Source organism: Rhododendron vialii, chromosome 9a (genome assembly GCF_030253575.1).
Source record: "Rhododendron vialii isolate Sample 1 chromosome 9a, ASM3025357v1".
In the NCBI taxonomy this organism is placed as follows: Eukaryota; Viridiplantae; Streptophyta; class Magnoliopsida; order Ericales; family Ericaceae; genus Rhododendron; species Rhododendron vialii.
The window spans coordinates 1373906-1662263 of record NC_080565.1 but is presented as its reverse complement, the minus strand read 5'-3'; the positions used below and the strand labels follow the sequence as shown (position 1 = coordinate 1662263).

Below are 288358 nucleotides of genomic sequence, written 5' to 3'. Positions count from 1 at the left end.
ATTTTGGTCTCGACTAGAAACCCTACTTGACCAATTTAGTTAGTCTCTAACTAACTAGTTGGAGGAACCAAGCAACCAACTCACCTAGTTACTAGATGAACCTTTTGAACATTTTGAACATTTTGCCTTTACCCATTGGTCAATAGAAGTTAGGATAATCTTTGTCCATTGGACAATAAGCTTTTCATTATTATATTTAACTAAAAGTACATGTAGTCTTTCAAAATCTTATTTTAAAGATGAAAAGTACTTGTACTTCTTTTATCCATTGGTTATTAACCGCTAGGGAATTTATTACCCATTGGGTAATAGCTCAAATCTTCCAACAAGGTACAAGGTTCTATTTAAATATTCAAGTATGGATTTTCCATGTGATTTTATGCATTAAAATATTGAGGTATATCTAAACCCTAGATTTTCAAGGTGCTTATATTGAATAAAATAGTACTTGTACTTTATTATTACTTTATTGGGGAGAATTCTAGCCTTTTATTTAATTGGGGTACTTGGTACCACACCTATATTTAAATATAGGGCTTTTGTCACATGCTTTAAAGGACTTTGATTATTTTAATATAAAAGTTTCCTTTTAACTTTTGTCCATTGGACAATAAAAGTTAGGGAATTTATTATCCATTGGGTAATAGGGTTATTCTTTCTACTAAGTACAAGGGTTTTAATAAACTAGTCTTTTTCTAAAAATCTCATGGGAAGGTACTTATTAGACTTTAGGACCTAAGATTCTCTAGGTACCCTAATATTATTTTGTATTGGGACTTTGTACTTAATTAGATTAATCTAATGGGGAGTCTTGATGTCCCTAGATTACTTAGTACCTTAGTTAATATTATAATGGTACTTGGATGAATATTGAAATGGCTTAGTACTACATTTATTTGTTTAATTGGGGCATGTGCCTAATTAGATTTCTTTAATGGGGTATTTGGATTTGAAAATCTAGTACTTGTACTTCTATCATTATATATGTATATATATGTAGTGTACTAAGAGAGAGAGAGAGAGAGAGAGAGAGAGAGAGAGAGGAGGGAGAGAGAGAGAGAGAAAAAGAAGAGAAGGAAGGTGGTACCTTGGATTGATTTTCCCTTGTACTTAAAATCCTTGGTGTATCTTCCTTCCTAGCCAAAAATCTATCCTCTCATAGTCCTTTTATGGTTGTTTAAGACTAAATCTTGTACAACCTAGCCTTCCCTCCATCAAATCTTCCAAGATCAAATCCAAGGTACAAATCATAGCCATGCAAGCCTAGGGTTGGCCTTTGATCTTTCAAAGATTTCATAACAAGTGTCAAAATTGAGAGAATGAGAGAGAGGGGGGACCGGCCTTGAAGAAAGGAGAGAGAGCCAAGATTTTGCCTATAAATAGCAAGCCATTCCAAGCATTTCAACTCACACCTTCACTTTTTGCTCTCACTTCTCTCTAGAAACCATTTCTGTTTTTCCAGGCAGCCTACTGCCCTTCGTAAATCCTCAGTTTTCTCCTGCTTAGGCTAGTTTCTAGAACCAACTCCATTCGGGAATGTTGTAGAGCACTTCGAGACCTTCAAGTTAGACCCAAGAACCACCCCAATCGGTGAAGAAATGACAAAGATATTGTCATCCAAAGTTCAGTAAAAATCTCGGATTTTCATATCCAGACAGCTTACTGTCCTTTCTTTTATCCCCATTTTTCTCCTACCTAAATTAGTTTCTAGGATCAACTTCCTTCACGAAAGTTATAGAGCGCTTCTAGAGCTTTGATTTCGACCCGAGAACGATCATATTCGGCCAAAGATTGACCGAGTTACGGCCATCCAAAGTTCGGTCCAGATTTGCGAGTTTTACCACCCGTAGAATCTTCCAACTAGCTTATTCGGCCCCGACTAGTTTCGGATCAAGGTAGATTATTCTTACCCCTAACTCTAAGTTTATGTTTACTCACTTACTTACTTATTCCAAGTAAAACGTATGTTGTTTGATCTTTAAGAAAGAACGGTTTTTCGAAAGTTAAAACGTTACCATGTGAATCGAAGTATTCGTATTCTGATATTTCAAGGAGTATGAGCTCGCATACATAAATCGATTGTGTTAATTGTGATATATTGTAGAGTTGGATGATCTTGTTAGATTACAATGAATGATTCATGCTTACTTTGTCCTACCGCGGAGTCTTTGCATGTAAACGAGACACGAGAACCAAGAAAATAGAAACATGACACCTAGGGTGTGGTTAATAAAGGAAAATGTTTTTCGAGGAAGGAAATATTTTGAAACTACATTATGACCGGTTTTGGTTGCATAATGTGAGTTGTGTGTGTGCGTGTGTAAAAGAAACATTTGAAAAGGGTGAAAAGTTTTGGAATCCGCAATGTGGCCGGACTTGCCCATTGTGTGAGGTGTGTGTGTGTTCCAATGGGAATCCGGGAAAAGCGGAACCATTGTGAGGTTGTGTGTGTTCCAATGGAGATCCGGAAAAGCGGAACCATTGTGAGGTTGTGTTCCAATGGAGATCTGGAAAAGCGGAACCATTGTGAGGTTGTGTGCGTTTCCATGGGAACCCGGACCGGCGGAACCATGGTGAGGTAAGGCTTGGTTATCCGCGGAGAGGAGCCAATGCAAGATTTTGTGTGCCAATGGGAACCCGGTGCGGCGGAACCATTGTGAGGATACTCGGGAACCCGGAACGGCGGAACCGAGGTTGGGTGTGTTAAACAAATGGTTTTTGAAAGGTTGATTTGTAAATGAAAATGTTGACACGGTCTACGAGGAGTCGCGTAGGAGAAACTCGGAGAATCTTGGACACCAACGATAGTGTAGACACCCCATTCTGGACTGTCCAGATAACGTTATTTGTCGATCTTTTATTTCCCCAATGATGATTAATGGTCGAAGACAGTCTAAGGACAAAGGTGTGGTTGAGCTTTGAGCGTCCCCAACCTCTCTCAAACCCCTTTCAAACCCGTCAAACCAGAGCCAAACAGCCCCAGCAAAACCCAACTGGCATACGCCAGTGTCCTGGAAGCGTACGCCAGTTATCTGCCACGTGTCAGTCATCGACCAGTGGCCCAGCTTTTACCGGCGCACGCCAGTTAATAGTGGCGCACGCCAGTCAAACCCAGTCAAATCAACTTTATTCAGCCACTTGGGCGGGACTTTTGTGCCACCCTGACGTCGGCTACAACGTCCCTGATGATTACTCTCGGCAGAGACGTTCCCTCTCTCTCCTACACCCCCCATCAAGCCAAGTCCCATGCATTTAATGCATGGAAGGCTCCCTTTCTCTCCCAACCAGCCAAACAGCCCTTTAGCACCAACTGATCTCAGTCACTCCCCCTCTATAAATACCCCCCTTGCATTCATTTGCAAGGGGTTGGCATCATCAAGAAGCAAAAGCACCCCTCTCCTCTCTTCTTGCTCTTTTTCTCTTTTTCTTCCATTGAAAGATAAAGGAAAGAAGCCCACTTCCATATACCTCCACTGACATCCAGTCACCATAGTTTCTACATGCCGTACGCCAGTCATGGCAGTACGAGCACGACTGGCGTAGGGATCATGGATCGTCATTCCTTTTGTTTTATCTTTCTGTCAATCACCCTTGCATGCTAAATAACCAGTTTACTATTTTCTGTATGTCTAGAACTGTTTAGATAAAGGTTATTGCTTATTCTTTGTCTGTTTAGAGGGCCTCTGGGATCCTCCTGGTCATGTCCCAGAGCCCGGATGATGCAAAAGCCAAGCACTGGATTAGGGTCAAACGTGCGTACGACAGTCCATGACTGGCATACGGCAGTTAAAACTTGGATCCAGTGGCTGGCCCTTGCATCTTAGCTTAATCTTGGCCTCCTTCCTGTCCCCACTCTGTTTAGGGGGTTTTCTGTCTTTTTCCCTTTTGTTGGCTTCAAGCCATTTCATCTGTCTGTAAATATATACATCCTGCTTGTTTAAACTGTATGGTTTGTCCTGGGTGTGCGCTGGTCCTTTTCCAGAGCCCAGAGGGTTGCAAACAAGGACTGTGAAACTAGATGAGTGGAGTACGCCAGTCTCTCTGTGGCGTGCGCAAGTCAAACCAACATGCAGTGGCTCGACCAGTGCATTGCTAGTAGAACTTGCTCATGCCCTTGAGGGGCAGCGTATTGCAATTTGTCCAGTTTGCTCAGTGCTTGTTCTCAATCTATGTTTAGCATAGCGATCAAATCATCCATAAACATTTTGTCACATAGCTGCAACGTGTCACAGTTTTAATCCCCATTAACTGCTTCCCCGCCCTAACTGGCTAAAAGATGATCAAATGAGAGAAAAATGCAAATGTTTTACAAAATGCCTGAGTAGAGACCGATCTCCGGATTGGGCGAGAGGGGTGCCATAAAACCCTTCCCCTCTCGTAACATGGCTCCCGAACCTCAGATATCGAAGGTGACGACGGACCAGTCTACAAGCCTTTTCAAAAAAAATCAAACAAACGTGGCAAACGTTTTCGAGTTCGGTTCCTTGGGTGCTCTCACCGCTAAAACCCGAGTGGCGACTCTGAATCGAAGCGTTTCGCTGCGCTTTTCCAAACAAAGAGGGCCGCACCCCAATTTTCATCAAGCAAAATTTCCGGGGCGCGTGCCCACAGATAGTTATATAGCGATTGCGGATGTGTTATTGATATTGTCTTTTGTAGCTGTGTATACACGTATCATGTGGAAATCGATGTATTTTTATAACCTTTTGATTGTAAGTTTAAGGTTGGTGGGTAGATTTTCTTATTGAGTGTTATAGCTCACGGTGTTACCTTTTGGTGACCCTGACATATTATATTAGTGGTGACGCCGGTATAATGTGTCAGACCTCATAGATGAATAGGGTGAGATGTACACTTTGGAGGCCTTCGGAGCCGAGGAGCTAGCCAGGATGGAGGAAGAAGCGGAGCAGTAGATAGGAACCCTAGTTCCCTCCGTTATTTGAATAAAAGTACTTTTGTAAGGTTTACGATGTAATAATGAGCCAGACTCACTTCGTTTTTATAATAAAATGTCTTATTTAACGTACCCAAAATTCGGGACGTTACAGAAGCAGATAGATAAAAGAAGTCGCGGAAAACCCTGTTCTGAAGAACAAGAGAGTAGGGTGCAAAATCCTCTATAATGGGAGAATGCAAATTGATACAAGAAAAACCAATCAACCTAGCACAGGTAAACCCCCCAGGAATGACCCTCATCGGGTCAGTAATCTCTATACTAGAAGGAGGATCTAGCGTAAAAACGAAGAAAGAACAGCAAAGAGAGAGGAAACGTACCTACGGGGGATAAGCTCTAACGTGATGACGAAGAAGAACGACGAAGGAAAATCTCACACTGAAATCGCTTGAGAAGATTCGAACGTCGCTCTAAAAGATGGGTGATCATAGCAGGAGGAAACCTAAAAGATCATCACTAGTCCCGAGAACGGTTCCTGAATCTTCGTCGCCCACCTCATGAAACCGAAGTAGCAAGAAATCTCGACACCTGTCCATGAAGGGACCCGCGTGTTTAAAACTTTCTGAAGAATAAAAAAAAGCGGTAACCGCCATTTGAGCTTTTCCAATGTTCCCAACCTCTAGAGCGAACCTAGAGCTTAGGAACATGGGAGTACCTGATAAGTAGAATATACCTAAGGAGCTCAGCACTACCAGGCCTACGAACCTGGGGAGTACGAGCTACCTTCCCTCCAAGCCTCCTGTAGGGACCTACAAAGAACGGAGTAATGACCTTCCAGCTCTGTCCTTCGGCTGCAGAAAGTCCAAGGACCAGCTCCGGCCCCTAGCTCGTAAAGCTTAACTTCTACGGTATTACACGAAAGATATGCTTGTTTAGATAAAGATACCACAACAGGAAGAATGAATCCTAAGGGATAAGGGAAGGATGGGATAAGCCTAAAGGGCCAGAGATATGAACAACCGTGATTGAAGATGGGATTCCTAGCCCTGGCAGGAATCCCGTGGATTCCTAGCTAAGGCAGGACTCCACACTCCTCAAAGAGGGGATCTGGAACCTACAAGATAAAGTCCTACAAGGACTCAAACTCCGATTGTAATGCCTATAAATACGACGGTAGAACACCAATATACGGTACACACAACTCTAACACAAAGAACTTCCATTCATTTACAGCAAGGCTTCTACTGACTTAGGCATCGGAGGGTGGTTGGCACGCCACCATACCGGTGACACGAGTTATCATCTTTGTTTTGCAGGTCCAAGTCGGAGCTATCATCAAAGTTGCTTCATCACCTATCTTTTTTTGTGTTTAGAAAAATAAAAAATTGCCCCAAAAACATTAATATACTTACCATCGGGGATAAGTGATAATCTCAAGTCATGATGCAATACTAAGTTTCAAAAAAGCAATAATATGCTTTATCATCTGCCTTTCACTTTATTGTAATTGATACAATAATTCACATGCACATTTTACATACTGTTTCAACAGGTGTCATATGATATGATAAATACAAATGATAAAAACAATCATAAATGCAATTCTTATTTTGAAATACAATAACTTGACAATACTTCCTCCATCTTAATTTGCTTGCCTCTTTTGGGGAATGATGATTTTAAGAGGACAAGTAATGATGACATTCACATTTAATTTGAGAGGTATTAATACCTACTGTTTACACGATATATTACCGCATGTCGATATCGATAGAAATGTGGCAATTATGAGAATGCTTTCTATTTTATTTTATTTTTATTATTACTTTGAATTAATGACTAATATTAGTACTTCTTTTATTTGTTTCTACTTTTAATAAAGTGCAGGACACGTGGCATGCTCCTACACATTTGAAAGTTGAAGGGAAGTTATTTGAACAAGTGGAAGCAAAGAAGAGTGAGGAGCAGTGAAGAAGTTAGGAAGTAATTTCTTACACATTGTTGTTTTCTATAAATAGTCTCTTTAGACTTCATTGTAAAATCTCTCTCACAAATCAAAGTCTATCTTTATTTGTTCTTAATTTTTTGTCTTACCAACCCAATTCTGGGTTATAATTAGGATCTTCGATGTATCGCAGAAGAATCTCTTCCACTTTTTTTCAATTTGTAAATTAGATTATCTCTCACCTCTTGTATCGATTTCGTTCTTGAAGATTAGTATGCCTTGTATCAACGATTTTCTTTTATGTGTCGAAATGCTTCTTTCTTATTACTAATTTCACATTTGACTACCCTCGCTCGTAGAAAAAAGCTGGCTCTCTCTCTCCCTAGGCTATTCAACCCCTTGGGCTTCTGCCGCGGCCGCCTGCTACTGGGGGGGGGGGGGGGGGGTTGTGCCCTCCTTCCCTCTTCCCCTCAGGTCAGATTTCTTCTCTTATCCCCCTCTATCTCTCTCTCCTACTCTCTCCTCCTTCAGATCGTGTCCCTTACCCTCTCCTCCTTCGATTTTGATGAGTTACCACCTTCCCCAGTGTGGGAGGGTAAGGCGTTTCGTCTCCAACCGGTGGTTCCTTGGCTTCGTCGGTATGCCTAGTGGCATGGGTGTCTTGTCGGTCGTGGGTGATTCGGTCTGGTGGCGTTTTGGTCTGGATCTGGTGGGCGTAAGTGGTGAGCAGTGGTGGGGTGGTGTTCCAGTAGTTTTTTTCTAATTTCTGTTTTGCAGGTTTTTTTTTATATATTCAGGAAATGATCGGTGAAGATGGCGGTTTTGATCGATGGTGGTTCAATCTGGTGGTGGTGAGGTGCTTGACCGATTCCGAGTCCTAAATTAATGGGTTGCCCCAAGCGTAGGGCGGAGACCGACGTAGCACAATATCCGGTAAGACCGGAGTCGAATCCACAGAGACGGTGATGTGTGCTGACTAAAAATTCGGGTTATTATAATTTAAATGGGCTCTTAGGTAGCCACCCCTTGTCGTTTGATTGAGATTAACTAAAACTAAGATATAACTATTCTTTTAAAAATAATTAAAAAGCAAGGTACGGTCGTAGGGTTCATAGCATTCGCAACCAGTCCGGATTAACCTGCTTCATTCAGTGTCCTTAAAAACGTTTGATTTTAGAGAGAAAAAGATACCCCGAGAGATGCGAACCTTTATGGTCGCCGTTTACCCATGCGCAGCGGAGAATAAGTTTTGGTCCCCCATTCTCCCGTTTACATGGGCTCCGACAATGCCTGGGTTCGTTTAACGAATGTTCTTTACTAACCTAAAATTGCCTTTTCTTTACTGTTTGAAAATAGGAGCAGTGCCCGAACTGGTCACAGCGTGCTAATCATCCCGCAACCCTACCTATACAACTACTCAATAATCATTGCACATAAAATTAAAGAAACCCTAGTTCGGAACATGCTTCTATTATGCGAGATAAAAAATAAACAAAAGATCTAAGTTAAACAACAACTTTTATAAAAAAACATAAATTAAAACGAAATACCGAAGTGCGAATAATTAAGCAAAACTTAAAATAACTTAAAGAAGAGAAAATACTCTGAATGAACGAACTTAATCTGAAACTGTAAAGTAATTATTCCCACAAACTGTCGTCGCCCGTTCCACTTGATCTCGGCAACAGCAGCCTTCGGTCCTGTATTCTTCTGTCCGTAACTTTTTTTCCAAAAGCTGCCGAAGACTCTTCTAAAGGTAGTAGGCTGACTTTATATATTGGAGGAGTAGGGTTTTAAACCCTAATAACATAAAAGCCCCTTGAGCTTTACATTATAAGACATTAGTCATTCAACTTTGAAGGACTTTGCATTTTGATCCAGAACTTCTTTAAATTCTTCTTTTTCCTCAAATTATTGGAAACCGAGCTCGAACAACCTATAAACATAAAAACACATAATAAAAATCAGTTAACAAAAATAAAGGACTAATAAATGTAGATTGGAGGACCAAAATATGTATATTTTGGCACTTATCACGCCCCCCAACTTACACTTTGCTAGTCCTCGAGCAAAGAAAATAAAAATAAAAAAATAAAATAACTGACTAAGGGATAGATCTTTTAAACCCCTGGGTGGCCCCGGTAGGACGAGTGAAGTCTCGTGAGGGTTTTCAGCAATGATTACCCACAAAACACCGTGAATCTTGTCCTCATAGAACCCAAAAACTGCAATGCAACTCATTGATACACCAATGCCAAGAATATAGCATACGCAACAGTAGTTCTAGATGCTATCAAAACATAGAAATTAATCATGGCATCCAAACTTAGCGTGAGTGAGTAAAGACCTGGACCACAAGTGAACCACAACCAAGTACTCTCTCCGGACCGAGTCTCGACTTCAATTCTTACCATGTCATGCACTCAACAAAAGAAAACGCTCGAAACGAGGTGCATTTAATAAACTCTCAATGTGTGCAGGCGGAAGTTATGCAATAAAGAATCAAAATACCCTGCACACTTTAGACACGAAGGGAAAGCTTTTTAAGGTAGACACATGATCTCATGAAAGGAATGTCAAGCATTAAAGACTATGTATTCATCGAACCACAACCCATTACCCCTAGGATCAAATAGGACTTTTATTCGGTTATATCGTTAGGTAAGGAGAAATGCTTCAAAGGTTAGGATAAATCATAAGCAAGTGTCCGAAACTAGGCCAAAACGACATAGGGCAAGTATAACGATGTGCACCCTCTTTCAACTCTTTTCAACTCCGCCATATCCCTCGCACAATTCCACGATGAAACAACTGGTTTCTTTCTTGCAACAAGTATATTGGTGTCTTCCTCTTTTCTTTCTTTTTTTTTTTTCATTCAAGTTTCAACCTCTTTTTTAAGCATCGGGAAGAACACCGCAACTCGAGTACAACATTCTCGAATACACTTACCCTATTCTCTTCAAAAATTAACCTTCACATGACTAGCTTGTCATTCTCAGGACACAATATGTGGTTAGTGAAGTTTAACAAGAAAAAGGCTCATGCAAGAAGCTCAATGTGGCTCGCAAGGATACGTATTGAAGAAAAAGAAACGAACCGGCTCAATTAGCAAAGATGGCCTATTATCCTCTCCTAGGGGCAATACAACCAAGTAACGGTCCAATCCCAAAGAATACAATAACAGGCACGTATTAAGTCTCAACACTTGACGACAAAAGATAATGAGATCAACAACAATTAAGCCTTTTTTTATTTTACGACAAACAAAGAATTTATGTGACACCACTCCAAAGAAAGGTAAGGCACTAAAGCTCACATGGGCATAAGTCTCCACTAATCTAGCCATTGAAAGCACTAGAGTCACAACTCACAAATAGTCAAGGTCCAAGAAACGTGCAGTGCAAGATGCTAAGAGTGTATGCCAGGATAAATTCCTATCGTCAAATTAGCAAAAAGAACTACCATGCAATATCAATATTCAATTAATGCCCAACAATTCTCAACACTAGCAACCAACAAGTAGATATCGCAATCTCCGAGATTCAAGCAAACAGGATCCAACAAGTATTTTTTTAATTTTCAATTTTTTTTTTGTTAACAAGATAAAGAACAAAGTGATCCCTCCCCCCAACTTGAACTATTCAATGTCCACATTGAAAGCAAAAGAATAAAAATATAGGACATAAACGTATAAGAGATGAGAGATATCACCTCGAAAATGAGGGGCTAAGCAGAATAAATGATAGAGAGAGGAAGACCCCCCAACTTGAATTGAACAATCTGCAAAATATTAGCCTCCAAGATAACAAGAAAAATAACTAAAAGAAATAAACAAGGTAGGAAATAAAATGAAAAACAAAAAATTAAACCATCCACTTTCTTCACGCGAAAGACACGGGTACTACTTTTCTCCCCATTTCTCAAGCGAGAAACGGGTGGCTATACCAGACCAAAAAAAAAAAATGTACGAACAGCCAAACACAAGTACCGAACATTTATTATGCCAACGAGAGCTAAGATAATGAACATAATACTCCATTCTACACCTTCTATCAAGAATTGAACTCGACCACGCCACAAGATAAGATACTTCGAGTAGCGTATTTGCCGAATTCGTTTTAGATATTTAAGTTCCAGCAAGTGTGCAGCCCAAACTAGATTAATTTTTAAATTGTTGACAAAATCCACAAGATATGGATAAACTGAATTAAATTCATCAACACTAAGAAAATCAATCAGTTCCACCTTTAAAAACTCTTGCAAAAGAGGAGATTCAGAAGCAGGGGTGGCACAATCTAGAGTTGAGAGTACTGGATTATTCAGTGCAACTATTGACAATGTCTCCTCAAAAGGCATATAATCTAGTGCAACTATAGGCAATGACTTCTCAAAAGGCATATAGCTTTTACTAATGACAAGTAGCTCTATTTCCTCTTTTTCCCTCGCATCAGAATTCTTAGGAAGTGGTTCTATTTCCTCTTTTCCCCTATCATCAAAATTGGTATCATCAAAACTTTCAGTCAACTCACAAAATTGGAGTTTTTGGGTTAATTCATCTAAGAAATTCCAAGCATCTTCAGGTTTTTTATCCAGAAATTCATCAGTGGACCTAAAATCCACCTCGCATATCTTAGGGTTTAAACCACGGCAAAAGATAGCCAGAAGACTGCCAAGCTCACAATTATAACTCGACCAAGAGAATACGACAAATTTAAATCGCTCCCAACACTGTGACAAAGACTCATCATCTTGTTGAGAGAAATCTGATAGTTCTTGTAAAAGCATATGAGTCTCATACGAGGGATTGAAAGTTTTAAAAAACTGTATGACAATTTCACTCCATGTTAATCCTGGACTCAAAAAAATAAACCAACTTTGAGCACGACCACGCAAAGATTTTGGGAATACATGTAAAAGAGCCACTTCATCGATAGCAAAAGCTTTCTCAAGGTTAGCAATATGCGAAAAAGGATTTTCTGAGGCCAAACCATAAAATATAGGAAGTGATACTGAACAATCAAATTGTTTTGTATAACCTCCATAGCACTTTGCAAAATCGGCCATTTTTTTTTCAACAATTTTAAAAAATAAATAAATAAAATAAAGAACTAAAAAGAAAACAGATAAAAAAAAAAAAATAACTACCCGAATTCTTAACACACGTTACCGTCCCCGGCAACGGCGCCAAAAATGCTTGACCGATTCCGAGTCCTAAATTAATGGGTTGCCCCAAGCGTAGGGCGGAGACCGACGTAGCACAATATCCGGTAAGACCGGAGTCGAATCCACAGAGACGGTGATGTGTGCTGACTAAAAATTCGGGTTATTATAATTTAAATGGGCTCTTAGGTAGCCACCCCTTGTCGTTTGATTGAGATTAACTAAAACTAAGATATAACTATTCTTTTAAAAATAATTAAAAAGCAAGGTACGGTCGTAGGGTTCATAGCATTCGCAACCAGTCCGGATTAACCTGCTTCATTCAGTGTCCTTAAAAACGTTTGATTTTAGAGAGAAAAAGATACCCCGAGAGATGCGAACCTTTATGGTCGCCGTTTACCCATGCGCAGCGGAGAATAAGTTTTGGTCCCCCATTCTCCCGTTTACATGGGCTCCGACAATGCCTGGGTTCGTTTAACGAATGTTCTTTACTAACCTAAAATTGCCTTTTCTTTACTGTTTGAAAATAGGAGCAGTGCCCGAACTGGTCACAGCGTGCTAATCATCCCGCAACCCTACCTATACGACTACCCAATAATCATTGCACATAAAATTAAAGAAACCCTAGTTCGGAACATGCTTCTATTATGCGAGATAAAAAATAAACAAAAGATCTAAGTTAAACAACAACTTTTATAAAAAAACATAAATTAAAACGAAATACCGAAGTGCGAATAATTAAGCAAAACATAAAATAACTTAAAGAAGAGAAAATACTCTGAATAAACGAACTTAATCTGAAACTGTAAAGTAATTATTCCCACAAACTGTCGTCGCCCGTTCCACTTGATCTCGGCAACAGCAGCCTTCGGTCCTGTATTCTTCTGTCCGTAACTTTTTTTCCAAAAGCTGCCGAAGACTCTTCTAAAGGTCGTAGGCTGACTTTATATATTGGAGGAGTAGGGTTTTAAACCCTAATAACATAAAAGCCCCTTGAGCTTTACATTATAAGACATTAGTCATTCAACTTTGAAGGACTTTGCATTTTGATCCAGAACTTCTTTAAATTCTTCTTTTTCCTCAAATTATTGGAAACCGAGCTCGAACAACCTATAAACATAAAAACACATAATAAAAATCAGTTAACAAAAATAAAGGACTAATAAATGTAGATTGGAGGACCAAAATATGTATATTTTGGCACTTATCATAAGGTGGTGTGGCCCCCGTGGCTGGGTTGCTCTAGTCGTTTTGTGTGCTGAAGTCCGATTGGCGGCCACTCCGAGCTCTCATTCGGGTGCAGGGCCAACAGTTCGTCCTTCTAGGTTATTGCTGTTGCTGGTAATCATTGGTGGAGATCGTGTTCGTGTTGGGGTTCATTTGGGGCTTGCTAAAATTGGTAGTGATTTGCCTCCCTGTGCCTTGATTGCTTTGATTTTTATTGTCGTAGGCCGGTTTTTACTGCCGGTCTCTACATTCTGGGAGAGGCCGGCTTGGCTTAACGGCGAGACTGATTTTTTGGTGGTTTGTGCGGTGGTGGAAATTGAAGTGGATAGGGTTTGGGTGGCCGGTCCTTGGGTGGACCGAGTATGGTGTTTGGGCTTTCATCTGTTTTTTTTTGGGTGTAGGGTTGAGCTTTATCGTTTTATTTGTTTTGGACCCTTGTAGACCTTTGGGAAGTTTGGGCTTTGCCCTCATGATGGATCATCCAACTTTTTGTTTGATTCCCTTCCCCTTTCCTTGTTTTTAATAAAATTTCATCTTTTGCCGATCAAATTTTTTTTACATTTGACATGACTGCCATTTCACATCCGATGAAGTCCTGAGATATGACAAGGAACCACATGTTCGCCTTTGGAGACAAGCCGCATCACCCTTTTTATTTCGTTGTTGCCTTTGTTTTTTTTCTCTATCAGGTGCTCCGGAAAAGAAAAATATTGGTAAATAATTTTTGGCGCTAGAAGGAGGGCAAGCATTTCTAAATTGGAAGTGCTGGCAAATGCTAAAATGAAAGCCTTGCATGTAAGGCTTGAACAATTTACGGAAATGGATGGTTCCTTTATATCAGGTGTCGATTTTCCTCTCTGTGAAGGATTTGCTATGTTTTCACTCTTTTCAACTTCTTAGCTTTGGGAGGGCTAAGAGATGTTTTGGGGTTGCCAATCCAGAAGGAAAGTTGCTGAAAAGGCCCTAATATATTTGCCTACTAAAGTGAAAGTAAGGGCCTCAAGGTGGATCTAGTTTGCTTTCGTTCGTGACTGTGCTCCTTTTTGCCTTACTATTCTGGTAACAAAAGTGCTAGAGGCACATCAGGTGTGGCACACCTCAGCCACACCCCTCTCACATATAAGTGGGGCCTACTGAAACTGGCCCCACCTGTATGTGAGAAGGGTGTGGCTGAGATGTGCTATACCTGATGTGTCCCTAGCACCTCTCTTCTGAACTCTGCTTTTGCTAACTCTGCTTTTGCTGCTCGGATGTTGCCAGCTATGACAGACTAAAAAAATGTGTGCTGTCGAAAAGAGAAAAACAAAAAAGAGTTCAAAAGGATTTATAGTGTTGAAGAAGCCATTATTGGGGCAGTTCTCGGATCACTAATCGGTGGTACGTTGTGAAGGTTAATTGACCATTCATTGGAGCAATCTGTGAATAATGGCCGCAAAAGAGAAACAAGCAAAGATGAACATTACCTCCATTAATTGTGGTAGTTGAGCATTGTAAGGCCACTCCATCTGTAATAAGACCCGTCGATACTATCTTCTACAAGCATGCTGTACTCAGTACGACTTCTGCTTCCGACCCACTGCCTTGGCTTGGGTACTTTTGCTTCCGATCCACAAGGGTCTGAGTACTTTTGCTTCGGATCCACTACAAGGATGTTGTACTTGGTACTTTTGCTTCCAATCCACTGCCACCATGCATCCACTATTGAATTTGGGTGGTTGTTTGGTGGTTTTAATTACGATGATGGCCTAATATCCATTGCCCTCTTTTGGATATTGAATTTGCGGGGGGGGGGGGGGGGGGGGGGGAGTTGGGGTTTGCAAAAATTCATTTTTTTGAAGAGCCGGCAACTATAAAATTTAAATGGTTCGAAAGTTCGAAACTCAAAGCAAGTCGAGTCTCATGAAAATATTCATTCGACTAGAGTTTTGTCAATTTAGACCACGGATGGTCAAAGTAGAAAATGATCTCTCCCCGCTCCAGTACTTGTATTGGTTGAGAATGGTGAAAAACTTAACTATGGAGTATGAGTTCAAGCCAATTATGGCTGTGAATTATGAACTACCGGCCGTCTATTTAATATGGAATTTTTTTGATCAAAGCCAGTCGAGTGAAGCGTTTGTGTATATGCCAAGTAATGCTGGTGAAAATATTCATATGCTCGACGGTTAAAGGTTTGTATTTGTCAAGTGTCCTACTGGATTTCCAGAGCCATTTGTATGGCTTTGGTTGGAATATGCCCAGTGTGGGTACGGTTGTCATCCACAATTGATCTTCCGCTAAAACTAGTTTGATCTTCTCTCAGAAGGAAGGCTAGCTATATGCTCAACAATTGTAAGTTCGAAACTCAAAGCAAGTCGAGTCTCATGAAAATAATCATTCGACTAGAGTTTTGTCAATTTAGACCACGGATGGTCGAAGTAGAAAATGATCTCTCCCCGCTCCAGTACTTGTATTGGTTGAGAATGGTGAAAAACTTAACTATGGAGTATGAGTTCAAGCCAATTATGGCTATGAATTATGAACTACCGGCCGTCTATTCAATATGGAATTTTTTTGATCAAAGCCAGTCGAGTGAAACGTTTGTGTATATGCCAAGTAATGCTGGTGAAAATATTCATATGCTCGACGGTTAAAGGTTTGTATTTGTCAAGTGTCCTACTGGATTTCCAGAGCCATTTGTATGGCTTTGGTTGGAATATGCCCAGCGTGGGTACGGTTGTCATCCACAATTGATCTTCCGCTAAAACTAGTTTGATCTTCTCTTAAGGCTAGCTATATGCTCAACAATTGTAAGTCGAAACGTTGTTTTCGAGGAATCTGGGTAGAAGGAATGAAAACTTACGCCAACTCCACTGATGATAAGGCGACTTCTCTTTTCTATTAAGATAGGGATAGGAGGCTTCTGCGTAGCTTATCAATTAAGATTTGTAATGACCATCCGTTAATTCGAAAGTCTCGTGTTCAACTTCTGCTGATAGTACCTTAACATAGCAAACACATACAACATATGTATCTTTTCCTATTGTAAAGACTTCATTTTTAGCGTTATGATAATGAAAAAAAAAACCGATAAAAAAAAAAAAAAACTTGTGAGAGTTATCCAAGGTTATCTTCTATTTGAGAGGTTTTCTTAAAAGGGTAAAAACTAGTAATAAAATCGACATGTTATGCCTAAAATTAAAATTCTAGTCACAGATAAGCTGATCATGAAAGGATAAATTTAAATAATTGAAAAAATAAACTCTGAAAGGCTTTTGTATATCTTTCCAAATTATCTTTAAAATTTCACATATACCGTTTTAGAATTTTTGATTAATGATAATCTAACCTTGCTCAATTGCTCCAAAAACATTAATCATTAGGGATAAGTGATAATCTCAAAGTCATGATGCAATACTAAGTTTAAAAAAAGCAATAATATGCTTATCATCTGCCTTTCGATTAATTTATTGTCATCAGGACAATAATTCACACCATTATTCTACTACCACACCCATTTTATACACTGCGCGCACACTACACACTTGTGTGTGGGTGTGTATTTGGCATGGGTGTAGTTGTAGAATAATTTTAATTAACATGCACATTTTACATACTGTTTCGATGCACATTAGTATTGGTCTATTCTTTGCATTAAAAGAGATATGTGTGGTGGAAAATAGAATTGGGCACCACGTGACAATATCCTAGAAGTACAGAATGATTTTTTCTCCATATTCAACTCCCCATTCTATCTCTCTCCCTCCCTCTCTGCTTAGCACTCGAAGAACGGAATGCCCTGAGCGTAGGGACGTTAGAACGTCAATAGCATAATAATCTGGAAAACTGGAATCGTACCCATAGAGAAATTCCAATATAGCAGCTTGTTTAGATTGTAGATGTAAGCATTTCGGCGTTTAGACGGCCAACTTGATTTTTCTTGTAGAAGGTGGAAATTAAAAATGAGTTTTAAATATATTAACGAGCGGTAAGGTCTTGGCGATCAACCGACCTGCGACTTGGCCGGCTAATGGTTCTCTTTTATAACTCAAGTGAGAGTCACGACCGCGCGATCTCACTCGGAAGGTTGGACATTAAAATCAATAGCAATTCACAAAATGGAGTCCGGAAATGGATCAAAATTCATTTAGACATTTAATCAAACACCCGAAGTGCCAAGGTTCTAAGCATCGCACGTGGCAAGATAAACTTGCTGACGCATGATCAAAGAAGTTAACAACTACACGCTTTGAACGAAAATAAGAGATTCTCAATCCATCTACGAACCGGCTTTAAGCTCAAAAGGCAAGATAAACCACTTAACCAACCAAGTCTCGAGGGTAGGAATTGCCCATTGACCAAGCCTAATTAACTACTCACTCATGCTTAAAAGGTTAAGAACAAAGCTAAAAATGACAAACATATTTAACCAACAAAACTGAAAATAAACTTGATATTAAGTAAGATCTAGAGCATAGGTACAACTTTAATAAATGAGAAGTTAACAAACAACAATTAACTAAGGACAGATTGAGAAACTGGGGTATGGCTTTGGATGCTCTTTGCTGCCTCTGCCAGGATGAGGAGGAATCACATCATCACTTGTTCTTTGATTGTTCATATTCTACACGTGTTTGGCAGTACTTGGTGTCAAAGAATAGAGTGGCTGGCATTCCTAATAATATGGGAGATGTCCTTGATTGGTTGCAGGGCAATGTATCTTGGGATACTTTCAGATTTGTTAGTTTGAAGAGTACATTGGCAGCTACTGTTTATGGTCTTTGGCAGGAAAGAAACTCTCGTATTTTCTGTGCAAAAATGAAGGATCATACTCAGGTGGCAACAGATATAGCCAATGGGATTCGTGCTTTCCTTAGCTCCAGAAGGAATGTAAAACAATCCTTGCAAAATCGGAGTATTTGTGAGATATGGAGCTTGCCTCATAGGATCATGCAATCTGTATAGTTTTTTTTTTATAGGGTGTTCTTTGATTTTGTTTTCTTGTTTAGAGCTGTTACGTATGGCTGCCTATTTTGTTGTTTCTTGTAAGGGGATTCTATCCCTTATACTTTGTTTCTTGGTTTGAGCCTAATAAAATTTTGTGCACTTATCAAAAAAAAAAAAAAACAATTAACTAAGATGGTTCTACAAAAATTAACTAAGAAAGCATGAAGAACAACAATGGAGAAAACTTAAGCAAAAAGAAACAAATCTAAGGCAATCTAGATCTCATCTAAGGAGAGAGAAAATATTATTTATACTCATGGCTTTCTCTCTCAAAAACAGCTCAAAAACTAACACTTAAACACACCTTGGTATCGACACAACCAAAAGGGGGTATCGATGTTTTTGGTTGTATAGATACCGAGCAACTTAGCAAAAGGGCTCTTGGCCACCGTAACGTCTTGGTATCAATACAACCAAAAAAGTTGTATCGATACCATAAAGTTAAGATCACTATCTTCATGGTTGCTAAATGGTATCGATACAATCAGAAGGCTGTATCGATACCGTCTTACTTAAAGTCAGATCGTTAGCTCTACAGCTTCCAGCAGCTTTCATAGCATTTTATTTTCATTCCCTTAACCAAAAGGCTGTATCAATACCGCCTTGTTAAAGTCAGATCTTTAGCTGCATAGCTTCCAATAGCTTTCGCAGTATATTATTTTCATTCCCTAAACTTAAGTAAAGACTGCATTTTAAACATTTCTTTTAACTTTTCTTTACTTCAATTTATTTAATGAAAATAAGGAAATACTCCCCATTTGGATCCAACGGCATTGCCAAAAAAATTGAGATTTCAATTCAATCAAAATGTTGACCTCCAGCTTTTTGTGTAAAACAAAAAACTGCACATTTTTCTCTAAAAGTAATGGCTCAAAACATGACATTTCTATTCAAATAAAACCTAGCAAATTTGCAGTTACTCTTAGAAACATTCAAGGATCAATTACCGCCATTTTTTATCACGAAAATTGATACTTTTTCGAAAAGTCATTTTTTCATACTTAGACAAATTTTAAGGGACCGACAGGGTCTTCCTTAGTTTCTTGGGTACTTGGACGCACTCAGGCCATACATAGCGTCAAAATACGTCTTATTCACACGATTTACTTGAAAACACTAAAAACATACCATACATGCAATAACAAAAAAGGGGGAAATAATGGCCATGGACATGTTTTGATAATTAATATATGCCAATGACATTTTCAGCATTAACAAATGTTCTCAGCATATCTTTGGTGAGTATTAATTATCAAAACAAGTTCTAAGCCATCATTTTTTCCAAAGAAAATACTAACTTTATAAACATAAATACGACAAGCTAAGGACTAAAACACCAAGAATATGTATTATTGAATGCTTATCATTCTCCCATGCCCCCCGGACCCCCTCTAACAAAAAAAATATAAAGTATTGATTGATACTTTTGAAGATTTGGATACTTTTAAAAGAAAAAAATACACATTTGCATAGATTAAGTTTACCCAACTATAATAACTATGCAACCAGTAAACACCCCCTGTTATTTCACCGAAACAACCAACTCAATTATCTATGGCTTGGAGCCCAACTTCAATTCCAATACCCTCTTTAAAAGAGGGTGAACATTACATTAATTTCTTTTTATTTGTTGAAATCGTGTGAATCTCATCACAAAGTAAAGTCATGAAAAAATGTATTGCAGTGGTGAGAGACCTGCATCATTTTAACCAATAAAAGAGGCAGCAACATTCACCCTCTTTTGAAGAAGGTGAACAAAATTGCACTCCCTTTCCTATTCCAAAACTCTCACACATAATGACCCCACTTCATACACTATATAGTAACAACAAAGAACTCCTCCTCTTCTCTATTAATTTCTCCATTCTCCCAGTGAAGAAAACCTCTCGAGCAACAAGAAAGAAGAAAGAAAGGAAAATGGCTCTGAACCTCAATCCCATCGCCTTGAAATATTCCCACAAGTACCCTTCCTTTGCTCTTCCCCCAAAGCCAAATCTCCAATCTCCAAAGTTTCTGAGGGCCTCCACCCTCAGCTCCGGCTCCACGTTAGTTTTTTTCTCACCTCATTTGAATATATATATATATATATATATATATATATATATATATATATATATATATATATATATATATGATATACTTCTATACCAAGCCGCTGCAAAGCGGCTCTTTATAGAGCTCAGTGATATCAGCCGTCCGTTACGGTATTGGACGACCCAGATTGAAAATAAAAATACTTGTTTACAGCTGCTCTGTAAACAAGATTTCCTCAATATATATACTAGTATTGTGCCCATTCTAAGCACGGGATAAAAAAAATCACATTGGTGTTTCTTTCAACTTTGTATATCAAATGGGCACAACACTAGTTGATAAAAAAATAGTTTAATTTTTTTTTGTCTCGTGTTCGATGCGCACTAGCAGTGTTTCCGTTATATGTACTGAGAAACATACGTGTGATGGAAAATAAGTTTAAAAACCACATGACCGTGCTCCATGAGCGTAGAATAATGTTTTCTCCATGTCAGATCTCTCCACGTCTCTCTAGCTCCCTCTCCCTCTCTCTGTCTCTCTCTTTTTACAAACATAAAAAAGTAAAACTGTGCTTATGTGCTTCATGATCATGGATCCATTGTCTTGGCCTTGCCTTGTACCCAAACAGAGCATTTAATTCCGTTTCTCTCTTATTTAGAGAGGTTGAGAGTCTCAAGAAGCCTTTCAGCCCTCTTCGCGAGGTTCATGTTCAAGTAACTCACTCAATGCCACCCGAAAAGATAGAGATCTTTAAAAACCTGGAGGATTGGGCCGAGCAGAACATCTTGGTTCATTTAAAGCCGGTGGAGAAATGCTGGCAACCGCAGGATTTCCTACCCGATCCTGCTTCCGATGGATTTCATGATCAAGTCATGGAATTAAGGGAAAGGGCAAAGGAGGTTCCAGACGATTACTTCGTTGTTTTGGTTGGAGACATGATCACAGAAGAAGCACTTCCTACTTACCAAACAATGCTAAATAGCGGAGATGGTACGAGGGACGAGACAGCGGCGAGCCTCACTTCTTGGGCAGTGTGGACGAAGGGATGGACTGCTGAAGAAAACAGGCATGGCGATCTTCTCAATAAGTACCTCTACCTATGTGGACGAGTAGACATGAGGCAAATTGAGAAGACAATTCAGTATCTGATTGGGTCAGGAATGGTAAGATGCATGCTTCCAATAATTTTTCAGCTGTTTCTTGTCTTTTTTTTTTTTCTTTTGTCTATGTCAACTTAGCGATTAGGCTTTGGTCAATATTTGAATTTGACATAGCGAAATTCACAAGATTGAGATTAGTTAACGTACTAATCCAAACGAGATGGAAACTCCTAGCTTCGAGCAATTTCTTGAATCCACAAGAGGAAAGACAAAGTTTGTAATATTATTGATGAAAATGTGAGGCAAACATTAGATTACAACCCTTTAATAGGCCCGAAACCTTAGAAATCCTAAAAATAAAGTCGGAAAATAAAAAGTCCCAAAATTTGGGGCTTTTTCTAAAATTAAAAACGGGAAGAAAAACAGGACTTTCCCCCAAAAGAACCAACTAATAAGGAATTACGGTTTAAAAGTTATTAATGAATCAAAATTTTTCTAAAACAGCAAAAACGTAAATTGAATGCCTAAACGAAGGAATTAGGCTAAAAAACACCATTAGCCACGTCTTAGGGTGGTGTGAAATGACCGAATCGCGAAAATATGTCAGCCCACCAAGTTGCCTATTCCGAGCTTGTCCGAATTTTGCCAAATCGGATAATCGGAAACTAAACATCGTTTGGGCTTCAAAGGCTTGACACGGTCCAGCTGATCTTGAAATTAGGTCTTCGTGTGTTCTACATCAGAATTACATTGCGAAACATTACCTAGTTGTAGCGTCTTCTTACATCGACGGGAAGAAACAGACATTTAAAATGTCTTGTTCTCTTTGCTTTTCAAAAAGTATTTTTCAAAAAATACCCTTAAATTCTTCTTAGATTTCCTCTACTTTCAACATTTCTCACTCTATCTCTCTTCACCTATTACCCCTATTATTTTTTTAAAAAAATTTCAAATCCAAATCCAAACTCAGCTAAGTTCTTGAAAGCAGGGTTTTCCCTACTATTCTAATTGAGAGGAACAGTTCTTTTTGCTCAGTCAAGTTAAGCTATAACACTCTCCAACTATATTGTCAAACTTAATTCCTGATTTTAATTGTAGAAGAACAACAATATATTTGGACTCCGAGTTCTAATCCGGCATAAGCGTGTCCTAACCTCTGATTTTTACTGGTGGACGGCCTTCTCTTTCTTGTTTCAGGATCCTAGAACCGAAAACAGTCCCTACCTCGGTTTCATCTACACGTCGTTCCAAGAACGAGCAACTTTTATCTCTCACGGGAACACAGCACGGCATGCCAAAGAGTACGGAGACTCGAAGTTGGCTCAAATTTGCGGGACCATTGCCTCTGATGAGAAGCGCCACGAGACCGCTTACACCAAGATAGTCGAAAAGCTCTTTGAGATCGACCCGGATGCAACCATGCTGGCTCTAGCCGACATGATGAGGAAGAAAATAACTATGCCAGCCCACTTGATGTATGATGGTCGCGATGACAATCTGTTTGACCATTTCTCGTCCGTGGCTCAGAGGCTTGGAGTTTACACCGCCAAGGACTACGCTGATATATTGGAGTTTTTGGTTGGGAGGTGGAAGGTGGAGGGCATAACTGGGCTTTCTTTGGAGGGACGAAAAGCCCAGAATTATGTTTGTGGGTTGCCTCAGAGAATTAGGCGGCTGGAGGAAAGGTCTCAAGGCAGGGCAAAAGAAGCACGTTATGTTCCGTTTAGCTGGATCTTCGATAAACAAGTGAAGCTCTGAGGGTCTACTGCAGGTGAATTTTTAAAACAGGTGAATTTTTTTGTAAGATTTGTGTTATGGAGACTCTCGCAGGTACGTCAAAACTTATGCGAGAAAAGAATGGCTAGCCCCTATTTCGAAAGGCACTCCAACACGTGGGGGGAAATTTCTATTCTGGAGTTCCAGACAAGAAACTTCATTCAAATACTACTTCCTCCGTCCCTTTTTTAGAATTCAATATTCCATTTTAGGCTGTTCTTTAATAAGTATTCATTTTGTAAAGTTAGTAGATAAAAGTTGGTATATTTTCCATTTTACTTCTAAAAGTATATTCCATTTTGAAAAGTTAGTGAATAAAAGTATAATTGATTGGCTTTGTTTGGTTGAGAGTTTAGTTTAGTTTAGTTTTGGTAGTGGGTAGAGAGAGAAATAGGGTAATGATTGAAAATAGAGATAATGATTTGAGAGAGATAGAGATAGATGAAAAAGTAATAATTGAAGAAATAGGATAATGATTGAAAAAAGAAGTAGAGTAATAATTGAAAAACAAAACAAAATCAAAACAAAACTTAGAAACGAACATAGCCGAAGAGGATGAGGACTTGGTCAAATAGGACACATGGATGACAATATCTTTATAGAGGGTAAGTAGGAAAAGTGAAGATAAAAGTTAATATAAAATGTGTAATGATTATATTTTTTTAATAAATTAAAATTATGAAACAAGACACTTAAAAATAGATGGAGAAAATACATCTCGTACTTTTTCATAGTCAAAATTAGAGTTTGATCCTGACTCAGAAGGAAGGCGGCTAGCTATATAAGCTTAACAAATCTAAGTCTGTTTGGGCCATATTTGGGCCGTTCTAAATTAATTACGTGATTAGTTAAATAATGTTTGAATTAATTAATTTATTTCGGCAAGATAAAGCCGAAGAGGATGAGGACTTGGTCAAATAGGACACATGGCAGCCTTGTCCCTTCTGCCAAAGAGGATGAGGACTTGGTCAATATTGAATTAATTAACAGTTTAGAGCATCCGCAATGGAGTTTGGTCAATGTGGCTTGGTTATCTGCGGAGAGGAGTCAATACAAATTATGTGTCAATAGAAATCCGGGACGGCAGAATCATTGTAAGAATACGCGGGAGCCCGAAACGGCGAAACCGAGGTTGGGTGTACACAAATGATTTTTGAAATATTGATTTGAAAAGTGAAAATGATGACGCGGTCTACGAAAATGTTGCGTATGAGAAACTCTGATTACACAGACACTGATGCCAGTTGAATAGTGAATGTGCATGTGTTATTGTTGACTGCTTATCTGAAAGTTGTTGAATATGCATGTGTTATTTTAGAAATCGCTGAATTTACATGAGCTAATATACTACTTCTATGTCCTTTTGTTTATAATTATGGGTTAGCGGTATGAGATTATTCTTCTGAGGTTTTGTAGCTCACGGTGTTACTGTTGTAACTTTGACATATATATTATACTGAGGGTGACGCTGGTATAATGTGCCTGACTTTGTAGAGGAGCAGGATGAGTTCTACACTTTGGAGGCTTTCGAAGCCGAGAAGCTGGGTAGGATGGAAGAGCAAGTGGAATAGTAGATAGGAACCCTAGTTTCCGTCCCTTTGTTGAATAAATGTACTATTGTAAGAATTATGCTCTAATAATGAGCCAGACCCTATTTAGATTTTCAATAAAAAAATGTTTATTTAACGTTACCAAAATTGAGAGCGTTACATCTATCTCCATTAATTTAGTCAACTATGAGTTGGATCAAAGAAGCCTTCTTCTTACCTCTTTAAAAGGAGGGAGGAAAGCTACGGGGAAAAAAAACCCTACTCAATTTTCTACTTTAATTTTGTTCTCTTGTAAATACTTTGGTACTTGTGATCAAAGAAATCAAGGAGGACAATTGTTTGTAAATTTATTTATGCATTTTAATAAAGTTGTTTTTCACCGAATCATTAAAATTGGATTTTAATTATGTTTTGTTAAATTTAATTTATGTTTTGTGAATTACAGATATAATATAATTCAATAAATTTATAATCAATTAAACTCTTTTCCAGGAAGCATCCAACTGACACTTGGCCTATGACAAACAATTTCCCCAAATGAACCCTCCACCAATTGTCTGGTTCTGGTGCCACATAGCCAACAAAATAATTCAATAAATTTATAAGATCATGGAATCGGAACATCTGAAACATGTGTCATAATAAGTCATGAGTCATTGGCCAACCATATGCCATGACATGATGAGTCATAAGTTATCCTTAGAGTCGGCCCAACAAACATTCCATGTTTCGTAAAACTATTCATTAATTTATTTTTGTCTGGATCAGTTTACGCATATTTTAGAAATTAATCTCATTGTCCATCAATAAGAGGCTGATGTAAAATCTGAGAAAAAAAATTCCATATGAATTGGCTCATAATAGTTGATGAAACCTGAAAGGTTGCGAATCTCAAATAGTCAAACCTTAATTAGAAGAAAGTATTCCAATAAGTATCATGCAATGACTATCAGACCAACCCTTGAGATTATTGTTTGAACAGTCCTTCTATCCGCAAAGACAATTTGCAGAGAACCACGCAGAGACAAACGCGTTTGGTTCCATTTCGGGTCCCGAAAAAATCTAGAAAAATATCCATAAATTTTTGACCCTACGAATCCAAAAGTAATACTTAACGATATCCGCTGGACCTGATTTTTTACAGGGCCCCATAAGATAATATTCAAAAATTTATGGATATTTTTCTAGATTTTTTCGGGACCCGAAATGGAGCCAAACGCGTTTGTCTCTGTGTGGTTTTCTGCAAATTGTCTCTGCTCTTAAAATTTAAAAAGAAAAAAAAATGGATAAGGCTCAACTTCAAAACCTAAAATGTGCCTAAAGTTAATTAAGAGCTTAAAATGATTGCTAAAATATAAATTCAAAAAAGAATCCAAATACAAAGTATCACTAAATTCCTATGGCGCAGTGCACATAAACGGCCAAATCAGCTGCTCTGCAGGGAGCTGCTCGACAGCATCCTCGGTTAATAGAAAAAATGTTCTCACAAAAAAAAAAAAAGGTGTTCGCGTCCTTTATTCTCTTTCCACATAGTATTTTCTTTTTCTTTTTTTTTTATCATCACATAATATTTTCTTTGATATGCAAGATTACAAACCTTTAATTTCATGTGTTTTTTTTTTTTTTTGGAAATTTGCAATTACACCCCCTGTACTATCACTAATTTAAAGATACACCTCATGTACTTTAAATTTAAGCATTTACGCCCCTTGTAGGTAAAAATACAGGGGGGCATAAGTGCAAATTCCCATTTTTTCACTTGAAAGCATAGGGGTGTAAGAGCATACGCAGTGGAATAAGCAAAAGTGAATAATCAAAATATGTCATATTAGATTTTGATTATCCATTTAAAGGTTGCTAAAGTTAGTAATGTCATGTCTCATATTGGTTATTTTTTGCTCATAATCAAAACCAATGGGACCATTGCTTCCTTCCCTGAGTTTTCTCCAAACTTTTCCCCTTCATTTCATGTAAATCTTTTGAAAAATTGTTTATGTTAAAAAAAATTTTTAAAAATTTTTGTTCTTGAAAAAAAAACAGTTTATTAAACAGTTTGTGGAAGAAAAAAAACAGTTTAAGTTAAAAATAGTTGGATAAAAAAATAGTTTATGAAAAAAAATGTGTAAAAAAATAATTTTGTGTAAATACAATTTTAAAAAAAAATAGTTTTAAAAAAAATTGAAGAAACAGTTTTTATAAAAAAATTAAATAAATATAGTTCATATAAAGATGGGTTTTTTTTTTTACAAAAAGTTTCTGAAAAGAATAGTAAGAATAGTTTTTTATAATTATTTTTTGAAAACATTGTTGAGAGAGAAGATTTTTGTGTAATGATGGGTATACTTGATTCAGAAAATGTGGAGATCGCTAAATTTGGTTATTGGCAAAAGGGTGCTAGTTTTGATTATTCAAAAGCCAAAATTTGATGAGTTGCTAAGAGGTTGTTAAGTTTAGTTATTCCAATGTAAGCATTTTTTTGAATAAACATTGCTAACTTTAGCAACTTTTTGTTTTGCTTATTCCACCGTGGATGCTCTAAGTTCTTAAATTTGAAGTACAAGGGATGTATCTTTAAATTGGTGATAGTACAAGGGGTGTAAGTTCAAATTATCCTCTCTCTTTTTTAGTAAATACCTTTATTTATTGTTGTGTGGATGCCAATCAGAAAGAAGAACGTTGATCGTTCGATAAGAAATGAAAATTTTCTTATTTATTTTTGTAAAATATGGGATATTTTCCCTTTAAATGTCCACATTTAACGGAGTTCCAAAAAATATCAAACGTAAAACGTTTTAAAACTCCTTGCTATATGTAAAGCGATTTCTGAAAACTGCTAGAAAAAAATAGCCTTTTCTTGTCTTTACTATTTTCTTTCCATTTAATTCAGTCTTTATTTTTTTTAGAAGAAAAGTAACAACTTCTTTTAACTTGAGTCGTTTTCTGGTTTCTTATTTCATGAGGGAGAGAGAGAGAGAACCGGGAAGCCCTAAAAGGTAGTCCGGTTGGATGATGGATTTGTATCCTATGCAATTGATTAGGATTCGATTCTTAGGATCAAACCGCAAGAAGTAATTTCTGTTGAATTTCATAGTTCCGGCGTGAATGCTCTGCCTTTGACCAGACTGGAGAGACGATTAGTTGGGCGTGGAAAGTTGATCCGAACACCCAAAGAGAGAGACAGACAGACAGACAGACAGAGAGAGACTGACTGCTGACTGGTGGATTCCATCCCATGCACAGATTTCTGAATACTGCTAGCAAAAAATAGCCTTTACTTGTCTTTATTTTTTGTTCATTTAATTCAGTCTTTTATTTTTGGGAAAAGTAACTACTTCATTTAATTCAGTCTCCTTGTCAAAAAAAATCAAGAGTGGGTATGGATAAAAAAATCAAGAGTGGGTTTGGATAAAAAAAATCAAGAGTATCTATTTTTTTTTGAACGGCCAAAAAAATCAAGAGTAACTAGTTCTTAGTTTTCTGGTGTTTTAGGATGGGTTTGGATTAAAAAATCAAGAGTGACTTTTTTTTTTTTTTTTGGTCTTTATATAGCTTTTTGACTTCTTTTTTTTTCTGTTGTCTTTTTTAAAAAAAATATGAGTTTCAATAAAAAAAATTTGTAATTTTCGATTTCTTTCGCCAAGACGAATAAATAAGTCACAAAAATTTGACGAAAAACTAACACATGGCTGTGCCCACATAGTGTCCGAGCAGCGTATCCGGGCCATCCAAAAGTGTGTTGGACGGCTCAAATAGAAACACTCTCTGCTAGAACCCCACTAGTACTCTCTTTCCTCTGTCTCTCTCCTTTTTCTATTCAAATTTGAGCTGTCCAAAACTAAATTGAACGGCTAGATGCACTCCTTGGGCCCCGAAAATTTCTCCTCAACTTCAATTCCAAGTACTCCTTTCTTGTTCCAAAACACTCACATGCACATAATGACCCCACTTCATAACAAGAAGAAAATCTCCTCTTCTCTCTTCTCTTCTCTATTAATTTCTCCATTCTCCCAGTGAGTGAAAAAAAAACCCTCTCGAGCAACAAGAAAGAAGAAAGAAAGGAAAAAATGGCTCTGAACCTCAATCCCATCACCTTGAAATGTTCCCACAAGTACCCTTCTTTTGCTATTCCCCCCAAGGCAAATCTCAGATCTCCCAAGTTTCTCAGGGCCTCGGCCACCCTCAGCTCCGGCTCCACGTTAGTTTTTCTCACCTCCTTTGAATTTTACTCCATCATTCTTCTTTAATCAATTGTCTATTTTTCTATCTGGGTTTGTGGTACTTTTCTCCTAATAGGTCAAAACGACTTATTTATTTGTCTTTATTCAAATAAAAAAAATTATATTTGTTAATTTTACTTCAAACTTTTGTGGTTTATTAATTTGTCTCGTTGAGATGTATTGGAAAAGTAAGAAAATTTGATCGAAACTCATAAAATAATTTTTTACTTTTTCGATTCTTCTTGACGAGAAGAATCAATAAGTCACAAAAATTTGACGCAAAATGAACGAACGCAAAAAAAAAAAAAAAGAATAAAGACAAAAAAAAAATACTTAACTTTTTAATCCGAACAAAAATTTGGCTCTGGAATGGTGGAATTTGCATGGGTATGCTCCGATCTTTATGTCAGTTTCTGCTAAATGTCAAATGAATCGTGACACGTAAGTCGTGAGCAAGTGTTTTGCTGAGAACGAAAAAAGCTGTGGGAACTGATCATATAAGCACCTACCGTACAAAGATTGGCATGCGGGGCCACTCTTGATCCCGCACGGATAATCCAAGTTCAAGGATCAAGCACCTACACTCACTTATCGTATTGAGCTGATCTATGTTTCGCGGGCCACTCGAAAAAATTATTACTTATCATATTTAGCTAATTTTTCGCGGGCCAACTTGGAAAATTATTTAACAATTATTGAACGGCTCGGACCATATAAGCCCCGACCTTGCACAGTTTGGCATACGGGGTACACTCCTTGCCCTGCATGGATAATCCGAGTCCAGGGATCAACACTTGCACTCATTTATCATATTGAGCTGATTTTTCGCGGACTCACTTGAAAAATTATTTTGCAATTATTGAATAGCTCGGATTATTCCATGTGGAACTGGAATGGGTTCCGCGCGCCGTACCGACGGTGCACAGATGGTAGGTTCCCATAGAAGGGCTCTACTGAGAATGTGTTTGTTTTGGGTACATAAGCATCTTCTTTCAAGATTTAGATGCATGGGCCATTATTTGACTATCAATTGTAACTAGAGGGGGGCATCGTATCGTGTCCAGTCGTGTTTGTATCGTGTTGTTTCGTATTTCGTGTCTTATTGGGTTCTTGTCAAAACAACTATTAAAATAAAGGGAAAATGACGGCTAAGGACGTGTTTTGATAATTAATACCCGCCAATGACATTTTCAGTATTAACAAATGTTCTTAGTTTATCTTTGACGAATATTAATTATCAAAATACGTCATGGGCCGTCATTTTCCCTAAAATAAATGTGTCAAATAGCTTGACACTAACCCAATCTGTTTAAAATCGTGTCGTGTTCTAGACCCGAAGTTTGGGTTAACACTAATAAGACCCTTTTATTTTTTTTAGTATTTACACATAATTATATACTTTCCAATGTTTAGAACGAACTACTTATTTAATTTAATAAAAAAAATTGAAGACATTTTCAATACCATCATAATCATAGAAATGATAAAACCGGCCTAATCATGATATTGAAAAATGTCTGAAGTCACAACTTGGCATAGGTCTCAAAATTGCATAATTTTGTAGGATTTTCAGCTAAAATAAAATAAAAAAAAGCACCTAACAACTGTAGAATAACTCTATACAAATTTTAAACTAAAAGATTAGGCCTACATAATGAAAAAAAATTCCAATAAGCACCAACCATGCACAGATTGGCACGCAGAGCCAACTCCCGGTCCTGCACTGATAATTCAGGTCCAGAAATCAAGCACCTACACTCACTTATTGTATTGAGCTGATTTTTCGTGGGCCCACTCGAAAAATTATTTTAGAATTATTGAATAGCTCAAATTATCCGTGCGGGACCTGGAGTGAGCTCCGCGCGCGTGCCGATCTTCGCACCGCACCGATGGTAGGTTCCCATGGAAGGGTTCTACTGAGAATGTGAAGTATGTATTTGTTTTGGGTACGTACGCATCTTCTTTAAAGATTCAAAAGCATGGGCCATTATATTTGACAGTCAATTCTAACGGTGAATTAATTCTCAGATTTAAGGGCAGGGAGCTTGTTGGGGTCCACCCATAGTGGTGGGTTATTTTGTGTAACACCCATTAGTGTTGGGTGTTGAGCGTATTTACCCTTGGAGTCCCTTATATATAGTTGTAAACCCTATTAGGATTAGTGTGTGACATAATGTGAGGGAGAAGGTGAGGCGAGCGTGAGGGGCCGGTCTGTGGCCTCCCGGAGAGGAACCGGTGTGTGGTTCCTGGAGAGTTTTTTTTATCTTTATTGTATATTGTGTGAATATATAATCAAATAGAGTTTTTCTCTGAAATCACTGCGTGTGTTTGTGTGTGTGGTGTCCCTCACGGTCCTAACAGAGCTCGAATCCCTCGTCTGAAATCCATCTCTATATGCTTGCTTCCCTATATATCAATGTACTAATTTTCAAACCACTCAATGCACTAATTTTCATACTCCTTTTTTTTTTTTTTTTGGTAGTAAAACTGTGCTTATATGCTTCTGAGTTCTGATCATTGATCCATTATTTCTATCGGCATTGCCTTGTACCCAAACTGAAATCGAAGCATCTAATTCCGTTCCTGTCTTATTTAGAGAGGTTGAGAGTCTCAGGAAGCCTTTCAGCCCTCCTCGCGAGGTTCATGTTCAAGTAACTCACTCAATGCCACCCGAAAAGATGGAGATCTTTAAAAACCTGGAGGATTGGGCCGAGCAGAACATCTTGGTTCATTTAAAGCCAGTGGAGAAATGCTGGCAACCGCAGGATTTCCTGCCCGATCCTGCTTCCGATGGATTTCATGATCAAGTCAGGGAATTAAGGGAAAGGGCAAAGGAGATTCCGGACGATTACTTCGTTGTTTTGGTTGGAGACATGATCACAGAAGAAGCACTTCCTACTTACCAAACAATGCTAAATACTACAGATGGTACTAGGGACGAAACGGGGGCGAGCCTCACTTCTTGGGCAGTGTGGACTAGGGGATGGACTGCTGAAGAAAACAGGCATGGCGATCTTCTCAATAAGTACCTCTACCTATGTGGACGAGTAAATATGAGGCAAATTGAGAAGACAATTCAGTATCTGATTGGGTCGGGAATGGTAAGATGCATGCTTCCAATAATTTTTCAGCTGTTTCTTGTCTTTTTTTTTCCCCCCTTTTATCTATGTCAACTTAGCGATTAGGCTTTGGTCAATATTTGAATTTGACACAGTAGAATTCACAAGAGATTATAGTTAGCGTATTAATCCAAACAATATAGGAACTTGTAGCTACGACCAATTTCTTAAATCCACAAGAAGAAAGACAAAGTCTGTAATATTATTGATGAAAATGTGAGGCAAACATTAGGTTACAACCCTTTTATAGGCCCGAAACCCTAAAACCCTAAAACCCTAAAAATAAAGTCGGAAAATAAAAAGTCCCAAATTTTTTTCCTAAAATTGAAAACGGGAAGAAAAATAGGACTTTCTCAAAAAGAACTAACTAATAAGGAATTATGGTTTAAAAGTTATTAATGAATCAAAATTTTTCTAAAAGTAAATTGAAGGTCTAAACAAAGGAATTAGGCTAAAAAACACCATCCCTCACGACTTAGGGTGGTTTGTAATGACCGAATCGTGAAAATAAGTCAGCCCACCAAGTTGCCTATTCTGAACTCGTTCGAATTTTGCCAAATCGGATAATCAGAAAGTAAACATCGATCACGGAATTGGGCCTTCATATATGTGTTCTACATCAGAATTACATTGCGAAACATTACCTAGTCCTACCCTCTTCTTACATCTACGGGAAGAAGCAGACATTTAAGTTCTTGAAAGCAGGGTTTTCCCTACTATGCTAATTAGAGAGGAACAGTTCTTTTTGCTCAGTCAAGTTAGGCTATAACACTCTCCAAGTACTATACTGTCAAACTTAATTCCTGATCTTAATTGTAGAAGAACAACAATATATTTGGACTCCGATCGAGTTCTAATCCGGCATAAGCGTACCCTCACCTCTGATATTTACTGGTGGACGGCCTTCTTTGCCTTGTTTCAGGATCCAGGATTCGAAAACAGTCCCTACCTCTGTTTCATATACACGTCGTTCCAAGAACGAGCAACTTTTATCTCTCACGGGAACACAGCACGGCATGCCAAAGAGTACGGGGACTCGAAGTTGGCTCAAATTTGCGGGAGCATTGCCTCTGATGAGAAGCGCCACGAGACCGCTTACACCAAGATAGTCGAAAAGCTCTTTGAGATCGACCCTGATGCAACCGTGCTGGCTCTGGCCGACATGATGAGGAAGAAAATAACTATGCCAGCCCACTTGATGTACGATGGTCGCGATGACAATCTGTTTGACCATTTCTCGTCCGTGGCTCAGAAGCTTGGAGTCTACACCGCCAAGGACTACGCGGATATATTGGAGTTTCTGGTTGGGAGGTGGAAGGTGGAGGACATAACTGGGATTTCTCCGGAGGGACGAAAAGCCCAGGATTATGTTTGCGGGTTGCCTCAGAGAATTAGGCGGCTGGCTCCAGGCAGGGCAAAAGAAGCACGGTATGTTCCGTTTAGCTGGATCTTCGATAAAGAAGTGAAGATCTGAGGGCCTACTGCAACTCTCTTGCCACAAAAAAAAAAAACAGAAATTGAAATAATAGAAGAGGTGAAATTTTGAAGTTTTGTGACGTACACGTTTTAGTGTATATATTATACAACTGTTAAACTAGTACTTTGTTAGACCTGTTTTATATTTTTATCATTCTTATTTTTTAGTTATTTTATATTTGCAGGTATCAAAAAAAAGGTTGCTTAATAAATTAGAATTTACGGAGGAAAGAGTAAGCAATAAACATGGAGCAATTAGGAACAAGTATGTTTCGTAGCTCAAGGGGCAAAAAAGTGTTGGATAGGAAGCTGAAGGTCTACAGATGAAGACCTTGGAAGTGCATCATAGAAGTTTTTTTATGCATTTTAATAAAGTTGTTTTTCACCGGACTATTAAAATTGGATTTTACGTGTGTTTTGTTGAATTCAATTTATGATTTGTGAATTACAGATATAAATTGTGTTTTGATGGATTTAATGAATATTTTGATTTTATACAATTGTTTGGCAAAAGAAAAAACTAAAAATAGTTAAAAGCTACTAAAAAAAAAGAAGTTGTCTTGAGATAGGTGCTAGAATGCACCAATTTAATCCACCTAATTTTTACACTTTGTCAGTCCATTTATATTGTTATTTGATATATTTGTGTTTGTAGGCCTTTGAAAATCGTGCAAATTAAAAGGTCTTACAAAGGATTGCACGAAGATTTACTAGCATTTATTTGGTGGAGAAAACAAGATAGCAATAGAATTAACTTCCAAAAAAAAAGATAGCAATAGAATTGGGCTTATGAATTTTGGTCCTGTTATCCACGTGGGCTTAGAAGTGAAATTGTTATTCGTAGAATTATTATGCTGCGAAGGGAGCTGCTAGAGCCACCGATCCATCCCATCCCCATTTTGCACCGACCAACACGTGGAACCCATTTTGAGTTCCGCACGGATGATGCAAACTGTTCAATAATTTAAAAGAAAAAACCAAGTGGGCCTCGTGAAAAATCAGCTCAATTTGATAGGGAAAATGACGGCCCAGGTGGTGTTTTGATAATTAATACCCGGCCAAGGACAAGCAAAAAACATTTGTTAATACTGAAAATGTTCTTGATGGGTATTAATTATCAAAACACGTATTTGGCCATCATTTTCCGAATTTGATATTTATAGATACACGATATGTGTAGAGGACTCTGTGTGCCGGTCGTTTTAAAATTGGGATGGGATAGGTCGGTGGCTCCAGGATAACATTGCTATGAAACAATAAAATTTACAATAAGTCTATTGACACAGATTTGTTGTACGAAGATCCAGCACAGATTTTTGTGTCGGGCCCACTACGTGTCTCACACAAACAATCCAAGTCATTCATTAAATGTAAAATATTTTTTTTATTGCCCTCACAAAAAATTAGCTCAATCCGATACTTAGAGCATCCCCAATGGGGATGTATTTCAGAAGAGGATGTATAGTTATTTTAGATGTAAAAAGTGGTTAAAAGTTGGTTAGATGTAAAATAGAACCCATCCCTATCCAATTGTGAGATGTAAAAAAAAGATGGATAATTAACCAACTTTCCATTCTCCTTAATTTTTCTCAACTTTCTTAATCCTAATTCAAGTACTACTTCCGTTGAAAAATAATTTTGGTATTCGGTAATTGAGAACTTAAAAAAAAAAAATTCCGGAAAAAAAAAATACTTCCGTCCCGTATTTTTGTTTTTACTTCTCATCCACTTCAGTAACACAATTTACTTCATCCATTTAGATTGTGGTTGGTTGGTACCGATAATCGAATCTTGACTAACACACAAGTAAGCATTACAAATTGCTTCATCTTGATCAGAGTTGAACGATTTTAAGGTTGGACATTAAAATCAATAGCAATTCACAAAATGGAGTCCGGAAATGGATCAAAATTCATTTAGACATTTAATCAAACACCCGAAGTGCCAAGGTTCTAAGCATCGCACGTGGCAAGATAAACTTGCTGACGCATGATCAAAGAAGTTAACAACTACACGCTTTGAACGAAAATAAGAGATTCTCAATCCATCTACGAACCGGCTTTAAGCTCAAAAGGCAAGATAAACCACTTAACCAACCAAGTCTCGAGGGTAGGAATTGCCCATTGACCAAGCCTAATTAACTACTCACTCATGCTTAAAAGGTTAAGAACAAAGCTAAAAATGACAAACATATTTAACCAACAAAACTGAAAATAAACTTGATATTAAGTAAGATCTAGAGCATAGGTACAACTTTAATAAATGAGAAGTTAACAAACAACAATTAACTAAGGACAGATTGAGAAACTGGGGTATGGCTTTGGATGCTCTTTGCTGCCTCTGCCAGGATGAGGAGGAATCACATCATCACTTGTTCTTTGATTGTTCATATTCTACACGTGTTTGGCAGTACTTGGTGTCAAAGAATAGAGTGGCTGGCATTCCTAATAATATGGGAGATGTCCTTGATTGGTTGCAGGGCAATGTATCTTGGGATACTTTCAGATTTGTTAGTTTGAAGAGTACATTGGCAGCTACTGTTTATGGTCTTTGGCAGGAAAGAAACTCTCGTATTTTCTGTGCAAAAATGAAGGATCATACTCAGGTGGCAACAGATATAGCCAATGGGATTCGTGCTTTCCTTAGCTCCAGAAGGAATGTAAAACAATCCTTGCAAAATCGGAGTATTTGTGAGATATGGAGCTTGCCTCATAGGATCATGCAATCTGTATAGTTTTTTTTTTATAGGGTGTTCTTTGATTTTGTTTTCTTGTTTAGAGCTGTTACGTATGGCTGCCTGTTTTGTTGTTTCTTGTAAGGGGATTCTATCCCTTATACTTTGTTTCTTGGTTTGAGCCTAATAAAATTTTGTGCACTTATCAAAAAAAAAAAAAAACAATTAACTAAGATGGTTCTACAAAAATTAACTAAGAAAGCATGAAGAACAACAATGGAGAAAACTTAAGCAAAAAGAAACAAATCTAAGGCAATCTAGATCTCATCTAAGGAGAGAGAAAATATTATTTATACTCATGGCTTTCTCTCTCAAAAACAGCTCAAAAACTAACACTTAAACACACCTTGGTATCGACACAACCAAAAGGGGGTATCGATGTTTTTGGTTGTATAGATACCGAGCAACTTAGCAAAAGGGCTCTTGGCCACCGTAACGTCTTGGTATCAATACAACCAAAAAAGTTGTATCGATACCATAAAGTTAAGATCACTATCTTCATGGTTGCTAAATGGTATCGATACAATCAGAAGGCTGTATCGATACCGTCTTACTTAAAGTCAGATCGTTAGCTCTACAGCTTCCAGCAGCTTTCATAGCATTTTATTTTCATTCCCTTAACCAAAAGGCTGTATCAATACCGCCTTGTTAAAGTCAGATCTTTAGCTGCATAGCTTCCAATAGCTTTCGCAGTATATTATTTTCATTCCCTAAACTTAAGTAAAGACTGCATTTTAAACATTTCTTTTAACTTTTCTTTACTTCAATTTATTTAATGAAAATAAGGAAATACTCCCCATTTGGATCCAACGGCATTGCCAAAAAAATTGAGATTTCAATTCAATCAAAATGTTGACCTCCAGCTTTTTGTGTAAAACAAAAAACTGCACATTTTTCTCTAAAAGTAATGGCTCAAAACATGACATTTCTATTCAAATAAAACCTAGCAAATTTGCAGTTACTCTTAGAAACATTCAAGGATCAATTACCGCCATTTTTTATCACGAAAATTGATACTTTTTCGAAAAGTCATTTTTTCATACTTAGACAAATTTTAAGGGACCGACAGGGTCTTCCTTAGTTTCTTGGGTACTTGGACGCACTCAGGCCATACATAGCGTCAAAATACGTCTTATTCACACGATTTACTTGAAAACACTAAAAACATACCATACATGCAATAACAAAAAAGGGGGAAATAATGGCCATGGACATGTTTTGATAATTAATATATGCCAATGACATTTTCAGCATTAACAAATGTTCTCAGCATATCTTTGGTGAGTATTAATTATCAAAACAAGTTCTAAGCCATCATTTTTTCCAAAGAAAATACTAACTTTATAAACATAAATACGACAAGCTAAGGACTAAAACACCAAGAATATGTATTATTGAATGCTTATCATTCTCCCATGCCCCCCGGACCCCCTCTAACAAAAAAAATATAAAGTATTGATTGATACTTTTGAAGATTTGGATACTTTTAAAAGAAAAAAATACACATTTGCATAGATTAAGTTTACCCAACTATAATAACTATGCAACCAGTAAACACCCCCTGTTATTTCACCGAAACAACCAACTCAATTATCTATGGCTTGGAGCCCAACTTCAATTCCAATACCCTCTTTAAAAGAGGGTGAACATTACATTAATTTCTTTTTATTTGTTGAAATCGTGTGAATCTCATCACAAAGTAAAGTCATGAAAAAATGTATTGCAGTGGTGAGAGACCTGCATCATTTTAACCAATAAAAGAGGCAGCAACATTCACCCTCTTTTGAAGAAGGTGAACAAAATTGCACTCCCTTTCCTATTCCAAAACTCTCACACATAATGACCCCACTTCATACACTATATAGTAACAACAAAGAACTCCTCCTCTTCTCTATTAATTTCTCCATTCTCCCAGTGAAGAAAACCTCTCGAGCAACAAGAAAGAAGAAAGAAAGGAAAATGGCTCTGAACCTCAATCCCATCGCCTTGAAATATTCCCACAAGTACCCTTCCTTTGCTCTTCCCCCAAAGCCAAATCTCCAATCTCCAAAGTTTCTGAGGGCCTCCACCCTCAGCTCCGGCTCCACGTTAGTTTTTTTCTCACCTCATTTGAATATATATATATATGAGATATACTTCTATACCAAGCCGCTGCAAAGCGGCTCTTTATAGAGCTCAGTGATATCAGCCGTCCGTTACGGTATTGGACGACCCAGATTGAAAATAAAAATACTTGTTTACAGCTGCTCTGTAAACAAGATTTCCTCAATATATATACTAGTATTGTGCCCATTCTAAGCACGGGATAAAAAAAATCACATTGGTGTTTCTTTCAACTTTGTATATCAAATGGGCACAACACTAGTTGATAAAAAAATAGTTTAATTTTTTTTTGTCTCGTGTTCGATGCGCACTAGCAGTGTTTCCGTTATATGTACTGAGAAACATACGTGTGATGGAAAATAAGTTTAAAAACCACATGACCGTGCTCCATGAGCGTAGAATAATGTTTTCTCCATGTCAGATCTCTCCACGTCTCTCTAGCTCCCTCTCCCTCTCTCTGTCTCTCTCTTTTTACAAACATAAAAAAGTAAAACTGTGCTTATGTGCTTCATGATCATGGATCCATTGTCTTGGCCTTGCCTTGTACCCAAACAGAGCATTTAATTCCGTTTCTCTCTTATTTAGAGAGGTTGAGAGTCTCAAGAAGCCTTTCAGCCCTCTTCGCGAGGTTCATGTTCAAGTAACTCACTCAATGCCACCCGAAAAGATAGAGATCTTTAAAAACCTGGAGGATTGGGCCGAGCAGAACATCTTGGTTCATTTAAAGCCGGTGGAGAAATGCTGGCAACCGCAGGATTTCCTACCCGATCCTGCTTCCGATGGATTTCATGATCAAGTCATGGAATTAAGGGAAAGGGCAAAGGAGGTTCCAGACGATTACTTCGTTGTTTTGGTTGGAGACATGATCACAGAAGAAGCACTTCCTACTTACCAAACAATGCTAAATAGCGGAGATGGTACGAGGGACGAGACAGCGGCGAGCCTCACTTCTTGGGCAGTGTGGACGAAGGGATGGACTGCTGAAGAAAACAGGCATGGCGATCTTCTCAATAAGTACCTCTACCTATGTGGACGAGTAGACATGAGGCAAATTGAGAAGACAATTCAGTATCTGATTGGGTCAGGAATGGTAAGATGCATGCTTCCAATAATTTTTCAGCTGTTTCTTGTCTTTTTTTTTTTTCTTTTGTCTATGTCAACTTAGCGATTAGGCTTTGGTCAATATTTGAATTTGACATAGCGAAATTCACAAGATTGAGATTAGTTAACGTACTAATCCAAACGAGATGGAAACTCCTAGCTTCGAGCAATTTCTTGAATCCACAAGAGGAAAGACAAAGTTTGTAATATTATTGATGAAAATGTGAGGCAAACATTAGATTACAACCCTTTAATAGGCCCGAAACCTTAGAAATCCTAAAAATAAAGTCGGAAAATAAAAAGTCCCAAAATTTGGGGCTTTTTCTAAAATTAAAAACGGGAAGAAAAACAGGACTTTCCCCCAAAAGAACCAACTAATAAGGAATTACGGTTTAAAAGTTATTAATGAATCAAAATTTTTCTAAAACAGCAAAAACGTAAATTGAATGCCTAAACGAAGGAATTAGGCTAAAAAACACCATTAGCCACGTCTTAGGGTGGTGTGAAATGACCGAATCGCGAAAATATGTCAGCCCACCAAGTTGCCTATTCCGAGCTTGTCCGAATTTTGCCAAATCGGATAATCGGAAACTAAACATCGTTTGGGCTTCAAAGGCTTGACACGGTCCAGCTGATCTTGAAATTAGGTCTTCGTGTGTTCTACATCAGAATTACATTGCGAAACATTACCTAGTTGTAGCGTCTTCTTACATCGACGGGAAGAAACAGACATTTAAAATGTCTTGTTCTCTTTGCTTTTCAAAAAGTATTTTTCAAAAAATACCCTTAAATTCTTCTTAGATTTCCTCTACTTTCAACATTTCTCACTCTATCTCTCTTCACCTATTACCCCTATTATTTTTTTAAAAAAATTTCAAATCCAAATCCAAACTCAGCTAAGTTCTTGAAAGCAGGGTTTTCCCTACTATTCTAATTGAGAGGAACAGTTCTTTTTGCTCAGTCAAGTTAAGCTATAACACTCTCCAACTATATTGTCAAACTTAATTCCTGATTTTAATTGTAGAAGAACAACAATATATTTGGACTCCGAGTTCTAATCCGGCATAAGCGTGTCCTAACCTCTGATTTTTACTGGTGGACGGCCTTCTCTTTCTTGTTTCAGGATCCTAGAACCGAAAACAGTCCCTACCTCGGTTTCATCTACACGTCGTTCCAAGAACGAGCAACTTTTATCTCTCACGGGAACACAGCACGGCATGCCAAAGAGTACGGAGACTCGAAGTTGGCTCAAATTTGCGGGACCATTGCCTCTGATGAGAAGCGCCACGAGACCGCTTACACCAAGATAGTCGAAAAGCTCTTTGAGATCGACCCGGATGCAACCATGCTGGCTCTAGCCGACATGATGAGGAAGAAAATAACTATGCCAGCCCACTTGATGTATGATGGTCGCGATGACAATCTGTTTGACCATTTCTCGTCCGTGGCTCAGAGGCTTGGAGTTTACACCGCCAAGGACTACGCTGATATATTGGAGTTTTTGGTTGGGAGGTGGAAGGTGGAGGGCATAACTGGGCTTTCTTTGGAGGGACGAAAAGCCCAGAATTATGTTTGTGGGTTGCCTCAGAGAATTAGGCGGCTGGAGGAAAGGTCTCAAGGCAGGGCAAAAGAAGCACGTTATGTTCCGTTTAGCTGGATCTTCGATAAACAAGTGAAGCTCTGAGGGTCTACTGCAGGTGAATTTTTAAAACAGGTGAATTTTTTTGTAAGATTTGTGTTATGGAGACTCTCGCAGGTACGTCAAAACTTATGCGAGAAAAGAATGGCTAGCCCCTATTTCGAAAGGCACTCCAACACGTGGGGGGAAATTTCTATTCTGGAGTTCCAGACAAGAAACTTCATTCAAATACTACTTCCTCCGTCCCTTTTTTAGAATTCAATATTCCATTTTAGGCTGTTCTTTAATAAGTATTCATTTTGTAAAGTTAGTAGATAAAAGTTGGTATATTTTCCATTTTACTTCTAAAAGTATATTCCATTTTGAAAAGTTAGTGAATAAAAGTATAATTGATTGGCTTTGTTTGGTTGAGAGTTTAGTTTAGTTTAGTTTTGGTAGTGGGTAGAGAGAGAAATAGGGTAATGATTGAAAATAGAGATAATGATTTGAGAGAGATAGAGATAGATGAAAAAGTAATAATTGAAGAAATAGGATAATGATTGAAAAAAGAAGTAGAGTAATAATTGAAAAACAAAACAAAATCAAAACAAAACTTAGAAACGAACATAGCCGAAGAGGATGAGGACTTGGTCAAATAGGACACATGGATGACAATATCTTTATAGAGGGTAAGTAGGAAAAGTGAAGATAAAAGTTAATATAAAATGTGTAATGATTATATTTTTTTAATAAATTAAAATTATGAAACAAGACACTTAAAAATAGATGGAGAAAATACATCTCGTACTTTTTCATAGTCAAAATTAGAGTTTGATCCTGACTCAGAAGGAAGGCGGCTAGCTATATAAGCTTAACAAATCTAAGTCTGTTTGGGCCATATTTGGGCCGTTCTAAATTAATTACGTGATTAGTTAAATAATGTTTGAATTAATTAATTTATTTCGGCAAGATAAAGCCGAAGAGGATGAGGACTTGGTCAAATAGGACACATGGCAGCCTTGTCCCTTCTGCCAAAGAGGATGAGGACTTGGTCAATATTGAATTAATTAACAGTTTAGAGCATCCGCAATGGAGTTTGGTCAATGTGGCTTGGTTATCTGCGGAGAGGAGTCAATACAAATTATGTGTCAATAGAAATCCGGGACGGCAGAATCATTGTAAGAATACGCGGGAGCCCGAAACGGCGAAACCGAGGTTGGGTGTACACAAATGATTTTTGAAATATTGATTTGAAAAGTGAAAATGATGACGCGGTCTACGAAAATGTTGCGTATGAGAAACTCTGATTACACAGACACTGATGCCAGTTGAATAGTGAATGTGCATGTGTTATTGTTGACTGCTTATCTGAAAGTTGTTGAATATGCATGTGTTATTTTAGAAATCGCTGAATTTACATGAGCTAATATACTACTTCTATGTCCTTTTGTTTATAATTATGGGTTAGCGGTATGAGATTATTCTTCTGAGGTTTTGTAGCTCACGGTGTTACTGTTGTAACTTTGACATATATATTATACTGAGGGTGACGCTGGTATAATGTGCCTGACTTTGTAGAGGAGCAGGATGAGTTCTACACTTTGGAGGCTTTCGAAGCCGAGAAGCTGGGTAGGATGGAAGAGCAAGTGGAATAGTAGATAGGAACCCTAGTTTCCGTCCCTTTGTTGAATAAATGTACTATTGTAAGAATTATGCTCTAATAATGAGCCAGACCCTATTTAGATTTTCAATAAAAAAATGTTTATTTAACGTTACCAAAATTGAGAGCGTTACATCTATCTCCATTAATTTAGTCAACTATGAGTTGGATCAAAGAAGCCTTCTTCTTACCTCTTTAAAAGGAGGGAGGAAAGCTACGGGGAAAAAAAACCCTACTCAATTTTCTACTTTAATTTTGTTCTCTTGTAAATACTTTGGTACTTGTGATCAAAGAAATCAAGGAGGACAATTGTTTGTAAATTTATTTATGCATTTTAATAAAGTTGTTTTTCACCGAATCATTAAAATTGGATTTTAATTATGTTTTGTTAAATTTAATTTATGTTTTGTGAATTACAGATATAATATAATTCAATAAATTTATAATCAATTAAACTCTTTTCCAGGAAGCATCCAACTGACACTTGGCCTATGACAAACAATTTCCCCAAATGAACCCTCCACCAATTGTCTGGTTCTGGTGCCACATAGCCAACAAAATAATTCAATAAATTTATAAGATCATGGAATCGGAACATCTGAAACATGTGTCATAATAAGTCATGAGTCATTGGCCAACCATATGCCATGACATGATGAGTCATAAGTTATCCTTAGAGTCGGCCCAACAAACATTCCATGTTTCGTAAAACTATTCATTAATTTATTTTTGTCTGGATCAGTTTACGCATATTTTAGAAATTAATCTCATTGTCCATCAATAAGAGGCTGATGTAAAATCTGAGAAAAAAAATTCCATATGAATTGGCTCATAATAGTTGATGAAACCTGAAAGGTTGCGAATCTCAAATAGTCAAACCTTAATTAGAAGAAAGTATTCCAATAAGTATCATGCAATGACTATCAGACCAACCCTTGAGATTATTGTTTGAACAGTCCTTCTATCCGCAAAGACAATTTGCAGAGAACCACGCAGAGACAAACGCGTTTGGTTCCATTTCGGGTCCCGAAAAAATCTAGAAAAATATCCATAAATTTTTGACCCTACGAATCCAAAAGTAATACTTAACGATATCCGCTGGACCTGATTTTTTACAGGGCCCCATAAGATAATATTCAAAAATTTATGGATATTTTTCTAGATTTTTTCGGGACCCGAAATGGAGCCAAACGCGTTTGTCTCTGTGTGGTTTTCTGCAAATTGTCTCTGCTCTTAAAATTTAAAAAGAAAAAAAAATGGATAAGGCTCAACTTCAAAACCTAAAATGTGCCTAAAGTTAATTAAGAGCTTAAAATGATTGCTAAAATATAAATTCAAAAAAGAATCCAAATACAAAGTATCACTAAATTCCTATGGCGCAGTGCACATAAACGGCCAAATCAGCTGCTCTGCAGGGAGCTGCTCGACAGCATCCTCGGTTAATAGAAAAAATGTTCTCACAAAAAAAAAAAAAGGTGTTCGCGTCCTTTATTCTCTTTCCACATAGTATTTTCTTTTTCTTTTTTTTTTATCATCACATAATATTTTCTTTGATATGCAAGATTACAAACCTTTAATTTCATGTGTTTTTTTTTTTTTTTGGAAATTTGCAATTACACCCCCTGTACTATCACTAATTTAAAGATACACCTCATGTACTTTAAATTTAAGCATTTACGCCCCTTGTAGGTAAAAATACAGGGGGGCATAAGTGCAAATTCCCATTTTTTCACTTGAAAGCATAGGGGTGTAAGAGCATACGCAGTGGAATAAGCAAAAGTGAATAATCAAAATATGTCATATTAGATTTTGATTATCCATTTAAAGGTTGCTAAAGTTAGTAATGTCATGTCTCATATTGGTTATTTTTTGCTCATAATCAAAACCAATGGGACCATTGCTTCCTTCCCTGAGTTTTCTCCAAACTTTTCCCCTTCATTTCATGTAAATCTTTTGAAAAATTGTTTATGTTAAAAAAAATTTTTAAAAATTTTTGTTCTTGAAAAAAAAACAGTTTATTAAACAGTTTGTGGAAGAAAAAAAACAGTTTAAGTTAAAAATAGTTGGATAAAAAAATAGTTTATGAAAAAAAATGTGTAAAAAAATAATTTTGTGTAAATACAATTTTAAAAAAAAATAGTTTTAAAAAAAATTGAAGAAACAGTTTTTATAAAAAAATTAAATAAATATAGTTCATATAAAGATGGGTTTTTTTTTTTACAAAAAGTTTCTGAAAAGAATAGTAAGAATAGTTTTTTATAATTATTTTTTGAAAACATTGTTGAGAGAGAAGATTTTTGTGTAATGATGGGTATACTTGATTCAGAAAATGTGGAGATCGCTAAATTTGGTTATTGGCAAAAGGGTGCTAGTTTTGATTATTCAAAAGCCAAAATTTGATGAGTTGCTAAGAGGTTGTTAAGTTTAGTTATTCCAATGTAAGCATTTTTTTGAATAAACATTGCTAACTTTAGCAACTTTTTGTTTTGCTTATTCCACCGTGGATGCTCTAAGTTCTTAAATTTGAAGTACAAGGGATGTATCTTTAAATTGGTGATAGTACAAGGGGTGTAAGTTCAAATTATCCTCTCTCTTTTTTAGTAAATACCTTTATTTATTGTTGTGTGGATGCCAATCAGAAAGAAGAACGTTGATCGTTCGATAAGAAATGAAAATTTTCTTATTTATTTTTGTAAAATATGGGATATTTTCCCTTTAAATGTCCACATTTAACGGAGTTCCAAAAAATATCAAACGTAAAACGTTTTAAAACTCCTTGCTATATGTAAAGCGATTTCTGAAAACTGCTAGAAAAAAATAGCCTTTTCTTGTCTTTACTATTTTCTTTCCATTTAATTCAGTCTTTATTTTTTTTAGAAGAAAAGTAACAACTTCTTTTAACTTGAGTCGTTTTCTGGTTTCTTATTTCATGAGGGAGAGAGAGAGAGAACCGGGAAGCCCTAAAAGGTAGTCCGGTTGGATGATGGATTTGTATCCTATGCAATTGATTAGGATTCGATTCTTAGGATCAAACCGCAAGAAGTAATTTCTGTTGAATTTCATAGTTCCGGCGTGAATGCTCTGCCTTTGACCAGACTGGAGAGACGATTAGTTGGGCGTGGAAAGTTGATCCGAACACCCAAAGAGAGAGACAGACAGACAGACAGACAGAGAGAGACTGACTGCTGACTGGTGGATTCCATCCCATGCACAGATTTCTGAATACTGCTAGCAAAAAATAGCCTTTACTTGTCTTTATTTTTTGTTCATTTAATTCAGTCTTTTATTTTTGGGAAAAGTAACTACTTCATTTAATTCAGTCTCCTTGTCAAAAAAAATCAAGAGTGGGTATGGATAAAAAAATCAAGAGTGGGTTTGGATAAAAAAAATCAAGAGTATCTATTTTTTTTTGAACGGCCAAAAAAATCAAGAGTAACTAGTTCTTAGTTTTCTGGTGTTTTAGGATGGGTTTGGATTAAAAAATCAAGAGTGACTTTTTTTTTTTTTTTTGGTCTTTATATAGCTTTTTGACTTCTTTTTTTTTCTGTTGTCTTTTTTAAAAAAAATATGAGTTTCAATAAAAAAAATTTGTAATTTTCGATTTCTTTCGCCAAGACGAATAAATAAGTCACAAAAATTTGACGAAAAACTAACACATGGCTGTGCCCACATAGTGTCCGAGCAGCGTATCCGGGCCATCCAAAAGTGTGTTGGACGGCTCAAATAGAAACACTCTCTGCTAGAACCCCACTAGTACTCTCTTTCCTCTGTCTCTCTCCTTTTTCTATTCAAATTTGAGCTGTCCAAAACTAAATTGAACGGCTAGATGCACTCCTTGGGCCCCGAAAATTTCTCCTCAACTTCAATTCCAAGTACTCCTTTCTTGTTCCAAAACACTCACATGCACATAATGACCCCACTTCATAACAAGAAGAAAATCTCCTCTTCTCTCTTCTCTTCTCTATTAATTTCTCCATTCTCCCAGTGAGTGAAAAAAAAACCCTCTCGAGCAACAAGAAAGAAGAAAGAAAGGAAAAAATGGCTCTGAACCTCAATCCCATCACCTTGAAATGTTCCCACAAGTACCCTTCTTTTGCTATTCCCCCCAAGGCAAATCTCAGATCTCCCAAGTTTCTCAGGGCCTCGGCCACCCTCAGCTCCGGCTCCACGTTAGTTTTTCTCACCTCCTTTGAATTTTACTCCATCATTCTTCTTTAATCAATTGTCTATTTTTCTATCTGGGTTTGTGGTACTTTTCTCCTAATAGGTCAAAACGACTTATTTATTTGTCTTTATTCAAATAAAAAAAATTATATTTGTTAATTTTACTTCAAACTTTTGTGGTTTATTAATTTGTCTCGTTGAGATGTATTGGAAAAGTAAGAAAATTTGATCGAAACTCATAAAATAATTTTTTACTTTTTCGATTCTTCTTGACGAGAAGAATCAATAAGTCACAAAAATTTGACGCAAAATGAACGAACGCAAAAAAAAAAAAAAAGAATAAAGACAAAAAAAAAATACTTAACTTTTTAATCCGAACAAAAATTTGGCTCTGGAATGGTGGAATTTGCATGGGTATGCTCCGATCTTTATGTCAGTTTCTGCTAAATGTCAAATGAATCGTGACACGTAAGTCGTGAGCAAGTGTTTTGCTGAGAACGAAAAAAGCTGTGGGAACTGATCATATAAGCACCTACCGTACAAAGATTGGCATGCGGGGCCACTCTTGATCCCGCACGGATAATCCAAGTTCAAGGATCAAGCACCTACACTCACTTATCGTATTGAGCTGATCTATGTTTCGCGGGCCACTCGAAAAAATTATTACTTATCATATTTAGCTAATTTTTCGCGGGCCAACTTGGAAAATTATTTAACAATTATTGAACGGCTCGGACCATATAAGCCCCGACCTTGCACAGTTTGGCATACGGGGTACACTCCTTGCCCTGCATGGATAATCCGAGTCCAGGGATCAACACTTGCACTCATTTATCATATTGAGCTGATTTTTCGCGGACTCACTTGAAAAATTATTTTGCAATTATTGAATAGCTCGGATTATTCCATGTGGAACTGGAATGGGTTCCGCGCGCCGTACCGACGGTGCACAGATGGTAGGTTCCCATAGAAGGGCTCTACTGAGAATGTGTTTGTTTTGGGTACATAAGCATCTTCTTTCAAGATTTAGATGCATGGGCCATTATTTGACTATCAATTGTAACTAGAGGGGGGCATCGTATCGTGTCCAGTCGTGTTTGTATCGTGTTGTTTCGTATTTCGTGTCTTATTGGGTTCTTGTCAAAACAACTATTAAAATAAAGGGAAAATGACGGCTAAGGACGTGTTTTGATAATTAATACCCGCCAATGACATTTTCAGTATTAACAAATGTTCTTAGTTTATCTTTGACGAATATTAATTATCAAAATACGTCATGGGCCGTCATTTTCCCTAAAATAAATGTGTCAAATAGCTTGACACTAACCCAATCTGTTTAAAATCGTGTCGTGTTCTAGACCCGAAGTTTGGGTTAACACTAATAAGACCCTTTTATTTTTTTTAGTATTTACACATAATTATATACTTTCCAATGTTTAGAACGAACTACTTATTTAATTTAATAAAAAAAATTGAAGACATTTTCAATACCATCATAATCATAGAAATGATAAAACCGGCCTAATCATGATATTGAAAAATGTCTGAAGTCACAACTTGGCATAGGTCTCAAAATTGCATAATTTTGTAGGATTTTCAGCTAAAATAAAATAAAAAAAAGCACCTAACAACTGTAGAATAACTCTATACAAATTTTAAACTAAAAGATTAGGCCTACATAATGAAAAAAAATTCCAATAAGCACCAACCATGCACAGATTGGCACGCAGAGCCAACTCCCGGTCCTGCACTGATAATTCAGGTCCAGAAATCAAGCACCTACACTCACTTATTGTATTGAGCTGATTTTTCGTGGGCCCACTCGAAAAATTATTTTAGAATTATTGAATAGCTCAAATTATCCGTGCGGGACCTGGAGTGAGCTCCGCGCGCGTGCCGATCTTCGCACCGCACCGATGGTAGGTTCCCATGGAAGGGTTCTACTGAGAATGTGAAGTATGTATTTGTTTTGGGTACGTACGCATCTTCTTTAAAGATTCAAAAGCATGGGCCATTATATTTGACAGTCAATTCTAACGGTGAATTAATTCTCAGATTTAAGGGCAGGGAGCTTGTTGGGGTCCACCCATAGTGGTGGGTTATTTTGTGTAACACCCATTAGTGTTGGGTGTTGAGCGTATTTACCCTTGGAGTCCCTTATATATAGTTGTAAACCCTATTAGGATTAGTGTGTGACATAATGTGAGGGAGAAGGTGAGGCGAGCGTGAGGGGCCGGTCTGTGGCCTCCCGGAGAGGAACCGGTGTGTGGTTCCTGGAGAGTTTTTTTTATCTTTATTGTATATTGTGTGAATATATAATCAAATAGAGTTTTTCTCTGAAATCACTGCGTGTGTTTGTGTGTGTGGTGTCCCTCACGGTCCTAACAGAGCTCGAATCCCTCGTCTGAAATCCATCTCTATATGCTTGCTTCCCTATATATCAATGTACTAATTTTCAAACCACTCAATGCACTAATTTTCATACTCCTTTTTTTTTTTTTTTTGGTAGTAAAACTGTGCTTATATGCTTCTGAGTTCTGATCATTGATCCATTATTTCTATCGGCATTGCCTTGTACCCAAACTGAAATCGAAGCATCTAATTCCGTTCCTGTCTTATTTAGAGAGGTTGAGAGTCTCAGGAAGCCTTTCAGCCCTCCTCGCGAGGTTCATGTTCAAGTAACTCACTCAATGCCACCCGAAAAGATGGAGATCTTTAAAAACCTGGAGGATTGGGCCGAGCAGAACATCTTGGTTCATTTAAAGCCAGTGGAGAAATGCTGGCAACCGCAGGATTTCCTGCCCGATCCTGCTTCCGATGGATTTCATGATCAAGTCAGGGAATTAAGGGAAAGGGCAAAGGAGATTCCGGACGATTACTTCGTTGTTTTGGTTGGAGACATGATCACAGAAGAAGCACTTCCTACTTACCAAACAATGCTAAATACTACAGATGGTACTAGGGACGAAACGGGGGCGAGCCTCACTTCTTGGGCAGTGTGGACTAGGGGATGGACTGCTGAAGAAAACAGGCATGGCGATCTTCTCAATAAGTACCTCTACCTATGTGGACGAGTAAATATGAGGCAAATTGAGAAGACAATTCAGTATCTGATTGGGTCGGGAATGGTAAGATGCATGCTTCCAATAATTTTTCAGCTGTTTCTTGTCTTTTTTTTTCCCCCCTTTTATCTATGTCAACTTAGCGATTAGGCTTTGGTCAATATTTGAATTTGACACAGTAGAATTCACAAGAGATTATAGTTAGCGTATTAATCCAAACAATATAGGAACTTGTAGCTACGACCAATTTCTTAAATCCACAAGAAGAAAGACAAAGTCTGTAATATTATTGATGAAAATGTGAGGCAAACATTAGGTTACAACCCTTTTATAGGCCCGAAACCCTAAAACCCTAAAACCCTAAAAATAAAGTCGGAAAATAAAAAGTCCCAAATTTTTTTCCTAAAATTGAAAACGGGAAGAAAAATAGGACTTTCTCAAAAAGAACTAACTAATAAGGAATTATGGTTTAAAAGTTATTAATGAATCAAAATTTTTCTAAAAGTAAATTGAAGGTCTAAACAAAGGAATTAGGCTAAAAAACACCATCCCTCACGACTTAGGGTGGTTTGTAATGACCGAATCGTGAAAATAAGTCAGCCCACCAAGTTGCCTATTCTGAACTCGTTCGAATTTTGCCAAATCGGATAATCGGAAAGTAAACATCGATCACGGAATTGGGCCTTCATATATGTGTTCTACATCAGAATTACATTGCGAAACATTACCTAGTCCTACCCTCTTCTTACATCTACGGGAAGAAGCAGACATTTAAGTTCTTGAAAGCAGGGTTTTCCCTACTATGCTAATTAGAGAGGAACAGTTCTTTTTGCTCAGTCAAGTTAGGCTATAACACTCTCCAAGTACTATACTGTCAAACTTAATTCCTGATCTTAATTGTAGAAGAACAACAATATATTTGGACTCCGATCGAGTTCTAATCCGGCATAAGCGTACCCTCACCTCTGATATTTACTGGTGGACGGCCTTCTTTGCCTTGTTTCAGGATCCAGGATTCGAAAACAGTCCCTACCTCTGTTTCATATACACGTCGTTCCAAGAACGAGCAACTTTTATCTCTCACGGGAACACAGCACGGCATGCCAAAGAGTACGGGGACTCGAAGTTGGCTCAAATTTGCGGGAGCATTGCCTCTGATGAGAAGCGCCACGAGACCGCTTACACCAAGATAGTCGAAAAGCTCTTTGAGATCGACCCTGATGCAACCGTGCTGGCTCTGGCCGACATGATGAGGAAGAAAATAACTATGCCAGCCCACTTGATGTACGATGGTCGCGATGACAATCTGTTTGACCATTTCTCGTCCGTGGCTCAGAAGCTTGGAGTCTACACCGCCAAGGACTACGCGGATATATTGGAGTTTCTGGTTGGGAGGTGGAAGGTGGAGGACATAACTGGGATTTCTCCGGAGGGACGAAAAGCCCAGGATTATGTTTGCGGGTTGCCTCAGAGAATTAGGCGGCTGGCTCCAGGCAGGGCAAAAGAAGCACGGTATGTTCCGTTTAGCTGGATCTTCGATAAAGAAGTGAAGATCTGAGGGCCTACTGCAACTCTCTTGCCACAAAAAAAAAAAACAGAAATTGAAATAATAGAAGAGGTGAAATTTTGAAGTTTTGTGACGTACACGTTTTAGTGTATATATTATACAACTGTTAAACTAGTACTTTGTTAGACCTGTTTTATATTTTTATCATTCTTATTTTTTAGTTATTTTATATTTGCAGGTATCAAAAAAAAGGTTGCTTAATAAATTAGAATTTACGGAGGAAAGAGTAAGCAATAAACATGGAGCAATTAGGAACAAGTATGTTTCGTAGCTCAAGGGGCAAAAAAGTGTTGGATAGGAAGCTGAAGGTCTACAGATGAAGACCTTGGAAGTGCATCATAGAAGTTTTTTTATGCATTTTAATAAAGTTGTTTTTCACCGGACTATTAAAATTGGATTTTACGTGTGTTTTGTTGAATTCAATTTATGATTTGTGAATTACAGATATAAATTGTGTTTTGATGGATTTAATGAATATTTTGATTTTATACAATTGTTTGGCAAAAGAAAAAACTAAAAATAGTTAAAAGCTACTAAAAAAAAAGAAGTTGTCTTGAGATAGGTGCTAGAATGCACCAATTTAATCCACCTAATTTTTACACTTTGTCAGTCCATTTATATTGTTATTTGATATATTTGTGTTTGTAGGCCTTTGAAAATCGTGCAAATTAAAAGGTCTTACAAAGGATTGCACGAAGATTTACTAGCATTTATTTGGTGGAGAAAACAAGATAGCAATAGAATTAACTTCCAAAAAAAAAGATAGCAATAGAATTGGGCTTATGAATTTTGGTCCTGTTATCCACGTGGGCTTAGAAGTGAAATTGTTATTCGTAGAATTATTATGCTGCGAAGGGAGCTGCTAGAGCCACCGATCCATCCCATCCCCATTTTGCACCGACCAACACGTGGAACCCATTTTGAGTTCCGCACGGATGATGCAAACTGTTCAATAATTTAAAAGAAAAAACCAAGTGGGCCTCGTGAAAAATCAGCTCAATTTGATAGGGAAAATGACGGCCCAGGTGGTGTTTTGATAATTAATACCCGGCCAAGGACAAGCAAAAAACATTTGTTAATACTGAAAATGTTCTTGATGGGTATTAATTATCAAAACACGTATTTGGCCATCATTTTCCGAATTTGATATTTATAGATACACGATATGTGTAGAGGACTCTGTGTGCCGGTCGTTTTAAAATTGGGATGGGATAGGTCGGTGGCTCCAGGATAACATTGCTATGAAACAATAAAATTTACAATAAGTCTATTGACACAGATTTGTTGTACGAAGATCCAGCACAGATTTTTGTGTCGGGCCCACTACGTGTCTCACACAAACAATCCAAGTCATTCATTAAATGTAAAATATTTTTTTTATTGCCCTCACAAAAAATTAGCTCAATCCGATACTTAGAGCATCCCCAATGGGGATGTATTTCAGAAGAGGATGTATAGTTATTTTAGATGTAAAAAGTGGTTAAAAGTTGGTTAGATGTAAAATAGAACCCATCCCTATCCAATTGTGAGATGTAAAAAAAAGATGGATAATTAACCAACTTTCCATTCTCCTTAATTTTTCTCAACTTTCTTAATCCTAATTCAAGTACTACTTCCGTTGAAAAATAATTTTGGTATTCGGTAATTGAGAACTTAAAAAAAAAAAATTCCGGAAAAAAAAAATACTTCCGTCCCGTATTTTTGTTTTTACTTCTCATCCACTTCAGTAACACAATTTACTTCATCCATTTAGATTGTGGTTGGTTGGTACCGATAATCGAATCTTGACTAACACACAAGTAAGCATTACAAATTGCTTCATCTTGATCAGAGTTGAACGATTTTCCTCTCGCACTACAACTTCCGTCTACCATAATTGATACACTATTTTTTTTGGAGGGTGTTTGTGGAGAATGGAGAAAATTTTTGTTGTGTAAAATCCTCTTAGAAACACACATTTATAGGTAGGAAAAAAATAATTACCGTTGCTATTTTTTTTTTTTCCGTTGGCAGCCAACGGTCGGATTCCCATAAATAAATGAAAAAAAAAAAAACCAACGGTCGGATCAAATGATCCGTTGGCTCACTTTACTCTTTCTTTACTGTCCTCTCTCTCTCTACGAACAAAACAGAACCAGACCCTCTCTCTCTCTCTCTCTCTCTCTCTGTGAACCAGGAGAACCCCCCGCCCCTCTCTCTCTCTTTCTCTCTCTCTCTGAACGGAAGAGAAATCTTGGCTGGAACTCGACGAGGAAAACGAAAGGGGCTAGACGAGGGTTTCTGAAGGGGCTGGACGAGGCTTCCATCTGCTCCGTCCATGAATCATCAAGAATCGGGGTTGGAGATGGTGATCTCCAGACCTGGAATCAGTTTTCGGCGAGATTCAGGAGTGTTGCAGATGCCGGCGTGTTCATCAAAATTCCGACGACTTTCCGACGAAATTAGGTAAATTCTGGCTGTCCAAAATTTTGGTATTTTCAGTTGCGTGATGATCTGTCAATTATAGCTGTAGTTAAATGGGGATGGAAATATCCATCTCCTTTTCCATCTCTGCCATTTTACCACCTTATTTGTTCCATTTTACATCCCCATTGGAAGGGTTTTTTTTTTGCATCTGGTGCTATTTTAAGTATAGCACCTGGTTTTACATCCCCATTGGGGATGCTCTTCTAGGTACTTGATCCAATCATTTAACATTTTATTATTCTGAAAATCGAATGAAAAGTTTGATGATTGGATCTAGCATCTATAGGTATCGGATTGAGCTGATTTTTCACAAGGGCTCTTGAAAAAACGTTTTACATTTAATGAACGGGTTGGATTATTTGTGTGAAATCCGTAGTGGGCCCCACACAAAAATCTGTGCAAAATCTGTTACATATTTATCTGTGTGTATAACACAGTTCTACAATTTATGTAGTGGGCTCAAGTAGTAAGGAATTTAACATAAAATCATTGTCCCTTTAGGAAAGTCTTGGACGGCAATACTTATTTAAGTGGACAGAACGGCCCGATTGGAAGCAACCATAGCAATGGGATGAGCTAATCTGCCCGAATGAGCACTGAAACCAAGGTTTGCCTTGGTTTGGCAGTTCATTTCCATACCCAAATGAGTTATGCCTGGGACTAATTAATCCGGCCTAGGGGTGATTAAATATGGATGGGTTGAAGCCAGTTCATAAATAATCCGGCTAGATTTTGACCATATTACCCCTCCTCATCCACCCCCAAATCTCAGTTTACATCCGTGAAAAAATCTTAGATTACGTAATCATAAACAGAGACAGCCAAAGAAGAAGAAGAAGAAGAAGAAGAACAACAACAACAACAGAAGATCGATCTGCTTCAATATTGAAATCACAAATAACAACTCTGATTTGCTTCAATAACGAAATCAAAAGATTTTACAACCAAAAGCACCAAATTTGAAGCACCAAATTAAAAACAAAAACACGGTCTATCCCTACGGATTTGTGAAAGAGGGGAAGAAATTTTTTAATTTTGACCTGTAATCAGACCATAATCGTCTGAACATAAACCGTCTTCATAGTGGATTGGACCATCGTCGTCATCATCAAGAGCAAAACTTTTGATCTCTGTCGTCATTTGCCATTTGAGCTCTAGTTATATAATTTACTTTGGTTGGTTCATGATTGAGAGAAATTCGTTGGCAGGGAAAATCCAAGAGGCTTAGTATGGAATTTAGTGGAAAGAATAAAACTGAATCAAGAACACATCAAGAGGAGGGGGAGGAGGAGGGAGAGAGAGAGAGAGAGAGAGAGAGAGAGAGAGAGAGAGAGAGAGAGAGAGAGAGAGAGAGAGAGAGAGAGAGAGAGAGAGAGAGAGAGAGAGAAAGAGAGAGAGACATAGATGAAGAATCGTCAGGGTGACTCATCTCTGAACAATGGGACCAGACCCCAACATAATAGACATAGATGAAGAATCGTCCGATAGAGAGCCTCCTCACGACGAAGTAGAAGAGGGAGAAGACGCCGAGGGAGCAGACGAAGCTGAGTCGAAAAAAGAAACTCCAGTCGCTTCGTCAATCCGAACGAACGAGGGAGCAGGCGTCGTAGGAGAGTCTTCATCGTAACCTCCGAAGGCGAAGAGGAAAATCGTTCAATTGGACCCCGACGTAATTCCCGACCGAACGGGGAAGGACCTCTGCCCTTACTTGGAGTGCTTCCAAGACAAGAAGAGCTTGAACCTCTTTCGAGCCGTTTACGACGTTCCCGACGATGTCATTATCACGCCGGTCCAAGGCCCCCGAATAAGATATAGTGACGAACACATCACCGTTCCTTTGATGGCGATAACAGAAGGGGCCTTTGGTTCCCGATGCATAAGGTCTTGAGAGAGAACCTTCACCGTTTCAATCTTACTCCATGCCAGTTGAGCGTGAACTCTTACCGTATAATTCACTCGATAATCAAGCTCGCTGAGGTAAAGATGTTCCGACTCGAGCCCTACCATTTTTCGAGAATTACATGATGTCGAGAAACGTTCGGTATTCTCGATACTACCTTTGCTCCCGAAGGAAGATGCAAAAAATCATTCCCGAGGGCATGTATGACTCGGAGAAATGGGCCTTCGACTACGTCGAGGTTAGGGGGAATTTCCAATTCCCCGAACGAGAATACGGCCAATTCGAAATCGCCACACGAAGGAGAACTCCGAGTAAGAATAGTTGCCCGTTATTTTAATGCTATTCCTTTTGTTGTTCTTATTATACTTATCTAATTTTTTTTTTGTGTGCTTTTCTTCGGCAGATACTACCAAGCTCAACAAGGTACTCTTAAGGGCGGCAAGAGGTTGTGGTCTTGCTGACTCCCTTCTCACCATTCCAGCGGAGGAAAGGGACGCCCCAACAATCCTCGGGTACAAAGCCACGTACAGAGGTCGGATCCGACGAAAGGTAACCGACGAGCGTGAGCAGGCTTCCGAAGTTGGTTCCGAAGAGATTCCAGAGGAACTTCGCCCGAGCTCGGATAAACCTCTCCGAGGGACAATTCGCCTTCCCACAGAAGAAGAGCCTTTTCAAGAGCAAGAAGAGATGCCTCCGAGGAACATGAAAGCCGTTCTCCAGCAAAAGTTGAAGGAAAAAGAGAGGGAGAAGGCTGAGCTTCGGAAGGATGGAGCCCCGGGTGCTTCGGGCTCGGCGCTAAGCAAGAAAACCCCCCCCCCCCCCCCCCCCCTTCTAAAAAACGTTCATTGAGCGCCCCTCATTCCCCGAAGGAACCACTTGCAAGCAAGAAGACAAAAGTGGCTCCGAAGGGGAAGAGCCAGGAAGTTGAGCTTCCGAAGGAAGCGCAGGTAGAGGGAGAAAGGAGGGAGCTTGCTTCGGACCTTGACACCCCATGGGTGCCGAACTTTGTCACCCCAAGCAAAAAACAAGTGTTAAAATCTGACAGCCTCAAGGAGGATCCCTCCCTGGCCTTTACCCTCCACTCGGGGCTGGCTTTACCAAGGGATATACAGAGTCCCCCGTCTCTGAAAGCAGCCCTGAGCAAGTACTACTACGATGTTGGAAGGGTAAGTAAATTTTTCATACTTGCAATGATTATTTGTTCACTCGCTCTAGTTTTTCGGAATAACTTACATTCTGCTTTGACTGCAGGCCACCCAGTCCCCTATGAGTGCCCAATGTTATCTCACCGAACACAACAAGAAGTCGAAGCTACTGAAGTAGTCGGTTGAGCATAACAAGAGCGTCGCCGAAGACTACAAGAAGAGCCTAGAGCAATCCGAGCTCGTGCGACAAGGCCAGGAAGTTCAGATTGCAAATCTAAATGACCTAATAAAGGGACTCGAGGATTCGGCCAAGCGTACAAGGGCCGAAGGAAAAGAGGAGGGCCTGTTTGAGGGAAGAGCCTTCGGGCGAGAGGAGATGAAGAAGGAGATGGAGAGGGAGAGGGAGAGGGAGCTACAGGGGCAGTATGACAAAGGGTACGACAAGGGGTATGCCCAAGCTGAAGAGGATGTGGCCGACCAAATTCTTGAAGTCCAAGCTGATATTAAGGAAGGTCAGCACAAGGAGAGCTTCATGCTCGGGTATAACAGGGGTTTCGACGACGCAGGCGTTGAGCCCGACGATGAAAGGAGGAGTCTGGTGGAAGTACCTCCCCTCCCCCGTGCCGAAGCTGAAGCGGAAGACACAATAGTTGATGCTACCGACTCTACCACAGTACCAGCCCCTGCAGATGCTCCAGCAAATTGAACTGGCTTCCCCTTTTTGTTTTTGTTTTCGAATTTCTATTTTTTTGATTTTGAATATGGTTGGCTCCGAACAATTGGAACCTTGCCAAACCATTGGATGTAACTAAAGCAGGTTGGAGGATCCCTTGGTGAATGATAACCGTCTTTGTTCTTTGTTTTAACAAACTTGCAAATCTGTCTTTTTGTTCGGAATGGATTCATTGTGTTAATTGTGTTTCCAAGTATAAGAATTTGCCAAGTCTTTTTGTTCAGATTAAGTTAATTATGTAGCCAAGTATCAGCCCCCTGTCTTAGTGGATGGTCATATTGTAAAAATGAGAATCCAGTAAGACAAACAAATGGATACACAATAGGATCATCATGCATCACTACTGAAAGTGTGAGTGGTTCATCCGAGAGAGAAGACTTGGCTGCAAAAATTGCGCCCAAACATATTTTGGACCGCTGGCTTGGAGAATTTCCTCCGAACGAATAAACCTTCGTAGGCTACGAGAATTTTGCCCGAAGAAAAGTTCCAAGGGCTACGAGAATTTCGCCCGAATAAAAGTTCCAAGGGCTACGAGAATTTCGCCCGAACACAAGATGTACACACCGAGCGTAGCGGTCATGGGGAGAAATACTAACGCCCCGAAGGCATGAACCCGGGGCTAAATGAGATACCCCAGTTAAAAAGAATAGTAGAGAAACAATGGAATAAATATTGAGATTTGCATTAAATAAACGACACTCAAAAGCGTATTTGCCGAACAAAAAATGTAAATACAAGAGAAGAAAAAATAAAAAATGGAGGATGCCAACACTAGCCATGGAATTTCCTAAGTTTTTGAGCATTCCATGGTTTAGCAATTGGCGTTCCATCCATCTCAGCAAGCTTGTAGACACCATGCCCAATCTTCTCCACCACTCGGTAAGGTCCTTCATAGGGATCCTTCAGCTTGGTTAGCTTTGACGCTTCGGTCACCATCCGAAGGACTAAGTCGCAACGTTAAACGGACGAGCGCGAACATTTCGGTTGTAGCCCCTTGCAACTTCTTGCTGATACGCAGCGTGCCGAAGGTTAGCATTGTCACGTAGTTCTTCAGCGAAGTCTAACTCGGCACCCACAAGTGCATTGTTGTCCACAGGGTTAAAATTTTCCGTTCGGGCTATTGGGATCAAAGTGGATAAGGGGAGGACGGCTTCCATGCCGTAAGCCATAGCAAACGGGGTACGGCCTGTAGACCGCCGAGGTGTGGTACGGTAGGCCCATAAAACGTGTGGAAGCTCTTCCACCATTTACCGAGTTTCTTGTCCAGACGACGCTTCAGCCCCCGAGTGATCGTCTTGTTAGATGCTTCGGCTTGTCCATTGCCTTGAGGATAAGCCACGGAGGAATTATGGATCGTGATGTGGCGCTTTGCATAAAAAGCTTTGATGGCGGATGCGACAAACTGGGAGCCATTGTCGAAAAGGATGGCGTATGGTACGCCGAACCGCGAGATGATATGCTTCCAAATAAAACGTTCCACGTCGCCTACAGTGGTCTTGACCAAAAGGGAAGCTTCAACCCATTTAGTGAACAAATCTGTGGCTGTGAGCATATACTCGAATCCGCCAGGCGCCTTCGGCATCTTGCCTACTATGTCAAAAGCCCAAACCGCGAATGGCCACGGACTAGTGATCATTTTAAGGGGGAAGGCGGGCTGGTGGATGAGAGATGCTTGTTGTTGGCACCGAACGCATCGCTTGACGTACTCCTCCGACTGTTTAACCATCTTCGGCCACCAATAGCCCTGTGTTAGGGCACGCTGTGCAAGGGACCGTCCTCCTGAATGCGCCCCACAGCTTCCCGAGTGGAGCTCTTCCAGAACGGTCGTCACGTGGTCCTCATGGACTACACACAAATCCGGTCCAGTGAAAGTCCATCGGTAAAGGGTGTCGTTCGGATCCAGGAAAAAATTGGCCGCTCGGCATCGGAGTTTATATGCTTCACATTTGTTTGGTGGTAACACCTGGTTCTTCAAGTAATCAATCACTGGATCCAGTTGATTTGGACCGAGGGAGATTGCCATGACTTGTTCACACGGCTGTTCGAAGCTCGATTTTGCGACTTCGTCAAAGGTAATAGTGCGACTGCCCGAGGTCTTGTAAACCGAAGCAAGACCTGCCAGGGCGTCAGCATGTGCATTATGCTCCCGAGCGATCCATTCTACTTCCACTCGGCCAAATTTTCCGAACAGGGCCAAAACGTGGCTTACGTAAGCATTCATACGTTGGTCTCTTGCTTGATAATCGTCGTTTAAGTGACCTACAATGAGCTGAGAGTCACAAAAGATATGAACCGAATCAGCATCAGGCCGAAGAGCAAGTTGGAGGCCTGCAATCAGAGCTTCATACTCCTCTTCGTTGTTCGTCGCCGGGTACCCAATCGAGACCACGCTTTCATGTATGGTCCCGCTTGGAGACACAAGGACGATGCCCACACCAGCCCCGTGAACATTAGAAGCTCCATCGACGGTCAGTCGCCAAGCGTTGCTAGAGATGAGCCTCCATTGCCGCTTTGGTTTCTTTCGTCCGAGGGAATACCGAGCATGGAGGGGCTGCGCAGGACGGTCGGATGGTCCTTCCAAAACCTCTTCTTCTTGAATCCGAGCTTCTTCAGCGACGGTGGCCAAGGCATTGGCTTCATCTTGCAAGCCAGGAGTGAGTTCGGCAAAGAAGTCGGCCAAGGCTTGTCCCTTGATAGCGGTCCGAGGCTCAAACTGGATGTCGAAATTGGCCAAGTCTTGAGAGAATTTCAGGATCCGGCTTGACGCCTCCGTCTTTCGAAGGACCGCTTTGAGAGGAAACTCAGTGAGGACCACAATCCTATGGGATTGAAAGAAAGGCAAGAGGCTCGTTTTAGCTGAAACGAGAGCCAATGCCAATTTCTCCATAGGCAGATGCCTCGTCTGAGAGTCCGTCATCATTTTGCTGGAGTAGATGATGCTCCATCCCCTCTTTCCGAACAAGCACCGTGCTCGTAGCGTGATCCGAAACAGCAAGGTAAAGATACAAATCCTCGTCGAGTAGGGGCTTGACGAGCAGAGGAGCGTGGGACAGATATTGCTTTAAGGATTGCAAAGCCTGCTTGCATTCTTCGGTCCATACGAATCTGCGTCGGCTAGTAGTGATTGCCCGAAAAAAGGGACGGCAAAGATCGCCCGAACGTCGGATGAAACGGTTCAGGGCAGCCACCATTCCTGTAAGTCGTTGTACCTCTTTTATAGTAGTCGGAGCTCGGAGATTTTGCACGGCCTGGATGTGTGTGGGATCAGCTTCGATTCCTCGGCGGCTCACTATGTAACCAAGGAACTTACCCGAACTTACACCAAACGCACACTTCTCAGCATTAAGGCGCAACTTCCGCTGTTTTAAAATGGCAAAGACCTCTCCAAGATCTCGAAGGTGGTCCCGAGCAAATGTGCTTTTGCAAACCAAATCATCGATATAAGCTTCTATGGTTCGGCTGAGCATTCCAGGAAACATCTTTGTGATGGAGCGTTGGAAGATTGCACCAGCATTCTTTAGGCCAAACGGTATGACCTTGTAGCAATAAGTTCCCCAAGGAGAAATAAAGGCCGTTTTCTCCTAATCCTCCTTAGCCAAAGCTATCTGATGATAGCCCCGATGCGTATCCATAAAGCTTAAGCACTCGCATCCTGCTGTTGCGTCCACCATCTGCTCAATCCGAGGAAAGGGAATCGATCCATAGGACAGGCGTCATTGAGGTTTGTGTAATCCACACAAACCCGTAGCTTCCCATTTTTCTTCGGCACAACCACTGGATTGGCAAGCCAAGAGGGATATAAAACTTCTCGAATGACGCCAGCCTCTAATAGTTGATCTACTTCCACCATCATGGCTTCGACGTGTGCGGCGGACGAGCGTCAGACTTTCTGCACCACGGGCCTTCTACTTGGATCAACATTTAATGCGTGCACGGCGAACGTGGGATCTACACCCGGCATGTCTTTCGGAGTCCAAGCGAATACTTCTATGTTTCGCATTAAGAAGTCATACATCTCCTCGCGTTCGGCCACGCTCAGAGAACTCCCAATTAAAAAATATCTTCCTCGCCCCCGGGAATTGAAAAACGTATCAACTCCTCGATATATTTTTGTTCGGCCGGCACACCAACATCTTCAGTTACTGGAACGGGAGTGGCCGCCACGCATTGTACATCCTTATAGCTCTGTTTGTTTGTCATAGTGCTGATGTAGCATTTCTTTGACTGGATTTGGTCCCCTCGGAGGCTTTCCTGACGACCATTCCATCCAACAAACTTTACCACCTGGTGAAAGGTAGAAGCGACTGCTTTCATCTCGTGCAGCCAGGTTCGACCGAGTATTACGTTGTAGGGGCTGGGAGAAGCGACCACCACAAACTCGATCTCAAGAACCCGTGATCCAGCCCGCACAGGGAAAGTAATCAAGCCGAGTGGCCAAACCGAGGCTCCAGTAAAACTGACGAGGGGAGTAGACGCTGTCCGAAGTTGAGCGGGAGACAATCCGAGGCTCTGGAAGGTTGAATAAAATATTACGTCCGCCGAGCTTCCTTGATCTATCAATACCCGTTGAACGGTTGATTTTTCAATAGCAACAGTAACAACGAGGGCGTTCGTATGAGGAAGTTGCACTCCTTTCAAGTCGTCGGAAGAAAAAGTAATAGCGTTGCCGAAGCTCGGATCTTCCCATTTTCGCTTTCCCGAAGCGCCAACGTTGCAAACGAATAAAGAGGTGACGGCTCTGTCAATTTCTGAACGAAGCTCGGCTGCCCTTCCTTCGGAAACCAATCCTTGTATAACGCTTACGAGATTGCCGATAATAGGGGGAGGTGCTGGAAGTGGACTTCGCCGAACATTAATCCACTGATTTAGATGCCCAGCTGCTGCAAGCTCTTCTAGATACCATTTGAAAGGTGGGCATTGCGTAGTGTAGTGGCCGCGCTCCTTGTGATATGTACACATCCCTGGTCCGCTCCCGACTGTGCCTAAGAGTACCGTTGGCCAAACAAAGAATGGCAATTTGCCGATGATGTTGAGGAGTTTGTAGATAGGTTCGGTGAATGTCGTATGCTCGGCCACGTACTCGTCTGGCCGTGGTTCTCTTTTCGTTTGCTGCCACGATTGTGGTTGAGGGTGCTGTGGAGGTCGACCCTTGTTGATCGGCTTGTTGGTCGCTTGGCCTGAACTGCCCTGGCCTCCTTGCCCCTGGCGAACGTTTGATACTTACTTCTTCGGCCCAGTTGTTTTGGCAGGTTCTGGAGCCTTTGGTGTATGTCGCTCGGCCATGGCTTCTTTGTGAATGCAATCCTTCTCGATTATGGCCATGAGCTCTCCCATTGTCTTAGGCGGATTACGTGAGAGATCACGGAACATTGCCGAGGCTAGATCCAACCCGTTCATAAAAGACTCAGCCGCGACTCCTTGATCACAGTCTGGGATAAGATTATAGACCTCCCAGTAACGCTCGGTATAAAGCCGCAGGGTTTCTCAAGCCGCTCTCCGCATGTTTACCAGCATAGATAATGTCTTCGGTTGAATGTTACTGTTTACAAAACGTTTACTAAATTCCAACTCTAGTTCGTTGAAGCAAGTGATAGATTTGGATTTCAACTGATTATACCATAACATGATTGGCTCGCTAAGAGTGAGTGGGAAGATCTTGCACATAAGGGCGTCAGAAAAGTTATGAAGGCTCATAGTTTATCTAAAGCGACAAACAAACGCGACTGCGTCCTCCTTCGCCTCGTAACGTTTCAGCTTCAGCATGACGAACCTGTCCGGTGGCTACTCCTGTTGGACAGCATCCACGAAGGGGGAAGCCTTTGCCTTCCTGAGCTTCGAATTATCTTCTTGAACTGGGGTTTGTGGGACATTAGGGAGAGGAACTTCAGCACGCGGCTCTGGAGTCTTTCTTCGTTCCCGTCGATGGTGCCGGTGATGCTCCTCTTTCTCCTTCGGTCGTCGAGTGGCTAAAACCGAAGGCGCACGCGCCTCTCTTCTCGAGCCTGTCAAAGGAGCGTGCCGAGGTTGAAGACCTGGGTCGACGGGTTTATACATGGTTGGCAAGCCTATAAACTGATCGTATAGGATAATCGTATTATCGTGCTCCGAACGGTTTCCTCGTCTATCTGTTCGGTGGCGACTGCCAGAGTTAGCCGAGTGTCGCTCGTCATGGCGTTCGGAATTATGTCGGGATCGTACCGAATATTCCCGGTTGCTGCTGGTGTGTGTGCGCCGAGGTGGATCGTTTAGATCGACGGGCCTCTTCCCATTTTTTGGACTCGGTTGCCGTTCAGAATGAAGTTTCGCTCGTGCTAACGCGCCTTCCTTATTGGTTCTGGCTGTAGAACCTGTAGCCAAAGATCGTGAACTGTCGGCACGAATAATGCTCGTCAGCCGAGGTCGTGAAGCTCCTTGGTCAAGACGCTCAAAGACAGTTCGTCGCTTGGAAACGGCGAGTTCAGCCGTTCGGGCGGGACGAGACGGTCTGCTTCATTTGCGGGGTCCCTTCGGTCGGTTAGGCTCGGCTGGATGCCCGGGTGTAGGGATTACGATCATTCCTCCGTCCCGCTCCTCCAGCCGTTGTTGAAGCAGGGCAATAACCGCCGCCTGACGTTTCTGCTCCGCCAAGGCGATGTCCAACTCGGTGGGTGGAAAAGAAAGTTGGCGGGCCACGTAGGGAACCGTCCTAGCCGCCTGATGGGGCTCGAGGTTGATAGACCCATAACCCTCCAATCCAAGGGTGAAGTTCTCTGGACCCGGAGGTGAGAGATGTTAAGTCATTTGTTCCGTTCAAACGAGAGGAACAGGCAGAATTTGAGCTGAAGATCGTATCAGGCCCTCAACTCGTGTTATGAACACGAAGAACACAAAAAACACCCCAGAACTTTAAGTGTCTTCCCCAGTAGAGTCGCCAATTGTGGGGTTGGTTTTCTTTATGATCCTTCATGTATAGCTGTCTCCGCGTTTGGGGCCGTGAAAGATGACGCTGGACTCGATGTACCTGCAAAACCGGAGGGGGATGTTCCTCCGGGAAGAAGCTCCGACGAACTAGTCAGTAAGTGAAGAAAAAAAAAGTTTTTGTAAGAAATATGACAATATAGGAGAGAAGATAGTTTAGAAGAAGATTTTCTGATCCCCTTTCTTGGTGGTAATACCCTTCTATTTATAGGTGAAAGGGTTGAGTGCTGAGCAAGTTGGCTTTAGTTTCCACGTGTCGCGTACTGCTCGGATGACGTCAAGTAGTAGGGCCATTTAATGAACACCACTTCCCAAGCCTTACAGAGCCACATGGGTTGATGTCAGAGAGGTCACATCGTTCAGAGATGTCACTTCGAATATCAGAAAGGACAGCTTACTTATGAAAAGATATTTTTGGAAGGTTTCATAATCGTCTGTACTCGGTGGAGCCCACTTCTGACACACGAAGAAGCTCCGGGCGTCTGGTGTTCTTTCCGAAGAACAACTTATCCGAACAAGAGGACATCCCCGAGCGTTTGGAAAGATCACCGAGCGAACTCAAATACATTTACGTTCGGAAAAGGCACGCAACGTTTGGAAAAGTTCACGGGGATCCGTCTATCCTTCGGATTACTAATGACACAATAGGCCGAAGCTCACCCCCATTTACAGATGAACTGAGACAGCTGGACGACGGGTCAAACAGCGTGTGAACCTTTATTCCCTTTTTTGGACCTCGTGGACCCTATGATCCTTCGGATATTTCGGCCCCCTACACAATCCAGAAGGAAAGTTGCTGAAAAGGCCCTAATATATTTGCCTACTAAAGTGAAAGTAAGGGCCTCAAGGTGGATCTAGTTTGTTTTTATTCGTGACTGTGCTCCTTTTTGCCTTACTATTCTGGTAATGTCTTAGGAGGGACTATCAACTCTGCTTTTGCTGCTCAGAGGATGTTTCCAGCTATGACAGACTAAAAAAATGTGTGCCGTCGAAAAGAGAAAAAACAAAAAAGAGTTCACAAAAGAGAAACGAGCAAAAGATGTCCATTACCACCATTAATTGTGGTAGTTGAGCATTGTACGGCCACTACCATCTGTAATCAAGGCCTGTCGATACTATCTTCTACAAGGATGTTGTACTTAGTACTTCTGCTTCCGACCCACTGCCTTGGCTTGGGTACTTTTGCTTCCGATCCACAAGGATCTTAGTACTTTTTATCCACTGCCTTGGCTTGCTTCCGATCCACTACAAGGATGTTGTACTTGGTACTTTTGCTTCCAATCCACTGCCACCATGCATCCACTATTGAATTTGGGTGGTTGTTTGGTGGTTTTAATTACGATGATGGCCATCCATTGCCCTCTTTTGGATATTGAATTTGCAGGGGGGCAAAAATTCATTTTTTGAAGAGCCGGCAACTATAAAACTTAAATGGCTTGAAAGTTCGAAACTCAAAGCAAGTCGAGTCTCATGAAAATAATCATTCGACTAGAGTTTTGTCAATTAGACCACGGATGGTCGAAGAAGAAAATGATCTCTCCCCGCTCCAGTACTTGTATTGGTTAAGAATGGTGAAAAACTTAACCATGAAGTATGAGTTCAAGCCAATTATGGCTGTGAATTATGAACTACCGGCCGTCTGTTCAATATGGAATTTTTTTGATCAAAGCCAGTTGAGTGAAGCGTTTGTGTGTATGCCAAGTAATGCCGGTGAAAATATTCATATGCTCGACGGTTAAAGGTTTTTGTATTTGTCAAGTGTCCTACTGGATTTCCAGAGCCATTTGTATGGCTTTGGTTGGAATATGCCCAGTGTGGGTACGGTTGTCATCCACAATTGATCTTCCGCTAAAACTAGTTTGATCTTCGCTTAAAAAGAAGGCTAGCTATATGCTCAACAATTGTAAGTCGAAACGTTGTTTTCTAGGAATCTGGGTAGAAGGAATGAAAACTTACGCCAACGCCACTGATGATAAGGCGGCTTCTCTTTTCTATTAAGCTGGGGATAGGAGGCTTCTGCGTAGCTTATCAATTAAGATTTGTAATGACCACCCGTTAATTTGACAGTCTCGTGTTCAACTTCTGCTGATAGTACCTTAACAGAGCAAACACATACAACATGTATCTTTTCCTATTGTAAAGATCATTTTTAGCGTTATGATAATGAAAAAAAAATTTCCGATCAAAAAAAAAAAAAAAACACTCGTGCGAGTTATCCAAGGTTATCTTCTATCTGAGAGGTTTTCTTAAAAGGGTAAAAACTAGTAATAAAATCGACAGGTTATGCCTAAAATTAAAATTCTAGTCACAGATAAGCTGATCATGAAAGGATAATTTTAAATAATTGAAAAAATAAACTCTGAAAGGCTTTTGTATATCTTTCCAAATTATCTTTAAAATTTCACATATACCCTTTTAGAATTTTTGATTAATGATAATCTAACCTTGCTCAATTGTTCCAAAAACATTAATCATCAGGGATAAGTGATAATCTCAAAGTCATGATGCAATACTAAGTTTAAAAAAAGCAATAATATGCTTATCTTCTGCCTTTCGATTAATTTATTGTCATTAGGACAATAATTCGCACAATTATTCTACAACCACACCCATTTTATACGCTCACGCATACATTGCGTGCACACTATACACTTGTGTGTGTGTGGGTGTATAGGCATGGGTGTGGTTGTAGAATAATTGTAATTAACATGCACATTTTACATATTGTTTCGATGCACATTAGTATTGCTCTTATTCTTTGCATTAAAAGAGAGATGTGTGGTGGAAAATAGATTTGGGCACCACATGACGATACCCTAGAAGTACAAAATGATTTTTTCTCCATATTCAACTCCCCATTCTATCTCTCTCCCTCCCTCTCTGCTTAGTACTCAAAGAACGGAATGCCCCAAAGCGTAGGGTTAGAACGTCAATAGCATAATAATCTGGAAGACCGAAATCGTACCCATAGAGAAATTCCAATACAGCAGCTTGTTTAGATTGTAGATGTAAGGATTTCGGTGTTTGGACAGCCAACTTGATTTTTTTTATGAAAGGTGGAAATTAAAAATGAGTTTTAAATATATTAACGAGCGGTACGGTTTCAGGGATCAACCGACCCGCGACTTGGCCGGCTAATGGTTTTCTTTTATAACTCAAGTGAGAGTCACGACCGCGCGATCTCACTCGGAAGGTTTGACATTAAAATCAATAGCATTTCACAAAATGGAGTCCGGAAATGGATCGAAACTCATTTAGACATTTAATCAAACACCCGAAGTGCCAGGGTTCTAAGCATCGCACGTGGCAAGATAAACTTGCCGATGCATGATAAAAAAAGTTAACAACTACGTACACGCTTTGAAGGAAAATAAGAGATTCAATCCATCTATGAACCAACTTTAAGCTCAAAAGGCAAGATAAACCACTAAACCAACCAAGTCTCGGGGGTAGGAATCGCCCATTGACGTGACCAAGCCTAATTAACTACTCACTCATGCTTAAAAGATTTAAGAACAAAGCTAAAAATGACAAATATATTTAACCAGCAAAACTAAAATTAAACTTGATATTAAGTAAGATCTAGAGCGTAGGTACAACTTTAATAAATGAGAAGTTAACAAACAACAATTAACTAAGATGGTTCTACAGAAATTAACTAAGAAAGCATGAAGAACAACAAACAACAATTAACTAAGATAGTTCTACAGAAATTAACTAAGAAAGCATGAAGAACAATAATGGAGAAAACTTAAGCAAGAAGAAACAAATCTAAGGCAATTTAGATCTCATCTAAGGAGAGAGAAAATATTATTTATACACATGGCTTTCTCTCTCAAAAGTATCTCAAAAACTAACACTTAAACACACCTTGGTATCGATACCGAGCAACTTAGCAAAAGGGCTCTTGGCCGCCGTAACGTCCTAGTATCAATACAACCAAAAAAGTTGTATCAATACCATAAAGTTAAGCTCACGGTCTTCATGGTTGCTAAATGGTTTCGATACAATCAGAAAGCTGTATCGATACCGTCTTACTTAAAGTCAGATCTTCAGCTCCATAGCTCCCAGCAATCTTCACAGCATCTTATTTTCATTCCCTCAACCAAAAGGCTATATCAATAACGCCTTGTTAAAGTCAAATCTTTAGCTCTATAGCTCCCAGCAGCTTTCGCAACATATTATTTTCATTCCCTAAACTTAAGTAAAACTACATTTTATATCTTTCTTTTAACTTTTCTTTACTTCAATTTATTTAATGAAAATAAGGAAGTACTCCCCATTTGGATCCAATGGCATTGCCAAAAAAATTGAGATTTCAATTCAATCAAAATGTTGACCCCCCAACTTTTAGTGTAAAACAAAAAACTGCACGTTTTTCTCTATAAGTAATGGCTCAAAACATGACCTTTCTCTTCAAATAAAATCGAGCAAATTTGTAGTTACTTTTAAAAAAATTCAAGGATCAAATACCGCCATTTTTTATCTAAAAAATTGATATTTTTTTGGAAAGTCATTTTTTCATATTTAGACAGATTTGAAGGGGCCGACAGGGTCTTCCTTAGTTTCTCGGGTACTTGGACGCACTCAGGCCATCCATAGCATCGAAACGTGTCTTATTCACACGATTTACCGGAAAACACTAAAAACATACCTTACATGCAATATTAAAGAAAAGGGAAAATGACGGCCATGGACATGGTTTGATAATTAATACCCGCCAAAAATATTTTCAGCATTAACAAATGTTCTCAGCATATCCTTGGCGGGTATTAATTATCAATCAAATTGGTTTGAAGTGGTTTGAAGTGATTCAGTCTAGATCTTCACATATTTGGTCATCCCTTTCTCTAAGATGATGGTTAGGCCCTAATAGATGGCTCATATTTCAACTTCCAAACTTGAGGTGTATGTGAACTTGCCGCCGTAACCAAGGATCCATTTGTCTTCTATTTTGAAAACACCACCAAAACCTCATTTTCCATTACTTTCATGCCATCCATGTTTAGCTTTAGAACAATAGGACGATACCATTTAAGTCACTCCTATAGAATTGCTCACACCATTCCTTTGCACTTGTATGTATATAGGTTGAAGTATTCATGTTTAGATTATGGTCAAGTCCAAATGCAGATAAGAAAAAGAAAAAGGCATGTAGTACTTCCTAATGCTTCAAATAATACCACTACTTAATGTAAAGTGTAAACCGAGACTATCGCCAATGAATCAAAACAAAGATACAAAGAGATGAGTCTAAAAGAGTCACCCCCACTAAAAGAGTGTTCTTCAACTGGGTGTCCTGGCTGGTATTCATAATACCAGTTTGGAATACTTCCAGTTTGGAGATTGGTTTAAAGCTTCATGGAAAATCATTTCTTCAATGACAACTCATCAAAAACTGCTCTTCCGTATTATATAAATGGTTAGAAGATGCAGATAATCGACCATGATTTTGATTGATAAAAGTCTTACACTTGTATCTTCGTGCAACTGTTGTTCTGATTGCCGAGCGATGCTTTGCTTTAAAATTTGTTCTCGCTCTCGTCGTGCACGTTGCGCAAGTATTGCTTTTGATAGCTCTTTTACAATTTGTGCATAAAGTTGTGGGCACGCGCCCCGGAAATTTTGCTTGTAAAATTAGGGTGCGGCCCTCTTTGTTTGGAAAAGCGCGGCGAAACGCTTCGATTCAGAGTCGCCACTCGGGTTTTAGCGGTGAGAGCACCCAAGGAACCGAACTCGAAAACGTTTGCCACGTTTGTTTGATTTTGAAAAGGCGTAGACCGGTCCGTCGTCACCTTTGATATCTGAGGTTCGGGAGCCATGTTACGAGAGGGGAAGGGTTTTATGGCACCCCTCTCGCCCAATCCGGAGATCGGTCTCTACTCGGGCATTTTATAAAACATTTGCATTTTTCTCTCATTTGATCATTTTTTAGCCAGTTAGGGCGGGGGAACAGTTAATGGGGGTGAAAGCGGTAACAGATTGCAGTTTATGTGACAAAATGTTTATGAATGATTTGATTGCAATGCTAAACATAGATTGAGAACAAGCACTGAGCAACCCGAACAAACTGCAGTACGCTGTCATAAAGTGACGTGAGCAGATTCTGCCAGCATGCACTGGTCGAGCCACTGCATGGTGATCAGACCTGCGCACGCCACCTACAAACTGGCGTACTCCACTTGTTTGATTTCTCAGCCCTTGTTTGCAACCCTCTGGGCTCTGGAAAAGGACCAGTGCACACCCAGGATAAACCACGCAGTTCAATATTTTAGAATAGGCATAGTTACAGGCAGCAGAAATGGCTTTAGGCCATGAAAGAAAACAGAATACCCCAAAACAGTGCGGGGACAGAAAGATAGGCCTAGATCAAGCTCAGATGCAAGGGCCAGCCACTGAAACCTGAGGCCCACTGCCGTACGCCAGTAGAGGACAGCCGTACGCCACTTGGCCTTTGGTTTCTGTGTTTGGCTTTGCATCATCTGGGCTCTGGAATATGACCAGAAGGATCCCAGAGGCCTTTATATGACATAAATGAACAAGTATTGAATACTATCGTTAAACAGTTCCATATACAGAAAGCAGTAAACTGGTTGTTAGCATGCTAGGGTGATTGACAGGAATGAAACTGAGTAAAAAGGGACGATCCATGATCCCCACGCCAGTATTGCACGTGCTACCATAACTGGCGTACGGCATATACTTACTGGCGTGCGCCACTCTCCCCTTCATACGATTCAACGTATTTTACCAGTTTAAGGCCAGGACTAGTATTGTTTACTAGCCTGGGCCTTTCTGATCCCCCTCAGGAGTTGAAAATAGAAAAAACGTAAAGGTGGTATACCTTTTGTATGGAGGCTTGGAGGTGGTTTTGGACTCAAAGGTTGAAGATGGTGGCTTATATGGTGACTGGGTTCCAGCAGGGTGTGTGGAAGTGTATGACCTTCTCTTCTCTTTCAATGGAAGAAAGGAGATAGAAAACTTGAAGAAAAGGAGAAGGAGAGAGATGGCACCCCTTAATGTGGCTAACCCCTTGCAAATGAATGAAAGGGGGGTATTTATAGAGGAGAGAGGGCCTGAGATCAGTTTGGGCAAGGCCATGTTTGGCTGGCCTTAGGTGCAAAAGGGGCCTTGCATGCATTAAATGCATGGGACTAGTTGATGGGGGGGGGGGTAGGAGAGAGAGGGAACGCCCCCGCCGAATGCAATCATCAGGGATACTGTGGCCGACGTCAGGGTGGCACAAAAGTCCCGCCCAAGTGGCTGAATAAAGTTGATTTGACTGGGTTTGACTGGCGTGCGCCACTATTAACTGGCGTGCGCCAATATAAGCTGGGCCACTGGTCGATGACTGACACGTGGCAGATTACTGGCGTACGCCTCCAACGCACTGGCGTATGCCAGTTGGGTTTTGCTGGGGCCGTTTGGCTCTGGTTTGAAGGGTTTGAAATGGGTTTGAAAGGGGTTTGGGACGCTCAAGGCTCAAACACACCTTTGTCCTCGATCTATTTTCGACTATAATCATCATTGGGGAAATAAAAGATCGACAAATAACGTTATCCGGACAGTCCAGAATGGGGTGTCTACAGAAGCCCCCCTTTGACGGCACTTGAAGCACCATTGACTGGAGACAAGTAACGTCAAAGGTATTCTAGACACCCTCTTCAAGGCTATCCAGAATGCATGAAATTTGAAGAACCTGTTGATTTTGAAATCAGACGGATAGATCGTCGTTGATTTGAAACTGGACGAGTGGATCGTCGTTGATTTGGAAATTGGACGAGCGGATCGTCGTTTTGATTTGAAATTGGACGAGCGGATCGTCGCTGATTTGAATTTGGACGGATAGATCGCCGTTGATTTTAAATTGGACGAGTGGATCGTCGTTGATTTGAAATTGGACGGATAGATCGTCGTTGATTTGAAATTGGACGAGTGGATCGTCGTTGATTTGAAATTGGACGGATAGATCGTCATTGATTTGAAATTGGACGAGTGGATCGTCGTTGATTTGAAATTGGACGAGGGGATCGTCGTTGATTTGGAAATTGGACGAGCGGATCGTCGTTGATTTGAAATTGGACGAGCGGATCGTCGTTGATTTGAAATTGGACGAGTGGATCGTCGTTGATTTGAAATTGGACGGATAGATCGTCGTTGATTTGAAATTGGACGAATGGATCGTCGTTGATTTGAAATTGGACGAGTGGATCGTCGTTGATTTGAAATTGGACGAGCCTCTGCTTGGGGATGGGCCCAAAACTTCTCAGAATAGGTCGGGCCTTCACTTGGAGAATAAATTCTAGCACGGGACATGAATTGGGCCTGAGGCCCACAAATTACTGGCGTACGGTACTGTGGGCACGCGCCCCAAAAATGCTCGATTGGGTCCATTTTAAAAGATTGGGCGCGGCCCCTTTTTGAAAAGCGCGGCGAAACGCTTTGATTCAGAGTCGCCACTCGGGTTTTAGCGGTGAAAACACCCAAGGAACCGAACTCGAAAACGTTTGCTACGTTCGTTTGATTTTTGAAAAGGCGTAGACTGGTCCGTCATTACCTTCGATATCTGAGGTTCGGGAGCCAGGTTACGAGAGGGGAAGGGTTTTATGGCACCCCTCTCGCCCAATCCGAAGATCGGTCTCTACTCAGGCATTTTGATAAAACTTCTGCATTTTTCTCTCATTGATCATTTCTTTAGCCAATTAGGGCGGGGGAACAGTTAATGGGGATTAAAACTGTGACAAGTTGCAGTTATGTGACAACAATGATATGGATGCTTATTGAAATATTATAGATTGAAAACAGACTTCTGTGAGCGTTTTAAACAGACTGGTTAACACTAATCCGGAATGACATGCGCACGAAGAGGTCTGCGTGCACTGGCCAAACCACTGCATGCAGGCTTCACCTGCGCACGCCACGCATAGACTGGCGTACTCCAGTAAGCCTAAACCCACAGCTCTTATTTTCAACCCTCTGGGCTCTGGAAAGGACCAGTGCACACCCAGGACAAACCACGCAGTCAATGTATCAGCAGCTATATAATTACAGACAGATGAAATGGCTTTAAGCCATGAAAATAAACGGAACACCCCATAAACAGTGTGGGAACGCAAAAGGGGACAAGACTAAGCTAAGATGCAAGGGCCAGCCACTGGATCTTGGCATAACTACCGTACGCCCGTCGTATGAGACCGTACGCCAGTTATACCCCTTACCCAGTGCTTGGCTTTGCATCTTCTGGGCTCTGGAACATGACCAGAAAGCATCCCAGAGGCTATCTAAAATAGATATGAACAAATATTGAATGCTACAACTAAACAGTTCTATATACAGAGAGCTGTAAACTAGTTTTTAGCATGCAATAAGATGATGAATAGACAGGAAAAAGAGCATAAAACAAAGATCTGGACCCTATTTCACAACTGGAGTACGCCAGTTCCGGAGGGCTCCGAACTGGAGTACGCCAGTTATTAACTGGAGTACGCCAGTTCTAGACAGATCCCAGACAGATCAAATTTAAAAACTGTACGTACTGCCACGGACCGGCGTACGCGGGCTTATGACCGGCGCACGCCGATTCTAGTCAGAAACGATTTTTTGTTTTTGAAACCTTAACAGCTTTAGGGCCAGAACTGGTATTGATTACCAGCCTTGACCCTGTCAGCGCCCCTCAGAGATCAGAACAGGAAAACAGTTCAAAGGTGTATACCTTTCGCTTTTGAGTTTGATGGTGTGTTTTGAGCTTGAGCTTGAGGTTTGAGGGATGGATGATGAATGTTTGGGCTTGGATGATGTATGAAAGGGGCTGCTTGCTTACTCTTTCAAGTGATGAAAGAAGAGAAAGCAAGAGACCAAAGGAGAGAGATAGAGAAAGAGACTTTGGAACTCTTTTTTTTTGTAACCCTTTCAAATGGAAGTATATGGGGTTATATATAGGGGAAGAGGGAGAGAGAGGGGCTAAGGCCAGTCAAAGGGACTGGTGCCTTAGCCCTTAAGGTTTGCTTCTCATTGGATGAGAGGAAAAGGTGATGGGATGGGAGTGTAAGAAATGTCCCCCGGCGGAGAATGCTTTTTCAATGGATTGGAAGGTTCCCAAGTGCTGTAGACCCCTACCCATGGCTTCTGCATGCTTAAAAACACAAGTTTGACCGGAAGTTTGACTGGCGTACTCCAGTTAATAACTGGCATACTCCAGTTCTTGCTTAGTCAACGGTCAAAGTTGACCGATGACTGACACGTGGCAGAGGACCGGCGCACGCCAGTTGATTACCGGCATATGCAAGTTGGGTTTTGTTGAGGCCTTTTGGTTCTGGTTTAGAGAGTTTGAAAGGGATCTGAAAGGGTTTTAAAAATGCTCAAAGCTCAAACATACTAACATTTCCTGGGTGTTCTTGATCCGTTTCATCATCGGGGAAATAAAATACCGTAAAATAGCGTTATCTGGACAGACCAGAATGGGGTGTCTACAGGTACTACATAACTGGCGTACGCCAGGCTTCACAGAGATCCGAGCCCAGATCCGAGCCCAGACCCGGCCCAATTGCCCCATACGTCGTCTTAACAGTTACAGAAGGCCAGGAATCGCCATTCCTTCAGTTTTTCGAAATTCCAAACATCAACAACTCCTTCAAACCTTCAATCTCTCACTCACATCTTCCATTCTTCTCAAAATCCACACTCCCACACTCATTCATGGCGGAACCCAGTGGTGGAGGCGGCAATGGCGGTGACAGAGGTGGTGGGGACGAGGTTCGGGCAAGAGGCGAGCCCGAGAGCCCTCGAATCGACGATCAAACGCTAGGCGAAGCCCCGTCGGCGATCGGTGCAGAGGTTTCTAGGGGTTTGAGCGGTGGCGATGGCCATGCCGCAGGGGTTGGCGGCGGCGCTAGGCGGCGTACGCCAGGAGTAGAGGGGCGTACGCCAGGTGTTCCTGGGTCAGTGGGCCCACGGGTTGAGCGATTGGACCCACGGAGTGGTGTAGAGGGTGTTGTGATCACTGGCCTCGGCTCGGTTGGAGCCGGCGGCAGTGGCAGGGGCAGTGGTGATGATGGTGATCGGCCGGAGACGCCGATGAGAGATCCGGCGAGGGGCAAGGGCCCTGTGGTTGAGGAGGGCGCATCCGGCGAGGTACCCGTGGAGGAGGTGGAGTTCAGGCCTGCAGTAGGGTCTTCGGTGCACGTACCCATCACTCGGGGAGACTTTGCCGAGTTTGTGTCCGAGGAAGAACTCGGCCAGTTGCTCCGGGAGAACCCGGGGGTAGTGGCCGCAGTGCTGGCAGCACGAGAGGATAGGGCCCGGCAAGTGGAGAGAGCGCAGGAGGAGGAACGCCTGAGGGAGGAGGCCGAGAGGGCCAAGGCCGAAAAGGAGGCCTTCGTGAGCGAGACCGGGGCAGCAGAGGAGGCTCAGGGGGAGGTGTGGTCCTTTGAGCGGGCAGTGACGCTTGCAGAGTCCATACGGCTGGCCCCCCGCGCTAGGTTCGACGCGACCACGTATACTTTGCCCGAGCCGCACCTGTTTATCCCGTCTGGGGTCGAGAGCCTCGCACCCTTGAGGGAGAGCTACGACGCCGAGCTTGTTCTGAGAGACCCCCAGAGGCACTTGTCCGTGGACTGGGCGCAGGTATTCCTTTGAACTTTGCATTGCTACTTCATGTTTTGTCATCTGTAGCTTTGGAACTGTTGGAGTCTGAACTGTAATGCATGTGGGCTAGAACCTTGAACTGTAACTTATCCGAGAAAGTAGAACTTTGAATAGCATGCCTCGACTTTTGAAACTGAACTTAAATGATGGAACACTTGAAGTAGTTGAATCGACTCGAAAAATGCCCATGATTTCGACAAAATCGTTAGTGCCTAGCCTTGAATGAACCATAAGCTGCCTTGATAAATAAGACTGTCCTTTGCACTTGAATTCGACTAAGTAGATTGCCATGTTATGTCGAACGCCCGGATGGCGTGCCCAATAGCTTGAATCGACCATATTGATAAACTGAATACTTGTGAAATCGACCGAGAGGTGTGCCTCAAGAGAAATAAAACCTTCGGAGCCCGAAACTCGACTGAAAAATACCTTTGAATTGATTCGACTGATAGCAGAACTGGATAGGATACTACAAGTGCCTGGTAGCCTTGTTTGACCTTTATGATACCTTATCTCGACTGTAGAGTTACTCTTTGACATTCTGAATTCGACTAACTGTTTGGATTGCAATTACTGATGAAACTCTTTCTGCTGTCTGTCTTTATTGTGCAGAGGGGGGCGGCCAGCACTCGGGGCCATGGAGGTCCAGCGAGCTCGCTTGAGTTGTACAGGAGCTTGCCCGAGCGAGTCAGGGCCTTGGTTGACGCGGCGGGGTTCCGGCCATTTATCCTCACGCTGACGGCCGTGAAGAGTGACCACGCTCTGTTGACAGCGCTGGCTGAAAGGTGGTGGGATTCCTCGAACACCTTTCACTTGCCGATTGGGGAGATGACGGTGACTCCGTCTGACTTTGCAGCGCTCACTGGCCTGAGGGTAGGGGGAGAGCCTATCCCGCTCGACTCAAAGATTCACAGGGATCCCGAGGCTCTGGCGTGGTTTTTGGGGCAGGCGCCGGCGGGTGAGGCGGAGACCGTCCATTATGACCAGTTCAAACGGTATTTGCATGGGAGGGAGCCGGAGTCAGACTTGGAGGCGGAACAGATGGCGAGGGCCTACTTGCTGTATTTGTTCGGGGCTACTTTGTACCCGAACAAGCGATCCACGGTGCACCTATCCTACCTGCCGGCTCTCTATGACTTGAGCACAGCCTCGAGGTTTGACTGGGGAGGAGCAGCCCTGGGCACCTGCTATGGCTTTATGGGGGCGTTCTCTCGTGGAAAGAAGGTGACGGCCGGCTACTGGAGGGTGTGGGAGGTAAGAAATGAAGCCCGTCATTTACTTCCCGCTTTTCCGTTTCTTGCACTCGTATTTGATTTGCATATGAACTGTATTCTGATGCTTTGATTGTCTGACCATTTGCAGCTGTGGGCCTATGAGGTGCTGAAGATGTACCCGCCGGAGAATAAGTGCCCGAACCTGAGGATGCTCCCTCGTGCCATGATCTGGGGTCCCATGTATAGCGGCAAGAAGAAGTCGAGAGGGAGCCTTCTAGCCTTCCGGTCGTACCTGGACGAGCTGTTGGGTACTCAGGTGTGTAACATGCCGAACTGATCATCATGCCCTCTAGAATTGCTTTAATGCTGTCGCTGATGCTTTAAAATTTGTGCCATTGTCTTGCAGGTAGATTGGAACCCGTGGAGTAGCGCCGAGCCTGAGCCTGAGTACCTAGCACAGAGCAGGGTGGTGACAGCAAGCCGGGTGTTGTTGGAGTCTGCTTTCGGGTGGCGGTGGTACCTGGGTGACCGGGTGACACGGCAGTCACTGGGCTCTCTTGAGTACCAGGTGCCTGGGCCACTGCCGCCTCACGCTTCTCATACGGACAAGTACACGTTGGCCGAGCTGAGGCATTTCACTGTTCCGGCCGGGCTTGCTGCTTTTCTGAGGCCTGGGCGTGACTATGCTGTCTACCGGAGGCAGCGCTTGGCTAGGCCGCTTGGAGTGCTGGAGCATGTTGCCGTGCAGAGCGAGGCGCTCGAGGCTGGTGAGGAGAGGTGGAGCCGGGAGAGCAAGGCAGCTCAGCCGAGAGAGAGGAGCGACTATGCTGCAGCGACGGGGCTGCCTCGGCTTTCTTGGACCCTAGCCGTGCGGGACGCGGAAGGAGAGGAGGCCGTAGTTCGGTTCGAGCCCGCCAGGACAGACCCAGCAGAGATCACAGGGCCGGTAAGACATTCCTTTATCCCTTTGTAGTTCTCGTATTTCGCTTTCAGTATGTACACTTGGCTTGTATTCTGATTTTGCCCCCAAAACATGCCACAGGCTCCGATAGAATGGGTACGGGAGGCAGCTCGCCTGATAAAGTCCATGGAGAAAGAGTTCCACAGGATAGCCGGCGGCGCCCCTTTACAGTTGCAGTACCCACCACCAGCTCCGGCTCCCGTTGAGCAGCCTCAGGTATAACTTTTCCTTTTACTTTTGACCAGAATTGCTTTTGATGTTTCCTGCACTCAGCATTTCAATATATACAATATGCACAATGTATGCTAACCGAATTGAATGACTATGCAGGGACATGCTAGGGCGGCTCCTAGGAGGAAAAGCGTGCGGCCTCTCCCAGCAAAGAAGGCAGCTTCGAGCTCCTCCCGGCCAGCGGCAAGGGTGGAACGGGGAGTGCAAATCACTCCGGCCAGCGAGGAGCTCCAGTTCCGTCGGGAGCTGAGGAAGAGGCCTGCAGAGAAGAAGCCTACCGAGGGACCCTCTCAAAAGAAAAGAAGAGAAGAAGAAGAGGCAGAGGAAGAAGAGGAAGAGGGGACGTCCCTCAGCAGCGGCTCTGACTCAGCGAGCGATCCGAGGTTCCGGATAGACCCTCGAGAGGTAGAGGACAGCGAGGACGACGACGACGAGGAAGACCTTTTTGACGACTGAGGGCTATCACCGAGCCTTAGTTTGTTTTGCCGGTACTTTGATACTTTTGAAACATTTGGATACTTTGGATGGGGCCTGCGTGCCTTTTGACCTTTGGGCGAGTGTGCCCTGATACATTTAGCTCTGCCCAGGCCGTTGTGCCGTTTTGATACTTGATACATTTCCACCGTTAGCTTTGACACAGTAGTATATAACATATGCATTTTCTGTTTTATCGCTTTCCCATTACTTTGGTGAGACTTGATAAAGGAAAAGAACAAAACATTCGCTAATATCTAACATGCATTGACGAATACTTTGAGTCGACAACAGACACTTGTATACGCACATAATTGACTTAGCTCGAAGAAAATATGGACAGAAGAGTCCTAGGATACGACACGTATCCTAGACACGCGGGGGATACGGGAGTTTTGGGCGCCGGTAGGCCGAACTCCAAGATTCTCCCCGGGGAAAGAAACTGACCCTTTTGAAAGGTAACATAGGTGCATAATGACTTGCACGAGCCATCAAAACCGGTAAAATCGCCCCGGTGCAAGGGAAATACTAAGAAAAAGCTAAAAATGCCGCAAAAATGGACATAAGACGCCAAAGATGACTCGATATGGTCCCGGACTGAAACCGACACCCCCACACAGTCACGTAAGGCCTATGTAACATGTATGGTATGACAAAACTTGGCAAAAGCCCCGGAAATGAGTTTGGACCTTCCGTATCCTTGATTCTAGCTTGAAACGGGCCACCGGGGGTCCAAAATCTTCATCGGGCATGGCTTTTAGAATCCGATGCCTGGCCATAGTCTCAAATGATGTTTGTGACTTGTACGAATCCACAAATGGCAAAAACCAGCCCCGGAACTGAAAATGAACATGCGGAGGCAGTAGCTGCTGCAAACTGGTTTCTGGTGAAACCTACTGGCGTACGCCAGAAGTTGAGGGCCGTATGCCAGTAAGTGGGGGGACACGGACACGCCAGTTATAAACTGGCGTGCGCCAGGTTCTTGAACGCCAGATCCACTTGACTGACCGACTGTCCTTTTTCAGGAGCCACTTTGTTTTTACTCCCACACGGTTTGCACACGGTTTCTAAGTTCTCAGGGGGCAGCGTCCTTTGCAGAGGGGAGGTTTGGAAGTTAGCATGATGCTTTGGTGGCTTATTGGTGATGAAAGGGCAAAGCCAAGGCCTATAAAGCAGAGGCATAAGTATTGTAGTCTTCAGGACTGCATTGCTTCCTCTTTTCCCAGTATATTTCAACATTTGCCATGGATAACCCCCTCCCAACTTTGCTTAGGCCCTGGTTAACACAATTTCTAGGTGTCGACTGGCTCAACTTTCAATATCACGGCCTTGCCTCGTTCCGTTTTCTGCGGCATGTGCCACTCCGCCCAGCGCTCCTGCAGGCTGCTCTCAGATTCTGGGATCCGGACGTCCATGTCTTTCGCTTTGGCGACGACGAGATGTGCCCCACTGTTGAGGAATTCCAGGCGTACCTTCGAACCTTCTCGTCCCCTACGCTTGTAGTCCCGCCTTACCAAGCGAGCATGCCTAAACTATTGGCCAGTTCACTCAACATTTCCCGGGGCTTGGCGAATACTATCCTTGAGGGCGGCCGATTGAATACCATGCGGCTGATCGAAATGTACAGCCCGGACGGCGATTTGGATAGTGATGATGCTCAGGCGCGCCGCCGCTTTGCCTTGGTAATCTGCTTGCTTGCCGCCTATTTGCTCGTGCCGGCCCACGGGCAGGTCAGCCCTTCATTGGTGAGCATTGCTGCACAGATGGGGGCACGAAGGAACGTGATCCCTTTGGTCCTGGCTGAGACACTCTCGGGTTTGGACTTGGTGTATACGGGCCAGTCGGCCGTTTTCAGCGGCAGCCCGCTTTTGCTTCAGGTAATCTCACTTAGCTCACCTTTTTCCGGTTTTTCACACGTTCTCATTTTACCTCGACGCTCGGCTTAGGCTGCTCCCTAGCTCCTTACTTGTCTTTTCGCTCAGGTTTTATCTGATTTCTTACTTGTCTTTTCTCTCATGCAGTTGTGGCTGTCGGACAAATTGAATCTACTGCACCCTCCGGTGGCGGGTTGGAATCTCCTTCCGAAGAGGATTCATCAGAGGGAGATGCGCTACCCTGACATGGACACAGAAGGCTGGTACGAGTTCATGCGGCAAATGCAGTCTGACGAGATTGCCTGGAGGTGCCCCTGGTTGGATCTCCCGGACATGGCCGTTCATTCCGATGGGTTCGACAGGGTGGTGATCGCGGGACTGTCGAGCTTTATTTTCTACATTCCCGGCCGTGTTCTTCGACAGTTGGGCGCTTCTCAAGAGAACCATCGCATCAGCATTGGGGACTTCCGTGTCCTGAATTTCAATGCTCAAACACTCCACGGTTACCAGCGGCGCTGGGGCCTTAGAGCCCTTCAGGCTGAGATGCCGGATTTTTCAACAGGGCTAAAGAGCCGCTATAGACAGTGGCTGAGAGCAGATGTGCATGCACGGGAAAATATTGACTGACTTCGGGCCACTTTGCTATGCTTAGAATAAACTGCGAGCCGTTAGGCTTCTTAAGCATTTTGTTCTGTTTTTCATGCTTCAACTGCTTTTAAGGCTTTTATGCTCAGCTTATGTATTAGAAGTAGTAATTTGCAATAAAGTCGAAAGACAACGGGTTTCCCCCTTTCTGATTCGTTTCAGTGCTGCCTTTGACTTGTGCTCGACCTCCTCAAACTGCGATATTGACCCAAAAATGTCGAACCTGGATCGAAACCTTGATGGAATGTGACCGAATCTCAAGGTGAGATTGCCTACGTATCCCTTTTCAGGGAATCAGGTCAGAACGTAGTTCAGGCTAAGGTTCGCTCGTGTGTTTTACCTCTCCTTTTACGCTCTAACTTTTGCCTAGTACCGCCTTTTCAGGTTTTCGGTCTAGCGAGCTTTCGACTTTTGCCTATTTATTTTTGCCTAGCACCGCCTCCTTAGGTTTTCGGTCTAGCAGGCTGCTCTAACTTTTGCTTGGAATCGCACACCCTTGTGGTTTTCGACCCAACGAGCATCTCTCAGGGATAATAACGTTTGAGCTGATCCAGGTTGACCAAGGTGTTGAATTCATTGCCGTCGAGGTCGATGAGCTTAGCAGCACCCCCGAATAGGATGGTCTTGATGATGTACGGCCCGGATCGCTTCGGCCTGAATTTCCCGCGGGGATCAAACACTGGAGCTTGGATCTCCTTTGTGACCATGTCTCCTTCGACCAAGCCCCTGGACTTCACCTTTTTGTTGAATGCTCGAGCAACTCGACGCTGATAACCCTGAACATGATACAAAGCCCAGAGTCTTCTCTCATCAAACAACATCAACTCGATAAACCTTCCGCTTAACCAGTCAGACTCCTCAAGACCGCTTTCGACCATGATTCTCAGCGACGGTACCTCAAGCTCGATGGGAAGTACTGCCTCCACCCCATAGACTAAAGAGAAAGGAGTTGCACCAGTTGAAGTGCGGATAGATGTCCGGTACCCCCAGAGGGCGAGAGGCAACTGCTCGTGCCAATCCCTTGCAGACTCGGCAGTCTTCTTGATGATCATCTCGACATTCTTGTTTGCAGCTTCGACCGCCCCATTTGTTTGTGGGCGATAGGTCGTTGAATGGTGGATCTCGATACCAAATTCTTCGAAGAGCTCCAGAACCCTTCCTTTGAAATGACTTCCGTTATCGGATACGAACGCCTGAGGAACTCCGTACCGGTAAATGATGTTCTTTCGGATGAACTGAGCAACCTGAACCGTTGTCAGCGTCTTGTAGGATTCGGCCTCGACCCACTTGGTGAAGTAGTCTATCGCCACTAGTATGAACTTATGGCCATTCGAAGCAGACGGTCTGATCATCCCAATAACATCGATGCCCCAAACAGAGAATGGCCACGGTGAAGTCATGCCATACAGCTTAGACGGAGGGACATGTTGCAGGTTCGCGTGGATTTGACATTTGTAACAGCGCCGGACATAATCGATGCACTGCGTCTCCATTGTAGACCAGTAATAACCCTGCCTGAGGATTTTCCTAGCGAGCATGACGCCGCTCATGTGAGGCCCGCAGACTCCCTCGTGAACCTCTTCCATTATCCTTGTTGCCTCCACGCCGTTGACACAGAGCTTGTGCATCCCGCAATGCGACCTTCGATACAGCTTCCCCCCACAAATGATGTACTGAGAAGCTAGCCTTTGCAAAGCAATCTGATCCTTTTTCGTGGCCTCGGTAGGGAACTCGCCACGCTCCACAAAGTTCCAAATGTCATGGTACCAGGGTAGGCCATCATTGACATCATCAATGGCGTTGATATATTCGTAAGCAGGCAAGTCCCTTTGTTCAATCACGATCGGCCGCAACTTAACACCTATCGGAAGTTCGATCATTGAAGCCAAAGTCGCCAAAGCATCGGCGAACTGATTCTTCAAGCGCGGGACATGGGTGAAAGTCACCTTATTGAAGCGAGGAATCAGTTCTTCCAAATCTTGGTGATAAGGCTTCAGCTTTTCCTCACGAACCTTCCAATCTCCATTGGCTTGGGAAACCACCAAGTTCGAATCACCAATTACTTCCAACTTCTCGACTCCTAAAGCGATAGCAGCTTCCATTCCGACGATGCAGGCCTCGTACTCGGCTTGATTGTTGGTGACATCGAAATTCAGCTTGAAGGCAAGCGGAATGTGAGCACCGGCGGGCGTGATCAACAACACTCCAATCCCAAATCCCCTCTGGTTAGCAGCCCCATCAAAATAGAGCGTCCATACTTCCTCGACCACTGTTAGAACCTCTTCGTTGGGGAATGTGAAGTCCACGTCGTCCGGGCCGTCGATCGGGTGATCGGCTAGAAATTCGGCTACAGCGCGCCCCTTTACAGACTTCCTCGTGACATGTTGGAGTTCGAACTCAGCCAGCAGAAGCAACCAACGTGCTAGCTTATGGGTGAGTGCAGGCTTCTCGAATAGATACTTGATAGGTTCCATCCGAGAAATCAGTCTCACCGAATAGGCTAGCATGTAGTGTCTAAGCTTTCTCGTAGCCCAAACTAGCGCCCAACACGTCTTTTCCAGAGGGGTATAACGCTCCTCAGATCCGACCATCATCTTGCTCAGGTAGTACACAGCCTTCTCGACCCCATTGCTTCCTTCCTGTGCTAGCAGACATCCCATGGCTGTTGAAGAAACGGACAGATAGAGAATCAAAGGCCGACCCGGCGTTGGCGGCATCAATACCGGTGGGCTCTGCAAATACCTCTGAATAGACTCGAAAGCGGTCTGGCATTTCTCCGTCCATTCGAATGGGACCCCCTTTTTGAGCAAATGGAATAACGGCCCACATGTTAGAGTCAACTTGGAGATAAACCTGCTGATGAACTGGACCTTCCCTAGAAAACTTCGCACACCCTTTTCAGACTTGGGCGGCTCCATCTCAAGAATTGCTTTGATTTTGGAAGGATCTACTTCAATTCCCCTCGCGGTGATCAAAAACCCCAACATTTTTCCTGACGTGACCCCAAACGTGCATTTTTGTGGGTTCAGGCGCACATTGTACTTGCGGAGCCTTTCGAGAAATTGCCTGAGTGTCGGGAGATAGTCTTTTTCCTCCATTGCCTTTCATGTCATCGACGTAGATCTCGACGGTCTTATGGATAAAATCGTGAAACAAGGTCGTTTGAGCCCGTTGGAAAGTGCACCCGGCGTTCTTCAGCCCAAACGGCATTTTTACATAGCAGTAAGTGCCCCATTCTGTGACAAACGTCGTTTTCTCTTGATCCTCGGGTGCCACAGAGATCTGGTTGTATCCGGAGAATCCGTCGACAAAAGAGAGCAAGGCATGCCCCGCCGTGTTGTCCACAAGCACGTCAATGTGTGGCAAGGGAAAACTGTCTTTGGGGCTTGCCTTGTTTAAGTCCCGGAAGTCGACGCAGACTCGGATCTTTCCATCCTTCTTAGGAACGGGCACGATGTTGGCCACCCATTTGGGGTACTCTGCAACCCTTATGAACCCTGCATCAATCTGCTTTGTAACTTCTTCCTTGATCTTCTGAACCCAATCCGGCCTCATCCTGCGGAGCTTCTGTTTGACGGGGACAGCCCCCAGGCTCCAACGGGATTCGATGCTGCACTATTTCAGGATCGATGCCGGGCATATCCTTGTGAGACCACGCGAAAACCTCGAGAAATTCCTTGAGAAGCTCGATCGTTCCGGCATGATTTTCCGGGGATAGATTTGCACCGATTTGCATCATGCGGGGGTCATCCTCGTCTTTCAAATTTACAAAAATTACTTCTTCTTTTAGAGGCTGAGCACGCCTTTCGTCTTCCTTTTCGATGAGGGAACGCAACTCAGCCGGGATGTCCCCGTCGAAGTCTGTTCCTTCATCGTCAGGGTCGACACAGTTTATATAGAAGCTAGCAAAGTAGTCAGAAGTAGGATCATGCATTTCATAAAACCCCACAGGGTTGCCAAGTACAACAGACTCGAACTCGAAGTAAAAGCTACGACGTGGAGGGCCAAGAGGCACAAACTCCGACTCTGAGCTAGACTTAGACTTGACAGACTCTGTGTCAGACTCAGACTCATCGTCAATGCATGTTAGACGCGGAGTGAAAATGCAGTTATTGAGACTTCCCTGCGCCTTCATGATGAGAGAGGTAGGATCCTCGAGAGCATTTGAGGAGTCGGGCCCGAGCATCAGCACTTCAGCATCTTCGCCCTTGCCAACCAAACCTACTTGGGAGAACAGCATCTCCAGACCCCCTTGATCAAAAGCCTTCAGCCAGTCACACTCTCCCTTGGTCTGACCCAGCCGCTTCTCGAACTCCCTTTTGGCCAGTTTTTCTTCGGCTGTTTCCTCATCGGACCAGGTGTCCGCAGCAAAGATTTCAAATCCCGGCAGCCAAGTGGAAGTCTCCGGATCCCAAAACGGCTCTATCTGTCCCGAATAATCAGAGCCTCCTCCCTCTCGCACAAAGTAGCTGTCGGGGTTACCAAAAAGGGTTCGAGGTTTTCCCGTGTCTTTCCTCTTTTCGGCGTCTTTGGCCGGTGGAGTGTAACCAAGACCAAAGCGACCCTTGTTGGAAGGAAAGACAGGGAACTCAGCGATCCCTTGTTGGTTGGCCCCGAGTCCTAGGCCCGGCATGAATGACATCTTCCTCATTATTTCGAGGACAGTTGAGCTTATGGTGAAGTCATCATCCATGGCGATGGCGAGGACTGAGCCAGATGTGTCGAAAGAGAATCCCCCGAAGTCCGAGTCTTCTTCCCCGTGCATAATGCCCAAGACAGGCGTGTCGTCATCTGTGAGCGGGCGGATCCCAGAGTCCGCGCAGATTGTTAAAGTTCCGGTAGGCAGCCCCAGCATGACTTTCTGGTGTAGGGTTGAAGGTACAGCCATAATGTCGGCCCTATGAAGCCAAGGCCTGCCCAGCAGCAGGTTAAAGGTGGCGGGGACGTCGACCACGTGGAATTCTACATCCATTTCGAAACCCTCAGCATCCAGTTTCAGCATCAGAGTTCCTTCCACCATGCGGCGGGTGCTGTCGTATGCCTTGACGGCCAGATTGGATGGCGTTAGGTCACTTTTGGAGAATCCCAAACGATAGGCAACCCTCATCGGGCAAACGTTGATGGCCGAGCCGTTGTCAATTAGCACGGTTGGCACCCAATGTCCCCGGCACTTGACGGTGATATGCAGCGGGCGGTTGTGAGCGGTTCCCTCAACGGGCAGATCCCTTTCGGTGAAAGTGACGGAGTGCTTAGAGAGAAGTGGCAGCACGAGGGCAATCATGGCCTCGGGGGTGATGTCGATCGGTACAGTGAGCCGGGCCAACGCGGAGGACAGCTTCTCACGATGCTCCTTTGATGACGATATCAGGCCCCAGATAGAGACAGCGGCCGGAATCCGTTCGAGCTGTTTCAAAATGGCGTCTTCTTCTGGAACCCCATTTGGAAAGAGCGGATCAGTTCTCTGAGCAGCGGGGACAGTGGCTTTCTGACCGGGCGGATTGGACGAGCTTCCAGCCTGGAGGTTGGATGGCTGAAACACTCGGCCGCTCCTAGTGACGTTGGCCACATCCCACCAAGACGATGAGTCAATAGAATCCCACAGATCGGCCGGTACTTCCTCCAGCTTGCGCTTCCCTTTGTTTGTTGATGCCACCGTTGCAGCCGAGTCTGTCCCCAGAGCGGTGTCCCATTCCAAGTCCTCCATCACTAATCCTTCCCAAAAGGCGGGATCCTGTGCAGCCTCTTCTTCAAATGGCGCTCCCGGGTTAGTGACGAATGGAACCTCCCAAAATCCTCCATCGACGAGAGCAGCATTGACGGTCCACACTTCGTTCCCCATGTTCAGGTCGACAATGTTGTCGACGTTCCAAATATCAGCTGGCGGTGAGGTCTTAACGGTTTCTTCCGCATCCCAGAGGTCGGCCGGAAGCGCATCTAGAACCATGATTGAGCAGTCATCCCCGGGAGCAGAAACAATAGGGCAAGGCTTTTCCACAGAGACGAAGTCGAGAGTAGGATCGAATTCATGGATGCGACGGTCGAGTGTGTCAGCAATAGCATTTACCAAGGGTAACATGGCGCCTAGTGGGCGACGGATATCAGGCACAATCTCCCCTTCTTGGAACTGGTCCCAGTACTTCTCATTGAAGTCGTTTTGGTCCACATCAGTCTCGAGACCTTGACCTAATTGCCATCCACCAGGCTGTGGATCCCACACGTATTCCTCGGCTTCTACTTCGACTTGGCTTAACTCGGGCTGGTAAAAGAGCGCGAACAAAGAGAGACCATCCAGAGGGTCAGCCTGTGCCGCATTCCATTCTACTTGCCACTGGTCTAGCCATATTTGATTGACCTGAGGGTGCGCGGGGAACCCCATGTTATACTGTTCAGTCCAATCACTGCAAAGCTCTTCCCACTCCTTGGCTTTGTCTTCCATGGCCCAACCGGCCGCCATCATGTTGATGCTTGGTTCGGAGGGAAAGGGTACAACTGGTCTTGGGTTGAAGGTTGAGGTAATATGGTCGGTGGGGTTGAATATGGTGGGGCTAAGGTTTATCTGGTTCACTTGAGGGTTAGGGTCATGTTTGGGTAAGGAGTTGGAGATGACGTTGGGCTTTGTGGGTGGAGTCGGAAGGGTGCCATTGTCCACCAAATCCTGTATCGCATGACGGAGGCGATAGCAGGAGTCGGTGTAATGGCCAGGCATTTGGTGATACGCACAGAAAGCGTTGGGGTTATGGCTAGGGGGTGGATTTTGAGGAAGTGGAGTTGGGGCTAGAGGCCTGAGGTGCCCGGTTTTGATTAGCTTTTCCAACACCGAGGAGAGAGGCGCCTCGAAGTTGGCGAAGTTGCGGGGTTGATTGCGGTTTCGGGGTCTTTGAGGGGTTTGAACTTGGTTGATGTCGGCAATGTGGTTAGAACTTTGGGCAGAGGGGTTGCTAGCAGAGTTCGCATTGGCGTAACTGTTGCCACCGAACAAAGCAGTGCTGTTCCCGGTGTACGCACGGGGCTTTCATTTTGAGGCTGAGGTGGAGGAGGAATTGTCACTCCTGGGCAGAACGCCGGTTTGAAGGGCTTCTTCGATGGCCAGTCCGGAGTCATAGAAGGTTTCGAAATTGGCGCCCTGGACCAACACGAGGTTTTTGGCGAAGTCGGGCTGCAGATTACGGGAGATGATGCGGATCTGATCCTACTCGCTTAGGCGGTCGGGCATGAGAGCGGCCTTGGCTCTCCATCTTTGGATAAAGTCTGCAAAGGACTCCTTCGCAGTCATCTTGGTGGATTCCAACTCCCGAGTGGTCATTTTGAGTTGGGCGTTGTAGCTATACTGAGCATTGAAGGCCGTGCCTATGTCCTCCCATGTCCGCCTCTTGGAGATGTCGAGTGACAGGAACCATTGGAAAGCGGGACCGGCCAGAGTTTGCGGAAATAGCTGAGCCATGGCATCCTCCCCGACGCCATGCAGCTTCATGGCTCCATGATAGGCCAACAAGTGAGTTTTCGGGTCTCCAGTACCGTCGAACTTTGCAAAGTCGGGCATTTTAAACCGATCGGGCAGCCGGGCATTCGGAAATGGGCAGAGGCGGTCCATGTCTAGTACTCCCGACCCTTTTCTTTCGGATTTGGCAACGGCTTCTTCCAACTTGGCCATTTTGGCGACTAAGGCTGTCATTTCCGGGCTTGGAGCGGGATTCTCAACCAGTGGTTCCTCCTTGCCGACGGCTCCCTGTTCACGCCTTTCACCGCATTCCCCTCCTGCTACAAGGGGAAGTCGCTCCTCGATTAGGGTTTGAAGATTGGCCATAGAGGCGTCGGCCTGGTCGGCTCTCTATTGCATGATGGCTAGGTTGCGCTGCAGATCGGCTAGGACGGTTGCAAGATTCGGAGGTGGGACATCCGCCATGGCTAGTACTTCTGTTTTAACAAGCTTGGGAGATGGTGGCGGAGATGGAGTAGACGGAGGGGACTCGTGCGGAGTAGTCGGTGGTGAATCCTCTCGTGACACAGTGCAGGCCAGAGCTTCCGTTGCGGTCGACTAAAAGACGAACCCCAAATCAGATCCTCAAACAGACTCGGCGGACGGTCCCAAGTAGGTTTGGCTCTTGATTTCGGAATTCTGTTTTGACATTGGCACGACTAGACGGCAAAGTATAAGAGCTCAGTGACAGCCTGCAGTCATTTTATTTGAAAGAAATGACAAGAATGGAAAAATGATCATGCCAACGTCGTCGGTGTCCTCCTAGACTCTAGAACTAGGGGGAGTCTGCTTCACGCCACCCGGACAGTTGCCATAGAATCCTCGGATTTTCTTTTCGATGGTGTATCCTTGATTGAATCGAATGTTACCAAGGGATGCCAAAACAGCCTAAGCCTTTGACTCCTACCTTTCTCGAAGTTTCAAAGTTTGATCTTGGAACAACTCGGTGTAGATGTCATGATACTGTAACCGAAATGGCGTAAGCAGCACTGTGCCGGAGCCTGGTGTAAGTGATTAGCACTTTTAACCTGAGCGGTGTAAGCATCATGCCATTCTCTCCGTTGTTCCTAGTTTTCGGTTTGAAACCTCGATGGGGTTTTAGACAAGGACTTAGAAAGTATTGATTTCCCGAAGCCACTTTGATTAAGGACTTTGAAAATTTTAGTAACGTGCAACATCGAGAGGCACGACTCGTCATCGGTCCAAGGCAACGCTGAGCGGGCGCAAGACAGACTCGACAAAAGACATCCTAAAAGCCGCCCTAGCATGCTCCTACGCAAAAACGGCCATGAATGTATGTACAAGCATGCGATAGGGAAAGCGGTAACACATAAACAGGATATGGGGTTAGAAAGAAGTAATCCTACCCTGCGGGTTCCTGTCTTATGTTGAAAGGTTCTAGTGCTTTGTAAACGCTGTAGAGGCTGGTTTTGGCTTAAGGGGTTCCTCTGACTAGAGCCGCGATATACCTCCCATTGCAACGCGTGGAGCAAAGCAATGGTCGAACGGTAGTACGACTCATCATCGTCCAAGGTTGTTGGGCGTTCGAGGACCCCGGGCTCCAGTAAACTGTGCCGGTTACCCAAAACACCTCAACGGGACTGACCAACCATCGATACGAACGGAGAATGCCGAAGAATGATTCAATGAGAGAGAAATGCAACGCTTTTGAAAACAAATGCCTTTTGAAGCTTGGCTCACTTTTGTTAATTGATACTTGTAAAAAACTACACAAGAGAACAATAGTAAAAGCCCCAGTTCGGATTGGTCGGATGCTGAGATCCTGTTACGTTACCATTCCGTTCTTCAGTAGCGCGAAACGTACTGTTTTGACAAGCTTTTGAGAATTGTTCAATTATGTATTAATCGCCAAATGTCAATCAACGCAATTTCCCCAGCGGAGTCGCCACTGTGGGCACGCGCCCCGGAAATTTTGCTTGTAAAATTGGGGTGCGGCCCTCTTTGTTTGGAAAAGCGCGGCGAAACGCTTCGATTCAGAGTCGCCACTCGGGTTTTAGCGGTGAGAGCACCCAAGGAACCGAACTCGAAAACGTTTGCCACGTTTGTTTGATTTTGAAAAGGCGTAGACCGGTCCGTCGTCACCTTTGATATCTGAGGTTCGGGAGCCATGTTACGAGAGGGGAAGGGTTTTATGGCACCCCTCTCGCCCAATCCGGAGATCGGTCTCTACTCGGGCATTTTATAAAACATTTGCATTTTTCTCTCATTTGATCATTTTTTAGCCAGTTAGGGCGGGGGAACAGTTAATGGGGGTGAAAGCGGTAACAGATTGCAGTTTATGTGACAAAATGTTTATGAATGATTTGATTGCAATGCTAAACATAGATTGAGAACAAGCACTGAGCAACCCGAACAAACTGCAGTACGCTGTCATAAAGTGACGTGAGCAGATTCTGCCAGCATGCACTGGTCGAGCCACTGCATGGTGATCAGACCTGCGCACGCCACCTACAAACTGGCGTACTCCACTTGTTTGATTTCTCAGCCCTTGTTTGCAACCCTCTGGGCTCTGGAAAAGGACCAGTGCACACCAGGATAAACCACGCAGTTCAATATTTTAGAATAGGCATAGTTACAGGCAGCAGAAATGGCTTTAGGCCATGAAAGAAAAACAGAATACCCCAAAACAGTGCGGGGGACAGAAAGATAGGCCTAGATCAAGCTCAGATGCAAGGGCCAGCCACTGAAACCTGAGGCCCACTGCCGTACGCCAGTAGAGGACAGCCGTACGCCACTTGGCCTTTGGTTTCTGTGTTTGGCTTTGCATCATCTGGGCTCTGGAATATGACCAGAAGGATCCCAGAGGCCTTTATATGACATAAATGAACAAGTATTGAATACTATCGTTAAACAGTTCCATATACAGAAAGCAGTAAACTGGTTGTTAGCATGCTAGGGTGATTGACAGGAATGAAACTGAGTAAAAAGGGACGATCCATGATCCCCACGCCAGTATTGCACGTGCTACCATAACTGGCGTACGGCATATACTTACTGGCGTGCGCCACTCTCCCCTTCATACGATTCAACGTATTTTACCAGTTTAAGGCCAGGACTAGTATTGTTTACTAGCCTGGGCCTTTCTGATCCCCCTCAGGAGTTGAAAACAGAAAAAACGTAAAGGTGGTATACCTTTTGTATGGAGGCTTGGAGGTGGTTTTGGACTCAAAGGTTGAAGATGGTGGCTTATATGGTGACTGGGTTCCAGCAGGGTGTGTGGAAGTGTATGACCTTCTCTTCTCTTTCAATGGAAGAAAGGAGATAGAAAACTTGAAGAAAAGGAGAAGGAGAGAGATGGCACCCCTTAATGTGGCTAACCCCTTGCAAATGAATGCAAGGGGGGTATTTATAGAGGAGAGAGGGCCTGAGATCAGTTTGGGCAAGGCCATGTTTGGCTGGCCTTAGGTGCAAAAGGGGCCTTCCATGCATTAAATGCATGGGACTAGTTGATGGGGGGGGGGGGGGGGGGGGGGGGGGGGGGGAGGAGAGAGAGGGAACGCCCCCGCCGAATGCAATCATCAGGGATACTGTGGCCGACGTTAGGGTGGCACAAAAGTCCCGCCCAAGTGGCTGAATAAAGTTGATTTGACTGGGTTTGACTGGCGTGCGCCACTATTAACTGGCGTGCGCCAATATAAGCTGGGCCACTGGTCGATGACTGACACGTGGCAGATTACTGGCGTACGCCTCCAACGCACTGGCGTATGCCAGTTGGGTTTTGCTGGGGCCGTTTGGCTCTGGTTTGAAGGGTTTGAAATGGGTTTGAAAGGGGTTTGGGACGCTCAAGGCTCAAACACACCTTTGTCCTCGATCTGTTTTCGACTATAATCATCATTGGGGAAATAAAAGATCGACAAATAACGTTATCCAGACAGTCCAGAATGGGGTGTCTACAAAAGTATGTACAGAAGAGAACCTTACGAATTATTATTGTAATCCCAATACTCCTAACAAAATTAAATCACTATCAAACTTTAGTTGAGTTAGTTGACTACCAATGATTTTTTCAAAAGAAAGACAGAAGATATGCCAAAGAGTGATACCTGTAAATCTTCTTCTCCATTGTCCACATGTGTTGTCTTCCTTTTCCTAGTCATTGCCTTTAAGTTTTTTTAATCCCAAGATTGAAAGATGCCTAATGCAAGGGTAAGGATCAAACCACAAAAAAATCGCAATCGAAGGATCAATACATGGTTACGGGGAATGAAAAATGATACCCAAAAATCTCATTCAAACATTTCAATATTTCAATTGGACAGAAACCTTACTAAATTTCAATTTCAGAAACTTCCTAGCCGAAGGGTACTCGGATGGTCGATACATTTAATCGAATACTTAACATTCTCACAATTCATCCTTTCAAAAATTGATTGGTCATTCGTGTACAATATGTAAGGGGGAAACAATGATTAGCCAACACATAAAAGTAAAAAAATTAGATTAAGGCTTACACTGGAATTGGAAGATTGACCGGTATTCCCCTAAAAGAAATTAGTCACATGAAGAAAAAGGATAGCAACTGTACGGAGATATGAACATTAGAAGGAAGGAAGGAGAGATAGTGAGAGGATAATCAAGCAAAACTTGGGGATGGAGATAATCAAGGAGATTAATATGGATTCCAATTAGTATAACTTCCTTAATTTAATTATTCCAAATAACGTGTTCTTAAATTAGGAGAGAGAGAGAGAGAGAATCAAGGAGATTATGATGGATTCCAATTGGTATAACTTCCTTAATTTAATTATTCCAAAAAACGTGTTCTGAGAGAGAGAGAGGAAGAGAAAGAACTTCCTTAATTATAGATTTCCGGAAAGTTAGTACCCGGAAATTAGTCTCTAATTTTCGGAATGTTTTGTTTCCTTAATCAAAGGCATGTAAAGGCATGGCTTTTTAATTTCAAAAAGAAGGTATGTATAGAAAGAGATTTAAGGTGAGAATTGTATTTCCAATCCAACGGTAGAAAATATGTACCAATTCAACGGTGGAAAATATGAACCAATCCAACGGTGGAAAATATATACCACCCTCCCATATTATATAGATGCATTAATTTATTCTTGTCTGGATCAGTTTACTCATATTTTTGAAATTAATCTCATTGTCCACCAACAAGAGAATGATTTAAAATTTGAGCCAAAAAAAACTCCATATGAATTGGCTCATAATAGTTGATGACACCTGAAAGGTTACGAATCTCAAACGGTCAAACCTTAATTAGGAGAAAGTAAATCAATAAGTATCATGCATTGACTATCAGGCCAACCCCTGAGATTATTGTTTGAAAAAAGGAAGGGAAAAAAAAAAAGGGATAAGGCTCAACTTCAAAATCTAAAATGTGCCTAAAGTTAATTAAGAGCTTAAAATGATTGCTAAAATATAAATTCAAAAAAGAATCCAAATACAAAGTATCACTAAATTCCTATGGCGCAGTGCACATAAACAGCCAGATCAGCTGCTCTGCAGAGAGTTGCTCGACAACATCCCCGATTAATAGAAAAAATGTTCTCGTAAAAAAAAAAGGTGTTCCCGTCCTTTATTCTCTTTCCACATAGTATTTGCCCGCCCCCCCCCCCCCCCCCCCCCCTTTTTTTAATCATCACATAATATTTTCTTGCCCCCCCTTTTTTTTTATCATCACATAATATTTTCTTTGATATGCAAGATTGCAAACCTTTAATTTCATGTGTTTTTTTTTTTTTGGGAATTTGCAATTACACCCCCTGTACTATCACTAATTTAAAAATACACCTTTTGTACTTTAAATTTAAGCATTTACGCCCCTTGTAGGTAAATATACAGGGGGGCATAAGTGCAAATTCCCCTTTTTTCACTAGAAAGTATAGGGGTGTAAGAGCATACGCAGTAGAATAAGCAAAAGTGAATAATCAAAAAATGCCACATCAGATTTTAATTATCCATTTAGAGGTTGCTAAAATTAGCAATATCATGTCTCATATTGGTTATATTTTGCTCATAATCAAAACCAATGGGACCATTGCTTCCTTCCCTGAGTTTTCTCCAAACTTTTCCTCTTCATTTCACGTAAATCTTTTGAAAAACTAGTTTATGTTAAAAACAATTTTTATAAAAAAATATTTGTTCTTGAAAAAAAACAGTTTATTAAACAGTTTTTGGAAGAAAAAAAACAATTTAAGTTAAAAATAGTTGGATAAAAAAATAGTTTATGAAAAAAAATGTGTAAAAAAACAATTTTGTGTAAATACAATTTTTAAAAAAAATAGTTTTAAAAAAAATTGAAGAAATTGTTTTTATAAAAATTAAATAAATAAAGTTCATGTAAAGGTGGGTTTTTTTTTTTTTAGAAAAAGTTTCTGAAAGGAATAGTAAGAATAGTTTTTTATAATTATTTTTTGAAAACATTGTTGAGAGAGAAGATTTTTTTGTAATGATGAGTGTACTTGATTGATAAAATGTGGGAATCACTAAATTTGGTTATTGGCAAAATGTTGCTAGTTTAGAATATTCAAAAGCCAAAATTTGATGAGTTGCTAAGAGGTTGTTAAGTTTAGTTATTCTAATGTAAGTATTTTTTCGAATAAACATTACTAACTTTAGCAACCTTTTGTTTTATTTATTTTACTGTGGATACTCTAAGTTCTTAAATTTGAAGTACAAGGAATGTATCTTTAAATTGGTGATAGTACAAGGGGTGTAAGTTCAAATTATCCTCTCTCTTTTTTAGTAAATACCTTTATTTATTGTTGTGCTCATGCCAATCAGAAAGAAAACGTTGATCATTCTATAAAAAATGAAAATTTTCTTATTTATTTTTATAAAATATGGGATATTTTCCCTTTAAATGTCCACATTAAACGGAGTTCCAAAAAATATCAAACGTAAAACGTTTTAAAACTCCTTGCTATATGTAAAGCGATTTCTGATAACTGCTAGAAAAAAATAGCTTTTTCTTGTCTTTACTATTTTCTTTCCATTTAATTCAGTCTTTATTTTTTTTAGAAAGGTAACAACTTCTTTTAACTTGAGTCGTTTTCTGGTTTCTTATTTCATGAGGGAGAGAGAGAGAACCGGGAAGTCCTAAAAGGTAGTCCGGTTGGATGATGGATTTGTATCCTATGCAATTGATTAGGATTTGATTCTTAGGATCAAGCCACAAGAAGTAATTTCTGTTGAATTTCATAGTCCTGGCCGAATGCTCTGCTTTTGACCAGACTGGAGAGACGATTAGTTGAAGCATGGTAAGTTGATCCGGACACCCAGAGAGAGAGAGAGAGACTGACTGACTCGTGGATTCCATCCCATGCACAGATTTCTGAATACTGCTAGCAAAAACACTAATGATACTCACACAACCGTTGTGTGTGTTGTGTAACCAATTCTGACCGTTCAGATGTGTCTGGATGCTTTAGATTTTAAAAAAACTCTTCCAATGAAAAGTTTAACTCTTCCAAGGAAAAATTTGAAGGAATCTTGACCATTTATTACAACAATGAACGGATGAAGATTGGTTGTGTTTGATGTTTTGCACAACCGTTGTGCATGTAGCATCTTTGTAGCAAAAAATAGCCTTTACTTGTCTTTATTTTTTGTTCATTTAATTCAGTCTTTTATTTTTGGGAAAAGTAACTACTTCATTTAATTCAGTCTCCTTGTCAAAAAAAAAAATCTAACAGTGGGTATGGATAAAAAAATTAAGAGTGGGTTTGGATAAAAAAAATCAAGAGTATCTTTTTTTTTTTGAACGGCCAAAAAATCAAGAGTAACTAGTTCTTAGTTTTCTGGTGTTTTAGGATGGATTTGGATTAAAAAATCAAGAGTGACTTTTTTTTTTTTTTTTTTTGTCTTTATACAGCTTTTTGACTTCTTTTTTTTGTCTTTTTAAAAAAAAATAAGAGTTTCGATAAAAAAAAATTTGTCATTTTCGATTTCTTTCGCCAAGACGAATAAATAAGTCACAAAAATTTAACGTAAAACTAACACATGGCTGTTCCCACATAGTATCCGAGCAGCATATCCGGGCCATCCAAAAATGTGTTGGACGGCTCAAATAGAAACACTCTCTCCTATAACCCCACCAGTACTCTCTCTCCTCTTTCTCTCTCCTTTTTCTATCCAAATCTGAGTTGTCCAAAACTATATTGAACGGCCCAGATGCACTCCTTGGGCCCCGAAAATTTCTCCTCAACTTGAATTCCAAGTACTCCGTTCTTGTTCCAAAACACTCACATGCACATAATAGCATTTCTCCACTTCATAACAAGAAGAAAATCTCCTCTTCTCTTCTCTTCTCTATTAATTTCTCCATTCTCCCATTGAGAGAAAAAAAACCCTCTCGAGCAACAAGAAAGAAGAAAGAAAGGAAAAAATGGCTCTGAACCTCAATCCCATCACCTTGAAATGTTCCCACAAGTACCCTTCTTTTGCTATTCCCCCCAAGGCAAATCTCAGATCTCCCAAGTTTCTCAGGGCCTCGGCCACCCTCAGCTCCGGCTCCACGTTAGTTTTTCTCACCTCCTTTGAATTTTACTCCATCATTCTTCTTTAATCAATTGTCTATTTTTCTATCTGGGTTTGTGGTACTTTGCTCCTAATAGGTCAAAACGACTTATTTATTTGTCTTTATTCAAATAAAAAAATTGTATTTGTTAATTTTACAGTAAACTTTTGTGACTTGTTAATTCGTCTCGTTGAGATGTATCGGAAAAGTAAGAAAATTTGATCGAAACTCATAAAATAATTTTTTACTTTTTCGATTCTTCTTGACGAGAAGAATCAATAAGTCACAAAAATTTGACGCAAAATGAACGAATGGAAAAAAGAAGAAGAATAAAGACAAAAAAAAATACTTAACTTTTTAATCCAAACAAAAATTTGGCTCTGGAATGGTGGAATTTGCATGGGTATGCTCCGATCTTTATGTCAGTTTCTGCTAAATGTCAAATGAATCGTGACACGTAAGTCGTGAGTAAGTGTTTTGCTGAGAACGAAAAAAGCTACGGGAACCGATCATATAAGCACCGACCGTACAAAGATCGGCATGCGGGGCCACTCTTGGTCCCGCACAGATAATCCAAGTCCAAAGATCAAGCACCTACACTCACTTATCGTATTGAGTTGATCTATGTTTCGCGGGCCACTCGAAAAAATTATTACTTATCATATTGAGCTAATTTTTCGCGGGCCAACTTGGAAAATTATTTAACAATTATTGAACGACTCGGACCATATAAGCTCCGACCTTGCACAGATTGGCACACGGGGTACACTCCTTGCCCTGCACGGATAATCCGAGTCCAGGGATCAACACTTGCACTTATTTATCATATTGAGCTGATTTTTCGTGGACTCACTTGAAAAATTATTTTGCAATTATTGAATAGCTCGGATTATTCCATGTGAAACCGGAATGGGTTCCGCGTGCCGATCTGTGCACCGTACCGACGGTGCACAGATGGTAGGTTTCCATAGAAGGGCTCTACTGAGAATCTGTTTGTTTTGGGTACATAAGCATCTTCTTTCAAGATTTAGATGCATGGGCCATTATTTGACTGTCAATTGTAACTAGGGGTGGGCATCGTATCGTGTCCAGTCGTGTTCGTATCGTGTCGTTTCATATTTCGTGTCTTTTTGGGTTCTTGTCAAAACAACTGTTAAAATAAAGGGAAAATGACAACTAAGGACGTGTTTTGATAATTAATATCTGCCAAGGACATTTTCAGTATTAACAAATGTTCTTAGCTTATCCTTGACGGATATTAATTATCAAAACACGTCATGGGCCGTCATTTTCCCTAAAATATAAATGTGTCAAATAGCTTGACACTAACCCAATCTGTTTAAAATCGTGTCGTGTTCTGGACCCGAAGTTCGGGTTAACACTAATAAGACCCTTTTATTTTTTTTAGTATTTACACATAATTATATACTTTCCAATGTTTAGAACGAACTACTTATTTAATTTAATAACAAAAATTAAAGACATTTTCAATACCATCATAATCATAGAAATGATAAAACCGGCCTAATCATGATATTGAAAAATGTCTGAAGTCACAACTTGGCATAGGTCTCAAAATTGCATAATTTTGTAGGATTTTCAGCTAAAATAATAAAAAAGCACCAACAACTGTCGAATAATTCTATACAAATTTTAAACTAAAAGATTAGGCCTACATAATGAAAAAAAAAATTCCAATAAGCACCAAGCATGCACGGCACGCAGAGCCAACTCCTGGTCCTGCACGGATAATCCAGGTCTAGGAATCAAGCACCTACACTTACTTATAGTATTGAGCTGATTTTTCGTGGGCCCACTCGAAAAATTATTTTAGAATTATTGAATAGCTCATGAGATTATCCGTGTGGGACCTGGAGTGAGCTCCGCGCGCATGCCGATCTTCGCACCGCACGGATGGTAGGTTCCCATAGAAGGGTTCTACTGAGAATGTGAAGTATGTATTTGTTTTGGGTACGTACGCATCTTTATTGGGATTTGTCCCACATCGGTTAAATATCTCCTCCAAAACTAGTATATGAGCTTGGGCAGCCTCTTCACTCTTTGCCAATTGGTTTTGAGTTGGATGCTTTAACATGGTATCAAAACTAGAGTTTCGGAGGCTTTTCCCCTTTGTCTGTGCCATAGTTCCACTTTCTTTCATTGGATCCTTTGTTTACCTCTCCACGTGCAAGTCAGGGGTTGCACGTGCGGGAGAGTGTTGGGATTTGTCCCGCATTGGTTAATTATCTCCTCCAATACTAGTATATGAGCCTGGGCAGCCTCTCCACTCTTGCCAATTGGTTTGGAGTTGGATGCTTTAACATGGTATTAGAGCTAGAGTTTCGGAGGCTTTTCCCCTTTGTTTGTGCCATAGTTGCACTTTGTTTGTGCCATTGTTGCACTTTATTTCATTGTGATTCGTGTGTTCCGAATCCTTTGTTGACCTCTCCACGTGCGAGTCAGGGGTCGCACGTGCGGGAGAGTATTGGGATTTGTCCCACATTGGTTAAATATCTCCTCCAAAACTAGTATATGAGCTTGGGCAGCCTCTCCACTCTTTGCCAATTGGTTTGGAGTTGGATGCTTTAACAATCTTCTTTAAAGATTCAAATGCATGGGCCATTATATTTGACAGTCAATTCTAACGGTGAATTAATTCTCAGATTTAAGGGCAGGGAGCTCGAATCCCTCGTCTGAAATCCATCTCTATATGCTTGCTTCCCTATATATCAATGTACTAATTTTCAAACCACTCAATGCACTAATTTTCATACTCCTTTTCTTTCTTTTTTTTGTAGTAAAACTGTGCTTATATGCTTCTGATCATTGATCCATTAATTGTATCGGCCTTGCCTTGTACCCAAACTGAAATCGAAGCATCTAATTCCGTTCCTGTCTTATTTAGAGAGGTTGAGAGTCTCAAGAAGTCTTTCAGCCCTCCTTGCGAGGTTCATGTTCAAGTAACTCACTCAATGCCACCCGAAAAGATGGAGATCTTTAAAAACCTGGAGGATTGGGCCGAGCAGAACATCTTGGTTCATTTAAAGCCAGTGGAGAAATGGTGGCAACCGCAGGATTTTCTTCCCGATCCCGCTTCCGATGGATTTCATGATCAAGTCATGGAATTAAGGGAAAGGGCAAAGGAGATTCCGGACGATTACTTCGTTGTTTTGGTTGGAGGCATGATGACAGAAGAAGCACTTCCTACTTACAAAACAATGCTAAATACCATAGATGGTACTAGGGACGAAACGGGGGCGAGCCTCACTTCTTGGGCAGTGTGGACTAGGGGATGGACTGCAGAAGAAAACAGGCATGGCGATCTTCTCAATAAGTACCTCTACCTATGTGGACGAGTAGACTTGAGGCAAATTGAGAAGACAATTCAGTATCTGATTGGGTCGGGAATGGTAAGATGCATGCTTCCAATAATTTTTCAGCTGTTTCTTGTCTATTTTTTTTTCCACTTTTGTCTATGTCAACTTAGCGATTAGGCTTTGGTCAATATCTGAATTTGACACAATAGAATTCACAAGAGATTATAGTTAGCATATTAATCCAAACGAAATAGGAACTTGTAGCTACGACCAATTTCTTGAATCCACAAGAAGAAAGACAAAGTCTGTAATATTATTGATGAAAATGTGAGGCAAACATTAGATTACAACCTTTTTATAGGCCCGAATCCTAAAAACCCTAAAAATAAAGTCAGAAAATAAAAAGTCCCAAATTTTTTTCCTAAAATTGAAAACGGGAAGAAAAATAGGACTTTCTCAAAAAGAACCAACTAATAAGGAATTACGGTTTAAAAGTTATTAATGAATCAAAATTTTTCTAAAAGTAAATTGAAGGTCTAAACAAAGAAATTAGGCGAAAAAAACACCATCACTCACGACTTACGGTGGTGTGTAATGACCAAATCGCGAAAATAAGTCAGCCCACCAAGTTGCCTATTCCGAACTCGTCCGAATTTTGCCAAATCGGATAATCGGAAACTAAACATCGATCATGGAATTGGGCCTTCATATATGTGTTCTACATCAAAATTACATTGCTAAACATTACCTAGTCCTACCCTCTTCTTACATCTACGGGAAGAAGCAGACATTTTTAAGTTCTTGAAAGCAGGGTTTTCCCTACTATGCTAATTAGAGAGGAACAGTTCTTTTTGCTCAGTCAAGTTAGGCTATAACACTCTCCAAGTACTATACTGTCAAACTTAATTCCTGATTTTAATTGTAGAAGAACAACAATATATTTGGACTCCGATCGAGTTCTAATCCGGCATAAGCGTGTATCCTCACCTCTGATATTTACTGGTGGACGGCCTTCTTTGCCTTGTTTCAGGATCCAGGATTCGAAAACAGTCCCTACCTCTGTTTCATCTACACGTCGTTCCAAGAACGAGCAACTTTTATCTCTCATGGAAACACAGCACGGCATGCCAAAGAGTACGGGGACTTGAAGTTGGCTCAAATTTGCGGGAGCATTGCCTCTGATGAGAAGCGCCACGAGACCGCTTACACCAAGATAGTCGAAAAGCTCTTTGAGATCGACCCTGATGCAACCGTGCTGGCTCTGGCCGACATGATGAGGAAGAAAATAACTATGCCAGCCCACTTGATGTACGATGGTCGCGATGACAATCTGTTTGACCATTTCTCGTCCGTGGCTCAGAGGCTTGGAGTCTACACCGGCAAGGACTACGCGGATATATTGGAGTTTCTGGTTGGGAGGTGGAAGGTGGAGGACATAACTGGGCTTTCTTCGAAGGGACGAAAAGCCCAGATTATGTTTGCGGGTTGCCTCAGAGAATTAGGCGGCTGGCTCCAGGCAGGGCAAAAGAAGCACGGTATGTTCCGTTTAGCTGGATCTTCGATAAAGAAGTGAAGATCTGAGGGCCTACTGCAACTCTCTTGCCACAAAAATCAGAAATTGAAATAATAGAACAGGTGACCATCGATGATGGCTTAGATATACAAGTGAAGCTATGGTTTTCAATGATGGCTTAGACTTTCATAATTCGATGTTGCTTGAAATTATATTATTTCGCATTTCTGCAATGGCCGAAATGGGGTCGAGTACCCTAGATTATTGTATGACTCTTAATTAGTTTATGTTATGTTCCTGGTTTACCAAAAAAAAAAGTAGTATAAGTAGTAAACATGGAGCAATTTGGAACAAGTATGTTTTGCAGCTCCAGGGGCAAAAAAGTGTTTGGTTGGAAGCTAAAAGGTCTAGAGATCAAGATCTTGGAAGTGCATCATTGAAGTTTCTTGTTGTTTTTGATGTTGCAGCAAAAAGCACCGAATAATTTTTCGGGATTGCACCACCATAAAGAGCATGTTATAATTTTTCATGTCATAGTCTACGCACAACCATATATATATGATACAGGGCCAGCCCAATGGGAAGGCCCAAGAGGCCGTCGCCTTGGGCCTCTATATTTTGGGTCAGAAATGAGGCATCCCTTCCTAGATAAGTATATATATTGGGGAAAAAATTGAAATGGTCCTTGTAGTTAAGTGTTTGTGTCAACTTGGTCCATATAAATGTAATTGGTTCGATTTACACTCTGTACTTTTTATTTTGTTCCAACTTGGTCCAATTACTAACCGCCGTTAGTTCACCATTAGTCCTTTTAACGGCAAAATCAAATGGCCCCCTTTTTGGGGTTAAAACAATAATTCTTTCATTCCCCTATTACCCTAATATTAGGGGTGTGCACAGGTCGGGTTTGACCCTCGAACCCCGACCCAACATGTCGGGTAACAAATATTTTAGGCCCGCAAACCGAACCGAAAAGGGGTAAGAACCGTCTGCGAACCCGATTCTTTACGTCAAGTCGGGTCGGGCCCGACCAAAAACTGAATTAATCTTTATAAATGGGTCGGGTCGGGTAAGAAACACACCAACCTGGACCCCGAACCGAAATCTGATTTGTAACAGAAAATGAACCCGTACCTGTCCGAACCACATGTTCAACCCCGCCCAAGACCCTTTGGGTCGAGTCAGGTCGGGTCCGCGGGTGGACGGATTTTTTGCACAGGCCTATCCAATATACCTCTGAACCAAAACACAGCTCATTCTTCCATTCTCCATTGATAAGGAGGCACCTGAGAAGAAATTTGGTTATAATTTTCTGCAATAAGTTGTCCTCCAATTCAACATTTTCATGATCAGCCATGAGGCAACATAACCACTGGTATTGTCTACATGTTCAACTTCTGGACAAATACTAAGATGCCTTATTTTTCTGCATAGTACTGAAAATGCATATAGAACCATGTCCAAAAGTGACAACATGATAAAGAACCATGTCCAAAAGTCAAAATATTACATAAACTCCGGGGTTGTTCGGCTAAATAAGTCAAGCGGCTTATTTTTTTTGTCTTTATTCAATTTTTTTTCACATTTGTTAGTTTTTTGTCAATTTTCTGAGATTATTGTTTCATCATGACGAGAGGAACCTAAAAAGTAAAAAATTCCCATCGAAATCCAACCTTTTCTCAAAAAAGACAAAAAAATTGGCTTATTGGCTTATTTTTGTCTTTATTGGCTTATTTTTGCCTTTATTTAAAAAGACTAACAGCAGTTAGCAATTGGACCAAATTGGAACAAAATGAAAAGTATAGAGTGTAAATCGAGTCAATTACAACTATAGGGACCAAGTTGACACAAACACTTAACTACATGGATCATTTTTGTTTTTTTCCCATATATATTTGTGTGCAACTATGATACAAACTCTTTTGGTGGTTCAATGGTAAAGTGTTTGCTCATTTACAAAAGATGCTTAGGTTCAAATCCTGGCTGCTGTGATTCAAACCTGAGTCCACTGAATATTATTGCAACAGCACAAGCTATTAAGGCCGAAATATTTACCATATTGAATAGTATGAATGAAAATTATATATTAAGTATTTCTATTTATTATTTTTAAATTAGAAAATTTATGTGTAACGCCCCGATTTTTGAAAATAAAATCGGAGGTTTTAAATACTGATTTCTAAAAATTTATTGAATTAAAATTCAAAATCCAAACCGGATAATACCCTAAAGTTTCGTCTATTACAAATTATCGTAGAAATACTGAAAATAGTCTTTGTGGTAATAAACTGAACAAAATAACAGGGCCATCCTCTAAGTTTGATACGGATCCCAAGCATATTCTGTCTCAGCTCCCACCTCTGGGTTCTCTTCCGCATAAAACTGTTCACCTTCAGGATTTGGTGTCTCTTCTTGATTATCTGCAAAATCTGGCACGGAAGCCAGGCAATCCGTACCTGAGTAAACAAGTTCACCCCGAAGTATAATCCAACCCAACTACCCTTCTTACTTTACAGTTAGCATGCAACAGGATAATAATAGTGCGAAAAAGTAACATAGAGTTTGTTCCACATAATCAGTTTATTACTATCCATTAACTTGTCATGTAATCTAAGATCTCCTCCGCGGGATCTTTCCTCCCCAACCGCTAGCTATGCCCTGTCCCATGAGCTCACTTTCTTTTGTTGTCGCGGATTGCACTTCAGTTATGTACCTAGCGTGTATCCCTCTCATTACAACAAAAGAAGGCTTATCATGCCCGAATCATAACTAGGGTTCGCTTATCTTATATACCACTTCACAATCACCACTGGGCTTACTTTGCCAGTATCAATACATCATTCATCATTGGGCTTACTTTGCCAATCATCATTCATCAATCAACACTGGGCTTACTTTAACAGTTTCAAACCATCACATCCAACTCATCACATCTCAAAATCTCGCCTGCAGGCATTCTAAAGAAAACAAAACTTTCCAATTCATCCATTACCTAGCATCGTCTAGGTGAACTCTATTCGCATACCAACCCATGTCTCTAGGGTCCAATCTAGCATTCAATTAAACAGTAATACAATATACAACAAATAAATAACAATTAAAACAATTAATAAACAATGTAATCACGTAACTTATTATGGACGGGCCGTTGCCCTTAATCTTGTATGGTCACAATGTCAACAATAAAGTAAAAGTTTTAAAAGGAATTTAAAAGGAAAATTTTCTAGGCTTTCATTAATTAATTCTAAGACAATAGATTAATTCAAAACTAATTAAATACATTAATTAGATAAAAATATAGAAATATTTATCATGACCTTACTAAGAGTCCTACAGGTCCTATGCAATCAGTTGAGTGTCAAAAGTTGGGTTCGGAAGGTCACGAAATTTATTTAAATAAAGACGCTTAAATAAAGTGGCTGAAAGTGAAGTAAATAGATAATAAATAATTTATAAATTAAAAATATGTTACTGTTAACAAAATTTCATCTTCAGAATATAGAGAGTCTAAATAAAATTATTCGGGCATTTATAATAACGTTATAAGGTCGTAAAGAATTTTTAATCGGAAACGTTATAAAAATAACAATAAATAGTAAATTAAATAAATAAAATATTAATTTAACAAGATATCATCTTTGAGGTGTGAGGAATCAAGGAAAAATAGTTTGGATGCTAAAAATATTATTTGAAAGGTCGCAATTATTTTTCGTTTGTAAACTTTGATAGATAACGAACAAATAATTTAATAAATAGATAATTAAATAAAAAAAATATGATCTTAACAAGTTATGATCTTTGGAATGTGAAAAGTCTAGGAAAAATAGTTCGGGGGTCGAAAACGAGGTTCGGGAGGTCGAAAAGTCGATTCGAAACAAAACAAGCAAAACCGCGAGGTTGGACCGGTCAAAGGTTGCGGCTGGGGCCTCCACCGCAAGGTCAGGCCTGGTTCTTGCGGCCCGAACATTGCGGCCGCAAGGTTGAACGCAGAAAACGATTTTTTTGCTTTTCTCCACTGTTTTCGATGCATGGGACGATTAGGGCTATTGGGTTAAGCATAAAAACAATAAATATACTTATAGGAGTGTTTGGAAGGGATTATACTACCTTGAATCGGATCGAATGGATTAAAAACCGAAACTTGAATTTTTGGGAAGATGAATTCGGTTTCTTCAATCGGGGAACCTTGGGATCAAATTGGCCGACGTTTGGTGACGCTAGGAGTGGTAAGAACAGATTGGAATTGTCAATTCGGGTTTCGGTTGGCTTTGGAATGCAAACCCACCTTTCTCTCTCTTTCTTTCTCTCTCTAGAACTCCATGGATTGGAGTTCGATTTCTCTCCGATTTCTCTCTCTTTCTGGACTGGTGAGGCGGAAGGAATTTTGTGGTATGCCCTAGGTTCGGAGTAATGGGGTTTATATAAGAGAATTTATTTGATAAAAGTGATAAAATTGAGTTTTGACGGGATTCTAATTCTCGGCTTGAGATGGACGAAAAAGGAGTGGAGATGTGATCAGGGAGAGGGAGTAGAGTCTGAGTAGGAGAGGGAGAGGTGGAAAGAATTTTCGTAATATGCATGCATGCAAATAAAAAAAAATAAGATAGGATAATTATGTTTGATATAAATATATCCTATTAAAGAATAATTAATTTTTATTATCAATAATACTAATTATATGATATTATTATTAATAAAATATCGGGTTGTTACATTATGTAAGACACTATTCTACCACTTGGCCTAATGCATCCAAATATCTTGGGCCGGCCCTGATCTGATACCCCATATTTGTTTCCCTCTTTCCCAATTTTTTCATCCTTCTCTCAATTTCCATCCCATTTCTCATTTACTCCATCCACTACTTCTATCTCCATTAATTTAGTCAACTAATGGTTATGCCATTAGTACAAATATTAGTGACTGTTTGTAAGTTTATTAGTCATGGCTGACATGATGAGGAAGAAATCCAGGACAATTGTTTGTAAGTTTATTTATGCATTTTAATAAAGTTGTTTCGAATTATTATCTTTCATTTCAGTTATAATTATGTTGGGCTAAATTAGTTGCTAGGGTTGGGATAAAATTACATGCTTAAATATCTATTAAATTTATGTGACTTAATTTCTCCAAACAAAAGCACGGTCATAATTATATACTTTCCAATGTTTAGAACGAACTACTTATTTAATTTAATAACAAAAATTGAAGACATTTTCAATACCATCATAATCATAGAAATGATAAAACCGGCCTAATAGTTTGGCAAATGGGCCAAGATTTTGGCCTGACTCATCATATTTTCCATAAAACTCATCACCTCTATCTGACCTCACTATTTTGACTTTTCTATCTAATTGTCTCTCGACCTCAGTAGTGTACACCTCAAGGATGTCAACGGCTTGAGACTTTTCATGAATTAGATATACGTAACCATAACGTGAGAAGTCATCTATAAAGGTGATAAAGTATTTTTGTCCAGTAAAACATGGAATATGACTTTCGCAAATATCAGTATGGATTATCTCAAGAAGTGCATTGCTTCTAGTGGCACCTTTCTTTGTGTGTTTGGTTTGCTTTCCCTTAATGCAATCCACACAAATTTCAAAATCAGTGAAATTTAGGTCTTCTAAAATCCCATTCTTCACCAATCTATCAATTCTATCTTTGGAGATATGCCCCAATCGTCTATGCCACAGGGTAAATGATTTTTCATCAATTCGACCACGTTTTAAACCAACATCCGAATGCAGGGTCACTAATGATCGTGCAAACTCATGATTCAAGGCAATTTTATATAAACCATCATATAAATCACCAGAACCAACCATTATTGAATTAAACATCAATTTGAGTTTTCGACAACCAAATGAAACTGAATATCCAGAACAATCTAATCTAGATAAAGAAACCAAATTCCTAGAAATAGAGGGAACATAAAAAGTGTCTTCAAGATCTATTTGATGATCCGTCTCTAAAACCAAGCGATAGGTACCAACAGCTACCACTTCAGCCTTGAGACGGATCCCCATAAAGACAAATCTCTCACTTTCCTCCGGTTTCTGGGTTGAAAGGTATCCCTGCAAGAAATTCGTAATGTGAGTCGTAGCACCAGAATCATTCCACCAAGTATTAGAAGGAACTTCAGCAAGATTTGATTCGTAACATACAAAAGAAAGATTATTACCCTTCTTTTCGAACCAAGCCTTACGCTTGTTACAGTCCTTCTTCGCATGTCCCTTCTTGCCACAAAAGTGACACTTGACTGTGAAACCATTATTTCCATGAGCCTGGCTACTTTCCCCAGGTCCATTGGCTTTCTTTGGTGGATACTTCTTTGCTTTACCCTTTTTCTTCATAGCAACTTGAGTCACTGCCAATGCAGTGTGACGCCCTTCCCCTCTCAATCTCACTTCCTCCTGAACACACATGTTAGTTAGCTCATTCAAACTCCACTTGTCTTTATTGGTGTTATAGTGAATTTTGAATGGGCCAAACTGTGCTGGAAATGAGTTGAGTATAAACTGAACAAGGAAGGACTCATCCACTTTGATTCCCAAGGTTGTAAGTTTTGCAGCTTTGTCAGACATGTTCAAGATGTGCTCTTGAACTCCACGACTACCATCACATTTCATGGTGGTTAATTCAGCCATAATTGTGCCAGTGAGTGACTTATCAGCAGATTTAAAACGGTCTTCCACAGCCTTTAAGTATTCTAGTGCATTAGTATTCTGTGGTAGGGAGGTTTTGATGTTATTCGCAATGGTCATCTTCATGAACATTAAACTGAACCTGTTCGACCTTTCCCATGAATTGAAATTGAACATTTGATCCTCGAAACTTTCATCAGTAATTTTTGCAGGTTTTTCAACAAGTAAAGCCATATCAAGGTCTAATACACCCAGTGTGAACTGAATATGCTCAGACCATTTCAAAAAATTTGGTCCAGTGAGGGTTGGAACATTGGATGCATGAGAGTGCAGTGAAACAGGAACTGTAACTGAAATAAAATAGGACAATACTTAATAAGAAACTTTGAGAATTGTAAACATTTATAATGATGAACTATTGACATCACATAGGTCCTCCTTTGGGCGAAACCTAAGCATACCTATTGTTCACTCATTAATTAAGTGCAACATAATCACATACATAGGTCTAAATAATTTATAATGATGAACTATTGACATCACCGAGGTCCTCCTTTGGGCGAAACCTAAGCATACCTATTGTTCACTCATTAATTAGGTGCAACATAATCACCTAAGTAGGTCTAAATAATTTATACAGCTCATCAAGTTAGTCATGTTATCTTTGGATATCCAATCCTAACCCGCTAAGTTACATAAATTACTCACCCTACCCAGTTTATAATTATTTAAATGTGACTCTCCTTTGGGCCTAGTCCCATTCTTTTAACAAAACTTTGATGTAGTTTAATAATTATAAGTTTCACTAACCTAGGCCACTTTGGTGACTACCAAATTAGTAATTCCTATGAATATTAAACTAACCAATGATATACTCTATTCTTTTATTCGAGTTATAAGGATGTCATTCTTTTATTCAATCACTACTACTGAAAAATAAAATATACAATTAAGTATTCTTTTATGTGATTGATTATCCGTTCAATGATATTCAATATAACCATAACTCTCACATATACAATAACACAGTAATAGAAAAACTTTCCCAATTAAATGCTTCAAAATAATCATTCATTATTGCAGAAAACATTATCTGCAAAAATAGACTAATCCTTTCTAAGCATGTGATCATGATATTTCCCTTTATTACTGACCACATAAAATAAAATCACGAATACATAAAAGATGCGGTAATGTGATTTTTTCAGTCCTATAATCATGATAAAAAAAACGGTAATTTAATCGGCAAAGATTAAATAAATTTAGCATAAACCGGTTTACTCAATCATCATGCAACCAATAACCCCAATAGAATGTGTACGTAGAAATTAAAATAACGAACTAAGATCAATATAGACTACCATTATCAATCCATGGCAGTAACACTATCAAGGTTACAGATCAAGATTAAACCTTTACTTGTGAACTTTGAATAACAATAAACAATGCGAGATCGAGATCATGTTCAATACTGCTAGAAGTAACAAGAATCAACAATTAAAACAAGTAAATGGATTTACTATATTCAATTGCTAGCCCGTGTGACGGCAATTTAAAAGCAATTGAATGCTATGAAACTCTTCTTTTTCTATTCGAATGAAGAATAACACAACGGCATAAAGTATTTCATTAATTAACAATATTTATATACTCGATTTACCGTAAGGCAAATCAATATGCGAGAATAACAGTAATTCACGTATAACAACAGTATGTTGAAGATGACTTTATTCCAAGATGTATTGATGGAAAAACCGTATGAATAAGAGGTGAGTATTCTACCTTTTATAGAGGAAAAAAGAGAGCCTTATAGATAATTATTAAAAGACACCTAGTCCATCAAGGTCTCTTTTATTATCATGAGTTTTCCTTAATCTATAATTCTAATTAGTTATCGTAATGAACCATATTACTTCATTGGCTTATCTGATAGTGGAGTCCCACATATACAAAACGTGAAAGCTAGTGGATTACACTAATGGAAAAAAACTAACACGTGACTGTGCTCCTTTTTGCCTTACTTTTCTGGTAATGTCTTGGGAGGGACTATCAACTCTGCTTTTGCTGCTCAGAGGATGTTTCCAGCTATGACAGACTAAAAAAATGTGTGCCGTCGAAAAGAGAAAAAACAAAAAAGAGTTCAAAAGGATTTAGTGTTGAAGAAGCCATTATTGGGGCAGTCTCGGATCAATAATCGGTGGTACGTTGTGAAGGTTAATTGACCATTCATTGGAGCAATCTGTGAATAATGGCCACAAAAGAGAAACGAGCAAAAGATGTCCATTAACACCCTTAATTGTGGTAGTTGAGCGTAAGGCCACTACCATCTGTAATCAAGGCCTGTCGATACTATCTTCTACAATGATGTCGTACTTCGTACTTCTGCTTCCGACCCACTGCCTTGGCTTGGGTACTTTTGCTTCCGATCCACAAGGATCTTAGTACTTTTAGAGAAAACCTATGAGTACCGACCATGGGGGAGGGAAAACGTACCGACGGCCGCCGGCGGGCCGTCTCCGGCCACCGGACGGCCGATCCGAGCCGTCCAAAAATTTTAAAAAAAATAACCGATGGGGCTTGGGCGGGAATCAATGACATCCGAGGTGTGTAGGGTGCTTGATCCGAGCACCCATTTTTCGTGTATATATGTATATACGTGTATATACACGAAAATTGGGTGCTCGGATCAAGCACCCTACACACCTCGGATGCCGTTGATTCCCGCTTGGGCCCATCGGTTTTTTTTTTATAAATTTTTGGACGGTTCGGATCGGCCTTCCGGTGGCCGGAGACGGCCCGCCGGCGGCCGTCGGTACATTTTCCCTCCCCCATTGTCGGTACATATAGCAATACTCGTACTTTTATCCACTGCCTTGGCTTGCTTCCGATCCACTACAAGGACGTTGTACTTGGTACTTTTGCTTCCAATCCACTGCCACCATGCATCCACTATTGAATTTGGGTGGTTGTTTGGTGGTTTTAATTACGATGATGGCCATCCATTGCCCTTTTGGATATTGAATTTGCAGGGGTGGCAAAAATTCATTTTTTGAAGAGCCGGCAACTATAAAACTTAAATGGCTTGAAAGTTTGAAACTCAAAGCAAGTCGAGTCTCATGAAAATAATCATTCGACTAGAGTTTTGTCAATTAGACCACGGATGGTCGAAGTAGAAAATGATCTCTCCCAGCTCCAGTACTTGTATTGGTTAAGAATGGTGAAAAACTTAACCATGGAGTATGAGTTCAAGCCAATTATGACTGTGAATTATGAACTACCGGCCGTCTGTTCAATATGGAATTTTTTTTATCAAAGCCAGTCGAAAGAAGCGTTTGTGTATATGCCAAGTAATGCAGGTGAAAATATTCATATGCTCGACGGTTAAAGGTTTTTGTATTTGTCAAGTGTCCTACTGGATTTCCAGAGCCATTTGTATGGCTTTAGTTGGAATATGCCCAGTGTGGGTACGGTTGTCATCCACAATTGATCTTCCGCTAAAACTAGTTTGATCTTCGCTTAAAAGGAAGGCTAGCTATTTGCTTAACAATGGTAAGTCGAACGTTTGTTTCGACGAATCTGGGCAAAAGTAATGAAAACCTACGCCAACGCCACTGATGATAAGGCGGCTTCTCTTTTCTATTAAGAATCTAACATAGGGATAGGAGGGTTCTGCGTAGCTTATCAATTAAGATTTGTAATAACCACCCGTTAATTCGAAAGTCTCAGTGTTCAACTTCTGCTGATCGGCCGTCCGGTGGCCAAAGTAGGCCCGGCGCGCGTGCGATGGGTGTATCATTACCCCTCTTTAAAAGAGGGTGAACATTACATTCCTTCTTATTGGTTGAAATCGAGTGAATCCCATCACAAAATAAAGTTATGAAAAAATGTATTCCAGTGGTGAGACCTACACCATTTTAACCAATAAGAGATGCAGCAACGTTCACCCTCTTTTGAGGAGGGTGAAAAAAATTGCACTCCCTATCCTGTTCCAGAACTCTCACCCATAATGACAACAAAGAACTCTTCTTCACTATTAATTTCTCCATTCTCCCAGTGAAGAAAACCTCTCGAGCAACAAGAAAGAAGAAGGAAAGGAAAATGGCTCTGAACCACTATCCCATCGCCTTGAAATATTCCCACAAGTACCCTTCTTTTGCTCTTCCCCCGAAGCCAAATCTCAAATCTCCCAATTTTCTCAGGGCCTCCACCCTCAGCTCCGCCTCCACGTTAGTCTTTTTCTCACCTCATTTGAATACATATATCTACTTATGTACGAAGCTGAGTGATTTCAATCGTCCGTTTCGACATTGGACTACCCGGATTGAAAATAAAAATACTTGTTTACAACTGCTCTGTAAACAAGATTTCCTCGATATATATACTAGCATTGTGCCTGTTCTAAGCACGGGACAAAAAAATCACATTGGTGTTTCTTTCAACTTCGTATATCTAATGGGCACAACACTAGTTGATAAAAAAATTGTTTAATTTTTTTCAGTCTCGTGTTTGATGTGCACTAGCAGTGTTCCTGTTATATGTATCGAAAGACATACGTGTGATTGGAAAATGAGTTTAAGAACTACATAACAGTACTCCATGGACGTAGAATAATATTTTCTCCGTATCTATCCCCTCCCCACGTCTCTCACTCCCTCTCCCATGGCTCTCTCTCTCCCTCTCCCTCTCTCTGGCTCTCTCTTTTTACAAACATAAAAAAGTAAAACTGTGCTTATATGCTAATTTTCATAGTATTTTGTAGTAGAACTGTGCTTATATGCTTCTCATCATTGATCCATTGTCTTGGCCTTGCCTTGTACCCAAACTGAGCATCTAATTCCGTTCCTGTCTTATTTAGAGAGGTTGAGAGTCTCGAGAAGCCTTTCAGCCCTCCTCGCGAGGTTCATGTTCCAGTAACACACTCAATGCCACCCGAAAAGATAGAGATCTTTAAGAACCTGGAGGGTTGGGTCGAGGAGAACATCTTGGTTCATTTAAAGCCAGTGGAGAAATGTTGGCAACCACAGGATTTTCTTCCCGATCCCGCTTCCGATGGATTTCATGATCAAGTCATGGAATTAAGGGAAAGGGCAAAGGAGATTCCGGACGATTACTTCGTTGTTTTGGTTGGAGGCATGATCACAGAAGAAGCACTTCCTACTTACCAAACAATGCTAAATACCGGAGATGGTACTAGGGACGAAACGGGGGCGAGCCTCACTTCTTGGGCAGTGTGGACTAGGGCTTGGACTGCTGAAGAAAACAGGTATGGCGATCTTCTCAGTAAGTACCTCTACCTATGTGGACGAGTAGACATGAGGCAAATTCAGAAGACACTTCAGTATCTGATTAGGTCAGGAATGGAAAGATGCATGCTTCCAATAATTTTTCAGCTGTTTCTTGTCTATTTTTTTTCCCCCTTTTGTCTATGTCAACTTAGCGATTAGGCTTTGGTCAATATTTGAATTTGAGTAGCGAAATTCACAAGAAATTAGTTAGCGTACTAATTCAGATGAGATAGGAACTCTTAGCTATGAGCAATTTCTTGAATCTACAAGAATTGAAGAAAGACAAAGTCTGTAATATTATTGATGAAAATGTGAGGCAAACATTAGGTTACAACCTTTTTATAGGCCTGAAACCTTAGAAACCTTAAAAATAAAATCGAAAAATAAAAAGTCCAAAAATTTAGGGCTTTTCCTAAAATTGAAAACATGAAGAAAAACAAGATTTTTCTAAAAAGAACCAACTAATAAGGAATTATGGTTTAAGAATTATTAATGAATCAAAATTTTTCTAAAACGGCAAAAAACGTAAATTGAAAGCCTAAACGAATGAATTGGGCTAAAAAAATACCATCAATCACAACTTAGGGTGGTGTGGAATGACCGAATCGCGAAAATAAGTCAGCCCACCAAGTTGCCTATTTCGAGCTTGTCCAAATTTTGCCAAATCGGGTAATCGGAAACTAAAACATCGTTTGGACTTCCGAGACTTGGCACAGTCCAGCTAATCTTGAAATTGGGCCTTCATGCGTTCTACGTCAGAATTACATTGAGAAATGTTACCTAGTTCTACCGTCTTCTTACATCTACGGGAAGAAACAGACATTTTTTTTTTGAATATGAAAGAAGAAACAGACATTTAAGTTCTTGAAAGCAGGGTTTTCCCTACTATGCTAATTAATTAGAGAGGAACAGTTCTTTTTGCTCAGTCAAGTTAGGCTATAACACTCTCCAACTATACTGTCAAACTTACTTCCTGATTTTAATTGGACTCCGAGTTCTAATCCGGCATAAGCGTATCCTCACCTCTGATTTTTACTGGTGGACGGCCTTCTCTGCCTTGTTTCAGGATCCTGGAACCGAAAACAGTCCCTACCTCGGTTTCATCTACGCGTCGTTCCAAGAACGAGCAACATTTATCTCCCACGGGAACACAGCTCGGCATGCCAAAGAGTACGGGGACTTGAAGTTGGCTCAAATTTGCGGGACCATTGCCTCTGATGAGAAGCGCCACGAGACTGCTTATACCAAGATAGTCGAAAAGCTCTTTGAGATCGACCCGGATGCAACCGTGCTGGCTCTGGCCGACATGATGAGGAAGAAAATAACTATGCCGGCCCACTTGATGTACGATGGTCACGATGACAATCTGTTTGACCATTTCTCGTCCGTGGCTCAGAGGCTTGGAGTCTACACCGGCAAGGACTACGCTGATATCTTAGAGTTTTTGGTTGGGAGGTGGAAGGTGGAGGACATAACTGGGCTTTCTTCGGAGGGACGAAAAGCCCAGGATTTTGTTTGTGGGTTGCCTCAAAGAATTAGGCGGCTGGCTCCAGGCAGGGCAAAAGAAGCACGGTATGTTCCGTTTAGCTGGATCTTCGATAAAGAAGTGAAGATCTAAGGGCCTACTGCAACTCTCTTGCCACAAAAATCAGAAATTGAAATAATAGAACAGGTGACCATCGATGATGGCTTAGATATACAAGTGAAGCTATGGTTTTCAATGATGGCTTAGACTTTCATAATTCGATGTTGCTTGAAATTATATTATTTCGCATTTCTGCGATGGCCGAAATGGGGTCGAGTACCCTAGATTATTGTATGACTCTTAATTAGTTTATGTTATGTTCCTGGTTTACCAAAAAAAAAAACTAGTAGAAGTAGTAAACATGGAGCAATTTGGAACAAGTATGTTTTGCAGCTCCAGGGGCAAAAAAGTGTTTGGTAGGAAGCTAAAAGGTCTAGAGATCAAGATCTTGGAAGCGCATCATAGAAGTTTCTTGTTGTTTTTTATGTTGCAGCACAAAGCACCGAATAATTTTTCGGAATTGCACCACCATAAAGAGCATGTTATAATTTTTCATGCCATAGTCTACGCACAACCTTATATATATCTGATCTGATACCCCATATTCGTTTCCCTCTTTCCCAATTTTTTCGTCCTTCTCTCAATTTCCATCCCATTTCTCATTTACTCCATCCACTACTTCTATCTCCATTAATTTAGTCAACTAATGGTTATGCCATTAGTACAAATATTAGTGACTGTTTGTAAGTTTATTAGTCATGGCTGACATGATGAGGAAGAAATTAAATCAAGAACAATTGTTTGTAAGTTTATTTATGCATTTTAATAAAGTTGTTTCGAATTATTATCTTTCATTTCAGTTATAATTATGTTGGGCTAAATTAGTTGCTAGGGTTGGAATAAAATTACATGCATAAATATCTATTAAATTTATGTGACTTAATTTCTCCAAACAAAAGCATGGTCTTAGTAGTTGTTAACAGTTTTTCTTGTCCATTTGCCTATTTTTCACCGGACCATTAAAATAGGATTTTCTTTGTGTTTTGTTGGATTCAATTTATGATTTGTAAATAACGGATATAAATTGTGTTCTGATGGATTCAATGAATATTTTCATACAATTTTTTGGCAAAAGAAAAAACTTAAAATAGTAAAAACTAAGAAAAAAGGTTGTCTTGTGTTTGGTGTTGAAAAGCACCAATTTAATCTACCTAATCTACGCTTTGTCAATCCGTTTACATTATTTTTTGTTTTTAGAAAGTTAAGTATTTTATAACCAACCAAAAGAAAGGAGAAAAGGAGCAAGGGAAAGGCCTTGAACTCCAACAGACTATACGAGAAAAGACCAAAACTCCTACCCAACAAAGGGCAAGGTAAACAAACGACTATACCTGATCAAAAAAATAAATAAACGACTATACGAGATTGTTACACAAATCTGAAAACAAAAAAAGGAACCCTCCAAGCCTCAAACAGCCTTCGATTAGCTGCAGATGAGTCCACATTACGCCATCCATTTAAACAAGCTCGAATGCTTTCAACAATCTGATCGCTCCCACATTATCTCTATTTACATTGTTACTTGATATATTTGTAGGTGAGTAGTGTTTTGTGATGTTTGTAGGTGAGTGCAAAAACATGCAAATTGAAAGGTCTTACGAAGGTTGCCGCGAAGATTAACTAGCATTTATTTGGTGGAGAAAACAAGATAGAAATAGAATTGGGCTTATGAATTTTGCACCTGTTATCCACATGGGCTTATTAGAAGTGAAATTGTTACTGCTAGAATTGTTATGCTATGAAGGGACCTGCTAGAGCCACCGACTCACCTCTTCCCGATTTTCCATCGACTGGCAAGCAGGGTCCACTCTGGGTCTCACACGGATGATCCGAACAGTTCAATAATTTAAAAGAAAAAATTGAGTGAGCGTCGTGAAAAATTAGTTCAATCTGATATGTGTAGGTACTCGATCTAATTTGCCTATTTTTTAAAAATCATGAAAAATTGGAAGATTGGATGAAAAATGAAAAGATTAAATCGAACACTTACACATATCGGTCCATTTCCATACCCAGATTAGTTCTGCCTCGGACTAATTAATCAGGCTTGGGAGATTAAATATGGATGGTTTGAACCCAGTCCATAAATAATTCGGCTGAATTTTGGCCATATTACCCCTCATCATCCACCCTCCCCCAACCCCAGTTTACGTAATCATAAACAAAGACAGCCAAAGAAGAAGAAGAATCACAACAGAAGATCAATCTGCTTCACTATTGAAATCACAAATAACAACTTCGATCTGCTTCAATAATGAAATCGAAAGATTTTACCACCAAAATCACAAATTTTGAAGCACCAAATACAAAGTATCACTAAATTCCTATGGCGCAGTGCACATAAACGGCCAGATCAACTGCTCTGCAGGGAGCTGCTCGACAGCATCCCCATTTAATAGAAAAAATGTTCTCGCAAAAAAAAAAAACGGTGTTCGCGTCCTTTATTCTCTTTCCACATAGTATTTTCTTTTTCTTTTTTTTATCATCACATAATATTTTCTTTGATATGCAAGATTACAAACCTTTAATTTCATGTGTTTTTTTTTTTTTTGGAAATTTGCAATTACACACCCTGTACTATCACTAATTTAAAGATACACCTCATGTACTTTAAATTTAAGCATTTACGCCCCTTGTAGGTAAAATTACAGGGGGGCAAAAGTGCAAATTCCCATTTTTTTCACTTGAAAGCATAGGGGTGTAAGAGCATACGCAGTAGAATAAGCAAAAGTGAATAATCAAAATATACCATATCAGATTTTGATTATCCATGTAAAGGTTGCTAAAGTTAGTAATGTCATATCTCATATTGGTTATTTTTTGCTCATAATCAAAACCAATGGGACCATTGCTTCATTCCCTGAGTTTTCTCCAAACTTTTCCCCTTCATTTCACGTAAATCTTTTGAAAAACTGTTTATGTTAAAAAAATTAAAAAAAAAATTTGTTCTTGAAAAAAAACAGTTTTTGGAAGAAAAAAACAGTTTAAGTTAAAAATAGTTGGGTAAAAAAATAGTTTATGAAAAAAAATGTGTAAAAATAATTTTGTGTCAATACAATTTTTAAAAAAAAATAGTTTTTAAAAAAATTGAAGAAACAGTTTTTATAAAAAAATTAAATAAATATAGTTCATATAAAGATGGGTTTTTTTTTTTTAGAAAAAGTTTCTGAAAAGAATAGTAAGAATAGTTTTTTATAATTATTTTTTGAAAACATTGTTGAGAGAGAAGATTTTTGTGTAATGATAGGTATACTTGATTGAGAAAATGTAGAGTTCGCTAAATTTGATTATTGGCAAAATGTTGCTAGTTTTGATTATTTAAAAGCCAAAATTTGATAAGTTGCTAAGAGGTTGTTAAGTTTAGTTATTTCAATGTAAGCAATTTTTTGAATAAACATTGCTAACTTTAGCAACCTTTTGTTTTAATTATTCCACCGTGGATGCTCTAAGTTCTTAAATTTGAAGTACAAGGGATGTATCTTTAAATTGGTGATAGTATAAGGGGTGTAAGTTCAAATTATCCTCTCTCTTTTTTAGTAAATACCTTTATTTATTGTTGTGCGGATGCCAATCAGAAAGAAGAACGTTGATCATTCTATAAGAAATGAAAATTTTCTTATTTATTTTTGTAAAATATGGGATATTTTCCCTTTAAATGTCCACATTTAACGGAGTTCCAAAAAATATCAAACGTAAAACGTTTTAAAACTCCTTGCAATATGTAAAGCGATTTTTGAAAACTGCTAGAAAAAAATAGCCTTTTCTTGTCTTTACTATTTTCTTTCCATTTAATTCAGTCTTTATTTTTTTTAGAAAAGTAACAACTTCTTTTAACTTGAGTCGTTTTCTGGTTTCTTATTTCATGAGGGAGAGAGAGAGAGAACCGGGAAGCCCTAAAAGGTAGTCCGGTTGGATGATAGATTTGTATCCTATGCAATTGATTAGGATTCGATTCTTAGGATCAAACCACCATAAGTAATTTCTGTTGAATTTCATAGTTCCGGCGTGAATGCTCTGCCTTTCACCAGACTGGAGAGACGATTAGCTGAGGCGTGGTAAGTTGATCCGAACACCCAAAGAGAGAGAGAGAGAGAGAGAGAGAGAGAGTGATTGACTGACTGGTGGATTCCATCCCATGCACAGATTTCTGAATACTGCTAGCAAAAAATAGCCTTTACTTGTCTTTAGTTTTTTGTTCATTTAATTCAGTCTTTTATTTTTGGGAAAAGTAACTACTTCATTTAATTCAGTCTCCTTGTCAAAAAAAATCAAGAGTGGGTATGGATAAAAAAATCAAGAGTGGGTTTGGATAAAAAAAATCAAGAGTATCTATTTTTTTTTGAACGGCCAAAAAAATCAAGAGTAACTAGTTCTTAGTTTTCTGGTGTTTTAGGATGGGTTTGGATTAAAAAATCAAGAGTGACTTTTTTTTTTTGTCTTTATATAGCTTTTTCACTTCTTTTTTTTTTTTTTTGTCTTTTTTAAAAAAAATATGAGTTTCAATAAAAAAAAAATTGGTAATTTTCGATTTCTTTCGCCAAGACGAATAAATAAGTCACAAAAATTTGACGTAAAACTAACACATGGCTGTGCCCACATAGTGTCCAAGCAGCGTATCCGGGCCATCCAAAAGTGTGTTGAACGGCTCAAATAGAAACGCTCTCTCCTGTAACCCCACCAGTACTCTCTCTCCTCTTTCTCTCTCTTTTTTCTATCCAAATTTGAGCTGTCCAAAACTAAATTGAACGGCCCAGATGCACTCCTTGGGCCCCGAAAATTTCTCCTCAACTTCAATTCCAAGTACTACTTTCTTGTTCCAAAACACTCACATGCACATAATGACCCCACTTCATAACAAGAAGAAAATCTCCTCTTCTCTCTTCTCTTCTCTATTAATTTCTCCATTCTCCCAGTGAGTGAAAAAAAAAACCCTCTCGAGCAACAAGAAAGAAGAAAGAAAGGAAAAAATGGCTCTGAACCTCAATCCCATCACCTTGAAATGTTCCCACAAGTACCCTTCTTTTGCTATTCCCCCCAAGGCAAATCTCAGATCTCCCAAGTTTCTCAGGGCCTCGGCCACCCTCAGCTCCGGCTCCACGTTAGTTTTTCTCACCTCCTTTGAATTTTACTCTATCATTCTTCTTTAATCAATTGTCTATTTTTCTATCTGGGTTTGTGGTACTTTGCTCCTAATAGGTCAAAACGACTTATTTATTTGTCTTTATTCAAATAAAAAAAATTATAGTTGTTAATTTTACGTCAAACTTTTGTAGATTATTAATTCGTCTTGTTGAGATGTATCGAAAAAGTAAGAAAATTTGATCGAAACTCATAAAATAATTTTTTAGTTTTTCGATTCTCCTTGACGAGAAGAATCAATAAATCAAAAAAATTTGATGCAAAATGAACGAACGCAAAAAAAAGAAAAGAATAAAGACAAAAAAAAAAATACTTGACTTTTTAATCCAAACAAAAATTTGGCTCTGGAATGGTGGAATTTGCATGGGTATGCTCCGATCTTTATGTCAGTTTCGGCTAAATGTCAAATGAATCGTGACACGTAAGTCGTGAGTAAGTGTTTTGCTGAGAACGAAAAAAGCTATGGGAACCGATCATATAAGCACCGACTGTACAAAGATCGGCATGCGGGGCCACTCTTGGTCCCGCACGGATAATCCAAGTCCAAGGATCAAGCACCTACACTCACTTATCGTATTGAGCTGATCTACGTTTCGCGGGCCACTCGAAAAAATTATTAATTATCATATTGAGCTAATTTTTCGCGGGCCAACTTAGAAAATTATTTAACAATTATTGAACGGCTCGGACCATATAAGCCCCGACCTTGCACAGATTGGCACGCGGGGTACACTCCTTGCCCTGCACAGATAATCCGAGTCCAGGGATCAACACTTGCACTCACTTATCATATTGAGCTGATTTTTCGCGGACTCACTTGAAAAATTATTTTGCAATTATTGAATAGCTCGGATTATTCCCTGTGGAACCGGAATGGGTTCTGCGTGCCGATCTGTGCACGTACCGACGGTGCACAGATGGTAGGTTCCCATAGAAGGGCTCTACTGAGAATGTGTTTGTTTTGGGTACATAAGCATCTTCTTTCAAGATTTAGATGCATGGGCCATTATTTGACTGTCAATTGTAACTAGGGGTGGGCATCGTATCGTGTCCAGTCATGTTCATATCGTGTCGTTTCATATTTTGTGTCTTTTTGGGTTCTTGTCAAAACAATTGTTAAAATAAAGGGAAAATGACGGCTAAGAACGTGTTTTGATAATTAATACCCGCCAAGGACATTTTCAGCATTATGTGTCAAATAGCTTGACACTAACCCAATCTGTTTAAAATCGTGTCGTGTTCTGGACCCGACGTTCGGGTTAACACTAATAAGACCCTTTTATTTTTTTAGTATATAATTATATACTTTCCAATGTTTAGAACGAACAACTTATTTAATTTAATAACAAAAATTGAAGACATTTTCAATACCATCATAATCATAGAAATGATAAAACCGGCCTAATCATGATATTGAAAAATGTCTGAAGTCACAACTTGGCATAGGTCTCAAAATTGCATAATTTTGTAGGATTTTCAGCTAAAATAATAAAAAAGCACCAACAATTGTAGAATAACTCTATACAAATTTTAAACTAAAAGTTTAGGCCTACATAATGGAAAAAAAATTTCCAATAAGCACCAACCATGCACAGATCGGCACGCAGGGCCAACTCCCGGTCTTGCACGAATAATCCAGGTCCAAGAATCAAGCACCTACACTCACTTATAGTATTGAGCTGATTTTTCGTGGGCCCACTCGAAAAATTATTTTAGAATTATTGAATAGCTCAGATTATCCATGCGGGACCTAGAGTGAGCTCCGCGCGCGTGCCGATCTTCGCACCGCACCGATGGTAGGTTCCCATAGAAGGGTTCTACTGAGAATGTGAAGTATGTATTTGTTTTGGGTACGTACGCATCTTCTTTAAAGATTCAAATGCATGGGCCATTATATTTGACAGTCAATTCTAACGGTGAATTAATTCTCAGATTTAAGGGCAGGGAGCTCGAATCCCTCGTCTGAAATCTATCTCTATATGCTTGCTTCCCTATATATCAATGTACTAATTTTCAAACCACTCAATGCACTAATTTTCATACTCCTTTTCTTTCTTTTTTTTGTAGTAAAACTGTGCTTATATGCTTTTGATCATTGATCCATTAATTGTATCGGCCTTGCCTTGTACCCAAACTGAAATCAAAGCATCGAATTCCGTTCCTGTCTTGTCTTATTTAGAGAGGTTGAGAGTCTCAAGAAGCCTTTCAGCCCTCCTCGCGAGGTTCATGTTCAAGTAACTCACTCAATGCCACCCGAAAAGATGGAGATCTTTAAAAACCTGGAGGATTGGGCCGAGCAGAACATCTTGGTTCATTTAAAGCCAGTGGAGAAATGCTGGCAACCGCAGGATTTCCTGCCCGATCCTGCTTCCGATGGATTTCATGATCAAGTCAGGGAATTAAGGGAAAGGGCAAAGGAGATTCCGGACGATTACTTCGTTGTTTTGGTTGGAGACATGATCACAGAAGAAGCACTTCCTACTTACCAAACAATGCTAAATACTACAGATGGTACTAGGGACGAAACGGGGGCGAGCCTCACTTCTTGGGCAGTGTGGACTAGGGGATGGACTGCTGAAGAAAACAGGCATGGCGATCTTCTCAATAAGTACCTCTACCTATGTGGACGAGTAAACATGAGGCAAATTGAGAAGACAATTCAGTATCTGATTGGGTCGGGAATGGTAAGATGCATGCTTCCAATAATTTTTCAGCTGTTTCTTGGCTCTTTTTTATTCCCCCTTTTGTCTATGTCAACTTAGCGATTAGGCTTTGGTCAATATTTGAATTTGACACAGTAGAATTCACAAGAGATTATAGTTAGCATATTAATCCAAACAATATAGGAACTTGTAGCTACGATCAATTTCTTGAATCCACAAGAAGAAAGACAAAGTCTGTAATATTATTGATGAAAATGTGAGGCAAACATTAGGTTACAACCCTTTTATAGGCCCGAAACCCTAAAAACCCTAAAAATAAAGTTTGAAAATAAAAAGTCCCAAATTTTTTTCCTAAAATTGAAAACGGAAAGAAAAATAGGACTTTCTCAAAAAGAACCAACTAATAAGGACTTACGGTTTAAAAGTTATAAATGAATCAAAATTTTTCTAAAAGTAAATTGAAGGTCTAAACGAAGGAATTAGGCTAAAAAAAACACCATCACTCACGACTTAGGGTGGTGTGTAATGACCGAATCGCGAAAATAAGTCAGCCCACGAAGTTGCCTAGTCCGAACTCGTCCGAATTTTGCCAAATCGAATAATCGGAAATTAAACATCGATCATGGAATTGGGCCTTCATATATGTGTTCTACATCAGAATTACATTGCGAAACATTACCTAGTCCTACCCTCTTCTTACATCTACGGGAAGAAGCAGACATTTAAGTTCTTGAAAGCAGGGTTTTCCCTACTATGCTAATTAGAGAGGAACACTTCTTTTTGCTCAGTCAAGTTAGGCTATAACACTCTCCAAGTACTATACTGCCAAACTTAATTCCTGATTTTAATTGTAGAAGAACAACAATATATTTGGACTCCGATCGAGTTCTAATCCAGCATAAGCGTACCCTCACCTCTGATATTTACTGGTGGACGGCCTTCTTTGCCTTGTTTCAGGATCCAGGATTCGAAAACAGTCCCTACCTCTGTTTCATCTACACGTCGTTCCAAGAACGAGCAACTTTTATCTCTCACGGGAACACAGCACGGCATGCTAAAGAGTACGGGGACTCGAAGTTGGCTCAAATTTGCGGGAGCATTGCCTCTGATGAGAAGCGCCACGAGACCACTTACACCAAGATAGTCGAAAAGCTCTTTGAGATCGACCCTGATGCAACCGTGCTGGCTATGGCCGACATGATGAGGAAGAAAATTGTTAGTAATTTATTTTAATCAACGGGTATCTGTAATCTTAATGTGGGGAGATAAATGAGTATTTAATATCATGGAGCTTGTAATATAATTGAGATAAGGACGGGAGTACAATTATAATTCTGTAGTGGGGTGAATTATAATTAGTGAAATAAGAAATAAAATCCTGGTGGGATTAAGTTTTCTTATTTTCACTGGGAGCCCAGACTTATTACTCCTTAGGTCCCTATCGTAGCCCTATATATACACGTTATGCTCTTTAGGTCAGGATGAATGTTTTTCTATTATTCAGTAAATAGAGGCAGGCTTAGAGAGAGCAAACAGATCACGAAAGAGTCCACACTTGGTTCGTGTTCTAGACGTGCAGGGAATACGATAGAAGATCGTAAGGTACGGTCGAGCAGTATTCGTGGTTTATGGCAAGACGTGCTATAACAAGTTCAACCAGCGTTCGTGTAGCAGGGAGTTGAGGTAGAACCCTAATTCCGCTTTATAGGGTTTTACAATTTTTGTTGTCTAATCTGTACGCGTCATTACTGGGTCTTGGGGATTCGGTTTCCCAACAAAAATAACTATGCCAGCCCACTTGATGTACGATGGTCGCGATGACAATCTGTTTGACCATTTCTCGTCCGTGGCTCAGAAGCTTGGAGTCTACACCGCCAAGGACTACGCGGATATATTGGAGTTTCTGGTTGGGAGGTGGAAGGTGGAGGACATAACTGGGCTTTCTTCGGAGGGACGAAAAGCCCAGGATTATGTTTGCGGGTTGCCTCAGAGAATTAGGCGGCTGGCTCCAGGCAGGGCAAAAGAAGCACGGTATGTTCCGTTTAGCTGGATCTTCGATAAAGAAGTGAAGATCTGAGGGCCTACTGCAACTCTCTTGCCACAAAAAAAAAAACATGGAGCAATTAGGAACAAGTATGTTTCGTAGGTCAAGGGGCAAAAAAGTGTTGGATAGGAAGCTGAAGGTCTATAGATGAAGACCTTGGAAGTGCATCATAGAAGTTTATTTATGCATTTTAATAAAGTTGTTTTTCACCGGACTATTAAAATTGGATTTTAAGTGTGTTTTGTTGGATTCAATTTATGATTTTTGAATTACAGATATAAATTGTGTTTTGATGGATTTAATGAATATTTTGATTTTATACAATTGCTTGGCAAAAGAAAAAACTAAAAATAGTTAAAAGCATCTAAAAAAAAAAAAGTTGTCTTGAGATAGGTGTTAGAATGCACCAATTTAATCCACCTAATTTACACTTTGTCAGTCCATTTATATTGTTATTTGATATATTTTTGTTTGTAGGCCTTTGAAAATCGTGCAAATTGAAGGTCTTACAAAGGATTGCACGAAGATTTACTAGCATTTATTTGGTGGAGAAAACAAGATAGCAATAGAATTAACTTCCAAAAAAAAAAAAAGCAATAGAATTGGGCTTATGAATTTTGGTCCTGTTATCCACGCGGGCTTAGAAGTGAAATTGTTAAGGCTAGAATTGTAATGCTGCGAAGGGAGCTGCTAGAGCCACCGATCCATCCCATCCCCATTTTGCACCGACCAACACGTGGAACCCACTTTGAGTTCCGCACGGATGATGCAAACTGTTCAATAATTTAAAAGAAAAAGCCAAGTGGGCCTCGTGAAAAATCAGCTCAATTTGATAGAGAAAATGACGACTCAGGTCGTGTTTTGATAATTAATACCCGCCAAGGACAAGCTAAGAACATTTGTTAATATTGAAAATGTTCTTGGCGGGTATTAATTATCAAAACGCGTCTTTGGCCGTCATTTTCCCAATTTGATATGTATAGATACACGATATGTGTAGAGGACTCTGTGTGCCGGTCGGTTTAAAATTGGGATGGGATGGGGCGGTGGCTCTAGGATAACAGTGCTATGAAACAATACAATTTACAATAAGTCTATTGACACAAACTTGTTGTACGCAGATCCAGCACAAATTTTTGTGTCGGGCCCACTACAGGTCTTAGACAAACAATTCAAGTCATTCATTAAATGTAAAATATTTTTTTTATTGCCCTCACGAAAAATTAGCTCAATCCGATACTTATAGGTACTTGATCCAATCATTTAACATTTTATTATTCTGAAAATCGAATGAAAAGTTTGATGATTGGATCTAGCATCTATAGATATCAGATTGAGCTGATTTTTCACAAGGGCTCTTGAAAAAACGTTTTACATTTTTTTTTTTAATCGATCAGTCAATTCATTTCAAGCCCGAATGCAAAGATTACATCGCAAAATACAAGAGTGCACTAAACTACCTAATCCGGGATTACAGGACACCTTGCAAAAGCCAATCAACACTAGGTGCCGATATGAAATCCCATCCGAGACTAGGCAGAGAGAAATCAAACAAAATCCCAGTACAAACCAGTAGACAGTAAAAAACGGATGTAATCAAACAACAAACAGATCACAAGCGAAAGAACAAATCTAATCCCGTGTCGGAGACCAAACACTACTTCACGCCTGAAACTGACGTTGACGGCCCAGAACAAGGAAACAACGCCGCCAAACAAAACAGGCCAGAGCTGCTTCCGGAAAACCCCAACAACGGCAGCACTGCTACCACTCCCGGAAACCCCCAAGAAGCGCCACCGACACCGCCGTCGACCACCGCAGACCTCACTCCAAACACCCATTAAACCCTAACTAAAATTATTTGCCCACCACCCAAAACCCACCGGATCTAGAGTACTAGACTGGTACAAACCAGATTGGGGGAGATCCAGCCGGTAGAACTCGAGCCAAACGGTCGAAAAAACAGAAAAAAAAACAAAACAAAACAAAACCCTAACCCCATCAGAGCCTAATCGCGAACCGCCATTATTACCTCCTCCGACGGCCACTAAACTCCGGATTCTGGGAAGACAAGGTGAAGCCGTGACAAATCCAGCCCACAGGTCACCGGCCGGAGGTCGGAACACCTGAGACGAGGTCACCACGAGCACTGCAACACATACTCCCAAACGGAAGAGAAGATACACCGACGGAGAGGAGAGATGAGGAGGGGAAAGGGAGAGGAGGGGCGAGGGGGAGGGGGGTGGAGGAGGAGGCGGCAGCCCCCTTCCCCCAAAACCAGATCTGCTTTGGAACTTCCTTTTCTAGAGAGAGAGAGAGCTAACGGATAAGGCAGAGAGATCCAATTGAGACGTTTTACATTTAATGAACAGGTTAGACTGTTTGTGTGAAATTCGTAGTGGACCCCACACAAAAATCTGTTACATATTTATCTATGTGTATAACACAGTTCTACAATTTATGTAGTGGGCTCAAGTAGTAAGGAATTTAACATAAAATCATTGTCCCTTTAGGAAAGTCTTGACGGCAATACTTATTTAAGTGGACAGAATGGCCCGATTGGATGCAACCATAGCAATGAGATGAGCTAATCTGCCCGAATGAGCACTGAAACCAAGGTTTGCCTTGGTTTGGCAGTCCATTTCCATACCCAAATGAGTTATGCCTGGGACTAATTAATCCGGCCTAGGGGTGATTAAATATGGATGGGTTGAAGCCAGTTCATAAATAATCCGGCTGATTTTGACCATATTACCCCTCCTCATCCACCCTCAAATCTCAGTTTACATCCGTGAAAAAATCTTAGATTACGTAATCATAAACAGAGACAGCCAAAGAAGAAGAAGAAGAAGAACAACAACAACAACAGAAGATCGATCTGCTTCAATATTGAAATCACAAATAACAACAACTCCGATTTGCTTCAATAACGTAATCAAAAGATTTTACAACCAAAAGCACCAAATTTGAAGCACCAAATTAAAAACAGAAACACGGTCTATTCCTACGGATTTGTGAAAGAGGGGAAGAAATTTTTTAATTTTGACCTGTAATCAGACCATAATCATCTGAACATAAACCGTCTTCATAATGGATTGGACCATCGTCGTCGTCATCAAGAGCAAAACTTTTGATCTCTGTCGCCATTTGCCATTTGAGTTCTAGTTATATAATTTACTTTGGTTGGTTCATGATTGAGAGAAATTCGTTGGCAGGGAAAATCCAAGAGGCTTAGTATGGAATTTAGTGGAAAGAATAAAACTGAATCATCAACACATCAAGAGGAGGAGGGAGAGAGAGAGAGAGAGAGAGAGAGAGAGAGAGAGATGGAATTCCCCCAATTTCATTTCTGTTTTCCCTTAATCGATACAAACAAAGGCAAAGCCCTCTTTATACATCGTTCCACATCAACTGACTACTAATTCTGTTTACAACAAACTAACCACTCCACTTTCTAACTAACTAACAGACTAATTCCCTAATACGGATGACGTGGACACTGAAGTGGAGCTTGGATCAGCTGCGATCAAATCCGATCCCTTGAACTAGACTCCTTTACACCCCTCTTCAAACTTACGGGAGGATTTCCTACCATGAGTTTGGACTTCAACAGTTGAAACCTGAAAACAGACAGAGGCTTAGTGAAAATATCAGCAAGTTGAGCCTCGGAACTGATATGATACAAGATAATGTGATGATTCAAGACTTGTTCTCTGATAAAATGATAGTCAATTTCAATGTGCTTAGTCCTAGCATGAAACACAAGGTTGCAAGCAAGAGCTATAGCAGATTTATTGTCACACCACAAGACATGAGGTGTAGAAGAAGTAAAACTGCTAGATTCTAGTTGAAGGTCTGCTCTCGTTTCTATAATTTGGTCAGGAAAAAATCGAATGAGCCGATGCAAGCCCGACTTTTCTGCTAGTCAGAAGGAAATGGCGCAAAGGGATCGAAGGTCAGTGTATCTCCTGGGGAGGATTGGTTGTGGGAGCCTTTCTTCCTATATATGCTTGTTCGCTGCTGCACTTCTATCGAGAAGCAAGTGTAGTTCACCGGTTCCACCTAATTCTCCTACCACTCTGCACTTCTATCGAGAAGCAAGTGTGGTTCATCGGCTCCACCGAATGCTCCTACCACTCGGCAAAGATCGTACGAGTGTCCACTTCTTTCGAAAAAACCACACATTATATGCAGAAAATGGAAAATTCTGCATCTAAATCTTAGACTAAAAAAAAAACATATATAGAGCAAATCAGTTCAGTAAATAACTCTACTTCTACTGTAGAAGAGAATTTACTTCTACTGTTTGAGAAGAATTTTAGCTACAAAGGTTTTCGCTCGCCAAAATCAAAATAAAGAAAACCCATCCAATACCCATCGAGCTTCCTGTCTCTTTCACTGACTTTTAGTACTAGCAAATCATCCTAGGGCGGGCTGCACTTGGTTTTCAGAGGGTTTAAGCGAATCCTTAGAGTTCAAAAAAGCAACTAAAAATTTACATTTTTCCATGTAATTGGATTTTTTTTTTTCATATTGTTCTGTACTGAATCATTCGAAACAATCATACTAGATGAAAGTTAATTAAAATTGTGTGTAAGTAGATCATATAGCTCACTAAAGATGATAAAATATGCCCGATAAGTTTTCACCAAAATAAATATTTTTATTTTATATACTAGTATTTTGTATGCAAAATACTTTTTTATACGTATTTGTCACTGCTGACTTAAAAATCCTGCAGCCGCCCTTCCCAAGACGGCTTAGTTTTTTTCATAAATGTTTAAGATGTTTTTTTATTTTCTGCAAATGGGTCAATTACTATGTCACATCGTCCGCTCGCGTTCTTAATCATTGTTTTTAATATTTTTAATCCGTTAGAATATATTTTTGAAAAACTTTTTCACGATTATGCTAGTCAAGAAAAAAAAAATTACTCGTAGTTTTGCTGAGGAACATGTGGACGAATTCTGGCCCCATATTTTGTTGTTGAACCATGCGATAGTTTTCTCTCACTTGCCGACTCCCTTGGAAAACATCCCCAACAAACAAACAAACAAACAAATAAAATATGATCGGATCAAAAAAACAAATAAAATATGAGCCCTTAGAAAAAGTGTTCTTGCAAAAAAAAAAAAAAAAGTGTTCTCGTCCTTTATTTCCTTTCTACATTAAGCGAGATTAAATTTTTTATACTGTCGGTATGAATATTTGTTTTCTCCAAATCAATTATATTGCGTCACGTTACCATGTTCTATTAAATGGAACCATTGTTTTGATAATATAGCGCAATGTAATTAATTTGGAGGAAATAAATGTTCACACCATCAGTATATATAATTTATTCTCTATTTTCTTTGATATGTAAGATTACAAACCTTTTATTTCATGTTTTTTGTTTTTGGTAAATACCTTTATTTATTGTTGTGCGGATGCCAATTAGAAAGAATAGCCTTTACTTGTCTTTATTTTTTTGTTCATCTAATTCAGTTCTTTTTTTTTTCGAAGAATAAAACTTCATTTAATTCAGTCTTAGTTTTCTGGTTTCTTATCTTAATTTCATAAGGGAGAGAGGGAGACAGGAGCCCCAAGGATTAGCTCAGTTGGTTGGTGGATTTGCTTTCCATGCAATTGACTAGGATTCGATTTTTGGGATCAAGCCGCAAGAAGTAATTTCTGTTGAATTCCATAGTCCCGACATGAATCACCTACCTTTGACCGAACCGGAGAGACGATTAGTTGAGGTGTTCATAAGTTGACCTAGACACTTTGACGGGATGGAGAGAGAGGTAATTTCGTTTGAATTTCCCATTCCCATGGAAAGCCTGCCTTTGACCAGACCTGGGAGGCAATAAGTTAGAGATGTGCGTAAGTTGATCCGGACATCCTAGAATAGAGAGAGAGAGAGAGAGAGAGAGAGAGAGAGAGAGAGAATAAGGAGCCTGGTGGATTCCACGGAAGTTCTAATTGTAAGGAAGATTTGCAGGGAACCACGCAAAGAAAAATGTGTTTGGGCCCATTCTGGGTCCCATAAAAATCCAAAAAAAATATCTATAAATTTTTGAATAGTCTAAAAGTAATATTTACCAATATCCGTTGGAGTTGATTTTTTACAGGGCTCTATAAAATAATATTAAAAAATTTATGAATATTTTTCTAAATTTTTGTAAGACCCAAAATAAACCAAATGCGTTTTTCCTTGCGTGGTTGCCTGTAAATTTTTCTGACGAATAGCAGGGCTCTCCATCCCATGCACACGGGTGGAGGTGGCAAGTGGAACATCCCCTCTGTGGCAATAGTAGTAATTTTTAACCATTTTGAATACTTTAGCTCTCTACCTTCGCCCAGCTGTGCTTCCTTGAACTGATTTCCCCTTCCAGTTCCCTACAGGTTTTAATTACAACTATTCTACGATCATACACAAATACTTACACATACTCACAAAGAAGGTAGGCTCCACACGCACTGGAGATGTGCAGTGTGTGTGTAAATGTTTGTGTGTGGTTATAAAATGTATGTAGAGCCTACATGTATGTGAGAGGTTGGATTTGATGTTGTGTTTGAAAAATTGTGTGAGTAACATTTTTGTATAAAATTTTTGTTTTAATTATTTTGGGTTCAATCCGTGTCAGAAAAATGATCAAAAAGTCATTTTGTAGAACTTGTCAAGAAAGATTTCCGCACTAAAATTAGTTTGATCGGAGTTTGTTTGTGACTTTGTTTGTTACTCCATAAAAATTGAATCGCATGTGTGCAAGGAAAAACATGTGCAATTGAAGTTTTAAACAAGCGGTTCCTTGGCTTACCCTCTCCTCCTTCAATTTTGATGGGGTAGCCTTCCCCGAGACATTTCGTCTCCAACCAGTGGTTCCTTAGCTTCGTCGGTATGCATAGTGGCGTGGGTGTCTTGTCGGTCGCGGGCGGTTTGGTCTGGTGGCGTTTTGGTTTGGATTTGGTGGGCGTAGGTGGTGAGCGGTGGTGTTCCAGTATTTTTTTTTCTAATTTCTGTATTGCAAGTTTTTTTCATATATTTAGAAAATGATCAGTGAAGATGGCGGTGTTGATCGGTGTTGGTTCAATCCGATGGTGGAAAGGTGGATGTGGCCCCCATGGCTGGGTTGCTCTGGTCGTTTCGTGTGCCAAAGTCCGGTTGGCGGCCACTCCGAGCTCTCATTCTGGCGCGGGGCCAACAGTTCATCCTTCTGGATTGTAGTTGTTGCTTGTAATCACCGGTGGAGATCGTGCATGTTCGTGCAGGGGTTCGTTTGGGGCTTGCTGAGATTGGTGGTGGTTTGCCTCCCTGTGCCTTGATTGCTTTGATTTTCATTGTCGTAGGCCGGTTTCCGCCGCCGATCTCTACATTCTGGGAGAGGCTGGCTTGGCTTAACGGCGAGACTGATTTTCCGATGGTTTGTGCAGTGGTGGAAATTGAAGTGGTTAGGGTTTGCATGGGTGTTGGTTTGGATGGGCCGGCCATTTCACATCTGATGAAATCCTGAAATACGGCGAGGAACCACAGGTTCGCCTTTGGAGACAAGCCGCATCACCCTTTTCATTTTGTTGTTGCCTTTGTTTCCTTTCTCTGTCGAGTGCTCTGGAAAAGAAAAATATTGGTAAACAATTTTTGGTGCTAGAAGGAGGGCAAGCATTTCTAAATTGGAAGTGATGGCCTCAAATGCTAAAATGAAAGCCTTGCATGTAAGGCTTGAACAATTTACAGAAATGGATGGTTCCTATATATCAGGAGTCGATTTTCCTCTCTGTGAAGGATTTGCTATGTTTTCTCTCTTTTCAACTCCTAGCTTTGAGAGGGCTAAGAGATGTTTTGGGGTTGCCAATCCAGAAGGAAAGTTGCTGAAAAGGCCCTAATATATTTGCCTACTAAAGGGAAAGTAAGGGCTCAAGGTGGATCTAGTTTGTTTTTGTTCGTGACAGTGCTCCATTCTTTTTGCCTTGCTATTCTGGTAATGTCTTGGGCGGGACTATCAACTCTGCTTTTGCTGCTCAGAGGATGTTTCCAGCTATGATGTTGGCTTTCTTATCTGGTGTAGGAGATTTTATTTAGGTTTTATTTTATGACTAGATGTTGTGGCTTTTTGAGTCTTCTCCTATCTTTCGATGCTATATTGGAAGTTTTTTCCTTTCTCTATTTTATGCATCAATATCAGGGTTTAGGTTTTATTTTTCTTTGATGTACCCGTATCAAGTTTTTAATAATATAATCTTTTTGTCGATAATTTTTTTTTTTTTTTTACGTACATGGAACAACGGACATTTATAGGCCAAATTTTTAGAACAATCTGGGGGTTTATGAAAGCCTGGAAAGGCTTCGACGTTTTATTTGTTTAAAGAAAGCCATTTGGTGGCAGTATTGGAACAATCGACAGAAGAGAGCCATTCGGTGGCACTCCATTTGTAATGGCTCAAGTGTCCCTTTGACAGACTAAAAAAATGTGTGCTGTCGAAAAAAGAAAACAAAAAAGAGTTAAAAGGATTTAGAGTTGAAGAAGCCATTATTGGGGTAGCTCTCGGATCAATAATCCGTGGTACGTTGTGAAGGTTAATTGACCATTCATTGGAGCAGTCTGTGAATAATGATCACAAAAGAAACACGAGCAAAAGACGTACATTGGTGTGCATGTGGGTGTGGTCCTAAAATTTCCGAACCAGTAACTGTGGACGTTAAAAATTGTAAGGACGTTGAAAATTGTAAGGCCACTGCCATCGACTGTAAATAATCAAGGCCTGTCACAAATATTTATCTAATGTGGGGCCTACTACCATTAATTGTGGAAGTTGAGCGTTGTGGAAGTAGTTCTCTTATAACAAAAATGCTTCCTACATTATATTTTATGTGGGACCTATTTTGAGTCTTACAAAAATTTAGAAAAATATTCATAAATTTTAAAATATCATTTTATAGGGCTCTGTAAAATATCAACTCCAACGAATACCAGTAAATATTACTTCTGAATTCGTAGGAGTAAAACTGCTTACCTACTCAGTTTCGCCCCTACGAATCTAAAAATAATACTCATTGATATCCGTTGGAACTGATTTTTTACAGTGCTTCATAAAACAATATTTTTTAAAATTTGTGGATATTTTTTTTTTGGATTTTTGTGGGACCCGGAATAAGTCTCATGTAAAATATAGTGTAACTATATAGTATATGTAGCACTTCTCTTATAGACCGATCAGTGCAGAATTTTAATTAATGTCGGGAATGAGGAACGTTAGATAAATATTTGTGACATATGAAAAGACACTAGTAATTTTTATCGGAGCAAACTATAATGAAAAAAACTTCGTAATGTTTTTTGAACTTATATATACTCAACCTTTGGCATTCTATAAGGATGTTGTACTTAGTACTTTCGCTTGACTGTTTGCTTCCACTGCCACCATGCATCAATTGTTGGATTTGGGTGGTTGTGTGGTGGTTTTAATTACGATGATGGCCTAATACCCATTGCCCTCTTTTGGATATCGAATTTGTATGGGGAGCAAAAATTCATTTTTAGAAGAGCCGGCAACTATAAAGCAAGTCGAGTCTCATGAAAATAATCATTCGACTAGAGTTTTGTCAATTTAGACCACGGATGGTCAAAGTAGAAAATGATCTCTCCCCGCTCTAGTACTTGTATTGGTCAAGAATGGTGAAAACCTAACCACGGAGTATGAATTCAAGCCAATTATGGCTGTGAATTATGAACAACAAACCATTTGTTCAATATGGAAATTTTTTGATCAAAGCCAGTCGAGTGAAGCGTTTGTGTATATGCCAAGTAATGCTGGTGAAAATATTCATTTGCTCGACGGTTAAAGGTTTTTGTATTTGCCAATTGTCCTACTGGATTTCCAGAGCCATTTGTACGGCTTTGGTTGGAATATGCCTAGTGTGGGTACGGTTGTCATCCACAATTGATCTTCCGCTAAAATTAGTTTGATCCTCGCTCAGACAGAAGGCTAGCTATATGCTTAGAGGAGTGCTAGGTACCCCGAAAGAATACACAGAAATGACCCCGAATTTGAAAATCAATGGTCCAGATTCACTTAAAGTCAATCAGGACCATTGATTTTCAAATTCGGGGTCATTTCTGGGTACTCTGTCGGGGTACATAGAATTTTCTATATGCTTAACAATGGTAAGTCGAACGTTTGTTTCGACGAATCTGGGCAAAAGTAATGAAAACCTACGCCAACGCCACTGATGATAAGGCGGCTTCTCGTTTCTATTAAGAATCTTACATAGGGATAGGAGGGTTCTGCGTAGCTTATCAATTAAGATTTGTAATGACCACCCATTAATTCGAAAGTCTCAGTGTTCAACTTCCGCTGATCCGCCGTCCGGTGACCAAAGTGGGCTAGGCGCGCGTGCGGTGAGTGTATCATTACCCCTCTTTAAAAGAGGGTGAACATTACATTCCTTCTTATTGGTTGAAATTGTGTGGATCCCATCACAAAATAAAGTTATGAAAAAATATATTACAGTGGTGAGACCTACACCATTTTAACCAATAAGAGATGCACCAACGTTCACCCTCTTTTGAGAAGGGTGAAAAAAATTGCACTCCCTATCCTGTTCCAGAACTCTCACACATAATGACCCCACTTCATACACTATATAGTAACAACAAAGAACTACTCTTCTCTATTAATTTCTCCATTCTCCCAGTGAAGAAAACCTCTCGAGCAACAAGAAAGAAGAAGGAAAGGAAAATGGCTCTGAACCTCTATCCCATCGCCTTGAAATATTCTCACAAGTACCCTTCTTTTGCTCTTCCCCCGAAGCCAAATCTCAAATCTCCCAATTTTCTCAGGGCCTCCACCCTCAGCTCCGCCTCCACGTTAGTCTTTTTCTCACCTCATTTGAATATATATATATATATATATATATATATATATATATATATATATATATATATATATATATATCTACTTATGTACGAAGCTGAGTGATCTCAGTCGTCCGTTTCGACATTGGACTACCCGGATTGAAAATAAAAATACTTGTTTACAGCTGTTCTGTAAACAAGATTTCCTTGATATATATAATAGCATTTTGCCCGTTCTAAGCATGGAAAAAAAAATCACATTGGTGTTTCTTTAAACTTCGTATATCTAACGGGCACAATACTAGTTGATAAAAAAAATTGTTTAATTTTTTTCAGTCTCGTGTTTGATGTGCACTAGCAGTGTTCCTGTTATATGTACTGAAAGACATACGTGTGATTGGAAAATGAGTTTAAGAACTACATAACAGTACTCCATGGACGTAGAATAATATTTTCTCCATATCATATCCCCTCCCCACGTCTCTCACTCCCTCTCCCATGGCTATCTCTCTCCCTCTCCCTCTCCCTCTCTCTGGCTCTCTCTTTTTACAAACATAAAAAAGTAAAACTGTGCTTATATGCTAATTTTCATAGTATTTTGTAGTAGAGCTGTGCTTATATGTTTCTGATCATTGATCCATTGTCTTGGCCTTGCCTTGTACCCAAACTGAGCATCTAATTCCGTTCCTGTCTTATTTAGAGAGGTTGAGAGTCTCAAGAAGCCTTTCAGCCCTCCTCGCGAGGTTCATGTTCAAGTAACTCACTCAATGCCACCCGAAAAGACGGAGAGCTTTAAGAACCTGGAGGGTTGGGTCGAGGAGAACATCTTGGTTCATTTGAAGCCAGTGGAGAAATGTTGGCAACCACAGGATTTTCTTCCCGATCCCGCTTCCGATGGATTTCATGATCACGTCATGGAATTAAGGGAAAGGGCAAAGGAGATTCCGGACGATTACTTTGTTGTCTTGGTTGGAGTTATGATCGCAGAAGAAGCACTTCCTACTTACCAAACAATGCTAAATACCATAGATGGTACTAGGGACGAAACGGGGGCGAGCCTCACTTCTTGGGCAGTGTGGACTAGGGCTTGGACTGCTGAAGAAAACAGGCATGGCGATCTTCTCAGTAAGTACCTCTACCTATGTGGACGAGTAGACATGAGGCAAATTCAGAAGACACTTCAGTATCTGATTGGGTCAGGAATGGTAAGATGCATGCTTCCAATAATTTTTCAGCTGTTTCTTGTCCTTTTTTTTTTCTTTTGTCTATGTCAACTTAGCGATTAGGCTTTGGTCAATATTTGAATTTGACGCAGCGAAATTCACAAGAGATTAGTTAGCGTACTAATTCAAATGAGATAGGAACTCTTAGCTACGAGCAATTTCTTGAATCTACAAGAATTGAAGAAAGACAAAATCTGTAAAATTATTGATGAAAATGTGAGGCAAACATTAGGTTACAACCTTTTTATGGGCTTGAAACCTTAGAAACCTTAAAAATAAAATCGGAAAATAAAAAGTTTCAAAATTTAGGGCTTTTCCTAAAATTGAAAACATGAAGAAAAACAAGATTTTCCTAAAAACAACCAACTAATAAGGAATTATGGTTTAAGAATTATTAATGAATCAAAATTTTTCTAAAACTGCAAAAAAGGTAAATTGAAAGCCTAAACGAATGAATTAGGCTAAAAAAATACCATCGGTCATGACTTAGGGTGGTGTGGAATGACCGAATCACGAAAATAAGTCAGCCCACCAAGTTGCCTATTTCAAGCTTGTCCGAATTTTGCCAAATCAGATAATCGAAAACTAAAACATCGTTTGGACTTTCGAGACTTGGCACAATCCAGCTGATCTTGAAACTGGGCCTTCATATGTTCTACATCAGAATTACATTGAGAAATGTTACCTAGTTCTACCGTCTTCTTACATCTACGGGAAGAAACAGACATTTAAGTTCTTGAAAGCAGGGTTTTCCCTACTGTGCTAATTAATTAGAGAGGAACAGTTCTTTTTGCTCAGTCAAGTTAGGCTATAACACGCTCCAACTATACTGTCAAACTTTTACTTCCTGATTTTAATTGGACTCCGAGTTCTAATCCGGCATAAGCATATCCTCGATCACCTCTGATTTTTACTGGTGGACGGCCTTCTCTGCCTTGTTTCAGGATCCTAGAACCGAAAACAGTCCCTACCTCGGTTTCATCTACACGTCGTTCCAAGAACGAGCAACTTTTATCTCTCACGGAAACATAGCACGGCATGCCAAAGAGTACGGGGACTTGAAGTTGGCAACAATTTGCGGGACCATTGCCTCTGATGAGAAGCGCCACGAGATTGCTTACACCAAGATAGTCGAAAAGCTCTTTGAGATCGACCCGGATGCAACCGTGCTGGCTCTGGCCGACATGATGAGGAAGAAAATAACTATGCCGGCCCACTTGATGTACGATGGTCGCGATGACAATCTGTTTGACCATTTCTCGTCCGTGGCTCAGAGGCTTGGAGTCTACACCGGCAAGGACTACGCGGATATATTAGAGTTTTTGGTTGGGAGGTGGAAGGTGGAGGACATAACTGGGCTTTCTTCGGAGGGACGAAAAGCCCAGGATTTTGTTTGCGGGTTGCCTCAGAGAATTAGGCGGCTGGCTCCAGGCAAGGCAAAAGAAGCACGGTATGTTCCGTTTAGCTGGATCTTCGATAAAGAAGTGAAGATCTGAGGGCCTACTGCAACTCTCTTGCCACAAAAAGCAGAAATTGAAAAAATAGAACAGGTGACCATCGATGATGGCTTAGATATACAAGTGAAGCTATGGTTTTCAATGATGGCTTAGACTTTCATATTTCGATGTTGCTCCAAATTATATTATTTCTCATGTCTACAATGACCGAAATGGGGTCGAGTACCCTAGATTATTGTATGACTCTTAATTAGTTTGTGTTATGTTCCTGGTTTACCAAAAAAAAAGTAGTATAAGTAGTAAACATGGAGCAATTTGGAACAAGTATGTTTTGCAGTTCCAGGGGCAAAAAAGTGTTTGGTAGGAAGCTAAAAGGTCTAGAGATCAAGATCTTGGAAGAGCATCATAGAAGTTTCTTGTTGTTTTTTATGTTGCAGCACAAAGCACCGAATAATTTTTCGGAATTGCACCACCATAAAGAGCATGTTATAATTTGTCATGCCATAGTCTACGCACAACCATAACCATATATATCTGATACAGGGCCAGCCCAATGGGAATGCCCAAGAGGCCGTCGCCTTGGGCCTCTACATTTTGGGTCAGAAATGAGGTATCTCTTCCTAGATAAGTATATATATTTTGTGTGCAACTATGATACAAACTCTTTTGGTGGTTCAATGGTAAAGTGTTTGTTCATTTACATAAGATGCCTAGGTTCAAATCCTGGCTGCTGTGATTCAAACCTAAGTTCACTGAATATTATTGCAACAACACAAGCTATTAAGGCCGAAATATTTACCATATTGAATAGTATGAATGAAAATTATATATATAAAAAGTATTTCTATTTAATGTTTTTAAATTAGAAAATTTATGTAAGGCATTATTTTACCACTTGGCCTAAGGCATCCAAATATCTTGGCCCGGCCCTGATCTGATACCCCATATTTGTTTCCCTCTTTCCCAATTTTTTCATCCTTCTCTCAATTTCCATCCCATTTCTCATTTACTCCATCCACTTCTTCTAGCTCCATTAATTTAGTCAACTAATGGTTATGCCATTAGTACAAATATTAGTGACTGTTTGTAAGTTTATTAGTCATGGCTGACATGTTGAGGAAGAAATCAAGGACAATTGTTTGTAAGTTTATTTATGCATTTTAATAAAGTTGTTTCGAATTATTATCTTTCATTTCAGTTATAATTATGTTGGGCTAAATTAAATGCTAGGGTTGGGATAAAATTACATGCTTAAATATCTATTAAATTTATGTGACTTAATTTCTCCAAACAAAAGCACGGTCTTAATAGTTGTTAATAGTTTTTCTTGTCCAACTGCCTATTTTTCACCAGACCATTAAAATAGATTTTCTTTGTGTTTTGTTGGATTCAATTTATGATTTGTAAATAACGGATATAAATTGTGTTCTGATGGATTGAATGAATGTTTTCATACAATTGTTTGGCAAAAGAAGAAACTTAAAATAGTAAAGACTAAGAAAAAAGGTTGTCTTGTGTTTGGTGTTGAAAAGCACCAATTTAATCTACCTAATCTACGCTTTGTCAATCCGTTTACATTATTTTTTGTTTTTAGAAAGTTAAGTATTTTATAACCAACCAAAAGAAAGGAGAAAAGGAGCAAGGGAAAGGCCTTGAACTCCAACAGACTATACAAGAAAAGACCAAAACTCCTACCCAACAAAGGGCGAGGTAAACAAACGACTATACCTGATCAAAAAAATAAATAAACGACTATACGAGATTGTTACACAAATCTGAAAACAAAAAAAGGAACCCTCCAAGCCTCAAACAGCCTTCGATTAGCTGCAAATGAGTCCACATTACGCCATCCATTTAAACAAGCTCGAATGCTTTCAACAATCTGATCGCTCCCACATTATCTCTATTTACATTGTTACTTGATATATTTTAGTGTTTTGTGATGTTTGTAGGTGAGTGCAAAAACATGCAAATTGAAAGGTCTTACGAAGGTTGCCGCAAAGATTAACTAGCATTTATTTGTTGGTAAAAACAAGATAGAAATAGAATTGGGCTTATGAATTTTGCACCTGTTATCCACATGGGCTTATTAGAAGTGAAATTGTTACTGCTAGAATTGTTATGCTATGAAGGGACCTGCTAGAGCCACCGACTCACCCCTTCCCGATTTTCCATCGACTGGCAAGCAGGGTCCACTCTGGGTCCCACACGGATGATCCGAACAATTCAATAATTTAAAAGAAAAAATCGAGTGAGCGTCGTGAAAAATTAGTTCAATCTGATATGTGTAGGTACTCGATCTAATTTGCCTATTTTTTAAAAATCAGGAAAAATTGGAAGATTGGATGAAAAATGAAAAGATTAAATCGAATACCTACACATATCGGTCCATTTCCATACCCAGATGAGTTCTGCCTCGGACTAATTAATCAGGCTTGGGAGATTAAATATGGATGGTTTGAACCCAGTCCATAAATAATTCGGCTGAATTTTGGCCATATTACCCCTCATCATCCACCCTCCCCCAACCCCAGTTTACGTAATCATAAACAAAGACAGCCAAAGAAGAAGAAGAATCACAACAGAAGATCAATCTGCTTCACTATTGAAATCACAAATAACAACTTCGATCTGCTTCAATAATGAAATCGAAAGATTTTACCACCAAAATCACAAATTTTGAAGCACCAAATACAAAGTATCACTAAATTCCTATGGCGCAGTGCACATAAACGGCCAGATCAACTGCTCTGCAGGGAGCTGCTCGATAGCATCCCCATTTAATAGAAAAAATGTTCTCGCAAAAAAAAAAAACGGTGTTCACGTCCTTTATTCTCTTTCCACATAGTATTTTCTTTTTCTTTTTTTTTATCATCACATAATATTTTCTTTGATATGCAAGATTACAAACCTTTAATTTCATGTGTTTTTTTTTTTTTTGGAAATTTGCAATTACACCCCCTGTACTATCACTAATTTAAAGATACACCTCATGTACTTTAAATTTAAGCATTTACGCCCCTTGTAGGTAAAATTACAGGGGGGCATAAGTGCAAATTCCCATTTTTTTCACTTGAAAGCATAGGGGTGTAAGAGCATACGCAGTAGAATAAGCAAAAGTGAATAATCAAAATATGCCATATCAGATTTTGATTATCCATTTAAAGGTTGCTAAAGTTAGTAATGTCATGTCTCATATTGGTTATTTTTTGCTCATAATCAAAACCAATGGGACCATTGCTTCATTCCCTGAGTTTTCTCCAAACTTTTCCCCTTCATTTCATGTAAATCTTTTGAAAAACAGTTTATGTTAAAAAAATTAAAAAAAAATATTTGTTCTTGAAAAAAAATAGTTTTTGGAAGAAAAAAACAGTTTAAGTTAAAAATAGTTGGGTAAAAAAATAGTTTATGAAAAAAAATGTGTAAAAAAATAATTTTGTGTAAATACAATTTTTAAAAAAAAATAGTTTTAAAAAAAATTGAAGAAACAGTTTTTATAAAAAAATTAAATAAATATAGTTCATATAAAGATGGGTTTTTTTTTTTTAGAAAAAGTTTCTGAAAAGAATAGTAAGAATAGTTTTTTATAATTATTTTTTGAAAAAATTGTTGAGAGAGAAGATTTTTGTGTAATGATGGGTATACTTGATTGAGAAAATGTGGAGATCGCTAAATTTGATTATTGGCAAAATGTTGCTAGTTTTGATTATTTAAAAGCCAAAATTTGATAAGTTGCTAAGAGGTTGTTAAATTTAGTTATTTCAATGTAAGCAATTTTTTGAATAAACATTGCTAACTTTAGCAACCTTTTGTTTTAATTATTCCACCGTGGATGCTCTAAGTTCTTAAATTTGAAGTACAAGGGATGTATCTTTAAATTGGGGATAGTATAAGGGGTGTAAGTTCAAATTATCCTCTCTCTTTTTTAGTAAATACCTTTATTTAGGGCGCCGTTATTCGCAGCCCTTTATTTTCTCCCGTAGCCCATTACATTTCGGTAAATGGTTGTTGAAAATCATAAATAGCATTTCGGTAAATTTCTGTTGAAAACAAGATTATATTTCGATAACTACATGTCGAAAATATGTTCAACTTTCGGTAAACAACTGCCGAACATGCATTTTCGGTAAACATCTGTTGAAAAAAATATTATATTTCGGTAATTGGATGCTGAAAATATATCTCAATTTCGGTAACTAACTGTCGAGTATAATTAGAAATTTTTAACGGGCTATGGGAGTAAATAGAGGGCTGCGAATAGCAGCGCCCCTTATTTATTGTTGTGCGGATGCCAATCAGAAAGAAGAACGTTGATCATTCTATAAGAAATGAAAATTTTCTTATTTATTTTTGTAAAATATGGGATACGGAGTTCACATTTAACGGAGTTATATTTTCATTATATTTTCACTAAAGAAGAACGTTTTACGTTGATCATTATATTTTCCCTTTAAATGTCCACATTTAACGGAGTTCAAAAAAATATCAAACGTAAAACGTTTTAAAACTCCTTGCTATATGTAAAGCGATTTCTGAAAACTGCTAGAAAAAAATAGCCTTTTCTTGTCTTTACTATTTTCTTTCCATTTAATTCAGTCTTTATTTTTTTTAGAAAAGTAACAACTTCTTTTAACTTGAGTCGTTTTCTGGTTTCTTATTTCATGAGGGAGAGAGAGAACCGGGAAGCCCTAAAATGTAGTCCGGTTGAATGATGGATTTGTATCCTATGCAATTGATTAGGATTCGATTCTTAGGATCAAACCGCAAGAGGTAATTTCTGTTGAATTTCATAGTTCCGGCGTGAATGCTCTGCCTTTGACCAGACTGGAGAGACGATTAGTTGAGGCATGGTAAGTTGATCCGGACACCCACAGAGAGAGAGAGAGAGAGAGAGAGAGAGAGTGACTGACTGACTGACTGGTGGATTCCATCCCATGCACAGATTTCTGAATACTGCTAGCAAAAAATAGCCTTTACTTGTCTTTATTTTTTGTTCATTTAATTCAGTCTTTTATTTTTGGGAAAAGTAACTACTTCATTTAATTCAGTCTCCTTGTCAAAAAAAATAAAGAGCGGGTATGGATAAAAAAATCAAGAGTGGGTTTGGATAAAAAAAATCAAGAGTATCTATTTTTTTTTTAACGGCCAAAAAAATCAAGAGTAACTAGTTCTTAGTTTTCTGGTGTTTTCGTATGGGTTTGGATTAAAAAATCAAGAGTGACTTTTTTTTTTTTTTTGTCTATATATAGCTTTTTGACTTCTTTTTTTTGTCTTTTTAAAAAAAAATATGAGTTTCGATAAAAAAAAATTTGTAATTTTCGATTTCTTTCGCCAAGACGAATAAATAAGTCACAAAAAATTGACGAAAAACTAACACATGGCTGTGCCCACATAGTGTCCGAGCAGCGTATCCGGGCCATCCAAAAGTGTGTTGGATGGCTCAAATAGAAACACTCTCTCCTATAACCCCACCAGTACTCTCTCTCCTCTTTCTCTCTCCTTTTTCTATCCAAATTTGAGCTGTCCAAAACTAAATTGAACGGCCCAAATGCACTCTTTGGGCCCCGAAAATTTCTCCTCAACTTCAATTCTAAGTACTCCTTTCTTGTTCCAAAACACTCACATGCACATAATGACCCCACTTCATAACAAGAAGAAAATCTCCTCTTCTCTCTTCTCTTCTCTATTAATTTCTCCATTCTCCCAGTGAGTGAAAAAAAAAACCCTCTCGAGCAACAAGAAAGAAGAAAGAAAGGAAAAAATGGCTCTGAACCTCAATCCCATCACCTTGAAATGTTCCCACAAGTACCCTTCTTTTGCTATTCCCCCCAAGGCAAATCTCAGATCTCCCAAGTTTCTCAGGGCCTCGGCCACCCTCAGCTCCGGCTCCACGTTAGTTTCACTTTTTCTCACCTCCGTTGAATTTTACTCCATCATTCTTCTTTAATCAATTGTCTATTTTTCTTATCTGGGTTTGTGGTACTTTGCTCCTAATAGGTCAAACCGACTTATTTATTTGTCTTTATTCAAATAAAAAAATTGTATTTGTTAATTTTACATCAAACTTTTGTGGCTTATTAATTCGTCTCGTTGAGATGTATTGGAAAAGTAAGAAAATTTGATCAAAACTCATAAAATAATTTTTTACTTTTTCGATTCTTCTTGACGAGAAGAATCAATAAGTCACAAAAATTTGACGCAAAATGAACGAACGCAAAAAAAAAAAAAGAATAAAGACAAAAAAAAAATACTTAACTTTTTAATCCAAACAAAAATTTGGCTCTGGAATGGTGGAATTTGCATGGGTATGCTCCGATCTTTATGTCAGTTTCTGCTAAATGTCAAATGAATCGTGACACGTAAGTCGTGAGTAAGTGTTTTGCTGAGAACCAAAAAAGCTATGGGAACCGATCATATAAGCACCGACCGTACAAAGATCGGCATGAGGGGTCACTCTTGGTCCCGCACGGATAATCCAAGTTCAAGGATCAAGCACCTACACTCACTTATCGTATTGAGCTGATCTATGTTTCACGGGCCACTCGAAAAAATTATTACTTATCATATTGAGCTAATTTTTCGCGGGCCAACTTGGAAAATTATTTAACAATTATTGAACGGCTCGGACCATATAAGCCCCGATCACTACAAGAAAAATTCAATTGGGTGACGAATGAAAATCGTCACAAATTGCATATTTTTCATCACAAATAATATAGGTGACGAAAAAAAATTTGTCGACTAAAGGTTGTCGAGGATTCCTACCTGGTGACGAAATCTATTTTTCGTCACCTATAGTGCCTTTTGATGACGAAATATTTCGTCACCAAAAAGTGAATAATTGGTGACGAAAATTTTTTCCTCACTTATTGTGCTTTTTGACGACGAAAAAATTCGTCACCGATGGGTCACATTGGTGACGAAATTTTTTGTCACTAATATAAGAAATCAGTGACGAAATTTTTCGTTGCGAAAGATGTTTTCATATGGGAAAAGAAATCCATCTTTCTTGCTCCTGCTGGATTTCGAACCCGAGTCCCTTGAGTTTTTCGCGCAAGCTCCAACCAACTGCACTACACACACTTTTCAATAAATATTTGAAATATCTAATATATAACACATATGTTTAACATGAAAATATATTTCGAATGTAAGTTTGGACCTTTAAACATTAAAATTAATAATTTTGATAAACATGAAAGTTGTAGGCAATTGAGTTATTGTTCAAACCCAATTTGAATTATCTCAATCGGAGATTTTAGTAAAGAGTTATGTCCGAAATACATTTAGTGACAAAACGCAATTCATAAATTTCGTCACGAAAGGTACCCATTTGACAACGAAATATATTTTTTGTCGATGAAAGCGTTAAAATGGTGACGAAATTATTTTTCGTCACCAAAGTTAAGCATTTGGTGACGAAAAAAATATTTCGTCACTATATTGCTCACATTTGGCGACGAAATATATTTTTTGTCACCAAATGATTATCTTTGGCGACAAAAAATAATTTTGTCACCTTTTTTAAGTTTTCGGCGACGAAAAATGTATTTTATCGCCAAATGGGTACCTTTAGTGACGAAAATATTTTTTTCGTCGCTAAACAGGCATAATTGGTGACGAAATTATTTCGTCACGAAAGTTATCAAAATAGTGACGAATTTATTTTTTTGTCGCCAAATATACTCATTTAGTGACAAAATTAAATTTCGTCGCCACTTTTTCGTCACTAATTTTAATTTTTCTTGTAGTGGACCTTGCACAGATTGGCACACGGGGTACACTCCTTGCCCTGCACGGATAATTCGAGTCCAGGGATCAACACTTGCACTCATTTATCATATTGAGCTGATTTTTCGCAGACTCACTTGAAAAATTATTTTGCAATTATTGAATAGCTCGGATTATTCCATGTGGAACCGGAATGGGTTCCGCGCGCCGATCTGTGCACCGTACCGACGGTGCACAGATGGTAGGTTCCCATAGAAGGGCTCTACTGAGAATGTGTTTGTTTTGGGTACATAAGCATCTTCTTTCAGATTTAAATGCATGGGCCATTATTTGACTGTCAATTGTAAGTAGGGGTGGGCATCGTATCGTGTCAAGTCGTGTTCGTATCGTGTCGTTTCGTATTTCGTGTCTTTTTGGGTTCTTGTCAAAACAACTATTAAAATAAAGGGAAAATGACGGCTAATGACGTGTTTTGATAATTAATACCCGCTAAGGACATTTTCAGTATTAACAAATGTTCTTAGCTTATCCTTGCCGAATATTAATTATCAAAACACGTCCTAGGCCGTCATTTTCCCTAAAATAAATGTGTCAAATAGCTTGACACTAACCCAATCTGTTTAAAATCATGTCGTGTTCTGGACCCGAAGTTTGGGTTAACACTAATAAGACCCTTTTATTTTTTTTAGTATTTACACATAATTATATACTTTCCAATGTTTAGAACGAACTACTTATTTAATTTAATGACAAAAATTGAAGACATTTTCAATACCATCATAATCATAGAAATGATAAAACTGGCCTAATCATGATATTGAAAAATGTCTAAAGTCACAACTTGGCATAGGTCTCAAAATTGCATAATTTTGTAGGATTTTTAGCTAAAATAAAAAAAAAGCACCAACAACTGTAGAATAACTCTATACAAATTTTAAACTAAAAGATTAGGCCTACATAATGAAAAAAATTCCAATAAGCACCAACCATGCACAGTTCGGCATGCAAGGCCAACTCCCGGTCCTGCACGGATAATCCAGGTCCAGGAATCAAGCACCTACACTCACTTATTGTATTGAGCTGATTTTTCGTGGGCCCACTCGAAAAATTATTTTAGAATTATTGAATAGCTCAGATTATCCGTGCGGGACTTGGAGTGAGCTTCGCGCGCGTCCCGATCTTCGCACCGCACCGATGGTAGGTTCCCATAGAAGGGTTCTACTGAGAATGTGAAGTTTGTATTTGTTTTGGGTACGTACGCATCTTCTTTAAAGATTCAAAAGCATGGGCCATTATATTTGACAGTCAATTCTAACGGTGAATTAATTCTCAGATTTAAGGGCAGGGAGCTCGAATCCCTCGTCTGAAATCGATCTCTATGTGCTTGCTTCCCTATATATCAATGTACTAATTTTCAAACCACTCAATGCACTAATTTTCATACTCCTTTTCTTTCTTTTTTTTGGTAGTAAAACTGTGCTTATATGCTTCTGATCATTGATCCATTAACTGTACATATGAGATTTTGATAACCATCCTACTATTTTTTATTTTTTTTTATTTTTGCTTATTGCGCGTTCAATTTACTAGAGGCAAGGCACACGCAATGCGTGTGCGCGCACGTCGATTATTGCAATGAATATGCCAAACTCCATATGTTTAAGCATATATAATTACCGACTTTGCATGCACATATATGAATGAAAATTCAGAAAGAAATCAGATGAACGACGACCGATTGACAACCAAAATTCAACCCTTCATAAAGCCCCAACTAAAATCGATGCAAATACTAACAAAGCATATTTCTTTTGCTAAGCAAGAAAGAAATATACTAACCAAGCATATTCGCATGAAATTAAAGTAATCTAACAAAAACTCAAAAAAGACTTAACACTCCCCCCCAAAAAAAAAAAAAAAAAATACTAATTGTCGACAAACCTGTCTCGGCCGGTGATTTTCATTTCCCCCCTCCATGTGGTTTAAACTAAGTGAATTGAGGCCAATTCAGATTGGGCAATGATAGAGATTAACGCAGTGAAGAATTAAGAAGGAGATCGAGATGAAGGCTAGGAGAGACAAATTATTATTATTTAACTACCTAAAAAGGCTAAAACGACGCAGTTATTTATATGAATGGACGTTCAGTGTAATTTGAAGTTCGACTTCCATGACTACCCCTAGCAGTTACTTGCGGGCTAAGGTGGTGGTTTTTTTTTTTTTTTTCCCGTAATTTGAAGTTGGAGGCATGATCACAGAAGAAGCACTTCCTACTTACCAAACAATGCTAAATACCATAGATGGTACTAGGGACGAAACGGGGGCGAGCCTCACTTCTTGGGCAGTGTGGACTAGGGGATGGACTGCAGAAGAAAACAGGCATGGCGATCTTCTCAATAAGTACCTCTACCTGTGTGGACGAGTAGACATGAGGCAAATTGAGAAGACAATTCAGTATCTGATTGGGTCGGGAATGGTAAGATGCATGCTTCCAATAATTTTTCAGCTGTTTCTTGTCTATTTTTTTTTCCACTTTTGTCTATGTCAACTTAGCGATTAGGCTTTGGTCAATATTTGAATTTGACACAGTAGAATTCACAAGAGATTATAGTTAGCGTATTAATCCAAACTAAATAGGAACTTGTAGCTACGACCAATTTCTTGAATCCACAAGAAGAAAGACAAAGTCTGTAATATTATTGATGAAAATGTGAGGCAAACATAAGGTTACAACTTTTTTATAGGCCCGAAACCCTAAAAACTCTAAAAATAAAGTCGGAAAATAAAAAGTCCCAAATTTTTTTCCTAAAATTAAAAACGGGAAGAAAAATAGGACTTTCTCAAAAAGAACCAACTAATAAGGAATTACGGTTTAAAAATTATTAATGAATCAAAATTTTTCTAAAAATAAATTGAAGATCTAAACGAAGGAATTAGGCTAAAAAAACACCATCACTCACGACTTAGGGTGGTGTGTAATGACCGAATCGCGAAAATAAGTCAGCCCACCTAGTTGCCTATTCCGAACTCGTCCGAATTTTGCCAAATCGGATAATCGGAAATTAAACATCGATCATGGAATTGGGCCTTCATATATGTGTTCTACGTCAGAATTACATTGCGAAACATTACCTAGTCCTACCCTCTTCTTACATCTACGGGAAGAAGCAGACATTTAAGTTCTTGAAAGCAGGGTTTTCCCTACTATGCTAATTAGAGAGGAACAGTTCTTTTTGCTCAGTCAAGTTAGGCTATAACACTCTCCAAGTACTATACTGTCAAACTTAATTCCTGATTTTAATTGTAGAAGAACAACAATATATTTGGACTTCGATCGAGTTCTAATCCGGCATAAGCGTACCCTCACCTCTGATGTTTACTGGTGGACGGCCTTCTTTACCTTGTTTCAGGATCCAGGATTCGAAAACAGTCCCTACCTCTGTTTCATCTACACGTCATTCCAAGAACGAGCAACTTTTATCTCTCACGGGAACACAGCACGGCATGCCAAAGAGTACGGGGACTCGAAGTTGGCTCAAATTTGCGGGAGCATTGCCTCTGATGAGAAGCGCCACGAGACCGCTTACACCAAGATAGTCGAAAAGCTCTTTGAGATCGACCCTGATGCAACCGTGCTGGCTCTGGCCGACATGATAAGGAAGAAAATAACTATGCCAGCCCACTTGATGTACGATGGTCGCGATGACAATCTGTTTGACCATTTCTCGTCCGTGGCTCAGAAGCTTGGAGTCTACACCGCCAAGGACTACGCGGATATATTGGAGTTTCTGGTTTGGAGGTGGAAGGTGGAGGACATAACTGGGCTTTCTTCGGAGGGACGAAAAGCCCAGGATTATGTTTGCGGGTTGCCTCAGAGAATTAGGCGGCTGGCTCCAGTCAGGGCAAAAGAAGCACGGTATGTTCCGTTTAGCTGGATCTTCGATAAAGAAGTGAAGATCTGAGGGCCTACTGCAACTCTCTTGCCACAAAAATAAAACAGAAATTGAAATAATAGAAGAGGTGAAATTTTGAAGTTTTGTGATGTACACGTTTTAGTGTATATTATACAACTGTTAAACTAGTACTTTGTTAGACCTGTTTTATATTTTTATCATTCTTATTTTTTAGTTATTTTTATATTTGCAGGTATCAAAAAAAAGGTTGCTTAATAAATTAGAATTTACAGAGGAAAGAGTAAGCAATAAACATGGAGCAATTAGGAACAAGTATGTTTCGTAGCTCAAGGGGCAAAAAAGTGTTGGATAGGAAGCTGAAGGTCTAGAGATGAAGACCTTGGAAGTGCATCATAGAAGTTTATTTATGCATTTTAATAACGTTGTTTTTCTCCGGACTGTTAGAATTGGATTTTACGTGTGTTTTGTTGAATTCAATTTATGATTTGTGAATTACAGATATAAATTGTGTTTTGATGGATTTAATGAATATTTTGATTTTATACAATTGTTTGGCAAAAGAAAAAACTAAAAATAGTTAAAAGCTACTAAAAAAAAAAAGTTGTCTTGAGATAGGTGCTAGAATGCACCAATTTAATCCACCTAATTTACACTTTGTCAGTCCATTTATATTGTTATTTGATATATTTGTGTTTGTAGGCCTTTGAAAATCGTGCAAATTAAAAGGTCTTACAAAAGATTGCACGAAGATTTACTAGCATTTATTTGGTGGAGAAAACAAGATAGCAATAGAATTAACTTCCAAAAAAAAAGATAGCAATAGAATTGGGCTTATGAATTTTGGTCCTGTTATCCACGTGGGCTTAGAAGTGAAATTGTTATTGCTAGAATTATTATGCTGCGAAGGGAGCTGCTAGAGCCACCGATCCATCCCATCCCCATTTTGCACCGACCAACACGTGGAACCCATTTTGAGTTCTGCACGGATGATGCAAACTGTTCAATAATTTAAAAGAAAAAGCCAAGTGGGCCTCGTGAAAAATCAGCTCAATTTGATAGGGAAAATGACGGCCCAGGTCGTGTTTTGATAATTAATACCCGCCAAGGACAAGCAAAGAACATTTGTTAATACTGAAAATGTTCTTAGCGGGTATTAATTATCAAAACACGTTTTTGGCCATCATTTTCCGAATTTGATATGTATAGATACACGATATGTGTAGAGGACTCTGTGTGCCGGTAGGTTTAAAATTGGGATGGGATGGGTCGGTGGCTCTAGGATAACATTGCTATGAAACAATAAAATTTACAATAAGTCTATTGACACAGATTTGTTGTACGAAGATCCAGCACAGATTTTTGTGCCGGGCCCACTACGGGTCTCACACAAACAATCCAAGTCATTCATTAAATATAAAATATTTTTTTTATTGCCCTCACGAAAAGTTAGCTCAATCCGATACTTAGAGCATCCCTAATGGGGATGTATTTTAGAAGAGGATGTATAGTTATTTTTGATGTAAAAAGTGGTTAAAAGTTGGTTAGATGTAAAATAGAATCCATCCCTATCCAATTGTGAGATGTAAAAAAAAGATGGATAATTAACCAACTTTCCATTCTCCTTAATTTTCCTCAACTTTCTTAATCCTAATTCAAGTACTACTTCCGTTGAAAAATAATTTTGGTATCCGGTAATTGAGAACTTAAAAAAAAAAAAAAACTTCCGTCCCATATTTTTGTTTTTACTTCTCATCCACTTCAGTAACACAATTTACTTCATCCATTTAGATCGTGGTTGGTTGGTACCGATAATCGAATCTTGACTAACGCACAAGTAAGCATTACAAATTGCTTCATCTTGATCAGAGTTGAACGATTTTCCTCTCGCACTACAACTTCCGTCTGCCATAATTGATACACTATTTTTTTTGGAGGGTGTTTGTGGAGAATGGAGAAAATTTTTGTTGTGTAAAATCCTCTTAGAAACACACATTTATAGGTAGGAAAAAAATAATTACCGTTGCTATTTTTTTTTATCCGTTGGCAGCCAACGGTCGGATTCCCATAAATAAATTAAAAAAAAAAAACCAACGGTCGGATCAAATGATCCGTTGGCTCACTTTACTCTTTCTTTACTGTCCTCTCTCTCTCTCTACGAACAAAACAGAACCAGACCCCTCTCTCTCTCTCTCTCTCTCTCTCTCTCTCTCTCTCTCTCTGTGAACCAGGAGAACCCCCCGCCCCTCTCTCTCTCTCTCTCTCTCTCTCTCTCTCTCTCTGAACGGAAGAGAAATCTTGGCTGGAACTCGACGAGGAAAACGAAAGGGGCTGGACGAGGGTTTCTGAAGGGGCTGGACGAGGCTTCCATCTGCTCCGTCCATGAATCGTCAAGAATCGGGTTGGAGATGGTGATCTCCAGACCTGGAATCAGTTTTCGGCGAGCTTCAGGAGTGTTGCAGATGCCGGCGTGTTCATCAAAATTCCGATGACTTTTCGACGAAATTAGGTAAATTCCGGCTGTCCAAAATTTTGGTATTTTCAGTTGGGTGATGATCTGTCAATTATAACTGTAGTTAAATGGGGATGGAAATATCCATCTCCTTTTCCATCTCTGCCATTTTACCACCTGATTTGTTCCATTTTACATCTCCATTGGAAGGGTTTTTTTTTGCATCTGGTGCTATTTTAAGTATAGCACCTGGTTTTACATCCCCATTGGGGATGCTCTTATAGGTACTTGATCCAATCATTTAACATTTTATTATTCTGAAAATCGAATGAAAAGTTTGATGATTGGATCTAGCATCTATAGGTATCGGATTGAGCTGATTTTTCACAAGGGCTCTTGAAAAAACGTTTTACATTTAATGAACGGGTTGGATTGTTTGTGTGAAATCTGTAGTGGGCCCCACACAAAAATCTGTGCAAAATCTGTTACATATTTATCTGTGTGTATAACACAGTTCTACAATTTATGTAGTGGGCTCAAGTAGTAAGGAATTTAACATAAAATCATTGTCCCTTTAGGAAAGTCTTGGACGGCAATACTTATTTAAGTGGACAGAACGGCCCGATTGGAAGCAACCATAGCAATGGGATGAGCTAATCTGCCCGAATGAGCACTGAAACCAAGGTTTGCCTTGGTTTGGCAGTTCATTTCCATACCCAAATGAGTTATGCCTAGGACTAATTAATCCGGCCTAGAGGTGATTAAATATGGATGGGTTGAAGCCAGTTCATAAATAATCCGGCTAGATTTTGACCATATTACCCCTCCTCATCCACCCTCAAATCTCAGTTTACATCCGTGAAAAAATCTTAGATTACGTAATCATAAACAGAGACAGCCAAAGAAGAAGAAGAAGAAGAAGAACAACAACAACAACAACAACAGAAGATCGATCTGCTTCAATATTGAAATCACAAATAACAACAACTCCGATTTGCTTCAATAATGAAATCAAAAGATTTTACAACCAAAAGCACCAAATTTGAAGCACCAAATTAAAAATAGAAACACGGTCTATCCTTACGGATTTGTGAAAGAGGGGAAGAAATTTTTTAATTTTGACCTGTAATCAGACCATAATCGTCTGAACATAAACCGTCTTCATAGTGGATTGGACCATCGTCGTCATCATCAAGAGCAAAACTTTTGATCTCTGTCACCATTTGCCATTTGAGCTCTAGTTATATAATTTACTTTGGTTGGTTCATCATTGAGAGAAATTCGTTGACAGGGAAAATCCAAGAGGCTTTGTATGGAATTTAGTGGAAAGAATAAAACTGAATCAAGAACACATCAAGAGGAGGAGGAAGAGGAGGAGGAGGGAGGGAGGGAGGGAGGGAGGGAGGGAGGGAGAGAGACATAGATGAAGAATCGTCAGGGTGACTCCTCTCTGAACAATGGGGCCAGACCCCAACATAATAGACATAGATGAAGAATCCTCCGATAGAGAGCCTCCTCACGACGAAGTAAAAGAGGGAGAAGACGCCGAGGGAGCAAACGAAGCTGAGTCGGAAAAAGAAACTCCAGTCGCTTCGTCAAGCCGAACGAACGAGGGAGCAGGCGTCGTAGGAGAGTCTTCGTCGTAACCTCCGAAGGCGAAAAGGAAAATCATTCAATTGGACCCCGACGTAATTCCCGACCGAACGAGGAAGGACCCCTGCCCTTACTTGGAGTGCTTCCAAGACAAGAAGAGCTTGAACCTCTTCCGAGCCGTTTACGACGTTCCCGACGATGTCATTATCACGCCGGTCCAAGGCCCCCGAATAAGATATAGTGACGAACACATCACCGTTCCTTTGATGGCGATAACAGAAGGGGCCTTCGGTTCCCGATGCATAGGGTCTTGAGAGAGAACCTTCACCGTTTCAACCTTACTCCATGCCAGTTAAGCGTGAACTCTTACCCTATAATTCACTCGATAATCAAGCTCGCTGAGGTAAAGATGTTCCGACTCGAAGCCTACCATTTTTTCGAGAATTACATGATGTCGAGAAACGTTCGGTATTCTCGATACTACCTTTGCTCCCGAAGGAAGATGCAAAAAATCATTCTCGAGGGCATGTATGACTCGGAGAAATGGGCCTCCGACTACGTCGAGGTTCGGGGGAATTTCCAATTCCCCGAACGAGAATACGGCCAATTCGAAATCGCCACACGAAGGGGAACTCCGAGTAAGAATAGTTGCCCTTTATTTTAATGTTATTCCTTCTGTTGTTCTTATTATACTTATCTAATTTTTTTTTTGTGTGCCTTTCTTCGGCAGATACTACCAAGCTCAACAAGGTACTCTTAAGGGCGGCGAGAGGTTGTGGTCTTGCTGACTCCCTTCTCACCATTCCAGCGGAGGAAAGGGACGCCCCAACAATCCTCGGGTACAAAGCCACGTACAGAGGTTGGATCCGACGAAAGGTAACTGACGAGCGTGAGCAGGCTTCCGAAGTTGGTTCCGAAGATATTCTAGAGGAACTTCGCCCGAGCTTGGATAAACCTCTCCGAGGGACAATCTGCCTTCCCACAGAAGAAGAGCCTTTTCAAGAGCAAGAAGAGATGCCTCCGAGGAACATCAAAGCCGTTCTCCAGCAAAAGTTGGAGGAAAAAGAGAGGGAGAAGGCTGAGCTTCGGAAGGCTGGAGCCCCGGGTGCTTCGGGCTCGGCGCCAAGCAGGAAACCCCCACCCCCTAAAAAACGTCCATTGAGCGCCCCTCCTTCCCCGAAGGAACCACTTGCAAGCAAGAAGACAAAAGTGGCTCCGAAGGGGAAGAGCTAGGAAGTTGAGCTTCCGAAGGGAGCGCAGGTAGAGGGAGAAAGGAGGGAGCTTGCTTCGGACCTTGACACCCCATGGGTGCCGAACTTTGTCACCCCAAGCAAAAAACAAGTGTTAAAATCTGACAGCCTCAAGGAGGATCCCTCCCTGGCCTTTACCCTCCACTCGGGCCTGGCTTTACCAAGGGATATACAGAGTCCCCCGTCTCTGAAAGCAGCCCTGAGCGAGTACTACTACGATGTTGGAAGGGTAAGTAAATTTTTCGTACTTGCAATGATTATTTGTTCACTCGCTCTAGTTTTTCGGAATAACTTTCATTCTGCTTTGACTGCAGGCCACCCAGTCCCCTATGAGTGCCCAATGTTATCTCACCGAACACGACAAGAAGTCAAAGCTGCTGAAGTAGTCGGTTGAGCATAACAAGAGCGTCGCCGAAGACTACAAGAAGAGCCTAGAGCAATCCGAGCTCGTGCGACAAGGCCAGGAAGTTCAGATTGCAAATCTAAATGACCTGATAAAGGGACTCGAGGATTCGACCGAGCGTACAAGGGCCGAAGGAAAAGAGGAGGGCCTGTCCGAGGGAAGAGCCTTCGGGCGAGAGGAGATGAAGAAGGAGATGGAGAGGGAGATGGAGAAGGAGCTACAGGGGCAGTATGACAAAGGGTACGACAAGGTGTATGCCCAAGCTGAAGAGGATGTGGCCGACCAAATTCTTGAAGTCCAAGCTGAAATTAAGGAAGGTCAGCAAAAGGAGAGCTTCATGCTCGGGTATAACAGGGGTTTCGACGACGCAGGCGTTGAGCCCGACGATGAAAGGAGGAGTCTGGTGGAAGTACCTCCCCTCCCCCGTGCCGAAGCTGAAGCGGAAGACACAACAGCTGATGCTACCGACTCTACCACAGTACCAGCCCCTGCAGATGCTCCAGCAAATTGAACTGGCTTTCCCTTTTTGTTTCTGTTTTCGAATTTCTGTTTTTTTGATTTTGAATATGGTTGGCTCCGAACAATTGGAACCTTGCCAAACCATTGGATGTAACTAAAACAGGTTGGAGGATCCCTTGGTGAATGATAACCGTCTTTGTTCTTTGTTTTAACAAACTTGCAAATCTGTCTTTTTGTTCGGAATGGATTCATTGTGTTAATTGTGTTTCCAAGTATAAGAATTTGCCAAGTCTTTTTGTTCGGATTAAGTTAATTGTGTAGCCAAGTATCAGCCCCCTGTCTTAGTGGATGGTCATATTGTAAAAATGAGAATCCAGTAAGACAAACAAATGGGTACACAATAGGATCATCATGCATCACTACTGAAAGTGTGAGTGGTTCATCCGAGAGAGAAGACTTGGCTGCAAAAAGTGCGCCCAAACACATTTTGGACCGCTGGCTTGGAGAATTTCCTCCGAACAAATAAACCTTCGTAGGCTACGAGAATTTTACCCGAAGAAAAGTTCCAAGGGCTACGAGAATTTCGCCCGAATAAAAGTTCCAAGGGCTACGAGAATTTCGCCCGAGCACAAGATGTACACACCGAGCGTAGCGGTCATGGGGAGAAATACTGACGCCCTGAAGGCATGAACCCGGGGCTAAATGAGATACCCCAGTTAAAAAGAATAGTAGATAAACAATAGAATAAATATTGAGATTTGCATTAAATAAACGACGCTCAAAAGCGTATTTGCCGAACAAAAAATGTAAATACAAGAGAAGAAAAAATAAAAAATGGAGGATGCCAACACTAGCCATGGAATTTCCTAAGTTTTTTAGCATTCCATGGATTAGCAATTGGCGTTCCATCCATCTCAGCAAGCTTGTAGACACCATGCCCAATCTTCTCCACCATTCGGTAAGGTCCTTCATAGGGATCCTTCAGCTTGGTTAGCTTTGACGCTTCGGTCACCATCCGAAGGACTAAGTCCCCAACGTTAAACGGACGAGCGTGAACATTCCGGTTGTAGCCCCTTGCAACTTCTTGCTGATACGCAGCGTGCCGAAGGTTAGCATTGTCACGTAGTTCTTCGGCGAAGTCTAACTCGGCACCCACAAGCGCATTGTTGTCCACAGGGTTAAAATTTTCCATTCGGGCTATTGGGATCAAAGTGGATAAGGGGAGGACGGCTTCCATGCCGTAAGCCATAGCAAACGGGGTACGGCCTGTAGACCGCCGAGGTGTGGTACGGTAGGCCCATAAAACGTGTGGAAGCTCTTCCACCCATTTACCGAGTTTCCTGTCCAGACGACGCTTCAGCCCCCGAGTGATCGTCTTGTTAGATGCTTTGGCTTGTCCATTGCCTTGAGGATAAGCCACGGAGGAATTATGGATCGTGATGTGGCGCTTTGCATAAAAAGCTTTGATGGCGGATGCGACAAACTGGGAGCCATTGTCGAAAAGGATGGCGTACGGTACGCCGAACCGCGAGATGATATGCTTCCAAATAAAACGTTCCACGTCGCCTGCAGTGGTCTTGACCAAAGGGGAAGCTTCAACCCATTTAGTGAACAAATCTATGGCTGTGAGCATATACTTGAATCCGCCAGGCGCCTTCGGCATCTTGCCTACTATGTCAAAAGCCCAAACCGCGAATGGCCACAGACTAGTGATCATTTTAAGAGGGAAGGCGGGCTGGTGGATGAGAGATGCTTGCTGCTGGCACCGAACGCATCGCTTGACGTACTCCTCCGACTGTTTAACCATCTTCGGCCACCAATAGCCCTGTGTTAGGGCACGCTGTGCAAGGGACCGTCCTCCTGAATGCGCCCCATAGCTTCCCGAGTGGAGCTCTTCTAGAACGGTCGTCACGTGGTCCTCATGGACTACACGTAAATCTGGTCCAGTGAAAGTCCATCGGTAAAGGGTGTCGTTCGGATCCAGGAAAAAATTGGCCGCTCGGCACCGGAGTTTGTATGCTTCGCGTTTGTTCGGTGGTAACACCTGGTTCTTCAAGTAATCAATCACTGGATCCAGTTGATTTGGACCGAGGGAGATTGCCATGACTTGTTCACACGGCTGTTCGAAGCTCGATTTTGCGACTTCGTCAAAGGTAATAGTGCGACTGCCCGAGGTCTTGTAAACCGAAGCAAGACCTGCCAGGGCGTCAGCATGTGCATTATGCTCCCGAGCGATCCATTCTACTTCCACTCGGGCAAATTTTTCGAACAGGGCCAAAACGTGGCTTACGTAAGCATTCATACGTTGGTCTCTTGCTTGATAATCGTTGTTTAAGTGACCTACAATGAGCTGAGAGTCGCAAAAGATATGAATCGAATCAGCATCAGGCCGAAGAGCAAGTTGGAGTCCTGCAATCAGAGCTTCATACTCCGCTTCGTTGTTCGTCGCCGGGTACCCAATCGAGACCACGCTTTCATGTACGGTCCCGCTTGGAGACACAAGGACGATGCCCACACCAGCCTCGTGAACATTAGAAGCTCCATCGACGGTCAGTCGCCAAGCGTTGCTAGAGAAGAGCCTCCATTGCCGCTTTGGTTTCTTTCGTCCGAGGGAATACCGAGCATGGAGGGGCTCCGCAGGACGGTCGGATGGTTCTTCCAAAACCTCTTCTTCCTGAATCCGAGCTTCTTCAGCGGCGGTGGCCAAGGCATTGGCTTCGTCTTGCAAGCCAGGAGTGAGTTCGGCAAAGAAGTCGGCCAAGGCTTGTCCCTTGATAGCGGTCCGAGGCTCAAACTGGATGTCGAAATTGGCCAAGTCTTGAGAGAATTTCAGGATCCGGTTTGACGCCTCCGTCTTTCGAAGGACCGCTTTGAGAGGAAACTCAGTGAGGACCACAATCCTATGGGATTGAAAGTAAGGCAAGAGGCTCGTTTTAGCTGAAACGAGAGCCAATGCCAATTTCTCCATAGGCAGATGCCTCGTCTGAGAGTCCATCATCATTTTGCTGGAGTAGAAGATTGGTTGATGCTCCATCCCCTCTTTCCGAACAAGCACCGCGCTCGTAGCGTGATCCGAAACAGCAAGGTAAAGATACAAATCCTCGTCGGGTAGGGGCTTGACGAGCAGAGGAGCATGGGACAGATATTGCTTTAAGGATTGCAAAGCCTGCTTGCATTCTTCGGTCCATACGAATCTGCGTCGGCTAGTAGTGATTGCCCGAAAAAAGGGACGGCAAAGATCGCCCGAATGTCGGATGAAACGGTTCAGGGCAGCCACCATTCCTGTAAGTCGTTGTACCTCTTTTATAGTAGTCGGAGCTCGGAGATTTTGCACGGCCTGGATCTGTGTGGGATCAGCTTCGATTCCTCGGCGGCTCACTATGTAACCAAGGAACTTACCCGAACTTACACCAAACGCACACTTCTCAGCATTGAGGCGCAACTTCTGCTGTTTTAAAATGGCAAAGACCTCTCCAAGATCTCGAAGGTGGTCCCGAGCGAACGTGCTTTTGCAAACCAAATCATCGATATAAGCTTCTATGGTTCGGCCGAGCATTCCAGGAAACATCTTTGTGATGGAGCGTTGGAAGGTTGCACCAGCATTTTTCAGGCTAAACGGTACAACCTTGTAGCAATAAGTTCCCCAAGGAGAAATAAAGGCCATTTTCTCCTGATCCTCCTTAGCCAAAGCTATCTGATGATAGCCCCGATACGTATCCATAAAGCTTAAGCGCTCGCATCCTGCTGTTGCGTCCACCATCTGCTCAATCCGAGGAAAAGGGAATCGACCCATAGGACAGGCGTCATTGAGGTTTGTGTAATCCACACAAACCCGTAGCTTCCCATTTTTCTTCGGCACAACCACTGGATTGGCAAGCCAAGATGGATATAAAACTTCTCGAATGACGCCAGCCTCTAATAGTTGATCCACTTCCACCATCACGGTTTCGACGTGTGCGGCGGACGAGTGTCAGACTTTCTGCACCACGGGCCTTCTACTAGGATCAACATTTAATGCGTGCACGGCGAACGTGGGATCTACACCCGGCATGTCTTTCGGAGTCCAAGCGAATACTTTTATGTTTCGCATTAAGAAGTCATACATCTCCTCGCATTCGGCCACGCTCAGAGAACTCCCAATTAAAAAATATCTTCCTTCGCCCCCGGGAATTGAAAAACGTATCAACTCCTCGGTATATTTTTGTTCGGCCGGCACACCAACATCTTCAGTTACTGGAACGGGAGTGGCCGCCACGCATTGTACATCCTTATAGCTCTGTTTGTTTGTCATAGTGCTGATGTAGCATTTCTTTGACTGGATTTGGTCCCCTCGGAGGCTTTCCTGACGACCATTCCATCCAACAAACTTTACCACCTGGTGAAAGGTAGAAGCGACTGCTTTCATCTCGTGCAGCCAGGTTCGACCGAGTATTACGTTGTAGGGGCTGGGAGAAGCGACCACCACAAACTCGATCTCAAGAACCCGTGATCCAGCCCGCACAGGGAAAGTAATCAAGCCGAGTGGCCAAACCGGGGCTCCAGTAAAACTGACGAGGGGAGTAGACGCTGTTCAAAGTTGAGCGGGAGACAATCCGAGACTCTGGAAGGTTGAATAAAATATTACGTCCGCCGAGCTTCCTTGATCTATCAATACCCGTTGAACGGTTGATTTTTCAATAGCAACAGTAACAACGAGGGCATTCATATGAGGGAGTTGCACTCCTTTCAAGTCGTCGGAAGAAAAAGTAATAGCGTTGCCAAAGCTCGGATCCTCCCATTTTCGCTTTCCCGAAGCGCCAACGTTGCAAACGAATAAAGAGGTGACGGCTCTGTCAATTTCTGAATGAAGCTCGGCTGCCCTTCCTTCGGAAACCAATCCTTGTATAATGCTTACGAGATTGCCGATAATAGGGGGAGGTGCTGGAAGTGGACTTCGCCGAACATTAATCCACTGATTTAGATGCCCAACTGCTGCAAGCTCTTCTAGATACCATTTGAAAGGTGGGCATTGCGTAGTGTAGTGGTCACGCTCCTTGTGATATGTACACATCCTTGGTCCGCTCCCGACTGTGCCTAAGAGTACCGTTGGCCAAACAAAGAATGGCAATTTGCCGATGATGTTGAGGAGTTTGTAGATAGGTTCGGTGAATGCCGTATGCTCGGCCACGTACTCGTCTGGCCGTGGTTCTCTTTTCGTTTGCTGCCACGATTGTGGCTGAGGGTGCTGCGGAGGTCGACCCTTGTTGATCGGCTTGTTGGTCGCTTGGCCTGAACTGCCCTGGCCTCCTTGCCCCTGGCGAACGTTTGATACTTGTTTCTTCGGCCCAGTTGTTTTGGCAGGTTCTGGAGCCTTTGGTGTATGTCGCTCGGCCATGGCTTCTTTGTGAACACAATCCTTCTCGATTATGGCCATGAACTCTCCCATTGTCTTAGGCGGATTACGTGAGAGATCACGAAACATTGCCGAGGCTGGATCCAACCCCTTCATAAAAGACTCAGCCACGACTCCTTGATCACAGTCTGGGATAAGATTATAGACCTCTCAGTAACGCTCGGTATAAAGCCACAGGGTTTCTCCAGCCGCTCTCCGCATGTTTACCAGCATAGATAATGTCTTCGGTTGAATGTTACTGGTTACAAAGCATTTACTAAATTCCAACTCCAATTTGGGTTTCAACTGATTATACCACAACATGATTGGCTCGCTGAGAGTGAGTGGGAAGATCTTGCACATAAGGGCGTCAGAAAAGTTATGGAGGCTCATAGTTTGTCTAAAGCGACAAACAAACGCGACTACGTCCTCCTTCGCCTCGTAACGTTTCAGCTTTGGCATGACAAACCTGTCCGGTGGCCGCTCCTGTTGGACAGCATCCACGAAGGGGGAAGCCTTTGCCTTCCTGAGCTTCGAATTATCTTTTTGAACTGGGGTTTGCAGGACATTAGGGAGAGGAACTTCAGCACGCGGCTCTGGAGTCTTTCTTCGTTCCCGTCGATGGTGCCGGTGATGCTCCTCTTTCTCCTTCGGTCGCCGAGTGGCTAAAATCGAAGGCGCACGCGCCTTTCTTCTCAAGCCTGTCAAAGAAGCGTGCCGAGGCTGAAGACTTGGGTCGACGGGTTAATACATGGTTGGCAAGCCTGTAAACTGATCGTATAGGATAATCGTATTATCGTGCTCCGAACGGTTTCCTCGTCTATCTGTTCGGTGGCGACTGCCAGAGTTAGCCGAGTGTCGCCCGTCATGGCATTCGGAATTATGTCGGGATCGTACCGAATATTCCCGGTTGCTGCTGGTGTGTGTGCGCCGAGGTGGATCGTTTAGATCGACGGGCCTCTTCCCATTTTTTGGACTCGGTTGCCGTTCAGAATGAAGTTTCGCTCGTGCTGACGCGCCTTCCTTATTGGTTATGGCTGTAGAACCTGTAGCCGAAGATCGTGAACTGTCGGCACGAATAATGCTCGTCAGCCAAGGTCGTGAAGCTCCTTGGTCAAGACGCTCAAAGACAGTTCGTCGCTCAGAAACGGCGAGTTCGGCCGTTCGGGCGGGACGAGACGGTCTGCTTCATTTGCGGGGTCCCTTCGATCGGCTAGGCTCGGCTGGATGCCCGGGTGTAGGGATTACGATCATTCCTCCGTCCCGCTCCTCCAGCCGTTGTTGAAGCAGGGCAATAACCGCCGCCTGACGTTTCTACTCCGCCAAGGCGATGTCCAACTTGGTGGGTGGAAAAGAAAGTTGGCGGGCCACGTAGGGAACCGTCCTAGCCGCCTGATGGGGCTCGAGGTTGATAGACCCATAACCCTCCAATCCGAGGGTGAAGTTCTCTGGACCTGGAGGTGAGAGATGTTGAGTCATTTGTTCCGTTCAAACGAGAGGAACAGACAGAATTTGAGTTGAAGATCGTATCAGGCCCTCAACTCGTGTTATGAACACGAAGAACACAAAGAACACCCCAGAACTTTAAGTGTCTTCCCCAGTAGAGTCGCCAATTGTGGGGGTGGTTTTCTTTATGATCCTTCCTGTATAGCTGTCTCCGCGTTTGGGGCCATGAAAGATGACGCTGGACTCGATGTACCTGCAGAACCGAAGGGGGATATTCCTCCGGGAAGAAGCTCCGACGAACTAGTCAGTAAGTGGAGAAAGAAGAAGTTTTTGTAAGAAATATGACAGTAGAGGAGAGAAGATAGTTTAGAAGAAGATTTTCTGATCCCCTTTCTTGATGGTAATACCCTTTTATTTATAGGTGAAGGGGTTGAATGCTGAGCAAGTTGGCTTTACTTTACACGTGTCGCGTACTGCTCGGATGACGTCAGGTAGTAAGGTCGTTTAATGAACACCACTTCCCAAGCCTTACAGAGCCACATGGGTTGATGTCAAAGAGGTCACATCGTTCAGAGATGTCACTTCGAATATCAAAAAGGACAGCTTACTTATGAAAAGATATTTTTGGAAGGTTTCATAATCGTCTGTACTCGGCGGAGCCCACTTCTGACACACGAAGAAGCTCCGGGCGTCTGGTGTTCTTTCCGAAGAACAACTTATCCGAACAAGAGGACATCCCCGAGCGTTTGGAAAGATCACCGAGCGAACTCAAATACATTTACGTTCGGAAAAGGCACGCAACGTTTGGAAAAGTTCACGGGGATCCGTCTATCCTTCGGATTACTAATGACACAACAGGCCAAAGCTCACCCCCATTTACAGATGAACTGAGACAGCTGGACAACGGGTCAAACAGCGTGTGAACCTTTATCCCTCTTTCTGGACCTCGTGGACCCTATGATCCTTCGGATATTTCGGCCCCCTACACAATCCAGAAGGAAAGTTGCTGAAAAGGCCCTAATATATTTGCCTACTAAAGTGAAAGTAAGGGCCTCAAGGTGGATCTAGTTTGTTTTTATTCGTGACTGTGCTCCTTTTTGCCTTACTATTCTGGTAATGTCTTAGGAGGGACTATCAACTCTGCTTTTGCTGCTCAGAGGATGTTTCCAGCTATGACAGACTAAAAAAATGTGTGCCGTCGAAAAGAGAAAAAACCAAAAAGAGTTCACAAAAGAGAAACGACCAAAAGATGTCCATTACCACCATTAATTGTGGTAGTTGAGCATTGTACGGCCACTACCATCTGTAATCAAGGCCTGTCGATACTATCTTCTACAATGATGTTGTACTTAGTACTTCTGCTTCCGACCCACTGCCTTGGCTTGGGTACTTTTGCTTCCGATCCACAAGGATCTTAGTACTTTTTATCCACTGCCTTGGCTTGCTTCCGATCCACTACAAGGATGTTGTACTTGGTACTTTTGCTTCCAATCCACTGCCACCATGCATCCACTATTGAATTTGGGTGGTTGTTTGGTGGTTTTAATTACGATGATGGCCATCCATTGCCCTCTTTTGGATATTGAATTTGCAGGGGGGCAAAAATTCATTTTTTGAAGAGCCGGCAACTATAAAACTTAAATGGCTTGAAAGTTCGAAACTCAAAGCAAGTCGAGTCTCATGAAAATAATCATTCGACTAGAGTTTTGTCAATTAGACCACGGATGGTCGAAGAAGAAAATGATCTCTCCCCGCTCCAGTACTTGTATTGGTTAAGACTGGTGAAAAACTTAACCATGGAGTATGAGTTCAAGCCAATTATGGCTGTGAATTATGAACTACCGGCCGTCTGTTCAATATGGAATTTTTTTGATCAAAGCCAGTCGAGTGAAGCGTTTGTGTATATGCCAAGTAATGCCGGTGAAAATATTCATATGCTCGACGGTTAAAGGTTTTTGTATTTGTCAAGTGTCCTACTGGATTTCCAAAGCCATTTGTATGGCTTTGGTTGGAATATGCCCAGTGTGGGTACGGTTGTCATCCACAATTGATCTTCCGCTAAAACTAGTTTGATCTTCGCTCAGAAGGAAGGCTAGCTATATGCTCAACAATTGTAAGTCGAAACGTTGTTTTCGAGGAATCTGGGTAGAAGGAATGAAAACTTACGCCAACGCCACTGATGATAAGGCGGCTTCTCTTTTCTATTAAGATAGGGATAGGAGGCTTCTGCGTAGCTTATCAATTAAGATTTGTAATGACCACCCGTTAATTCGACAGTCTCGTGTTCAACTTCTGCTGATAGTACCTTAACAGAGCAAACACATACAACATGTATCTTTTCCTATTGTAAAGATCATTTTTAGCGTTATGATAATGAAAATTTTTTTTCCGATCAAAAAAAAAAAAAAAAACACTCGTGCGAGTTATCCAAGGTTATCTTCTATCTGAGAGGTTTTCTTAAAAGGGTAAAAACTAGTAATAAAATCGACAGGTTATGCCTAAAATTAAAATTCTAGTCACAGATAAGCTGATCATGAAAGGATAAATTTAAATAATTGAAAAAATAAACTCTGAAAGGCTTTTGTATATCTTTCCAAATTATCTTTAAAATTTCACATATACCCTATTAGAATTTTTGATTAATGATAATCTAACCTTGCTCAATTGTTCCAAAAACATTAATCATCAGGGATAAGTGATAATCTCAAAGTCATGATGCAATACTAAGTTTAAAAAAAGCAATAATATGCTTATCTTCTGCCTTTCGATTAATTTATTGTCATCAGGACAATAATTCGCACAATTATTCTACAACCACACCCATTTTATACGCTCACGCATACATTGCGTGCACACTATACACTTGTGTGTGTGTGGGTGTATAGGCATGGGTGTGGTTGTAGAATAATTGTAATTAACATGCACATTTTACATATTGTTTCGATGCACATTAGTATTGCTCTTATTCTTTGCATTAAAAGAGATATGTGTGGTGGAAAATAGATTTGGGCACCACATGACGATACCCTAGAAGTACAGAATGATTTTTTCTCCATATTCAACTCCCCATTCTATCTCTCTCCCTCCCTCTCTGCTTAGTACTCGAAGAACGGAATGCCCCAAAGCGTAGGGTTAGAACATCAATAGCATAATAATCTGGAAGACCGAAATCGTACCCATAGAGAAATTCCAATACAGCAGCTTGTTTAGATTGTAGATGTAAGGATTTCGGCGTTTGGACGGCCAACTTGATTTTTCTTATGAAAGGTGGAAATTAAAAATGAGTTTTAAATATATTAACGAGCGGTAAGGTTTCAGGGATCAACCGACCCGTGACTTGGCCGGTTAATGGTTCTCTTTTATAACTCAAGTGAGAGTCACGACAGCGCGATCTCACTCGGAAGGTTTGACATTAAAATCAATAGAATTTCACAAAATGGAGTCCGCAAATGGATCGAAACTCATTTAGACATTTAATCAAACACCTAAAGTGCCAGGGTTCTAAGCATCGCACGTGGCAAGATAAACTTGCCGATGCATGATAAAAAAAAGTTAACAACTACGTACACGCTTTGAAGGAAAATAAGAGATTCAATCCATCTACGAACCAACGTTAAGCTCAAAAGGCAAGATAAACCACTAAACCAACCAAGTCTCGGGGGTAGGAATCGCCCATTGACGTGACCAAGCCTAATTAACTACTCACTCATGCTTAAAAGATTTAAGAACAAAGCTAAAAATGACAAACATATTTAACCAGCAAAACTAAAATTAAACTTGATATTAAGTAAGATCTAGAGCGTAGGTACAACTTTAATAAATGAGAAGTTAACAAACAACAATTAACTAAGATGGTTCTACAGAAATTAACTAAGAAAGCATGAAGAACAATAATGGAGAAAGCTTAAGCAAGAAGAAACAAATCTAAGGCAATTTAGATCTCATCTAAGGAGAGAGAAAATATTATTTATACACATGGCTTTCTCTCTCAAAAATATCTCAAAAACTAACACTTAAACACACCTTGGTATCGATACAACCAAAAGGGTGTATCGATATTTTTGGTTGTATCGATACCGAGCAACTTAGCAAAAGAGCTCTTGGCCGCCGTAACGTCCTAGTATCAATACAACCAAAAAAGTTGTATCGATACATAAAGTTAAGCTCACGGTCTTCATGGTTGCTAAATGGTTTCGATACAATCAGAAAGCTGTATCAATACCGTCTTACTTAAAGTCAGATCTTCAGCTCCATAGCTCCCAGCAATCTTCACAGCATCTTATTTTCATTCCCTCAACCAAAAGGCTATATCAATAACGCCTTGTTAAAGTCAGATCTTTAGCTCTATAGCTCCCAGCAGCTTTCGCAACATATTATTTTCATTCCCTAAACTTAAATAAAACTACATTTTAAATCTTTCTTTTAACTTTTCTTTACTTCAATTTATTTAATGAAAATAAGGAAGCACCCCCCATTTGGATCCAATGGCATTGCCAAAAAAATTGAGATTTCAATTCAATCAAAATGTTGACCCCCAACTTTTAGTGTAAAACAGAAAACTGCACGTTTTTCTCTATAAGTAATGGCTCAAAACATGACCTTTCTCTTCAAATAAAACCGAGCAAATTTGCAGTTACTTTTAAAAAAATTCAAGGATCAAATACTGCCATTTTTTATCTAAAAAATCGATATTTTTTTGGAAAGTCATTTTTTCATATTTAGACAGATTTTAAGGGGCCGACAGGGTCTTCCTTAGTTTCTCGGGTACTTGGATGCACTCAGGCCATCCATAGCATCGAAACGTGTCTTATTCACACGATTTACCTGAAAACACTAAAAACATACCTTACATGCAATATCAAAGAAAAGGGAAAATGACGGCCATGGACATGGTTTGATAATTAATACCCGCCAAAAACATTTTCAGCATTAACAAATGTTCTCAGCATATCCTTGGCGGGCATTAATTATCAATCAAATTGGTTTGAAGTGATTCAGTCTCGATCTTCACATATTTGGTCATCCCTTTCTCTAAGATGATGGTTAGGCCCTAATAGATGGCTCATATTTCAACTTCCAAACTTGAGGTGTATGTGAACTTGCCGCCGTAACCAAGGAGCCATTTGTCTTCTATTTTGAAAACACCACCAAAACCTCATTTTCCATTACTTTCATGCCATCCATGTTTAGCTTTAGAACAACAGGACGATACCATTTAAGTCACTCCTATAGAATTGCTCACACCATTCCTTTGCACTTGTATGTATATAGGTTGAAGTATTCATGTTTAGACTATGGTCAAGCCCAAATGCAGATAAGAAAAAGAAAAAGGCATGTAGTACTTCCTAATGCTTCAAATAATACCACTACTTAATGTAAAGTGTAAACCGAGACTAGCACCAATGAATCAAAACAAAGATACAAAGAGATGAGTCCAAAAGAGTCACCCCCACCAAAAGAGTGTTCTTCGACTGGGTGTCCTGGCTGGTATTCATAATACCAGTTTGGAATACTTCTAGTTTGGAGATTGGCTTAAAGCTTCATGGAAAATCATTTCTTCAATGACAACTCATCAAAAACTGCTCTTCCGTATTATATAGATGGTTAGAAGATGCAGATAATCGACCATGATTTTGATTGATAAAAGTCTTACACTTGTATCTTCGTGCAACTGTTGTTCTGATTGCCGAGCGATGCTTTGCTTTAAAATTTGTTCTCGCTCTCGTCGTGCACGTTGCGCAAGTATTGCTTTTGATAGCTCTTTTACAATTTGTGCATAAAGTATGTACAGAAGAGAACCTTACGAATTATTATTGTAATCCCAATACTCCTAACAAAATTAAATCACTATCAAACTTTAGTTGAGTTAGTTGACTACCAATGATTTTTTCAAAAGAAAGACAGAAGATATGCCAAAGAGTGATACCTGTAAATCTTCTTCTCCATTGTCCACATGTGTTGTCCGAAGGGTACTCGGATGGTCGATACATTTAATCGAATACTTAACATTCTCACAATTCATCCTATCAAAAATTGATTGGTCATTCGTGTACAATATGTAAGGGGGAAACAATGATTAGCCAACACATAAAAGTAAAAAAATTAGATTAAGGCTTACACTGGAATTGGAAGATTGACCGGTATTCCCCTAAAAGAAATTAGTCACATGAAGAAAAAGGATAGCAACTGTACGGAGATATGAACATTAGAAGGAAGGAAGGAGAGATAGTGAGAGGATAATCAAGCAAAACTTGGGGATGGAGATAATCAAGGAGATTAATATGGATTCCAATTAGTATAACTTCCTTAATTTAATTATTCCAAATAACGTGTTCTTAAATTAGGAGAGAGAGAGAGAGAGAGAGAATCAAGGAGATTATGATGGATTCCAATTGGTATAACTTCCTTAATTTAATTATTCCAAAAAACGTGTTCTGAGAGAGAGAGGAAGAGAAAGAACTTCCTTAATTATAGATTTCCGGAAAGTTAGTACTCGGAAATTAGTCTCTAATTTTCGGAATGTTTTGTTTCCTTAATCAAAGGCATGTAAAGGCATGGCTTTTTAATTTCAAAAAGAAGGTATGTATAGAAAGAGATTTAAGGTGAGAATTGTATTTCCAATCCAACGGTAGAAAATATGTACCAATCCAACGGTGGAAAATATGAACCAATTCAACGGTGGAAAATATATACCACCCTCCCATATTATATAGATGCATTAATTTATTCTTGTCTGGATCAGTTTACTCATATTTTTGAAATTAATCTCATTGTCCACCAACAAGAGAATGATTTAAAATTTGAGCCAAAAAAAACTCCATATGAATTGGCTCATAATAGTTGATGACACCTGAAAGGTTACGAGTCTCAAACGGTCAAACCTTAATTAGGAGAAAGTAAATCAATAAGTATCATGCATTGACTATCAGGCCAACCCCGGAGATTATTGTTTGAAAAAAGGAAGGGAAAAAAAAAAGGGATAAGGCTCAACTTCAAAATCTAAAATGTGCCTAAAGTTAATTAAGAGCTTAAAATGATTGCTAAAATATAAATTCAAAAAAGAATCCAAATACAAAGTATCACTAAATTCCTATGGCGCAGTGCACATAAACGGCCAGATCAGCTGCTCTGCAGAGAGTTGCTCGACAACATCCCCGATTAATAGAAAAAATGTTCTCGTAAAAAAAAAAGGTGTTCCTGTCCTTTATTCTCTTTCCACATAGTATTTTTTTTCCCCTTTTTTTTTTATCATCACATAATATTTTCTTTGATATGCAAGATTGCAAACCTTTAATTTCATGTGTTTTTTTTTTTTTTTTGGGAATCTGCAATTACACCCCCTGTACTATCACTAATTTAAAAATACACCTTTTGTACTTTAAATTTAAGCATTACGCCCCTTGTAGGTAAATATACAGGGGGGCATAAGTGCAAATTCCCCTTTTTTCACTAGAAAGTATTGGGGTGTAAGAGCATACGCAGTAGAATAAGCAAAAGTGAATAATCAAAACATACCACATCAGATTTTAATTATCCATTTAGAGGTTGCTAAAGTTAGCAATATCATGTCTCATATTGGTTATATTTTGCTCATAATCAAAACCAATGGGACCATTGCTTCCTTCCCTGAGTTTTCTCCAAACTTTTCCCCTTCATTTCACGTAAATCTTTTGAAAAACTAGTTTATGTTAAAAACAGTTTTTATAAAAAAATATTTGTTCTTGAAAAAAAACAGTTTATTAAACAGTTTTTGGAAAAAAAAAAACAATTTAAGTTAAAAATAGTTGGATAAAAAAATAGTTTATGAAAAAAAATGTGTAAAAAAACAATTTTGTGTAAATACAATTTTTAAAAAAAATAGTTTTAAAAAAAATTGAAGAAATGGTTTTTATAAAAAAAATTAAATAAATAAAGTTCATATAAAGATGGGTTTTTTTTTTTTTAGAAAAAGTTTCTGAAAGGAATAGTAAGAATAGTTTTTTATAATTATTTTTTGAAAACATTGTTGAGAGAGAAGATTTTTTTGTAATGATGAGTATACTTGATTGATAAAATGTGGGGATCACTAAATTTGGTTATTGGCAAAATGTTGCTAGTTTAGATTATTCAAAAGCCAAAAATTTGATGAGTTGCTAAGAGGTTGTTAAGTTTAGTTATTCTAATGTAAGTATTTTTTCGAATAAATATTACTGACTTTAGCAACCTTTTGTTTTGCTTATTCTACTGTGGATGCTCTAAGTTCTTAAATTTGAAGTACAAGGAATGTATCTTTAAATTGGTGATAGTACAAGGGGTGTAAGTTCAAATTATCCTCTCTCTTTTTTGGTAAATACCTTTATTTATTGGTGTGCGCATGCCAATCAGAAAGAAGAACGTTGATCATTCTATAAAAAATGAAAATTTTCTTATTTATTTTTGTAAAATATGGGATATTTTCCCTTTAAATGTCCACATTAAACGGAGTTCCAAAAAATATCAAACGTAAAACGTTTTAAAACTCCTTGCTATATGTAAAGCGATTTCTGAAAACTGCTAGAAAAAAATAGCCTTTTCTTGTCTTTACTATTTTCTTTCCAATTAATTCAGTCTTTATTTTTTTTAGAAAAGTAACAACTTCTTTTAACTTGAGTCGTTTTCTGGTTTCTTATTTCATGAGGGAGAGAGAGAGAGAACCGGGAAGCCCTAAAAGGTAGTCCGGTTGGATGATGGATTTGTATCCTATGCAATTGATTAGGATTCGATTCTTAGGATCAAGCCGTAAGAAGTAATTTCTGTTGAATTTCATAGTCCCGGATGAATGCTCTGCTTTTGACCAGACTGGAGAGACGATTAGTCGAAGCCTGGTAACTTGATCCGGACACCCAGAGAGAGAGAGAGAGAGAGAGAGAGAGAGAGACTGACTGACTGACTGGTGGATTCCATCCCATGCACAGATTTCTGAATACTGCTAGCAAAAACACTAATGATACTCACACAACCATTGTGTGTGTTGTGTAACCAATTCTGACCGTTCAGATGTGTTTGGATGCTTTAGATTTTAAAAAAATTCTTCCAATGAAAAGTTTAACTCTTCCAAGGAAAAATTTGAAGGAATCTTGACCATTTATTATAACAATGAACGGATGAAGATTGGTTGTGTTTGATGTTTTGCACAACCGTTGTGCATGTAGCATCTTTGTAGCAAAAAATAACCTTTACTTGTCTTTATTTTTTGTTCATTTAATTCAGTCTTTTATTTTTGGGAAAAGTAACTACTTCATTTAATTCAGTCTCCTTGTCAAAAAAAAATCTAAGAGTGTGTATGGATAAAAAAATTAAGAGTGGGTTTGGATAAAAAAAATCAAGAGTATCTTTTTTTTTTTGAACGGCCAAAAAATCAAGAGTTACTAGTTCTTAGTTTTCTGGTGTTTTAGGATGGATTTGGATTAAAAAATCAAGAGTGACTTTTTTTTTTTTTGTCTTTATACAGCTTTTTGACTTCTTTTTTTTTATCTTTTTTAAAACAAATATGAGTTTCGATAAAAAAAAATTTGTAATTTTCGATTTCTTTCGCCAAGACGAATAAATAAGTCATAAAAATTTAACGTAAAACTAACACATGGCTGTGCCCACATAGTATCCGAGCAGCGTATCCGGGCCATCCAAAAATGTGTTGGACGGCTCAAATAGAAACACTCTCTCCTATAACCCCACCAGTACTCTCTCTCCTTTTTCTATCCAAATCTGAGTTGTCCAAAACTATATTGAACGGCCCAGATGCACTCCTTGGGCCCCGAAAATTTCTCCTCAACTTGAATTCCAAGTACTCCGTTCTTGTTCCAAAACACTCACATGCACATAATAGCATTTCTCCACTTCATAACAAGAAGAAAATCTCCTCTTCTCTTCTCTTCTCTATTAATTTCTCCATTCTCCCATTGAGAGAAAAAAAAACCCTCTCGAGCAACAAGAAAGAAGAAAGAAAGGAAAAAATGGCTCTGAACCTCAATCCCATCACCTTGAAATGTTCCCACAAGTACCCTTCTTTTGCTATTCCCCCCAAGGCAAATCTCAGATCTCCCAAGTTTCTCAGGGCCTCGGCCACCCTCAGCTCCGGCTCCACGTTTGTTTTTCTCACCTCCTTTGAATTTTACTCCATCATTCTTCTTTAATCAATTGTCTATTTTTCTATCTGGGTTTGTGGTACTTTGCTCCTAATAGGTCAAAACGACTTATTTATTTGTCTTTATTCAAATAAAAAAATTGTATTTGTTAATTTTACAGTAAACTTTTGTGGCTTGTTAATTCGTCTTGTTGAGATGTATTGGAAAAGTAAGAAAATTTGATCGAAACTCATAAAATAATTTTTTACTTTTTCGATTTTTCTTGACGAGAAGAATCAATAAGTCACAAAAATTTGACGCAAATGAACGAATGGAAAAAAGAAGAAGAATAAAGACAAAAAAGTACTTAACTTTTTAATCCAAACAAAAATTTGGCTCTGGAATGGTGGAATTTGCATGGGTATGCTCCGATCTTTATGTCAGTTTCTGCTAAATGTCAAATGAATCGTGACACGTAAGTCGTGAGTAAGTGTTTTGCTGAGAACGAAAAAAGCTATGGGAACCGATCATATGAGCACCGACCGTACAAAGATCGGCATGCGGGGCCACTCTTGGTCCCGCACGGATAATCCAAGTCCAAAGATCAAGCACCTACACTCACTTATCGTATTGAGCTGATCTATGTTTCGCGGGCCACTCGAAAAAATTATTACTTATCATATTGAGCTAATTTTTTGCGGGCCAACTTGGAAAATTATTTAACAATTATTGAACGACTCGGACCATATAAGCTCCGACCTTGCACAGATTGGCACATGGGGTACACTCCTTGCCCTGCACGTATAATCCGAGTCCAGGGATCAACACTTGCACTCATTTATCATATTGAGCTGATTTTTCGTGGACTCACTTGAAAAATTATTTTGCAATTATTGAATAGCTCGGATTTTTCCATGTGGAACCGGAATGGGTTCCGCGTGCCGATCTATGCACCGTACCGACGGTGCGCAGATGGTAGGTTTCCATAGAAGGGCTCTACTGAGAATCTGTTTGTTTTGGGTACATAAGCATCTTCTTTCAAGATTTAGATGCATGGGCCATTATTTTACTGTCAATTGTAACTAGGGGTGGGCATCGTATCGTGTCCAGTCGTGTTCGTATCGTGTCGTTTCATATTTCGTGTCTTTTTGGGTTCTTGTCAAAACAACTGTTAAAATATAAATGTGTCAAATAGCTTGACACTAACCCAATCTGTTTAAAATCGTGTCGTGTTCTGGACCCGAAGTTCGGGTTAACACTAATAAGACCCTTTTATTTTTTTTAGTATTTACACATAATTATATACTTTCCAATGTTTAGAACGAACTACTTATTTAATTTAATAACAAAAATTGAAGACATTTTCAATACCATCATAATCATAGAAATGATAAAACCGGCCTAATCATGATATTGAAAAATGTCTGAAGTCACAACTTGGCATAGGTCTCAAAATTGCATAATTTTGTAGGATTTTCAGCTAAAATAATAAAAAAGCACCAACAATTGTCGAATAACTCTATACAAATTTTAAACTAAAAGATTAGGCCTACATAATGAAAAAAAAAATTCCAATAAGCACCAAGCATGCACAGATCGGCACACAGAGCCAACTCCTAGTCCTGCACGGATAATCCAAGTCCAGGAATCAAGCACCTACACTTATAGTATTGAGCTGATTTTTCGTGGGCCCACTCGAAAAGTTATTTTAGAATTATTGAATAGCTCATGAGATTATCCGTGTGGGACCTGGAGTGAGCTCTGCGCGCGTGCCGATCTTCGCACCGCACGGATGGTAGGTTCCCATAGAAGGGTTCTACTGAGAATGTGAAGTATGTATTTGTTTTGGGTACGTACGCATCTTCTTTAAAGATTCAAATGCATGGGCCATTATATTTGACAGTCAATTCTAACGGTGAATTAATTCTCAGATTTAAGGGCAGGGAGCTCGAATCCCTCGTCTGAAATCTATCTCTATATGCTTGCTTCCCTATATATCAATGTACTAATTTTCAAACCACTCAATGCACTAATTTTCATACTCCTTTTCTTTCTTTCTTTTGTAGTAAAACTGTGCTTACATGCTTCTGATCATTGATCCATTAATTGTATCGGCCTTGCCTTGTACCCAAACTGAAATCGCAGCATCTAATTCCGTTCCTGTCTTATTTAGAGAGGTTGAGAGTCTCAAGAAGTCTTTCATGATCAGCCCTCCTCGCGAGGTTCATGTTCAAGTAACTCACTCAATGCCACCCGAAAAGATGGAGATCTTTAAAAACCTGGAGGATTGGGCCGAGCAGAACATCTTGGTTCATTTAAAGCCAGTGGAGAAATGTTGGCAACCACAGGATTTTCTTCCCGATCCCGCTTCCGATGGATTTCATGATCAAGTCATGGAATTAAGGGAAAGGGCAAAGGAGATTCCGGACGATTACTTCGTTGTTTTGGTTGGAGGCATGATCACAGAAGAAGCACTTCCTACTTACCAAACAATGCTAAATACCATAGATGGTACTAGGGACGAAACGGGGGCGAGCCTCACTTCTTGGGCAGTGTGGACTAGGGGATGGACTGCAGAAGAAAACAGGCATGGCGATCTTCTCAATAAGTACCTCTACCTGTGTGGACGAGTAGACATGAGGCAAATTGAGAAGACAATTCAGTATCTGATTGGGTCGGGAATGGTAAGATGCATGCTTCCAATAATTTTTCAGCTGTTTTTTATCTTTTTTTTTTTTCCACTTTTGTCTATGTCAACTTAGCGATTAGGCTTTGGTCAATATTTGAATTTGACACAGTAGAATTCACAAGAGATTATAGTTAGCGTATTAATCCAAACGAAATAGGAACTTGTAGCTACGACCAATTTCTTGAATCCACAAGAAGAAAAACAAAGTCTGTAATATTATTGATGAAAATGTGAGGCAAACATTAAGTTACAACCTTTTTATAAGCCCGAAATCCTAAAAACCCTAAAAAGAAAGTCATAAAATAAAAAGTCCCAAATTTTTTTCCTAAAATTGAAAACGGGAAGAAAAATAGGACTTTCTCAAAAAGAACCAACTAATAAGGAATTACGGTTTAAAAGTTATTAATGAATCAAAATTTTTATAAAAGTAAATTGAAGGTCTAAACAAAGAAATTAGGCTAAAAAAACACCATCACTCACGACTTACGGTGGTGTGTAATGACCGAATCGCGAAAATAAGTCAGCTCACCAAGTTGCCTATTCCGAACTCGTCCGAATTTTGCCAAATCGGATAATCGGAAACTAAACATCGATCATGGAATTGGGCCTTCATATATGTGTTCTACATCAAAATTACATTGCTAAACATTACCTAGTCCTACCCTCTTCTTACATCTACGGGAAGAAGCAGACATTTTTAAGTTCTTGAAAGCAGGGTTTTCCCTAGTATGCTAATTAGAGAGGAACAGTTCTTTTTGCTCAGTCAAGTTAGGCTATAACACTCTCCAAGTACTATACTGTCCAACTTAATTCCTGATTTTAATTGTAGAAGAACAACAATATATTTGGACTCCGATCGAGTTCTAATCCGGCATAAGCGTGTATCCTCACCTCTGATATTTACTGGTGGACGGCCTTCTTTGCCTTGTTTCAGGATCCAGGATTCGAAAACAGTCCCTACCTCTGTTTCATCTACACGTCGTTCCAAGAACGAGCAACTTTTATCGCTCACGGAAACACAGCACGGCATGCCAAAGAGTACGGGGACTTGAAGTTGGCTCAAATTTGCGGGAGCATTGCCTCTGATGAGAAGCGCCACGAGACCGCTTACACCAAGATAGTCGAAAAGCTCTTTGAGATCGACCCTGATGCAACCGTGCTGGCTCTGGCCGACATGATGAGGAAGAAAATAACTATGCCAGCCCACTTGATGTACGATGGTCGCGATGACAATCTGTTTGACCATTTCTCGTCCGTGGCTCAGAGGCTTGGAGTCTACACCGCCAAGGACTACGCGGATATATTGGAGTTTCTGGTTGGGAGGTGGAAGGTGGAGGACATAACTGGGCTTTCTTCGGAGGGACGAAAAGCCCAGGATTATGTTTGCGGGTTGCCTCAGAGAATTAGGCGGCTGGCTCCAGGCAGGGCAAAAGAAGCACGGTATGTTCCGTTTAGCTGGATCTTCGATAAAGAAGTGAAGATCTGAGGGCCTACTGCAACTCTCTTGCCACAAAAATCAGAAATTGAAATAATAGAATAGGTGACCATCGATGATGGCTTAGATATACAAGTGAAGCTATGGTTTTCAATGATGGCTTAGACTTTCATAATTCGATGTTGCTCGAAATTATATTATTTCGCATTTCTGCAATGGCCGAAATGGGGTCGAGTACCCTAGATTATTGTATGACTCTTAATTAGTTTATGTTATGTTCCTGGTTTACCAAAAAAAAAAAGTAGTATAAGTAGTAAACATGGAGCAATTTGGAACAAGTATGTTTTGCAGCTCCAGGGGCAAAAAAGTGTTTGGTTGGAAGCTAAAAGGTCTAGAGATCAAGATCTTGGAAGTGCATCATAGAAGTTTCTTGTTGTTTTTTATGTTGCAGCACAAAGCACCGAATAATTTTTCGGAATTGCACCACCATAAAGAGCATGTTATAATTTTTCATGCCATAGTCTACGCACAACCATATATATATGATACAGGGCCAGCCCAATGGGAAGGCCCAAGAGGCCGTCGCCTTGGGCCTCTATATTTTGGGTCAGAAATGAGGCATCCCTTCCTAGATAAGTATATATATTGGGGAAAAAACTGAAATGGTCTTTATAGTTAAGTGTTTGTGTCAACTTGGTCCCTGTAGTTGTAATTGGCTCGATTTACACTCTGTACTTTTCATTTTGTTCCAACTTGGTCCAATTACTAACCGCCGTTAGTTCACCATTAGTCCTTTTAACGGCAAAATCAAATGGCCCCCTTTTTGGGGTTAAAACAGTAATTCTTTCATTCCCCTAATACCCAAATATTAGGGGTGTGTACCCCCGAACCCCGACCCAACATGTCGGGTTTGCCCCCCGAACCCCGACCCAACATGTCGGGTAACAAATATTTTAGGCCTGCAAACCGAACCGAAAAGGGGTAAGAACCGTCCGTGAACCCGATTCTTTACGTTGGGTCGGGTCGGGCCCGACCAAAAACTGAATTAATCTTTATAAATGGGTCGGGTCGGGTAAGAAACACACCAACCCCGACCCCGAACCGAAATCTGATTTGTAACAGAAAATGAACCCGTACCTGTCCGAACCACATGTTCGACCCCGCCCGAGACCCTTTGGGTCAGGTCGGGTCCGCGAGTGGACGGATTTTTTGCACAGGCCTACCCAATATACCTCTGAACCAAAACACAGCTCATTCTTCCATTCTCCATTGATAAGGAGGCACCTGAGAATAAATTTAGTTATAATTTTCTGCAATAAGTTGTCCTCCAATTCAGCATTTTCATGATTAGCCATGAGGCAACATAACCACTGGTATTGTCTACATGTTCAACTTCTGGACAAATACTAAGATGCCTTATTTTTCTGCATAGTACTGAAAATGCATATAGAACCATGTCCAAAAGTGACAACATGATAAAGAACCATGTCCAAAAGTCAAAATATTACATAAACTCTGGGGTTGTTCGGCTAAATAAGTCAAGCGGCTTATTTTTTTTGTCCTTATTCAATTTTTTTTTCGCATTTGTTAGTTTTTTATCAATTTTCGGAGATTATTTTCGTCATGATGAGAGGAACCTAAAAAGTAAAAAATTCCCATCGAAATCCAAACTTTTCTCAAAAAAGACAAAAAAATTGGCTTATGGACTTATTTTTGTCTTTATTGGCTTATTTTTGCCTTTATTTAAAAGGACTAATAGCGGACTAACAGCAATTAGCAATTGGACCAAATTGGAACAAAATGAAAAGTATAGAGTGTAAATCGAGTCAATTACAACTATAGGGACCAAGTTGACACAAACACTTAACTACATGGATCATTTCTGTTTTTTTCCCATATATATTTTGTGTGCAACTATGATACAAACTCTTTTGGTGGTTCAATGGTAAAGTGTTTGCTCATTTACATAAGATGCCTAGGTTCAAATCCTGGCTACTGTGATTCAAACCTGAGTCCACTGAATATTATTGCAATAGCACAAGCTATTAAGGCCGAAATATTTACCATATTGAATTGTATGAACGAAAATTATATATATAAAAGTATTTCTATTTATTATTTTTAAATTAGAAAATTTATGTAAGACACTATTCTACCACTTGGCCTCAGACATCCAAATATCTTGGCCCGGCCCTGATCTGATACCCCATATTTGTTTCCCTCTTTCCCAAATTTTTCATCCTTCTCTCAATTTCCATCCCATTTCTCATTTACTCCATCCACTACTTCTATCTCCATTAATTTAGTCAACTAATGGTTATGCCATTAGTACAAATATTAGTGACTGTTTGTAAGTTTATTAGTCATGGCTGACATGATGAGGAAGAAATCAAGGACAATTGTTTGTAAGTTTATTTATGCATTTTAATAAAGTTGTTTCGAATTATTATCTTTCATTTCAGTTATAATTATGTTGGGCTAAATTAGTTGTTAGGGTTGGGATAAAATTACATGCTTAAATATCTATTAAATTTATGTGACTTAATTTCTCCAAACAAAAGCACGGTCATAATTATATACTTTCCAATGTTTAGAACGAACTACTTATTTAATTTAATAACAAAAATTGAAGACATTTTCAATACCATCATAATCATAGAAATGATAAAACCGGCCTAATAGTTTGGCAAATGGGCCAGGATTTTGGCCTGACTCATCATATTTTCCATAAAACTCACCACCTCTATCTGACCTCACTATTTTGACTTTTCTATCTAATTGTCTCTCGACCTCAGTTGTGTACACCTCATGGATGTCAACGGCTTGAGACTTTTCATGAATTAGATATACGTAACCATAACGTGAGAAGTCATCTATAAAGGTGATAAAGTATTTTTGTTCAGTAAAACATGGAATAGGACTTTCGCAAGTATCAGTACGGATTATCTCAAGAAGTGCATTGCTTCTAGTGGCACCTTTCTTTATGTGTTTGGTTTGCTTTCCCTTAATGCAATCCACACAAATTTCAAAATCAGTGAAATTTAGGTCTTCTAAAATCCCATTCTTCACCAATCTATCAATTCTATCTTTGGAGATATGCCCCAATCGTCTATGCCACAGGGTAAATGATTTTTCATCAATTCGACCACGTTTTAAACCAACATCCGAATGCAGGGTCACTAATGATTGTGCAAACTCATGATTCAAGGCAATTTTATATAAACCATCATATAAATCACCAGAACCAACCATTATTGAATTAAACATCAATTTGAGTTTTCGACAACCAAATGAAACTGAATATCCAAAACAATCTAATCTAGATAAAGAAACCAAATTCCTAGAAATAGAGGGAACATAAAAAGTGTCTTCAAGATCTATCTGATGACCCGTCTCTAAAACCAAGCGATAGGTACCAACAGCTACCACTTCAGCCTTGAGACGATTCCCCATAAAAACAAATCTCTCACTTTCCTCCGGTTTTCGGGTTGAAAGGTATCCCTGCAAGGAATTCGTAATGTGAGTCGTAGCACCAGAATCAATCCACCATGTATTAGAAGGAACTTCAGCAAGATTTGATTCGTAACATACAAAAGAAAGATTATTACCCTTCTTTTCGAACCAAGCCTTACGCTTGTTACTGTCCTTCTTCACATGTCCCTTTTTGCCACAAAAGTGACACTTGACTGTGAAACCATTATTTCCATGAGCCTGGCTACTTTCCCCAGGTCCATTGGCTTTCTTTGGTGGATACTTCTTTGCTTTACCCTTTTTCTTCATAGCAACTTGAGTCACTGCCAATGCAGTGTGACGCCCTTCCCCTCTCAATCTCACTTCCTCCTGAACACACATGTTAGTTAGCTCATTCAAACTCCACTTGTCTTTATTGGTGTTATAGTAAATTTTGAATGGGCCAAACTGTGCTGGAAGTGAGTTGAGTATAAACTGAACAAGGAAGGACTCATCCACTTTCATTCCCAAGGTTGTAAGTTTTGCAGCTTTGTCAGACATGTTCAAGATGTGCTCTTGAACTCCACGACTACCATCACATTTCATGGTGGTTAATTCAGCCATAATTGTGCCAGCGAGTACTTATCAGCAGATTTAAAGCGGTTTTTCACAGCCTTTAAGTATTCTAGTGCATTAGTATTCTGTGGTAGGGAGGTTTTGATGTTATTCGCAATGGTCATCTTCATGAACATTAAACTGAGCCTGTTCGACCTTTCCCATGAATTGAAATTAAACACTTGATCCTCGAAACTTTCATCAGTAATTTCCACAGGTTTTTCAACAAGTAAAGCCATATCAAGGTCTAATACACCCAGTGTGAACTGAATATGCTCAGACCATTTCAAAAAATTTGGCCCAGTGAGGGTTGGAACATTGGATGCATGAGAGTGCAGTGAAACAGGAACTGTAACTGAAATAAAATAGGACAATACTTAATAAGAAACTTTGAGAATTGTATACATTTATAATGATGAACTATTGACATCACATAGGTCCTCCTTTGGGCGAAACGTAAGCATACCTATTGTTCACTCATTAATTAAGTGCAACATAATCACCTACGTAGGTCTAAATAATTTATAATGATGAACTATTGACATCACCTAGGTCCTCCTTTGGGCGAAACCTAAGCATACCTATTGTTCACTCATTAATTAGGTGCAACATAATCACCTAAGTAGGTCTAAATAATTTATACAGCTCATCAAGTTAGTCATGTTATCTTTGGATATCCAATCCTAACCCGCTAAGTTACATAAATTACTCACCCTACCCAGTTCATAATTATTTAAATGTGACTCTCCTTTGGGCCTAGTCCCATTCTTTTAATTATGACTGCAATCGAGAATATCATTGACTTAATTGTTACCCTTTTAACAAAACTTTGATGTAGTTTAATAATTGTAAGTTTCACTAACCTAGGCCACTTTGGTGACTACCAAATTAGTAATTCCTATGAATATTAAACTAACCAATGATATACTCTATTCTTTTATTCGAGTTATAAGGATGTCATTCTTTTATTCAATCACTACTACCGAAAAATAAAATATACAATTAAGTATTCTTTTATGTGATTGATTATCCGTTCAATGATATTCAATATAACCATAACTCTCACATATACAATAACACAGTAATAGAAAAACTTTCCCAATTAAATGCTTCAAAATAATCATTCATTATTGCAGAAAACATTATCTGCAAAAATAGATTAATCATTTCTAAGCATGTGATCATGATATTTTCCTTTATTACTGACCACATAAAATAAAATCACGAATACATAAAAGATGCGGTAATGTGATTTTTTCAGTCCTATAATCATAATAAAAAAAAACGGTAATTTAATCGGCAAAAATTCAATAAATTTAGCATAAACCGGTTTACTCAATCATCATGCAACCAATAACCCCAATAGAATGTGTACGTACAAATTAAAATAAAGAACTAAGATCAATATAGACTACCATTATCAATCCATGGCAGTAACACTATCAAGGTTACAGATCAAGATTAAACCTTTACTTGTGAACTTTGAATAACAATAAACAATGCGAGATCGAGATCATGTTCAATACTGCTCGAAGTAACAACAATCAACAATTAAAACAAGTAAATAGATTTACTATATTCAATTGCTAGCCCGTGTGACGGCAATTTAAAAGCAATTGAATGCTATGAAACTCTTCTTTTTCTATTCGAATGAAGAATAACACAACGGCATAAAGTATTCCATTAATTAACAATATTTATATACTTGATTTACCGTAAGGCAAATCGATATGCAAGAATAACAGTAATTCACGTATAACAATAGTATGTTGAAGATGACTTTATTCCAAGATGTATTGATTCAAAAAACCTAACGCTCTGATACCAACTGTAAATCTATATATATATATATATCTGTATTAAACTATTATACAGAAAACAGATATAACAGGATCTTAAATTCAACACATCTCAAGAACAATAAATAGCGTACCTTTGTTGGCCATCGTGATTAGAGAGAACAAACCTCTTAATTAGAAACACCTTAATTCTTGGCTCACCTTCTTCTCTCTGTCTCTACTTTTCTAGAATACCCCAGTACTTTTATTGATGGAAAAACCGTATGAATAAGAGGTGAGTATTCTACCTTTTATAGAGGAGAGAAGAAAGCCTTATAGATAATTATTAAAACACACCTAGTCCATCAAGGTCTGTTTTATTATCATGAGTTTTCCTTAATCTATAATTCTAATTCGTTATCGTAATGAACCATATCACTTCATTGGCTTATCTGATAGTAGAATCCCACATATACAAAACGTGACGGCTAATGGGCTACACTAATGGGAAAAAACTAACACGTGCTTGTGCTCCTTTTTGCCTTACTATTCTGGTAATGTCTTGGGAGGGACTATCAACTCTGCTTTTGCTGCTCAGAGGATGTTTCCAGCTATGACAGACTAAAAAAATGTGTGCCGTCGAAAGAGAAAAAACAAAAAAGAGTTCAAAAGGATTTAGTGTTGAAGAAGCCATTATTGGGGCAGTCTCGGATCAATAATCGGTGGTACGTTGTGAAGGTTAATTGACCATTCATTGGAGCAATCTGTGAATAATGGCCACAAAAGATGTCCATTACCACCATTAATTGTGGTTGTTGAGCATTGTACGGCCACTACCATCTGTAATCAAGGCCTGTCGATACTATCTTCTACAATGATGTTGTACTTAGTACTTCTGCTTCCGACCCACTGCCTTGGCTTGGGTACTTTTGCTTCCGATCCACAAGGATCTTATTACTTTTATCCACTGCCTTGGCTTGCTTCCGATCCACTACAAGGATGTTGTACTTGGTACTTTTGCTTCCAATCCACTGCCACCATGCATCCACTATTGAATTTGGGTGGTTGTTTGGTGGTTTTAATTACGATGATGGCCATCCATTGCCCTCTTTTGGATATTGAATTTGCAGGGGGGCAAAAATTCATTTTTTGAAGAGCCGGCAACTATAAAACTTAAATGGCTTGAAAGTTCGAAACTCAAAGCAAGTTGAGTCTCATGAAAATAATCATTCGACTAGAGTTTTGTCAATTAGACCACGGATGGTCGAAGTAGAAAATGATCTCTCCCAGCTCCAGTACTTTTATTGGTTAAGAATGGTGAAAAACTTAACCATGGAGTATGAGTTCAAGCCAATTATGGCTGTGAATTATGAACTACCGGCCGTCTGTTCAATATGGAATTTTTTTGATCAAAGCCAGTCGAGTGAAGCGTTTGTGTATATGCCAAGTAATGCTGGTGAAAATATTCATATGCTCGACGGTTAAAGGTTTTTGTATTTGTCAAGTGTCCTACTGGATTTCCAGAGCCATTTGTATGGCTTTGGTTGGAATATGCCCAGTGTGGGTACGGTTGTCATCCACAATTGATCTTCCGCTAAAACTAGTTTGATCTTCGCTCAGAAGGAAGGCTAGCTATATGCTCAACAATTGTAAGTCGAAACGTTGTTTTCGAGGAATCTGGGTAGAAGGAATGAAAACTTACGCCAACGCCACTGATGATAAGGCGGCTTCTCTTTTCTATTAAGATAGGAATAGGAGGGTTCTGCGTAGCTTATCAATTAAGATTTGTAATGACCACCCGTTAATTCGACAGTCTCGTGTTCAACTTCTGCTGATAGTACCTTAACAGAGCAAACACATACAACATGTATCTTTTCCTATTGTAAAGATCATTTTTAGCGTTATGATAATGAAAATTTTTTTTCCGATCAAAAAAAAAAAAAAAACCACTCGTGCGAGTTATCCAAGGTTATCTTCTATCTGAGAGGTTTTCTTAAAAGGGTAAAAACTAGTAATAAAATCGACAGGTTATGCCTAAAATTAAAATTCTAGTCACAGATAAGCTGATCATGAAAGGATAAATTTAAATAATCGAAAAAATAAACTCTGAAAGGCTTTTGTATATCTTTCCAAATTATCTTTAAAATTTCACATATACCCTTTTAGAATTTTTGATTAATGATAATCTAACCTTGCTCAATTGTTCCAAAAACATTAATCATCAGGGATAAGTGATAATCTCAAAAGTCATGATGCAATACTAAGTTTTAAAAAAGCAATAATATGCTTATCTTCTGCCTTTCGATTAATTTATTGTCATCAAGACAATAATTCGCACAATTATTCTACAACCACACCTATTTTATACGCTCACGCATACATTGCGTGCACACTATACACTTGTGTGTGTGTGGGTGTATAGGCATGGGTGTGGTTGTAGAATAATTGTAATTAACATGCACATTTTACATATTATTTCGATGCACATTAGTATTGCTCTTATTCTTTGCATTAAAAGAGATATGTGTGGTGGAAAATAGATTTGGGCACCACATGACGATACCCTAGAAGTACAGAATGATTTTTTCTCCATATTCAACTCCCCATTCTATCTCTCTCCCTCCCTCTCTGCTTAGTACTCGAAGAACGGAATGCCCCAAAGCGTAGGGTTAGAACGTCAATAGCATAATAATCTAGAAGACCGAAATCGTACCCATAGAGAAATTCCAATATAGCAGCTTGTTTAGATTGTAGATGTAAGGATTTCGGCGTTTGGACGGCCAACTTGATTTTTCTTATGAAAGGTGGAAATTAAAAATGAGTTTTAAATATATTAACGAGCGGTAAGGTTTCAGGGATCAACCGACCCGCGACTTGGCCGGCTAATGGTTCTCTTTTATAACTCAAGTGAGAGTCACGACCGCGCGATCACACTCGGAAGGTTTGACATTAAAATCAATAGCATTTCACAAAATGGAGTCCAGAAATGGATCGAAACTCATTTAGACATTTAATCAAACACCCGAAGTGCCAGGGTTCTAAGCATCGCACGTGGCAAGATAAACTTGCCGATGCATGATAAAAAAAGTTAACAACTACGTACACACTTTGAAGGAAAATAAGAGATTCAATCCATCTACGAACCAACTTTAAGCTCAAAAGGCAAGATAAACCACTAAACCAACCAAGTCTCGGGGGTAGGAATCACCCATTGACCAAGCCTAATTAACTACTCACTCATGCTTAAAAGATTTAAGAACAAAGCTAAAAATGACAAACATATTTAACCAGCAAAACTGAAATTAAACTTGATATTAAGTAAGATCTAGAGCGTTGGTACAACTTTAATAAATGGGAAGTTAACAAACAACAATTAACTAAGATGGTTCTACAGAAATTAACTAAGAAAGCATGAAGAACAATAATGGAGAAAACTTAAGCAAGAAGAAACAAATCTAAGGCAATTTAGATCTCATCTAAGGAGAGAGAAAATATTATTCATACACATGGCTTTCTCTCTCAAAAATATCTCAAAAACTAACACTTAAACACACCTTGGTATCGATACAACCAAAAGCGTGTATCGATATTTTTGGTTGTATCGATACAGAGCAACTTAGCAAAAGGGCTCTTGGCCGCCGCAACGTCTTGGTATCAATACAACCAAAAAAGTTGTATCAATACCACAAAGTTAAGCTCACGGTCTTCATGGTTGCTAAATGATTTTGATACAATCAGAAAGCTGTAGTGATACCGTCTTACTTAAAGTCAGATCTTCAGCTCCATAGCTGTCAGCAATCTTCACAGCATCTTATTTTCATTCCCTCAACCAAAAGGCTATATCAATACCGCCTTATTAAAGTCAGATCTTTAGCTCTATAGCTCCCAGCAGCTTTCGCAACATATTTTTTTCATTCCCTAAACTTAAGTAAAACTACATTTTAAACATTTCTTTTAACTTTTCTTTACTTCAATTTATTTAATGAAAATAAGGAGGTACTCCCCATTTGGATCCAATGGCATTGCCAAAAAAATTGAGATTTCAATTCAATCAAAATGTTGACCCCCAACTTTTAGTGTAAAACAGAAAACTGCACGTTTTTCTCTATAACTAATGGCTCAAAACATGACCTTTCTCTTCAAATAAAACCTAGCAAATTTGCAGTTACTTTTAAAAAAATTCAAGGATCAAATACCGCCATTTTTTATCTAAAAAATCGATATTTTTTTGGAAAGTCATTTTTTCATATTTAGACAGATTTTAAGGGGCTGACAGGGTCTTCCTTAGTTTCTCGGATACTTGAACGCACTCAAGCCATCCATAGCATCGAAACGTGTCTTATTCACACGATTTACCTGAAAACACTAAAAACATACCTTACATGCAATATCAAAGAAAAGGGAAAATGACGGCCATGGACATGGTTTGATAATTAATACCCGCCAAAAACATTTTTAGCATTAACAAATGTTCTAAGCATATCCTTGGCGGGTATTAATTATCAATCAAATTGGTTTGAAGTGGTTTGAAGTGATTCAGTCTCGATCTTCACATATTTGGTCATCCCTTTCTCTAAGATGATGGTTAGGCCCTAATAGATGGCTCATATTTCAACTTCCAAACTTGAGGTGTATGTGAACTTGCCGCCGTAACCAAGGAGCCATTTGTCTTCTATTTTGAAAACACCACCAAAACCTCATTTTCCATTACTTTCATGCCATCCATGTTTAGCTTTAGAACAACAGAACGATACCATTTAAGTCACTCCTATAGAATTGCTCACACCATTCCTTTGCACTTGTATGTATATAGGTTGAAGTATTCATGTTTAGATTATGGTCAAGTCCAAATGCAGATAAGAAAAAGAAAAAGGCATGTAGTACTTCCTAATGCTTCAAATAATACCACTACTTAATGTAAAGTGTAAACCGAGACTAGCACCAATGAATCAAAACAAAGATACAAAGAGATGAGTCCAAAAGAGTCACCCCCACCAAAAGAGTGTTCTTCGACTGGGTGTCCTGGCTGGTATTCATAATACCAGTTTGGAATACTTCCAGTTTGGAGATTGGTTTAAAGCTTCATGGAAAATCATTTCTTCAATGACAACTCATCAAAAACTGCTCTTCCGTATTATATAGATGGTTAGAAGATGCAGATAATCGACCATGATTTTGATTGATAAAAGTCTTCCACTTGTATCTTCGTGCAACTGTTGTTCTGATTGCCGAGCCATGCTTTGCTTTAAAATTTGTTCTCGCTCTCGTCGTGCACGTTGCGCAAGTATTGCTTTTGATAGCTCTTTTACAATCTGTGCATAAAGTATGTACAGAAGAGAACCTTACGAATTATTATTGTAATCCCAATACTCCTAACAAAATTAAATCACTATCAAACTTTAGTTGAGTTAGTTGACTACCAATGATTTTTTCAAAAGAAAGACAGAAGATATGCCAAAGAGTGATACCTGTAAATCTTCTTCTCCATTGTCCACATGTGTTGTCTTCCTTTTCCTAGTCATTGCCTTTAAGTTTTTTTAATCCCAAGATTGAAAGATGCCAAATGCAAGGGTAAGGTCAAACCACAAAAAAATCACAATCGAAGGATCAATACATGGTTACGGGGAATGAAAAATGATACCCAAAAATCTCATTCAAACATTTCAATATTTCAATTGGACAGAAACCTTACTAAATTTCAATTTCAGAAACTTCCTAGCCGAAGGGTACTCGGATGGTCGATACATTTAATCGAATACTTAACATTCTCACAATTCATCCTGTCAAAAATTGATTGGTCATTTGTGTACAATATGTAAGGGGGAAACAATGATTAGCCAACACATAAAAGTAAAAAAATTAGATTAAGGCTTACACAGGAATTGGAAGATTGACCGGTATTCCCCTAAAAGAAATTAGTCACATGAAGAAAAAGGATAGCAACTGTACGGAGATATGAACATTAGAAGGAAGGAAGGAGAGATAGTGAGAGGATAATCAAGGAAAACTTGGGGATGGAGTTAATCAAGGAGATTAATATGGATTCCAATTAGTATAACTTCCTTAATTTAATTATTCCAAATAACGTGTTCTGAAATTAGGAGAGAGAGAGAGAGAGAGAGAGAGAGAGAGAGAGAGAGAGAGAGAGAGAGAGAGAGAGAGAGAGAATCAAGGAGATTATGATGGATTCCAATTGGTATAACTTCCTTAATTTAATTATTCCAAAAAACGTGTTCTGAGAGAGAGAGGAAGAGAAAGAACTTCCTTAATTATAGATTTCCGGAAAGTTAGTACTCGGAAATTAGTCTCTAATTTTCGGAATGTTTTGTTTCCTTAATCAAAGGCATGTAAAGGCATGGCTTTTTAATTTCCAAAAGAAGGTATGTATAGAAAGAGATTTAAGGTGAGAATTGTATTTCCAATCCAACGGTAGAAAATATGTACCAATCCAACGGTGGAAAATATGAATCAATCCAACAGTGGAAAATATATACCACCCTCCCATATTATATAGATGCATTAATTTATTCTTGTCTGGATCAGTTTACGCATATTTTTGAAATTAATCTCATTGTCCACCAACAAGAGAATGATTTAAAATTTGAGCCAAAAAAAACTCCATATGAATTGGCTCATAATAGTTGATGACACCTGAAAGGTTACGAATCTCAAACGGTCAAACCTTAATTAGGAGAAAGTAAACCAATAAGTATCATGCATTGACTATCAGGCCAACCCTTGAGATTATTGTTTGAAAAAAGGAAGGGAAAAAAAAAAGGGATAAGGCTCAACTTCAAAATCTAAAATGTGCCTAAAGTTAATTAAGAGCTTAAAATGATTGCTAAAATATAAATTCAAAAAAGAATCCAAATACAAAGTATCACTAAATTCCTATGGCGCAGTGCACATAAACGGCCAGATCAGCTGCTCCGCAGAGAGTTGCTCGACAACATCCCCGGTTAATAGAAAAAATGTTCTCGTAAAAAAAAAAGGTGTTCCCGTCCTTTATTCTCTTTCCACATAGTATTTTTTTTCCCCTTTTTTTTTTATCATCACATAATATTTTCTTTGATATGAAAGATTGCAAACCTTTAATTTCATGTGTTTTTTTTTTTTTTTGGGAATTTGCAATTACACCCCCTGTACTATCACTAATTTAAAGATACACCTTTTGTACTTTAAATTTAAGCATTTATGCCCCTTGTAGGTAAATATACAGGGGGGCATAAGTGCAAATTCCCCTTTTTTCACTAGAAAGTATAGGGGTGTAAGAGCATACGCAGTAGAATAAGCAAAAGTGAATAATCAAAATATGCTACATCAGATTTTAATTATCCATTTAGAGGTTGCTAAAGTTAGCAATATCATGTCTCATATTGGTTATATTTTGCTCACAATCAAAACCAATGGGATCATTGCTTCCTTCCTTGAGTTTTCTCCAAACTTTTCCCCTTCATTTCACGTAAATCTTTTGAAAAACTAGTTTATGTTAAAAACAGTTTTTATAAAAAAATATTTGTTCTTGAAAAAAACAGTTTATTAAACAGTTTTTGGAAGAAAAAAAACAATTTAAGTTAAAAATAGTTGGATAAAAAAATAGTTTATGAAAAAAAATGTGTAAAAAAACAATTTTGTGTAAATACAATTTTTAAAAAAAATAGTTTTAAAAAAAATTGAAAAAATGGTTTTTATAAAAAAATTAAATAAATAAAGTTCATATAAAGATGGGTTTTTTTTTTTTAGAAAAAGTTTCTGAAAGGAATAGTAAGAATAGTTTTTTATAATTATTTTTTGAAAACATTGTTGAGAGAGAAGATTTTTGTGTAATGATGAGTGTACTTGATTGATAAAATGTGGGGATCACTAAATTTGGTTATTGGCAAAAGATTGCTAGTTTAGATTATTCAAAAGCCAAAAATTTGATGAGTTGCTAAGAGGTTTGTTAAGTTTAGTTATTCTAATGTAAGTATTTTTTTTGAATAAACATTACTAACTTTAGCAACCTTTTGTTTTGCTTATTCCACTGTGGATGCTCTAAGTTCTTAAATTTGAAGTACAAGGAATATATCTTTAAATTGGTGATAGTACAAGGGGTGTAAGTTCAAATTATCCTCTCTCTTTTTTAGTAAATACCTTTATTTATTGTTGTGCGGATGCCAATCAGAAAGAAGAACGTTGATCATTCTATAAGAAATGAAAATTTTCTTATTTATTTTTGTAAAATATGGGATATTTTCCCTTTAAATGTCCACATTAAACGGAGTTCCAAAAAATATCAAACGTAAAACGTTTTAAAACTCCTTGCTATATGTAAAGCGATTTCTGAAAACTGCTAGAAAAAAATAGCCTTTTCTTGTCTTTACTATTTTCTTTCCATTTAATTCAGTCTTTATTTTTTTTAGAAAAGTAACAACTTCTTTTAACTTGAGTCGTTTTCTGGTTTCTTATTTCATGAGGGAGAGAGAGAGAGAACCGGGAAGCCTAAAAAGGTAGTCCGGTTGGATGATGAATTTGTATCCTATGCAATTGATTAGGATTCGATTCTTAGGATCAAGCCGCAAAACGTAATTTCTGTTGAATTTCATAGTCACAGATGAATGCTCTGCTTTTGACCAGACTGGAGAGACGATTAGTCGAAGCCTGTGTTTCTCCACAAAAAGTGTTGAAACCAAACTGGCTTGGGATGCGAGGGCGTGCCAGGACAAGTCTGTCTGAATTGCTTTTAAGGCCTTCGTGCCTCAAAGTCTGACTTCTATCGAGTGATCGTGCTCGGCCTAAAGGGTAAGGCCTCGTGATGGTTCGTTAGTTGCCTTGTCGGGCTAAGGACTTAAAGTATTTCCCCCTTGTTGTTAGAACAATGGAAAGAAAGACAATGCAGTAAAAAGGATCAAACGAACTCCATTAATCAATTCAATGAAGCTTGGGTACAAGAAATGTGATAAAACTTAAACTACTTTGAAGTGAATACATGAAATGCTTGAAAGAAATGGGAATATAGGTGCATAAGCTGTGAGCTTTTGAGGTCGTGGACCTTTTGCAAGGCCTCAAAAACTGAGAATTATAGGGACTACAGGCCTTGAGCTGCTTCAAAATGCTCCAATGCATGGCTGCCAAGTGGCCTTCTAGCAAAGGCTTGGGTTTGAGCAGCTTCAAAATGCTCCAATGAGGGGGTTGCCTCCTGAACAAAACGTGCCTTACACTCCAAGAATATGGCAAAGGCCTGAGGAGTCCCCCTTCTCTGTGCAAATCTTCTAAAAAAACAAAAAGAATTCCAGGCCCTGCAGTACCCAGACCATATTGAGCTGCTTGGACACTCAAGCTAATGCTTGTATGGCTATCTTCCGGGCCCACCATAGCTGCAGGGCAAAAAATATCCCAGGCCCCCCTTCATTTCATTGGGCCTTCAATTCCTCGTGGGCCCCAAAAAACCCTTTGAACCTAATTCTTTACGGAAGAAGGATCGAGAAAAAGATTAAGCAGGCCTGGGAGAGCTGTTTGTGAGCAGCTTGCTTAGGCCTGCAGGAGTCACTCACTAGAATCTCCAAGGGCTGCATGCATGCCACTTGTTGCTGGTCTCTGCATCATCCTGAAGAATGGGGTCCCACCACTACAGACCTTGAGCTGCTTGTGAGCAGCTTACCCAGTCTTGTTCCAGCAAGAATATTCTAGGCCTTTGAGCTGCTTGTGAGCAGCTTCAAGGCCTTTGAGCTCCTTGTGAGCAGCTTCGAGGCCTTTGAGCTGCTTATGAGCAGCTTTCGAGGCCTTTGAGCTGCTTGTGAGCTTTTGACGATGTTTTCTTAAAGTAATGGGCCTATTTCCTGGTCAAGCCTGAACTCGTTTGGTAAGTCATGGGCTTTTTGCCCCATTGTAAGCCTTCTGAGCCCAAGTCTGGCGAGCATGAACCAGGGTTTCTATCAACTCGGGCTTATTCCGTGGGCTTTGCTACTCTTAGGCACTTGGATTAGGCCTGAATGAATCAAATGGATTAATCTAATCCTTGGGCCTTTTAACTGATTTGGGCCATGATGGGAGGCCCATCATTTTTAATAGACAACCTTAATTCGTGAGTGGCCGGTCGTAAGGCCTTTCAAGGCTAGAACTGCAATCTTCAAGGCCACCTTTTAATGAATCGACTTCTTGATTTTTGGCCAAAAATGAGTGTAAACAGCCTGGTAACTTGATCCGGACACCCGAGAGACAGACAGACTGACTGACTGACTGACTGGTGGATTCCATCCCACACACAGATTTCTGAATACTGCTAGCAAAAAATAGCCTTTACTTGTCTTTATTTTTTGTTCATTTAATTCAGTCTTTTATTTTTGGGAAAAGTAACTACTTCATTTAATTCAGTCTCCTTGTCAAAAAAAAATCTAAGAGTGGGTATGGATAAAAAAATTAAGAGTGGGTTTGGATTAAAAAAATCAAGAGTATCTTCTTTTTTTTTTGAACGGCCAAAAAATCAAGAGTAACTAGTTCTTAGTTTTCTGGTATTTTAGGATGGATTTGGATTAAAAAATCAAGAGTGACTTTTTTTTTTTGTCTTTATACAGCTTTTTGACTTCTTTTTTTTTTTGTCTTTTTTAAAAAAAATATGAGTTTCGATAAAAAAAATTTGTAATTTTCGATTTCTTTCGCCAAGACGAATAAATAAGTCATAAAAATTTAACGTAAAACTAACACATGGCTGTGCCCACATAGTATCCGAGCAGCATATCCGGGCCATCCAAAAATGTGTTGGACGGCTCAAATAGAAACACTCTCTCCTATAACCCCACCAGTACTCTCTCTCCTCTTTCTCTCTCCTTTTTCTATCCAAATCTGAGTTGTCCAAAACTAAATTGAACGGCCCAGATGCACTCCTTGGCCCCGAAAATTTCTCCTCAACTTCAATTCCAAGTACTCCGTTCTTGTTCCAAAACACTCACATGCACATAATAGCATTTCTCCACTTCATAACAAGAAGAAAATCTCCTCTTCTCTTCTCTTCTCTATTAATTTCTCCATTCTCCCATTGAGAGAAAAAAAAAACCCTCTCGAGCAACAAGAAAGAAGAAAGAAAGGAAAAAATGGCTCTGAACCTCAATCCCATCACCTTGGAATGTTCCCACAAGTACCCTTCTTTTGCTATTCCCCCCAAGGCAAATCTCAGATCTCCCAAGTTTCTCAGGGCCTCGGCCACCCTCAGCTCCGGCTCCACATTAGTTTTTCTCACCTCCTTTGAATTTTACTCCATCATTCTTCTTTAATCAATTGTCTATTTTTCTATCTGGGTTTGTGGTACTTTGCTCCTAATAGGTCAAAACGACTTATTTATTTGTCTTTATTCAAATAAAAAAATTGTATTTGTTAATTTTACAGTAAACTTTTGTGGCTTGCTAATTCGTCTCGTTGAGATGTATTGGAAAAGTAAGAAAATTTAATCGAAACTCATAAAATAATTTTTTACTTTTTCAATTCTTCTTGACGAGAAGAATCAATAAGTCACAAAAATTTGACGCAAAATGAACGAATGAAAAAAAAAGAAGAATAAAGACAAAAAAAGTACTTAACTTTTTAATCCAAACAAAAATTTGGCTCTGGAATGGTGGAATTTGCATGGGTATGCTCCGATCTTTATGTCAGTTTCTGCTAAATGTCAAATGAATCGTGACACGTAAGTCGTGAGTAAGTGATTTGCTGAGAACGAAAAAAACTATGGGAACCGATCATATAAGCACCGACCGTACAAAGATCGGCATGCGGGGCCACACTTGGTCCCGCACAGATAATCCAAGTCCAAAGATCAAGCACCTAAACTCACTTATCGTATTGAGCTGATATATGTTTCGCGGGCCACTCGAAAAAATTATTACTTATCATATTGAGTTAATTTTTCGCGGGCCAACTTGGAAAATTATTTAACAATTATTGAACGACTCGGACCATATAAGCCCCGACCTTGCACAGATTGGCACACGGGGTACACTCCTTGCCCTGCATGGATAATCCGAGTCCAGGGATCAACACTTGCACTCATTTATCATATTGAGCTAATTTTTCGCGGACTCACTTGAAAAATTATTTTGCAATTATTGAATAGCTCAGATTATTCCATGTGAAACCGGAATGGGTTCCGCGTGCCGATCTGTGCACCGTACTGACGGTGCACAGATGGTAGGTTCCCATAGAAGGGCTCTACTGAGAATCTGTTTGTTTTGGGTACATAAGCATCTTCTTTCAAGATATAGATGCATGGGCCATTATTTGACTGTCAATTGTAACTTGGGGTGGGCATCGTATCGTGTCCAGTCGTGTTCGTATCGTGTCGTTTCATATTTCGTGTCTTTTTGGGTTCTTGTCAAAACAACTTTTAAAATAAAGGGAAAATGATTGCTAATGATGTGTTTTGATAATTAATACCTGTCAATGACATTTTCAGTATTAACAAATGTTCTTAGCTTATCCTTGGTGGATATTAATTATCAAAACACGTCCTGGGCCGTCATTTTCCCTAAAATATAAATGTGTCAAATAGCTTGACACTAACCCAATCTGTTTAAAATCGTGTCGTGTTCTGGACCCGAAGTTCGGGTTAACACTAATAAGACCCTTTTATTTTTTTTAGTATTTACACATAATTATATACTTTCCAATGTTTAGAACGAACTACTTATTTAATTTAATAACAAAAATTGAAGACATTTTCAATACCATCATAATCATAGAAATGATAAAACCGGCCTAATCATGATATTGAAAAATGTCTGAAGTCACAACTTGGCATAGGTCTCAAAATTGCATAATTTTGTAGGATTTTCAGCTAAAATAATAAAAAAGCACCAACAACTGTCGAATAACTCTATACAAATTTTAAACTAAAAGATTAGGCCTACATAATGAAAAAAAAAATTCCAATAAGCACCAAGCATGCACAGATCGGCACATAGAGCCAACTCCTGGTCCTGCACGGATAATCCAGGTCCAGGAATCAAGCACCTACACTTACTTAGTATTGAGCTGATTTTTCGTGGGCCCACTCGAAAAATTATTTTAGAATTATTGAATAGCTCATGAGATTATCCGTGTGGAACCTGGAGTGAGCTCCGCGCGCGTGCCGATCTTCGCACCGCACGGATGGTAGGTTCCCATAGAAGGGTTCTACTGAGAATGTGAAGTATGTATTTGTTTTGGGTACGTACGCATCTTCTTTAAAGATTCAAATGCATGGGCCATTATATTTGACAGTCAATTCTAACGGTGAATTAATTCTCAGATTTAAGGGCAGGGAGCTCGAATCCCTCGCCTGAAATCCATCTCTATATGCTTGCTTCCCTATATATCAATGTACTAATTTTCAAACCACTCAATGCACTAATTTTCATACTCCTTTTCTTTCTTTCTTTTGTAGTAAAACTGTGCTTATATGCTTCTGATCATTGATCCATTAATTGTATCGGCCTTGCCTTGTACCCAAACTGAAATCGCAGCATCTAATTCCGTTCCTGTCTTATTTAGAGAGGTTGAGAGTCTCAAGAAGTCTTTCAGCCCTCCTCGTGAGGTTCATGTTCAAGTAACTCACTCAATGCCACCCGAAAAGATGGAGATCTTTAAAAACCTGGAGGATTGGGCCGAGCAGAACATCTTGGTTCATTTAAAGCCAGTGGAGAAATGTTGGCAACCACAGGATTTTCTTCCCGATCCCGCTTCCGATGGATTTCATGATCAAGTCATGGAATTAAGGGAAAGGGCAAAGGAGATTCCGGACGATTACTTCGTTGTTTCGGTTGGAGGCATGATCACAGAAGAAGCACTTCCTACTTACCAAACAATGCTAAATACCATAGATGGTACTAGGGACGAAACGGGGGCGAGCCTCACTTCTTGGGCAGTGTGGACTAGGGGATGGACTGCAGAAGAAAACAGGCATGGCGATCTTCTCAATAAGTACCTCTACCTGTGTGGACGAGTAGACATGAGGCAAATTGAGAAGACAATTCAGTATCTGATTGGGTCGGGAATGGTAAGATGCATGCTTCCAATAATTTTTCAGCTGTTTCTTGTCTCTTTTTTTTCCCCCCTTTTGTCTATGTCAACTTAGCGATTAGGCTTTGGTCAATATTTGAATTTGACACAATAGAATTCACAAGAGATTATAGTTAGCGTATTAATCCAAACGATATAGGAACTTGTAGCTACGACCAATTTCTTGAATCCACAAGAAGAAAGACAAAGTTTGTAATATTATTGATGAAAATGTGAGGCAAACATTAGGTTACAACCCTTTTATAGGCCCGAAACCCTAAAAACCCCAAAAACCCTAAAAATAAAGTCGGAAAATAAAAAGTCCCAAATTTTTTTCCTAAAATTGAAAACGGGAAGAAAAATAGGACTTTCTCAAAAAGAACCAACGAATAAGGAATTACGGTTTAAAAGTTATTAATGAATCAAAATTTTTTAAAAGTAAATTGAAGGTCTAAACGAAGGAATTAGGATAAAAAAACACCATCACTCACGACTTAGGGTGGTGTGTAATGACCGAATCGCGAAAATAAGTCAGCCCATCAAGTTGCCTATTCCGAACTCGTCCGAATTTTGCCTAATCGGATAATCGGAAATTAAACATCGATCATGCAATTGGGCCTTCATATATGTGTTCTACATCAGAATTACATTGCGAAACATTACCAAGTCCTACCCTCTTCTTACATCTACGGGAAGAAGCAGACATTTAAGTTCTTGAAAGCAGGGTTTTCCCTACTATGCTAATTAGAGAGGAACAGTTCTTTTTGCTCAGTCAAGTTAGGCTATAACACTCTCCAAGTACTATACTGTCAAACTTAATTCCTGATCTTAATTGTAGAAGAACAACAATATATTTGGACTCCGATCGAGTTCTAATCCGGCATAAGCGTACCCTCACCTCTGATATTTACTGGTGGACGGCCTTCTTTGCCTTGTTTAAGGATCCAGGATTCGAAAACAGTCCCTACCTCTGTTTCATCTACACGTCGTTCCAAGAACGAGCAACTTTTATCTCTCACGGGAACACAGCACGGCATGCCAAAGAGTACGGGGACTCGAAGTTGGCTCAAATTTGCGGGAGCATTGCCTCTGATGAGAAGCGCCACGAGACTGCTTACACCAAGATAGTCGAAAAGCTCTTTGAGATCGACCCTGATGCAACCGTGCTGGCTCTGGCCGACATGACGAGGAAGAAAATAACTATGCCAGCCCACTTGATGTACGATGGTCGCGATGACAATCTGTTTGACCATTTCTCGTCCGTGGCTCAGAAGCTTGGAGTCTACACCGCCAAGGACTACTCGGATATATTGGAGTTTCTGGTTGGGAGGTGGAAGGTGGAGGACATAACTGGGCTTTCTTCGGAGGGACGAAAAGCCCAGGATTATGTTTGCGGGTTGCCTCAGAGAATTAGGCGGCTGGCTCCAGGCAGGGCAAAAGAAGCACGGTATGTTCCGTTTAGCTGGATCTTCGATAAAGAAGTGAAGATCTGAGGGCCTACTGCAACTCTCTTGCCACAAAAATAAAACAGAAATTGAAATAATAGAAGAGGTGAAATTTTGAAGTTTTGTGATGTACACGTTTTAGTGTATATTATACAACTGTTAAACTAGTACTTTGTTAGACCTGTTTTATATTTTTATCATTCTTATTTTTTAGTTATTTTATATTTGCAGGTATCAAAAAAAAGGTTGCTTAATAAATTAGAATTTACAGAGGAAAGAGTAAGCAATAAACATGGAGCAATTAGAAACAAGTATGTTTCGTAGCTCAAGGGGCAAAAAAGTGTTGGATAGGAAGCTGAAGGTCTAGAGATGAAGACCTTGGAAGTGCATGATAGAAGTTTATTTATGCATTTTAATAAAGTTGTTTTTCACCGGACTATTAAAATTGAATTTTACGTGTGTTTTGTTGAATTCAATTTATGATTTGTGAATTACAGATATAAATTATGTTTTGATGGATTTAATGAATATTTTGATTTTATACAATTGCTTGGCAAAAGAAAAAACTAAAAATAGTTAAAAGCTACTAAAAAAAAAAATTGTCTTGAGATAGGTGCTAGAATGCACCAATTTAATCCACCTAATTTGCACTTTGTCAGTCCATTTATATTGTTATTTGATATATTTTTGTTTGTAGGCCTTTGAAAATCGTGCAAATTGAAAAGTCTTACAAAGGATTGCACGAAGATTTACTAGCATTTATTTGGTGGAGAAAACAAGATAGCAAAAGAATTAACTTCCAAAAAAATAGATAGCAATAGAATTGGGCTTATGAATTTTGGTCCTGTTATCCACGTGGGCTTAGAAGTGAAATTGTTATTGGTAGAATTGTTATGCTGCGAAGGGAGCTGCTAGAGCCACCGATCCATCCCATCCCCATTTTGCACCGACCAACACGTGGAACCCATTTTGAGTTCCGCACGGATGATGCAAACTGTTCAATAATTTAAAAGAAAAAGCCAAGTGGGCCTCGTGAAAAATCAGCTCAATTTGATAGGGAAAATGACGGCCCAGGTCATGTTTTGATAATTAATACCCGCCAAGAATAAGCTAAGAACATTTGTTAATATTGAAAATGTTTTTGGCGGGTATTAATTATTAAAACACGTCTTTGGCCATCATTTTCCCAATTTGATATGTATAAATACACGATATGTGTAGAGAACTCTGTGTGCCGGTCGGTTTAAAATTGCGAAGGGATGGGTCGGTGGCTCTAGGATAACAGTGCTATGAAACAATACAATTTACAATAAGTCTATTGACATAGATTTGTTTTACGCAGATCCAGCACATATTTTTGTGTCGGGCCCACTACGGGTCTCACACAAACAATCCAAGTCATTCATTAAATGTAAAATATTTTTTTTATTGCCCTCACGAAAAATTAGCTTAATCCGATACTTATAGGTACTTGATCCAATCATTTAACATTTTATTATTCCGAAAATCGAATGAAAAGTTTGATGATTGGATCGAGCATCTATAGGTATCGGATTGAGCTGATTCTTCACAAGGACTCTTGAAAAAAAACGTTTTACATTTAATGAACGGATTGGATTGTTTGTATGAGATCCGTAATGGATCCCACACAAAAATCTGTGCAAAATCTGTTACATATTTATCTGTGTGTATAACACAGTTCTACAATTTATGCAGTGGGCTCAAGTAGTAAGGAATTTAACATAAAATCATTGTCCCTTTAGGAAAGTCTTGGACGGCAATACTTATTTAAGTGGACAGAACGGCCCGATTGGATGCAACCATAGGAATGGGATGAGCTAATCTGCCCGAATGAGCACTGAAACCAAGGTTTGCCTTGGTTTGGCAGTTCATTTCCATACCCGAATGAATTATGCCTGGGACTAATTAATCCGGCCTAGGGGTGATTAAATATGGATGGGTTGAAGCCAGTTTATAAATAATCCGGCTAGATTTTGACCATATTACCCCTCCTCATCCACCCTCAAATCTCAATTTACATCCGTGAAAAAATCTTAGATTACGTAATCATAAACAGAGACAGCCAAAGAAGAAGAAGAAGAAGAAGAAGAACAACAACAACAACAACAACAACAGAAGATCGATCTGCTTCAATATTGAAATCACAAATAACAACTCTGATTTGCTTCAATAACGAAATCAAAAGATTTTACAACCAAAAGCACCAAATTTGAAGCACCAAATTAAAAACAGAAACACGGTCTATCCCTACGGATTTGTGAAAGAGGGGAAGAAATTTTTTAATTTTGACCTGTAATCAGACCATAATCGTCTGAACATAAACCGTCTTCATAATGGATTGGACCATCGTCGTCGTCATCAAGAGCAAAACTTTTGATCTCTGTCGCCATTTGCCATTTGAGCTCTAGTTATATAATTTACTTTGGTTGGTTCATGATTGAGAGAAATTCGTTGGCAGGGAAAATCCAAGAGGCTTAGTATGGAATTTAGTGGAAAGAATAAAACTGAATCAAGAACACATCAAGAGGAGGAGGAGGAGGAGGAGGAGGAGGAGGAGGAGAGAGAGAGAGAGAGAGAGAGAGAGAGAGAGAGAGATGGAATTCCCCCAATTTCATTTCTGTTTTCCCTTAATCGATACAAACAAGGGCAAAGCCCTCTTTTTACATCGTTCCACATCAACTGACTACTAATTCTGTTTACAACAAACTAACCACTCCACTTTCTAACTAACTAACAGATTAATCCCCTAATACAGCTGACGTGGATACTGAAGTGGAGCTTGGATCAGCTGCGATCAAATCCGATCCCTTGAACTAGACTCCTTTACACCCCCCCTTCAAACTTATGGGAGGATTTCCTACCATGAGTTTGGACTTCAACAGTTGAAACCTGTAAACAGACAGAGGCTTAGTGAAAATATCAGCAAGTTGAGCCTCGGAACTGATATGATACAAGATAATGTGATGATTCAAGACTTGTTCTCTGATAAAATGATAGTCAATTTCAATGTGCTTAGTCCTAGCATGAAACACAAGGTTGCAAGCAAGAGCTATAGCAGATTTATTGTCACACCACAAGACATGAGGTGTAGAAGAAGTAAAACTGCTAGATTCTAGTTGAAGGTCTGCTCTCGTTTCTATAATTTGGTCAGGAAAAAATCGAATGAGCCGATGCAAGCCCGACTTTTCTGCTAGTCAGAAGGAAATGGCACAAAGGGATCGAAGGTCAGTGTATCTCCTGGGGAGGATTGGTTGCGGGAGCCTTTCTTCCTATATATGCTTGTTCGCTGCTGCACTTCTATCGAGAAGCAAGTGTAGTTCACCGGTTCCACCTAATTCTCCTACCACTCTGCACTTCTATCGAGAAGCAAGTGTGGTTCACCGGCTCCACCGAATGCTCCTACCACTCGGCAAAGATCGTACGAGTGCCCACTTCTTTCGAAAAAACCACACATTATATGCAGAAAATGGAAAATTCTGCATCTAAATCTTAGACTAAAAAAAAACATATATAGAGCAAATCAGTTCAGTAAATAACTCTACTTCTACTGTAGAAGAAAATTTACTTCTACTGTTTGAGAAGAATTTTAGCTACAAAGGTTTTCGCTCGCCAAAATCAAAATAAAGAAAACCCATCCAATACCCATCGAGCTTCCTGTCTCTTTCACTGACTTTTAGTACTAGCAAATCATGCTAGGGCGGGCTGCACTAGGTTTTCAGAGGGTTTAAGCGAACCCTTTGAGTTCAAAAAAGCAACTAAAAATTTACATTTTTCCATGTAATTGGATTTTTTTTCTTCATATTGTTCTGTACTGGATCATTCGAAACAATCATACTAGATGAAAGTTAATTAAAATTGTGTGTAAGTAGATCATATATAGCTCACTAAAGATGATAAAATATGCCCGATAAGTTTTCACCAAAATAAATATTTTTATTTTATATACTAGTATTTTGTATGCAAAATACTTTTTTATACGTATTTGTCACCGCTGACTTAAAAATCCTGCAGCAGCCCTTGCCAAGACGGCTTAGTTTTTTTCATAAATGTTTAAGATGTTTTTTTATTTTCTGCAAATGGGTCAATTACTATGTCACATCGTCCGCTCGCGTTCTTAATCATTGTTTTTAATATTTTTAATCTGTTAGAATATATTTTTGAAAAAAATTTTCACGATTATGCTAGTCAAGAAGAAAAAAAAATGACAAAAAAAAATTACTCGTAGTTTTGCTGAGGAACATGTGGACGACTTCTGGCCCCATATTTTGTTGTTGAGCCATGCGATAGTTTTCTCTCACTTGCCGACTCCCTTGGAAAACAAACAAACAAACAAATAAAATATGAGCCCTTAGAAAAAGTGTTCTTGCAAAAAAAAAAGTGTTCTCATCCTTTATTTCCTTTCTACATTAAGCGAGATTAAATTCTTTATACTGTCGGCATGAATATTTGTTTTCTCCAAATCAATTATATTGCGTCACATTACCAAGTTCTATTAAATGGAACCATTGTTTTGATAATATGGCACAATGTAATTAATTTGGAGGAAATAAATGTTCACACCGTCAGTATATATAATTTATTCTCTATTTTCTTTGATATGTAAGATTACAAACCTTTTATTTCATGTTTTTTGTTTTTGGTAAATACCTTTATTTATTGTTGTGCGGATGCCAATTAGAAAGAATAGCCTTTACTTGTCTTTATTTTTTTGTTCATTTAATTCAGTTCTTTTTTTTTTCGAAGAATAAAACTTCTGGTTTCTTATCTTAATTTCATAAGGGAGAGAGGGAGACGGGAGCCCCAAGGATTAGCTCAGTTGGTTGGTGAATTTGCTTTCCATGCAATTGACTAGGATTCGATTTTTGGGATCAAGCCGCAAGAAGTAATTTCTGTTGAATTCCATAGTCCCGACATAAATCACCTACCTTTGACCGAACCGGAGGGACGATTAGTTGAGGTGTTCATAAGTTGACCTGGACACCTTGACGGGATGGAGAGAGAGGTAATTTCGTTTGAATTTCCCATTCCCATGGAAAGCCTGCCTTTGACCAGACCTGGGAGGCAATAAGTTGAGATGTGCGTAAGTTGATCCGGACATCCCAGAATAGAGAGAGAGAGAGAGAGAGAGAGAGAGAGAGAGAGAGAGAGAGAATAAGGAGCCTGGTGGATTCCATGGAAGTTCTAATCGTAAGGAAGATTTGCAGGAAACCACGCAAAGAAAAATGTGTTTGGGCCCATTCCGGGTCCCATAAAAATCCAAAAAAAATATCCATAAATTTTTGAGTAATCTAAAAGTAATACTTACCGATATCCATTGGAGTTGACTTTTTACAGGGCCCCATAAAATAATATTAAAAAATTTATAAATATTTTTCTAAATTTTTGTAAGACCCAAAATGAACCAAATGCGTTTTTCCTTGCGTGGTTCCCTGTAAATTTTTCTTACGAACAGCAGGGCTCTCCATCCCATGCACACGGGTGGTGGTGGCAAGTGGAACATCCCCTCTGTGGCAATAGTAGTAATTTTTAACCATTTTGAATACTTTAGCTCTCTACCTTCGTCCAGCTGTGCTTCCTCGGACTGATTTCCCCTTCCAATTCCCTACAGGTTTTAATTACAACTATTCTACAATCATACACAAATACTTACACATACTCACAAAGGAGGTAGGCCCCACACGCACTGGAGATGTGCAGTGTGTGTGTAAATGTTTGTGTGTGGTTATAAAATGTGTGTAAAGCCCACATGTATGTGAGAGGTTGGGTTTGATGTTGTGTTTGGAAAATTGTGTGAGTAGCATTTTTGTATAAAATTTTTGTTTTAATTATTTTGGGTTCAATCCGTGTCAGAAAAACGATCAAAAAGTCATTTTGTAGAACTTGTCGAGAAAGATTTCCACACTAAAATTAGTTTGATCGGAGTTTGTTTGTGACTTCGTTTGTTACTCCATATAAATTGAATCGCATGTGTGCAAGGAAAAACATGTGCAATTGAAGTTTTAAACCGGTGGTTCCTTGGCTTACCCTCTCCTCCTTCAATTTTGATGGGGTAGCCTTCCCCGAGACATTTTGTCTCCAACCATTGGTTCCTTAGCTTCGTCGGTATGCGTAGTGGCGTGGGTGTCTTGTCAGTCATGGGCGGTTCGGTCTGGTGACGTTTTGGTTTGGATCTGGTGGGCGTAGGTGGTGAGCAGTACGGTGTTCCAGTAGTTTTTTTTCTAATTTCTGTATTGCAAGTTTTTTTCATATATTTAGAAAATGATCAGTGAAGATGGCAGTGTTGATCGGTGTTGGTTCAATCTGATGGTGGAAAGGTGGATGTGGCCCCCATGGCTGGGTTGCTCTGGTCGTTTTGTGTGCCAAAGTCCGGTTGGCGGCCACTCCGAGCTCTCATTCGGGCGCGGGGCCAACAGTTCATCCTTCTGGATTGTTGTTGTTGCTTGTAATCACCGGTGGAGATCGTGCATGTTCGTGCAGGGGTTCGTTTGGGGCTTGCTGAGATTGGTGGTGGTTTGCCTCCCTGTGCCTTGATTGCTTTGATTTTCATTGTCGTAGGCCGGTTTCCGCCGCCGGTCTCTACATTCTGAGAGAGGCTGGCTTGGCTTAACGGCGAGACTGATTTTTCGATGGTTTGTGCGGTGGTGGAAATTGAAGTGGTTAGGGTTTGGGTGTTGGTTTGGATGGGCTGGCCATTTCACATCTGATGAAGTCCTGAAATACGGCGAGGAACCACAGGTTCGCCTTTGGAGACAAGCCGCATCACCCTTTTCATTTCGTTGTTGCCTTAGTTTCCTTTCTCTGTCTGGTGCTCCGAAAAAGAAAAATATTGGTAAACAATTTTTGGCGCTCGAAGGAGGGCAAGCATTACTAAATTGGAAGCGATGGCAAAGATCAAATGCTAAAATGAAAGCCTTGCATGTAAGGCTTGAACAATTTACGGAAATGGATGGTTCCTATATATCAGGTGTCGATTTTCCTCTCTGTGAAGGATTTGCCATGTTTTCTCTCTTTTCAACTCCTAGCTTTGGGAGGGCTAAGAGATGTTTTGGGGTTGCCAATCCAGAAGGAAAGTTGCTGAAAAGGCCCTAATATATTTGCCTACTAAAGTGAAAGTAAGGGCTCAAGGTGGATCTAGTTTGTTTTTATTCGTGACAGTGGTCTATCCTTTTTGCCTTACTATTCTGGTAATGTCTTGGGAGGGACTATCAACTCTGTGTGGCCCGTGACATCTGGTTCGAGTCCTTCCTCTGCTGGTTCAGTGACTTCCTAGCCTTCTCCACGTAGCCTGCACAGTGAGCGCACGGCTAAGACCTAGCCGGGGGTTGCCCGGCAAGGCCCTCCGGCGAGAGGATAAGTATGTGCAGGAAGAAATGGAAGAGACTAGGGTTTTTAGTGGGTATTTGCGTGTATGAGTGCGTACCTTCCAAAGTAATCATCCTTTGATATTTATAGAGTCTCCCCGACTTGCTCTCCAAGTATCATCACGTGCCTTGCACGAGCCAGATGGTGTCATCGTGACCTCACAAAATAGATCTGATAACCGTTTTGGCGTGAGCTAGCATCTTTCATGTGCGCTCATCATTATCTTCTAGCATAACCGTTTCTGTCACGTGAAGGGCCATGTGACCCAACGGGTGCCGAGCCTTGTATTTAACCGAACCCCATTCCCGGCCGAACCTGGTACACGGCCGAGTCCGATGGGCGGCATGTGTGAGGAACAAGAACAAATGTTCTTCACCAACGGTGGCCGAGCTTGAATCACATACGGCGCCAGAGGCTCCTTGAAGAATCTTCACACGGATGAGTCTCGGCCAGTAGCCGACCCTAGTTCAGACACGGTAGTGACGGCCGACTGCGGACGGTCCCGTTCGGTCCGCTAGAAACTCTCATTTTGCTGCTCAGAGGATGTTTCCAGCTATGATGTTGGCTTTCTTATCTGGTGTAGGAGATTTTATTTAGGTTTTATTTTATGGCTAGATGTTGTGGCTTTTTGAGTCTTCTCCTCTCTTCCGATGCTCTATTGGAAGTTTTTTCCTTTCTCTATTCTATGCATCAATATCAGGGTTTAGGTTTTATTTTTCTTTGATGTACCCGTATCAAGTTTCTAATAATATAATCTTTTTGTCGATAATTTTTTTTTTTTTTTACGTACATGGAACAACGGACATTTATAGGCCAAATTTTTAGAACAATCTGGGGGTTTATGAAAGCCTGGAAAGGCTTCGACATTTTATTTGTTTAAAGAAAGCCATTTGGTGGCAGTATTGGAACAATCGACAGCAGAGAGCCATTCGGTGGCACTCCATTTGTAATGGCTCAAGTGTCCCTTTGACAGACTAAAAAAATGTGTGCCGTCGAAAAAAGAAAACAAAAAAGAGTTAAAAGGATTTGGAGTTGAAGAAGCCATTATTGGGGTAGTTCTCGGATCAATAATCCGTGGTACGTTGTGAAGGTTAATTGACCATTCATTGGAGCAGTCTGTGAATAATGACGACAAAAGGAACAAGAGCAAAAGATGTACATTACCATTTACCACCATTAACTGTCGAAGTTGAAAATTGTAAGGCCACTGCCATCGACGGTAAATAATCAAGGCCTGTCACAAATATTTATCTAATGTGGGGCCTACCACCATTAATTGTGGAAGTTGAGCGTTGTGGAAGTAGTTCTCTTATAACAAAAATGCTACCTACATTATATATATTTTATGTGGGACATATTTTAAGTCTCACAAAGATTTAGAAAAATATTCATAAATTTTAAAATATCATTTTATAGGGCCCTTTAAAATATCAGTTCCAACGAATACCGGTAAGTATTACTTCTGGATTCGTAAGAGTAAAACTGTTTACCTACTCAGTTTCGCCCCTACAAATCTAAAAATAATACTCATCGATATCCGTTGGAACTGATTTTTAATAGGGCTCCATAAAACAATATTTTTAAAAATTTATGAATTTTTTTTTTGAATTTTTGTGAGACCCGGAATGAGTCTCATATAAAATATAGTGTAACTACCGTAACTATATAGTACATGTAGCACTTCTCTTATAGACCGATCAGTGCAGAATTTTAATTAATGTCGGGAATGAGGAACGTTAGATAAATATTTGTGACATATGAAAAGACACTACTCCCTCCGTCCTTTTTTAAGTGTCCTGCTTCGTAATTCTAACTTATTAAAAAGACATCATCATTATACCTTTCACATCAACTTTTTCCTCCACTTTCCCTACTTACCCATCATCATTACACTTTTACTCACTTACTTTTTAAAATGAAATCTACTTTTAGGCAAACTTCATCGTCCCTATTGGAAACAGTGCAATGGGGCAACTTAAACAGGTTGGAGATGCCATGTCAGCAATTTTTGGGACGAAATATAACTGCGGGGGTCTAAATTTGGGGATTTTGTTAGTACAGGTGTTTAATTGAAATAAACTTAAGTTCAGGTGTCTAAATTTGAGAATTTTGTTAGTACAGGTGTTTAATTGGAATAAACTTAAGTTCAGGTGTCTCTGTGACATTTGGTGCAAAGTTCAGCTGCCATTTTGAAATTTTCCCGAACTTATATATACTCAACCTTTGGCATTCTATAAGGATGTTGTACTTAGTACTTTCGCTTGAAAGTTTGCTTCCACTGCCACCATGCATGCATCAATTGTTGGATTTGGGTGGTTGTGTGGTGGTTTTAATTACGATGATGGCCTAATACCCATTTCCCTCTTTTGGATATCGAATTTGTATGGGGGGTAAAAATTCAATTTTAGAAGAGCCAGCAACTATAAAGCTTAAATGGCTTGAAAGTTGGAAACTCAAAGCAAGTCGAGTCTCATGAAAATAATCATTCGACTAGAGTTTTGTCAATTTAGACCACAGATGGTCAAAGTAGAAAATGATCTCTCCCCGCTCTAGTACTTGTACTGGTCAAGAATGATGAAAACCTAACCACGGAGTATGAATTCAAGCCAATTATGACTGTGAATTATGAACAACAAGCCGTTTGTTCAATATGGAAATTTTTTGATCAAAGCCAGTCGAGTGAAGTGTTTGTGTATATGCCAAGTAATGCTGGTGAAAATATTCATTTGCTCGACGGTTAAAGGTTTTTGTATTTTCCAATTGTCCTACTGGATTTCCAGAGCCATTTGTACGGCTTTGGTTGGAATATGCCCAGCATGGGTATGGTTGTCATCCACAATTGATCTTCCGCTACAACTAGTTTGATCCTCGCTCAGAAGGAAGGCTAGTGTCACGGGGCTGAATTTCGCCTAAAGATTCTGCCCGTGATGGCACCAAGTTTCCCAGCAAGACTTGGTCTCAGCCCACAGTAAAACACACACACACACGAGTTTGAATGAAGTCTAGCACGCACACCGTTTACAGGAACCCGTTCCCAACCTTTTATTGCACCGACAATACAAGGAAAACACTTAGAGTACTAGACAGAACATCCCTCTGCCTTAGACTCGAAAATGCAGTGCCTTTATAAGGCTACAATCAATAAAACGTGGCCACTAAGTGAAATGGGATCATGGGGTGGCCCCATGATCTGCAGTTGACACCCCCAACTGCCCTAGGGTTGTGCTGGCACAGCCACAAGCTGCCAGCACATAGGAAAATAAAACTGCCTGGCAATAACTGCTACTAACTGCCCGATTCTGCTGGGGACACCTGTCCCTGCCTGCCAGCAACATGTGCAGAATGTAGTAACCGTCAATAACCGTTTTGCCCGAGCCAACTCAAGTCTGCCTGGCCAATTTCGTGATCCAACCCAGCTCCAAATACTTAGCCGTTTTCTGATTGCATTGTCCCACAAGCTAGCTTCCCGTTTAGCATCCATGCCCCAATAATCATCGGGCTATCACTTGCATCCCAGCTGCCACTTGCCTAACGGACTAGTGCCGACACCAACCGACACCATCGGGTCACCTTGAAAAGACATGCCTGCCTCATGCCTTAGTTTCCACCGGTTGGCTAGGGTGCAAGGTTCCACCACTAGCCAAGCTTAGCAAGCCTTGGAAATCAAGGTGCTAACAGCTAGCTATATGCTTAACAATGATAAGTCGAACGTTTGTTTCGAGGAATCTGGGCAAAAGTAATGAAAACCTACGCCAACGCCACTGATGATAAGGCGGCTTCTCTTTTCTATAAAGAATCTAACATAGGGATAGGAGGGTTCTGCGTAGCTTATCAATTAAGATTTGTAATGACCACCCGTTAATTCGAAAGTCTCAGTGTTCAACTTCTGCTGATCGGCCGTCCGGTGGCCAAAGTGGACCCGGCGCGCGTGCGGTGGGTGTATCATTACCCCTCTTTAAAAGAGGATGAACATTACATTCCTTCTTATTGGTTGAAATCGTGTAGATCCCATCCCATCACAAAATGAAGTTATGAAAAAATGTATTACAGTGGTGAGACCTACACCATTTTAACCAATAAGAGATGCAACAACGTTCACCCTCTTTTAAGGAGGGTGAGAAAAATTGCACTCCCTATCCTGTTCCAGAACTCTCACCCATAATGACCCCACTTCATACACTATATAGTAACAACAAAGAACTCTTCTTCTCTATTAATTTCTCCATTCTCCCAGTGAACAAAACCTCTCGAGCAACAAGAAAGAAGAAGGAAAGGAAAATGGCTCTGAACCTCTATCCCATCGCCTTGAAATATTCCCACAAGTACCCTTCTTTTGCTCTTCCCCCGAAGCCAAATCTCAAATCTCCCAATTTTCTCAGGGCCTCCACCCTCAGCTCCGCCTCCACGTTAGTCTTTTTCTCACCACATTTGAATATATATATCTGTTGGATTTACTACTCGAAAAACAAGAACGTATTATCTCGGAATCTGCTACTGAAATATAGAATACCAAAATGAAGAACGACGGTTGGGTTGAGTCGCGGACTAGGTCGCTCTCTTTAAGACGTTTCGCTGCTCTGCTCAGATTGTGCAAGCAGTTTGTTGAGCACCACGCCGTCCCCAGGTTAAAACAGCCTAGAATCCACCACCTCTGCTCGGCTTTCTCTGCACAGAAAAAAACCGAAAACAAAACACAATTCTACCTATTGCTCGAACTCAACAGAAACTATTTTTTTCGTGGAGAGAGAGAGATGATTTTTTTCTGTGTCTAAAACCATTTCCGAAATGTTGTATTTATAGGTGAGGGCTGGGTTTGATTTTTGGAAACAAAAAATCAAATCAAATCGAATTGCGTTAATTTAGCACACGGTTTTTAAACGTTTCCCTTAATCTGCTCAAATCAAATTCCTTTGATTTATCACACGTTTTTATTCAATCCATTAATCAGCCAGAACTTCCCATTTGGAAAAGGATTTTTGATTGACTGTCAAATCAAATTCCTTTGATTTATCACACGTTTTTATTCAATCCATTAATCAGCCAGAACTTCCCATTTGGAAAAGGATTTTTGATTGACTGAAAATATTCTGTAACATGTTTCAGAATTTTAGCAAAAAAGTGGGCTTAACTAGTACGTGCGCGAGGCTCAAATCCCAAATCCCAAATTTGGCCCTGCGCGAATAACCCGTGACGCGCACCCGGTTAACTAATCTCCGAATCAGTTTTTCAAATTGCCGCCCATTATCCTGAGCACGCGAGACCTCTCCTTGGGTCCTTATTCACAAACTCATTTGTGTGCAAAGTCATTTAAAGTGGATAGAAGTTTTGTGATTTAGCAATGTGGGACTAGAGAAAACATGCACAATGTTTTACAAATACACATCCAAGTTCCAACAATATCTACTTATATACGAAGCTGAGTGATCTCAATTGTCCGTTTCGACATTGGACTACCTGGATTGAAAATAAAAATACTTGTTTACAGCTGCTCTGTAAACAACATTTCCTCAATATATATACTAGCATTGTGCCTGTTCTAAGCACGGGACAAAAAAATCACATTGGTGTTTCTTTCAACTTCGTATATCTAATGGGCACAACACTAGTTGATAAAAAAAAATTGTTTAATTTTTTTCAATCTCGTGTTTGATGTGCACTAGCAGTGTTCCTGTATATGTACTGAAAGACATACGTGTGATGGAAAATGAGTTTAAAAACTACATGACAGTACTCCATGGACGTAGAATAATATTTTCTCCGTATCATATCCACTCCCCACGTCTCTCACTCCCTCTCCCATGGCTATCTCTCTCCCTCTCCCGCTCTCTGGCTCTCTCTTTTTACAAACACATAAAAAAGTAAAACTGTGCTTATATGCTAATTTTCATAGTTTTTTGTAGTAGAACTGTGCTTATATGTTTCTGATCATTGATCCATTGTCTTGGCCTTGCCTTGTACCCAAACTGAGCATCTAATTCCGTTCCTGTCTTATTTAGAGAGGTTGAGAGTCTCAAGAAGCCTTTCAGCCCTCCTCGCGAGGTTCATGTTCAAGTAACACACTCAATGCCACCCGAAAAGATAGAGATCTTTAAGAACATGGAGGGTTGGGTCGAGGAGAACATCTTGGTTCATTTAAAGCCAGTGGAGAAATGTTGGCAACCACAGGATTTTCTTCCCGATCCCGCTTCCGATGGATTTCATGATCAAGTCATGGAATTAAGGGAAAGGGCAAAGGAGATTCCGGACGATTACTTCGTTGTTTTGGTTGGAGGCATGATCACAGAAGAAGCACTTCCTACTTACCAAACAATGCTAAATACCGGAGATGGTACTAGGGACGAAACGGGGGCGAGCCTCACTTCTTGGGCAGTGTGGACTAGGGCTTGGACTGCTGAAGAAAACAGGCATGGCGATCTTCTCAGTAAGTACCTCTACCTATGTGGACGAGTAGACATGAGGCAAATTCAGAAGACACTTCAGTATCTGATTGGGTCAGGAATGGTAAGATGCATGCTTCCAATAATTTTTCGGCTGTTTCTTGACTATTTTTTTTTCCCCTTTTGTCTATGTCAACTTAGCGATTAGGCTTTGGTCAATATTTGAATTTGAGTAGCGAAATTCACAAGAAATTAGTTAGTGTACTAATTCAGATGAGATAGGAACTCTTAGCTACGAGCAATTTCTTGAATCTACAAGAATTGAAGAAAGACAAAGTCTGTAATATTATTGGTGAAAATGTGAGGCAAACATTAGGTTACAACCTTTTTATAGGCCTGAAACCTTAGAAACCTTAAAAATAAAATCGAAAAATAAAAAGTCCAAAAATTTAGGGCTTTTCCTAAAATTGAAAACATGAAGAAAAACAAGATTTTCCTAAAAAGAACCAACTAATAAGGAATTATGGTTTAAGAATTATTAATGAATCAATTTTTTTCTAAAACGGCAAAAAACGTAAATTGAAAGCCTAAACGAATGAATTGGGCTAAAAAAATACCATCAATCACAACTTAGGGTGGTGTGGAATGACCGAATCGCGAAAATAAGTCAGCCCACCAAGTTGCCTATTTCAAGCTTGTCCAAATTTTGCCAAATCGGGTAATCGGAAACTAAAACATCGTTTGGGCTTCCGAGACTTGGCACAGTCCAGCTGATCTTGAAATTGGGCCTTCATGTGTTCTACGTCAGAATTACATTGAGAAATGTTACCTAGTTCTACCGTCTTCTTACATCTACGGGAAGAAACAGACATTTTTTTTTTTGAATATGAAAGAAGAAACAGACATTTAAGTTCTTGAAAGCAGGGTTTTCCCTACTATGCTAATTAATTAGAGAGGAACAGTTCTTTTTGCTCAGTCAAGTTAGGCTATAACACTCTCCAACTATACTGTCAAACTTACTTCCTGATTTTAATTGGACTCCGAGTTCTAATCCGGCATAAGCGTATCCTCACCTCTGATTTTTACTGGTGGACGGCCTTCTCTGCCTTGTTTCAGGATCCTGGAACCGAAAACAGTCCCTACCTCGGTTTCATCTACGCGTCGTTCCAAGAACGAGCAACATTTATCTCCCACGGGAACACAGCTCGGCATGCCAAAGAGTACGGGGACTTGAAGTTGGCTCAAATTTGCGGGACCATTGCCTCTGATGAGAAGCGCCACGAGACTGCTTATACCAAGATAGTCGAAAAGCTCTTTGAGATCGACCCGGATGCAACCGTGCTGGCTCTGGCCGACATGATGAGGAAGAAAATAACTATGCCGGCCCACTTGATGTACGATGGTCGCGATGACAATCTGTTTGACCATTTCTCGTCCGTGGCTCAGAGGCTTGGAGTCTACACCGCCAAGGACTACGCTGATATCTTAGAGTTTTTGGTTGGGAGGTGGAAGGTGGAGGACATAACTGGGCTTTCTTCGGAGGGACGAAAAGCCCAGGATTTTGTTTGCGGGTTGCCTCAAAGAATTAGGCGGCTGGCTCCAGGCAGGGCAAAAGAAGCACGGTATGTTCCGTTTAGCTGGATCTTCGATAAAGAAGTGAAGATCTAAGGGCCTACTGCAACTCTCTTGCCACAAAAATCAGAAATTGAAATAATAGAACAGGTGACCATCGATGATGGCTTAGATATACAAGTGAAGCTATGGTTTTCAATGATGGCTTAGACTTTCATAATTCGATGTTGCTCCAAATTATATTATTTCGCATTTCTGCGATGGCCGAAATGGGGTCGAGTACCCTAGATTATTGTTTGACTCTTAATTAGTTTATGTTATGTTCCTGGTTTACCAAAAAAAAAGTAGTATAAGTAGTAAACATGGGCCAATTTGGAACAAGTATGTTTTGCAGCTCCAGGGGCAAAAAAGTGTTTGGTAGGAAGCTAAAAGGTCTAGAGATCAAGATCTTGGAAGTGCATCATAGAAGTTTCTTCTTGTTTTTTATGTTGCAGCACAAAGCACCGAATAATTTTTCGGAATTGCACCACCATAAAGAGCATGTTATAATTTTTCATGCCATAGTCTACGCACAACCATATATATCTGATACAGGACCAGCTCAATGGGAAGGCCCAAGTAGGGATGGCAATTCCGGCCGACCCAACCCAACCCGCCCCGTTCCCCGTCCCAAATGGGTAGGGGATTCGGGGATTATTTGGGGATCGGGTAGGGTATGGGGATAGTTTTCAAAAAAAAGTGAGAAACGGGTAGGGGGTGGATATGAGGTAGTACCCGCCCGATCCCCGCCCCACTAGCCTACTATATAAATAGATAAGTTAAGGTTTTTCCATTTCCCAATCGCCACTCTAGAGACTTACGTCTCCGATTCCCAGCCCCACTAGCCTACTGGTTTTGTTTGTTTGAAATTATTTTTATTTCAATTTGGTTTATAATGCACTATGACAGCAACTATGTGACTGTTTTAATTTAAATTTGGTTTGTAATGGCACTACGGCAGCAAATGTGACTATTTTCATTTTGATTTGGTTTGTAATGGCACCATGGTAGCAACTGTGGCTGTTTTCCTTGGCATTTGGTTTGTAATGGCAACGTAGATTTTTTTTTTTTTTTTTGAATTTAGTTTCATGGTTTGTATTTTATGGCAGGTGACTTTTCTTTTCTTTTTTTAAGTTTTGGATCTTTGGATCCCCGATTCCCCACGAGGATCCCCGCTCCCCGTTTAGGGCGGGGATGGAGGGTAAAATAAATCCCCGGTGGGGATTGAGGCGGGGATGGGGAGGGATTTGGGTTCGGGGATCGGGGACGGGGATAGTGGTATCCACCCCCGACCCTCCCCATTGCCATCCCTAGGCCCAAGAGGCCGTCGCCTTGGGCCTCTACATTTTGGGTCAGAAATGAGGCATCCCTTCCTAGATAAGTATATATATTTTGTGTGCAACTATGAGGCCTCTACATTTTGTGTGCATCCCTTCAATGGTAAACTCTAGAGACTTACGTCTCCGATCCCCAGTCCCACTAGCCTACTGGTTTTGTTTGTTTGAAATTATTTTTATTTCAATTTGGTTTATAAGGCACTATGACAGCAACTATGTGACTGTTTTAATTTAAATTTGGTTTGTAATGGCACTACGGCAGCAAATGTGACTGTTTTCATTTTGATTTGGTTTGTAATGGCACCATGGTAGCAACTGTGGCTGTTTTCCTTGGCATTTGGTTTGTAATGGCAACGTAGATTTTTTTTTTTTTTTTTGAATTTAGTTTCATGGTTCGTATTTTATGGCAGGTGACTTTTCTTTTCTTTTTTTAAGTTTTGGATCTTTGGATCCCCGATTCCCCACGAGGATCCCCGCTCCCCGTTTGGGGCGGGGATGGAGGGTAAAATAAATCCCCGGTGGGGATTGAGGCGGGGATGGGGAGGGATTTGGGTTCGGGGATCGGGGACGGGGATAGTGGTATCCACCCCCGACCCTCCCCATTGCCATCCCTAGGCCCAAGAGGCCGTCGCCTTAGGCCTCTACATTTTGGGTCAGAAATGAAGCATCCCTTCCTAGATAAGTATATATATTTTGTGTGCAACTATGAGGCCTCTACATTTTGTGTGCATCCCTTCAATGGTAAACTCTAGAGACTTACGTCTCCGATCCCCAGTCCCACTAGCCTACTGGTCTTGTTTGTTTGAAATTATTTTTATTTCAATTTGGTTTATAATGCACTATGACAGCAACTATGTGACTGTTTTAATTTAAATTTGGTTTGTAATGGCACTACGGCAGCAAATGTGACTGTTTTCATTTTGATTTGGTTTGTAATGGCACCATGGTAGCAACTGTGGCTGTTTTCCTTGGCATTTGGTTTGTAATGGCAACGTAGATTTTTTTTTTTTTTTTGAATTTAGTTTCATGGTTCGTATTTTATGGCAGGTGACTTTTCTTTTCTTTTTTTAAGTTTTGGATCTTTTGATCCCCGATTCCCCACGAGGATCCCCGCTCCCCGTTTGGGGCGGGGATGGAGGGTAAAATAAATCCCCGGTGGGGATTGAGGCGGGGATGGGGAGGGATTTGGGTTCGGGGATCGGGGACGGGGATAGTGGTATCCACCCCCGACCCTCCCCATTGCCATCCCTAGGCCCAAGAGGCCGTCGCCTTGGGCCTCTACATTTTGGGTCAGAAATGAGGCATCCCTTCCTAGATAAGTATATATATTTTGTGTGCAACTATGAGGCCTCTACATTTTGTGTGCATCCCTTCAATGGTAAACTCTAGAGACTTACGTCTCCGATCCCCAGTCCCACTAGCCTACTGGTCTTGTTTGTTTGAAATTATTTTTATTTCAATTTGGTTTATAAGGCACTATGACAGCAACTATGTGACTGTTTTAATTTAAATTTGGTTTGTAATGGCACTACGGCAGCAAATGTGACTGTTTTCATTTTGATTTGGTTTGTAATGGCACTATGGTAGCAACTGTGGCTGTTTTCCTTGGCATTTGGTTTGTAATGGCAACGTAGATTTTTTTTTTTTTTTTTTGAATTTAGTTTCATGGTTCGTATTTTATGGTAGGTGACTCTTTTTTTTTTTTTTTAAGTTTTGGATCTTTTGATCCCCGATTCCCCACGAGGATCCCCGCTCCCCGTTTAGGGCGGGGATGAAGGGTAAAATAAATCCCCGGTGGGGATTAGGGCGGGGATGGGGAGGGATTTGGGTTCGGGGATCGGGGACGGGGATAGTGGTATCTACCCCCGACCCTCCCCATTGCCATCCCTAGGCCCAAGAGGCCGTCGCCTTGGGCCTCTACATTTTAGGTCAGAAATGAGGCATCCCTTCCTAGATAAGTATATATATTTTGTGTGCAACTATGATACAAACACTTTTGGTGGTTCAATGGTAAAGTGTTTGCTCATTAATTTACATAAGATGCCTAAGTTCAAATCCTGGCTGCTGTGATTCAAACCTGAGTCCGCTGAATATTATTGCAACAGCACAAGTGATGAGCACCCAATATTATAGATATTTGGTGTGACTAGTCCCATTTTATGTTGTTTTAACTTGCATTTATCTAGCTTTTATTTGATACTGCACGTAAGGTGTGTTTTTAGTGTTTTCAGGTAAAACGTGCAAATAAGGTGCATTTCAATGCCATGGATGGCCCAAGTGCTTCCAAGTACCCGAAGATCCTATTGGCCCTTTAAAATCTGTCTAAGTATGAAAAAATGACTTTCTGAAAAGGTATCGATTTTCAAGATTAAAAATGGTGGTAATTGATCCTTGAATTTTTCTAAGAGTAATTACAAAGTTACAAGGTTTTATTTGAAGAGCAAGGTCATGTTTTGAGCCATTGTCGCTTAAGAAAAATGCGCAGTTTTCCATTTTACATTAAAAGTGAGGGTTTGACATTTTGATTTAATTGGAATCTTCAAATTCTGGTAATGCCATTGTTTTCAAATGAGGGGTACTTTCTTATTTTCATTAAATAAATTAAAGTAAAGAAAATGTAAAAGAAAGGTTTAAAATGTAGTCTTTACTTAACGTTAGAGAATGAAAATAAGATGTTGTGGAGCTCCGGGGCCGTCGGGTGCCAAGTCTTGAAGGCTAGCTTTCCTTTCTGAAGATAAGCTCTGCGTATCGATACGGATTAAGGGCCGTATCGATACGCGTTGGTTAATTGGGCAGGCAGAGAGTTCCGTATCGATACGGCCATAAACCGTATCGATACGGGCGCGTTACAGGGAAATTGGTCTTCTCAGCTTAGCGATGTGGTATCGATACTTTACATAATCTGTATCGATACGGGGAGCTCTCGGCCAGATATTTTGTTGCTTTTTGGACTTTCCATTAATGGAATAGTTGCTACTTTTGGTATGTTTTTAGGATATTTTGTAGAGAGTGGATTTGTTTGTATAAATAGGTTGGAAGTCTTTCTCTCTCATATAGGTAATTTTAGGCTTAAATTTCTAGTTTTCTCTCTAGGTTTTTCTATTATTAGTCTTTCAAGTTTTTCAAGTAATTTCCATAGAACTCAAGTAAGTATTTGTCTTATGTTAATTTCTCACTTATTAATGTTGTAGCTACTAGTTGGATCTTCATATAAATCAAGTTTATTTCCGTTTCTATCGGTTAATCATGTTTTCGTTTCCTAGCATAATTTCTAGTCTTTTCAATATGTGTGAGTAGTCTCTTGGCTAAGTCTTGGGCTACTCTTTCCCAATGACTTAGGTGGTTATTTGGTTCTCAAACCTTCGGGCTTAAAATCATGGTTTTCGGAATTTCATTAACCTAGCCATTTTGGTCTAAGCGAGGGGTGTTAACTCCTTAGTATGTCGTTTAGTCAAGCGGTCTTGGCAAGTGGCATATTGAGGGCTCGTGGCCTCCTACGTGTTAGATAAATTAGCAAGAATAGGTTGATTTAATTCCGGTTAATCACATCTTTCGATAAACATAGTCTTTTAAAGCTAAATCTTCCGAGTGCAAGCGCGCGGTCGTGACTCTCACTTGAGTTATAATTGAGAACCGGTAACGGCTTAAGTCAAGGGTTAAACGATCCCTAGACTTGCCTCTATTAGTTTATAAAGCTCGTATCTAATTTGTTACTTTAGCCTTTTCACCGTTAAAAGCAAAACCAAGTTGGCCATCTTAAACGCCACAATCCACCATATAAAACCTACAATCCGATTAAGCCATTTTCGATTCTCTGTGGGTACGATCCCGGACTTTCCGGTTATTATGCTACCGACGACCTAGCCCTACGCTTGGGGTTTTTCTCAACCTTAATTGAAGGCGAGGTTTGAAGGCTAAGCAACAAGCTATTAAGGCCGAAATATTTACCATATTGAATAGTATGAATGAAAATTATATATATATATATATATAAGTATTTCTATTTATTGTTTTTAAATTAAAAATTTTATGTAAGGCACTATTCTACCACTTGGCCTAAAGCATCCAAATATCTTGGGCTGGCCCTGAACTGATACCCCATATTTGTTTCCCTCTTTCCCAATTTTTTCATCCTTCTCTCAATTTCCATCCCATTTCTCATTTACTCCATCCACTACTTCTATCTCCATTAAATTAGTCAACTAATGGTTATGCCATTAGTACTGTTTGTAAGTTTATTAGTCATGGCTGACATGATGAGGAAGAAATCAAGGACAATTGTTTGTAAGTTTATTTATGCATTTTAATAAAGTTGTTTTGAATTATTATCTTTCATTTCAGTTATAATTATGTTGGGCTAAATTAGTTGCTAGGGTTGGGATAAAATTACATGCTTAAGTATCTATTAAATTTATGTGACTTAATTTCTCCAAACAAAAGCATGGTCTTAGTAGTTGTTAACAGTTTTTCTTGTCCATTTGCCTATTTTTCACCAGACCATTAAAATAGGATTTTCTTTGTGTTTTGTTGGATTCAATTTATGATTTGTAAATAACGGATATAAATTGTGTTCTGATGGATTCAATGAATGTTTTCATACAATTGTTTGGCAAAAGAAAAAACTTAAAATAGTAAAAACTAAGAAAAAAGGTTGTCTTGTGTTTGGTGTTGAAAAGCACCAATTTAATCTACCTAATCTACACTTTGTCAATCCGTTTACATTATTTTTTATTTTTAGAAAGTTAAGTATTTTATAACCAACCAAAAGAAAGGAGAAAAGGAGCAAGGGAAAGGCCTTGAACTCCAACAGACTATACAAGAAAAGACCAAAACTCCTACCCAACAAAGGGCGTGGTAAACAAACGACTATACCTGATCAAAAAAAAAAAAACAAACGACTATACGAGATTGTGACACAAATCTGAAAACAAAAAAAGGAACCCTTCAAGCCTCAAACAGCCTTCGATTAGCTGCAGATGAGTCCCCATTACGCCATCCATTTAAATAAGTTCTAATGCTTTCAACAATCTGATCGTCCCCACATTATCTCTATTTACATTGTTACTTGATATATTTTAGTATTTTGTGATGTTTAGAGGTGAGTGCAAAAACATGCAAATTGAAAGGTCTTACGAAGGTTGCCGCGAAGATTAACTAGCATTTATTTGGTGGAGAAAACAAGATAGAAATAGAATTGGGCTTATGAATTTTACACCTGTTATCCACGTGGGCTTATTAGAAGTGAAATTGTTACTGCTAGAATTGTTATGCTATGAAAGGACCTGCTAGAGCCACCGACCCACCCCTTCCCGATTTTCCATCGACTGGCAAGCAGGGTCCACTCTGGGTCCCACACGGATGATCCGAACAGTTCAATAATTTAAAAGAAAAAATCGAGTGAGCGTCGTGAAAAATTAGTTCAATCTGATATGTGTAGGTACTCGATCCAATTTGCCTATTTTTTAAAAATTGGGAAAAATTGGAAGATTTGATGAAAAATGAGAAGATTAAATCGAACACCTACACATATCGGTCCATTTCCATACCCAGATGAGTTCTGCCTCGGACTAATTAATCAGGCTTGGGAGATTAAATATGGATGGTTTGAACCCAGTCCATAAATAATTCGGCTGAATTTTGACCATATTACCCCTCATCATCCACCCTCCCCCAACCCCACTTTACGTAATCATAAACAAAGACAGCCAAAGAAGAAGAAGAATCACAACAGAAGATCAATCTGCTTCACTATTGAAATCACAAATAACAACAACTCCGATCTGCTTCAATAATGAAATCGAAAGATTTTACTACCAAAATCACAAATTTTGAAGCACCAAAAAATAGAAACACAGTAAATCCCTACATATTTGTAAAAGAGGAGAAGAAATTTTTTAATTTTGACCTGTAATCGGACCATAATCGTTTGAACATCAACCGTCTTCATAAGGGCTCGGACCATCATCAAGAGCAAAACTTTTGATCTCTGTCGCCGTTTGCCATTTGAGCTCTAGTTATATAATTTACTTTGGTAATTGGTTCATGGTTTGAGAGAATTAAATTCGTTGGTAGAGAAATCCAAGAGGCTTAGTAAAACTGCTAGATTCTAGTTGAAGAGTCTGCTCTCGTTTCTATAATTTGGTCAGGAAAAAATCGAATGAGCCGATGCAAACCCGAATTTTTCGCTAGTTAGAAGGAAATGGCGCAAAGGGATCGAAGGTCAGTGTATCTCCTGAGTCTAGATCAATGGGCTGAGGATTGGTTGAGGGAGCCTTTGTTCCTATGCTTGTCCGCTGCTGCACTTCTATCGAGAAGCAAGTGTGGTTCATCGGTTCCACCGAATGCTCCTATCACTCTACACTTCTATCATGAAGTAAGTGTGGTTCACCGGATCTACCGAATGCTCCTATCATTCAGCAAAGATCGTACAAGTGTCCACTTATTTCCGAAAAAAACATATCTAGCGGCAAAAAAAAAAAAAAAACATATCTAGCCCAAATCAGTTCAGTAAATAACCAAAACAAGAAAACCCATCCAATACCCATCTAGCTTCCTACCTCCTTCACACGCATACATAATTCTCAAAAGGGGTCTCAGCAGCTGAAGCCGCCATAAAAAATTTACCAACTTTTACCAACAAATCAGCCTAAGAGAGATGGGCGGGCTGCACTATGTTTTCAGAGGGTTCAAGCAAACCCTTTGAGTTCAAAAAAAAGGCACTAAAAATTTATATATTTTACATATAATTTGATTTTTTTTCATATTGTCTGCACTGGACCATTCGAAATAACCATACTAACAACCATACTAAATGAAAGTTAACTAAAATTGTGTCTAAGTAGATCATATAGCTCAACAAAACCTGATAAACTACACCCAATAAGTTTTAATCAAAATAAATATCCTTATTTTATATACTAGTACTTTGTATACATGCAAAATACTTTGTTATGCGTATTTGTCACTGCTGACTTAAAAATCCTACGGCCGCCCTTTCCTAGTTTTTTTCACAAATGTTTAAGATGTTTTTTTATTTTCTGGAATTGGGTCAATTACTATGTCACATCATCCGCTCGTGTGTTCTTAATTATTGTTCTTAATATTTTTAATCTGTAAGAATATTTTAAAAAAAGCTTTCACGTTTGTGCTGGCCAGGAAGAAAAAAATTGAAAAAAAAAAAAGAAGAAGCACTCGTAGTTGTTTTGCTGAGGGACATGTGGACGACTTCTGGCCCAATATTTAGTTGTTGGGCCATGTGATAGTTTTTTCTCAGTTGCCGACTCCCTTGGAAAATAAACCAACAAATAAAATATGAGCCCTTAGAAAAAGTGTTCTCGCCAAAAAAAAAAAAAGAGTGTTCTCGTCCTTTATCCCCTTTTTACATTAAGCGAGATTACATTATTACCACCACCAGTATAAATATTTGTTTTCTTCAAATTAATTATAATGCGTCATGTCGCTATGTTTTATTAAATAGGACCATTGTTTTGACAACATGGTGCAATGTAATCGATTTGGAGAAAATAAATATTTATACTGCTGGTATATATAATTTATTCTCAATTTTCTTTGATATGTGAGATTACAAACCTTGTATTTCATTTTTTTTTTAATTTTGTGGTAAATATCTTTATTTATAGTTGTGCGGATGCCAATTAGAAAGAATAGCCTTTACTGTCTTTATTTTGAGAGCTTCGGCCAGAGGTCCATAGTATAGGGACTAATACTGTAATAAGGACATCAATAATTTTGGTACTGCCACCAGGACAATTGGACCCGGTTTCCAAATATAACCTTGTTTTGAAACAAAAGCGGGCACACTTTTCCCCACTCTATTCGATCAAAAAACGTTTCCAGAAGAAAAGAGAGAGAGAGAGAGAGAGAGAGAGAGAGAGAACGGTTCACGATCATCGTCGTTGCCGTTGTCATCGTCGCCATCCTTCGTCGCCTGCCACAGTCATCGTTGCCGTTGTCGTCGTCGTCGTCGTCCCCTTCAACGTCGTTATCAGCATCTTCCTTCGACTGGTTCGTTCTGCAAATTTACGTTTTGTAATGGTTCTTTGTTCTGCACATTTACGTTTTGTTTCTCTGTTTCTACACATTTAGGGACTACGAACTGCTTTCTTCCAAAAAATTTAGGTTTTGTTCCACATGTTGTTATGGTTTATTTAGGGTTTCTTTGCTACTGATTATGTTTTATTTACGGTTTGTAGTCCATTGGTTAGAGCTTCTTTGTAATTTTGCAAGATCAGTACTCTGCATTTTATTTGTTCTTACAAATCACTTGACAAATGTTGTTATCTGTTGCATACTCTGCGTTTGTAGTCCATTGGTTAGGGTTTCTTTGCTACTGATTATGGTTTATTTAGGGTTTGTAATCCATTGGTTAGAGCTTCTTTATAATTTTGCAAGATCAGTACTCTACATTTTTTTTGTTCTTACAAATCACATGACAAATGTTGTCATCTGTTGCATACTCTACGTTTGTAGTCCATTGGTTAGGGTTTCTTTACTACTGGTTATGGTTTATTTAGGGTTTGTAGCCATTGGTTAGAGCTTCTTTGTAATTTTGCAAGATCAGTACTCTGCATTTTGTTTGTTCTTACAAATCAGTTGACAAATGTTGTTATCTGTTGCATACTCTGCATTTGTTGTCCATTCTTAGTGTATTGGTACTCATAGCACTGAATCCAGAATGATAACGACATTTGTCTGTTTTATTGAGGAACATCCATAAAACACAAGTTGACTGATGTCTCTCTTGTCTGTTTTATTGAGGAACATCCATAGAACACAAGTTGGCAGATGTCATTATTTGTTCATCTCTGTGCTATACCATATTTGAAGATTCTTACATATAACAACATCATCCGGTGATTTTGTTCAAATTTTCTGCTGTTTTGTTACAGGAAATGGTGAAAACAAAGAACTCTAATAAAGAATTGGTACTTGTAGTAGATACTATGAAACCATTGCAAGTTATTTTGCCTCCAGATAGGATGAGAATGAAGACGACACCACGAAAAAAAACAGCAGTACAGAGTCCAAAAAAGATAGCAGAAAAAGATGAAGTTAAACAGCCTGCCTCTCGAAAGAGAACAAGAACAATAGAAGATGAAGAAGAAGATGAAGCAGAAAAAGATGAAGTTAAACAGCCTGCCTCTCGAAAGAGAACAAGAACAATAGAAGATGAAGAAGATGAAGTTAAACAGAGTCCAACAAAGCGAATGACAAGATCTGTCACACAACAAGAGAGAGATTCTCATAAAATGGACAAGAAAGAGAAGAAGAATGACAAGAAAAAGGGACTTAGCCCTGTTAAACAGAAGAAAAACGACAATAAAGAGAAGGACAAAAAGAAGAATATACAAGAAGAAGAAGTAGAGGATGAGGACGAGGAAAAGGAAGAAGAAGAAGAAGAACAAGTTCACAAGCCAACGAAAAAGGAAGCCAATCAAAAATCTAGGTATGGTTTATGACTAGAATACTACAGATGATGAAATCTGTCATACTACAACATATGGTTACTTTGTGATAATCTGCATATATGTATTCATTCATATACTGACCAAAAACTTTAAAACTCATGCAGGTCTAGTCCAAAGACGAAGCGACTTAGCCTTATTAAACGGAAGAAGAATGACAAGAAAGAGAAGGACAATGTGAAGAAGAACGACAAGAAGAAGAAGAAGATACAAGAAGAAGAAGAAGAAGAAGAAGAGGAAGAAGAAGAAGAACAAGAACAAGAACAAGAAGAACAAGAAGAAGAAGAAGATACTGATGATGATGATGAAGAAGAAGAAGATTACAAAGAAGAAGAAGAAGAAGAAGAAGAAGAAGACGACGAAGAAGAAGAAGAAGAAGAAGAAGATCTTCACAAGCCAAAGAAAAAGGCTGCCCATCACAAATCTAGGTATGGTTTATGACTAGAATACTACAACATATGGTTACTGAATCCATTCAAATACTGAATAAAATTTGCAAATTACTTTGTGATAATTTGCATATATGTATCCATTCATATACTGAATTAAAATTTGAAACTTATGTAGGTGTAGTCCAAAGACGCGCGGTAAGCAACAGAAGCAACAGAGGCAAGTGGCAAAAAGGACAGCAGTGAAGACGCAAAAGAAAAAGGGGAAGAAAAAGGTCAAGAAAGAGGTCAAGGAAGAGGTTAAACCTAAGCCTAAACAAATTCAGTACAGGTAATCTAAAAATTTCGACATTTGTCTGTTTTGTTGGCAACATTCATATAAAATAACGACATCTGTCCTATACCAACATCTTCCTGTTATTTTGTTCAAATTTCACACAGGTCGAGTTTTCAAAGTTTTGTGAAACTCTTGAAGGACATAAAGTTCACAACTCTCCAGAAAGAGAAGATAAGAAAAACGCCATTTGCTAATCTTATATTTGCTCTGGTTGATGAGAGCTTGACTGAGGCGTACCTGAGGAAAAGCGACCTGCATGCTCTTTCACTGATAAGACGATATGAGGGATCGGGAGGGAGGTTCAACCTAGGAACTAAATCAGTCAAGATAACAGCACAAGAGTTTGCACTTGTATTCGGCATCCCGTATGGGCCCAACCGAATTAAACCAACAACAAAACCAAGGATGCCAGAAACAAGGTTTGCTAATGAAATCTGTGTTCGAGGAGGTAGGATAATGACGAATTCAAGTCTGAAAGAATACTTCCAAAAAGCTGTGAAGAAAAAGGATGAAGAAAGTGCAAACGACGTAGCACGTGTGCTAACACTGTATTTTATCTCAACAGTGTTTCTCCCAAGCACAGCTTCAAGGGTGAGCTGGAATTTAATCGAGTTCATTGAAGACTTGGATAGGATCAGCTCCTATGACTGGGCAACATTCTTTACGGATGAGCTCATAAGGCAACTGAACGACAATATGGAAACACCGGCATCAACCGGGGGCTGCATATCAGGGCTTCTGGTAAAATTCTACCCTCTTATGATATCAACTTTTTATCTGTGATAAACTGCCTATATATATACTGGAAGATGTGGTTATCTTTCATAATCTACCTACATGTATACTAGAAGATGTGGATATCATTGGTCTTCTGCCTATTTTGTGTATTTAAACTAATTTGTATTTTTCATGAAATACAGTATTGGTTCTGTGAGCACGTGAAATTGGTAAGCCAAGGAGATCCAACAAACTTCCCGAGGTTCGTCAAGTGGAGGCTTACCGACCTTAGTGTTGGTTTGGCAAATAACCCGTTGGATGTTCTTGATCCGTTAATCGTGAACGACTCAAAGTTGGAGGCAACGGAATTGGAGAAAGAGATGCTCGGATTTGTTGAGGTGCCGGAAGATGATCATGTGAAGCCAGAAGATGGTGATGACCCAGACCATGATGATGCAAATACAGAGCTTCAAAAAGAAAATGAAATCCTCCGAGAAAAAATCAAAAGGTTGACCGAGGAGAATGAGCAAATCAAAAGGTTGACGGAGGAGAATGAGCAAAAAGATGCTACAATTGCCCAGCTTCAGAAAAGAATTTCAGAGCTTCAAGACGAGACATATGAGGAAACAGTTGCTGAACTCAATTTTGAAGTGGAGACTGCTCATGTTGAGAGGGATTTTTTTGTGAAAGAGGTTGAGCATAAGGAAGTTGAGATCTGCAGCGTGCTCGTAGAGAACGACATTATAGTTGAAAAGCTAGAAAGAGCAGAGGGAACCATTGACGACATAGAGACACATATTATTACCCAACAATTCAAGGTAATATAACCTAATCTTATTTCTAAAACACATCTTAGGTTATATGCTTCCTGGTTTTTTTTTCCCTCTATCTTTCCACATAACCACACAGATAACCTAATCTTATTTCTTTATTTTGGAAAATAGACAAGTGAAAGTGTGGAAGAAGAAGAAGAAGAAGAAGAAAAAGAAGAAGAATGTGGTCCTGAGCATCAAATGGTACCGGATGAAGAAGTGGGAAGGACAACTATTGAAGCTTTCACGGGTGTACTAGCTGAAAACAGTCCAAAACCAACCAAGAAAAAGAGGAAACAGGTGGACCCTTCATCTCTTGTACAGAACGTGAAAAATGAGACAAGAATAGAGAAGAGGGAGGATGGTTTCGTCTATGAAGACCTAAAGAAGGTAAAGAAGAATAAACAGGAGGAGATGGATGATGTGATACCAAAATGGAAAGTTGAAAAAACAAAATTGGGTAAATGGCTGGAAGAAGAAGACAAAGCGTTGCTGAATCTGTTTTATGACCTAAACCAGGGGCAAGTGAAGTAAGTAAAGATACACTTATTCTCTTTCATTAATTCCCGATTCCATTCTCTTTGTATAATTCTTTCCTTTTGACATCACAGTGAAGAAGTCTGGACAGACAACGAAACAACTTATACCATAACTTTCAAATCAATAATAAAGCTTTTGGATGAACTAGACATGGGGAACGAGGTAATAGACGGGTACACATCAATGCTGAAAAGGGAGCAGGAAGTTAAACAACTGATGCAAGGAAACAGTGTGTTCTTCACATCCACCTGCTGGGTAAGTACATTGCCCTTTGCCCACAACAAAACACTGTTATGTTCACACTGTTTTGATGTCATTATTTGTTCATGTCTGTGCTATACCAGAAATGCAGATTTTCACATATGTTTGTGTTTATCTAACTAACATACTTTATTCCCACAGACACTTATCACAATGGCAAACCAGTCCCCCAAAAAGTTTCTCATTGATAGCAAACTTGAACAACTCTACAACGAATTACATGACAGGAGCTTAGATTACTTTCGGTACCTTGTTTTCCCGATGAACTCTTCAGGAAATAAGACGAACAAAAACAGTCCATATCATTGGACTCTGCTTGTTTATGATATGCAAGAGCAGGAATGGAAGCATTATAATTCATTGAAACCAAGAAAGAAGGAGAAATCAGGCGACCCTTACCTTAAAGATGCTGCAATAGTGGTAAAAAACCTTCACCTCTCTCTTATTTGCTTATTTAATCGCTTATAATCAATGACTGCAACTAACATAAAAAATTTACTTTGAAAAAATAGAAAGATGCTGTTGAGAAATTCATGAAGCAATTGGAAGAAAGAAGGAGTAGTCAGCCACAATTCAACTTGCTAACTCCCATAGAGTCAATCTTTAAAGATGGTGCTCAACTAAGAACAGTGCAAGAAGCACCACAACAGAATATTGCTTCGTAAGCTTCAATCAAACTTTCCATAGTTAAGCATATGACGACATCTATTGCAATTTACTAAACTCTATCTCTTGAATATATGCAGGGTTGATTGTGGACCTGTTGTTTGTTATGTCATCAAAAAGATTGCAGAGCTTGAAGAAATACCACAAAAGATTGAAAAAGAAGATGTTTCAGCTTTTAGAGTGCATTTGGTCCACAAGATTTTACATGATGAGCCAAGATCATGGACGAAAGAAACGTGGCAAGACAAAAAACTAGCTCACGATTTTACTTCTGATCAGTAGAGAAATCTGGATTCAGCACTGGTTTAGGAGCAAATTCTCCTCTTTTGTTTAGGAACACAAAATGTGTTAGTGGTTAGTTTAACACTTTGTAGATGGCAGAACAGTGTGTAGGTTGTTGGTTTGACAGTTTGTAAGTGATTCGTTTGACAAATGTGTTAGTGGTTGGTTTAACACTTTGTAGATGGCAGAACAGTGTATATCTTGTTGGTTTGACAGGTTGTAAGTGATTCGTTTGACAATTTGTAACTGGTGACAATCTGGATTTTGATAGTTACATAAAACTTTCATTTTGGCTATGATTGTTGATTGTGGTTGTTGGCTATGATTGTTAACTGTGATGACAAAAAGGCCCGGTGTGGGTTTATTTGTGAATTTCTATTGTGAATGGTAATTTAGGATGAGAAATGCCCGGAGTAGGCTGATATACACTGTTGTTTGTTGCTGTTTTTATTAGTTTAAGACGCAAGGCGTCAGGCTAGGCCATAAAGCAACGAAACCCTGTCAATTTTTTCCCTTGTTTGCTGCACATTTTCTGGGCTTGGCTTCTTGAGTTGCCATGCTTTCCAAAAATGACATTAATATTGATACATTTGCTGGATACCTAAGCTGCTGCTGATTTGAAAACTGAAATATGTACATTTGTGTTCATAACACTGATGTGAATGTGCAAACAGATGATGAAATCTGTCATATTCTGTTCGGCTAGGCCATAAAGCAAGGAAACCATGTCAATTTTTTTTCTTGTTTGTTGCACATTTTCTGGGCTTGGCTTCTTGAGTTGCCATGCTTTCCAAAAATGACATTAATATTGGTACATTTGTGTTCATAACATTGATGTGAATGTGCAAACAGATGATGAAATCTGTCATATTCTGTTCTCTGTATTTTGGCAACAAAACATACAGGACTGAAAAACTGTGAAAATTAGTACGCTTTATTACACCAACAAAATCTTATCTATCATGTTAACAATCAATATCCTAAGAACAAGTTCAAATCGAACGAATCAAATAATACTCAGCAATATCCTAAGAACAAGTTCACTCAATTGGCTCTTTACATCTCTTCCTATTGTGGTTTCCCAACTTTCCACACCTCCCACACCTTATTTGTCTCACCTTCTCCCCCTTTGATCGAATTCTTTGAACCTTAGGTCTACCCCGCGGCCTTCTTGTCTTAGGAGGAAGAACTACACGGTTCTCTTTTGTCACTTCTGGAGCTCCGAGAGTGGGAATAGGATTTATCATACTATCATATGACAATCGGAAAGCTTCAACGGTGTAAAAAGGATCTATGTAGTTTGAAACTTGGAGGCCAACCTTTTGAATAGCCGTCACTGCATGCACACAAGGAAAACCGTTCAACTGCCATCGACAACATGTGCACGTCCGTCTCTGAACATCAACTACAACTGTCGGAAGGGAGAACACTTCAAAAACATCTTCACTTGCCTTTGCCACAGTCCACGACCGACCTTTGTTGAAACTTGTGACCAACTTCTTATCCATTTCAGGACACACAATGCCATTCCACTTCCATGACTGTTGCCTCCTATCACACATTTGCTCCATCAGTTTAACCCTTATCGTGTCAATTGCATTCAAAATTGGCAAATGACGGGCTTCCAAAATCCATTTGTTGAAAGACTCAGCTGGATTTGAACACATGTCCCCATATCTTCTACCTTCAAAATATGCATTTGCCCACTTGTCAAGTGGCAATGATTCAACAAAATCCTTAGCTTTTGGACCACCAACATTGCACAGTTCTTTAAAAGCTTCCTCATAATCAGAAATCGATGGTGCATATGCACAATAAGAAAACAACTCGACTACTCTGTCCCTAAAACCATTAGACAATCTGCCCTTAAACTTGTCCCTCAAATTACACTTCAGATGCTGCAAACAATACGCATGATATCCATTGGGAAAAACCTCTGGAATACCTTTCAAAAGCCCAGAATGACGATCTGTTATGAATGTTATTGGACGAGATGACAGAATTGTTGACAACTTTCTCAAAAACCAAAGCCAATTCTCGTCAGTTTCAGAATCAGCAATACCAAAAGCCACTGGAAACAGTCCTAATCCAAAAAAAAAGAAACAAGCAACATTAATCTACATTAATATATTCATGGTATAACATAATCAATGCAAATTAGTCCTTTGTATCTTAGAATCTAAGGGAAAATATAACGTTATCTGTATTTATTTATTAATCTGCTATGACTGTATATCAACAGAAAACAATAGATGTTGTTATCTATATTAAACTTGTCTCCCAATCTTCCAAATAACATAACATAAACAGAAAACCAATATTGAATAGACAAGAAGACGAATAAAAATAACTAACCTTGATCGCCATCTTTTCCTATAGCTCCGAAAAGGGTTCCAATGTACCTCCCCTTCAAAAAAGTCCCATCAAGCGCTAACAAAGGACGGCAGTAATTGAAGCCTTTGATACACGCATCAAATGCTACAAAAATCCTTCTAAAACAATTAGTTTTGTCACAATACTCAACATCAATAACACTTCCTGGGTTTTTCTCCTTCGCTACCTCAGCATACCACCTTAGTAGGTCAAAAGACAATGCATAATCTCCATACAGCTCATCACCTGCCTTCTCAACCCCAAACCAAGCATGGTGATAACTGATTTTACTTCCATAATACTTCTCAAAAAATTTCACTGCTTCTATTGGTGCATTGTTTGTCTTAGTTCGAACTTCCTCCCTAATCTGTTTAGCAACCAACTTTGAACTCATCCGAGGATTCTTCGAACTAGCAAAAACACCAACACAACTGTGATTCTTCTCAAACTCCCTAATACAAAAGAAACTGTTAGATCTCTCAATGGTTGCATGAATAAACCATTGACAACCAGATTCTGTATGTTTTTTTGAACATTCCGCCGTTACTCTAGTCTTGTCATTCTTCAAAAACTTATAAACAAATCCGACTTCAATAGCATACATTGCCAGACAATCCCTAAATTCTTTTACTCCGCCTCTAAACTCTTGGCCAACATGAGTAATCAACTTAGCCCAACCAGCAGAAAGACGGACAGTCTCGTGGTGCTGACAAAACCTCTCAAGTGGATCTTCTTCTACTTCATGCATAGTACTACTTTGACCAACTTCAAAACTTCTTCGACATTCAACACTTTCAACAACAATACTCCGATTATTATGATCAGCACAAGAAGAAAGCACTTCAACAACTACATCAATGCAACTAACCCCATACGCACCAGCCAATGCGAACATATTTACAAAATCAGCATCATTATCTAGAACGCAATTGTCATGTCCACCTACAGCATACAAAAGTTGAAAACTAGAGGTTTCCAAATTTGGCCACTTCTTAACCAGACTACGGACAACATCGTCAAAGCAGAAATCTCTTCTAACTGATACGACAAGAGTTTTTGAACCATATTTGCACAGAAGAACAATAGAAGATTCCATACTGGAAATTTAACACCCTCTGCAAGCAAAAAATGCAAAACAAATATCATTATCTGTCCTATTAATCTGCTCCAAAACTCTGAAAAACAAAATATCATTGTCGACATAGATCTGTTCTATCCATTCAGTCCACAAACCGCACAAATGCACACACACTCAAAAGCTGACTTGTAAATTGGATTATCAAATAAACGAGAGAGAGGGAGAGAGAGAGAGAGAGAGAGAGAGAGAGAGAGAGAGAGAGAGAGAGAGAGAGAGACCTTCGTCAGATCACAGTGAGAAACCTTCGGCTACAATTCAAACCTTCCAATCGCAGTGGGAAATCTTCGTCAGATCACAGTGAGAAACCTTCGACAGCAATTCAAACCTAAATCTCCAAACCAAACCAAACGAGAGAGAGAGAGACAGAGAGAGAGAGAGAGACAGAGAGAGCTCAACAATTGAAACCATGAGAGCGAGACAGAGGAAGCATTGATCGTGAATTTGGTGGATCGTGAATTTGGTCGTCCCCAAATTCACGACAGTGACGACAGCGAGAACTCTTCTCTCTTCTCAGAGTTTAAATCTGGCCTTTATATACTAAGGGTAGTTTGGTCCGTTAATGGACCTAAGGCTGCATACAAGTGACTATAATGGATCCGCAGCCTGTTAAAAGAATTACCCGGACTAGAAGGCCCAATAAGTCTAGACTGTGGACTCTAGCCCAATTTTCTGCTTTATTTTTTGTTCGTCTAATTCAGTCTCTCTTTTTTTCGAAGCATAAGAACTTCATTTAATTCAGTCTTAGTTTTCTGGTTTCTTATTAATTTCATAAGGGAGAGAGGGAGAAGGGAGCCCCAAGGGTTAAGTAGTTAGGTTGTTTGGTGGGTTTGCTTTTTCATGCAATTGACTAAGGTTCGATTCTTGGGATCAAGCCGCAATAAGTAATTTCTGTTGGATTCCATTGTTCTGGCATGGTGTAGACACTCCATTCTGGACTGTCCTGATAACGTTATTTTTCGATCTTTTATTTCCCCAATGATGATTAATGGTCGAGAACAGTTTGAGGACGATGGTGTGTCTGAGCTTTGAGCGTCCCGAACCTCTTTCAAACCCCCTTCAAACCCTTCAAACCAGAGCCAAACAGCCCCAGCAAAACCCAAACTGGTTTACGCCAATACCCTGATGACGCACGCCAGTTAGCTGCCACGTGTCGGTCATCGACCGTTGACTCAGTTATCACTGGCGCACGCTAGTCAATACATGGCGCACGCCAGTCAAGCCCAGTCAAATCAACTTTATTCAGCCACATGGACGAGACTTTTGTGCCACCCTGACGTCGGCTACAGTCTCCCTAATGATTATATCGTCCAGGCTCGTTCCCCTTCTCTCCTACACCCCCCATCAAGGCAAGTCCCATGGGAGGCTCCCACTCAAGGCCAAACAGCCCTTAGCCCCAACTGATCTCAGTCTCTCTTCAGTCCCCCTCTCCTCTATATATACACCCCTCTCTCACTCTTGCAAAGGGTTCAAAAAAAAGGCTACACTCAAAATGCTCTCAAGCTCTCTCCCTCTCTTCTTCTTGCTCTCTTCTCACACTAGTTAAAAGAGCAAGCAAACACCTCTCTCACACACCATTACATAGCCATTCTTCCATCTCCCATCCATCAACACTCAAGTTCAAAGCTCAAATCCATCATCAAAACTCAATCCAAAGAGGTATACCACCTTTTTTGCTTACGTTCTGTTCTGACCCCTGAGGGGGGCTAGCAGGGTCAAGGCTGGTAATCAATACTAGTCCTGGCCCTAAAGCTGGCCTAATTTCAAGGATCGTAAGGAGTGAACAATGGCGCACGCCAGTAATATCGAGCCGTACGCCAGTCCTGGCGGTATGCGCACTACTGGCGTGGGGATCATTGATCATCCATTTCTTGCTTATACTTTCTCTCATCACCTTATAGCATGCTAATAACCAGTTTTACAGCTTTCTGTATCCTAAAACTGTTTAGCTATAGCATTCAATATTTGCTTTCATCTGCTTAAAAGGGCCATCTGGGATCCTTCTGGTCGTGTTCCAGAGCCCAGATGATGCAAAGCCAAGCACTGGATTAAGGACAGACTGGTGTACGGTTTTCTATGACTGGCGTACGGCAGTGTTGCCCAGGATCCAGTGGCTGGTCCTTGTATCTCATCTTGATCTTGGCCTCTTGCTATTTCTCCACTCTGTTTATGGGGTTTCCTATCTATTTTCATGGCTTCAAGCCATTTCATCTGTCTGTAATCTGTATATATGCTGCTATAAAACTGTGTGGATTGTTCTGGGTGTGCACTGGTCCATTCCAGAGCCCAGAGGTTTGAGAGATAGGAGCTGTGGGTTTAGACCTACCGGCGCACGCCAATCTTGTAGTGGAGTACGCAGGTCATCTCCGTATGCAGTGGCTTGGCCAGTGCATACAGGTTTTCTCCTGCGTGCATCACGCTGGATCAGTGTGTTCCAATCTTTTTAAAACACCCACAGGTCCTTATTCTCAATCTATATTCGTTGTTTCAATCAATCATCCATAACATTTTGTCACATAACTGCAACTTGTTACAGTTTTAATCCCCATTAACTGCTCCCCCGCCCTAACTGGCTAAAAATGATTAATGAGAGAAAAATGCAAAAGTTTTTATGAAATGCCTGAGTAGAGACCGATCTCCGGATTGGGCGAGAGGGGTGCCATAAAACCCTTCCCCTCTCGTAACCTGGCTCCCGAACCTCAAATATCGAAGGTGACGACGGACCAGTCTACAAGCCTTTTTCAAAATCAAACAAACGTGGCAAACGTTTTCGAGTTCGGTTCCTTGGGTGTTTTCACCGCTAAAACCCGAGTGGTGACTCTGAATCGAAGCGTTTCGTCGCGCTTTTCCAAAGAGGGCCGCACCCGATTTTAAAACGGAAACCAAAAATTTTCGGGGCGCGTGCCCACACATGGTAGCATGAATGACATGCCTTTGACTGGACTGGGGAGGCAATTAATTGAGCTACGCGTAAGTTAGCTTAGACACCCTTGCAGGGAGGGAGAGAGAGGTAATTTCCTTTGAATTCCATAGTCCCTGTGTGAAAAGCCTGCCTTTGACCGGACCAAAGAGGCTATAAGTTGAGATGGCCTTTGACCGGACCATAGAGGCAATAAGTTTGTGCGTAAGTTGACTCAAACTTCCCGAGAGAGAGAGAGGAGACTGGTGGATCCCATGCAAAGGGGGTGTGGTGCTAAGTGGAACATCCCACTCTTTGGCAATTAATTTAACCATTTATGTACCCAAAAAAATTAATTTAACCATTTTGAATACTTTGGCTCTCTCCCTTCGTCCAGGTGTGCTTCCTTGGTCTGATTTCCCCTTCTAATTCCCAACAGTTTTTAATTACTATTTTGGGTTCAATCCATGTCAAAAAGATGATCAAAAACATTCATTTTGTAGAACTCGTCGAAAAAAGTTTCCACACTAAAATCAGTTTGATCGGAATTTTTTTGTGACTTTGCTTGTTATATAAAATAAATCGCGTGTGGAAGAAAAAACACATGTTCAATTGAAGTTTTAAACCATATTTAATTTCCTAGCTTGGGCATTTGGTCCCAAATGTCACCACTGCTAGTACCTTTGTTTATCTTTACAAATTTGACCTCAGGAAACTCCATTCTTGGGGAAATTGCAGTTAAGTATTTAATTCCATTTATGATATTTTGTCAAATGGTTTTCTTCCATTAGAAAAACAAATAGAGGGCTTTATGTATTTCTGGCTCAAGGAATGTTTGGTAATATTGGTGTTTTTACCATTTTACTTAAGGTGAAAGAAACGGAATAGAAGATGCTGCCAAGCACCCCATATCAAGCGGGTGCCGAGCAGTCGATCTGTCTATTTATTTCGGTAATCAACAGCTCGGATTTTAACTAGGAATGAACAGTTCAAAACTGCATGTGCTCAGGTTTAATCTGAATCGTTCGTGCCAAAATGAACGGTCGACACCGCTTGGCACCTGAATACTTGGCAGCATCTTCCATATACTAAAATGCAATTCTTATTTCGAAATTCAATAATTTGACAATATTCTCTTCATCCTAATTTGCTTGACCCTTTTGGGGGGAATGATGATTTGGAGAGGACAAGTAATGATGACATTCACATTTAAATTGAGAGGTATCAATTGCCTACATTCCCCCAAAATGCCCCATATTCTAACTTAACACCACAATCATTGCTATTAACAAGGGATAGTTTGGAAAAACGAATATGATATCAACCGTATCCTTTTATAACATTAACCATCCAGTGAGATAACATCTTCTATATGCTAAGGAAATGTAATTCAAGTCAAAAAGCTTCCAACCCTCAATCCTAAATTTTTAAAATTTAGAGTTTTTTTTTTTAATTAAAAGAGAGAAAAAGGTGGGAGTGGGGGAGGGGAAGAGAGAGAAAGAGGGGGGACGTGGGAAAGGGAAAGAGAAAGCTTAGGAAAAATTATTCTATACCGTAGCAGGAATACCGTCACGTGGTACTCCAAATTCATTTTACACCACACAGATGTCTTCTAGTGTACAGAATGAGACTAATACTAATCGAATATGAGAGCAAAAAAATATTAGATTATATTTTTTATCACTAGTGTTGTGCCCATTTAATACACAGGGTTGAAAAAAAAAACTAATGTTAATTTTTTATCCCATGCATTGAACGGAGTACAATATTTGATTTTTTGTTGCAAATTAATTTGATTTAATTTTTTTTGAAGTAATTTAATTTGATTTAATATTTCTTGCAGTCTGAGTCATCCATTGCCGAGCATGGACAGCCCGGATTGGCCCAACACTCATGTTGTTCCTGAGGAACTGCAGGCACCCCGGGTTCCTTTTCTATCAACTAGCATCGTTCCCGTTCGATGCACGAGACAAAATATTTGTGTGGCTTAGCTACGAAATATCGAGCTCATACAAAATTTGTTGTTCGTCCCGTGCATTGAACGGGAACGACGCTAGTTAATTATAAGAAGATGTAACCAAAAAAATCACGAATGTAACAAAATCACAAAATGACGTAATATTTTCAAACCAGAAAATGTCATTCTACGTTTCCAAAAGAAGGAATAATATTTCACCCTATCATGCATAACATTTTTAGTATTTTTAAATTCATTTTTATTACTGTGTTTTCTGTTACAACATTAATCATTCAATGACATAACATGTTAGTTGTTACGATTGTAAGATAATATAAGAGGGGATACTTTAGGAATCAAATTCTCTATATCAAAATCTTCTATACCAGTGTGTTTTCGGCCATAAAAAAAATCACATAATCTAACGATTCAAGGTACTGAGGTACTCCGATTTCTTGATACAGAGAATCTCGGGTGGAATAGCATTTTCATAAATATTAATATGAGAAATGCAAAACAAGAAATTCAAGAAAAACAAGAGAAAAGAACAAGATTCATTTGTAAACCCACCATGTGGCTTCCGTGGCCCACCCCTCTCTCTCTCTCTCTCTCTCTCGATCTCGACTCCTCTCTCTCTTTATTTTGGTGAAAAACCCCTCCTCTCAGTTCTCTGTTCTCCCAGTGGAAAAAACCTCTCCGGCAACAAGAAAGTAGAAAGAAGAAAGAGAGGAAAATGGCTCTGAACCTCAATCCCATCGCCTTGAAATCCCACAAGTACCCTTCTTTTGCTACTCCCCCGAAGGCAAATCTCAGATCTCCTAAGTTTCTCAGGGCCTCCACCCTAAGCGTCGGCTCCACGTCAGTTTTTTTCTCACCTCATTTGAATATATCAATCTTCTTTATTCAATTTGCTATTTTTCTATCTGCGTTTGTGGTTCTTTGCCCCTAATTTGGCTATGGAATGGTGGAATTTGCATGGGTCTGCTCCGATCGTGATGTTAGTTCCTATATATTTCTCTCTTCTCAAATGGGTTTTTGTTAATCTTATTCTCTGATTATTGCTTGTGGGCTGTTTGTGGAGTTAAGGATTGTTAGCATTTGTCAATGCATCTTTCTGCACGCGTACAATTATATATCAAATCGTAAAGGAAATAAAAACTGACCTGTGAAATTGGATTTTTCATTGGTGTTTGGCCTGCTTATTCAAACAGGGTGGTTTCTTGCATTGTTCTCTAATTGCATGATCTAATTGACACATGCAATGGTAGTTTCGCTTAATTCAATTTGATTGTAATGCTGATTTTAGCTCAAGTATTCAATTTTTTTTCTGCCTCATGCCCTTTTGTTTGACCACATTTTAGTCCCAGTAGTTCAAAATTTTTGTGGGTTTCCCTATTGTGTAAGCAGACTAGATGGATGAAAGCCCACAAAAACACGGATTTCGAGACAAGTCATTCTCCTCAAATATATCAACTAAAAGTCCATGCAACAGAAACAAATTGTCTAAATTCCTTAAGCTATAGACAAACTTTTTATGAGAAACTCAAGTCGGATAAGATATCGAATGAAATGCTGGATCTAGGGGAGTATATAACCCTCAATATTAGTCCAGCCAAACAAACGGGGATTTATTTCTTTCTTGATTTCGGCCGCGTGTTTAAACATGAGTTCTTTGTTCTTGGAACCTGGCTGTTTTACTTCTTGTTTTTGGTTTCTTTCTTAACTCTTAAGTTTTCTATAGGGTGTTGTATTTACTCATGGGCAGTTTTTGTATGTCATTTTCAGTTAGGTAAGGTATGGAGGGGGTTAGGATTTTTATCACCATTCATTTGATCAAATGGAGGGCCACCAAAGCATTACTCCACCTTAAATGTTTGTTTCCAATTTGTTGGGACTTAGGTTTGAAACTTTTGGGTTGGTGGTTATAGCTGGGATTGTTAATCTACCGACCCATTTATTATTGATTGGTTCCAATTTTTATATGTTTCTTTTAATTTCTGTAAATACTTTTTATATTGAAATTTTGTTTTTCTCATCCACTCGGGGTTATTATTGGCTTTGATACTTTTGCTTTTTCATAATTGTAATACTTGTTAACTACAATAAGTGAATGATTTTGTTCCTGGGTTGAAATGAGCAAAACCACGCCAACTTTGTTTTGTCCTAGTTTCTGTGCTCTATAGTTTGATTGCATTCCGATTTGTTAATTGGCTCTTGCTACATAATAAACAAGTTGGTAATTGTAGTTCTATTGGTTGTAATCTTTTCTTCTTCTTGGCTTTGGTAGCTTTCAGTTAGCTACCTAACCTTGTGGATTCTGCTTTAACATTGACTTAATTGTTTCATGAGAAGATTCTTTGGTTTCAAAATATAGAAATAGGTTTTCCTCCCTATTCTCCAATAGTCTTGTTTTACTATCCCTAGTCCTCTGCACTTTGTTTTTTCTTTCTTTCTTTTTTTAACTATAAATATGCATTAATGGTCGAGCATGCTTGTTTTGTATAAGAAGCTCAGTGTACTTCGTGATTCATGAGTTTCGAGCAATTTCCTTTTTCCAGTTCTTTAGTAGTCTTTACCATCATACAGTTGTATGGTTGATTTGAATGTTGGTATCTGATTATTTATTTGAGTATACAATGAGGTTTGTTTTGTGGATTCTGCCAAATGTCTGGTGAATCGTGACTCGTAACTCGTAAGTAATTAGTCTTATTCTGAGAATGAAAAAGCTGTGGGAACCGACCATATAAGCACCGATGGTGCACAGATCGGCACACGGGGCCCACTCCGGGTCTCGCATGGATAATCCAAGCTGTTCAATAATACTAAAACAATTTTTTTTTTTTGAGTGTAATCTGAATGAAAAATTGGAAGATTGGATTAAGCACCTACATTTATCATATTGAGCTGATTTTTCGTGGGCCCACTCGGAAAATTACTTTAGAATTATTGAATGGATAGGATTATCCGTGTGGGACCCGGAGTGGGCCCCGCGTGCCCATTTGTGCCCGTCTGTGCAGGTTCCCATAGATGGGCTCTGCTGAGAATGTGAACTATGTATTTGTTTTGGGCCATTATTTGACTGTCATTTCTAAAGGTGAATTTAAGAGCAGGGAGCTCCTCGAATCCCTCATCTGAAATCCGTCTCTATATGCTTGCCAATCAAGTATTTCTCAAAGCCAAAAGGCTACTCATGGCTGAAGTGTTCTCAATTTCTCTTACCATATCTGCGTGTCCTAGCAACATAATATGATTACTAAATCTTGTCAGATTGATGAGTTAAGATTGGCTAGTGGAAAATTAAGAATCACAATAACTTGACTGCATGCATGTGAATGTAGTGGGCTTTTGTGCAAACTAAGTGCAAGTAATGTATCAATTTTCATATTGTGTAGTAAAATTGTGCTTATATGCTTCTGATCATTAATCCATTGTCTTGGCCTTGCCTTGTACCCTAACTGAAATCGAAGCATTTAATTCCCTTGCTGTCTTATTTAGAGTGGTTGAAAGTCTCAAGAAGCCTTTCAGCCCTCCTCGCGAGGTTCATGTTCAAGTAACTCACTCAATGCCACCCGAAAAGATAGAGATCTTTAAAAACCTGGAGGGTTGGGCTGAGCAGAACATCTTGGTTCATTTAAAGCCAGTGGAGAAATGTTGGCAACCACAGGATTTTCTGCCCGATCCCGCTTCCGATGGATTTCATGATCAAGTCATGGAATTAAGGGAAAGAGCAAAGGAGATTCCGGACGATTACTTTGTTGTTTTGGTTGGGGATATGATCACAGAAGAAGCTCTTCCTACTTACCAAACAATGCTAAATACCCTAGATGGTGTTAGGGACGAGACGGGGGCGAGCCCCACTTCTTGGGCAGTGTGGACTAGGGCTTGGACTGCTGAAGAAAACAGGCATGGCGATCTTCTCAATAAGTATCTCTACCTATGTGGACGAGTAGACATGAGGCAGATTGAGAAGACAATTCAGTATCTGATTGGATCGGGAATGGTAAGATGCTTCCAATAACTTTTCAGCTGTTTCTTGTTGATATCCTTTTTGTCTGTGTCAACATAACGATTAGGCTTTGGTCAATATTTCAATTAGATTGCAAAATATTACGTAGTTCTACTGTCTTCTTACATCTATGGGAAGAAGCATACATATAAGTTCTGGAAAGCAGGTTTTTCCTACTATGCTAATTAGAGATCTTTTTGCTCAGTCAAGTTAGGCTATAACACTCTCCAACTATACTGTCAAACTTTATTCCTGATTTTAATTGTCATTTGTTGAGAATCGACAGGAGTTGTAGCCTTTCTTGATGTATGTGTGAAGCTGCTTTCCAAATATGGGTTGGTACATACCACTTTTTAGGTCTCGTGTCGTGACTTTGAGTTACTGATGTAATGGAGTTCCTAGGAAACGTGAACCCCGTCTTATGCTTATGATTTGGTTTTCTGGGAAAATGTTTCAGGGTAGATTTAAGTTCAGTACACATATATGGATATCTAGTCATGTATTATTATTTTTCTTTCATTTTGCTCTTATCATTATTTTTTGCATCTCAACCTAAAGTATTTGGTCGGGAAGGAAAGAAGTCAAATATAGAGAGAGAAAAATATCTCAAAATTATGTGCAAGGAAATTAGGAAAGCAGAGTTTTTTTTTTTTCTTTTGATTCCACTTAAATTCTTCTACGCGTCCTTGATCTGAATGCAGCTTTAAAGTGATCTGTCACTTCTAAGCTAATAGCCAGATAGTCCTCACTTATTCTTTTTTTTGTGTACATGGGTGGCAATCCTTGATGCCTTCTCAATAAAATTTCATTACTTATCAAAAATAAAAATAAAAATAAAAGCTAATAGCCTGATAGGTAAAAAGAACAACAATATATTTGGACTCCGAGTTCTAATCCGGCATAAGCGTATCATCACCTTTAATTTTTATTGGTGGATGGCCTTCTCTGCCTTCTTTCAGGATCCAAGAACTGAAAACAGTCCCTACCTCGGTTTCATCTACACGTCATTCCAAGAACGAGCAACTTTTATCTCTCACGGGAACACAGCACGACATGCCAAAGAGTATGGGGACTTAAAGTTGGCTCAAATTTGTGGGACCATTGCCTCTGACGAGAAACGCCACGAAACCGCTTACACCAAGATAGTTGAAAAGCTCTTTGAGATTGACCCAGATGGAACTGTGCTAGCTCTGGCCGACATGATGAGGAAGAAAATAGCTATGCCAGCCCACTTGATGTACGATGGTCGTGAGGACAATCTGTTTGAGCATTTCTCATCTGTGGCTCAGAGGCTTGGAGTCTACACCGCCAAGGACTATGCGGATATATTGGAGTTTTTGGTTGGGAGGTGGAAAGTGGAGGACATAACTGGGCTGTCTTCAGAGGGACGAAAAGCCCAGGATTATGTTTGTGGGTTGCCTCAGAGAATTAGGCGGTTGGAGGAAAGGTCTCAATTTCAAAGCAGGGCAAAAGAAGCACGTTATGTTCCGTTTAGCTGGATCTTCGATAAAGAAGTGAAGCTCTGAGGGCCAACTGTAAGTCTCTTGCCACAAAAATCAGAAATTGAAATAATAAAATAGGTGAAATTTTGAAGTTTTGAAGTTTTGTTTTGTTTTTGGTCATTCTGTTCTCGTTGTTCTTGTTATGTCATGAGATTTAGTTGAGAGGGACTCCTGTTATGTTTGTAGATATGGTTTTTTTCTTTTCTCGTGAGGTGTGATTAGATTTTCATAAACGGTTGGCTGTTATCGTTCACGCACGTTTCCCAAGTAATCTACCATGTTGAGTGTTCTTTTAGTGTGTATGCAACAGATTGTCCCTCTTTTGCAATTTTGATGGGATTTTCTGCTGTGCAACTTTTGTAGAGAATATGAACTTCAAACGTTCGCCAAAGTTGTGTAATTTAGTTACCTCTTTTCTTTTGGGCCAGGATGTGATTGTTTTTCTTGTGCATTCCCTAGCTTCAGCGCAAATGACCTGCCTTTGACCAAACTAGGGAGATGATTATGTATAAGCTGATTTTCACAATGCCAGTTCACAGTGATACAAGAGTTGGGTTTTCGTGGGTTTGAGGGAGCGTGTTTTCAAGGGTTGGACTCAAGACAGTTCTCCCTTGGAAGGGATTGTTTGTGGACGCAATATTGCTCCCACCGCTAAAAAAAGTAGGCTTGCGAGCAGGAGTGTGAAGACGCGAGTCAATGCTTTTCCAACACATACGGGTTTTAGGTTGAGATGATGGAACGTCTAGGTTGAGAGAGCAATGTTATGGTGACCGTGTCTGAGTATCACATTTTGGGTACCATGTGAAGTGTCACCATCGCATTGGTAAGATGTGTTCCACTACATGATGAAGGAGCACATTCTATCAATAGAGTGGTTATACATCACATGGTACCTAAAATGCAGCAGCAAAGACCATCGAAGGTAGTAGCATCATTGGTTGGGGCTCCCTCTTTCAGCAGGCAGGGCTTGATTTCTGAGTCGTGCAAGTGGGCATGGGATTGGGGATTTTATGCTCCTACCAACGTGTACCTAGGTGGTGTCGTGGTGACGGTCTGTGTTCTTACGGACAGTAGATATGGCTCAACCAGACATTTCATTGGTAGGTAAGGAGCCCATATGGTCATGCCCAAGGGAGGTTGCTACGTTGGTCGCCTCCTCCCACCTTTTTTCCCGGTTAAAAAAAAAAAAAAAAAAAGACATCGTCACCAAAGCATTAGTGAGGTTGAAGACAAACTATATAGTGGATAGCAGTTTTGCAAAATGTCCTCCGCGGCAGATTGGAGGGCTCAGATTGAAGACCCAAAAATGATCTAACGGCCCTATATTTTCGATTCAATTTCCCTATTAATTCGTCTATTCCCAAGCCCCATCAGGAGACCCATTCCGATCGGGAAAAAAAAATGATTTGGGAACCCAGAATGCTCTAATTGGCCTATTCACCATCTCTTCAACTGAACACCGACGCAGCCCTCTTCAGTGCCATCGTCGTGGCCCTTTTATCCGCAAGAAATCATGATAGGTATGAGATTACAGGTCCTTTTATCCGCAAGAAATCGTGATAAGATATGAGATTACAGGTCTGTCCTTTACCGAAAAAATGAAGGCTACTGCTTCATTCTAGACCAGACTCTCTTCTATGCCTTCTCCAAAGTGTCATCCTAAGAGCATCTCCAACGCCCAGCCATCTCTCCTGCCAAACCCAAATATTGGCTCCCATAGTCCCATGCCATTTTTCAGCCCCCAACACCATGCCAAATCTCCTGCCAAAAATGGCCTTGGCCATTAATTTGTGCCATGTCGGCTTCCCATCCCATCTTCAACTACCAAATCCCCACCCATTTGTCAACTTCCAAATCATGGACGCCGATTCTCGATTTCTAACTACTCTTTCATTACAGACATATTCTTCTTTGTTCATGCAACACCCAAATCTCCCACTTTTCTAACACGTCTCTCTCCAGTATATGCACTCTCCTTTTTTTTTTTTATGCACACAACGGTTTTGGTATATTGTATTCCGACAATCAGATCGGAACATCTGGTTCAACGAATTACCCAAGATTCCCGAAGGAATACAGAAATCCCGTAAGGGAAACGGAGGACTCCGGCAAAAGACAGACTTATTACATAACCCAAAATACTTTTAGAGACTCAATTCAATTTCTGTGCACATTACCATGCTTCATTCATTAATAGTCCAGAGCATCGGTATAAATCGGATAATTAGTGTACGTAGAAGAGACAAACTGTAAAGTCTATAGCCCATGATCTTATTTGGCAAATCTCATGACAAAAACACACATTGATTTGTATCCCTTATTACTGAGTTGTAACTTATTTTTCTTCTATTTCTAGAGCATTTGTTTAGGAGGTTGTTTACTAAATTTCTTGATTGATCGAAATCAACAGAGACGATTGAATGCTGGAATGTGGATGTGGAAAAGTGGAGTTTGGTTCCTTGTTGTTTTCAGGACTTCTTTGGAAGCAAACAACGAAGTGGGTGAGATATGGAAGAAGAATAATAAATTGACTTTGTTAATCTTCAAAGTAGAAGTACAATCGAATGGAACAATCGAATAAATGATTACAAGTTACAACTACTCCTAGAAAAGATAAAAAAAAATAAGCCGTCGGGTGATTGGGTGTCCCTTACAATGAAGCCTAAAAAGGCTATTTATAGGAAAACAAAGATGTGTAGGAAATAACTTCCTCACTTCTTCAATACTCTTCATTCTCATTTGCTTCCACTTGTCCAAATAACTTCATTTCAACTTTAAAGTGTGTAGAAGCATGTCACGTGTCCTGCACTTCATTAAAATACAAACAAATAAAAGAAATAAAAACTAGTTATATTATTAATACGAAATAATAAAATAGGAAGCATTCTCATAATTGTCATATTTCAGTTGATCATCAACAGACGGTGAAATATGGTGTAAACAGAAGTATATCAATTATATTGTGTAATTGAGAGGTAAAGTTTGTTAAGAAAATTGGATGGAATGAAATCAAGTCTATCAAGGAAATTTCGTGATTATAGCAGTCTATTAGAAAATGGGATCACAGAATCAGTGGGTGAAAATTATGGGAACGTTCGACAGATTTAGTGCTCAAGCAACTCCAAAAGAGCTTTCACCAGTGCTTGAGCAACTTGCCAGATTTTTCTATATCTATTTATATTCGGTTCTGTTGGGATTTCAAGACCACCGAACATATCAGCGTTGCTCTCCTTTGGCTCCATTGTTAAGAAAACACCCAAGGGAGTTTGTAGCTTATCTCTTGGAGTAACATATGGTCTGTTGATCATCAACCTTTCTGAATAACTCCAGAGCTCTTCTCTACCATTGATTCTACTACTTAAAATGTTCTTCCGGTGGATTCTAGAAGTTTCTTGGAGGACTTGAAGATTCAAGGCATGCGGCAATCAAACAGTACTTGGTGCAATGTACATGGATTCGACAATTTGATCTTCGGTCGGTCGGCGAGGATTCACGGTTGTTTTAGTTAAGATCGTTTTGTAACTGCACAATATTTATTTTATTTTTAGTTGTTTGATTTCCTCCTGTGATTTTTACCCTTTTTAAGGGATTTTCCACATATATCCTTGTGTTCATCGTTTGTTGTTTTTCAATTCCTTTTATTTTGCTTGTTGAGTATTCGAATAGCGAAAAAGGAATTTTCACAAACTAAGAGCATCTTTAAAGCCGATCTTCAGAAGACATATATTCCTCATATCCACCTTTGTTTGGAGATCAATTAAAGTCAGAAACTAGAGATGATATCTATAAGCCCACAAAGATCCCTGCAAAGTAGCGGGATATCCATTCATCGTTTTTAAGCATCCTGACAGGTCTTACGGAGTTTTGCCTCAAAGATGGGAATTGATCGTCTATGGTATCTGTGTCAATTTTGGTCTCAGAAAATCAGTGCCGTTTGAAATAAAATCACAAATTGCAGTGGAGCATTGAATTATGTCAAGCCGACGGTTCAAGTGTATGAGATACTAATTAATTAGAATGCATCAATTTGGATTTAGTAGGAATCTCCTGAGCCGAGGAATTAAACTCATGGATTAATATGGAAAATGCCAGAACAGGAGAGTTTAAGATAGAGAAGAATTCGAACTTTTAATACAGTGAGTGGTTGACTAAGGGATTAATTCTATTACCTATTCTCGTCGGCAACGCTTATAAAAGGACATCTTGTATAAAGGGGGAGACGACGCTTCAGAGAGCATTCGGCTAAGAGCAAAATAGAAGAAAAAGCTGTACACATTTCCCTGGCCGGCTAAACCCCTTGTCTAGGTAGACGATGAAATTCGGCGCCAAGTAACATTGTCTATGCATAGGTTTTGATTTGTTTTCCAAATCGATTGTAAAACGCAGAACCCTTTTCATTACAATTGAATGAATTGATTTTACTTCTTCCTATCGATTGAGTATTTGTATTCGCGATTTCAAATACCTAATTTTGCAATGGTTTTCACTAATTGTGGTTAGAGTTTTGAGATAAATTATGCTCGTAAGACGGATCGTGTCGTTAGGTGGCCAAACCATGCTACTAAGAGAGATGGTCCATGCTATGGAATAGTCTTATGCCTTTTAACAACCCGATTATTTCCTTGACGGTTATCGAAAGTGTTTGCTAGCCCTAGCGATAATCTCTTTTGATTCGAATAAGTAAATATAGTCTATGCATATTGTTGTTACGCGGTCGAGATGGATTCGAAACCCTAGATATTTTTCTCCATCGTTTCTAAACCTTTTAATTAAATTGCTCTTTAGTTCAATTAGCTCTTCAAAATAAATATATCAATCAATCTTTACTTTTCCAAATTAATCTAGAAGTTGATCGAAATTATAATAACTTCACCGATTTATCCCTGCAGATCGACACTCGATTTTGACCACTATTCTATGGAGTAGTAGTTAATTCCAAGCTTTTATAAATATATATTTGACACGGAACGACCCGGTCACATCCGCAAGAAAAATCAATTGGTTGTGCCAAAAGTAAAATGGTTTTCCAATATTGGCGTGCACCCATTCACAACAGTCGTAACAACAAAAAACCAAGTGTCGAATCTGTCGATTACATCTGCACAATACCATTGAATTTCACAAATCAAAAGTACGCCAACAGCTATATATGCAAAATAAATGTTCTAGTAACTATTAATCAGCTTAATTGTTCCAATCTATTACGGCAGAAAAGAAGGAACTTGTCATGATAATTAGCCCTACTGTTACAGTTGAACCGGAAAAATCAAAATTATAGTTCGTCATTCAGATAAATAAAGTTAAACTGATGATAAATAGATCAAAGGTACTTTTCAATTCTGGTACATTACTGGAAAATTGAAACTTCGAAGCCTGATCAATGTCGATGAAAAAAAGTCTACCAGCTCAGCGAAGTTTTTGACTCCCAACGTTTGGCAATGTATGAACTTTCTATCTCCTCCTGCAGATTTTTCATTAACAGCTTATCTCAATGAGATTACTCATCACAAAAAACAACAAAGCCATTTTCCCTTTAGTTTGGAGATTGAAAAATTGGGTATCGAATATCTTCCACAAGCAGACAACTGTGTCTGAGTGTGTTTGCGAACGGTGGCTATTCAAAAACTGAAGATCTTGACAGAGAAATATATTCACGGAAAGCCATAAGAGGCAATGATTGAAGTCGGAAGTTGTTTGAGGTGGCCATGATCGGAATTTGAAGGTGCCGAAAAAAGAAGAAAATGAAAGGAACATGCGGTTCAAGGCCATTGGGATGTGATTCCCACAGATGTCACTCGAAAGATGGCTTAAGAAAGAACCAACCAGGAAGATGGAATTACTTGTCTATCATCAGCTATTTGATACCGGATCAAAAAAAAAAAAAAAGAAGCTATTTGATACAAAATTACTGGCTCAATTTTAGCCAAGAAAGAGGATTTTATTTTCTTTGGTTAACGTAAACAGGATATTATCTGGCTTAGACTTGGCATGGATGAAACTTAAATTGCAAAAACAAAACATTGTGGACCTGAGGCGGGGCAGGACTGTGAAATGTCAAACATACCTTGCATGACTTCAGCAGAGGCTGCAAGAAATGCTGTCTGAAGTATACGACTGATTTTCCAAGAGACGTTCTATCCCATCCTGTTAGTGAGTAAGCCGAAAACACAGTACTATACTTAATCAGCTGTGGTGGTCAAAACTAAGTTTTAATTACATCCAGTGCAGCTGCTCAAAGTTCTCAGCCAATGAATGGGAACACCCAGAGCAGTATTTTGAAATAACATGATTCCCATTTAAAAACCATCTTCTAATCTACCAATAGCTTTTCTATTCATGCAATTTCAGAAACCAGAAAGAAGAGATTAGCATGTGAATAAACCATAGTAACTACAAACTAAGAGCATCTCCAACCATGCTTCAAATGAATAATGGCATCGGCTTGCAATAAAAGAGGAAATCATTTATCCATAGTCGGTGTTAAAAGTCGGATGCCTAGGCCGATTAGTCCCCCCCTAGGCGCTAGGCGGTGGTCCAACGCCATATTAGGCAGCAGACTAGTCGGGCACCTAGTTCCCTCCTAGGCGCCTAGGCACCCCTTTCGACAAGCGCCTAGCGACTTTTAGGACGTCGTCCACAGTAAGTCCTGCCCTAAATCATAATAACCCCGACATTGCGTTGGTAGTCACAATACCAGTGGAGACCATGGCAACCACTCATTTGAATAGGCATTGGCTTTTTACAATACTAAGAGAACATTTCTACGCAGCAAATATGTAGTCCATGACCATCATGGATTTCGTGAACCAAAACAAAAATGAAATTTTAAACAGGATACAAGTTAACTGAAAGTGAAGTTTGCGCACGTACCATCATCACCATCTGCTCCCAAACCAACCATGTTAAGTTCGCCCAAAAGCTGGCAATTTTACGAAGTCATGCAGGAACTTATTAGTATCAAAAGATATTATTTAATACCAACCAGATATAGTCATCCTTGCACATGGAGATGAGTTGAAAGAGATAAGTAGCATTGTGAACTCAACCAACAATAGTTTTTGAGGTAAAAATCAAGCAAAAATATAGGTTACTCAAATCATGCAACACTCAGATTAATTGTGAGGCTGCAAATTACAGGAGGGACTTTGCTTAGCATCATTGTGCATGAATTTGTTGCAAAAAGTAGATGGACAAGAAAGCAAAAAAACCACTGTACCACATTGTTGTAGCCACATTATACTAAATAACAGTGACTTGGAACTTTGAACTTTTGAAGAAACAAAAGTATATTCCACATGGAAGATTCTCACCAGATTCTCAACTATTGACTTTATTTTCCTGATTCTCCATTGATTGCCTTAGTGGAATCTTCCTAATTTCCAGCCTATTGCCTTGTCGCTATTTCCTTGTACAACTCCCATAGTAGCTGTATTTTCCCTTGGAGATGAAGATACCTTCTATTTAATTTTTTATTCAACTATAAGTATCAATGAAATGATCTCCTGCAAGATGGTGAAATCCATCCAAGCATCCATCTCAGGTTCTTTTCTAATATGGTATCGGAGTGGCGAAAGATCGGACTCTTTGTAACAATAGTAGAGAAAGAGAGTGACAAAGTTTCGTATGCCATGGCGTTTCAGACTAGAAATAAGATTGATTTCGTCGATAGATCAATAAAAAAGTCCAAGGATACCGACGAGTTGCTTCCAGGGGATGATGCAACGCTCTAGTCACTTCATGGATTGTCAACTCCATAGAAAGTGAGATCCGCAGAAGCATTCTCTATGGAGTGTCAACGATGGGGCTGTTACGGCTGTACCTCTCAACATCGGGCTATTTGCTGCACCAATAGCGGGGTCGTCAACCAAACTGTTCGTTCAATCAACACCACACAAATTCTAATCAACGCAATATTGGTCAAGGCTACTGCCAAACAGGAAAGCCATGGTGCACCGTGATTACTGCAATCGAGAGAACCATACTACAAATAAAAGTTATAAGCTGCATGGTTGTCCCACAAATAAACCAAGGAATTCTCTTGAGTTCTTCATCTCCGGGACCTTCACGACCAACAATTGAGCAATGGTGTCAGCTCCATTGATTACTCAAGTGCAATACAACAGTATTTTGGCCATGCTTATATGATATAGCATCAATTTCAATTTACAACTTGGCAAGTATGCTCTTCCTAACCCATCATTTTCTACTTGAATTGTTGACACGGGTGCAAGCTACCACAATTTTTCCTCACTATACATCTTCACAGCCTATGAACCTTGCACTAATCCATCCTTTGTTCAATTTCTTGATGATTCTGATGCACAGAATACTCACATGTGCCCAATTGGGCACATTAATTCTTTTAAAAGAGTCCGTGAAATATAGGCTTAGCTTCCTCTGCTTCAAAGATGAAAGAATAGAAAAAGAAGGGAGAATTTTTTATAAGTCCACTATAGGATTTTTGTAACCCCACTAGTCCACCTCTTAGTTTACTGACCTCCCCAGTCCACTTTCTTAATAAGACCCAAACCCATTACAAAAATACCCTTCCTATATATTCCGTATAGAAACCCCCCCCTGCTCTCTCTCTGATTCAGACGCCGTTTGCCTTTTCAGCGTCGGCGATCTACCACTCCTCCAGCACAAGGATCTCAAGACGTCGGCGATCTACCATATCCGCTGTCCGACACCATCCGCCTTTTCGACGTCGTCCCCGTCGCCGTTGTCCTTCCCTTCCTCGCCGTCGCCATCGTCCTCGTCATCGTTCCCTTCATCATCGCGTTTGTTTGCCTTGGCCGCCGCCGTGTTTTCTTTCGTCGCCGTCATCTTCCCGCCATGTTTTCCAGTCCGTTGATTAGGGTTTTTAGTAGTTTGTTTGTTCTCATCTTAGAGTTTGATGCAGATATGGTTATCTTCCTATATTTTGACAGATGTAGTTATCTTCCTATAATCTGAATTTGTTTTGTTTGACAGATGTGGTTATCTGCCCATATGTATACTCTGAAATGTGGTTATCTTCCTGTATCGGTATTTGTTGGCTTTGGAATTACATTAACATCAAGAAATATGGTTATCCAATTCTGTTATCTGAATGTTTCCAAAAAAACAGATAGATATGGTTATCTTTGAAATTCTAGTTTCTTTACTGTGCCAATGACATCAACAGATTATGATATCTATCAAATTCTGTTCTGACAAACTTGGTTATCTGTGAAAATCCGGATTCTTTGCTATGCCACTAACATCAACAGATTATGATATCGGTCAAACTCTGTTCGCCGGAGGTAGTCGCCGGAAAATCACTAGTGTCGATTACCGAAGGTAGTCGTCGGAGGTGGCGTCAATCTCATGGTCAGACGTGGTAGTAGTAAGGATAAATTGGATTTAAAACAAAAAAGGGCATTTTTGTCTTGCTAAAGATAGGAGATGGACCTTAGACCTTACAAACTATCATCAGTGGACACAACACCTAAGTAAACTAAGAGGTGGACTAGTGGGGTTACGAAATTCACATAATGGACCTAAGACCAATTTTTTAAAAGAAGAAATGCACCACTTTTGACCATCGACTATTACCATGCTTGTTGATATACTGGAGCTAGCAAAATTGTAAGGCATTCAATCAGAGATACAATGTAAATGTTGAACTATCCAGTTTACCACCAACCAATTGCAAGAGATCTAGACTAAACTACTAAAACTTTGGAGTTGCAAGCATGTGATCAGTGAGTACCTTGGAAAGGGTTGGAACAGATGTAGGGTCAAATTCTTCACAAAGATTTGGGTCTATGGGAACACACACATGACCTGGGGAATCCAAATACAAGAAGCTCTCAATTGCCAAAAAAGAACATCGCGTGATCAAAACAAACAAGCATTCATGCTTTCCTTTTAAGAAATTGTCATACTTGTCAAAACATGAGATGAATAGTAAGAGTCTGGTATACTTGTGCTTTTGCCTATTAGATGAACTTCTCAGCCTTGAATAGTATACTTTTCTTTTGAATTGTGAATTGCATATGTCACTTCTTAATATAGGTAGAAGAAAATGTTAATGCATCTTCAAATAACATATGAAGGTTGAACCTGAAGTATCACAGAACATGTCGCAAGAAATGCCGGAAAGGCCTCATAGCTGCAGTGCTTTCCACCATCTTTGGAGGTGTAGATATGGTACTTACCATGATAGACTATTGTATGAGAGGTACTTCTATGCGGACATTCAATAGAGAATATTGTCATTCAAAAAGTGACAAATCGCTATAACACATAAAAAATAAGGAATCAAGGTTCAAGATACAGCTTAATGATCCAAACTTCAAGATGAAGGTTCAACACATATGCCAAACAATCCATACAACATCGCAAGTCCCAAACTGCTCAATTTCTTAATGTAACCAATTGTCTTAATGAAACCATCGTGTATAATCTAGTTCTAATAGAAACGAAGGTCCCATAATTGACCTTCAATGCTTTGTGTACCATAGATGCAACTTTAATTTTTTTTTTTTTTTTTTTTGTGTGCCATTTAGAAGCAATTGAATCTCCTCAACAAACATCCGAAATTGATTAACCACGGAAAAAAAAAAAGAAGAAGAAGAAGAAGACGACGATTTGGATTATTCGATGGTACATCAACTTATTCGATCAATTACTGATGCACACATCAATTTTGCAGGTTCACCGATCAATTCGAGGCCATCTTTTAATTCATTCAACCAATTTAATCAAAAATATTGAATTGGAAAATTGCAGTGTGTAACAACTAAACCAAATAAATTGTAATAATAATTGTCATCTTGCAACAACGTTCATTTTCTTTTATCAACTATGTCCGAGCTGTTACTATCACAAAAAATAGATACAAACCTGTTTTGGGGTGTACGCAGAATGGTGCCTTGAGCAAATGGTTCATTTGTTTTGATACCTGAGACAAATGCAAATGAGTTCCATGTGACGTAGAGAGCTACAAAAACTGTATTAAACTTATGAAGTGTATATGCTTCCTTCTCCCACACAACTGACAAACAAATAGAATATGTAGTTTTAAGAATTTAATAATGTTTTTTTTTTTTTTGATCAGTGAATTTAATAATGTTAGAAAAAAGTATTCCTGTGCTTCTACCAAATAGAAAAGAAAAAAAAAAGAAACCACACACCCACAAAGCGTACAAAGATTATCTGAATGTCTACGGGGAGAAAGAGGAAAATGCTTCACAAACCTCCATATCAAGCCTGGGATAAGCATAAGAGAGTGCAATCTCTTCAACAAATTTGCGAAGCCCCTGTTTGAACATGAAACAGGGCAAACAAAATTCCTTTACAAACTACAAGCATAGACTATATTTGCTGAAAAAATTACTCAGAGAGTCATCCCAGGACCCATAGATTGTGAAATCCAAAAACCCGAAAAAGGTGGTACAGAAATTATAACTTAGGCATGCTTGCGGCAGAAATAATATTAAGTGATGGAAATGTTAAGCACAAAACCTAGATGCTCAACATTCGTCGGGATACAACAAACTGGACTGTCATAAACACACAGTGGTCTTGTCCATAAATTGTCCTCTTCTAGATGGGATGTTATATTGTTGAAGTAATTTCTCACCTTGTGTTTCCTAGATTGTAGCTTACACTTTAATAGCTCCCATCGAGAAACATTAATAGCTCCATTCAAATTAGAGGAACGCCTGCTCTCTTGCCATGCTCCCCGAAGCTCTGAACTAACAGCTGCAAACAAAACTTCTTAGAATGTGTACTAATGATTGCAGAACACATTGTGAATCACTGAGGGCAGGAGAAAAGTGACAGGGACGAAAGTTGCATACATTCATCCGGAATCATCTCTAAGATCTTCTCAAATCTCTCCTCGTTTGAAAACAAATTCTGACTGGAAACCAGTTTCTCCTTGAAGTGTTTTTCCGATATCTTGGAGGATCTTCTGCAGAGTTTGAAGGAGCCTTGGTGTACAAACGAGCACAAAAAGTACAGAAAGAAGATCAACAACACAAATTAATCACTTACATAACGAAAGGATGCATTGGGCCGTCCATCAGAGAAACCTTTTTATGACTATTTTCATTGCCCTGTGCAAGAAATAAGATGAACTCCATTACACCTCAATCTGTGAAAATATACCAACTTTGCTGATATCGGAAACAGTAGGAAACAACCTTGTATAGGTAAAGATAATTAGCAATTGATGCCCTCTGCTCGTCATTTAACCTGAAAATCGACATTTTGGAACATTAAAAATCATCACTCAGATTGCAAAGCAGATGATCGGCCTTCCATTTCCAACTATCTGAGTCATTTACCTTCTTGCTTTCCCATCGCAAACCCAACAGTGGACACCACGCCGGCCACTGTACACCCACAGAATGTGATTGAATCCAAAGTCGACTGCAATAGAAAAATAGATACACATTCAGACAAGCATAGAAAAATGCCAGTGCACATATCTACTTGTATTTTAAGAACGTTTCGTTAGGTAATGTCCAAACCTTCAAACAGAACTAACTCCCAAGTCTAGCAAAAAAAATTTAACCAAGAGAAGAGGTTCAGGGGCAGAAGATATAGTCACCATAATATGATATGATTATCAAGATAAAAACATTGTGTTAACTTATACACAAAACAGATATCTGTAACTAAAGTTCATCTGGTAGTGATACTTAAACACTGTAAGTACCATGTTCAATACTACGATTGGCGATTTCTGCTTTCAATGCCGATAGATTACATCAAACAATGCTAATGTAACAAAGAAATTCCAAGCACTTGAGCATTGATATCTGTTACAGTGTTTTTGTAGTGGTATTTATATCCGACATGAGCTACAACCCCGTAAACTTTTTCAGAAGACATGAGAATAAAAATGACAATAATCTAACCTCTGAGAGAGACATCAATCACTTTAATAGCAACTGTCATTAGTGGCCAGCAGTCCAAGCACACATCAGCGCCTGAGCAGCAATATCTTACATCATCATAATCTGTTATATCCTGTGAGGTGAAACGTAAAACACAAACGTCACAAAGACTAAGAAGCTTTATCCATGCTTTGTTAGGTTGCAGCCCTTTAGAAGCTGATTTAACTTACTACATCAAAAATAAGCTCCCTCTCCACTGGAGTGAAACTATTATCACCAGATTGTGCATAAGTGTGCCGCTTTGCAGGCTGCAAAATAAGGAATAAATAGAAAGACCAAGAATCACCACATCAGCAGAACTATAAAGAGGGGCAGAAAAAGAATCCCCTAGTGTAATTACAAATCATTGCTTGGAAACACGATGAATTGGGGATAATTACAAGATTAGGCAACTGACAAAAAACACCTTGCCTAGTGAATCATGCAACATGGACAATTCCATATTCCCATTACCCTGTGAAGTAATGGGACTATAGAACCGTATATAAGCATCAAAAATAGTTGAAAAAATACTTCTCCCAATCTGCAGATTTTCACTAAAGCAAGTCGAACTAAGCTTTAGCAGTTCAAAATGCAAATCTTACATCTACATTGTAGACTGGCCCAATATCAATTTTGACGGGACACTTCTCGTTGATTGATTTCTTTAGTTCAGATACACTGTTGAAAGACTGAAAACGAAGGTATATGTCATTATCCAGTGTGAAAGAGAACTCTCGCCGTCCGAAGTATGATTGGTCGCATCCAGGATGCTTTCTATCTGCAGACGTGTGGTTGTGTTTGAATCAATAGAATAAATAAGAACAATAGAATTATAACCCCATGCTCTTACATACCATTTCCGTAAGACAACCATTTAAAGATATCTTCATGTGGGAAAAGCTTCCCTGCCACAAATAAAGGTTAAACCCATTAAAAAGGTGTACATAATTGGCAAAAAAAAGTTTCAAATCTATGCATCCTAGTTTTGGGGTAGTTAAAATGGTGTTTGTTTAACCCAAAGTATCACAAAAGCCACTAACGAAACCCATAGATCCAATCAGTAACAAGAATCTTGCAAAAACCACCCTCAATATCACCAGCATACTCTATCTATATGCGATCAGGGACCAACTAGAGTGTGGAAGAAAGACATTAATTAACTGCAATACTCGGTAAGATAAAATGAATATCAAGATTACCAACAACAAATTCGTACTGCAGGAGCAATTACCGTAGTAAATTTTGAGGTAATCCGGGTTGAATCCATCGGGGACAGCGTGTCCTCGTTCAGGTTCAGGCACAGGACCATCAATTTGCATGTTGTCTCTTCCATTCTCTGCTTCTTCTCTTGCCATTTTTCAGTTCTAAACTTCTCCCGAGATAAAAATAAATAAATAGAAGGCCAAGACTTCACTACCACAATGGCTGCAAACGAGCCGAGCTGAGCTTTAACGTGTTCAAGCTCGGCTCGATCATTTTATAGGGAGGCTCGAGCTCGAATCGAGCTGGAAAATCTGGGCTCGAGCTGGGCTCGTTAATCATTTGCAAAGCTCAAACTCAGCTCGGCTGAACTCGGTAGTACATGAACGAGCCAGCTCGGCTCGGGCTTGAGCTCGTTAAAAGGTTCCACATTCATTTTTTGCAATCCAGATTTCACATTCAATCAAAACAATCACCTAATTCCATCAGTCCATCATTTTTAAGAACCAAAGTAAGAAAGATACATGAAGAACCATTCACCAAAAAAAAAAAAAAGTTGCAAGCCTAGAACAAAAAATATCCCCAAATCCATGAAAGTTTACCAAAATGGGATCTTACACAGAAAAAAAAACAGCCATCAAATTTCTTTGCTTCCAATCTCAAGATCTCGGAGCAGTCTTTTTCAGTCTCATTTTTTAGGATTTTATAAAGGACTAAAGTCTTCCATTACCCGTGCAAGGAGGAGGAGGAAGATCTGGGAACCACAGTCTCTCTCCCTTTAGATCGGCGACCGGCAGTGGAAGAGGTCGACAGACAGAGAGAGAGAAACTACCCGTGCAAGGAGGAGGAAGATCGGCGACCGGCGGTGGCAGATCGGCGATGGATGCGTTGATTTGGGGCGGTGAGATCAGCGGGGAGTACGGGGATCCGTACCCTCTCCGCATATTTTCCTCACCACGTCTACCCCATCTTTTCATCACAACATGACACCTCATTAATGAATTTAACCGACGGCCAAGATTAAATCTCAATCCCAACTTTAATAAAACGGCGTCGTTCCTTTAACTCCCTCCTAACACGACTAACGTTTTCTCCTTTCTCTCCGTTTGTTCTCACTGTCCAGAATTTGGGGAAAAAAAAACCACCATCGTCGTCCCAAAAGAGAATAAACACAGCCCCTGCCTCCATGCAATCCCTTGTTTGTACTGCGATTTCATTCGATAGTGGTTTTTGGTACTTTTCCATAGAGAGATGCAAAATCAAATTAGGGTTTTGATTGTGGTTTTTGGTATTCATCAGTCATCACTATACATACATAAATAGAGAGAAATAGAGAGGTGCAAAATCAAAATATTATAGTTGAAGGTGAATCGAATACTTACAGTCCAAAGAGAGAGGGGGGGATGAAAATTGAAGTGACAGGGAAAGAGATGGGTTCCGGAAGAGAGAGAACGTAGAAGAAAACGGAGAAAGGAGAAAATGTTAGCTATGTTAGGAGGGAGTAAAAGAAACGTCATTTTATTAAAGTTGGGGCTGAGATCTAATCTTAGCCGTCGATTGAATTCATTAGTGAGATGTCATGTTGTGATAAAAAGAAGGGGTAGATGTGGGGAGGAAAACATGTAGAAGGATCCGGAGGTATGTTGTATTTCGACAATCAAATCAGAACATCTGGTTCAACGAATCACACCCAAGATTTCCGAAGGAATATAAAAATCCAGTAAGGGAAACAGAAAGACTCCCGCAAAAGAGAGACTTGTTACACAATCCAAAATACTTTTAGCACTTGAAGAGATAAAAACGTGACACAAGAATAAGTTTTCGCTGCAAAGAATCAATCTTTCATTTAAATCTGATTCGGTGTCGATTTGCTTTCTTGCCTCTCGGAATCCTCTTTTCATTGCTGTTATGGGCTACGGACATTTGTTTAGGCTTTTGTCTTTTGCAAGTATTATTTGTTTATGCATTAGGAAGTTAGGAACTATTTGTTTAATTGTTCATAAATAGAATTAAAGCCATGTGATTTGTGATTTTGTGAAGTGGAGCGCTTGATTTGATTCCATTAAAATACAATATATTGGAATATGGTGGTGCATATAGAATAAAATAGGTGTATAAGAGAGTCCAATTGATAACATTTTCTATTTATTAGTCTATAAAATATGGGTTGCTCATTATACTAGAATACTTTTGACTATTCCGATTATAATTGTATCGGGGTAAAGAAGTTTTTCAAAGTTAAAACTGATCAAGACTTACCTTCGATCAACCATGGCACAAGACAAGTTGAATGGATTAGTCATGTTATCCATTGAAAATGATTTCGCAACAACAAACTAGACTATGCAAGCTTAATTGATTTATTTGCCTCTAAAAATGCAAAAAGAGAAATGTTCAAGTAATACTTACTAGTTATTGTGATGTTAAGTAATTTTTATAACCTCACCATACATACAAGTATTTGCAAGTTTTATAATTGTATATTGATCTTTTGGAACTATATCACTTTTATTTGTGAAGGGCCCTAAATTGGTTGGTCGCCTATGGCCTCGGAAAACTCAGGGTCGGGCTTGCACACAAGGGAGACTTATTACATTCCCACAGTAATCTGACAGAAAATTGAAAGCCTCAATCTATACTACTACTTTTAAATGTACGAAGTATTGTCTACCTTTTGCTTTCCACAAATGCCCAAAACACCTGCAACTAATACTTGCCCCATCTCACGCCTCTTCCTAAACGGCACAATACAGCGCTCCAACGAAATTGATACTACAAAACAACAACGGCTCCCCAAAAACGCACTACAGCCTACAGGCTCCCAAAAATCGCTGCGTCATTCCCCCAAAAATGCTCCGTCAGTCCATTCTCCTCGCTATCTATAAAAAATACATGCACCCTCCCCCAAGGAATCACTCTAGCTAGTACTCACGGTCGGCTTAACTCACCGCTAAAAATTGGTTCATCGATATTGGGATAAGCTCAAATAAATAAAATACAAGGAGTCATCTATTTATTTAGACTCACAACTTTGAGGATAGAAAGAATATCAAGCCGACGCTTCTCTTTCTCTCACTCTTTATTTATTTAGACTCACAAATTGGAGGATAAAAAGAATATCAAGCCGACGCTTCTCTTTCTCTCTCCCTCTCTTTTTTTTATATGGAAACCTAGAAAAAATAAATAGTTTCGCTTCTCTTTCTCTCTCCCTCTCTTTTTTTTATATGGAAACCTAGAAAAAATAAATAGTTTCGCTTCTCTTTCTCTCTCTCCCTCTTTTTTTTTATATGGAAACCTTGAAACAATAATAGTTTCGCTACAAATGTAACTGTTTTTTTTTTTTTTTTTTTGGTTAAATTAAAGTTTTGCATATTCAGCTGCACCATATTTAGTCATCATTTTTAAACAATGCATGTGCTATATGCCAAACCTGGGGAAAAAATTGAAAATTAAATGCATGTTCAATGCATTGTTGACACAAGTAGTTTGAATATCAGCATCAAAGGTTGGCAATTATCCATCTACAAATTTAATAAGACCCATGTGATCTGTAAAGTATAATCACATGATTTCATGATCATTATAGAACCCAATACTAAAGTACAAATTCGATTCTAGACCTACTTAAATACTCAAAAGTCTCTTCTTTTTTTTCTTTTTCTTTTTGTTTATTTTACCGAACTTGCCTACGTACACATATATACGTAAACGGATGTTCTACATGATTCACAACAAAATAATAATTGTCATCTCTTGTCTTTCTTTCTTTCTTTCTTTCTCTTGTTTTTCTTTTACCAACTTTTTTTTTGATCAATTTTAACAACTTGAACATGAATTCTAAGCAATAAAATGTTTAAACATTTGAGGAAAAGCTAAATATTTGAGCTAAAGATATGAAATTAAGAAGTTATTCCATATCACACGAATATATGAACAGATAGTATTTTAAAAATATATATATATACACAATTGAATTAATTAAGCTATAAAGAAGAGTGGTTAATATTTTTTTAATGCAAAAGACGTATCGTGCGTTTTGATCAATAAAACCAAATATTATAGTTAGAAATGATGTGTTAGACCGCACCACATAAACTGATCACCCTGTATATATATTTTGGAGTCCCTCAACAAAATTATATAACTTTGATGCTAACTTTTGAGATATACATGAGATAAAGATGCTCTTTGTTTAATTTGTATCTTCTACGTACACTAATTATCCTATTTATAACCCAAAAACCACTTCTTCCCTCCTCACCGAAACTTCTCCATGTAAAACACACAACCCATTTGTCTTCCCACTTCAACACACGTCTCCATCCCCTCCACTGCGACATTTCAGTTTTCTGAAAACCAAAACATGAGCAAATCTCCAGATCATGGCACCCAAGGGTATTAAAATGGACTAGTCGTGTTCCCTGTCCTCATGCTTTGGAACGTCCATGCGGCTCTATCGCAATGCAGGCCCAACGCATGTATCCCATTCCTGGTTGACGGGAATTTAGGCGATGCAGTTATTGATGCCAAATTTACCGTCGATCTCCAAGTTGCTAGTAAATATGCGCAGACTCCAACCGAACCATCGATCTGAGTCAAGCAATCCAACAGCTGGTATGTGAGCTCTTTTTTATCTGAATGCTTTTTGGACGAAGAAATTTTTGCGCTAATATTGCATAAAACTAATGCAGGAGCAGGTTCCAAAACAGTGCCTTCAACAGATGGTGCCTCATTTGGTGGTGGCACCGTCGATAACTGCATCGCCCAAATTCCCGTCAACTGGGAATGGGATACATACGTTGGGCCCGCATTGCGATAGAGCCGCGTCGACGTTCCATAGCATGAGGACAGGGAGCACGACTAGTCCCATTTTAATATCCTTGGGTGCCATGATCTAAAGATTTGCCCTTGTTTTGGTTTTCCGGAAACTGAGATGTCGGAGAGGAGGGATATATGGAGCTGTGTGTTAAAGTGGGAAGACAAATGGGTTGTGCCTTACAAGTAGAAGTTTTGTAATTTCGGTTTCGTTGCCGCCCTAAATATTGTTGCCAAACCTGAATAGACTTTGTTATGTTGCATAATGATTTTTTTTGCCTGAACTATGTGAATTATATATGTGAACTACGTGCACTGCATATGCGACTTGTATCTGTGAACTATGCGAATTGTCTGTGACTTAGAGAGGTATTTTTGTTTGAAATAAATGGACTGGAACTATGTTGGGCAACAATAATATGCGCAGAGACTAATTTGGGCACGAACCTAATTTACGGGGCGGCCTATTATATAGTGGGCCGCACATAATTGAACTTAGAAGGCCCAAGTAGTATATCTTCTATACACTATTAAAGGTTTTACAGTTTTTACTTCCCATTGTGATGCGATGTGGGACTATTCCAAATTTCCAATTATGGATAGAAGAGATAGCCGTAGAACACCAATTGCAAAAGCACAAATTCTTTTTTTGAACGGCTATCAAGGGAAAATTTTTCAGTGGTGGGTGGGTATCACGTAGTCCCTATCCGGCGCATCCGAGCTGTCCATTGCATTTTTGGACGGTTTAGATTTAGAGAGAGAAAAATGAGAGACAAAATGTTGGGGTGAGAGGAGAGTGAGGATTTCAATCCGAACCACCCAAAAATGTATTGGACGGACTGAATGCACCGAACAAGTACCACGTAAGATATACTCCCCCGGCACTGAAAATTTTCTCGGCTATCAAGTTCTTCAATGGGTCATGATGATTTGAATTGAATATTAGAGATTGAGAATCAAATCAATGGAATTACTTTAAAATCACAAATCATTGCCGACGAGACGCAAAAGAACATAAATAACACAAATGTGGTCTTTTTGCAAAGGATGGAGTGGAATTGACTTCTTTTTTTTGGCCATTAATTTTATTTTCCCCTTCCAGATTTTCTCATTAATCTTCATGTATCAATAAGAATGGACTACTTATAAATCTAAATGAAATCTAAGAACACAGGGCAGATTTTTTTAGTATTAAGAATCGCAGTTTTTCGCTACTAGAGGCCGGATGTTCAAGTTGAAGTTTAGTTACTAGTGTTATTTTTCTTACGTTGCAAAAGTAAAAAGTTTCGCGCGCTTTGAGACCTAAAGAAACTTATTAGAGCCGGTATTGCCCCCAAATCCAGGTTTATTACATAAGACGGAAGAGGAAAAGAATAAAACGGAGAAACAAAATTGCAGGGCCGACGAGTGATAGAGAGATGTGAAAGAATCAAAGAAGAGTATATTTTTTTTCACGGTGTTTACCCTCATAAGACCTAAATTCTCCTCCTCCTGATGATGAGTGTTTTTCTGTCCTGCTGTCCAAAAACAATATCGATCTGAAAATATGTTATGCAAAGCTAGTGTTTGCCAACTTACTTTTTGGTTTTTCATTTTCAGTTTTTTAGCTTTTTGACTTTTTGAATTATGATTAGAATGTGTTTTGGAAAATGAAATAGTGTTTGAAAAATATGTGCAAAATATATTTTGAAATAGTAGTTGTGTTTGGTAGATGAATGATGAGAATGAATTATGGATTGGTTTTTTACCAAGTTGCCCTTGGCCTTATCATATTTGTTAAAATATGTAAAAATAAATGAAGGGCAAAACTGGTAAATAAAGGGAGTTGAAGTGGGCATTTTGGTAATTCAACTCAAAATGGGAAAAGGCAGAATGGGAAAAAGAGGTCTGGACTTGATTCTCCGTTTTTGCTTCTTTAAGGAGAATTCGAGAATGGGTTTTCCAAAATGGGCTTGCCAAACGCCCAAAATGAAAAAATGGGAATGCAAAAATGGGAAAATTCGATTGCCAAACACCCCCATATGAAACCGACGAACTTCAAAATGGAATATTGTTTAGAAAGTAGTGCTGCATTCAAACGCATACAGTTCATTTGGATTCTGGGGTTGGAAAGGGAAACGAAGGGTTCGGAGGTGGGAGATGGTTAGAAATCCTGATTGCAAACGAAGCAATCCCTTCATCAGCAAACATTCCACAGCTATGGAGGTAGAAATCCTGGTTCAGATACCAACTACAGGTAGAGTAAACAGCTAAAGGATGATCTGGTAAACTTTGGTTAAGATACGAATTACATAAGCAGGCTCTGGTGTCATAACCATGCCATCGATAACTACGTTGCCACGAATTATTTGAACTTTATGATCAAAATTTGCATCATCTGAAAAATAGTGTGATTCATAAATAATACCTGCCCTTCAGATAAGAAGTAAAAAGAACACCAGTGAACTAGACAGGAACAAATGTGCCAGAATAGTCTTTTCTATTAATCACATTTCTCAAATCACTAACTGGATACAAGAAAATAAGAAATGATGATTACATTTTTGGAACTAACCCAGTAATCACAGTAGCGATTCCTTCCTATGAAGGAAAATAATGTACTTTCCCAAGAGATTCCAACGGAAACTGGAATTCTGGCGTTCAAATACAATGCCAATAACTAAGCCTGAACCTCTACTGGTCTGGGGCCATGTTCAGGTATCAACAAGCCAATACCTTCCTTTTGATTGGATTCGACTGAGCTTTGATATCTGTTCAGATATAAAGGATTTGATGTCAAGACCCTCAAATCCGAATTCCCTATTATTTCTAAAACTTCTGGCAATCCGTCAACACATCCCTTTGACATACCCACATCTATCCGAATCGCCCGATTTTTACAAACCCCGTTAATTCCACTCTCTTGAATCGTATGACCCATGATCATCCTCTTCGCACCAGGAATTGTCCTGAGGACATGTTCAAGCATAGAACAATCGCAATTTTTCGCCAATTCATTTGAGAACCTCCTTAACCAAACAACAGAATTACTCCCACGGATTAAACCAGAAGGAACAACTCCTTGTTTCATTCCACTGATCCAATTCCTCACTTCCTCATTAATTCGATCCAAACCGTAAGTGACATGATTTGGTAACAGCCCTCCGTGAACAAACACAGACTCGCCAACAACAGCAACAGTCAAATTGTTTGCCAGAAATCGACTTGAAATCGGGCCTTCTGGTCTCAATGCAGCAATTCTAGCCCTGATTCCATCAGTGATTTCACTTTTAACATTAGGGAAAACTGAAGGCAGTCCACGAAACGGATCCTTTGGTTTCTCCAACCCATTACAGAGACTCTTCATTGAATTGCCTATACAGTACCAATCAGCCCAGACCTTAAATTCATCGAGACCTGCCTGAGTAACGTATCTGAAATAGATTATGTAAGTTGAATGTCAAAAGCACTACCAAAAAGATTTTCTGGCTTTTCTTTCATGCAAATTGTAAGTTTATGCAACTTAACTTTTGGCAAAATATGAAAAATCGAAAACAAAAGTAAAAAAGGTAACAAATCGAAACTTCTCAAAAATCAGTTTGTTTGAGCTTTTCTATTGTTTTTACCTCAGAAAATGCTCTCGGCAGAGATCTCCTAATATTGAACTAGACACAAATGGCATTCTGAGCCGTGCAACACGTGCATTGAATGGCCCCGAACGCAAATTGGAAACATAAGAATAATATGGCCCAAGATTTGAAGAATGTGCCATAAAACCCAAACATCGAATAACAACAACAAAACTTGGGAAAATTTGACTTGTCCTCAAGAACCAGAAAAGAACAAATTATCGCAAAATTCAAAAATCTAACTCAGAACTTTAAAGTACTATCAGAAAAGACAACAAAATCCGCAAAAGTCAAATTATGAAGGAAAATGCTAACCACAACCTTAGGGAGGTCGACAATGTGTAAAAAATGCATCGATATCCGAAAAAGTGCATTGATGTCCGGGGAAAATGTCCTAAAATTTCAACTTGTTTTGCATCATAGTATGGGTGTGTTTCCACTAATATTTTTGGTCCTTCATGCTAATAGGAATAGCCAACAGTCAAGTTGTCTTCGCTAAATGATATTATAAGTGATGGAGAATGACCTGCCAAGAAACCCGTAAAAGCATGGGTTTTAGTTCATTTAGCTTACAAGAAACTCATCCTACATTGTATACCGTGTAGTGCGCGCTAGTGGGTGGTTAGCAATCAGCAATGTCCAATTACCGAATGTATTCATAAGAAAGTTGAGTACAAAAATCAAACCAATTTTTAAACTATTTCCAAACACAGCCTAAGCCAATCAACCCAAACCCTTAATTGGGCTGCTTTCTTCTAAACTTATTTGTCCATAACTTATTTTTGTATTTTTATTTAAATTTTCATAGTAATTTTTGAAATTAATCATTCATCTTGTCAAGACGCATCAGAAAAGATAAGAGAAATGGACCAATGTTGAGGAAAAAAATCATATAAGACGACACTTTAAAAAAAAAATTGATATTTTTTCGTCTTTAACAAACTCTTTTTTTTGTTGTTTTTGGTTATAATTTTTTATTTTTCAGACTTCTCTCGTTGAGACACATATTAATCCCAAAAAATATAACACAAATCCAAAAAAAAAAGCGAACAAAACACACCAAATGAAAAAAAAAAAATTTTCTCAAGAACCCAGCCTTAATATTACTTCCCGCACCTGAAATCCCCATCTATGTTCATGATCTCGTGATTCCCATTCATCGTCACCACTCTTCCCCCACACTTTACCGCCTCCCTCCTCAGCTTCTCCAGAAAGTAAAGTATCTTCAGCTCCTCCCCGCCTCGATCGAGCACGTCTCCGACCTGGACCAGCGTCGCCGCGCCGCCAGTCCACCGGCCCGACGCGTCGATGAGGCCGGCGAGGGTCAGGGCTTGTCTGGACTTGTGGAGGTCGCCGTGGAGGTCCCCGATTGCGACAAGGCGGTTTGGGGAGGGGTATGTGGTTTGTAATGGAGGTGGGTTAGGGTTATTAGGGTTATTGATAGGGTTAAGGGGGTTGGGGGGTAAGAAGAGGCCGCCGCTGACGGAGAAGTCGACGAAGGTGTCGACGAAGGAGGAGAGGAGGTGGGGGAGGGTTTGGCATGTGATGGAGGTGGTGGGATGGTGATGATCTGTTGTACTTGCCGTAGTATCTGCTATGCCTACGCCCGCCATGTCTTCTCTCTCTACAAGTCTTTTCTGCAGAGAGAGAGAGGGAGGGAGAGAGGTTCCGTTCCGTCTTCTTTGGTATATAGTCAAGGCGACTCAAACTGTCAACAGCACGTGCCAGATAGGAGTGGTAAATTTGTTTTTACTTTTTCAGAGATGGTAGATTTAAAATAATTTCTATATATCGTTGATTTCGGTTATTAATCGTTTAAATTTTTAAAAAATATTTTGGAAGAGAATAAATTCTTTAAATTTAAATTAAAGAGTCAACTTGGATATTTAGTTTTGTGTTATCAAATTTAAAAAAATTATGCACAAAAATACTTGATATTTTTAAAAAATTATCCGTCTTTTTTGTAGTGTACTCTCGGCTAGAAACAAAAATAAAAAATTATGTGAAAATCAATTACTATCGAGAAACTTTAGCCTCTAAAAAAATTTAACATCTCCATATAAGTAAATAGTGGAGCTACCATGACAACTGTTCATCGACAACTTGAATGCACTTCGTTGGGTTTGATTGTTTGATCAATTTATTGTTGATGTACTCTTCATTTGATATGGATGGGTTATTGTCTCAATCGGTGTGCAATCAGTTATATTAGAGGCACACAATGAGTTGCAATCCTTATTATTGGTGAAATTCTTACTCTTCAAAAAAAAAAATCTAAAAGCTCACAATTAATTCAGGCTTAGTTTGGATGACCGAAATTTTGAGTATCAATAGAAATGTGATTATTAGAAATCAAATTCCTAGGAATTTTATTGAGTGTGAATAGGAATATGATTCATTCCTAGAAATACAATACATGAAGTAATTTCATTTTCGTATTTGGATTAATTCAGTAATCTTATGTCGGAATAAATTATTTTGAAAATTTATCAAAGTCAATATTTCCTTTTTTTAATTGATTGACCCATTAATCTAAGTTTCCCACGGTGTAAAGGATGGATCATATTCTCACTCAATCTGGTAATGTAATTCCAGGTCAGATGTGTTGTTAAGAATCACAATCCTATTCCTATCTTTCCCAAACATGGGAATCTTGAAAATGTGGCATCACATTCCTATTCTTGTTCTTTCCAAACGTCGGAATTATGACAGTATGATATTACATTCACATTCCTTCTCAAAAATTTTGCCATCCAAATGGAGCCTAAGTAGAATTTGCCTCAAGCTTAGAATTGATACACGAACAAAATCACTCATGTTTAAGCTTGTGTTAGCTCGTTAAAAATTCATTCAAGATCAATTAATTGTGCAAACTTCCAACAAATGAAATTTGAACATATTTTTGAAGCCCATCAAGCTTTCAAACCAACCAAAGCTCAAACAAACTATAACTCGGCCTGTTCGATATAGTATGATGCTTAAAAAATTTAAGCGAATTGAGATCGGTTTGTAATGAGTGTTTACATATACACACGAAAAGGGGTGCTCCGATCAAGCACCCTACACACCTCGGATGACGTTGATTCCCGCGTGGGGCCCCTCGGTTTTTTTTTTTAGAATTTTTGGACGGCTCGGATCGGCCGTCCGGTGGCCGGAGACGGCCCGCCGGCGGCCGTCGGTCCGAATTCGGTCCCCCAATTCGGTCCCTGTAGCATTTTTGTTAATCTAGCCAATACAAACCAAAAATGCTACAGGGACCGAATTGGGGGACCAAATTCGGACCGACGGCCGCCGGCGGGCCGTCTCCGGCCACCGGACGGCCAATCCGAGCCGTCCAAAAATTCTAAAAAAAAAAACCGAGGGGCCCATTAACACATTAACATAGATTAAACATTCATTTGCGACCGATTTGTCTCACAAATGAGATATGGAGCGTCTAAACATATTTTTAAACTTCATTTTCGCTAAACTATGGACAATCATATTTTCATAGATTTCTAAAGAGGTCATTCTCCTCACATACATTAACTTCCTCTAAAATACTACTCCTATTTAGCCGAAACAAACTATTGGCATTAGGGCTCCATTTGTTTGGGCGTAAAATATTTTCCGGTAAAATATTTTACCTATTTTTCAATATTTGAAAGTGTAAAAATGAGGAAAATATTTTACATGTAAAAATATTTTTCATTAATTGGATGAAAATGATTAACCCTTAAATCTTCCATAAGTTATTTTTCGAAATGAACCCGTTGCCTTCTACTGCAATTCTCACTGTTCAGTTTCCTCGATCGTAAGTCTTGACTCACGTTCAATTTCAATTTTCTCAAATTTCTCCACCATTTAAGTCCCCTCTCTATCTCTCTACATTAGTTTGTCGATTTCTAAAAATAATTTTTAAATGCTAACCAAACACTAAAAAATAAAAGTTTAAAATTTTTTTTCTGAAAAAATATTTTTCATGGAAAACAATTTATATTGTAAAATATTTTACAAAACAAACGGAGGCTAGCTTCCATTAGAGCATCTCCAATCCATCCAAAATAGAGGATGGATGTAACACATTGAGGAAAAATTTTGTAATTTATTTCATTTTTTCTTCACTTTTTGTACTTTTTGGGAGAATCTTTGAGGGACCCATCGTCCTTTTTAGAGTTTTGGAGGAATTTTGTACTCCAAATTTACTTTTGATCCTTCATTTTTAGAGGACCAAGTTTACTTTTAGAGGACCAAACTCTAAAAAGGACGGTGGGTCCCTCAAAAATTCTCCCAAAAATTACAAAAAGTGAAGAAAAAAGAGAATAAATTATAAAATATCCCCTCAATGTGTCACATCCATCCTCTATTTTGGAGAAATAGAGGTGGATTGGAGATGCTCTTAGACCGACCAAGTTACTTGATTTATGAAACGCCACGTGTAGCAGAAACCCTAAACCCTCTACCAAGAAAAACCCAGAGAGAAGCACCCAAATCCGAACTTTCCCTTGAACCCTTCTTCTCCCACCCACCCATTCGATCGATCGATCGAGAGAGAGAGAGAGAGAGAGATGGATCGCATAGCAGCAGCGGAAGAGCAAATAGTGACGGAGAGATTGAGGAGAAAGCTGAACGATGTTAACACAGCCGCTCAAACCCATCTCTCTCCTGTCCAAGACCACGTCAATTTCACTCTCCAGGTCCCCTCTCTCTCTTTCTCCCTCTCTAAACATCCGCTTTCTATGTATTTATGCACTGATGAATCCTCAGGTTGAAGCACCATACATTATTCAGATAATTGTTTAAGATAATTACGAAATTATGAGGGTTAACCACCAAATTAAAGGAGTTCTTGCCCTTGTTCCATTATAGCATCGTCTTAAGCCATGTTTTTGGGTGTTTAAAAAAGTTGTCTTCGAAAATCTAAGCAAAAGCAGCTAGGTCCTAGCTAAATTTTCCGAGTTATTATGTCCCTGTTATTTTTTTGCTTTGTGGATTAATGGGAAAGAGAGTGGATCGAAAAATGATGGCTTTTAGCTGTGCTATGTAAGGGCTACTTTTTGGTGAGGTTTTTGGCTGAAAAGAACATGAAAATTTTGAACTTTTTGGTGTTATTATTCTGGGACGTGACAAGGAGAATTGTGAAATTTGAGGGTTAGCCCTCAAATTGAAGGAGTTCTCACACCCTTACTCCTGTATAGCATGATCTTAGTCTACGTTTTGGGTGTTTAAAAAAGTCGTCTTTTTTGCTAGAAAATCCAAGTATAAACAGCTAGCGCTAAGTTGTTTGCGTCGTTACTTTTTGGAACACGATGAAAGGAAGGGTAGGGAAAAGAAGTAAAATAAGTAAGAGGGAAATTAAAGGGAAGTTAAACAAAAAATGGAGAAAAAGTTTCTCTTTCTCTAGGAACCAAACCGAGATTTTTTACATATTTATTTTGCTTTGTAGATTCATGCCATCTTAGGTGTATTTTTGGTTGTCAAAGAACAGGAATTATGTAAACTATTTGGTTTTAAAGCTTGCTTCTTTTGACCTACCAAACACAGCCTTATTTTATAGTCAATGTTGCCAAGGGATGTCTAGTTAAGTATTTCATTGTTTGTCTCTCTCTCTCTCTCTCGTTGGTAGAACTGGATGTTTTTCTTCAAACTTTCTTGGCAAACTTTAAATCCTGAATCTGTCCCTGCATGATGTGTGTTGTGTAACTCGTTGTTTTGAATGTTCGCTGCAGCAAGCATACTTCAGATGCGCGTATGAGTGCTTTGACCGTAGTAGAACCCAAGATGAGATCAACAGTTGTGTGGAGAATTGCAGTGTCCCAGTCATGAGAGCCCAGAATCTGGTTGAGAGTGAAATGGCCAAGTTTCAGGTAAATGCAGTGTTTTATCTGGATATTGTGTGAAGCTTGAAGAGAAATTTTTGAGAATCGTTACCACCACCAATTTATGCTTGTTTGAACTAGTTAGAACTGTAGACAATCTTTGGCCTTAGCTGTTCCTTTCCCCATTCATAGTTCCATTTTTCCCTATGTGTGCATGCACAAATGTGAGGGCTACCACTTTGTGCTTTTAATGCCAAAAGGTTATGAGTGTAACCAATCTATCTCTTGGAGACTATTTTTTGCATTTAGTAGTTGGAGGTATAGATTGCAAACCAGACATCACGTCTAAAACAAGGGGTGCTAGTAGGGGTGTAAACGAGTCGAGCCGAACCGAATATTGGCATGTTCGAGCTCGGCTCGAGTTCGAATCGAGCCGGGAAATCTCGGCTCGAGTTCGAATCGAGCCGGGAAATCTCGGCTCGAGCTCGGCTCGACAAGCATGTACAAAGCTCAAGCTCGGCTAGTTAGTATTCGGTCTAGAATAAACGAGCCGGCTCGGCTCAAATTCGTTAACTTTTCAGCCTTAATATTGAAAATTTGGCTAAACGAGCCTAGTCGAACGGAATTTTGGCATGTTCAAGCCGAGCCGAACCTATATATTTTGAGTCGAGACGAACCTGTTCGTGAACCTATATATTGACATGTTCGAGCCGAGCCGAACCTATATATTTCAAGCCGAGACGAACATGTTCGCGAACTTGTTCGAGCTGAGCCCTACTAGGTTCGAGCTCGGCTCATTCATCAAACGAGCCACAAAATCGAGCTCGAGCTTGCTCATTTATCCTTCGAACCGAGCCCTTACCGAGCCAAACCGAGCCGAACTCGCGAGCTGCTCAGCTCATTTACAGACCTAGGTGCTTGCCAACATCTTGGTCTTTCCCAGACCCTATAAATGAAGAGGGGTGCACTTTCTTTGAAGAAGGCAACTGGGTGCATTTTTTAGTTGTTTATATTTCAATTTTCACAAGTACGTCACTTGCTTGAAGAAGGCAAGGTTAGTAAAGCTTTGATGGCTTGAATCATTCTGAAGATAGTGTTTTGGCCATGCAAATGAATACAATGGGAGAGAATGATTTATAAGTACAGAGTATACTGTATACAGAGGTCACACCGTGTGCATAAGGCTCCCACTTGCTATGATTGGCATAGGGCTCCCACTTACAATAGTTTATGGAAGAGGTAGTCTGTAGGCTTACTCCAAGTTTTGGATGGAAAGGTTTATCTTAGTGACTTGAATTGGTTGCTCAATATTTGGAGTGGAAACATTGTCATTGTGTTATGGCATTGCCTCTATCCTAAGAAGCACACATAAAGACATGCGGACATGTCATTTCTCAAAAAATTAGCGCACAGACACGTTAGGGACATTCTGAACATTAAATAGTGCAATATGTTCTACATACAAACATTGTACATTTATCTAGGAATTCATATCAAAGTACAGAACAATTTTTTGTAAAAACGGGAACCCAAATATTTGTGTCCAACATGTATCTGGAGGGTGAACCGGTGGAGTATCATATTTGTGTCTGACATGTGTTGGACACAGACCCGTGGGGCCTGGTAGACGTGTCTATGTTTCTTCGCCTCTGTATATACATCAAGAGTTTTAGTGGCATTGAGGCAATGTTCCATGGCTTGCATTTTCTCTTTATTTTGTCTTCATTAGGTTGAAGTATACTAGTGCTAAACTCTGAAGATTCTAAATTTAGAGCCCCTTAGTCATAGCAGTTCTCCACCATGTCCCTATTCTTTTTAGAATTCCCGTGTCCCGTCTTACATAGCTCACAGCATGGTAATTCAGCACATGGAATGGAAGCATGTTCAAGAGAAAACGACAGTATCATATCCATGTGCAAATGTGACAAAATTTACCGAGTCAGAGTGAGGCTCAACGTTGGTTGTAAGTTAGATTCATTGTAAATCTGTTAGATCTGTTGCCATGAACTTTGAACATGGTTAGCATGAACAGCCCTGTGGATTCAGAAAAATGTTACCTTATCCATTCATGCTATTCCTCTTAATGGAACCAAATGGATAATAGATAAGGCAGTAGGCTAAGAACAGCCAATTATAGACACTTCTTTCACTTTTGTATTTTTATTTTGTTTCTTGGGATTAACCCATTATCTCTCAGGAATTGGGATGCAAATTACAACACCTTTAAGTCTATAAGTGTAACCCATTCCTTTTCTTATCTTGTGTAATCTAACTCCACTTTTGAAAATAACCCGGTTCTTTCTTACACAACTTCTTCCCGAGTGTTCTGAAAACTTTTTGTTTGAAGTGTGTTGTAGCTATAGTATTGTAAGCTAATACAGCTTGTGCATATTATTTGAAACATCTTTTCTGATGCCTCCAGGAAAGAATGAACAGGTCTCTGATGGTCTGCCAAGACAAATTTGAGGCAGCCAAGCTCCAACAAATCAAAACTGATGCAATGAAGGATTTGGAGTCATGTGTTGACCAGTCGGTACAAGACAGCATCAAGACCCTGCCACATCTTGTCGGAAGATTGAAGGCCTCTCTCTCGATCAGCGATTAGAACAACATACTCGTGTATTATCCATCAAACTACCCAACCGTGCCTTATTTTGTTTCATTAATTTTTATGCTCTGGTTACCAATTGGTTTACTTCTATTTTGTAACGAGGCAACACAATGAATTATTCTAGCCCTCTGTGTTTGATCCCACTTCATTAACAACCGTGAGGGAGCAAATAGGATAGAAATCGCAACTTTTAGATGTTGCTTTTGTTGACTTGGTTACAAATTATGGCAGCAGTCTGATAAGATTGTTGCCATACAATAATTTCAAATGCTGAGCCTGCTAAATTTGTGTTGATTGGCTTAGGATTTTCGTTTTGTGTAGACACCCTGTTCTGAACTATCCGGATAAACCTATATTACGGTCTTTTTATTCCCCCAATGATGATTGAAGGTCGAGAACATTCCAAGGTCGATGACAGGTCTTGAGCTTTGAGCTTTGGACATTCCTTGTTTAAACCTTTTTGAATTCCATCCTCAAACCCTTCGAGCCAGATGGTCTCAGCAAAACCATACTTGCTTACGCCAGTGTTCTCTTGGCGTGCGCTAGTGAACTGTCACGTGTCGATCATCGACAGTTGACTCAGTTATCACTGGCGCACGCCGGTCAAAAAATGGCTCACGCCAGTCAAGCCCAGTCAAATCAACTTTATTCAGCCACATAGATGAGACTTTTGTGCCACCCTGACGTGGGCTACAGTCCTCCCGATGATTACACTCGGCAGGGACGTTCCCCCTCTCTCCTACACCTTCCATCAAGCCAAGTCCCATGTATTTAATGCATGAGAGGCTCCCCCTTAACCAAACCAGCCCTAACCCAACTAGTTAAGGCCCTTCCTCAGTCCCTCTCTCCTCTATAAATACCCCACCTCATTCATTTGCAAGGGGTTAGCCACATTAAAAAGTCTAATCCTTCTTGTTCTCTCCTCTCTTGCTTTCTATCTCCCCTCCTCCATTGAAAAAGAAAGGAGAGAAGCCCACTTCCACACACCCTATTGTCATTCAGTCACTATCCAACTTCCATCTTCAACCTCAAAGCTCAACTCCACCTTCAAACCTCAACATGAAAAGATATACCACCTTTGTGTGGCTTTCTGTTTTCGACTCCTGAGAGGGACCAGTAAGGTCCAGGCTAGTAATCAATACTAGTCTTGACCTTAAACTGGTAAAATATAATGATCGTGTGAGATGAACTATGGCGCACGCCAGTATCATCATGCCGTACGCCGGTCCTGGTAGTATGTGCACTACTGGTGTGGGGATCATTGATCATCCATTTTTCTTGCTTACATTTCTGTCATCACCCTAGCATGTTAATAATCGGTTTTACAACTTTTCGTATCCTAGAACTGTTTAGTTGTTGCACTTAATATTTGTTCATATCTGTTTTAGAGGGTCTCTGGGATACTTTCTGGTCATGTTCCAGAGCCCAGATGATGCAAAGCCAAGCACTGGGTAAAGGTGGGGTAACTGGCGTACGGTCTCATTTGACTGGCGTACGGCGGTTATGCCAAGATCCAGTGGCTGGCCCTTGCATCTTAGTTTAGTATTGGCCTCTTTTATGTTCCCACACTGTTTATGGGGTGTCCCGTTTATTTTCATGGCTTAAAGCCATTTCATTTGTCTGTAATTATATAACCGCTGACATATTGACTGCATGGTTTGTCCTGGGTGTGCGCTGATCCATTCTAGAGCCCAGAGGGTTGCAAACAAAGACTGTGAGTTCATGGTAAGTGTAGTACGCCAGTGATGAGGTGGCGTGCGCAGGTTGCGTTAGTATGTAGTGGCCAGGCCGGTGCATACTGGTGCGCTACCTGCTCACATCCCTTCAAAGCAGCATACTCCACCCTACTCAAACTGCTCTCAGTACTTATTCTCAATCTATGTTTATTATTACAAGCAAATCATCCGTAAACATTTTATCACATAACTGCAACTTGTTACAGTTTTAATCCCCATTAACTGTTCCCCTCTCTAGTTGGCTAAAAATGATTAATGAGAGAAAAATGCAAACGTTTTACAAAAATGTCCGAGTAGAGACCGATCTCCGGATTGGGCGAGAAGGGTGCCATAAAACCCTTCCCCTCTCGTAACCTGGCTCCCGAACCTCAGATATTGAAGGTGACGACGGACCGGTCTATCCCTTTTCAAAATCTAACAAACGTAGCAAACGTTTTCGAGTTCGGTTCTTTGGGTGCATACCGCGAAAACCCGAGTGGCGACTCTAAATCGAAGCGTTTTGCCGCGCTTTTCAAAGAGGGCCGCATCCGATTTTAAAACAAAAATAGAAGATTTTGAATTTTGCTCGTGTCTCTGCTGGTTGTTAATAACTGTTGATGAATATCGCTGGGTGCGAGTAGGCAAACATAGCTTTTGGATTGACCTCTGTACCTAGGTTTTTTTTTTTTTTGATTAGCCTCTGTACCTAAGTTAGAGCTATCAGATTTTAGTAATAATTCGGAAAGTCTATGGGTACATACATTTATGTACATACACACGTACATACGCACATTAAATCTGTCTCGGGTCTTATAAAAATGATCCGAACCGTTCATTTTGTTCAAAATGGTTTATTTACGGTCCTCGTAAAAAATTAACTCAACCCGATATCTATAAAGGCATTTACTATACATCCAACTTTTCTTTAGAATTCAGGTCTGGATTCTATAGCAAAAGTGGATGTTTCGTAAATGCCTTTATCGATATCGGGTTAAATTAATTTTTTACAAAGATTATAAACAAATTATTCTGAACAAAATGAGCGGCTCAGATCTTTTTTGTAGAACTTGATACGGATTTAAAATGCATATGTACGCGATGTATGTACATGAGTATATGTACCTATAGCAACACTCTTTAGTATTCCCTCATGAAACAAAGCTGGAAATGTTCTCTCTCCCTGTGTTCGGATCATGGATTTGTAAAAATGAAAACAAAATGAACTAGATCGCATGGTCATGGCCCTACGGGCGAGCTAGTCCATGGCGGCTATATCTCTCTAAGAGCATCCGCAATGGGAATAATCAAATTCAATAACCAAAATGTGCCACATCAGCATTTGATTATCCATTTAATTTATAATCAAACTTAACAAACTTTACCTCCACTTGGTTATTTTTGCATCCCTATAAAAAAAACCCCCCACAATACGCAATACACCTATGTTCAATTGCAAACGAATTTTAATCACGCACCCGACCACACCAAATTATTCGTCTCGATGAGACGATTCTAATGTGGGGTGTTTTTTAGTTTTGAGTTTGGTTATTGAGTTTTGGTTATTGGTAAAAGTTGTTAAGTTTGGTTATGGAATGAATGGAATTTGACTATTTGCTAAAAGACTTGTAATTTTGCTTATTACAATGTGAGGTGTCTTTTTAGCATTGTTGTTAAATTTGCTTATCCATACCAATTTGCTTATTATAATGTGGATGCTCTAAGAAGGCAACAAGATGAGTAAAGGATCTATATTTTTCTCTGCGGGTTTTCCATCAATTTATTTCCTAGAAAAGAAATAAGACCGATATGGTCTTTTCTCACGCAGTCAACACCGGTACCAAATGCATCACTGCATGGAGTACCGCAACAGTGTGGCCTTCGATGCCAAACTTGCTTCGTCCTCGCTCTTTGTTTGCTCTTCGAACTTATCAATGGTGATATGGTGGTATGTGATTCTTCAAACTTATCAATGGCAATATGATTCTTCAAACTTGCTTCACACATGACCCTGCCGCATCTTGTTGGAAGATTGAAGGCCTCTCTTTCCATCAGTGAGTAGAACATGGTGGTATATGATTCTTCGAACTTCAGGGCCACCATTATGCAGGTAGTTCAAAAAATTTATAAACGCGTGACCTGATTGATCTGACTTTGGCAGCCAAAAGGCGCAAAGAACTTTAATTGTTTTTGTTTCATTAATTCTTTGCTCGGCTGATGCTAAGTTCATTTAGTAGATGGATCGAATTCGAACAAGCTTTTACCGAGTTGAGTCTCAAAAAGTTCACTATCGGCCGGTTCATTTGCATCGCTAGTTATTACCACCAAAATTAAGACTAGCTCTAGCGTAACTTATTTGATTTTGATTATTTTGTTTTTTTGTCAATTTTGTTTGGGTATATGGTCAAATTCTTTTGAATTATCCACTCATCTCCTTGGCAAGAATAATTGAAAAAAGTATAAAAACGTGACTAAATGGTCAAAAGGAGTCCACGATAGATAAAAATAAGCTGAAACTGACAAATTTGTTGCTTATTTTAATCACTTTTAAATTTTTTTCAATCTCGGTCTGTAGTTTTTGTTATTTTTTGTCTTGCTTACAAACATAAACATCACTGGTACAAATAACAAGCCTTGCACACTACTTGTAAATTAAGTACGAAAACCAACCCTTTTTTTTTATCGGCAAAGATGACATTTTATTTAGAAAAACTTGACGAATAGTACATTAAGTCTTGGGAGGGGAGGGAAATCCAACCAAAGATTGGATGAAAAGAAAAAAAAAACACCAAATGAAACAAAGCCCAATACATTCAACAAGCCGAAGGGCAAAGCCCCGACACCCAAATGGGCAAAGCCCAAAAAAGGAGGAAGGAAACCCAAAACCAACCCTTTGAACAGACAGGGCAATCATTATTTTTGAGGCACACCAACATTATCATCCACAGAGCGAGCAATCACAGCACACACAGTTGGAGTTAACGCATATGCCACACTGAGTTTTACATCGGTTGTTGCATATTTTCTGACTGCATTGTTGTCCTAAAACTGAATCCATTCACCACAGAGTCAATTCAAGAGAATCCTTGAGTTAATTAAACCAGCTGTGCTATAGGTATATACATTCATGTGCATAAACTGCTGCGTACATACATATGGGTCTGTTTCAAGTCCGAATTTGCTTAAGAATATATCTATAGGCATGGATTCTGAAGCAAAGTTAAATGTTTCGTAAACACCTTTATCGATATCTTAAAAAATTGATTTTTTTATAGGGACCCTCAACAAACTATTTTCAACAAAATGAACTGCTCGGCTCATTTTTTTGGGACCCGAGACGGACCCAAAATGCGTATGTACGTATGCGGTGTATGTACTCATATTCTTTTCGTATTTCGTTTACTCAGAGATCATCTTGCTATTTATTTAGTCAGAGAATCCCATCTTCAATTGTAGGTCTTTTGTTGAAGTGTTTTATGGTCGTAAAAATAATGTCTCTATGTAGTGAATGTCATGAATTCCTTTTCACTCTTTCTTTGTCAAATCACAGAATTAAGCCCAAAGTATAAGGGAAGTTGACACTCCCTAAATTGATGATCACACTATACTGCACAAAGTATAGGGGTGTGTGCTAATCTAACACATCCCGCTAAACCCCACTAATTATACAATGTGGCAAAAAAAAAAAACTCCGGACCGTCATTATGCGGGTTTAATCCAAGATGCACGGGATGTTTCATGAATTCTATGATTTTCGGAAAACGTTAGTCCTGAACTTAACATTTGAATGACCATTTTCCCCCCGGCTCTTTTTCCTGCTAAAATGGTCGTTTTTAGTCTCAACTGTAAAATCGGGTTTTCTACTCGGATTTTCATTCAGAAAAATGGTATAAGACCGGATATAGAAAGATTAAAAATCGAGAGTCTCAGATATTTGGTTCGACAGACTTGAGATTTAAAATGACCATTTTACACCTAGCGGGCGAAATCGGTCAAAATCCTAACTACGCCACTACTTAAAATTTTCTAACTAACTTTAATTAACATGGGAAAATGAGTTTTAGGGCAACAAAAATGGAAAACGAACCTGTGGCCACAAGAAACATCAAGATAAGGAAAACCATTAGAACCCAGCGCATGGAGTACGCCATCTTGAGGGAGAAAGTTTCTGGAAAATAAACCAGACTTGTGTGTGTGAGAGAGAGAGAGAGAGAGAGAGAGAGAGAGAGAAGGGGGTAGCAAATGTAAGATGGGTCTGCCTGGTTTCATTCCTGACTTATCTAGCCCCATGTTTTCTGACACTCCCTGTGTCCAAAATTACCCGTCCCCTTAATTTTCGGTTTGAAAGATAAAATACTTAAAAGTACCATTTTTCAAGTTTTTTTTTTATATCATATTAAAGTACTTCAAGAGTTTTTTAATATGGTGCAAATAAATTTAAAAAATAATACGTAAAAATATTTTATTTTTTGATATCAAAATTCCAAATCTTTTTGCAGGAATCCAACAATTTAAGACAGATGGGGTAGTCTTGGAATTTGGTTCACATTTGGATAATAAGTCAATAATGATGGCTTGGATGTGATACGGATTTCCTAATTTTCCACAAGCGTTAGGCTATCTAGTTGGATTGAAAGCGAAGGTAGTTTTGGAAGCTTGTATGTTACCGTACTTACTACTGATGCTTTTATGCATCTATTCAAGGGGCGTGAAAATATGGTGATAGGCAGAGAGAAGAAAAAGAATGCCAGTTAGTATTCTATTGTAAATTGTAAAAGGTAATTCTAATCGGAGTGGGTAGTGCCATAGGAATTGGTGGTCAATACTCCTTGATTTCAAAGATGTCAGACGAACTTTGAAACGAGGATTGTGTTGCTATACAATAATTCCAAATGTTAATCCGGCAGTCTTGCTAAATTTTTGTTGATGGGCTTGGGTTTTCATTTTGCGTTTCTCTGCTTTTTTTTTTTTTTAATTTATTAACTGGAATATTACAAAGAAACTAAAACATAGTCCTGGGGAACATAACTCCCCTAGAATCATCTAACAAATACCGTTCGAGACAGCGGGGATACGAAGCAATAACAACAAAAGAACTAGTATTACTACTACAAGGAAGTTTGACAACCACATTGGCACTCCGATTTGCTTCTCGAAACACATGCTGAACTCCTCCTTTAAGTCGATCCAGAAGAAACCTGCAATTATTAAGAGTGTTACTTAACTCGTGAGTACCCGATCCTTTCTCATTAAGGTGGCAAACTAGAGCCATAATCTGTCTCCACAAGAACGCCCTGCAAATTACGCTCAGAATCTGTCTCCACAAGAACGCCCTGTAAATTACGCTCAAAAGCTGTCTCTCCTTTCTCTGCTGGTTGTTAAGGGCCGGGCAAGAACAACAGCCTAGTTAAAAGATCACTTTATCTATTTTGGAGAGCATGCACACTCAAAATCAGCTCCAGTTGGTGCAATTGTGATCTAGTCTTTTTGAATAGAGCTACAGTAACTCGCAAGATCAGACAAGGTTGACCTAGACTTTTGAGACAGACCTTAACTCGATAGATCAGACGTGGTTGTGGACTCCGATCCTAATTCTTTAATCATTTCCAACTCTTTGTTCTTCCCTCAGCATTTTTCGCCGGCATGGACTCTCTCTCTCTCTCTCTGAGAACAAATGCACGCACAGTCACACACTTCACATTCCAAACGATCTGGAAATTGCTGCAAACTGCTGGAATACGATCTGAATGATCAAATCTAGGACTAGGATTTCATACTAACTAGCCGGAAATTGACCAGAACCTGAACCGCTACTGTTTCTAAAGTTTGCTATGGACTTTGAGACCAGAATATTTGAATCCTTACTTGATGAGGATTACAACACCATTATTACCCCACCACTCAAATCTACAACAAACCCTCAGTTTGAGATGATATAGGTATACATGTCGGAGAACGTACTGCGTATAACATTCTATGAAGATAATTCAAGTAAAAGTGGCTTGCTCAAATAGAAATCACACATTTTGATTGGGTGTTTTGGCTTATGCTGGTGTATATGCTCTAATAAGTGCTCATGCAGGCAACAAAGCTTTTTCCACACACCACCTCTGTACCTAACTCAGAAAATGTTATGTGCTTCCCTCATGAAACAAAGCTGGGAATCTGATTTCTCTCACCTTTTTTGGATCATGGAGTTGTGAAAATGAGAACAAAATGGAATCAAGAAATAACAAATTATTAAAGAAGCAAAATTGATTTCTACACTTATCCTTCCTCCGCGAAAATATTCACAAATTTGGATATATAACCTCTAGAGATGGTGTCCAATTTGGCTATTTAGCCCTTGGTCAGCAAATACTTCATTCTCACAGGTTAGTTTAAAACCACTATAGGATTATATTTCTTTCCTATTAACTACTTGCATTCAAGTATGAGCAAACCCAGGAGGACTTGCTGAAAAGATAACTGTGGACCTGGTTTTATGTTCATAAACAAAAAGAACGATAATCAGGTCGTTTTATATGTGGTATTGTGGTTATAAACCCCTTCCTACTGCAGATACAGGTGGTTATCACTCAGAAGTCGAACAAAAAGCGCGACAACACATAAAGAACAAGCAAACTAATCAGATGTCAAGTACTTTTTTCTATTCCTTTAACGAAGAATTCAGCTATGAACTTCACACTGGAACACACAACCTTTAAAAATCTCACTCTTTGCCCTCTAAGATCTCTGTCTTTCATTGTTTTATCCTTGAGCAAATACATAAAATACGCTACTTCCAAACACATCATGTATGTTAAGCTAAACTTGCAAAAAGAGTCGCAAGAAGCTTTATTTGAGAGGAAAAGATGACTTCTTTTCTCACACAATAAACACCGCACCCAAATACATCACTTCATGGAGGACCGCAAAAGTCAGACCTTCGATGCCAAACTTGCTTCACCCTCACTCTTGTTTTTCTGCTCTTCAAACTTATCAATAGCTACCTGAAGTTCGTCGGTACCTCCAACAGCTCTCATGGTGTAGAAATACACGCCAAACACAAATGCTGTCAACCCGCCCGCGACAACCATATTCTTAGTCTTTGGTGCAAGGCTGCCAAATCCCCCAGCCATCTCACGAAAATAACTTATTCTGAAGTGCCTTCAAACTGCAAAACTGGACACGGATCAATTGATTTCATCAGTTGCAGATAAAGTCGAGAATCCACTTTTCCCCTATGACATGACATTTTCCCCCTATGACATGACATTTTTCTGGAACTCTTTCAATCGAAGACACAAAGGGAACAAGAAATATGATACAACCTAATTTTGTGGCCTTTTAGCACATATAGATCCACTAACTTCAGATACCAAAAGGTAACAAATCCAGAAAAGACATTCATTGAACATAATGAAACTTCTTGAAATAGTTTAACATCGTGATTGAAGTTCAATTCAGAAAGCAAAGGAGAAACAAATTACACCCACATAACTGGAAGTATGAAGTATTCAGATAACTGGAAGTATGAAGCAAGTGATGATATACTAGAACTCAACAAGGTTATCAACCATCTTTGAAACGTCCACAAGATATAACTGTCCTGATTCATACACTTCCCCCTTGCTTTTCATTCAGAAAGACCCCAAAAACAAGCCCCAGAGAATCATATCTACAATTATGCACCTAATGGAACCGACCATGGCATATATTCTACATTTGAACTTTAAGCTTAGATCGCAGGGAGGAGATTGGAAACAGAACGGTTAGCTGAGGAGGCTAATGCTCGTCACATTCGCCGTATATTTTGATGACTACTTTTCAGAACCACGATGCTTATACCACAGGTTATAAGAAAAGCAACAACATTTTCGACCAGAAAGTGCATGCAGCCAAAGAAGGAAAAGCATGACATTTAATAACTATGATTGAGCAGGCAGAGTACGAATTAGGAAAAGGTTAAGGTATTACAAGTCACTAACGCTCGGTTTGGATAGTTATGGATTTCAAGTAACCGAGGCACTTGGCCCAACGGTTGTCTATCTGCATTTAAGTGTAGTGAGCCTGTGGATTCAACTCCTATGGAACGAAAGTTGACACCTTGTTAATGGGTTGGGATGGTGTTTAGGTAGTACAAATGCTTTGGTCATATGACAAGAAAACCAAGTTATGGATTCCAATTGAATAGATGTAATGGTTAATATCATCGACTGTGGAAAACAAGGGAAAGAACTTGAGCTAGAGTAGGTCTTGGATATTCTTGCACACCTAACGGGTATGACAAAAAATAAAGGAAATCTTTGGTAGATGGGTAAGGCTGCATACATCAATCCTTCCCTATACCCCGCAATGGTGGGAAACTCGTGCACTGGGTTTGTCCTTTACTATGTTACATGGATCCTTCATTTTGGCTCAAGTACCCGTGTCGATGTGTCCGACACCCGCATCCTTTTGGACACTTGGATCCTCTACTTCTTAAGATACTTCAAGAAAAGGAATATCATATTAGCTAGAAAAGAGATAATTCGAGTATTTCACATAGACAGGAAATAAGGAAATAGCAAAAACAAAATTTTCTTAACCCTTTCTTGTTTAAATACATTTGTAAACATTATGTTTACAGTACATAATCTGAGAAAATTATGCAATATATAATACAAACAAGAGTTCAGGACGTGTCCCCGTGCCCTTACCCAAGTTGGTGACACATATCCACGTATCCTAAGATTTAAGTTTAGGAAGGTCCGACGCTTGGACTTGCACCCACACCCGATACTCACACCCAAGTCCATGTAACATAGGTCCTTTAGATGGGCAAATACGAAATTGGAATCAAATCACTGTATTTACAACAAAGAACAAAATTATCAAACAAGAAAACCATGCACATTCACGTACTTGGCCCAGAACAAGCCGATTTACCTCCGATCTCACATCAGACATCGAGTCCAAAACAATATAACATGCTATGCGTCAGGGGCATTTTGGTACGTCTCAGGCATTCGAAATAAAACTAACTTGAATTGAAACAAGAATGCATACCTAAACAACAAAACCAATTGGCAATGAATTAGGGTTTTGAGTCAAGAGGGGATTTGGTGGGAAGAAAGACAGACGGAGAGGAAGAGCTGGGCTTGCTGGCACTGGGAACGCTTCAGAGCGGTGCCACCGCTGGAACAGAGGCTCCGAACGGCCTCTACTTCGGTGGGGCAGGCCTCCGCCACCAGGCACTCCGCCAGTGATCGGTTCAAGTGGCGGCATGCCGCCTCCTGCCCCGGACCCTTGGGGACACGACGGTGGCACTCGCTCAGGGCCCGGTGCAACCGCTCGCACAGGACCCCGTTGCTTCCTGCTGACATGTCTTAGGTCGGCCCCACAAACCGTATTTTTTTGGTAGATTAGCTTAATATGAAAGAGAGACTTACAATTCTGTAAGTATAAATTAGCTGAAGCATATAAAGATTCAAAACCCAATAAACCTGTAATCTGTAAGAGTGCCTTAGGATTTGTTCGATCAAACAACCCTAATACAACAACGGAAAGTTAGGGTTTTTGTTCGAATTTCAATCAAACAAACCTAATGAAACAACGAAAAGCTAGGGTTTTGTTGGATCATGCAGCAAAGTAGAGGAAAACTGAGGGAGAAAGGGGATGAATGAACGAACGAACCTGATAGTACTCTCTGAGAAAGCTTGGCTAGAGCGTCCTGTCCGGTGAGACGAATTGGAGGTTAAAGAGTCGAGTTCTGGGTTGGGCCGGGTTAACACTTTTCAAGGAATTGTAGCCCAGCACTAGACTGAACTCGACCCGGACTAGAAAGAGCAACTACCTCTCTCTGCTCCAAATATGCAAATTTTAAGGTGTGTTCTTGTAAACTTATACAAGTCTGAAATTTATATTAATATTTTTTTTATTTTTCACAACTTTTTATTTAGTTTTTTGTTGTAATTTTTGTAGTTAATCGTTTTTCTCAACAAGACGAATCGAAAAAATATAAAAATATGGACCGATGTTGAAAAAATTCAAATAGGACCCGGTTATTAACACGTTTCGTAATTTTTTGTTTAGCTTTTTATCGTAATTTTGTGGTTAATATGAATCGATGTTGAAAAAATTTAAATAGGACAACACTTTAGAGTTTAGACAAATAAGACAGCCGTTTGATTTTTTTATTTTTTTTTTTGTCTTTAGTGAATTTTTTTTTTTGCTTTTCGTCATAATTTTGTACTTTTTAGATTCATCTCGTCGAGATGGATGATTAATCCAAAAAATATGATGCAAATCTAACAAAATTCAGGAAAGACGAACAAAACACACAAAACGAAAAAATTAATTAAGTTCGCCCTTCTATTGTACTTACGCATATGACAAAATTCAGTTAAAAAATTACAGATATTATAATAATAATAATAATAAGATACATGCGAAATTTTTTTTCCCCTACAAGCTAAATTCTACGAGCAAGAACGTTTGCATATATATTGTTCACAGCTAAAAAAAAATGCTTTGAAATATGAATGAGTTTTGATAACATTTATTGTGCGGGTAGAATTACTACTTTTGCTGCTAAAATTATAAAAGGGAGTGATACTTGTAACTCAGGATGCTAACTTATGAATGAGAAATTGAAAAGTCATAACTTATGAATGAGCCATCAGTAAACTTATAGTTGTGACGGTTGCACACCACGCTCGGTCCCGAATGAGCGTGGCCATCATTCCAGGTCACCCACATGGGAACAACAACCTTGGTCGTGGTGACGTTCGTGACGTCATTCGAGCGGTTATCGGGATAAAGATAGGGGCACGTGAAGGTGTCAGCTCATCCTACAAATGGTTACAAAACCCTAAATGTGACGTAAGGGTGACATCAGCCGACGCGTGTCGAGCGTTGGTGCAATCTTGGAGATCAAGCTAGGAGCTCTCTATAAATATCCCGTTATACCTTCCTGGAAGAGGTACGCACAAGAAACCCTAGTTCTTGGTTCTTCTTTTCCTCTCTGCAAGTGTACTGATTCTTGCACCGGAGGGCCATTCCGTAGAGCCTTCGGTGTGGTCTTTAGTCGTTCCTCATTTTGCAGGATAAGGAGAAGGCAGGGAGCAAGCCTCAAATCTTGGATCCAAAAGAATGCATCATCTTGAAAGGAGCCCCACACAATCCGACTAGACCCTAGAATGAGAATCAAAGGCTAACTTACCTTCTCTCTTACTCCCTCCGTCCCAAAATATTTGGTATTTTTCGATATTCGCGCCGTTCTTTAAACTCTTATATCTCCCAATTTATTATATTTTTTATAATTTTGAAAACTTTGTATTATAGATCTAATCGAGAACTATCAAACAAGATCCATATTGCATATTGTTGGAGATTCATATTGGAAGATACAAATGATTGAAAACTGACACAAATATCGAAAAAGTCCAAATAATATGGGACGAAGGGAGTAGAATCCATCAGACATTTAAGGCACCTCAATCAAGCTAATCTATTCTACTATATAAAGGGAGAGCACAACTTTGGTGTCTCCCCTGTCATATTTTTTCATTTCCAAAACTACCCACAAAAGATAAAAAGATTCATGCACAATTGAAGTTATAGAGGACTTAATTGTAGGGACATAATAGACAAACTAACACCAAATAACCACCCAACTCAATAACTACCCACCCAATGAACCTACGTCAGTTTCTCTCCCACTACAACTTCTCCCCTATCACAAAATCTACTTCTTTCCCTAATGTTTCACCCGGCAGCGACGTTAGCAAAATAGTGGCTATTAGCATGGTAATGTATAGATATGTATATACACTAGTGCATGCCCGTGCCTGAAGGCACGGCGCAATACGTTTCGGTCATAGGCTTGGCGATAGGAGAGAGAGCGAGGGAAAGAGATGTGCTGGTGCTGTAAGGATTTGATCACATTGTTACCTAGGGAACGGGATGCGCTGGTCCTGTAGTGATTTGATCAAATAATACCATTCAATCGAAAGTTGAACAAAGTCCACAACAAATAAACTCTCAATTAGAATACTTTTTAAGATACATATGTTATCTTGGTAAAGCTTTTAAAAAGTGTTGAATTCACTTTGCCGTGTCTCCAACATT

At 39.6% G+C, this 288358-nt stretch overlaps 15 protein-coding genes, 2 long non-coding RNA genes and 1 pseudogene across 27 annotated transcripts; 11 read left to right on the top strand and 7 right to left on the bottom strand.

The window, feature by feature from the left end:
* The first annotated feature begins 19987 nt into the window (after nt 1-19987).
* LOC131300697 (stearoyl-[acyl-carrier-protein] 9-desaturase, chloroplastic-like) lies at nt 19988-24819 on the top strand. Of its 2 annotated transcripts, none has more exons than XM_058326652.1 (4): nt 19988-20257; nt 20905-21409; nt 22544-23117; nt 24617-24819. In XM_058326652.1, the coding sequence occupies exons 1-3, from the start codon at nt 20010-20012 to the stop codon at nt 23102-23104; spliced, it is 1314 nt and encodes a 437-aa protein (XP_058182635.1). In that variant the 5' UTR covers nt 19988-20009; the 3' UTR covers nt 23105-23117; nt 24617-24819. The 2 variants fall into 2 exon arrangements, with proteins under 2 accessions (XP_058182635.1, XP_058182636.1); XM_058326653.1 differs by having other exon boundaries at nt 22544-23134.
* A 3867-nt stretch (nt 24820-28686) lies between these two features.
* Nucleotides 28687-42821, top strand: LOC131300694 (stearoyl-[acyl-carrier-protein] 9-desaturase, chloroplastic-like). 3 transcript variants are annotated; one of them, XM_058326649.1, is made up of 4 exons: nt 38036-38305; nt 38907-39411; nt 40546-41119; nt 42619-42821. In XM_058326649.1, exons 1-3 carry the CDS (start codon nt 38058-38060, stop codon nt 41104-41106), a joined length of 1314 nt encoding a protein of 437 aa, XP_058182632.1. In that variant the 5' UTR covers nt 38036-38057; the 3' UTR covers nt 41107-41119; nt 42619-42821. The 3 variants fall into 3 exon arrangements, with proteins under 3 accessions (XP_058182634.1, XP_058182632.1, XP_058182633.1); XM_058326650.1 differs by having other exon boundaries at nt 40546-41136; XM_058326651.1 differs by lacking the exons at nt 38036-38305; nt 38907-39411; nt 40546-41119; nt 42619-42821 and adding exons at nt 28687-28867; nt 31486-31990; nt 32931-33578.
* Nucleotides 42822-46688: 3867 nt separating this feature from the next.
* LOC131300698 (stearoyl-[acyl-carrier-protein] 9-desaturase, chloroplastic-like) lies at nt 46689-51580 on the top strand. The gene is made up of 3 exons (XM_058326655.1): nt 46689-46869; nt 49488-49992; nt 50933-51580. The coding sequence occupies exons 1-3, from the start codon at nt 46739-46741 to the stop codon at nt 51482-51484; spliced, it is 1188 nt and encodes a 395-aa protein (XP_058182638.1). The 5' UTR covers nt 46689-46738; the 3' UTR covers nt 51485-51580.
* Nucleotides 51581-61787: 10207 nt separating this feature from the next.
* Nucleotides 61788-62696, bottom strand: LOC131301602 (uncharacterized). The gene has a single exon (XM_058327974.1). The coding sequence runs from the start codon at nt 62694-62696 to the stop codon at nt 61788-61790; it is 909 nt and encodes a 302-aa protein (XP_058183957.1).
* Nucleotides 62697-97561: 34865 nt separating this feature from the next.
* On the top strand, nt 97562-102927 carry LOC131300689 (stearoyl-[acyl-carrier-protein] 9-desaturase, chloroplastic-like; annotated as a pseudogene).
* Nucleotides 102928-113239: 10312 nt separating this feature from the next.
* Nucleotides 113240-116586, top strand: LOC131300692 (stearoyl-[acyl-carrier-protein] 9-desaturase, chloroplastic-like). Its single transcript, XM_058326648.1, has 3 exons — nt 113240-113419; nt 114049-114552; nt 115544-116586. Exons 1-3 carry the CDS (start codon nt 113292-113294, stop codon nt 116094-116096), a joined length of 1185 nt encoding a protein of 394 aa, XP_058182631.1. The 5' UTR covers nt 113240-113291; the 3' UTR covers nt 116097-116586.
* A 4409-nt stretch (nt 116587-120995) lies between these two features.
* Nucleotides 120996-125972, top strand: LOC131300690 (stearoyl-[acyl-carrier-protein] 9-desaturase, chloroplastic-like). Its single transcript, XM_058326646.1, has 4 exons — nt 120996-121161; nt 123382-123886; nt 124823-125073; nt 125642-125972. Exons 1-4 carry the CDS (start codon nt 121031-121033, stop codon nt 125940-125942), a joined length of 1188 nt encoding a protein of 395 aa, XP_058182629.1. The 5' UTR covers nt 120996-121030; the 3' UTR covers nt 125943-125972.
* A 10504-nt stretch (nt 125973-136476) lies between these two features.
* Nucleotides 136477-215333, top strand: LOC131300688 (stearoyl-[acyl-carrier-protein] 9-desaturase, chloroplastic-like). 5 transcript variants are annotated; one of them, XM_058326640.1, is made up of 3 exons: nt 136477-136756; nt 137445-137949; nt 138912-139687. In XM_058326640.1, exons 1-3 carry the CDS (start codon nt 136512-136514, stop codon nt 139461-139463), a joined length of 1302 nt encoding a protein of 433 aa, XP_058182623.1. In that variant the 5' UTR covers nt 136477-136511; the 3' UTR covers nt 139464-139687. The 5 variants fall into 5 exon arrangements, with proteins under 5 accessions (XP_058182623.1, XP_058182624.1, XP_058182626.1 ...); XM_058326641.1 differs by lacking the exons at nt 136477-136756; nt 137445-137949; nt 138912-139687 and adding exons at nt 173895-174142; nt 176296-176806; nt 177746-178498; XM_058326643.1 differs by lacking the exons at nt 136477-136756; nt 137445-137949; nt 138912-139687 and adding exons at nt 173982-174142; nt 212918-213422; nt 214415-215333.
* On the top strand, nt 149401-151214 carry LOC131300691 (stearoyl-[acyl-carrier-protein] 9-desaturase, chloroplastic-like). The gene is made up of 2 exons (XM_058326647.1): nt 149401-149631; nt 150566-151214. Exons 1-2 carry the CDS (start codon nt 149404-149406, stop codon nt 151115-151117), a joined length of 780 nt encoding a protein of 259 aa, XP_058182630.1. The 5' UTR covers nt 149401-149403; the 3' UTR covers nt 151118-151214.
* LOC131300693 (uncharacterized) lies at nt 181448-182081 on the bottom strand. The gene is made up of 2 exons (XR_009191030.1): nt 181855-182081; nt 181448-181747 (listed from the first exon to the last, which is right to left on the bottom strand). It is a non-coding gene; the product is annotated as an uncharacterized LOC131300693 (long non-coding RNA).
* A 10182-nt stretch (nt 215334-225515) lies between the features above and the next one.
* LOC131301601 (uncharacterized) lies at nt 225516-229786 on the top strand. Its single transcript, XM_058327973.1, has 10 exons — nt 225516-225712; nt 226299-226451; nt 226562-227198; nt 227378-227682; nt 227713-227992; nt 228119-228516; nt 228598-228781; nt 228929-229207; nt 229300-229448; nt 229534-229786. Exons 1-10 carry the CDS (start codon nt 225516-225518, stop codon nt 229733-229735), a joined length of 2784 nt encoding a protein of 927 aa, XP_058183956.1. The 3' UTR covers nt 229736-229786.
* A 944-nt stretch (nt 229787-230730) lies between these two features.
* Nucleotides 230731-233231, bottom strand: LOC131300687 (uncharacterized). Its single transcript, XM_058326639.1, has 2 exons — nt 232091-233231; nt 230731-231818 (listed from the first exon to the last, which is right to left on the bottom strand). The coding sequence occupies exons 1-2, from the start codon at nt 233202-233204 to the stop codon at nt 230776-230778; spliced, it is 2157 nt and encodes a 718-aa protein (XP_058182622.1). The 5' UTR covers nt 233205-233231; the 3' UTR covers nt 230731-230775.
* A 5471-nt stretch (nt 233232-238702) lies between these two features.
* LOC131300686 (stearoyl-[acyl-carrier-protein] 9-desaturase, chloroplastic-like) lies at nt 238703-243909 on the top strand. The gene is made up of 3 exons (XM_058326638.1): nt 238703-238957; nt 241595-242099; nt 243065-243909. The coding sequence occupies exons 1-3, from the start codon at nt 238833-238835 to the stop codon at nt 243629-243631; spliced, it is 1197 nt and encodes a 398-aa protein (XP_058182621.1). The 5' UTR covers nt 238703-238832; the 3' UTR covers nt 243632-243909.
* Nucleotides 243910-248755: 4846 nt separating this feature from the next.
* On the bottom strand, nt 248756-258873 carry LOC131300685 (uncharacterized). Of its 4 annotated transcripts, XM_058326634.1 has the most exons (17): nt 258452-258869; nt 257753-257885; nt 257376-257426; nt 257124-257299; nt 256710-256787; nt 256501-256612; nt 255925-256009; nt 255781-255832; nt 255632-255693; nt 255436-255548; nt 255216-255337; nt 254830-254892; nt 254477-254534; nt 253341-253414; nt 250478-250526; nt 249672-249751; nt 248756-249068 (listed from the first exon to the last, which is right to left on the bottom strand). In XM_058326634.1, the coding sequence occupies exons 2-17, from the start codon at nt 257874-257876 to the stop codon at nt 249006-249008; spliced, it is 1362 nt and encodes a 453-aa protein (XP_058182617.1). In that variant the 5' UTR covers nt 257877-257885; nt 258452-258869; the 3' UTR covers nt 248756-249005. The 4 variants fall into 4 exon arrangements, 3 of the variants coding, with proteins under 3 accessions (XP_058182617.1, XP_058182619.1, XP_058182620.1); XM_058326636.1 differs by lacking the exon at nt 249672-249751 and having other exon boundaries at nt 257753-258873; XM_058326637.1 differs by lacking the exons at nt 248756-249068; nt 249672-249751; nt 250478-250526 and adding an exon at nt 250578-251447 and having other exon boundaries at nt 257753-258869.
* Nucleotides 258874-264998: 6125 nt separating this feature from the next.
* LOC131300682 (shewanella-like protein phosphatase 2) lies at nt 264999-267836 on the bottom strand. The gene is made up of 2 exons (XM_058326632.1): nt 267261-267836; nt 264999-265949 (listed from the first exon to the last, which is right to left on the bottom strand). Exons 1-2 carry the CDS (start codon nt 267755-267757, stop codon nt 265196-265198), a joined length of 1251 nt encoding a protein of 416 aa, XP_058182615.1. The 5' UTR covers nt 267758-267836; the 3' UTR covers nt 264999-265195.
* A 2744-nt stretch (nt 267837-270580) lies between these two features.
* On the top strand, nt 270581-274847 carry LOC131300684 (uncharacterized). Its single transcript, XM_058326633.1, has 3 exons — nt 270581-270820; nt 271853-271990; nt 274365-274847. The coding sequence occupies exons 1-3, from the start codon at nt 270692-270694 to the stop codon at nt 274545-274547; spliced, it is 450 nt and encodes a 149-aa protein (XP_058182616.1). The 5' UTR covers nt 270581-270691; the 3' UTR covers nt 274548-274847.
* Nucleotides 274848-278937: 4090 nt separating this feature from the next.
* LOC131300681 (uncharacterized) lies at nt 278938-280571 on the bottom strand. The gene is made up of 2 exons (XR_009191028.1): nt 280353-280571; nt 278938-279313 (listed from the first exon to the last, which is right to left on the bottom strand). It is a non-coding gene; the product is annotated as an uncharacterized LOC131300681 (long non-coding RNA).
* A 2319-nt stretch (nt 280572-282890) lies between these two features.
* LOC131300680 (uncharacterized) lies at nt 282891-285824 on the bottom strand. Its single transcript, XM_058326631.1, has 2 exons — nt 285296-285824; nt 282891-283429 (listed from the first exon to the last, which is right to left on the bottom strand). The coding sequence occupies exon 1, from the start codon at nt 285610-285612 to the stop codon at nt 285337-285339; it is 276 nt and encodes a 91-aa protein (XP_058182614.1). The 5' UTR covers nt 285613-285824; the 3' UTR covers nt 282891-283429; nt 285296-285336.
* Nucleotides 285825-288358: the final 2534 nt, after the last annotated feature.

Excerpts from the sequence above, each read along its gene's own strand:
- LOC131300687 (XM_058326639.1), bottom strand. The coding sequence starts at position 233,204 with ATGGAATCTTCTATTGTTCTTCTGTGCAAATATGGTTCAAAAACTCTT. Across the intron at positions 231,819-232,090 it reads AGGAAAAGATGGCGATCAAG|GACTGTTTCCAGTGGCTTTT; the intron begins GTTAGTTATTTT and ends TTTTTGGATTAG.
- LOC131300697 (XM_058326652.1), top strand. The coding sequence starts at position 20,010 with ATGACCCCACTTCATACACTATATAGTAACAACAAAGAACTCCTCCTC. Across the intron at positions 20,258-20,904 it reads ACCCTCAGCTCCGGCTCCAC|AGAGGTTGAGAGTCTCAAGA; the intron begins GTTAGTTTTTTT and ends TCTCTTATTTAG. Across the intron at positions 21,410-22,543 it reads ATCTGATTGGGTCAGGAATG|GATCCTAGAACCGAAAACAG; the intron begins GTAAGATGCATG and ends TTCTTGTTTCAG.
- LOC131300694 (XM_058326649.1), top strand. The coding sequence starts at position 38,058 with ATGACCCCACTTCATACACTATATAGTAACAACAAAGAACTCCTCCTC. Across the intron at positions 38,306-38,906 it reads ACCCTCAGCTCCGGCTCCAC|AGAGGTTGAGAGTCTCAAGA; the intron begins GTTAGTTTTTTT and ends TCTCTTATTTAG. Across the intron at positions 39,412-40,545 it reads ATCTGATTGGGTCAGGAATG|GATCCTAGAACCGAAAACAG; the intron begins GTAAGATGCATG and ends TTCTTGTTTCAG.
- LOC131300684 (XM_058326633.1), top strand. The coding sequence starts at position 270,692 with ATGGATCGCATAGCAGCAGCGGAAGAGCAAATAGTGACGGAGAGATTG. Across the intron at positions 270,821-271,852 it reads ACGTCAATTTCACTCTCCAG|CAAGCATACTTCAGATGCGC; the intron begins GTCCCCTCTCTC and ends TGTTCGCTGCAG. Across the intron at positions 271,991-274,364 it reads GTGAAATGGCCAAGTTTCAG|GAAAGAATGAACAGGTCTCT; the intron begins GTAAATGCAGTG and ends TGATGCCTCCAG.
- LOC131300692 (XM_058326648.1), top strand. The coding sequence starts at position 113,292 with ATGGCTCTGAACCACTATCCCATCGCCTTGAAATATTCCCACAAGTAC. Across the intron at positions 113,420-114,048 it reads ACCCTCAGCTCCGCCTCCAC|AGAGGTTGAGAGTCTCGAGA; the intron begins GTTAGTCTTTTT and ends TGTCTTATTTAG. Across the intron at positions 114,553-115,543 it reads TATCTGATTAGGTCAGGAAT|GGATCCTGGAACCGAAAACA; the intron begins GGAAAGATGCAT and ends TGCCTTGTTTCA.
- LOC131300686 (XM_058326638.1), top strand. The coding sequence starts at position 238,833 with ATGGCTCTGAACCTCAATCCCATCGCCTTGAAATCCCACAAGTACCCT. Across the intron at positions 238,958-241,594 it reads ACCCTAAGCGTCGGCTCCAC|AGTGGTTGAAAGTCTCAAGA; the intron begins GTCAGTTTTTTT and ends TGTCTTATTTAG. Across the intron at positions 242,100-243,064 it reads ATCTGATTGGATCGGGAATG|GATCCAAGAACTGAAAACAG; the intron begins GTAAGATGCTTC and ends GCCTTCTTTCAG.
- LOC131301602 (XM_058327974.1), bottom strand. The coding sequence starts at position 62,696 with ATGTGTACATATCACAAGGAGCGCGGCCACTACACTACGCAATGCCCA.
- LOC131300685 (XM_058326634.1), bottom strand. The coding sequence starts at position 257,876 with ATGGCAAGAGAAGAAGCAGAGAATGGAAGAGACAACATGCAAATTGAT. Across the intron at positions 256,788-257,123 it reads GGCCAGTCTACAATGTAGAT|CCTGCAAAGCGGCACACTTA; the intron begins GTAAGATTTGCA and ends CTTATTTTGCAG. Across the intron at positions 250,527-253,340 it reads CTGTTCCAACCCTTTCCAAG|CTTTTGGGCGAACTTAACAT; the intron begins GTACTCACTGAT and ends TAAAATTGCCAG.
- LOC131300698 (XM_058326655.1), top strand. The coding sequence starts at position 46,739 with ATGGCTCTGAACCTCAATCCCATCACCTTGAAATGTTCCCACAAGTAC. Across the intron at positions 46,870-49,487 it reads ACCCTCAGCTCCGGCTCCAC|AGAGGTTGAGAGTCTCAGGA; the intron begins GTTAGTTTTTCT and ends TGTCTTATTTAG. Across the intron at positions 49,993-50,932 it reads ATCTGATTGGGTCGGGAATG|GATCCAGGATTCGAAAACAG; the intron begins GTAAGATGCATG and ends GCCTTGTTTCAG.
- LOC131300680 (XM_058326631.1), bottom strand. The coding sequence starts at position 285,612 with ATGTCAGCAGGAAGCAACGGGGTCCTGTGCGAGCGGTTGCACCGGGCC.
- LOC131300682 (XM_058326632.1), bottom strand. The coding sequence starts at position 267,757 with ATGGCGGGCGTAGGCATAGCAGATACTACGGCAAGTACAACAGATCAT. Across the intron at positions 265,950-267,260 it reads AACATAGATGGGGATTTCAG|ATACGTTACTCAGGCAGGTC; the intron begins GTGCGGGAAGTA and ends AATCTATTTCAG.
- LOC131300691 (XM_058326647.1), top strand. The coding sequence starts at position 149,404 with ATGATCACAGAAGAAGCACTTCCTACTTACCAAACAATGCTAAATACC. Across the intron at positions 149,632-150,565 it reads ATCTGATTGGGTCGGGAATG|GATCCAGGATTCGAAAACAG; the intron begins GTAAGATGCATG and ends ACCTTGTTTCAG.
- LOC131300690 (XM_058326646.1), top strand. The coding sequence starts at position 121,031 with ATGGCTCTGAACCTCAATCCCATCACCTTGAAATGTTCCCACAAGTAC. Across the intron at positions 123,887-124,822 it reads ATCTGATTGGGTCGGGAATG|GATCCAGGATTCGAAAACAG; the intron begins GTAAGATGCATG and ends GCCTTGTTTCAG. Across the intron at positions 125,074-125,641 it reads ATGGCCGACATGATGAGGAA|AAAAATAACTATGCCAGCCC; the intron begins GAAAATTGTTAG and ends CGGTTTCCCAAC.
- LOC131301601 (XM_058327973.1), top strand. The coding sequence starts at position 225,516 with ATGGACAAGAAAGAGAAGAAGAATGACAAGAAAAAGGGACTTAGCCCT. Across the intron at positions 226,452-226,561 it reads CCTAAACAAATTCAGTACAG|GTCGAGTTTTCAAAGTTTTG; the intron begins GTAATCTAAAAA and ends AATTTCACACAG. Across the intron at positions 229,449-229,533 it reads CCACAACAGAATATTGCTTC|GGTTGATTGTGGACCTGTTG; the intron begins GTAAGCTTCAAT and ends GAATATATGCAG.
- LOC131300688 (XM_058326640.1), top strand. The coding sequence starts at position 136,512 with ATGACCCCACTTCATACACTATATAGTAACAACAAAGAACTACTCTTC. Across the intron at positions 136,757-137,444 it reads ACCCTCAGCTCCGCCTCCAC|AGAGGTTGAGAGTCTCAAGA; the intron begins GTTAGTCTTTTT and ends TGTCTTATTTAG. Across the intron at positions 137,950-138,911 it reads ATCTGATTGGGTCAGGAATG|GATCCTAGAACCGAAAACAG; the intron begins GTAAGATGCATG and ends GCCTTGTTTCAG.